The 247,915-nt window shown below is 40.2% G+C and overlaps 1 protein-coding gene across 9 annotated transcripts; it reads right to left on the bottom strand.

The window, feature by feature from the left end:
- Positions 1-9,247: 9,247 nt before the first annotated feature.
- Positions 9,248-183,252, bottom strand: Chd9 (chromodomain helicase DNA binding protein 9). Of its 9 annotated transcripts, none has more exons than XM_069992293.1 (39): positions 183,217-183,252; positions 142,682-144,300; positions 118,627-118,958; positions 102,622-102,733; positions 98,131-98,277; positions 96,048-96,116; positions 95,912-95,967; positions 94,976-95,093; positions 90,464-90,550; positions 90,132-90,269; positions 85,638-85,759; positions 81,408-81,651; positions 76,600-76,776; positions 74,466-74,609; positions 74,088-74,343; positions 72,469-72,679; positions 71,423-71,618; positions 69,117-69,284; positions 68,268-68,447; positions 60,467-60,577; positions 55,929-56,125; positions 52,585-52,784; positions 45,519-45,678; positions 44,713-44,802; positions 40,070-40,173; positions 39,467-39,584; positions 38,287-38,344; positions 35,874-35,916; positions 34,247-34,466; positions 31,854-32,056; positions 29,926-30,828; positions 27,707-27,870; positions 26,690-26,962; positions 25,812-25,980; positions 22,276-22,415; positions 20,861-21,082; positions 18,623-18,751; positions 15,259-15,363; positions 9,248-14,045 (listed from the first exon to the last, which is right to left on the bottom strand). In XM_069992293.1, the coding sequence occupies exons 2-39, from the start codon at positions 144,134-144,136 to the stop codon at positions 13,155-13,157; spliced, it is 8,712 nt and encodes a 2,903-aa protein (XP_069848394.1). In that variant the 5' UTR covers positions 144,137-144,300; positions 183,217-183,252; the 3' UTR covers positions 9,248-13,154. The 9 variants fall into 9 exon arrangements, with proteins under 9 accessions (XP_069848394.1, XP_069848395.1, XP_069848393.1 ...); XM_069992294.1 differs by lacking the exon at positions 183,217-183,252 and adding an exon at positions 160,660-160,672; XM_069992292.1 differs by lacking the exon at positions 183,217-183,252 and adding an exon at positions 160,567-160,630.
- Positions 183,253-247,915: the final 64,663 nt, after the last annotated feature.

The raw sequence follows: 247,915 nt of genomic DNA, 5'->3' as shown, positions 1-247,915 counted from the left end.
CAAATTGTCCCAAAGAACTACTTTTTTTCTACCGCAGTAATAGTTTTCCCACGGGGAAAATTATATATTTACAGCGTCAGTTTTTACCAGCCACCTAGCCGGAGTTGGGCACCAATGGCTCATGCCTGTAATCTGAGCTACTGGGGATGCTGGGATTTGGGGATGATGGTTTGGAGCTACCAGGGAAAACAAAATTCATGAGATGCTTATCTCCAACTAACCACACAGAAAAAAGCCAGAAACACAGTTGTGCCTCAAGTTGTGGCACAAGCCTTTAGCACAAAAGCTCAAGGACAAAGCCAAGGCCCTGAGGTTAAACCCCAGGATATGGCCACACACACAAAAAAAGAAAAAAACAAATCTTAATTGTGTTTCAGTCAACTGTGTCAGAAACATATCTTTCCTTAATGTCACGTTGTGTCAATTTACAAGTTATATCAAATTTTTTGGTGTTAATTCACCAAGTCCTACTGGGATCAGTTGGTAGCCTTGCTGTTGGATGAAGGAAGGACTTGCCCCTCCCCTCTTGGCCCAATCATTGTGTGGATTTAAAGATGGAATATGAAGGATTGACCCCCACCTTGTTTTCCCAGGTGCATACAGACATCAGGCAAGCCACCAAAGATATGCCTAGACTGCCTGACATAGGCAAGGCAATCTACTTAAGGCTGGCGGTAAGCATTCCATTGTGGGCCCAACCCCAAACCCCCCCACCTCCCTAGATATAATGGCATTTTCATTAACCTCTGCCTCCCTACTCAGACCACATAAAAACCCAACTGCTGTCCCACCTCTTTGCACGGGCCTCCAGTCCAGGGGAAGACTGTGCCTCTCGCTATTATATCTCAATAAACAGTCCTCCCCTGTGTAAAAAAGAGTCCCACTTCTTTCCTTCCTTTCTCCTCCATTTTCCTAACATTGGCAACACAGTTTTTCTTTCTTTCTTCCTTTCTTTCTTCCTTCTTTCCTTTCTTTCTTTCTTTTTCTTTCTACTTCTATTTCCTTTCTCTCTTTTTTCTTTCTTTCTATTTCCTTCCTCTCTCTTTCTTCTATTTCCTTTCTCTTTCTTTCTTCTTTCTTTCTTTCTCTTTCTTTCTTTTTTGGGTCCGGTCCTGAACTCTGGGCCTGGGCACTGTCCCTCAGCTCTTCAGCTCAAGGCTAGCACTCTACCACTTGAGCCACAGCGCCACTTCCGGCTTTTTTCTTTTTGCTTATGTGGTGCTGAGGAATCGAACCCAGGGCCTCAGGCATGCAAGGCAAGCACTCTACCACTGAGCCACCTTCCCAGCCCTCCCTCCCTCCCTCCCTCCCTCCCTCCCTCCCTCCCTCCCTCCCTCCCTCCCTCCCTCCCTCCCTCCCTCCCTCCCTCCCTCCCTCCCTCCCTCCCTCCCTCCCTCCCTTCTTTTCTTCTTCTTCTTCTTTTTTTTGTTATTCTGGAGCTTGAACTCAGGGCATAGGCACTGTTCCTGAGCTGCTTTTGCTCAAAGCTAGCACTTTGCCACTTTAGCCACAGCACCATTTCCAGCTTTTTCTGTTTATGTGGTACTGAGAAATTGAACCCAGGGCTTCATGCATGCTAGGCAAGCACTGTACTACTAAGCCACATTCCCAGACCCAACATAGTTTATTCCTTTTTTTGTTTTTTCTTATCTGTTAGTACCAAGGTTTGACCTCAGGGCCTTAAGCTCATTTGGCTTTCTTGTTCATGGCTACACTCTACTTGAGCCATCTTCCAGTTGGGCATTTGCTAGTTAATTGAAGATGGAGTTTCTGAGAGTTTTTTGCTCTGGCAGATTTCAAACTATGATCCTCCAGATCTCAGCCTCCTGAATAGCTATGAGTACAGGTGTGAGCCAGAAGTGCCTAGCTTCTTAGTCCCATCTTAATTACTAATATTAATTCTCAGATCACATAGAACACTTTTTTTGTCGGTCACAGGGCTTGAACTCTGGGCCTAGGTGCTGTCCTCAGCTCTTCAGCTCAAGGCTAGCGCTTCACAATTTGAGCTATAGCACCATTTCCGGTTTTCTGGTGGTTTATTGGAGATAAGAGTTTCACGGGCTTTCCTGCCTGGGCTGGATTTGAACCACTTGTGAAAAAAGATAAGGCAATGTTTCAAAATACTCTTTAAACATCTGATGGCTTCCTGTAGTTTTCTAAAACGGAGTGATTTTTTCATCCAGTAGATTAAAGAAAAGCATCTATTTAGATAAAAGCATATGCCACTCTATTATTATTATTTTTTATATTTTGGGTCCGGTCATGGGGCCTGAACTCCAGGCCTGGGCGCTGTCCCTCAGTTCTTTAGCTCAAGGCTAGCGCTCTACCACTTGAGCCACAGCACCACTTCCAGCTTTTTTCTTTTTGCTTACATGGTGCTGAGGAATCGAACCCAGCACCTCATATATGCAAGGCAAGCGCTCTACCACTGAGCCACCTTCCCAGCCCCTGGGGTTGCTTTTAAATGTGACTTGGTGCTTCTGTCTTGCAGATTTTAATATTCTTTCTTTGCTCTGTTCTTATGACCATTTGAGTATAATTTGTCATTGTAAGCTTCTTTTCTGGTCATGTTTTTTTGTTGTTGTTGTTTTGTTTTTGTTTTTTGCCGGTTGTGGGGCTTGAACTTTGGGCCTGGGCGCTGTACCTCAGCTCTTCAGCTCAAGGCTAGTGCTTTACCACTAGAGCCACAACACCACTTCTGGTTTTCTGGTGGTGTATTGGAGATAAGAGTCTCACAGACTTTCCTGCCCGGGCTGGCTTTGAACCACGATCCTAAGATCTCAGCCTCCTGAGTAGCTAGCATTACAGGTGCGAGCCACCAGCGCCCGGGCTTTGTTCATGTCTATTTAGGGTTCCAAATAACTCCTTAACCTGGATGTCCGTATTCCTCCAGAGATTTGGAAATTTTCTGTTATTATTTCATAACTAGATTTTTCTATGCCCTCAATGTGTAGCTCTTCTTGATCAGGTATGCTGGTTATGTGGACATTTGTGTGTGTGTTTTTTAAATGTTGCCATGGATACTTTATATACTCCTTTTCCTCCCTCCCCTTAGTCCTTCCTATTTATTTGTTTGTGCTTTACCTTTCCCTCATATTCTTTCTTTTTTTGAGATAAGGTCTTTGCTTATCTTTCAGATAATGTCATATGTTTTTGCCTGAGCTGGCCTAGACCTCAGTCCTCAAAATGATGCTTCCCATTTAGCTAAGTAGCAGGCATGCACTATCACAAATAGCTTTTTTGGAGGATGAAGTCTCATTAACTTTTAATTCTAGGCTAGTCTCAAACCATGATTATCCCAATCTATGCTTCTTAAGTAGCTGGAATTACAGGCATGAGCTACATAACTGGTCTAATTTTTTTTTTCTTGATTGATTTCTGAATGTAATATTTTAGCAGACTTATCTTCAAGCTCTTACATTTTTCCATTTGAACTGAGGAATTAAAAGTATGGCTTTTGCCAGGTGCTGGTAGCTTACACCTTTAATCCTAGTTACTCAGGAGGCTGAGATCTGAGGATTGCAGTTTGAAGCTAACCCAGGAAGGAAAGTTCATGAGACTCTTATCTTCAATTAATCTCCAAAAAGCTGGAAGTGGAGCCACGGTTCAAGTGGTTCAGTGATAGCCAATGTTGAACAAAAAAGTTTAGAAAGAAAGAAAGAAAGAAAGAAAGAAAGAGAGAGAGAGAGAGAGAGAGAAAGGAAGGAAGGAGGGCTGGGAAGGTGGCTCAGTGGTAGAGCACTTGCCTTGTATGCTCAAGGCCCTGGGTTCGATTCCTCAGCACCACATAAGAAAAAAGCTGGAAGTGGCGCTGTGGCGCAAGTGGTAGAGTGCTAGCCTTGAGCTGAAGAGCTGAGGGACAGTGCCCAGGCCCAGAGTTCAAGCCCCACAACCGGACCCAAAAAAAAAAAAAAAAGAAGGAAGGAGAAAGAAAGAAAGAGAGAAAGGAAAGAAAGAAGGAAAACAAGAAAAAAGGAAGAAAAAGAATTTTTGAGCTTTTCATTTTGAAGGTTGCCTTTTGTTTTGTTTTGTTTTTTTTAATTTAATTTAATTTTATTTGTGAACATACTGTACAGAGGAGTTACAATTACATGGGCAGGATAATGCGTACGAAGGTTGCCTTTTGTTATCAATTTTTTTTTTTTTTTGGGTCCGGTCATGGGCCTACACTCTGGGCCTGGGCGCTGTCCCTCAGCTCTTCAGCTCAAGGCTAGCACTCTACCACTTGAGCCACAGCGCCACTTCTGGCTTTTTTCTTTTTGCTTATGTGGTGCTGAGGAATCGAACCCAGGGCCTCATGCATGCAAGGCAAGCACTCTACCACTGAGCCACCTTCCCAGCCTTGTTATCAATTTTTTGATACAGATTATGTAGCCCAGGAAATCTCTATATAGCCTAAGTTGGCCTCAAACTCCTGTCTCAGCTTCCCAAGTTCTAGGATTGCAAGTGTAAACCACCATAACTACTTCTAAGAATAGTTTCTTTTTCAAAATTTCTGTTTAATAAAGTTCTTATTCATGTCCTTCACTGTCTTCTTTAATTTGATCAACTGTTTATCTATCTACATTCCTCTGGTTCTATTGAGCATTCAAAGTATCACTTTTGAAATTTTTTTTAAATCCTGCATCTTTAAAATTTTGGAATCTATTAGTAGGGAATTATGAACCTTTGGAGGCGTTATATTACCTTTCTTTTTCTCTTTTACATTTATTAGTGCTAGCCTTGAGCAAAAGAAACTCAGGGACAGTACTCACACACTGAAATCAAGCTAGACTGGCACAAAAGAGAACATTGATTGTGTTTCTATGTTGAGATTTGTGCATCTGTTGTGATGGATGTATTTTTCACTCTTATATGAGAGTCTTCTGGGAAAGTCTTTCTCTTGACAATGTGTTTTAGAGTACTGATTATAGAATGTTGAGTTCATTTCCAACTGGATTTATAGTGTACATTAGCTTTTTCAGCTGTGAGTAGTGGTTTTGATCTAGTGTATTCCATATTGGCACGGGGCAGCCCCTTTGCTTGTAGGTTGCACTTAAGCAGGTTCTATCTGGTGATTCGGGTGGGTGTAGTAGATAGTATTGGATGAGCATCCTCTGTGGTTTCCTTTCCAGTGGGAATCGAAGACCTGTGAGGCAGCAGGCAGGCAGTTTCCACACACACTTTTGATACTGGTTGTTTCTTGAAGCCAGCTCTGATAGTGGTTACTCCAATTGTACTTGTTAGGTTTGCCTGGGAAAGGTGTCCATTTTCTCCATGCCAGTCTGCACATAGGCTTCCCCGTCCCGCTTTGTTTTCCATGCAGGACTACACATGCCTGTCCCCAGAAGTCTCCACCCAGCACCTATGTTACCTAGGTGACATGGACACCTGTGGGCCTCCCCTTTCTCTGAGGTCACATCCTGGACCATCATGGGAGGTTCTCAGACTCTGAGGTCATATGTCCACAACCCCCGTGGCCACTCCTAGACCCCTTCTATGTGCACTTCCATTGTATGAGGGCCAGCAGTTCGGAATAAACTTTTCTTTTTCTGCCTGAAGACCACGTGGCAGTTTCCTATTGGCAAATGTTACAGTTACTGACAGGCTTGAAGCTTTTTTTTTTTTTTTTTTTTTTGGTGGAGGTGGCGGTGGGGGTGGGGGTGGGTTGAGGGGGAGGTGTCATTCACAGGGCTTGAATTCAGGGTCTGGGTGTGGTCCCTCAGCTTTTCTGCTCAAGGCGAGTGCTCTCTACCACTCTGAGCCACAGTGTCACTTCTGGTTTTCTGGTGGTTAATTGGAGATAAAAGTCTTTTGGACTTTCTTGGCCAAGCTGGCTTTGAACCACGATCTTCAGATTGCAGCCTCCGGTGTAGTTAGGATTACAGGCAGTAGCCATTGGCCCCTGGCTTCAGACAAAAGCTCTTATCTCAGTTCTCTTTCCTTACTTCTCTTTCTTTCTCTTTGACAGTACTGAAGTTTGAACTCAGGGTCTTGTGTTTGCAAGGCCAATCTATCACTTGAGCCATGCCTTCTGACCCTATCTTCTGTTAAAACACCAATGCAGTTGCTTGTGTTTCACGGAGAGGTAGGGAGCCAGCTCCCCTTCGGGGCACTCACATTGCCTTAAGAGTAATGTGTGATCTGACAGTGTGCACCAAAAAGCCAGAAGTAGGGCTGTGGTTTGAGAAGTAGAACACTGGACTTGAGCAAAAATGCTCAGGGACAAAGCCTAGGCCCTGAGTTCAAGTCCCAGGACTGGCATACATATACAAAAAAGCCAGTGAATGATGCCTATAATCCTAGCTGTAATTCTGGATTCCTCAGAAGACTGAAATCTGAGAATCATGGTTTGAAGTCAGCTGGAACTCATGAAAGTCTTTGGAAGTCTAATTTCCAACTTGCCACCAAAAAGCCAGAAGTGGAAGGCTCAAGTGGGAGAGTGCCAGCCTTGAATGAAAAACTTCAGGGACAGCACCAGGGCCTGAGTTCAAGACCCAGTACCAGAACAGAATGCTGGGGGAGGAGGGGAAAGGCCCAAACGAAAGAAGACAAAAGTGATTTTCCATTTCAAAATCTCTCACGGAGATTCAGGGTGCAAAGAACTTTTTTTTTTTTTTTTTTGTCTATCGTGGGGCTTGAACTCTGGGCTTGGGCACTGTCCCTCAGCTCTTCAGCTCAAAGTGAGCGCTCTACCACTTGAGCCACAGCGCCACTTCTTGCTTTTTCTGTTTATGTGGTACTGAGGAATGGAACCCAGGGCTTCATGCATCTAGGCAAGCACTCTACCACTAAGCCACATACCCAGCCCAAGAACATTCTATGATCCTTTCAACACAAATTAATGTATTAACTAGATAAGGCCTCATAGAAACTAAACTGTTAAGTTACGTTCTGAGGTTTACAATGGATACATGAAACTACATTTTACTGAATCCTTTTATAAAAGGCTTGTGACACAAGGACAGTTAATATGAAAACAAACTTTGTTTTCCTGGTAACAGAAAACTTTAATTGACTAATGGGTGGATAATAAAGTGCTGAGATTTAAAACACTTGTCTTTTTGGTCTTTCTTCTTGGACTTACAATAGTTTTCTATAGAAAACTATTAAATATGGAAAGCCAAGCTAGCCAGCACTTTGGAAACTGGGATGAGTATATCTCAAGTTTGAGACCAGCCTGGGCTACATGTTAAGATGCTGTCTCAAAAAAGGAAAAAATAAGGAAAACACCAAATCAACAACAAAGATCCTATAAAAGATGAAAGATTGAAACAACCAAATAAAATAATTTAGCACTTGCACATTAAAGCTAAGTGTAAAGAATATGGTTTTAGTCCCAGAATTAGGGAGGTAGAGGAAGAGAGATCCTGTTTGAGGTCAGTCTGGGGTACATAACAAGACTCTTAAAAAAAAAAAAATCTCTAACAACAAAACAGCAAACCTAATCTCTTGGGCATTAAAAACCAAAGAGGTTGCAGATACAGCTAAAGGTGTAGAATGTAATTAACATGTGCAAAGCCCTGAGTTCCATTCCCAGCATGACAACCAATCAAAGTGATAAAAAATACTTACCATTTATGTAACAGTACAAATAACTTGGACAGAAATGCAAATGGGCTTATGGGAACAAAAAACCTTCTATTAGTAGTAATCAAAGAAATATAAGCTAAAATATAAACTTTTTTTAACTTACCAATCAAGTTTTGTTTTTGTTTTTGTTTAAATCCTAAGTCCCAGTCTCATCAGAGACATGGGAAAGGTAGTTTCATGTGCTCCTGTAATGGAACAAAATAATTTTTACTGCCCTCAAAATTTGAACACATATGCATATATAGTGATATACGTATATGATATATTTATAAACATTTTACATGTTTAAATAGCTCCAAACAGAAATGTCACTGTTCAACAACTAGGTATTAACAAATTATATCTATGATTCTTTTTTTTGGAAGGTTGTGGGGCTTGAACTCTGGGCCTGGGTGCTGTCTTTTTGCTTTTCAGCTCAAGGCAACTGCTGTAGCACTTGAGCCACAGTGTCACTTCTGGTTTTCTAATGGTTAATTGGAGATAAGAATCTCAGGGTCTTTCCTGCCCAAGCTGGCTTTGAACTGCCAATCCTCAGATCTCAGCCTCCTGAGTAGATAGGATTACAGGTGTGAGCCACTGGTACCCAGCTTCTGTGATTCTTTTAATGACATGAAAATATGATAATGAAAGTAGGTGACAAAATAGTATCCAGTATCTCTTCTTATAATATAAATTTGCACATGCAGAGGAAGTGGACAGTTATCTCTGAATGTTAGCATTGTGGGGTTTTACTTCGTGCTTTTTCTCCTAGCCTGATTTTAAAAAAAATAATATGCATCTTTTTTTTTTTTTTTAACTAAGAACATTTTTATTTTAAACTCAAGGTATTACTTTTCCTGTCAGTTTGGCAGATTGTTGTTTTTTTTTTAAACAATGCATGGCATTGATAAAGATTTGAGGATAAACAGGCATACACAAATGAATACTGTAGTGGGTAGTAAAATTTATTGCTAATACCTTCAATGTAAAGTTGACAGCTAAAAGAAAAATTCTTAAGAACTGAGAAAGCTGCCAGGTGCAGGTAGCTAACACCTGTAATCCTAGCTAGTCAGAAGGCTGAGGTCTGAGGATCATGTTTGAAAACTATTCTAGGCAAGAAAGTCCCCTTATCTGCAATTAACTACCAAAAAGAACTGGAAATGGTGCTGTGGTCAAGTGTAGAGCACTAGCTTTGAGTAAAAAACCTAGGGACAGCGCCCAGGCCCTGAGTCCAAATCCTAGAAAAGACTAAGTAAATAATACAAACAGAAAGCAGAGTACTGGGTGTGTGGAACTTGGCCTGGCAATCCAGGGTCCTGACTTTAATTCTCAGCCCCTGACTTAAACATTAAAAAAAGTATTTCAGATCTAGAAGTTAAGGGACTAGAGATAGATACAAGGGCATATTTAAATCTAAATGTTCATTTTTTTCTTTAGTATATGAGTAAATTTTCATCTTTATGAGCCAATAGTATCCAAAGCTGCAGGATTTTTGATATAATACATTACGAATCATATAATACTTAAAAACATATTAATTTTCTAGGGCATAACAAATTACCACAACTTAGAGGTGGGAATTTAGCTCAGTGATTATAGTATAGTATAATATGCATGAGAAAGGCCATGGGTTTTATCCCCAACATTGGAAAACAAAAGAAAAAAAAAACAAAGAAAAAAACCCCCACAGACTGTGTTGAAACAACAGGAATTTATTCTTTCACAGTTCAGGCCGGAAGTCAAAAATCAAGGCATTAGTAGGTTTCCTGTGGAGACTGAAGGATAATGGTGCCTCTCTCCCAGCTGCAGCTGGTGGCTGCCAATCCTTGGTGTTCCTTAGCTTGGAGCAGCTCCATCACTCAAATCTCTGCCTCCTTTGTCACATGGCCTTCTTCCCTGTGTTTGTGGTTCCTGTCCTCTTCTCATAAGGACACCCGTCGTTGGATTTAGGGTCAGTCTAACCTAGTATGACAATTTAATGATAAACACCACAGGCCCTAAAGTTCAAAATAAGATCACATTCTGAGGTTCCTTGTTGACAAGGTTCTGGACACTACTGAACCCATGATGTGTATACAGCATGCATGTAACAAAAGACTGGCCATATGTACCAGCAGTGTTTATCTCTGGGTGGGTTTATAGATGATTTAAGTATTGTTGTGCTTTTCTGAATTTTAAAATAGCTTATGTACTGGAGTTGCATTTATAGAGAGACTAACTTCTAAATTTATTGTATAAGATGAATATTGTATAGTCAAAAATCAGTCTTCCTTCTTGTAACTCACAAAATACCACATACATCATTTTATATTTACATAAAATATATTTTCTCAAAAACATCCAACATAGTCAATTCTTCCTCGAGCCTTAGAATAGACTAGTGTTTCTCTGGGTGGGTCCTAGATGAAGCAGTTGGCTTGTGTTTATGTGTTGTTGCTGTATTTTTTTTTGTACAAAATATAAAAAAAGGCTTTCTTAGCATAAATGTCTAGTTGAATGTATTCAATGAAATAAAATGTAATGTTTGACATGAAGTAGAGACTAGATTGAGAAATTGGGATTTAACAATTAGGGCTCCATAAAAGAATTTTACTTCTTTACAAACATCTATATTAATGGGCCAAAAATTAAATTGAAAAGTTGGCAACACTGAAAATACTACCGTGCATATCATATCAGTCAATTGCTGTCTCTTAAATTCTTCTGGCAGATAATACACATAAACTGACATGTTGAATTAAAACCCCTTTTTACAACTATCTAAAGATAAAAATAAATTTAAATTAAATAACACTCTGTTTGGGTATGGTGATACATGCCTGTTATCTCTGCTCTTAAGAATCTGAGGCAGGAGGAGCCTGAGTTTGAGCCCAGGATGGGATACAAGACCTTATTTCACAAACAAAAAAACACCTTCTAAAATATACTTTCCTTTGAAAGATTTATGACTATGGTTTCATAAATGGAGTAAGAAGTTATATAAAAAATTCAGTTTAAAAAGTCTTGTCATGTACAGAGGCTGACATCATGGGTAGTCAAAGAATATGTTTAATAAAAAATAATTAAACTTCAATTTGCTCTATAGAACATCATAGAAAGTAATTTAATAAATTACAAATGACTTTAAAGACGTTTGCTCAACTACAGAAAGCAAATTCAGACTACACAAAACACAACTGGTAAATATTGCAAATGTCCAAAAGAAAAATTGGACTAAGACTTAAATCATGAAACCTGAACAAGGGCTATAAATACAAGGCAATAACAGCTATAAGTCTTTTAGTAACTACCAACACATACTTGGATATCCTTTCAACTCACTTTAGTTTTATGTAATTCTATTGATTCTTTTCTCTTTATAACCCTTAACTTTACACAACCTTATCTGCATGTTATTTTTCTTAGCTGATATACCTGAACAACTTTCCCCCCCATCAATACTACAAAGAAATGCCTTGAAACCCAAGAGAATGTTTAAGTTAACATTAGCCTTAATGCTTTGAAAACTGTAATTGCCTTATTACATATAAAGAGAATTACTAGGATGTTAACCAAATTCATTTGATTATAATTAGGAAAATACTTTATCTCATAGATTTGCTATAAATTAGACTTTAGTGATAAGATCTAGGATTTTTTTTCCTTTTTCTTTTTAATTGAGGGAAGAAAGGAATAAAGATCATGTGGGTAGAACTAGAGGAAGAAAGGGAAATATGAATGGTGCTGAAATACTCCATTGGCAAACTAAGTTAACTGGGTTGAAAAACTTTGGCTATCTCATAGGTGTGTTCTAGTTAAATGAAAGTGCAATACTGCAAAGGGAAGATACTAGAATGTAATATATCATTTCCATGATGGATGATTACTACCCACTTCTCCTGGATGGGCATTATAGTGACTATTGCTAAGATGTTGCATAAAGGACTATCAATTCAAATTACTATTTTGGGAAAATACAAAAATCAATACAATCCCAATGGAACTTATATAATTTTGTAAATACATATAACACTGTATCTCTAATAAAGGGCTATTTATTTTACATATAGAAACAAAATTTACTGGTAAAGGTCTTGGAAAACCTAATACAATTGCTTAATTCATGACAAAACAGTTCTATCAAAACATATTGAAGGGTTTTTTGTTTTTCCTGTTTCCTAAAGGAGAGAATTGAGGTATCCCCCTCCTTGCAAACTTCATCACTGACTGATTTGGGTACCAGGAAAATGCGAAAATTCATCTCTCCTTCAATTGTAAATAATTTTTGTTTAATTCAGTTATGATTGCTTTCAATGAAGGTGAGTCTGGACCTCTACCTGTCAGAATAATAGCAGCTTTAGCAGGAAAAATTGTACTGAAATCAAATACCAGACAAATACCAGATTTTACATGGTAAAGGATTCTAAGAAATCGATCAGAAGCTTTGAAGTTCATTTTTGTAGTTTATAGGTATAGCTTTTTGAGATAATTCAAAGTGCATCTTCAAAATGGGTAGCGCAGTATATTAACTATAAACTGATAACCCAACACTGATTCAGGGCAACATTTAATCTGCTTACACCTAGAAACTCAAAATGAATTCAGACTATGCACACTACTTTACCACTATTATCGTTATTTTGGAATATTTCCATGACATTAAAACACAAAATAGAAATCTGCACAAATAAAGTGAACAAACAATTTCTTTTACATGAAGTATGCTGTGTTGAAAGTTCTTATCAGTGGCATTTCATGAGTTTGCCCTTTCTGAACCCTGGAAAAAGACATTTCTCATCTGAGACATAATTATTTTTAATAGGAGGCCAAACTTTGAAAAGTTACATCTATGCCTATAGGGTGCCAAAGTTACATGACACAAGATTATTGTATGACTTAATTTTACTGAGTTTAAATGAAGCTCAGCAAAAAACAAGTCATATTCTTTGCCAGATTAATGATATATGTGTTTAAAAAACCCCTGAAAACAAGTACAGAATTAGAAATGAATGTAAACTTCCTAAACTAACTCAGCTGAGGTAACAGGTAGCCAGTTAAATTGGCTGATTGGGAAACTTATTTCTTCTTTAAAACATACTTGTACCTGAATTGGAAACATCAGCAGTGCATCACAACACTAGAGCATTTTCATGTAATTAAAGCAATGGATGGTGATGTAGATTCTACAGCTTTCATGACATTCATTAGCTGCCCAAATTATTGCTGAGTTTTGATCTGTAAATGATAGGTGTCAAGGAGGCTGTAAAACTATACTCAAAATTAAATCAGTAATATGCATAAAGTATTCTGTATTCACTGCAAATATATTAAATATACAACTCTTATTGAGCATAATTTTCATAAAATTAACCCCCAACAAAATTATAATGCCTTTTGTTGTAATTTTATACCATTATGTATTTGATAGTACATACGAGTTCAGAAACTTATGAATCTTAAGAAATATTACATGCAAAATGTCTCTGAAAGCAGTTTGCACTTCTAAACAAATAACTGAAATGTTCCATCAGTAACTTATTGATGCACTCAACACTGGGATATTTACAATTAATAATTAAAGAAAAATCTGAAAATCAGTTCATAATTTAAGTGCAGTCTGGAAATCAGTCTTCATTACTAGAATCGGAATCCTCCGAGGACGATGATGTACTATCCGACCCTGATGAAGCATCTGCTTTCTCTGAACCCTCATCTGTGCTGTTTTCATTGAGAGGACTAGGTTCAGGTCCCCCCTTGCCTTCCTGATCTTTAACTCTGGAATCTTCTTCTTTTTCTTCTACAGACTTAGACAAGCCTAAGTCACTGTTTTTGTTTTTCTGTACATCAAAATTATTAGACTGGGACAAGGTTGGAATATGAAGATTAAGGCCTGGAGTGAGAAGCATCCCTGGGTAAAGTATATTAGATAGTAATAGTGGGTTAAGAGCTAAAGGGTTGGTAGCTGCAGCTGTATTTAATGCAGTAGTAGATGACGTTGAAGGAGAACTTGACACAGAGTTTTCTCCACCATTCTCTGGATTTTGGCTCTCTGTCCTTTCTTTTTTTAATTCTAGCTCCTTGGAAACATTTCCCTTTTTTTCTTCTGCCCCAGATTCTGCAGATTTTGTCAGGAGTCCTCCCATGCCCAACAGATTTGGTAATCCAGCCATTCCTGACAGCAGCATGGGGAACATAGCAGCCATGTTTTTACTATCTCCTCCTGAAGAAAGGCCAGCAGGCATTCCCATAAGCCCAGCAGTAACTTGCAGTGACTGCAAGTTTTGCAGGTTTTGTTGTAAGGCCTGAAGAGTTGTTAGATCCACACCTGGGAGTAATCCATTGGTTAACAAAGGATTGCCTGTAACATTGGTGGCAGATACAGCTGCTGCTGCTGCTGCTGCTGCTGCGGTGGCCTTTGCAATTCCACTTTTAGGTCGTCTCCCTCGCCGGCTCACTTCCTCTCTTACAACAGGACCGGTGAGAATGCGTTCATACATACTTTCTGGAAGAAACCCCTAGAGGAAAGAAAAAAAAAATACACTTATGCACACAAACGAATATATTAATTTTTATTATCTACATGAAAATAAAATCAATATTAGCTTACTGTACCATAAGCCTATTAAAACACATAATTATTTGTAAACATATTCTGTATATCAAATAATTACGAAAGAGATAACTTTATTTCTTTTTTTCCGGCTGGTCATGGGCTGAACTCTGGGCTTAAGCACTGTCCCGCAGCTCTTCAGCTCAAGGATAGCGCTCTACCACTTGAACCACAGCACCACTTCCAGCCTTTTCTGTTTATGTGGTACTGAGGAATCGAACCCAGGGCCTCATGCATGCAAGACAAGCACTCTACCACTAAGTTACCTTCCCAGCTCATAGCTTAATTTTTATTCTACATTGTTACTTGAAACAGTTCATCTACCTCCCATTTCTCATAGGAAAAGATAGTAGAGAGAGAGGCCATATTGTAAAGTCTAAGTTTGTAAAATAGAAAACATAAGGTGTATGATGATTTTTCTTTTCTTTTTTTTTTTTGTCGGTCGTGGGTCTTGAACTCTGGGCCTGGGTGCTGTCCCTCAGCTCTTCAGCTCAAGGCGAGCGCTCTACCACTTGAGCTACTGCGCCACTTCCGGTTTTCTGGTGATTTATTGGAGATAGGAGTCTCACGGTCTTTACTGCCCGGGCTGGCTTTGAACCGCGATCCTTAGATCTCAGCCTCCTGAGTAGCTAGGATTACAGGCGTGAGCCACTAGCGCCCGGCTGTATGATGATTTTTCAAAGGTACTTTTATAACCCTTTCATGTTTTATATCACCATTTGTTACAGAAGACAAAAGAAGTGGCCCCTTTAATCTGAAAGAATAGTTTAAAAAAATCATTGAAAGTAAGACTAAAATGGATTCAAAGTTGAAAAAGAGCTGGGTGCCGGTTGCTCAGGCCTGTAATCCTAGGTTGAGATCAGAGGATCATGGTTCAAAGCCAGCCCGGGCAGATCTGTAAGAGTCTAATCTCCAATTAACCACCAGAAAACTGGAAGTGGCATTGTGGCTCAAATGGTAGAGCAATCACCTTGAGCTGAAGAGCCCAGAGTTCAAGCCCCATGACCACCACGACCACCAACAAAAAAGTTGTCTTCTCATTTTTTGCTACTATACCATGATATACCATAAATATTAATTTTTAAAATGATAAAAAGTAGTATTTGTGAAATACTCACAGATTGTCTAACCACATCTCCCCATTCAGGAGCTACTCCATATTCTGAATTTTCTTTTAAGAATCTACATAAATCTTTCAAAGGGGGAGCAAAAGCACCTCCAACCTAAAAAAAAAAAAGATTTAACATATTATTCAATGTGAAATTATTTTTAATTCTGTGCTGTAACAGTTTAAAGTGCATATTTTTGAAGTACCTTCAGCAATATTTACAATTATGTTGGAAAAGACCATTACAATCCATATAGACTACTGGTATAGGATAAAAATATATGTTGTGTAAATTTTTAAGTAAATGTTTTAAGTAGAATAAGTCGACCACTAAGATGAAGAACTATCACTTATTTTGCTGAATGGGCAAGAGAACCTAATTAAGAGTGTGCCATTTAAAGTCAGATTAACTAGCTATGGAAATATGAATAAATCAAAGCCTTGAGCTATCACTTGGCTAATTCATTCCCAGCTGGTGCTCTATTCCACTTCCAGCTTTCCTGCCCAGGCTGACTCAAGCATCAAGTAGCTAGGATCACAGGCATGAGCTGCTGGCACTCAGTTATGTCCTGTTAAATTGATTTAGACATGTAGGCATTATACTACCTATTAGTGTTATCCAATATTCCTTGTATTTCTTACTTGGTCTTGCCAATTTCTATTAGACTCTGCTTTTTATTAGGCTTCAGTTTCAAATTGGTAGGTTGATTATTTTAGCTAGTAACTCATCAATTCAAAGCCTGTATCTTAGAGACTCAAGACAAAACTTCTACAAATCAAAGAAAATGAGCAAGACTCTGAGACAATAAAAAGAAAAAATAAAATTTAGAATAAATGGAACAAAAAAGCCCCAAACTATTCCATTTTCTTAAAACTGGCTAAGACAAATTCAATCCTCATATTAATAATATGAGTTTTGGGTATAAAATGAAGTGCAAAGACTGTAACAAAAGAATGTTAGTAAATTCTTTTTTAGCACTGCTGCTTTCACTTTGAAATACTAATAAGAGCTGAATAAACAATATCTATAAAACTGTAAGAAATAAGTTAACTTAAAGGAGCTCATGTAGAAAACTATTTTAAAATATTACTTTAAAAAGTTTTTTTTTTTCTAATTCCAATGCTTCTAATGAGAAACAGGGAAACAGGGGAAAAAGTAATGTATTTTTGTCCTAGCCATGAAAACATTAAGTTCAGAGCCAAACAGAACCAGGGAATAAATACAACTAATGTAAAATAACCAAGCCTGTGTGGGGAAGATCTCTTCTTTATCCTGAAGCCATCTTTCCTTTCTTTAATTTTGTTGCTTGCTTATCAGAATAAATTTATCAAAAGTACATTTTCAAAAGTATAATCACTAAGAAACTAAACCTCACAAAAATCAATAACTCAATAAACAAGCAAAAGAGCTAAATAGAGACTTCTAAAAACTAAAAATGGCCAATACATCCGTACCAATAAAGGAAATGTAAATCAAAACAACACTGAGATTCAATCTCATTCCAGTAAGATTGGCCAATATAAAGAATACAAATAATAACCAGTGCTGGTGGTAATACAGAGAAAAATGAATCCTATTATATTGTTGATGGGAATGTAAACTTCTCTGGAAAGTGGCTTGGAGATTCCTCAAGGAAATAAACATAAGCAGGGTGCTGGTGGCTCTTGCCTATACTCCTAGCTACTCAGGATGCTGAGATCTGAGGATCTGTTTGAAGCCAGTCTGGGCAGAAAAAGTTCCAGTGAGACTCTTATCTCCAATTAACCACTCAAAACCTGGAAGTTGTGCTGTGACTCAAAGAACACTAGAGCTCAGTTATAGTGCCCAGGTCCTGAGTTCAAGCCCCAAAACTGACTAAAAAAAGAAAGAAAATAAACAAGTGATACTACTCTAGGGCATTTACCCAGAATATTACGTATCACAAGTCGGAACACAGTCAACACATACATACTGCACTATTCATGATAGCCAAGTTAAGGAAACAGCCCAAACCTTGAAGGTAGAGATGGGAGGGGGATTTGGTAGAGAACAAAGGAAGGCATGACCTTGATCAAGATACATTCTAGTTAAAACCTGCCAAACAAAATTGTAACCTCTTCAAAAAGCTACTTAATAATAATTTTTGGTCAGTTTTTAAAAGTATATTACAAGTCTTCTATCATTTACTTGATGAGTTCAGAAGAGATGTGAATTGATACATCAAATTATTTGATGAATCAAATACTAAGCCATATTTGATTCAGAATAGGTTTTAGAAAGACCTCCATCAGTAAAACAAAGAAAGAAGCACAGGAGTACTATTAGTATAAACAGTACTTTTGTTTAGATATTTTATTTCCATCTATCAGAAAATTATGTACTATATAGTTTTTGGTAAACAAAACACATTAAGACCATATGACATAATATTGTGCCAATAAAATATAATTTATGTATGGGAATGGTATCCGCTTAAATCAGACTTCCTTTGCACTGTAGATATTTTGGATTGGTAGTGTAGGGGCCATCTTAAATACTGTAGAAAGTTTGGCAGTATCTGTGGCCTCTACTCAAAGTGCAAGTAGTATTCTCCTGGTGTCTACCGACTCTCTGTACTTGCTGGAAACCAAAGTCTTCAGGCATTATTCAAAACTGCAAAGGGAAAACTGGACCTGTATAGAATTGCTGCCTTAGATGTAGGGCCCTTGTGCAGTTCACAACTTTAGGCAATAGCATTACTTGGGCAGTGATGTTGACTGACCTGCCTATTTTTTACTAGCTTATCCAATAGAATAGAATTTTAAATCACACCACAGAAAATTATCCTGCAAAGCTAGGTGCCACTGGTGCATGCCTATAATCCTAGCTACTCAGGAGGCTGATATCTAAGGACTGCTGTTTGAAGTTAGCCCAGGCAGAAAAGTCCTTGAGACTTTTTTTTTTTTGGGTCCGGTCGTGGGGCCTGAACTCTGGGCCTGGGCACTGTCCCTCAGCTCTTCAGCTCAAGGCTAGCGCTCTACCACTTGAACCACAGCACCACTTCCTGCTTTTTTCTTTTTGCTTATGTGGTGCTGAGGAATTGAAACCAGGGCCTCATGCATGCAAGGCAAGCATTCTACCACTGAGCCACCTTCCCAGCCCTCCTTGAGATTCTTATCTCCAATTAACTACCAAAAAGCTGGAAGTAGAGGGGTGTCTCAAGTGAAGAATGCTATCTTTGAGTAAAAAAATCTCAGCAACAGTGTTCGGGCCCTGAGCTCAAGTCTGAGGACTGGCACACACACATCTATTTGTTAGGTTCAACCCCCTTTCTGATTTGTTAGAGTGAAACTGAAATTGTTAGATTTGCAGAGTGAAACTGAGTTCTAGATATTAACAAAAAGTACATAAATACCTTTCTGGCATTTCTTCTGTTAATCAGCTGAACACGTTCTTCTCCAGTGAGGCTATTAATATCAAGTTTATTGGGATTTCTACAACGATGCCTTTTTTGTTTAGGCCTTCCCTCATGTAGTTGCATTTTCTAAAGTATATGAACAAAGAAACAGGTTTAAATTTTTTGCTTATGTAAAACTATTAAAACATCACATGTAAGTTGTTCCAAGTAACTTAATTCAATATGATATATAGTCATTATCCCTTAGTATTCAACCTTTAAAAAAATAAAAAAAAATTATGTTAGGCTTCAGTAGCTCACTCCTATAATTCTAGCTATTCAGGAGGCTAAGATCAGGGGATAGCCATTCAAAGCCAGTCTGGGCAGATAAAACTGACACTCTCCAATTAACCAGCAAAATGCTGGAAGTAAAGGTATGGAGCAAGTGATAGAGTGAAAAAGCCAAGTGAGAGTGAGGGAATGAGTTCAAACTCCAGGACTTGTACAAAAAAAAATACATATACAGTACACACACACACACACACACACACACACACACACACACACACACACACACACACACACACACACACACACACACACACTTAATTTTTAACAAAAAGCATTACATGAGTTTTTCTCCAAATTATATATTTGAAAAATTATTCAAGAGCAATGTAAGGATCACTAACTATGGTCTTCTATGAAAGCAGGATCCTTCATATAATGTCTGAGATCTAAGAAATCATTAATATAAAGGATCCTTAGAAAAGGAGATGTTATCTTATTACTACTATTATTTATTTTTATTTATTGCAGTACTAAGGAATGAACTCAAGAACCTCAGATTTACAGGCAATCTACCACTTGAACAATTACTCCAGTTCTTTTTTTTTTAAATTTTGCCAGTACCAGGTCTTGAACTCAGAACCTGGGTGTTCTCCCTGAACTTTTTTAGCTCAAGGCTAGTGCTCCCTCTATCACTTGAACCACAGTACCACTTCCAACTTTTTTTTTGGTAATTTATTGGAGATAAAAGTCTCCACAGATCTTTTGGCTTTGAAACTCAATCCTCAGAGCTCAGCCTCCTGAATAGCTAGGATTACAGGCGTGACCACCAGTGCCTGGCTATACTGAGTATTTTTGAGATATGGTCTTGCTTTATGACCAGGCCAGTCTAGACTTCAATCATTCTACTTGTGCTTCCTTGTGTTGCTGAGGATGACAGGGACATACCATTGTGCTTCCCCTGTAGGTGGGATAACAGGCATGTGTCACTATTTCTTGCCATTAGTTGAGATGTAGCCTTGTAAACTTTTATGACCTGGCTGGTCTTGAACTGCTGTTAATTCTTGATTTCTGCTTTGCAGGTAGCTAAGATTCAAAGCTTGAGCCATCACATCTAGTATACTTTGCAACAAATGCTAACTTTTAAATGGGATTTTCAAGTCCTAATAAACTTATCTAATAAACTAAATTGTTTATTTGTACTGAAATGATGGATAACAAAAACTTGAAAAATGTCTTTTATAGCCAGGTATTGGGGGTGCATACCTGTAATCCCAGTGCTCAACAGGCTAAGACAGCCTCGGTTATATAGTGAGACCCTGGTTCAACAACAACACAAAAATTCCTTTTGCAGTACTAGGAGGAAAGTTTGAGAATTCCTCACAGACTACAGTATAAATGGCATAAGAGCAAGGACTTAAAGCTGCTCACTACTCTAGCTTCAGCCTCTAAATCATATGGCTTTGGATTATTAAACTGTCAATTGTTTCAATTTCATTATCTGTATAACAGTTCTAACAGTACCATCCTAATAAAGCTTTTAGCAAATGAGATAATGGATGTGAAGTGTTAAGAAATAGTGACAGGTGTATACATTTTTATTTAGCATTTTCTATGATCATTATTTGAAAATAAATGCCTTCAGATAAAACCTTTGAAATTTTGTCCTCCCTCAACCAACATTGGCTCTAACATTATATTCTATGTTATCAATAAATCTTACATTAAATAATTAATTCTGAATTCACTTCCCCAACATGCACTGCTAGGGCTTGCACATGGCTAAGCAAATGCTCTACCAATTGAGTTATAGTCCTAGCCCTATTAAAAGACAGAATGGAAAATGCTACAATGTATCATAGGAAAGATGCAAATAGAAGATAAGTGGATGAGAATTTATGCTTTGTTATTATACATTTGACAGACTATTGAAACAAAATATACAAAGCTTTTTAAGGCATAGCTTACAGGAATAAAAGCTCCTAAATCTTCCACATAACCTGGGTGCTCTTTAAGCCATTTTTCCAAATCCTTTCTCTTCGGTGCATCATCTCCTGCAAGTCTTGTTCCATCTTTAAGATTAATAACAGGAACTGGACTTTCTGTATCTGGAATTCTTTGAGGTTGAGTATAGGATAGGGCTGGATTTAGTCCTGGGGAAATCTGTGAGGTGGTTAAGCTTAAAGTAACCTGTACAAAAAGAGCAAATGATATTCTTATTTCCATGCTTTATCATTTCAATTTTAGTTCAATAGAGTGATCCTGTAAAAAAATTTAAGTGTGACATGATTGTTTACCATTTAATAATACGGTAGCAGTATTTCAATAGCAATGGCCACATATTTACATGATTTTTAACAGCTATGTAGCATTTCATTACTTGGGAATAATCAACTTGTTTAACCAACCTTCCTAATAAAAAACTTTATATAGCTGGGTGCCAGTGGCTCATGCCTGTAAACTTAGCTACTAAGGAGGCTGAGATCTGAGGATTGGCAGTTCAAAGCCAGCCCAGGCAGTGAGACTTTTATCTCCAAAAAACCACCAGAAAACTGGAAGTAGTGCTGTAGCTCAAGTGGGAGAGCGCTAGCCTTGAGCTGAAGAGAGCTCATGGACAGTGCCCAGGCCCAGAGTTCAAACCCCATGGCTGACAAAAACAAAAAACAAAAAAAACAAAAACAAAAACAAAGAAAAAAAGAAAAAAAAAACTTTATGTGTGTGTACATATCGTGTAATATTCAGCTAAACTTCAGCCTGGGCGCTGTTCCTGAGCCTCTTTGTGCTCAAGGCTAGTGCTCTACCAGTTGAGCCACAGTGCTACTTCCAGTTTTTGAGTGGTTAACTGAAGATAAGAGTCTCACAGGGACTTTTGTGCCAGTGCTGGCTTCGGTGATCCTTAGATCTCAGCCTACTGAGTAGCTAGAATTACAGGAATGAGCCACTGGTGCACAATTCATTGCTCTTCTTAAAACCCTAAACACCTTGACCAAAAGAAACTCAGGGACAATGACCAGGGACAATGCCCCAAGCCTGGGGCATGAACACATACACACACACACACACACACACACACACACACACACACACACACACACACACACCCCAGTATGATACACACACACACACACACCCCAGTATGATACACACACACACACACCCCAGTATGATACACACACACACATACACACACCCCAGTATGATACACACACACACGCGCGCGCACACACACACCCCAGTATGATACACACACACATGTGCGCACACACACACACACCCCAGTATGATACACACACACACCCCAGTATGATACACACACACACACACACACACAGTATGATTATTTGCTAGAGACTGGGGATCAGTAATTTTTAAGTATTACTTACATGATTAGGTGGTTTGTTCTTGTTAAAAAACATGATGTCGACACCTTCTACATTCTTCCTCCTTCCTCGTCTTTTCTTGACCAGAGGCTGGTTATCTAGTATTATTCCATTGGCACCAGATGTTGACTGAATGGAGGTACCTAATCAAATATTTTAAAATAAGGATTAAAGTTTATTCTTCAGCAAACATTGCTAGGCTATGCCATCCTTAAGCTACTATTTCAGGTATTTTCTGAAATGAGCTGCTTAGATTTGTCTTTATTTATAAGCTATGAAATTTTCCTTTCCTTCATCAAAATATATCATCTTTACCCAACACTTTCAGACAAATTCAAGCATTAATAGCTTAAGAATAAAAACGAACATGTGAAAGAAAAGGAAGAATGTCAATGTAGGCCAATTCTAGATTGTGAACACCTAAGTTTTATTTTTTATTTTTGATTGTTCATGGACCTTGAATCAGGGCATGGGTGCTAACCCTGAGCTTTTGTGCTCAAGGCTATCACTCTACCATGCTGAGCCACAGCTCAATGATTTTTTGGCAGTTGATTAGAGATTAGAGTCTCATGGACTTTCCTGCCCAGGCTGGCTCTGAACTGTGATCCATAGATCTCAGCCTCCTTAGCAGTTAGAATTATGAGGCACCAGTGTCCAGTTTAAATTTTTAATATCTGCTTTAATTTTTAATAACAGAAAATGGAATCAGTTATCAATTCAAGATAACACCTATAATAAAGCCTTATTTTCCCAAATTATAGGAATTCCCCATAAAATGCACATATACAGTAGGCGATTTGAAATGTTTCTAAGAATTTCATGGCAAATCAGACTAAGTTTTTCATTTTATGGATAAAGTATAAAGGAAATTTAATTCATTTATCTGCTTTAATTGAAAACCAGCATTTTGAGGAGAGCATGTTATGTAGTGGTCCACATGGTAGACCCAGTTAAGGTTGAACATCTCTCTCAATACTTTTAGAAGGACATAAAGAATAATTAGACAAAAAATATAAACAATGCTGAACATATTTTTTATGCCTCCAGAGACACAGCACAAATTTGTTATTCAGTAAATATTTGTTGATTCAAATCAATTCATGTTTAGAAGAAATATAGTACCAAAGGAAGATATGTTCTTTGCTTTCAAAAATGTCAAGTTTATTATGCAGCCTTAAGACAAAGTTAATTCTGTACTGTTTTCAAAGGCAGAATGTCAAATGTAGACAATCACATGCAGCATGAAAAATTTACAAACAAGAAAATATCTACCAAACAATGAAAAGGGATATTTGAAATAGGAACTTTGTTCCTATTAGAATTGCATGAAGATGACAGGTGGTTTTGTGTGTGTGTGTGTGTGTGTGTGTGTGTGTGTGTGTGTGTGTGTGTGTGTGTGTGTGTGTGTGTGTGTGTGTGTGTGTGTGTGTGTGTGTGTGTGTGTGTGTGTGTGTGTGGTGTGTGCGGTAGTACTGTATTGGGGTTTGAAATAATAGCAAACTTGAGGTTGCTATTACTGGCAGGCAGGCAGGCAGGCAATCTATCACTTGTGTCATGCCACCAGTCCTTTTTATGTTTTAGTTATTTTTCAGATGTGCTTTATTTGGGGCCCTAGAACCATGATCCTCCTATCTTTGGCATCCTGTATGGCTGGGACCACAGGCGCATACCACCAAGCAGCTTGGCTGTTGGCTGAGAAGTGGGGGGAGGGTCTAAACATATTGGCTGAGAAGGAGAGTCTAATTTTTTGCTCAGATTATTTTTGCAACTCTATCGTCCTGGATCACTGCCTCTTGAGTAGTCATAAATAATTCCTATATCCTATAGTTTGCTGAAATATATTACTTTTGTTTTCATACCTTTTTGTGGGGGAAGGGGTAGTAATGGGCTTTGAATTAAGGGTGTTGTTCTTACTTAGGAGGTACTCTACTATTTAAGCCACATCCCTAGTCTTTTTGCTTTTGTTATTTGGTGAGCAAGATCTTGTTTTTTGCCTGGTGGTCTGGATTGTTAATCCTATTATACTTACTCCTACATAGCTGTGATGAAGGTAAGCATCATTAACCCAGCTTTTGATTAACTGAGAAGGGATTTCACATACTTTTTGCCCAGGCCTTGAACCTCAATCCTTTGGAATTCAGTTTCTCAAGTAACTAGGATTATAGGCGTGAGGCACTATATCTGGAATGGAGTACACTATTTCTAAAGTCATTCTGTACTTCCAATTACATAGAAACCAATCACAATTGGCTTTAATTTAGGTGTTTGCTTTTTAAAAAAATTATTTATTCATGAAAGGGATATTCTTTTTTTTTTGTTGTTGTTGGTATCAGTCGTCGTCGCAGGGCTTGAACTCTGGGCCTGGGTGCTGTCCTTCAGCTCTTCAGCTCAAGGCTAGTGCTCTACTACTTGAGCCACAGCACCACTTCTTGCTTTTTCTGTTTATGTGGTGCTTAGCAATCGAACCCAGGATCTCATGCATGCAAAGCAAGCACTCTACCACTGAGCCACCTTCCCAGCCCTAGGTGTTTGCTTTTAAATTCAAATACTTTCATGTTGAAATGCTATCTGAACTTTATATATGTAAAAGATACTTGATAAAAAGATGTCATCACCTAAGTATTCAAGCCCTCCAAACCAAACTGCCCATCATAAGATTTTGAGGTTCCAATAAATATTTATTAATATTTGAAATATTCTTGATTATGAACTTAAAGAGAAGCCTCAATATTAGCTGGCTCAAGCTAGGCACTGGTGTCTCATGCCTGTAATCCTAGCTACTCAGAGGGCTGAGATCTGAGGATCACCATTTGAAAAATTCCGGAAAAAAAGCCAATCAGAAAACAGTGGCACTATGGCTCAAGTGGTAGAGCGCTAGCCTTGAGCTGAAGAGCTTAGGGACAGCGCCCAGGCCCAAAATTCAAGCCCCACGACTACCACCACCACCACCAACAAATTAGCTGGCTCACACCTATAATTCTTGCTATTCAAAAGTTTGGGATCTATAGAACTGTAGTTCAAGACCCTGGGCATATGCTAGATTTTATCTTCAAAATAACCAGCTAAGGGCAGTGCTGGGGATTGAATTCACTACTAAGAGTGCTAGCACTAGCAAGTACAACCCCCTCAGTTCAAACCTCAGTACAAAAATAAAAAAGTCAGACACTGGTGACTCAAATTTGTAACCCTAGCTACTTAGGAAATTGAGGTCTGAGGATGATGGGTCGAAGTCCGGCCAGGCAGACAAATCTGAGAGACTCTTATCTCCAATTTACCAGCAAAATACTGAAAGTAGAGCTGTGGCTCAAGGGTAGAGTTTAGCCTTGAGCAAAAAAGTTAAGTAAGAGCATGAGGCCCTGAGTTCAAGCCCAATATTTTACACACGCACACACACACACACACACACAAACGTGTGCGCACACACACGCACATGCAGTTTCATTAGTAAAACAAAATGAATTTTAACCAATGTATATAGAGCAGGATTTAGCACATAGAGAAGTACTTCACAATAAGACAATTATTACTTGCATATTCACCTGACAGAGGCATAGATTTTGGAAAATTGATCAGGCTTGTCTCTGATGCACTTTGAAGCTCCCGCAGTCGGGTGAGGTACTGTTGTTGCCCCAGAGCACCATCTTCACTATCAAATGGTCTTTTCTGAGCAAGCCCCTGCTTCTGAAATGTCAACTTCAAACCACCTTCCTGTTCAAAAGATCATTAAGGCAAAAAAATGTTAACAGTAACTTGTGCAGGACACTGAGAGAATTTTTTCACTTAGAAATGGTGAAGTAAAATCCCCTAAAACATTAATGAAGTTCTTTTTCTTGTTCATAAATCAAGAGAATAAAAGACTTAGTCAATATCTATAATGCATACTAAACATTTAGCTTTAATTAAAAATTTCTAGGTACCATCTACCCTTTTCTGAGTAAAGTTTTCATGTGACTATTGCACTGTAACATTTTCAGCTTCAGATGTATATCTCTAGGTTCATTATTCATATGGTATTTTAAAGGATACTATCTACATTTTAGATACTAATTAACCTTCAAAGATCATATTAAGATAAACAGTAGAGCATGCTAAGTGTTTCAAAGAGAAAGTACACTGACATACCATATAAATGTCAAATACAAGAATGAAAACAGTAAGAAATTGTCACACTTTTTAAGAAAGCAGCTTGGTCAGCAGAAGAACAATTTTCAGAAATGTAAGGAGAGAAACAGTTAATGATGATTCCTCTAGTAGAATATTCAAATGTAATAACCTGGATATCAAAAAAAAAATTAATGCCAATACCAGGAGACAAGTATGTGAAGGAAGAAGAATAAGAGCAGGCAGCCATTTGCAGGAAAAGCATGCTGCACACCGCAATCGCAATCAGGCCCTAGGGCAATAAAAATACACATACGTCTTTGATTTTCACTGTAAACTCCTTTTCTCGTACATGCTTCTTCACCTTTGACATTTGTGTTGACTGGTCTTGTTCTTCTTTGACACCAGCACCTGGGGGAGTGGGAACACTGGGCTCACTATATTCTGTAGCTGCTCCAGGGCTGTCCAGCAGTTTTGTGGTATAGAAAGAAGCCACTGTGTTAGCATCATAACTTCTTCTAGCTGAAGGCCACTTCCCTTTAAGAACTGTTTGACAAATACTGTCCAACCTGTTGATCATTACCCGATCCTAGAAAAGCAAGGAATACCAAAGTATAGTTTTAATAATAAGGCCATACTTTTGGACATTAAATAGCCAAGAGCCTTTGAACCTGGTTTAACAGTGTATAAAATCTCTCACATATACTATAACACAGTCTCTCACTATAATTTTTTATTCAAATATAAATTCCTGTTGAAGTTTGAAAAATATAACATACAGATATTTTTTAAAATTTGGTTTTAGAATAGAGGCTCTTCATCTTAACAATACAAAAATATATGACAAGAACACAGTCTCTTCTATATTTAATATGCCAACCTCATTTCTAAAGAGAAGTATATTAGCATTAATATGTTAGTATTAATATACTAGGTTAGTCACATAGTTGGAGAACTGCATTAATTCTTAGTTGTTCCTACCACTAAATGTACAGGTACTTAAATGGGCTTTTAGTTTTGTTTTTGGTAGATCACAGCTAGCTAACCTAAATTTCTTCAGAGAGACTGAATTGAAAGTACCTATTTCATATAGAAGTACTTGAACATTAACTTGAATATAAAGATTTATTTTTTATTTGAAACAATTTAAGCTTATACATTTAAGTACAACTAATTTAATGGACAGTAATAGTTCATATACTTATACTGTAGCACCAATACATCAGACTACATTCTACTATGTTTTCCCCATAAAAGAATATCTACCACCAAATTACACACACACACACACGCACTAAAAATGATGAGTCCCAACAACCGATTATTCTTTCACCTTTGGCCAATATGAGGCTGCCAGCATGTATCCACCTTGTAAGAGGTAAGCAGACTCTGGAGTCCCGTTGTTAGCTTGGAAACTATCCTGGGTCTCATCCTGTGTAGTGCTCAGTGATGCAACACTTTCTTCATCATAAGCTTTCATGTGAGGAGTACCTTCTGCTAAGAACAATTAGAACCACTTTTAAAAGACCACATAACAATTTATATACACTTCAAATTTATCTGGAAATACATGTTAATGAAAAATTTCACCTAGAATACAATAAAGTAACCATTATTTTATTTTTTAAATTTTATTTATTTATTTTTGTCGGTTGTGGGGCTTGAACTCTGGGTGCTGTCCTTGCGCTCTTCAGCTCAAGGAGAGCACTCTATGGCTTGAGCCACAGCGCCACTTCCGGTTTTCTAGTGGTTTATTGGAGATAAGAGTCTCCCGGACTTTCCTGCCCGGGCTGGCTTTGAACTGTGATCCTCAGACCTCAGCCTCCTGAACAGCTAGGATTACAGGTGTGAGCCACTGGCGCCCGGCTAGTAACCATTATTTTAAAATGAATCCTAGTTGGTACAATTTATCTGAATTAGGAGTAATGTAATACCTGATAGAAGACCATAATACTCTTCATGAAGTAGCTCTTAGAAATGGGCATGTTTTTACTTTGTTCATGTAATTGTAACCCCTCTATACAGTATTTTCACAATTAAAAAAAAAAAGAAAAAAAAAAAAAGAAATGGGCATGTTTATATAGGATGTGGTGGCTCAAATCCATAATCTCAACTAGTAGGAGTTGGAGATTAGGAAGATCACAGCTCAAAGCCACCCCAGGCAAGAAAGATAGCTCAAGTCCTTGCCCAGGCAAAAGCTGGGCTGGGCAAGGTAGTACAACATTGGTCATCCCAGATACATAGAAAATATGAATAAGTAAGAAGAAAGCAATTGAGGCAAGCTGGGCATGAACACAGGACTCTATCCACAAAATAAAAGCAAAAAGAACATGGTTCACGTGGGAGCATGTTAGAAAGAACAAGATCCTTCACCTTGTCCCGGAATCATAAAAAAATAAAACTGGACAACCCTGAAAGTAATGACTTGGGAGTTGTTACAAGAGTTTCTGGCTCTTGTGGGTTATGATGCACCATGCTTGAGGCTTACTTATTTTATTTCCTTATTCCTGAATTGTTGGCCTACTGTAATAATACTTTGGAGAAGACAATTTAACATACTCTGTGATAAGCTGTACAAGTTCAATCATCTCTTCTTTGAGAAGATAGGTATCAGGTATGGCCTAGGTTACTCTTCCTTATCTATTTAAGAGTCCTGGCAATAACAATATTATCTTTTTTGTCACCTGCAGGGATTGAATTCAGGGCCTGGGTAGTGTCTCTGAGTCTGTCTTCAAGGCTAGTGCTCTACCACTCTGCCACAGTACCACTTATGGTTTTTGAGTGGTTAATTAGAAATAAGAGTCTCACAGGATTTTTCTGCCCAGGTTAGTTTTGAACCTTGATCCTCTGAGTAGCTAGGATTGTAAGTGTGACCTACCAATGCCTAGCAACAATATTATCTTTTATTTGTTCACTAATCAACTTTTTCTAAGGAAAAACAGTACTAGATTTAATACAACCATAAAGAAATAAATCTGTTGAATAAAATTTGAAATTATATTTGGGATTTGACTTACATATTTTGTAAAGCATAGGACCAGAGAATATGTAATTCTAGTTTTTTTTTTTTTCTGCCGTGGGGCTTGAACTCTGGGCATGGGCACTGTCCCTGTGCTCTTCAGCTCAAGGTGAGCACTCTACCTCTTGAGCTACAGAGCCACTTCCGGTTTTCTAGTGGTTTATTGGAGATAAAGAGTCTCACAGACTTTCCTGCCTGGGCTGGCTTTGAACAGTGGTCCTCAGATCTCAGCCTCCTGAGTAGCTAGGGTTACAGGCATGAGCCACTGGTACCCAGCTTCTAGTATCAATAGTTCTTTGCTAAGAAAATCTGAAGGCATAAAATTTAAATTAACAGTTTTAAGCATGTTTAAGTTATATGAATTAAGTTCTTTTTACTTTCATTTAAAAAGCTGTCATAAAAATAGCAAATTAGGGCTGGGATGTAGCTCAGTGGCAAAGTGCTTGCCTAGCAAGTGCAACATCCTGGGTTCGATCCCCAGTACCAAAAAAAGACAGGACAAAAAAAAATAGCAAATTACTTTAAGCTTATACCTCGCTTTTGGACTTCCTCTTCTTCACTGTCACTTTCTTCTGATGAAGAAGAAGAAGATGATGACGATGATGATGAGGAGGAGGAAGATGAAGATGCTGAAGAACAAGATGAGGATGAAGAAGAACTAGAGCCTGATCGAGAATGGGAACAAGAAGAGGAGGAAGACGAAGAAGATGATGATCTGGAAGAACAGGATGATCTCTCAGACTCAGAGTCAGAATCAGAACTAGACTCTGACCCTCTTTTGTGGATTCTCTGTTTCTTAGAAGCTGGGTTTGGAGTTAGAGGTTCTGTTCTGGCTGAAACCATGCGTCTGTCTGTTTCACCTTTTCCACCAGATTTCTGGTCTTCAGCAGCCTGTGACAAAATTCCATTCTTTGGACTTACAGGCTCAGACTTTATTATTGTCCTGGTATCCACAGAAGACATAGATTCTTCTTCAGAAGAAGGAGGCTCTTCTTTAACGTTTTCATTTTTCACTTTTATATCCTCTAGAATACCTTTAGCATCTAGGAGCCTAGGCAGAGAGGTAAGAGAAGAAGCAGAAAGTGCTACTTGATATTGCTGTAAAAGTGGGGTAGAAGTTCTTGAATGCGCCATCTTACTTTGACTGTAGTTCCTTTGAGCTGCCATAAAGGAGAGTTCAGGATCACGAAGAATGTGATAGTCTGTTCGGCTCACCCCATGTTTAGCAGCACCAATAAGCAAATCCCTATCATGAAGGCCACATTCCCACCAGACTGGTAAATCTGGATTTGGATGGCAGAGCTTCAAGCGTTCAAACAACTGTGGATGTCGAAGGGCTTGTTCCCGTACTTTTCTTAGAAGTTCAATGCGATACAAAGTCCTCGAAGCACGTTCTTCTGTGATTGGTTGGATAAAAATATTTGGATCCACCAATTCTACATTGAAACAAGAACAAAAACATTAACCTCAAAAATATCTTATTAGACTTGGCTAGATGCAAGAATGGCCTTGAGTGCAAACCCTAGAATTGGCCAAATGAAATAAAACAAAAGCCCACCTTTATTAAGGATTTAAAACAATAAAACTTCTAAAATACAGAATCAGAATCATGGTACAATTTCCAGAATTTTCTTTTATTTTTCTTTACAAGTGCTAGACAAACACTACTATCACTGATTTATCCTCACAGCAGAATTTTTTTTAATGTGTTTGCCTGAAAAATGTTTTCTAAAAAAATTACTAAAAATTATGAAATAACACTAATCTCCATAAAATATGTAAAACACATTATCTATGGGTACACTAACAGTTTTCTTAATCAGAGAATACACTTGTTTGAACTCATAAATACAAATTAGAAGAATTAAAAGACACCTAATGAACAATCGTAATTTTGCACATTTCTTATTGTGCAGTTACTTACAGCACTGTAGTAAAATTCATAGGGGCATCTGGGAGTCTCTTAAATTTTGAGAGAAATACAAGATATCTGCCAAATAACACAATTCCTACCAGTTGGAAGTAGTTCAATTTCAACATTAGCTCATGCTACAGTAGTGTGCGTGTGTGTGTGTGTCTGTGTGTGTGTGTGTTCTGGGGCTTGAACTCTGGTCCTGGGTGCTGTTGCTCAGCTCTTCAGATCAAGGCTAATGCTCTACCACTTGACCCACAGCACCACGTCCAGTTTTCTGGTAGTTTACTGGAGATAAGATTCTCACAGACTTTCCTGTCTGGGCTGGCTTTGAATCGTGATCCTCGGATCTCAGCCTCCTGAGTAGCTAGGATAACAGGCGTGAGCCACCAGCACTGGGCTTGGAATTTAGTTTCTTTAGATCTTATTTTAGTAGGAGCATTAAGAAACAAGGGATATTTAAGCATAGTTTATAATTCTTAAAATAGGGAAATTATAAATTTTAGTAACTTTTGTGACTTAAAACTAGGATAAAAAAATTATACATACCATCTTTGGAAGGAAGACGACAAACCCGCCGACACATCGAAACAAATGAGTACAAATATTTTTCCAAACTATCATCAGTTTTCTTGTGTAGTCGGGCCATCGCTCGAAATTTTGTCCAATCAAATCGGCCTCTGTTAGGGTCAAAAACTACTCCAAATGTAGATACAACTCTATAAAAATCAGCTTCTTCTCTTCTTGTCCATCTATTTTGAATCAGATCAAAGAAAAAGCACTTTGGTCACTGATTTATTAAAACATTTCTAGCACCTAACATTTTAAAGAGATAAATCAGGGTTTTGCCTTGTAAATATTATTTTAGAATTCTAGTTGGCTGATCTATCCACTGTAATTTTTTGAGCACATATTTGTTGCACATTTACAGAGAAAATAAGTATAAGATAAAAAGAAGACCCTGCCTTGCAAGGAAAATAATATAATTTTGGGAACATTAATAGTAACATTTCCTGTTGCATGTTTTATAGAAACAAAAAATTTTAGGAAAGTACAGAAGACGGAGGCTCAATTCATACTCTAGTAACAACAAAAACATTACAGTAGCATTTTACAGAGTTAGATGGACAAGGCTAAGATTGGGAAAAAGCTAGGAGAAAGAATGAGCAAAGTATGGGCTGGGAAGGAAGATGGCTCAGTGGTAGAGTGCTTGCCTTGCATGCCTGAGGCCCTGGGTTCGATTCCTCAGCACCACATAAGCAAAATGAAAAAAGCCGGAAGTGGCGCTGTGGCTCAAGTGGTAGAGTGCTAGCCTTGACCTGAAGAACTGAGGGGCAGCACCCAGGCCTAGAGTTCAGGCCCCACAACTGGACCCCCCCCAAAAAAAAAATTTAAATTAAAAAAAAAAAAAAGAATGAGCAAAGTAGTAAGCACTCTGCATTTTGACAGAGGCCAGAGAATATTCCAGCTTGACAAGAATATGGCTCATACTGGGGATAAAGTGATAGCTGGAATCAAATTATGAAATATGTTTGCTAAAAATAATCTCTTTCAAATAAAATCTTATACTATAGTAAAAGTTATAGGCCTCTAAATCATAATATGTTCATTTATAGAACAATTTCTTTGCTCAACTCATTGAATTGCTGTCTTAATGAGTAAAAGTGTAGTGGAAAGACTTTTAAAAATGTTACTTGAGGGCTGGGAAGGTGGCTCAGTGGTAGAGCGCTTGCCTTGCATGCCCTGGGTTCCATTCCTCAGCACCACATAAGCAAAAAGAAAAAAGCCGGAAGTGGCGCTGTGGCTCAAGTGGTAGAGCGCTAGCCTTGAGCTGAAGAGCTGAGGGACAGCGCCCAGGCCCAGAGTTCAGGCCCCATGACCGCACCCAAAAAAAAAAAAAAAAAAAAAAAAAAAGTTACTTGAGGGGCTGAGAAGGTGGCTCAGTGGTAGAGTGTTTGCTTTTCATGCATGAGGCCCTGGGTTTGATTCCTCAGCACCATATAAGCACAAAAAGCCAGAAGTGGCACTTGTGGCACAAGTGGTAGAGCACTAGCCTTGAGCTGAAGAGCTGAGGGACAGCGCCCAGGCTCACAGTTCACAACTGACCAAAAGAAAAAAAAAAAGTATGTAATAAAATAGTGTTTTAAAAAAATGTTACTGGGCCATTTAAATCAGTCCTATATTAAAAGAAGTTTAATGTAATAATGACACAAAAACACCTGAGGAGCCAATCAAGTCATGTGAACTTTAGGCCTGGGTCTAAAAATAGAAATGAAGCTGGTTGCCGGTGGCCTATAATTGTAGCTACTCAGGAGGCTGAGAGCTGAGGATCGCGGTTCAAAGCTAGCCAGGGCACGGGGCTGGGAAAGTGGCTCAGTGTTAGAGTGCTTGCCTTGCATGCATGAGGCCCTGGGTTCGATTCCTCTGCGCCACATAAGCAGAAAAAGCTGGAAGTGGCGCTGTGGCTCAAGCGGTAGAGCGCTAGCCTTGAGCTGAAGAGCTGAGGGACAGCGCCCAGGCCCAGAGTTAAGGCCCGACGACCGGCAAAAACAAAAAACAAAAAACAAAAAAAAACAAAGCTAGCCAGGGCAGGAAAGTCTGTGAGAGTAGTGGCACTGTGGCTCAAGTGGTAGAGTGCTCTACTTGAGCTGAATGGCTCATGGACAGCACCCAGGCCCAGAGTTCAATTCCCATGACTGACAAAAAGAAAACAACAACAACAACAACACAGACTAAATATAAAACAGGACTAGTAACTATAGGGTACAACAATCTTTATCAGCTGTAGCACAATTCTGAATATTTAACTGTATGGATTTATGTGCATATATGTACAAACATTTTGCTTTGATCAATTAGCACAACACTCCTATCTGATGGCTTTTAGAATGAGCAAATACACTTCGATACTTTATATTAAAAGTTAAATGCTATTGTCTTACCTCTGCTGCCTCTCTATCTTGGCTGCCATTTTAGGACTAAGAGTAGTTTCTTCACAAATAGGCTGAGTCACGCTGGCAGGCACTGAGAAGGTTGGTTGTATCTGCTGGATTTGTCTGTTTTTATTAGTTCGCTGATAGGCAGTGATGAGACGTCTCAGTCTTGTGGTTAATGCTGACTGAGTAGGCCAATAAATTTTATCCCCTTCCATCACTTGACCATCTGTATTTAAATAAACTCATGTCAGTAGCAATGATATATAGTACATATGTATTATATACAGATAGATGCTAATAGATACTATACAACATTTTCAAAAGTAGAAAAATTTCTCTACATTTAGAAAAAATTTTTTACCTGGGTATGCTAACTCCCACTGGTAATCTCAGCTACTTAGAAACTGAAAAATCAATAGGATCATATTTCAAAGCCAGCATGGCAAAAAAAGCTAGTGAATCTCTTATTTCAACTAACAAGCTTGGAATGGGTATATCTTGTTCCCTCCTACAGAAGACCACAGTAGTAGAATCCCAGTCCAGGACTGCCCCGAGGGGGGGAAATGAGAATTTTTCTCTACAAAAAACTTACAATAAACTTAGAACCAGTACAAGTGAGCAAATGCAATACAAAAAAAAAAAAACAAAACAGTATTATCTAAGTTAAGGTTATCTCATATACCCAGGAAATAAAACTCTTTGATTTCAAAATCTAATTTAGCAAACCAGTTTGAAAATATTCAATAGCCTAACTTAAATAAAAGCTGAACTGAAATTCATGAAAAATTGAATACTATAAATTCTTTCAATCCAAGCCTTCTGCATTGAATCTCCACTTAGATAAAATGAAAATACTTTTAGTTATAAGACAATGCTATGGCTTTTAAGTTTTTTTTTTGTTTGTTTGTTTTTTTGGGGTGTGCTGGTCCTGGGGTTTGAACTCAGGGACCAGGTGCTATTGCTCAGTTTGAGGATTATAGCTAGTATTCTACCATTTGAGGCACAGCTCAACTTCTGACTTTCTTGGTGATTAATTGGAGATAAAAGCCTCCTAGACTTTCCTGCTTGGGTTGGAAATCAATCTGCAATCCTGATATCTCAGCCTTCTGAGTAGCTAGGATTCTAAGTGTAAGCCTAGCTATAAGGGGCCTAGCTGGCTTTTAAATTTTTAGTCACCTAATAAAGTGCAAGATCTAACTCTTTGCTTCCAATGTGTACTAAGTACTATAACTACATAAACTAGAATCAAGCTGTCCCTCCTGAGTGTCAGGAAGGGATGCTGTATCCAGCAAGTTTAGTATCAAAAGGAAGTAACAGCAGATCTCATTCAAAAAGCTGTGTACAAAATAAGTCATAGCAAATGGTTCCTAGTGTACATTTGGAAGTAATAAGAATCTGAATATACTGTACTGTTTTAATGATGAAATCTCAGATGTAATTATAAATTAAATCATTAAAGTTATCTAAATCTCTATTATATGAGATTGTAATAGCTGCAAGTATTGTTGAAATTCTTAAGTAGTATGCTCTAAGAGGATTCTAACTATATTCAATTAAAAATACAGTTATATTACAAATACTATAAAAGTATATCATGAGAATATGAATTTAAAAATACAAAAATAATACTTACCTCCATCTGCTATAATGAGATCTCCAGGTGAGGAAACATCATCCTTAAAAAAATATAGAAAGGATGAAATTTGTTACAAGGTAATTGAGATAAAAATAAGGGGAAAAAAAAAAAAGGAAAACCAAATGTCAATATAATAGAGAACTTCTTTAAAAACTGAATTTATTCCCCCTGTACTATGAATCAACCCTAGGGGCTCAATCAGTTAAATATCCAGGCCAGGAATAGAATTTTTAATAATTTTAGCAAAAATAAAACTTGTAATTTTGTTTTCAAGTCTCACTTTAACATTTCCCTACTATAGCTCACACTTAAAACCTGTCACTATTTACTTAAATTATTTTCTTTTCAATAATTACAATAGTCAGTTTGTTTTCCTTACCCCTCTTCTGGTATTGTTTTTTTTCAGTTTCCCATAAAACAAGGCTCAGATAATTGGTAACTTGTGAATCTCTCTCTGTCTTCTCTTTTTGGTATTGGTCCTGGATGTTGAACTCAGGGCCTCAGTGCTGTCCCTGAGCTTTTGTGTTCAAGGCTAGTGCTATACCACTTCAGCCACAGATCCACTTTCATCTTTTTGGTGGTTAATTGAAGAGTCTCATGGACTTTCCTGCCTGGGCTGGATTCAACTATAATCTTCAGATGTCAGCCTTCTAAATAACTCAAAGAATAGGCTTGAGCCATCAGCATCCACTTCCCCTAGTCTTTATTTTTGGTTGGTCGTGGGGCTTGAACTCTGGGCTTGGGCGCTGTCCCTGCACTCTTCAGCTCAAGGTGAGCGCTCTACCGCTTGAGCCACAGTGCCACTTCTGGTTTTCTAGTGGTTTTTATTGGAAATTAGAGTCTCAGGGACTTTCCTGCCTGGGGTGGCTTTGAACCACGATCCTCAGATCTCAGCCTCCTGAGTAGCTAGGATTACAGGTGTGAGCCACTGGTGCCTGGCTTCCCCTAGTTTTTTAAAATAACCTTTTCCTTCTTTCCCGCCCCGCCCTGGTTTTAGCTTAAAATTTTTTAATAATTAAAAATTTATAGTAAATTATCAAAATCTTTAGAATATTTTTTGTTGTATGTTAACAATTATTCATAGTACTTTATCCATACATTTAAAGTTTTTGGATATTCATTTTTATTAAGGGTTTCATTTAAACAAGCTATATAACTAGTCCAGTGTCTCCCTCTTGTTATGGTACAACATATTTTTGGCTTAAGAGATCTTTGAGCATGCATTCAAAAGAATTAAACCATAAGCTCAAGAGAAGTCAATACTGTGGCTAGAATTTCTTTTTCTTTTTCTTTTGGTCGGTTGTGGAGCTTGAACTCTGGGCCTGGGCGCTGTCTCTCAGCTCTTCAGCTCAAGGCGAGCGCTCTACCACTTGAGCTACAGGCTGTGGCTAGAATTTCTCAGGGAGACATTCTTCTTTTCCAGCCAGAGCCCAAACTGAGAAAATATCCTTGCTGTTTTCTATCATTGTCGGAGAATATTGCCCTTTGAATGTACTACTTTCATACTTAAGGCAATTTCATTAGCCAGCCACTGGTGTAAGCCCTGGCTCTTAATGTCACATGTAAGCCCTTAGCTACCCACCTAATTGAAGTATCATCTGAGTCTTATTTGTATAAGTATTTCAAATTTTATTTTGTTGTTAGTCATGGGGCTTAACCTCTGGGCCTAGGCATTGTCACTGAGTTCTTTTACTCAATCACAGTGCCACTTCTGGTTTTCCGGTGGTTAATTGGAGAAAAGAAGTCTGGCCTTTCCTGCCTGAGCTAGCTTTGAACTAAAATCCTCAGATCTCAGCCTCTTGAGTAGGTGGGATTACCGGTGTGAGCCACCAGCGCCCCACTCAAAAATTCTTAATTTCTTTAAAGAACCTTTTCCATAGAGATTTTAGGTTTTACCCAATTTTTGTTCTTACTAAAAAGTTTATATAGTACATATATACTATATATACAGTATATTTATACATTCTATAGGGTAGTTATATAAAAAAAATTAAAATAGAGGGAAGAGACCTAGAGGAATTCCAAGCTGCTACACTATAGGTGTAAGTATAGCTGCATTCCCTATAGTTGTATACCTTTACTATTTATTTATCTCTCTGATTGGGAAATTTCTCTAGACACTGTGTTTCTTAGCTTAAGTATAGCATGTGGGCAAATCCAAAATTTATCTACATTTCATCTTGTCTAGGGAAGGGATCAAACTTAGAATGAAATGGTAATTGCTCTGTACAAAACATTAATAACAAACAAAACCCTCGGAATGAACTTGTTGGCTCAAGTTAATCACTGATTTAATCTTTTGAACAGAAAAATTATGTACATGGAAAACAGTTGAAGGAAAACCAGGCAAAGGAAAGCAAACAAGAAATATCTAAAATTCAGTATTTAAATAACCTAATCCAAAACATACCTCTATATCATCTTTAAAGATGGCAGGAGCAGGTTTATATTCTGGATCTTCAACATCTCTGTTAAAATACCAACAAATGCTTTGATTATTGTAATGGAAATAGGAACACATAACAATAAAATAGTAAACAAATAAATGAAATCTCACCAAATAAAAAAATAAAAGCTGAAATCTGCATGAAAGCTACACAGGGTAAATAAAAAGAAAGTTCTAATTTACTCTTATTTCAAGTTCAATTTCAATTGTGCTATTAACACTAAAGGTATTTCGTATTCCTTTTTTTTGTGAGATTACACAAGGCTTTATGACATGTATAATGATACCACGTTTCTCTTAAACTATAATATTGTTGTCTTTCTTTTTCCCTATTATTTTATGGTCTAAATGAAGCAATATACTTCTATTGGAGTAAAAAAATAAGACTTGTTAAAAGAAGAGGTATGAGCCAGGTGCTGGTACTCATGCCTGTAATCCTAGCTACTTAGGAGGCTAAGATCTGAAGATTGAGGTTCAAAGCCAGTTTGGGCAGAAAAGTCCATGAGACTTTATGCCTGAAGTGGCACTGTGGCTTAAATGGTAGAGCATGAGCCTTAAGCAGAAGCAGCTCAGGAATAGCACCAAAGCCTTGTGTTCAAGCCTCAAGACTGGCAAAAGAAAGAAAGAAAGAAGAAAGAAAGAAAGAAAGAAAGAAAGAAAGAAAGAAAGAAAGAAAGAAAGAAAGAAAGAAAGAAAGAAAGAAAGAAAGAAAGAAAGAAAGAAAGAAAGAAAGAAAGAAAGAAAGAAAGAAAGAAAGAAAGAAGGAAAGAAAGAAGGAAAGAAAGAAAGAAAGAGAAAGAAGGAAAGAAAGAAGGAAAGAAAGAAGGAAAGAAAGAAGGAAAGAAAGAAGGAAAAAAGGAAGGAAGGAAGGAAGGAAGGAAGGAAGGAAGGAAGGAAGGAAGGAAGGAAGAACAGGTATGAGGAAGTGGTGTTTAGGGGCAGATCACATGACTAGCATGCATATGGCCAAGATTCAAACCTCAATATGTAAACACTAACTTCTTAGTGTCTAATCAGATTTTCTATAATGTAAACTAGGTTTCTCTTATTTCTATACCATTTGAAGGTAACTGTCACTTACAAAGACTATTCCCATTCTGAATAGCAAAGATGCAGGAAGAACTTGTAATTGACAGGTACATACCCATCCATATAATCATTTGCTCTCTGTTCTGCAGCCACTGCTTTGTCATCAGGTTTTCCCACTCTTTCCAAGAAGCATAATGCTGGGTCTGCTCGAATAGTGTTATATTTTTCATAACCTGAAAGGATCACCAATTACAGGAGCAAAAGGATAAAAGAAGAAAGGTGTGTAAATTAAGCATTCCTTATATGTATGATATTCTTGGTCTAAAGGAACCACATATTTAAATTTTATAGGTTAGCTGTGTTTTTTAGAAATTATCAGAAACATTACCTGACCTGGTAATATTTATAAAACCTTAGATAAAATGTGTCTGATAGGAAGAAAGAATAAGTAAGTCATATACACATGAATATATTTCATATATATATGAATTTCCTAAGAAGAAATTATATGAGACTTATATCCCAGGAGAGAAGCAGGCAACATAGAACACCCTCTCATCAGGAAATGTAATGAATAACAGACTCTGATATTTTATACTTTTAATACTGTGTATATAACAAGGTATTACTGTAATAAGACTTTAAGTAAATGAACAGAGGAGAAACTGAATTACACTCCACATAAACAGGGATCCAGTCTAACTTACTTCTTACTTACCGTGTTTAAATACTCCGATAAGGAGTGACTTGTCAGCATCAAAGTCCCACCAATCAGCAGGAACTTCTGAATGATCTGGTTCTGGTACCCAAACATCAATGTCACTTTAAAAAACATTATAATATATGACATTATGAATGATTAGAAACAGGTATTTTTAATAAAGAAATTAGAATTTTAATTCATTGATTTTTCCCATTTCCCAGAGATACTATCAATTAAAATTGTGAAACAATGAAACAGTAAAACAACAAGAAACCCATAACTACTACTGTTAGCTCAATAGAGGAAATGAGTTCAACAATTTTAATATAATTAAGTTCCAACAATTTTAATATATAAGAAATCATATATCTCCTGCAAATAATTTATAGGCAAAGGGTTTTATTGTAAAGTTATGTCAGCAAACATGACAAAACTATGTGGTTGAAATATTTTGTTTTCTAGATTAGAAGACTGAGACTCTAAAAAGGTAAATAAATTGCTTTATATCCCAAAACAAGTTATATTTCTACTAGACTACTTTTGCTAATAACACTGAAAGGTTTTAATTTATAATTTGATTAAAACATGAAGTGCTACTTGTAATTTATGTATCAAAAAACATGTTACAAATGATAAGAGTATTAAAAACTGTAATAATAATAAATCCATCATGTTTTGGCAATTTGATTGCTTTCATGAGTAAGAGATGGAGTCTCTTAGGCTATTCTGAATGGAATGGAGATCCTCCACTTGTAGCCTCTTGAGTAGCTAGCTTTATAGGTGTCAGCCACTGATTCCCAGCTTATTTTACTTACTTTTACTTTTTTTTTGTTGTTGTTGGTTGTGGAGCTTGAACTCTGGGCCTGGTGCCATCCCTCAGCTCTTCAGCTCAAGGCTAGCGCTCTACCACTTGAGACACAACGCCATTTCCAGCTTTTTCAGCTTATGTGGTGCTGAGGAATCGAACCCAGGGCCTCATGCATGCAAGGCAAGCACTCTGCCACTGAGCCACCTTCCCAGCCCCATTACTTTTACTTTTCTTTCTTTCTTTTTTTTTTTTTTGGGGGGGGAGTCCGGTCATGGGGCCTGAACTCTGGGCCTGGGTGCTGTCCCTCAGCTCTTCAGCTTTAGGTGTGGTACTGAGGAATCGAACCCAGGGCCTCGAGCATGCAAGGCAAGTGCTCTACCACTGAGCCACCTTCCCAGCCCCTGCTTTTACTTTTAATTCATTTATATGAACATGTTAATTGTATAAATGGATCACTGTTTTTCTACATATGCATATAATATAGTTTATGTTTACTCCTTTGATCACATTCCTATCTTGCCTCATTTTCACATAGTTTCAATGTTTTACTGTCCTATTTTCACACATGTATGTAATGTACTTTGAACATATTCACACTATATCCACTCTCTACTTTCATCTAGCTCCTTCTACAGATATTTAACCCCCTTGCCCCAACAATCCCTTTTGACATCCATGCCAATTTTTTAAAATGTCTACATGTACAATGTGATTTTGTCTGGCAATTTTATTAACACAATAATCCCCAACTCGATTTATTTTACTGTGAACAACATAATGTCTTATTTATGACTGTAATAGTTGTATACATCTACCACATTTTCTTTATCAGTTCATCAGTTTACATTATAGTTAGACTCAATGAGTAACTTGATTATTGTGAATAGTGCTGCTACAAACATGAGTGTAAGGTATTTCAAATACATGCTGATTTAACACTCTTTCAGATGTATGCCCATGAATGGAATAGCTGTATCTTGTGATAGTTCCATTTTCAGCTTTATGGTTGGTCTTTTTTTTAGGTATTTCCATAGTGATTTTCATGGTGGCTGTACACTAACTTACGTTCCCACCAGCAGCATACAAGGGAGGCTCTGCATCTCCTTTTACCCTCACATACTTGCTAGTATTTGTTGTTTTTGGTTTTCTTGATGGCAGCCATTCTGACTGAGGTGAGATGGACTCTCAATGTTATTTTATCTGCACTACCTTTATGGCTAAAGATTTTGAACTAAAAGGTTTATTTCATAACCACAATGATTTAAAACACTTTTACTTTAACCTAATACATAACTAACTAATATTTGACAGTGACTAGTAAATGAGTAGTATTAATTAATTGCAGGTGTAAATGACCACACTGACCTAAATTACCACACTGACCTATAGCACTTTCTTTTTTCTTTTTTTGGTCAGGTGTGGGGCTGGATCAGGGTCTGGGCATTGTCCCTGAGCTTTTTCACTTAAGGCTATCACGCTATGATTTTGCGCCACAGCTCCACTTTTGGTTTTCTGGGGTTAAATTGAAATAACAGTCTCATAGACTTTCTTCCCAGATTGGCTTCAAACTCTGACCCTCAGGCTCCTGAAAGCTAGGATTATAGGCATGAGCCAATAGTGCCTGGCACCTTCGTTACACTCTTCAAGGAATTTGTGAGACTTTAAGTGAATACTCAATTATACAAAACTTTATTTTGAAACAAAGTTGCAAATAAAATTTGTTTTAGCTTAGTATAGAAAAAGAAAAAAATGATTTTCCTGTAATGTGGCAAAAACTGGAAAACAGTGGTACTAAAGGAGATTGCTTTTCCTTATGTGTATTAACTGTATGAGAGATAATGTGATAGTTCAATGTATGTAATAATTTTGAGAATATTCAACCTCTCTAGATACATAGGTGGGGTACGTGTGTATAATTACTAACTTGAATTTCAGGCTTGCAAAGCATGGTAAAGGTACCATTTGAGCAATATCCCTACTCTGGATATTGATGTTTGACAGAGTTCCCAACTGGTTCTAAACAAAATTTTAGGACTAGATGGTAATGGAAATAAGAAAGAACACTAGTATAGGAAATTAAAGTGGAAAAAGTGGGTTGGAAGTTCCCCATGCCAACCATCAGGTGTCACTCTACTCCAGAACTGTGACTATCTGAGGTAGGCAGCTCCTGTTTATAAAGAATCAATCAGTATATATTCAACTGGGAAAAAGGGATTCAAAAGGGAATAAGGAATTCAGTTTGTGAATAGAGTCTTGGAACACAGAGTGTAGATTGAATATTAAGAGAAATTGGACATGAAGATGATAATGGCTAATGGTAAGAGAACACAATGACAAAGTTACAGAACTATGAGAAGTACACACATTATGTTTGAAGAAGTGAATTCCTTCCTATTTAAGAAGCAGCGCTGTGGCTAGTGATGGCAAGATGAATGACTATAACAGACTATGGCTGCAATGAAGAGAAGGAATATGATGGTGGAAAAAGCCAAAAGATAAAGATGATGGGATCCTATGGGATCACTGTAATAGGAGGGGACAAAAAGAATCAATATAAGAATTTAAGTTTTAGATTTCAAGGTAGAAAGCTGAAAGAATTTTTGTGTGTCTGTGTGCGCATGTCCCAGCCCTGGAATTTGAACTCTGGGGCCTCAGCGCTCTTCCTGAGCTTTTGAATTCAAGGCTACCACTCTACCACTTGAGCCACAGCTCTACTTGCAGCTTTTTTTTGGAGTGGGGAGGGGAGGTGGATAGCTGGAGATAAGCATTTCTCGGACTTTCCTTTCCATAATCCTCAGCTATCAGCCTCCTGAGTAGCTAGGATTACAGGTGTGAGCCACAGGTGCCCAGCAAGATAATTTCTTTTTGATAGTTTCATTAGATTTTCTCTGCAAAAAGAGAAGGAATATCACATTCTGAGAATAAACTGTTGAGTACTATGTTAAGTCATGCACAAATAAGAGGTTTAAAATGGATGTTACAGCTGGGCAATCTTGACTCAGGCCTACCTAGGAGGCTGAGATTTGAGGACTGAAGTTCAAGGCCAGGCTAGGCCAGGCCAGGCAGGAAAAACCATGAAACTCATATCCAGAAGTGGAGCTCTGGCTCAACTGCTAAAGTACTAGCCTTGAATAAAAAAAAAAAAAGCTCAAAGACAGAGATCAAGCACCAGGACTGGTATAAAAACAACAACAACAAAAAATAACCTGGAAGCTACAGAGAAAAGAGGATAAATCTGATACAAACTACTTGTGTAAGAACATGACAGAAGATTAACCTGGAAACAGAAAGTTCCTCATGGCTTTGGCCTGGTACCCCTGGCATACAGCGGAGTGTAGTTCTGTTTGCCTATTTCCTATTCATTGTTACTATAAACTCCCTAAGTATAATTGTGTTTGTCTTTCAAACCACTGTTTCACAGAGCCCAGTGCTTAATCAGTACTGTAAACTGTTTCTGGACATGGAGATATAAATCAATAGTAGAATTCTTGCCCTGGGTTAGATCACTAGCACCACCACCCAAAAAAACAAAAAACAAAAAGATAAAGGTAATGGAGAATGGGAGGAAAGTGGTTCAGTTACTGCATTTGTGCCTGCTTTAATGATATTAAGGTTAGACATCCCTCAATTATATGGCACCATTGTAGTTACATCATGACTTTCAGTGATAAAGCCAAAGGCAAGTACAATAGAAGAAGGCAATTAACTGGCCAGGGTAAATTCTCTATAATTGGGAAATTTTCTTTCTTGTCAATTTCACTGAATTAAAGAGCTATTTACTAAACAATTTTTTTTCTGATCATATAGTTGTTGCCTTATCATGTTATTGGAAAATATAAACATTATTTACCTTGCATCAACTCCATCAAATACTTTCTGACACTCACTTCCAATAACTTCTTGCTTCAGATAATATAGCATCCTCACACGAAGCAAAACCCTGAAAGAATAAAGGAGCTGGGAATGTGGCTTATAGGAAGAGTGCTTGCCTTGCATGCATGAAGCCCTGGGTTAAATTCCTCAGTACCACATAAACAGAAAAGGCCAGAAGTGGCACTGTGGCTCAAGCGATAGAGTGCTAAGTGAGCAAAAGAAGCCAGGGACAGTGCCTAAGCCCTGAGTTCAATCCCCAGGACTGGCAAAACAAGAATAAGTATATCATCCCTTAGAAAAAATAAACATGGGGTGAAAATTACGTAGAAATATCTGTACAGATGATTTTTCAGGGGAGGGCAGTAATGGAATATGAACTCAGGCTCTTAAACATGCAAGGTAGGTGCTGTATTATTTGAGCCATGACTCCCACATTTTTTTCTTTTAGTTATTTCTCCCAAAGGCTCTCACTTTTGCATGGACTGGCCTCAAACTTTGATCCTACCTATACCTCTTGCATGGCTAAGATGACAGGTATAACATTTTTACACAATCTTTTTCTCAATCTTCACCATCATCATTAGTTAATAACCAAGGATGATAAAATGAGCTGATATGGAGGCCAGTGTTATTTGTTGGTGAAAATGATAATAGGGAAGCAAGATTGCTGAGAAATATGCTATAAAAATAAGATTGGTATTAGTCTTATATCTCACATGAAGATTAATAAACTCAGAAAGGTGAATCTTAAAACAACTGTGTTAAAAATACTCTACTACCTACTTATTACAGTGGTGTTTTATATGTTTTTTGTAGCCTTCATCTTGAAGTAGTTGCTCAGGATTGTATTTTCGAAGCCAGTCTGCTTTTTGTATGTCAAATGAGCTTGTTTGAGTTTTTACTTTCTTCCCTTTCCGACCCCTGGGCACAGGAGCTGACAGGCCTGTTAAAATGAGAAATGCATGTAAAAGAGGAGTAATTGTATAAAGAGCTGAAATTTGAAAGCTTTTTATAATCCAAGAAATCTATGGAGACTTCTTCGAGTTTGTGCAAATTATAGAGATATCTTTAAAATAGTAATGGTAATGATAAATATTGCAAAAATTCTACAAATACCTAACAGTTCTGTGTCTTAAATAAGAGTAATCATTGTGATTTTGTTTGTAGTCTTATCAAACGTTTCCCCATTTTACTTTTGCTGTCCTTGTTGTTATTATTATTATTTTTGTCGACCGTAGGGTTTGAACTCTGGGCACTGTCCCTCAGCTCTTCAGATCAAGGCTAGTGCTCTACCACTTGAGCCACAGCACCACTTCTGGTTTTCTGAGTGGTTTATTGGAGGTAAGAGTCTCAAGGACTTTCCTGCCTGGGCTGGCTTTGAACAGCAATCTTTAGATCTCAGTCTCCTGAGTAGCTAGGATTACAGGTATAAGCCACTGGCACTGAGCTTCCCCTTGTTATTGAAAGATACAGATCATGTCAACTAAAGTAATTTCATTTCTTTGACATTTTTCTTGTGAAATACTTTAAAAAGTATTCCTTAGCTGGGTGCCAGCTGCTCACATCAGTAATCCTAGCTCCTTAAGAGGCTGAGATCTGAGGATTCTTGCTCAGAGCCAGCCTGGGTAAGAAAGACTACGAGACTCCTATCTCCAAGTAACCACCAAAAAGCCAAAAACAGAGCTGTAGATCAAGTATAGATCACTAGAATAGAACGAAAAGCTCAAGGACAGCACTCAGCCTCTAAGTGCAAACCACAGGACAGGCACACACACACACACACACACACACACACACACACACACACACACACACACACACACACACACACACACACACACACACACACACACACACACACACACACACACACACACACACACACACACACAATTTTTTTTTGAAACACACACACACACACACACACACACACACACAATTTTTTTTTGAAACACACACACACACACACACACACACACACACACACACACACACACACAATTTTTTTTTGAAAATTTCCTGGCTATCCTAGTTATATATCCCATCTTTCTTCAGTTTTTCTGTGAAGTAAAAAGTTACATATCACTGAAGTCCCTGTATAAGTCTCTCAATGTAATTTACTCATTCCATCAGACAGATCTGCACTAAGAAATTTGGTTTCATTCAATACATGACTTTCTACATTATTTTCAGATTTTTACATTACACATGTAATCCTATAATTTATTTATTGGTCTTAATACTTATTGGATTTGTTCATAGCTGACCTGAGGTTTTAGTTCATCCCATTTTCTTGGTGTTACTTTACTGCATGGCTGTTATTTACTTATCTTCATGGTGTTTCAATTGTTTCATTGGTCATTCTTTTTTTTGGGTCCGGTCGTGGGGCCTGAACTCTGGGCCTGGGCACTGTCCCTCAGCTCTTCAGCCTTGAAGCCTCTTCAGGCTCTACCACTTGAGCCACAGCGCCACTTCTGGCTTTTTTCTTTTTGCTTATGTGGTACTGAGGAATTGAACCCAGGGCCTCATGCATGCAAGGCAAGCGCTCTAGCACTGAGCCACCTTCCCAGCCCCTCATTAGTCATTCTTTACAATTACTATTGTCGTTTTGACTACCGCTTCCAATTTTTACTTTGTTTTCCTTACCATATTATAGCATGTGAAATTGATAAATAGAACCAATAAATGGATTATTTTTCCTAATAATTTTGGAAGGTTTATATTGTGTTATCTTTTCATAAATTTTGCTTTTATATTTTAAGACTGTTCAGTTAGACACATGTAAATCTATGTTATGCATTTTCATTTCAATTATTAGGTAATGTCCCTTTTATCCCAACTAATTCTTTCCATTCTAAAGCTGACTTTGTGGTACAATGTTAATATTACTAAAACATTGGTATTTGTAATATTAGATTTTATTGATGTGTAATTGTTACTGAATCTTCTTTAGTGTCTCCTACCATCTCGTTAAAGTATCAAACTATTGATTTTTCTCTTATAATTTTTATTTTTTGGCTCTCGTCCCAGGGCTTGAAGTTAGGGCTTGGCCACTGTCCTAGAGCATTTGTGATTGGTCCATAATTTTTTTTTAACAGATAAAGCTATAATGTGCTTACATACACTTATTCTCATCAAATTTTCCCTCAATCATCCTCTCTGTATTTTTACAATGATATAAATTGTTCTGTATTTAACTTATCTTCACTCTTACTGACTTAGAAACTACATAATACACATTTTAAAATATACAAACTTAATTTTCCTAATAAAATTTCTATTTTATATTTCAAACAATTTTCTCAAATTCATCATTTAATCCTTTTATTTCTTTCTCAGTTCTGCTATAATTATTATGTGTAGGCTTGAGCTTTCTTTTTATAGACTCTTACTCTTTCAAAGTCACAGTATAATGACTTTACAGATATCAAAGCAAATTCAAAGTATTATTTTGCCCATGGTAACATTGTTTCATTGTAATATTGTTCATTTTATTTTACTTGTCCTGTCTTTTAATTATCTTTTTTTGGGGGGCGGGGGAAGGGGTTTGCTGGTCCAGGGAATTGAATAGAACCTGGGTGCTTTTGTGCTTAAGATTAGCATTCTACCACTTGAGTCACAGCTCTATGTCTAGTGTTTTGGTGATAAATTGGAGGTAAGAGTCTCATAGGCTTTCCTGACTGGGCTGGCTTTGAACCTTTATTCTCAGATCTCTAAAACCTTCTGAATAGCTAGATTACAGGCATAAGCCACCAGCATCCAGCTTGAATTATCTTTAAGAAGCTATTTAAAGGTCTTTCAATTATCAAGCTCATTTTAAGAGTTTATTTTATCTTTATCCTGTATTTCATGTTATTTTTCCCAGATGTCTTAAAATCTTTGGTCATGTTTTAAAATAATAATAACAAAGCTAATGGGTAGCCTGCAAAAGACAGGGCCTGTGACTGTGGCATCACTCAAGAATGACTGGATAGGATTTTTTCCCCTATTATTTTTAGGTTTTCAGTAGGTCAGACTTACCAGATAAGATTCCTTAGTTTTCTTCTTTAAATAAATTGACTACACATTTGTTTAACATCCTGTAGTAGCTCTATATCAAACACCAATCGTACAAATAAATCTTCTATTTTAGCCTCTCTCCAGAGAATACACTTTAGACATCGTTCCTGTGAAGAGCTGAAGAGGTATTTAGGGACGTAACCCCTTTTTAAGCAGCTTTTAATTGCAGACCCTAACTTTTCACTTATAGAGGCAAGACTTCTTGAGTCTTTTGAGAAATCTGTGAAGCAAATTAGTGTTGGTTTTTCTTTTTCTTTGCCTTTTCCATAGCTGAACCAAGATTCAGCACTCTCTCAGAACAAACCTGTTAGCTTTCAGCTTCTATAATTCTGTTATTTTCATTCTCAGTCTTCTTGTTTTTGAGGATTTATTTTGAAATTATAGGATATAGAGCTGGGCACTGGTGATTCTCATGCCTGTAACCCTAGTTAGGATCGAGGCTGAAAGCCAGCCTGGGCAGGAAAGTGAGGGCTCTTTTTATTTCCAATTAACCACCAAAAAGCAAGTGGAGCTATGGCTCAACTGGTAGAGTACTAGCCTTCAGCTAAGGTTGGTGCTCAGGCTCTTAGTTCAAACACCAAGACAGGCACAAAAATAAAAAATAAAATAAGCATATACAAAAGTAGATGAAACAGTAGGAATATAACTCTCTGATACAAAATTATCAATCCCATATCCAAAATTATCTACCAACATCAAACTTTGTTTCATCTATACTTTTTTCTCAATTTCCTATTATGTTATGAAATAAATGGAAGACATTAGAAATTTCCTACTAGTTATTTTTAGTTTCTATTTTAGTTTTTACACTCTAAAAAAACTTTTAAAAATGCAATCAGTATTTAAATGCACAGTTTTCTAATGACAACAATGAAAATCTTCCCCCAGGCTGTTTGTTTCAATCAGGATCTAAGTAAAGCCTCAAAAGTGTAGTTGGGGGGCTGGGAAGGTGGCTCAGTGGTAGAGTGCTTGCCTTGCATGCATGAGGCCCTGGGTTTGATTCCTCAGCACCACACAAGCAGAAAAAGCCAGAAGTGGCGCTGTGGCTCAAGTGGTAGAGCACTGGCCTTGAGCTGAAGAGCTCAGGGACAACACCCAGGCCTCAAGTTCTGGCCCTATGACTGGAAAAAAAAAAGTGTAGTTGGTGATGACTCTAAACTCTTCAATGTTACAGCAGGGTTACATTTTTGGTATTATTAAATGTTTTGGGCTAGACAGATCTTTATTATGAGAGACTATATGCACTGTTGCCTCTGCTCACCAGAAGCCAGTATCATGGTAAAAGTTGAGACACACCGTACAGGTTGTAGGATTAAGGTATTAGATAATCTCCACTGGTTTATAGACAGCCTACTCACACAATTCATTTGTTGAAGCCATATCTTTATTTTTTCTATGAGTTATCAAGCTTAATGTCTTCATTTTCTCTTCTATTCTATAAATGGACATTTAACAAAGAATGAAATCGTGTTTGTGCTAATTCTTTTTTCTTTACACAAAAGCCAGTTTGCTATGTTAATTTGTCTCCTATTAAGACACTACCACTGACCACTCATTTAAGATATATGCTTTCTGTTGTGCTTCATCTCAGTATATAACATATAATTATTATCACTTCACAGCATTTGGTTCAATGTGTAATTATTATTATTATTTTTTTGCTTATGTGGTGCTAAGGAATCGAACCCAGGGCCTCAAGTATGCAAGGCAAGCACTCTACCACTGAGCCACCTTCCTAGCCCGTGTGTGTGTAATTATTTTTTACATTCTGTCTACCTGTCTAGAATATAAAGTTTATGAACATGGGAAACTCTTCTGATTTGTTTTTTTCCCAGTGATTGTGCAAGACATACCTAACAGTCACTCACTGAATTTCCTTTATTTAACAAAATGGCAACAAATTTAATGGCATAGCAATAGTTTGTATAGTAAATAAAAGTATACTACAATATAATTATAAAATTCTGTTAACAAAGCTATAGATAAAAATTGCAGGACAGAACTGAAAATGGTATAGTCACTTAGGATAGCAAACTGAAGACATTAGAAAAAGTTAAGATGTATACTGATGTTCCTCAAAGTCTAATATTTTATAATATTTGAGGAACATGTTAAAAGGCAGATTCTGACTCAGTAAGGATGAGGCCTTTCCAGGAATGTTCCAGGAGATAATACTGATTTACCAGCTACATTAAGGTACTAAAAACGTGCACTTACACTTCAATAATTCGATTTTTGGATGAACAGTGAGTTAGTGGCGTTTGAATTCAGGGCCTCAAGATTGCTAGGCAGATGGTCTACTGCTAAGCCATGCTTTCAAGCATTTATTTAGAAATAGGGATGATTTCCTTTCCAGGCACATGCCTGAATCAAGATATTGTTTAAGGTTTCCACCTTGGTTGAATGACAAGTATGTATCACAACTATTCTGCCTAAAGCTGGTCTAAAACCTTGATGGTCTCAATCCCAGCCTCCCAAAGATCTAGGAATATAGATGTGAAGCACTGGGGCTCATCTACCTTTTGAAACATACATTACTGAAAGATTTATTCAATGGACAAGAAGGAATATGCCAAGTTTTTACTCAATCGTAAAAAAATGTGTGTGTGTGCATGCGTGCGTGCGTGCATGTGTTTGTGTGTGCTGGTTCTGGGGCATGAACTCCAGGCTTATGTCCCAGAGCATTTTTTTTTTTTGGTCTTTTCTTTTTTGGTACTGGGGATCGAACCCAGGACGTTGCACTTGCTAGGCAAGCGCTTTGCCACTGAGCTACATCCCAGCCCCCCAGAGCATTTTTGCATAAGGCTAGCACTCTACCATGTAAGACACAGCTCTACTTCTTGCTTTCTGTGGTTAGTTGAACGTAAGGGTCTTATGGACCAGGGGCTGGGAAGGTGGCTCAGTGGTAGAGTGCTTGCCTTGCATGCATGAAGCCCTGGGTTCGATTCTTCAGCACCACATAAACAGAAAAAGCCGGAAGTGGCGCTGTGGCTCAAGTGGTAGAGCACTAGCCTTGAGCTGAAGAGCTGAGGGACAGTGCCCAGGCCCAGAGTTCAGGCCCACACCGACAAAAAAAAAAAAAAAAAAGGGTCTTATGGACTTGCCTGCCCTCAGAGCTTAGCCTCCTGAGTAGCTAGGATTTCGGGCATGAGCCACCAGCACCTGGCTTGAATCTTATTTTTAATTGCATAAAATTGGAAACTTAAACACATCATTAAAGAAGATGCTAACTGAATTGCGCTATGGAATAATAAGCACAAGCAAAAGAATGATATCAAGCTATTTTAACATACGTGAAAAGACCTTGAAGGTATACTATAAAAAGAACAATTTGAAAAAATGACACATAAAACCTAATGCACCAAACACAACACTAGTGTGTGTGTGTGTGTGTGTGTAAAATTTTTTTTTTTTCCCTTGACAGGTCAGTCATGGGGCTTGAATTCAGGGCTTGGGCCATAAGCTCTCAGTTCAAGGCTAGTGCTCTATGACTTTGTTCCACAGCACCATTTCTGGTTTGCTGGTGGTTAATTGGAGCTAAGAGCCTCATGGATTTCCTGAATAAGCTGGCTTTGAACCATGAGCCTCAGATCTTAGCCTTCTGAGTAGCTAGGATTACAGACATGAACCACCAGTGCCTAGCTTACACTAGTGTTTTATAAAGCTGAAATTTGAGGATAGAGAAGACTATGTTTAACACCAGCTGAAGTGCTACAACAGTTTATAGAAGAGTAGTATTGCCTACATAATCAAAAAAGTTTATTAAAAGAAAACAAAAGCATGCTCTTACCTAGATGATTTTGTAGCTCACGTGTCTGTCCATCTTCAGTTGGTGTAATGAGATCCCAGATGAAACCTTTAATTTTTTCATCTCCTCGGTAATGAACGAGACAATATGCTAAAAGAGCTCGGCAAATTATTTCTACATCATGCTCATTTAGCTGCCTTTTAAAACGTCCATGAGAAAGAATCTCTCTCCATCGGCCCCATCTGTTTAAGGAAAGTATATTCACATTAATTTTAGGCATGTTTGGGACAAAAAAAAAAGTAACTCATGGACAAAAAACATGAAAAACTAAAAAAAAATTTTATTTGCTAATATTTTCCCGAATATCTGTAAAGATTTTCTAGTATATTTTATTTTATGTACTTTGTACTAGAAAATACCAAAATTTGAGAAGCAAATGATTAACTTTAGTGATACACGATTTAAAAACTAAAAACAGTTTGCCATTCTGTTATTAAATGTATGTTAAACATAGAAATAATAGAATACTTTAAAGTAGATTTAGTAAAGGCTTTCAAATGGTAAAGCACTTGCCTACCTATGCAAAGTGTACAGTTCAAGGTTCCAGTAACAACAAAAAAACAAAAGAACAAAAAAATTTCATTTTGGGCTAGGAAGGTGGCTCAGTGGTAGAGCACTTGCCTTGTATGCATGAGGCCCTGGGTTCTATTCCTCAGCACTACATAAGCAAAAAGAAAAAAGCCGGAAGTGGCGCTGTGGCTCAAGTGGTAAAGCGCTAGCCTTGAGCTGAAGAGCTGAGGGACGGCACCCAGGCTCAGAGTTCAGGCCCCACAACAGGACCCCTCCCCCCAAAAAATTCATTTTATGAAATAGAAGAAACCCCAAAAGTTGTATGAAACAATAAAGACCCCAAATAGCAAAAACAATTCTTAGCAGAAAGAACAGTACTGGAGGAATATCAATACCAAATTTCAAACTCTACTACAAAGCTGTAGTAATCAAAACAGTTTGGTACTGTCACAAAAACAGACCTAAAGACCAAATGGAATAGAACTGAAGACCTGGAATGAACCCACAGACCGTAGCCACCTAATCTTCAATAAGGGAAGAAAGACAGCCTCTTCAGTAAATGGTGCTAGCAAAATTGGTTAAACACCTGTAGAAAACTAAAGTTAGATCCTTAGATATCACCCTGCATCAGAATCAACTCCAAATGGATCAAAGACCTCCGAGTCAAAGCATACCCCTTGAGGAGGGAACAGGACAAACTTTAGGGCTCCTTGGCACAGGCCGAAATTTTCTTAATAAAGACCCAGAAACATAACAAATCAAAGAAAGGTTGGATAAATGGGATTGCATGAAACTGCAGAGCTTCTGCATGGCAAAGGACATAGCTAGCAAGATCAATAGAAAGCCCATGGATTGGGAGAAGATCTTCACTAGCCATACAATGGATAAAGGTCTCATACCTAAAAATACTTAGAACTCAATAAATTAAATCCCTGAACAAAACATCCTCAAAGAAATAACTGCCCAATTACTAAGTGGAATAAATACTTAAAAAGAAACTTCTCTGGGGCTGGGAAGGTGGCTCAGTGGTAGAGCGCTTGCCTTGCATGCTCGAGGCTCTGGGTTCAATTCCTCAGCACCACATAAGAAAAAAGCCGGAAGTGGCGCTGTGGCTCAAGTGGTAGAGCGCTAGCCTTGAGCTGAAGAGCTGAGGGACAGTGCCCAGGCCCAGAGTTCAGGCCCCATGACCGGACCCAAAAGAAAAAAGAAAGAAAAAAAAAGAAACTTCTCTGAAGAGGAAATAAGAATGGCCAATAGACACATGAAGAAGTGCTCAACTTCTCTAGCCATAAAAGAAATGCAAATCAAGACAACATTGAGATTCCACCTCACCCCAGTTAGAATGGCTATAATCAATAACTCTAATAACAACAAATGTTGGAGGGGATGTGGCCAAAAGGGAACCCTACTGCATTGTTGGTGGGAGTGTAAACTTGGTCAACCACTTTGGAAAGTAGTATGGAGGTTCCTCAAAAGACTCCATCTAGAGCTCCCCTATGACCCAGAAATCCTACTTTTGGGCATTTACTCAAATGATCACAAACAAGGCTATACTAAAGCTACCAGTACAACTATGTTTATTGTAGCATTATTCACCATAGTTAAGATATGGAACCAACCCAGAAGCCCCTCAGTAGATGAATGGATCAAGAAAATGTGAGATATATATAATATATATATGTATATACATACATACATGTGCATATACATACATACATATATATCTATATCTATATGAATTCTATGCCTCCATCAGAAAGGATGACACTACCATGTTAGGAAATGGAAAGAACTGGAAAAATTATATTAAGTGAAGTAAGCCAGGCCCAAAGAAACATAGGTCCCATGATTTCCCTTATTTGCAATAACAACTATGTCTAGGACAAGCAGAAAAGGTCAAAAGCTATGTAAATATGACCCTGTAAGATGATGCTAAGCGAAATGAACCCCAAGATAGAGAAACAAGTGGTTTTATCTTTCTTGCTGTTGTTTATAATGTACCATGTGATTTTTTTTTTCCTTTTCTTTTCTGCCGGTCGTGGGGCCTGAACTCTAGCCCTGGGCACTGTACCTCAGCTCTTCAGCTCAAGGCTAGCACTCGACCACTTGCGCCACAGCGCCACTTCCGGCTTTTTCTGCTTATGTGGTACTGAGGAATCGAACCCAGGGCCTCATGCATGCAAGGCAAGCACTCTACCACTGAGCCACTTTCCCAGACCTTCTTTGTTTCTATTTTATGTTCTTCCCCCCTGGTATAACCCGTTTTCACTGTATTTGATTCTGGTGCCCTGATTTTTGTATATACATTTTTCTAATTTGGGGAACGGAAGGGAAATAACAAAATGCTGAAATAAGGACATAGATTGATCCACTGTAACAATGAGATGTACAAGACACTATGTTGAAAACGAACTTTACAACTTGCAGGGGGGAGAGGAGGAGTTGGGAAGATGGGGAGGGAAGGGATGGTAGGGGAAAAACAAAGGAGGAGTCAACAATGCAATAATGAAATATATTCATTAAATTACTCATGTAACTGTAACTTCTTTGTACAATATTTTTACAATAAAAATATATACAAAAAATTTTATTTTAATAAAGGGGGCAAAAATAATTGAAGTATCTTACATGCATGTATGGAAAACTCACAACAAAACCACTTCCTTTGCACTAGTCATATATGCTAATAAAAATAATTTAGACAACCCAAAAGGTACATTTTGGTGATCCTAATAAGACTAGAAATCATAAAAAAATTGTAATTTCCTATAAATTTGTATACCACACCTTATAATAAAAATAAAAAAGTATTTTACCCATAAACTAGCAGGTTTTTCTCTACTCTAAAGCATTCAGTTCTTCCATAGCCACTGGAGCGATCACAGGGTCTCCGAAGTTTAGGTTTTTCATCTCCTTCACTTTCAGCTTCAGATAATTCAGCCAATTCATCTTTTGTGGCACTAAAGGGTCTTGTTTGCTTCCTAATTCTTGGAGTGTCAATAACCAAGCTATTCTGTAAAATTTGATATTATGCTATTACTTGATGGTCATTTTATAACTTTGCTTACAATAAGTTACATTTTCATCTTTCAAGCCAAACAAATAAAATTAGAGACAAAGTAATAAGAATAAAAATTATTACTAAGTTCTATCACACAAATCAAGTATGTTAAAATTTGTTTCTTTTTTTTTTTCTTTGTGAGTTGTGGTACTTGAACTCTGGGCCTGGGTGCTGTCCCTGAGCTCTTTAGCTAAAGGCTGATGTTCTACCACTTGAGCCACAGCTCCACTTCTGGTTTTCTGGTGGCTAATTGGAAATGAGCCTCACGGACATTCCTGCCCATGCTGGCTTTGAACTGAGATCTTCAGATCCCAGCCTCCTGAGTAATTAGGATTACAGGCACCTGGCTAATATTCCTTTAAACTGGCTAATATTCCTTAAAAGTACTATTACCACAATGTATAATTTTATGTTATATGCCTTCTAATTTATTTTACCCATTTAATTCATATTATAATTTAGACTTTTCAGTTTGAACATTCTGCTCTAAGTGAGGTAAGTGATCTAAGTTCATCCTAAAGATAAACACAAAAGGAAAATAACCAGAAAATGAAGCATGGTTAAAAAGTCATGAATTTTATAAATTTAAAAACATATACTAGTTTTCTCCAGGAGTTCACTTGCAGGAGGTATGGTTTAACAATAGAGCACTTGCCTAGTAGATGCAAGGCCTTGAGTTCAAACTTCAGTACCAAGTTTAAATGACTAAAAATAATTTAGGTTAGACTACCTTTTAACTATACTGTGAATCTTTTCTAAGTTAAATCCCATTTTAAGAGCTTTAGACACAAACATGAGTAAGATAGAACCTGCTAAAAAGGAATCCATTCACTGAGAGTCAGGAAAATGTGTATGTGTAAAAGCGAGGGGAAGCAATTCAGTATGAAATATTTTACAATGGAAGAAAGATAGAAAAGAAAAGCAAAGATAACATTAGGTAAACATAAATAACATTAGAAAAATTAGATAACATAGAAAACATTGGAAAAAAATTCTTGAAGTACAATTTAGCTAGGCAGCTGAGGATAAACAGCATCATGAGATAATAAAGGGCGAGGCCAGAAATGTCATTAGATTTTTAGCAATCTTTGAAAGCCTAGAACAAGAGGGAAATCATTTGAAGATCCTGTGGTACCACTGTATGTAACATGCATAATATTAATATGTTTTATTATATGCAAGTAGCCTTTGCCAGATTTCTCTACAGTTAATATATATTTATGTATTTTGAGATGACAGAAATACGTTTCTCCATAAATCTATATAGATATTGGAGGATCTTATATTGTGTGATTACAATGGTGAATTAATGGTATTCTTTATAATTGTTCATTCCTTCTACATTTATTAATTTGAGTTCTTCTATAAGGAAGAGGTGGCCTTTTCCCCATCATAATATCTTTAGCAGTACTGGCATTTGATCTCAGGGTCTTTAGTGCACTATTCTCTGGTACAGTGCTTGCTGGGCTGGTATTCTACCACTTGAGCCATCCTTTCCCAATTTCTTAACTGAAACAAAACAATCAATTCTTTTTTGTGGCTTGAACTCACGGCTTTTTTGCTCAAGACTAGTGCTCTACCACTTTTAACCACAGAGCCACTTCCAGTTTTCTGGCAGTTAACTGGACATTAGAGTCCCACAGACTTTCTTGCCCAATCTGGCTTTGAACCACAATCCTCAGATCTCAGCCTCCTGAGTAGCTAAGATTATAGGCATGAGCCACTGGTACTGAGCTTAACTTATACGTTTTATATTCAACTAATTAACTTTCATATATACATCTGCTATAAATAGTCAAGTATGTTACACTTTCATTTTATGTATTATATAATTCTCAGTTAACTACATAAACATAACATGTACTGCACTTGTGATTTGTTTTCAATAATTTAGAATGTTTCCTCACAAAATAGGTTATCATCAATTGTGATGCTTTGATTAAAAAAATTTGAAACTTTTAATTACAATTTAGTGTTTACTTAGTATATAGTATTATGATGCTCCCCCAATATACCCTTTTGATATTGATCTTTTCTCATTCTTTTTTTTTTTTTTGTCGGTCGTGGGGCTTGAACTCTGGTCCTGGGCGCTGTCCCTCAGCTCTTCAGCTCAAGGCGAGCGCTCTACCACTTGAGCTACAGCGCCACTTCCGGTTTTCTGGTGGTTTATTGGAGATAGGAGTCTCACGGCCTCTCCTGCCCGGGCTGGCTTTGAACCGCGATCCTCAGATCTCAGCCTCCTGAGTAGCTAGGATTACAGGCGTGAGCCACCAGCGCCCGGCTAAACTCTTTTTTTTTTTTGGGGGGGGGGTGTCCGGTCGTGGGGCCTGAACTCTGGGCCCGGGTGCTGTCCCTCAGCTCTTCAGCTCAAGGCTAGCGCTCTACCACTTGAGCCACAGCACCACTTCCGGCTTTTTTCTTTTTGTTTATGTGGTGCTGAGGAATCGAACCCAGGGCCTCAGGCATGCAAGGCAAGCACTCTACCACTGAGCCATCTTCCCAGCCCCTCTTTTCTCATTCTTATCCTATGGTTTGCTCTGTGTCTTTCAAATTACTGTTGACTCAAAGAATTTTCTTTTTGTCTTCATATTGTTCCCTCTCATCATTTAAATCTCAACACAAAGATCTCCTCAGAGCAACCTCTGTGCACTACTTTTATCTGTCATTCTCCATCTCATTATTTCTTTCACTCTCTGAAATTATCTTACCTATTGATTAAATGCTGTCTTTCCCATTGGGATATAAGTCTGTAATACTTTGTCTTCTTACATTAGCTAAAATATGACATTTGGTGCTTGGATCACTTTTTGATGGATCCACAGTATAAATGATTATGAATGTCTTTGTAGACCCAATACATACATGAAAAAACACAGACCACATTATACGTATTGTTTTGTATGCATGCATAACACTGTTGTTATTCCTAATTAAAAGACTTATAGTTTAGGGGGTGGGAAGGTGGCTCAGTACATGCATGAGGCCCTGGTTCGATTTCTCAGCACCACATATGCAGAAAAAGTCACAAGTGGTGTTATGGCTCAAGTGGTAGAGTGCTAGCCTTGAACTGAAGAGCTGAGATACAATGCCCAAGCCTAGAGTTCAGGCCCCACGACACACACACACACACACACACACACACACACACACACACACACACACACACACACACACACACACACACACACACACACACACACACACACACACACACACACACACACGCACACGCACGCGCACGCGCGCACGCACGCACGCACGCACACACTTTAAAAACTATATGAAGAAAAAGAAAGATCCCATTCATCAATACTTACTAAGCAGTATGAATAATATCATACTAAATAACATTTTGACAGTAAGTGATGATGACAAAAATATTTCTTATAATGTTACTTATCTAGATGTTGTTTTGATAGTAGGTCAAAGTCATAAACATTAATTCCCATAAAGCTCCTAGACAGTCATCCTTGTAAGTGAACAATTATGGTATTATCAAATCTATGAGTTTTGCTTTGGTCCTTTCTTCTTGAGCTCCAATGAAGTTATAAAAGAAACAGTTTAGAAATCTATTTTCTTGATTGCCTTTCATCTTTTTTTGTATTGTACTGGATCATCTTAAATGGGTGCTGACACCATTTAACCTTATTTGTCAACCTGATTAGAATGAGAAGCACCTAGTAGATTATTGAAACACTTCAATGGCTATGTCTATGAGGGTATTTCTGCAGAGAATTAACTAAGGGAGGAAGATTCCCATTTCCTGAATATGAGTGGTATCCATGTAAGTTCTTTAGTGGTATAAAGGGGAAAAAAAAGAGATAGTCCAGTCATTTTCTCTCTTCATTTTCTGACCACCATGATGTGAGATGCACTGTCATACTCTGGTCACCATGATGTACAAAAGCCACAAGTTAAAATAAATAATTCAACTACTTAAGGTGTTTTTTGCAAGTATTTGGTCACAATGATAATACAACTCATTAACAGACACTAATTAAACAACAACAAAAAAAGAACAGGAAAAGAAAAGTAACATACGATTTGAAGACAAGATAAGCTGTTGTAATTATAATAATATAGATTACATACAAAAGTTATAACCTATTGTAACAGACATCAGAAGTATTGAATTGAACAATGGCTAAAACAGAATGTAATTATCCTTCAATCTCATTTCTACATATTTATGTATAAATTAATTTCAAGACTTCCTAATTGAGTATCTTAAACATCGTTAAGAATATTGGTGAAATATCCCCCAAAGCAATTGTTTTAGAGGGAAATACTTACTCTGCCACTGAGGGTATCTATATCAATTTCTGCTTTCTTAGCCCATTTTTGCCAGAAATTGGGATCATCCAAGGAAATATCTGTCCTGTTTCCAGATGCCACAAAACTTGCCTGAAATACAGGAGTTTTCCAAAATGAAAGGGAAAATATAAAAATGTATTTAAAATGTTACCTCTTCATATTTGCTATACTTTTTATCAAATTCAAATTTAGCATACACACAAAAAATGTAAAAATCTAGTTGACTGAAATATAACTCAAATTATGTCAGGTAAAGACTAACTAATGCTCCCAAACAGTCTAGAATTTTAGTGGGGAGTAAATTATTAGTACTGCTGTTTAACTCTCAGGCTTTCTCTCATACTTTCCTTTCAGCAAGGAAACAACACAGGACAGAAACAGACTTTCTAAAAATGACTATATATACATTAAGAAATTAAGGTACAAGCCAGGCACTGGTGGTGCATGTCAGTAATCCTAGCTAATCAAGAGGCTGAGATCTGAGGATCATAGTTTAAAGCCTGCCAGAACAGAAAGCCTCTGAGACTCTTATTTCCAATTAACTACCCAAAAGAAATGGAAGTGAAGCTGTTGCTCAAGTGGTAGAGTGCTATCCTTGAGCAAAAGGAGCTGGACAGTGCCCAGATCCTAAGTTTAAGTCCCAGAAACACACTCCTAAAAAACATAGAAAAAAAGAAACTAACATACAAGAAGATTTTCAAAAGTCTACCTATAGCATACAGCTCATTTTCTAGCATATATCCTACTATATTTCCATTAAATTTTCAGATAGACATGTCACCTGAAGAAAACAATACAGTTTCTAGGAAATGAAAAAAAAAAGAATCATTGTGTGTATAAAATTCTCTTCTTGGAACTAGAGATGTAACTCAGTAGTACAACACTTATTTAGCAAGTACAAGTCCCAAAGTCCTGGGGCTTGAATTCAGGGTCTGGGCACTGTCCCTGAGGTTCTTTTGCTCAAGGCACTCTACCACCACTTGAGCCACAGTGTGTATATATTACTGAGGAACTGAACCCAGCGCTTCATGAATGTAAGGCAAGCACTCTACCACTAAGCCACCTTCCTAGCTCACAATAACCATTTAAAAAAATTTTTCCTTTACAACAAACTTTTTATCTAAAAAATTTAAAAACTGAAGAAAACCTAGAGGAAAAACAGAAGAAAATATGAAGTCTTTTAGCTGAAACTTTTGATATCACACTGACTATATACTTGATGGGCTAATAACCATTATTGACAACTTATGTCACTAATAAGCCATCCCAAAGAAAAGTCATATAAATGCCATATAAAAAGGAAAAAAAAAAACAAGAAAGATAAATAATGCTAAAAAAAAAAAAAAGACTATCAAGCCTTACTAGTCTTTGAAGGAGAGATAAGCGTAGTGGTACACTTGGGAAGTTCACAGAGGAGAACTTTGGATCTAAAGCCAGCGTGGACCTATGTAGTCTCCAGACCACCTGGGATACAAAAATGATTTTTGCTGGTGCTGGTAGCTCACACCCATAATCGTTGTTATTCAGGAGGCTAAGATCTACAGACCTTGTTTCAAAGCCAGCTGGGGCAGGAAAGTTTGTGATACTCTTATCTCCAATAAACTACTCAGAAAAAGCCAGAAGTGGCATTGTGGCTCAAATGGTTGAGCTCTAACCTTGAGGGAAAAAAAAAAAAAAAAAAAAAAAAAAGCTCAGGGACGGAGCCTAGGCCCTGAGTTCAAGTCCCAGGACCCACGCATCCAACTCCCACTCAACACATGATTTTAAAAAGTACAACTGATACAAGACTTTAGAATAATGCCTATTGAAAATCAAGGTTAAAAAAAAATCTTCATTTAAAGAGCTATCTTGATAGAAAGCAGTGGTGGCTCATACTTGTAATTCTTGCTGCATAAGAGGCAGAGATTATAAGGATCTTGGTTAAAGGCCAGCCCATCCCGATCTCAACCAATAAAAACCTGCATATGGTTCTATACACCTGTAATCTTACTTAGTTCATAGAAAGTATAAATAGGATCACAGTCCAGGTCAGTCCAGGCAAAAATGAGAATCTATTTAAAAAATTAAATATAAACAAAAAAAGCTAAGTGTGTACCAACCTTGCAAATCTAAGAAGTGAAAGGCCCTTAGTTCAAACCTTAGAACCATGAAAAAAACAAAAATTTCATGAAGCCTTAAAACACAGAAAATGACACATTAAAAGAGAATAAAACTGTTAAAAAAACAAACCAATCATTTGTGATATTCAAGGTAACTGAAAACCTAAGCATAGAATAGTAATAAAGAGTTATGTATTATATTATTTGAAATTTGAATATCATATTTTAAGAAACTCTTTAGTGACACTATGGTGTGTTGATATGATAACTGAGATTTACTTTAAAAAAGTATGAAAGATGGCTAGTAATGAAACCAGTTTAGCATGAGTTGATAATATTGAAGCTGGATGATGAGTACCTAAGTTATAGCTTTCTGTCTGTACTTCTAGTTTGAAGCTTATAAAATGTACACAAATCAAAATTCTAAATGTTTCTCCCTGAACTTTAACTTTCTGTTTTCATTGTTGCTAAGTGCAACAACAAATTCATTCATTCAATCTAGATTTCCTGTGAGATTGGGCTTTATAGGTGCTTGTATAAAGCAAGTGGTAAATATTGTATGTTTAAAAATGTGTCTGTGCACAGTAAACCTATAGAACAGAAGTAACAATAATTAACATTTTAATCAAATGAATTTAGACCCCTTTTTCTCTTCTACTACACTCTAGTTTTAATATTAGGAAACCATTCAAAAATTTTATTTCAGTGAATTTCCGGAAATTAAGTAATCACTTAATCACAATCAAAAAAAAAAAAAAAAAAAGAACCTTGGGGAAGGGAGGGAGGGAGGGGATGGTAGGGGGAAAACAATGGAGGGGGTAACAATGTTCAAGAGGAAGTGGAAGTGTACTCATTACCTCACTCATGTAACTGTAACCCTCTGTATAGTATCTTTACAATAAAAAAAAATTATTTCATTCAAACAATGAATTTGACAAGCAAAATTACAACATCATCTCTGGAACCCTACATTGTGTTATGTAGCAAAAAAGGGATTTTGAAAGTATGATTAAGGATGCTCGAATTAGCTTGCATCATCCAAGGAGGCCCTTAGAAAGAGTTTAGTGGGAGATTTGATTATAGAAGAAGCACAGCACATCACAGAACAGAATCAGATATTGGATAAACTGAGGCAAAAAGCCAAGGAATGCAGGGAATGCTAGGAACTGGAACAAGTAAAACATCTTCTCTCCTGGATTCTCCAGAATGGACCATGTTGCAGCACTTTGATCTTAACTGTGTCAGATCCAGGGTTGGAATTCTCATGTTCAAAACTGTGATCGAACAATTTATGTTGTTATAAGCACTAAATTTGTAGAACTTGTTAGAGTACTGAGGTTTGAACTGAAGTGCTTATTTTGTTTGGCAGTCAATCTACAATGTGCCTGGAGCCCCTTTTCAAATGGGGTCTTGTTTTTTTTGTCTGAACTGACCACAAACCCTTTCTGTACCACACCCATTGTTTATTGATTGATATGGAATCCTGTGAACTTCTAATCCCAAACTGGCCAGGAACAGCCATCCTTTTGATATCAACCTCCCATGTAGCTGGATGACAGGCAAATGCTAAGATGCCTAGCTATTGCTTATAGAGGGGGGAGTCTCATGGACTTATTGCACAGGTTGGACTTGAAATTACATCCTCCATCTCTGTCCCCAACACAGCTAGTATCACAGACATGAAGCAGTGGTGCCTAACTCAATAAGACATCTTTTTCACCTATTGCAAAAACTCATATGCAACTTGAAAGAACAAAGGCTAACGTTGATAAAACAAAAATCAGATATCCATTATCTGTAAAAAAATCAAGTTTATCCAAAATACCTGAGACCATTTCTAGTCAGATTTGAAATTTTTTACATTTTCCAATATTTTCCCAGACTTTACTGGGCTAATTATTCCTCATTGAAAATCATAAATTAGAAATCCTTTTAAATTTAGAACTGTTTGGACTGTTCCTGAGTTTCAGATTTTGGAGCACTCCAGATTTCTTATAGTCAAGAGTGGAGAGACTAAACTTCCATATAACATTTCATTAAACAGGTGAGGCACAAACATCTAACAATGAAGAGACTTCATTTTGTTCTCAGAAGTAAACTGTAACAACTAAGGACACATATTTTCAAATCCTCATCAATATTCAAGAACCATGAAAAGGTCATTGAATTAATTTTATAAGTTTATTTTGTAGTTTCCTCTAATATAGATCTTCTGATATTTCACCAACATCCTAAATAACTATTTCATGTGAATTAGAGAACATGTAATATGAAAAGCCACAAACACAAAAGTCATTGCAAGATATTTCATTAGAGTGCACAATCATTATTCTGCTATCACTTAACAGTCCGTAAATGAAATAATATGTGAAGAAATTAAATTTCATGATTAAAATTTTTGCATTCATTAAGAGAATGATAAATCTATGTTCATATATTTGTGGTTTTATTTGAATTTTTTTTTTTTGGTATGGTGTATGGGATTGCCTATAGGTAGGACTCTTACCACTTAAACTATACCTCCAGCCCTTTCATTTTTATTTTATTTTGAGAAAAGATCTTGCTAAATTTAATAGGGTTGGCCTTTAAACTCTCAAACTCCTTGCCTCTACTGTTACTCTTCAGAAGCTAGAATTATAGATGCAAATCACCACCTAGCTTTTTTTTTTTTAATTGGGGAGAGGTCGGGGGGAAGGTTGTTGGATGTCGGGCTTGAATTTAGGTCCTGTATATCTGAGCTATTTTGCTCAATATTAGTGCTCTACCACTTTGAGCCACAGTTCCACTTCCTGTGTTTTGGTAGTTACCGGGAGATAAATGTTTCCTGGACTTTTCTGCCTGGGCTGACTTTGAACTGTGATCCTCAGATTGTAGCCTCCTGAATAGCTAGGTTTACAGGGGTGAGTCACTTGCACCCAGCTGATAAATTTTTTTATAAAATCGAAAAAATTTAAACTTCTAAATAAAGATGCTTTTGTTAACTGACTAACATATTTTTAAGAAGATTTACAAGATTCTGAAGGAATAATGCCTTTTGAAATGAACTGCTGATGGTGTTAAGATATTATCAAGAACAGATTTATCAATTGCTTCTAAACTTTAAATTGTAACATACCAGTTCCTTCTTTTCCCTCTCTATCTTCTGGTTTTTAGGGATTGAAAGTTAGGATCTTCTGCTTGTTTGGCTCACATATTGCCACTTGAGTCACTCCTCCAGTCTTGCTTTTGTTGGTTATTTTGGAGATGGAGTCTTAGGGACTTTTCTGTCCTGGCTGGCTTTAAACTGAAATCCTCTTATTCTTGGTCTCCCAGGTTGCATATGTAATGGGCTCCAAATTATTTTTGCATTTGACCAATAATTAAATGCAATTACTATTCTTTAGAGAAGAGTCTTAAATGAGTTTTAAAAATCCATCATTTTATAACAAAGTAATAGGAACATAATAGGTGCCAGAGAAAGAGCCTTCTGAATATGAATTGAAATTCAATAAGGCTTTGTATGATAAATTCAATTCAGCAGTTCAACTCTTATGAGCCCTCCCTCCTTCACTCCCTGGTTATACTGTGTGTTGAACGCAGGGCCTCTAGCTTTCTAGGCAGGTGTTCTATTTTTTTTTTTTTGGTCAGTCGTGGGGCTTGAACTCTGGTCCTGGGCGCTGTCCCTCAGCTCTTCAGCTCAAGGTGAGCGCTCTACCACTTGAGCTACAGCGCCACTTCCGGTTTTCTGGTGGTTTATTGGAGATAGGAGTCTCACGGTCTCTCCTGCCCGGGCTGGCTTTGAACCGCGATCCTCAGATCTCAGCCTCCTGAGTAGCTAGGATTACAGGCATGAGCCACCAGCGCCTGGCTATAGGCAGGTGTTCTATTGAGTCACACACCAAGCTCTTTTTGCTTTGATTATATTTGGGATAGAATCTCACAGTTTAACCCAGGGCCTGTCTAAACCCTTCATTATTCTCCTTTTTATGTTTCCCATGAAGGTAGGAAAAAAGGTAAGTGCCACTCAGTTACTGGATAAGATGGGATCTTACTTAATATTTTACTCAGGCTGGCCTCAACCTGAGACTTCCCTTGATTTCTGCTTTAAGTAGTTATACTTTTTTTTTTTTTTTGAGGCAGTGTCTCTCAGTGTACAGCCTTAGCTAGCCTCAAACTCATGATCCCGCTACCTCAGCCTCCTGACTTGTATCTCCAATTAACCAGCAAAGAGAGAGAAGTGGAATTGTGGCTCATGTGGTAGAGTGCTAGCCTTGAGTTTAAAAGCTATTCAAACTAGAATCTTCAACAAGTCATCCTGAGCACTGCACAAATTTCTAAATGTTCGGTGATTCAAGAAGGACTCTACTAGCTGGGTTCAACAATCATTACTTCCTACACATATTTCTTTAATAATCTTCCTGAGTCCAGATTTGCATTTTCCAATTTGTTCACCTAATGGCTGCTTAAATTAAATTATGTCACACAATGTCTTTCAAAAACTGGATTACAACTTTCCAAATATTTTCAGTTTCTGGTCTATCTAATTCATCTCACATATTTAACATGTCAATGCCATATTTTAAAATCCTATAGTTTCATAGTATATGATTAATTTATGAAGGCTTGTATTCACTCCACCCCCCCATAATTCCTTTAAGACTTAACTCAACTATTGTTTTCTCTGTAAATGTGAAGGCCAATACCATTACTTTTGTTGTAGCACTTGAACGGTATTACTTTAATACAAGGCTCCTCAAGTAGTAAATAAAGATGTTGAGTGGAAGCTGAAATGGAGATGGGAATGGAAGAAAACTGTAGTAGAAAGTAAGCTCTCCACATTTCTATAAGGAATTTCTGTGAATCAGTGCAGCTATATAAAATATGGCAAGCTGGGCACTGGTGGCTCACACCTGTAATCCTAGCTAATCAGGAGGCTGAGCTCTGAGGATCACAGTTCAAAGCCAGCCTGGGTGGGAAAGTCTGTGAGACTCTTATCTTCAATAAATCACTTGAAAACTGGAAGTGGCGCTGTGGCTCAAGCGATAGAGCGCTCGCCTTGAGCTGAAGAGCGCAAGGACAGCACCCAAGCCCAGAGTTCAAGCCCCACGACCAACCAACCAAATAAATAAATAAAATAAAATAAAATAAAATATGGCAATAAAATCTCTTCAGATGAGAAGATACAGGTTTATCATATCTCTACTGAAAATAATACAAAAACATTAAACTCTAATATTTTTCCTCCAAATACATTAATACTTATTCTCCAGACAGAAATTCCATTGTACACTTTCTAAATTATAGTTTAGTATTTCAAATTAAATTGGAAATCCTTTTTCTTCCTTTAGGCTCTTTAAATAATTAAAGATAATGTAAGATGATTTAACCACCCCTACATATTACTTACATTTTCCTCTGCCTCCAGTATATATCCTTTAGTTTCTAAATTCCTTTGATTTCAAATGCTTTACTCTGATTAATATGTAGAGCTATTTCTAGTTATCACATTTATTCCATTTCACTAGGATCAGAAGAGCACATGTGAAATTTCATAAAAGATCAGAAAAAATGAAGGAAAAGAATATATTTTCTATTATTTTTTAGCTAATTTATCATGTTAAAGATAGAAAAAATTAAAAAATTTTAGTAATGAAGATGTGACCTTTACTGCTATAAATTCATAAACTAGTACTCACTGTTACCTTGGCAAATGTTGACCCACGACCTTCTGACTCAATAGTAATAGTTTTTGTACGGCGTAATAAAATCTGATCAATGTCCTCTTCACAGAATTTGGAGCCTTCGTCTTCCTCCTCCATAATGGCACCATAAGCACCTCTTCTAAGCAAATCTTCTATTTCCTTTTTAGAAAGCTGCTGAATCTAAAATCAAAAAATTAATAATAATGATATTAACAATTGTTATTTTCAAAGTTCAGAATGAGAAAGTACCAAAAACATGACATTTCATGTTTACATTACTTTTGGGTTTGAGATGAATTTAAGAGAGAATTTACTGCAATATTACATTGAAATTGATTACTTTTCCTGGATATCTTAAAAATATGAATTACAAATCTGCCTGAAATGGCTTAAATTAAATGATAGCCTAAGGGAGCAGGAAATCTTTTAAATTCTTTAGTATTAAGACTCAATATTAGACAAAATATGATGGGGGAGGAGGGAAACACACAATTCATAATAATACAAAACCAACATATAACATTTTTAAAACTCTGCAAAATGTTTATAAAAATAACGTAGAAAATTTTACAAATTCAGATTTGTTATGCCATGATACAAATGTCCTACAAAGACAGCAAATCGTTTCTGTATTCAAAACATATTCTTAGAATTTATAGCTCTATAGCTCTGAGGTATTCTTAGGAATTAACTAACTAGCTCTATTCTCTAAATGCCTTTTTGAACAAACCAATGTCTTTAGTGTTCCTCTTTGAACAAAATGTAATGATAGAATACTAGAGATAAAACTGAGCATAAAGATAAAAATAACAGAACAAAAAACCCTAAAGTGAAAAGAAGGATACATACACCACCAACATTACTTTCTCTTCCACTCATGCTCTGTAGCACAGCTTTATCAAGGCCAAGTTTCAGACTGGCCCGGTCAAACATCTCTCTCTCATAGGAGTTACGAGTTACTAATCTGTAGACTTTAACTGCTTTGTCCTGACCAATTCTGTGGCAACGAGCTTGGGCCTAGGGATAAAAGAGAAGTTATACAATAATTTTTCCCACAAAAGGTATTTATTAGTGAACTAAATATACATATGTATATATTTATATGTATGCATAATACAACTGTGTGAAAATCTGTACACACATTTGCTAGAGACTTAAAAGCTCTACCACTGGAGACATGCCTCCAGCCCTAATTTTTTTTTTTTTTTTTTGGGTCCGGTTCTGGGGCCTGAACTCTGGGCCTGGGCACTGTCCCTCAGCTCTTCAGCTCAAGGCTAGCACTCCACCACTTGAGTCACAGCACAACTTCCGGCTTTTTTCCTTTTGCTTATATGGTGCTGAGGAATCGAACCCAGGGCCTCATGCATGCAAGGCAAGCACTCTACCACTGAGCCAACTTCCCAGCCCCTCCAGCCCTAATTTTTGTTGGTTAATTATAGGTGGAGTCTTGAGGACTTTTCTGCCTGGGCTGGCTGAAATCCTTGAGGTCAATTTTTTTTTCCCTACAGTAAGGGTCTTGTTGTATAGTCCATGCCAGCCTATGTACCTCAGAATATGTACCCCTTGCTATGTATTTCCAGCTAGCCTCAAACTTGTTATAATAGTCTTCCAAGTGCTAGTACTACAGGCTATCATGCCTGAATATGATCAGCTTTAAAAGTCTTTGAGTCCAAACTTAAATTACCAAGGTTTTCTGTATTTCAGGATCTTTTCAATCTATTTATGTTTCAGCTGGGTACCACTGAAATCGGAACAAAATCAAAGACGACTAACTATGGAGATCTAAGTTTTATTTAAATGGAAAAAAAACATGTCATGTACACATTAGAAGTGGACACATGAGATAATGGAGCTTTATATTTTTCCTACTACATTTAATTCTGAATCACAAGTCGTGTACACATTGTGTATATACTAGGGCTTGAACTCAAGGACTCTTACTCTGTTCAGCTTTTTCTCTGACTAGTACTTCTACCATTTGAGCTCTCCTTCCAACTTTGGCTTTTTCTGGTTAACTTAAGCACTTAAAATTTGTCTTCCTGGACTAGCTTTTCTCTGCTCTCAGCCTCTTAAGTAATTAACATTATAGGTGTGGGTAACTGGCACCCAGCCACATACATTTTCATATTCAACTCTTTGTTGAATACATTTTTATAATAGATGAAAGGTATTATTACCAAATGCCTTAATTGTATACATTAATACATGATGACCAGATAAAATTTTGATAAACAAATACTCATTTTAATGAAATTATAATTCTGGCTGTTTTTGCCAGTTCTGGGGCTTGAACTCAGGGCTTGGACCCTGTCTCTGAGCTTCTTTTGCTCAAGGATAATACTCTACCACTTGAACCACAGTGCTACTTCCAGCTTTTTCCATTTACGTGGTACTAAGGAATCAAATGCAGGACTTTATACATGCTAGGCATTCTACCATTAAACCACATTCTTATCCCCTAATTCTGATTCTTTAATTTCATTTATCAGTAAGTTATTGTAAGACCTTGGGTCTCTCAAGTTTCTATAACTTTTTGAAGGTTTATTTGCAGTGCTGGAGACTGAACCAAATACCTCACATTTTAAAGAATAGAAACACCTACTCAACTATGTATACCATTGTATAAGTTAACATATTTCATGTAGACTTTTTTTTTTTTTGGGTCAGTCGTGAGGCTTGAACACTGGGCCTGGGTGCAATCCCTGAGCTCTTCAGCTCAAGCTAGCGCTCTACCACTTGAGCCACAATGCCACTTCCAACACATATTTTATTTTATTTTATTTTATTTTCCAACACATATTTTAAAATATATTTTATTATGTATAATAGTCAATGTTAATTTCGCTAGCTTTGGTTGGAATAGATATTTCTAAGGGAAATAAAAGTAAATTTCCAGGGACTGGGAAGGTGGCTCAGTGGTAGAGTGCTTGCCTTGCATGCCTGAGGCCTCAGCACCATATAAGCAAAAAGAAAAAAAGCCGGAAGTGGCGCTGTGGCTCAAGTGGTAGAGCGCTAGCCTTCAGCTGAAGAGCTGAGGGACAACGCCCAGGCCCAGAGTTCAGGCCCCATGACCGGACCCCCCCCCCAAAAAAAGTAAATTTCCAAAAATAGTTATGTGAACAATTACATTCCTTGTTATACAATGCATTTATTACCTGAAGGTCATTTTGAGGATTCCAATCAGAATCAAAAATTATACATGTATCAGCTGCAGTTAAGTTGATGCCCAGCCCACCAGCTCGGGTACAAAGGAGAAAAACAAATCGATCTGAATCAGGTTTACTAAATCGATCTATTGCAGCTTGTCGGAGATTCCCTCTGACTCTTCCATCAATTCGCTCATATAAATATCTATTGAAATGAGATGAAATAAATTTAAATAGGTGAATATAATGTAAATGAAGACAGAGTTAATCAATGCCAATTTTCTAGCAACATATGGTCAGTATAAAATTAAAAGCATGATTATCCCAATTATTTTCTAAGGTTCTATAATTCTTGGTATTAGTACTAAGGAGGAAACATAAAGTGATATAAATACAAAATATTTGTATTCTTGGCTGAAAAGTAGAATAGCCACTTTGGGAAGTTGGAATGACAACTATCCTGCCAATCTCATCATCTCATCAAGATCCCTGCATTGCTAGATTATATTCCACTCTACCATGCCAGGCTTGTAGGTTCAAATGAGGCTTAAATAACTTTTTGCCTGAACTAGCTTTCAAGTTGCAATCTTCCCTTACAGTCTCCTTCTGAATAGCGGGAATTAGAGGTGTGACTACTGTACCAGACATACCCCAATACACACCTTTTACTGAGGACTGAACACAGGGCCTCTGGCAAGTGAGACAAAGTCCCTATCAGGTCAGTGGTCTCTGCTACTTTTTCTTGTTAAGTTTCCTTGTAAAGGTAGTTCAGATTATCCTGGAATTCATTTGTTAGCCAAAACAGGCCTCAAACTCACAATCTTGCTTCAGCTGCTCAAGTGTGGGGATTACATGTATGAATTACCATGTACAGCTTTATGGAAGACTTTGCATTTTGAAGATGGTTGCCTAAAATATAAGCTCATGCAAGGTCTCACTATGATAGCATTCACAAATCAAGTAGGTCTCATTCCTATAGTGAAACAACATGCATCAAACTTAATAACACACTCAATATAACTGGTAATTCAGTGAGTTGTGGAGACTATATTTACCTTTTATGTATGAGATAGTCTTCCAGGATATCAAGGCAGCGAACCATCTGAGAGAAGATGAGTACTTTATGACCTCCTGCTTTCATTTTGGGAAGCAATTTGTCAATTAAAACCAATTTACCAGCAGATTGGATCATTGCTTGAAGGTGAAAATCAGAAGCAGCTGGATTATATGTATCTCTAAATTCACCAAGTATTTTTTCCTCGGCACCTGTGACAGAAATAAGAGACAATAGGAGCAATGTAACAACTGCAGATGGGGCTGGGAAGTTGGCTCAGTGGTAGAGCGCTTGCTTTGCATGCCTGAGGCCCTGGGTTTGATTCCTCAGCACCACATAAACAAAAAGAGAAAAGCCGGAAGTGGTGCTGTGACTCAAGTGGTAGAGCGCTAGCCTTGAGCTGAAGAGCTGAGGGACTGTGTCCAGGCCTAGAGTTCAGGCTCCACAACTGGACCACTCCCCCCAAAAAAAAACAACAACAAACAACTGCAGATAATTCCCAAATGCTTTAATATATATCAGAGTAAGTATTCCTTATGATACTGATGACAATTTACTGATGACAAATACATTGCTTTTATAGCAATTGAAGACTTAATCTCTACCAACACTAGATTGGTAATTCTACAGAAGACAAATATGATGTTAGAATCTTTTACTTTTCCAGATACCTGAAGTAACATCTGGTATAAATTTCTGTGTGCTAAATGTTTAGGGCATGATAAGAAGGAATTAATAAAATTGTGGTCTTAATATATAGATACAATTATCTAATTAAAATACAAATATCTAATCTCTAAATATCAACCATTAGCACTGATAACTGAAGGCTGCTCATAACTAAGCTTTCAGAAAATCTACATCTGAATTAAGAGCCTCTTAGTGTTCTTTTCCTCAGCCTTTCTATCATACTAGAAATAATGTTAGTTCTAGCTTTTCTAGAATACTAAAATCTAGTAGAAAGGTTCTTGGGTAAAGTGGCTGAGGAGTCCAATAGAGTGAATGGAAAGACCTAAACACTATAAAGACAGAACACTGGCAGAGAACCTGAAATGATCTTAGGAAGTATTACTAGCACAAAACTGCTAATAGGAAGCCAGGCACTGATGGCTTCTACATGTCATTCTACCTATTCAGGAAGCTGAGATATGAGAATCGTTGTTTGAAGCCAGCCTGGCAGGAAAGTCTGTGACACTCTTATTTCCAATAAACTACTTAGAAAAAGTCAGAGAGGCACTGTGGCTCAAGTGGTAGAGCGCTTGCCTTGACACAAAGAAGTTCGGGGACAGTACCTAGCCTTTGGGCTACAGGGAGGGCAAAAAACAAACAACAACAACAAAAACACCCCAAACAAACAACAACTAATATTAATAGGAGGATACTGACAGGAAACAAGGTAATAAGTAAATGTCAAAATTCAAAAAAAAAAAAATGCTTTTGCTACCTTCTTCCCTGAGGAGAATTAAATTAAAGGAGAATTCCACTCTAAGACATTGTAAAACCCTGGTAGTCTTAAAAGAGTAGAATGAAGGTTTTCACAAGCACAACAGTGATGTTTTGATTATTTATTCACATTACTAGTTTAAAGAAAAAAAAATTGTTGCAACTTGTTTTAATTACCTTTAATAAGATATGGATGATTACAGCATTTCCTGAGCTCCATCATGGTATTGACCAAGTTAGGTACATTAGTTTGTCCTACTCCTTTGGATAAAAATGAAAAGTTCTTCTCCAAAATAGCCCTGTAGTATTTCTTTTGTATGTTAGTAAGCTCAACTTCAATGATGGTTTCTTCCTTAGGTGCTAATTTCTTTTCTACATCTTCCTTTAATCGCCTCAACATCATTGGTTTCAGAATGGCCTGAAGTTTCTGCACCTGAAAAAAAAAGGTGATGGAAACATACAGTAATAATATACACATTCCTTGTTCCTTGATGATGACAATGATAATAATAATAACAACAACTACAATGAAGGATTTGATATGCAATAGGATACCTGTTCCTCTGTTTTAAGATCTCCAAATTCTTGCAAAAATGTTGATTCAGAAGGAAACCTTAAAGGTTCAAGAAAATGAAGAAGACTGAATAGTTCTTCAACTGTATTTTGGAGAGGAGTGCCAGTCAAAAGGACCTTGTGTTCCTATAGAAACCAAGAACAATTATATCAAATACAAAGGTACTAAAACTAGATAGAAGCTGATTTAAGTTACCAAATGTTCATTGTTTAAAAATCAAGTATTGCCAGGGGGATAGCTTGAGGCCCTGAGTTCAAGTCCCAGTACCAGAACACAGAAAGTTTTTATAATCTTGTAAAGATCTCAATTTCTATTATATACTTAACCTAGCCAAGCCTGTAAAAATCCCCAATTTTTTATGAAATATATTGTAAATGTTCTTAAAGAAACAAAGGTTTTTAAGAACCAAAAGACACAGAAGTGGAGCAGTGGCTCAAATGGTAGAATGCTAACCTTGAGCAAAAATGCTCAGGGAGCCCGGAACCCATGACTTACACCTGTAATCCCAGCAACTCAGGCTGAGATCTGAAGATCTCGGTTCAAAGACAATCTGGGCAGGAAAGTTGTCAGACTTTTATCTCCAATTAACCACAAGAAAACTACAAGTGGCATTGTGGCGCAAAATGGCAGAGTGCTGGCTTTGAGCAAAAAAGCTCAGGAACAGCATCCAGGCTCTGAGTTCAATCCCCAGAACCAAACAAAAAAGAAAAGCCCAAGGACAGTGCCCTGGTCCTAAGTTCAAGTCCTAGGACAAGAGAGACAAAAAATAGAACGAAAAGAGAGTTTCTCTATTTTGCATTCAAATATTATTACTATGAAAATTTGTGCTCACTCTGCGCAATGCGGATGATCAGACATTTAAGTTTTCAGAGCACAACAAGCTATCAAATGACTAAAGTGATAATCTACAAATATAAAACACTAAACAAAATAGTCTTTTAAAGTAGAACAGACTGAAATTAAACATCCTAAAGGGAAATAAAGAGTATTTTAAGAGTACCACAAATTATCATTTGCAAGTTGGCTTCACAATACATTATGTTCCCAAACTATATAAATACATATTGGTGAATCTGTACATATGCATACAATAGTAAGTAGTACTAGAAAGATAAACACTGAATTTTAAAACGTAGTTAGAATTCAAACTGGGTGTCAATATAGATGATGAGGGATTAAAAGGAACACTTTAATCATTTATTGCATTTATGTATTAAGCTTATTTCTTTGAGTACAAATATAGAAATTACATGATCTTAATTAAAAAATTGAATTTTTATTTACAAAATAAAATTTGTTTAAAAATTGAATTTTAAAAGAATCAAACTAACAAGATGATGACTAAGAAATTTCAAAATCAATCATGGTAAGTGCAGAGCTATTTAGGAACTTTTATTTCTATATCTCTATTTAGACCTAAATAATATCATTTTGATATAAGGACTTTTTATTAAAGAATTTGTAGGATTAAAACTTAAGAAATTATTTACTTTCCAGTAGTACAATTCTACACATTTTTTTGGAAATGTTAGTCAAGGTCTTCTTAGAAAATTATGAATTTTTCCCCTTAATAAAATTTGAAAGATCAATTAACACACTCAATTATATTTATATAGTACTCAAATATATTTATACACTGACTATTCTCATTTTTACAGTACTGGGGGTTTTTTTTGTTTGGTTTTGGGGATTTTTTTGTGCTAGTACTAGGGTATGAACTCAGGGTCAGGACACTTTCTTTTAGCTTTTTAACTCAAGGCTGATGCTCTACCATTTGAGCCATACCTTACTTCTGGCCTTTTGCTGTTTAACTAAAGGTACAAGTCTCACAGATGTTGCTATCCAGGCTGGCTTTGAACTATAATCCTCAGATCTCAGCCTAGGATGATAGGTATGAGCCTCCAGCTCCTGGTTCAGTTCTGGAAACTTTAGGGATTCATGCTTGTTTAGCCAAAAGCTCTCCTACTTAAGATATGTCTCTAGTCTTCTATACTTAAAATTAATATATAATTTATTATTTAGTATAGTTACAAATTTTTACACTTTAAATACTATAAATATAAACTAAATAAATTAGATATGTAAACTAAATTAATTCAAAAATTAGTTACTTACCAGATTCATGAGTTTCAAGCCTTCCAGTAGTTTACAATTTTTATTTTTTAACCTGTGTGCTTCATCAATTATCACACATCGCCATTCAATGGCATTAAGCTCACCACAGCCCCCAAGAATCATTTCAAATGTGGTGATGATAGCTTGGAATCTGTAAGCTCCTCGTATGATACGCCCCTAGAAATAACAACACACAGCTAGAATATACTTGAACTTTTTAGTCCTGCAAAATGACATAAAATGGCATAAAAGCACATTGGCATTTTATATAAATTATTTCCTACTGAAAATTTTACATAAATGTAGACACAATGAAATTTGTTGTATTTTCAGTCATCTTGTCAAAAGAAACATGGATATATCTTATATTATTGTAAATTATATTCAAATAAATATTATTGGTAAAATGTGTCAGAAAAATATTAAGATTTGGGCTGGGAAGGTGGCTTAGTGGTAGAGTGCTTGTCTGGCATTCATGAAGCCCTGGGTTCAATTTCCTCAGTACCACTTACACAGAAAAAGCTGGAGGTGGCGCTGTGGCTCAAGTGGTAGAGTGCTAGCTTTGAGCAAAAGATCTGGGACAATGCCCAGACTCTGATTTCAAGCCCCAGGGCTGGCCAATAAATAAATAAATAAATAATAATTTACATCAATAAATGGGTATTTAAATACAAATATTTAATACTTCAATCCATGCATTCATACTTCGAATGATAAAAAAGTAATGAATATCAAACTAATGGTCCAAATAATTTGTACAGGTAACATTTTGTAAGTATCTTTATGCCTGACTGTTCTAGTTGCTAGTGACAGAGCAGTTACCAAAAAAAAAAAAAAAAGACACTAGTAATTATCTGTTAAACTAACAATTTGATTACATGGATACAGAATATAGTCAATAAAAAACCAGTTTTGACTTAGTATGGAATAAGAATATGACATCAAATGAAGGTTGAAATAAAAGTATAAGGTCAGATGTGACCATTGCAATGTTACATATGGTGGTTGAAAGAACATTTTTGAGAAGTGACACATGAGCCATGACCTGAAGATGATGGAAACATGGTGATATCCAGAAACTTAGAACACATCTTCTTAGTAAAAGAGGCAAGTAAGAGGGTGCTAAGATAGGAGTATCTTTGATAACATTCAGATTAACATCAAGAATCCAGTGATTGAAACTTAGTGATTGGGGAAGAAAGGATCAGGCAGACAGTATAAGAACTTGAATGCTATATAATAAAGGCTTTTGGCTCTCAATTGATCAAGAAGCTAAAAAAATCTGAAAAGAATCCCTTTGGCTGTTGTGGTGGCACAGTCTGGAAAGGCCAAGGATGTCATAATATTGCAAGCTAAAAGTCATCATGAGCTGTGGCCAATTATAGATATATTTTGAGGTAGTTACATGGTGGGTGTGGAGTGAGAAGACTCAGATTTGACTCTCAAATCTTTAGCCTAAACGATTTAGAGTTACTGTTTACTCACATGAGAAAATTCATGAATTTTGTATATGTTATACTGAAATCTCTAGTAGATATAATTGGAGTAGTTAAGTATGTATTTAGAAACTACTCTGAAATTCAGAAAAAAGTTCAGACTTGGTGATATCTGTGAGTAAATGGGCACAGATACAAGACACTGTTAGGAATGATCCCTGGGTCATGCCATAGTTCAGATGAGTCAAAAATGACAACGATCTGGGAAAGGAAGCTTGACAAGAAAAACATGATAATATAAGAAAACATCAAGTTTATTAACAAATTAGATTATTAAAATGAGAATGACAATATAAACTATGAGGTATTGATAGAAAATGTTAAAAATTGTGTGCTTTGATTTACTTTTTTGTTCTTTAAATTAGTTTATATTGGCTACTTAAGTTCAATACTAGCTCCATTACTAAGAGAGGTATAAAGTATAAATCTATGGCATTTGCAAAACTTAAAATCAGGACTCCAGTGGGGCAGACTTATTAATCTTAGTTTTGCTCTATAATTTTAGGGCAATCTAGATTTTTTTTTTTTGTCGGTTGTGGGGCTTGAACTCTGGGCTGAACGCTGTCCCTCAGCTCTTCAGCTCTTCAGCTAGCACTCTGCTACTTGAGCCAAAGCACCCCTCCGGTTTTCTAAGTGGTTTATTGGAGATAAGAGTCTCATGGACTTTCCTGCCTGGACTGGCTTTGAACCACGAACCTCAGATCTTAGCCTCCTGAGTAGCTAGGGTTACAGGCATGAGCTACTGGTGCCTGGCCCAATCTAGATAATTTTATCTCACTGTTCTATCATGTGTAAAGTGGGTATATATCTGTTTTATATTAACATTATAAAGATTAAATGGAAGAACATATGTCAACTATTTAGAAGAATGACTTGAAAATAGTACTCAATAAATGTCTGTCTATTACTGTTATTATTTTTGCTGATTTTCTCCAAGCACCTGGAAAATTTTAGCAGCTGGTTTACTGCTGGTTTTTCCCCACCTGATCATTGGGCTTGAACTCAGGGCCTGGGAGCTGTCCCTGAGATGAATTGCACTCAAAGCTAGCACTTTACCACTTGATCCACATTGCCACCTCCAGCTTTTTCTGAGTAGTGTACTGGAGATAAAAGTCAGAGACATTTCTGCCTGGGCTGGCTTTGAACCGCAATCCTCAGATCTCAGCATCCTGAGTAGCTAGAATTACAGGCATCAGCCATCCGCACCTGTCTATTACTACTGATTTTTGTTTTATTTTATTTATTTTGGCAGTCCTGGGGCTTGAACTTAGGGCCTGAGCACTATCCCTGAGCTTCTATTGCTTAAGGTTAGCACTCTACCATTTGAGCCATAGTGGCACTTCCAGCTTTTTCTGTTTATGTGGTACTTAGGAATCGAACTCAGGGCTTCATGCATGCTAGGCAAGCATTCTAACACTAAGCCACATTTCCAGCCCCTATAACTACTGATTTTTAAGTTGAACAATAACTTGAAAAAGGCAGAAGGAAATATGCAGTTAATTTGCATTAAATTTTATTTGCAAGACAAACCTAAAAATTATGTCTACAATTGCAATGCATATCTATTCTTCTCATTGCATGAAATACCTTATATTTTTGAAATGCAAAACCTCTGCAGTAATATCTTAGAAGCTACAACATATACCATAAAAATACATTTAGGATATATATATATATATATATATATATATATAAAATTATTACTCAGTTCATTACACAAGAGTACATCTGCTTTGAGCTATAATATTTATAAGAAATTATGATATCTATTAAAATAATAATTTTGCTTTAATATTACATACATTTACAATTAAGAATGAAAAACCACTATGGGATCAAATCAAATTGCAACCTTAGATGTCATAAACTCCAATTATGCTAAGATAGTAGTTTTCAATATATCTGAGGAATAATTTAAAGGATTATATAGATGTTTAATTTCATGCACCTGCAGTTGTTCTAGCTTTGGAAGCAGGAGGGAAAATGTGGTCACAGAAACAAAATTAGTTCAATCAAAGTTGGCCTCATATAGGGAGAAAAATGCATTGTAATTCATATGCAAAAGCAGAAAGCCTATGAGATTCTCCAACTTGTTTCTAATGTATCAGATTACCTAGCCATATGCTGCATTATTTTAAAATAGAACAATGAAACAATGAGTCAACACACACACACACACACACACACGCTAATGAGGTAGAATGACAGAAAACAAACCTCATCTAAATAAAAGAGTAAAATTCAGTGTGAATTGGAAGTGGTTTGTTTTTACTTTGTTTCTCATTCTTTTTGATGTTTATCAAAAAATTTTTAACATTCAAGTCTGCAATTTAGACCTTTGTGTTTTCTAGCCTTAAGTTCCTGTAATAGATCAGCTCTTGGATAAATGGAAAAAGCCCCTCTTAAAAGGTTAACTGGCTAACACAAAATAGAAAATGTTCTCCCATAACACAAGAAAATAGAAAACCATCATATCATTAGAGTAGCTAAGCCTAATAGGAACCGCTGAAAGAATGCTAAGATCATTATACAAAACTAAACAAATGATCCCAAAATTAATTAATCGTTTCTTCTTTTTTCAGCACTGGAGACCAGGACATTCTGCAGATTAGGCAATCATTCTATGCTTGAGCTATACCCTCAGCTCACAAACCAAAAAAAAAAATCACTGAACACAAAATGCACTAAAAATAAAAAAGAACCTATGTTTTCTCACTTCAATAGCCATTAAAATCCATAGTTTGCTTAAAAACTAAATGTTAAATGTAGGGGTGAAAGAAGCTAGAAATGGTCACAGAGACACATTTCTAGAAATAAAACCAGTGAGTATTTAAAGGCAGCAAAAATTACACTTGCCAAAAATTAAAATTACAATAATAAATCAGCATACTGTTAGAGAACTTCAGCATTAAAATTTACTCACTGTTCTTTTAGCTACTGAAATCTAAAGAAATATAAATAAAAGCACATAATCTATCATTTAAGTATGAAGTTAAAAATCTATCTTAAATTTAAAGTAATTGGTATGCAATGCTTATCTTTATCAGCCCTGATCTTTTTTTTTTTTTTTTTTTTTGGGTCCGGTCGTGGGCCTGAAATCTGGGCCTGGGCGCTGTTCCTCAGCTCTTTAGCTCAAGGCTAGCGCTCTACCACTTGAGCCACAGCGCCACTTCCAGGTTTTTCTCCCTGCTTATGTGGTGCTGAGGAATTGAACCCAGGGCCTCATGCATGCAAGGCAAGCACTCTACCACTGAGCCACCTTCCCAGCCCAAGCCTTGATCTTTTAAACAAGTAAAATCATTAATACCATACCTGTGAATCCCTGAAGTACATCTCATATTGCTGTATCATCTGTCTGCTGATCAGGCTCCCGTGATAAACCACAACATTAATATCAGTCCACGTACGAAATTCTCTCTCCCAGTTTGCAATGGTAGAAAGAGGTGCAATAATCAGGAAAGGTCCTTTTAAGCCAGTCAGAAGGATTTCATGGAGGAATGTAATTGATTGAATGGTTTTCCCAAGACCCATTTCATCTGCTAAAATGCAGTTTCGCCTGAAATAAACAAATATCCATGTACACATTGGGTTTTTCTGTAAACTACAATGTTTTTAAAGACATACAAAATAAACAAAGATCCAATTAAAATGTTTGCATTTATAAAACAAAAGTTGCTGAAGTGCAGAGTAAGATAAAACTATAAGTTTATTATGATCCTGTAGAGGGAAAACTAAAGATTTTTGTAGCTCCAAATAAAGATATGGCACATTAAGTATTTGATTTTTTTAAAAAAAAAGGGTAAAAAGGCAATGGTAAAATAAATATTATTTATTCAGGAAGCATTTATTAAATACCTTCTATTATCTCAGGACAGTATGAGAAGATGGGATACAAAAGAAATAGAACATGTTCTCTGCCTTCCAGGGGAGCTTGTATCTATTAGAGAAGCAGACATGCAAATACATAAATAAATAATCATGCTTTGTGCTATTGTAGAAGCACAAATACACTATTGGTTTTCTACCTTGGCTGTGCATTAGAAGAGCCTACAGAGCTTGAAAAAAAAAATAGCTAACCAGGTCTCTCCCCTATTTTCTGATTTAATGTGTATGAATTAAGATAAAATAAATTATAATTTTTTTTTTTTTTTGTCGGTCGTGGGGCTTGAACTCTGAGCCTGGGCGCTGTCCCTCAGCTCTTCAGCTCAAGGCGAGCGCTCTACCACTTGAGCTACAGCGCCACTTCCGGTTTTCTGGTGGTTTATTGGAGATAGGAGTCTCACGGTCTCTCCTGCCCGGGCTGGCTTTGAACCGCGATCCTCAGATCTCAGCCTCCTGAGTAGCTAGGATTACAGGCGTGAGCCACCAGCGCCCGGCATAAATTATAATTTTTAAATAAACTTTACAGATGGTTATGATATGTGGCTTGAGAAGAAGAATCATAATGAAATTCATTATGGATATTGAGAGAAGTAAGTAAAAAACTGACTAGAATAAATGAGAGAATAACTCTTCAGTCAAGTTCAGTTATGAGATGGATTCTGCCAAAGGACAAAGCAAAGATGCAAAAGGGTAAAAATCATGTCCAACTGGGGGAACAAAAGCCTGATTAACCTTGTGAGGAGAGAAAGGTGAAGAGAGATGAGATTAACTTAGGAAGTAGGCACGATAAGTTGAAAAGGGTAGATACCATTTTTTTAAGCGCAACTGGAAGCACTGACAAATCTTAAAAATAAATGCAATAAAGTTTGTATGTTAAGCTTTATCCTGTCACTACTATGCAAGGTAAAGGGTGAGATGACTAGATAGAAATGATTAATTGGTAATTAATGATTATACTGAAGGAAAGAGAAGTTGTGGACATTTGGACTGATAGGGAAGGAGTAAAAAGACAGAACTTAAGTCAGAGTTAATCCTGAGTTCGAATGAATTGGCCATAGTCACCGACTTGATGTATGGAGTGGAGGACGACAGATTTCAGTTTGGGTAACTAAATAAACTGTATTATTAACCAGGATGGAAAATATGGAGGAAGGGCAAGTTTGATATAGAAGAAAAGGAAACTGGTAAGATTAATTTCAAATCTTCCATGTTTAAAGAATTGCTAAGGCAGAAATTCAAATACTAAGAGGCAAAATGAAATATGGGCCCAGAGATCAAAAATCTTACTTAGAGATAACAAGTATAGAACCATTTACATATTATTAGGAAGTGAAGGAATGTATGCAGTGTAGACAATATACATGAGGGGAAACAAACATAATCTGAGACCTAAAGGTTAAAACCTGGTGTAAGAAAAAGTGACTTTTAAATAGGATCCTATTTAAAATAGGATCCTACAGATACTGAACAGTCACAAAAGTACTGTAGAGCTTGGAGAATCATAGTGGAAACTGTTAGTAGTTAGAGTAAGGAGGAAGTTTAAAAGAGGAAGGAGGGGTAATTCCTCTCCAATAAAACAGTGTAAATTAGAGCTAAAGAATATAGTAAGGAATGGAAAATTAAGTTTAATATGAGAGAACAAAATTCAGACTGCAACAGGTTCAAAAACAATTAGAGATGAAAAAATGGTGAGAGCTACTACAAGCTACTGTACCTAGAAATTTCCTTAAGAAATTACAAAGAGAACCTGAGGTAACTAGAAGGAAAAGCTGAGGCACAAATTAATTTTCTATTTTCATTTTATAGACAGGTTAACTCCATTTGCTTGCTAACTGAAGAGATAGTAACAATCTTTAATAATGGTTTGAAGACATATAAAAGAGAAGAATGGCTGGAGATGTGGTTCAGCAGTTGAACAACTAACCAGCAAGCATCAGGTCCTGAGTTCAAACACCAGTATTGCCAAAAAAAAAAAAAAAAAAACCCATAAAAAGAAGACAGGGAGTAAATGAAGAATAAGCAGTAGTAGTGGTAACTGAATTCAGTGAAGCTCTGAAAGACAGAACAAGACGAATATATCAAGAATCCAAGAGACAGTTGGGATCTAGTGATTCATGCTACAATATTAACTACTCAGAAGACTGAGATATAAGGATTGAATTTTGAAGCCAGCCTAAGCAGCAAAGTCCAGGAGACTCTAATCTACAATTAACCATCAAAAGTCAGAAGTGGAGACTTGGCTCAAGTGGTAGAATACAAATAAGAGTGAAAAGGCTGAGTAAGGGTTCAAAATCTACATCACTGAATTCAAGACCCTAAACCAGTACGGGGGGGAAAAAAAAAAAACACAGACAGAAAGACAAAAAGGAAGGAAGGAAGGAAGCGAGGAATCATGATGAAGCTCATTACATAACACCTAATATATACAAGTCCCTGAATTCAATCCCTATCAGGAAAAAGAAAAAAAAATTAAGGTGGCATGATTAAACTTGGTCCTGAGTAAGAATTATTTTGAATTCTATCATGAGATTAGAAGCAAAGCTATAGATGGAGATATAATTATAGGCTTGGATGTGCAAACAGTGAAGAATTTTTAAATATTTGAAACCTATTTTCCTGTTTCACTATGAAGCAATAAAACAAAATGTGTAAAAAGGACAGGACTATGAAAAACCATTGAAAGTTTAAAACAAACAATGTAGAAAATGGGACATGGTAATGATGAAAAAATAAGACCAATTTTTAAAGGATTTGTTACTTTACATGGAAGATTCTTTTGGGAAAATGTAAACCAGAGGGAAGAGCACTGTATGGGCTTGTCATCACGTCATCTAATTGGGTCCAACAAATCACCATCACTAAGAAAAATGATTCTGAATAAAACTATAATCAAATTTTGCTATTATTCTAAGTAACAGTGACCTCATTTGCTCTTTCATATATTCTACTACTTTTCTCAATTGAGATACTACTTTTTACTTCTTTTGAAGTTATCTTTTCATCTCAATGAAGAACTTGAGATACAGTCTATAAAGTATTTTTAACAACTTGGAAAATAAATTATAATAAATGGGTTATTATGTTCCTATAATTTTATTTTTTATTCCTTATTACTTACTGACTTCATCAGAGACTTAAATAATAGAAATCTAAGGAGGGTATTGTGGCCCATAGCTATATTCCCTGCACTCAGAAGTCTGAGGCCAGTGGGTCATGAGTTTATAGCCAACACAGGTTAAATAACAAGATTCAATGCAAAAAAGGGAGGGAAAGAGACAGGGACAGACAAAGACAGAGACATTGATATATATCTTCTTTTTACAGATATATAACATGTTCACAGTTTACCAACAGAACCAAATATCAAGTGTTGATAGAAAGTAGTATAAATTTGAATAGATGAAAACCACTTTATAATATAGAGATGTTTTAGATGTTTGAATTTAATTATTAAATCTAAAAACATATTACCAATACACATTTAAAAGAAACAAATATAATTGACCTTCTTACTTGAAATTTATGTATTTGTGCAAAGTAATTTCACTTTAAATAATGAAAATATAGCAACATCTTTACCTACTTTACTAAATACATTGTGGTACATTAAAAAAAAAAAAGACACACTAAAAATGTTCCTGTTAGGATATACCTACATACCTATTGTACCAGTTGAACAAGAGCCAGTTAAGACCTTCTAGTTGATATTCCCTGAGTTGATTCCCATTTTTATAGTCCCTGGATTGATCTATTTTCTTCCAAATATTAGAGGGAGGACGTTCCTTTGAGGAAAAAGGGAAGAATAAAAATTAAAATTAAAAAAAAAGTGAATGATGTACATCATATGTCTAAAATTTCCATACAACTTCCTCAGGGCCAAAAGCTTTCCTTTAACATTTTTCCAAGTACAGCCAAGTGCCAGTGGCTCAATCCTGTAATCCTAACCACTCAGGAGACTGGGATCTAAGGATCAAGGTTCAAAGTTAGTGAGGACAGGAAACTACTGAAGAGTCACACCTACAATTAACCACCAAAAAAACAAAAAAAAAAGCCGCCAAAAAACTGGAAGTGGCGCTGTGGCTCAAGTGGTAGAGCGTTAGCCTTGAGCTGAAGAGCTGAGGGACAGCGCCCAGGCCCAGAGTTCAGGCCCTTTGACGGGAACAAAAAAACAAAAAACAAAACAAAAAAACCCAAAAACCAAAAAACAAAAAAAAAGCACCAGGTATGGAGCTGTGGCTTGCGTGGTAGAATGCCTTGAGCTTTTAAAAAGCTCAAGGATAACACCCAGACCCTTCCCAAGCCTCCCCAAATAAATAAAAGCACCAAAAACCAAACAGTTCAAAGCAGAAAAATCAGTGAGACTTTTTTTGGGTGGGGGGGGTCAGTAATGGGGTTTGAACTCTGGACCTGGGCGCTGTCTCTCAGCTCTTCAGCTAAAGGAGAGCACTCTACCACTTGAGCCACAGTGACACTTCCGGCTTTCTGTTGGTTTATTGGAGATAAGAGTCTCACAGACTTTTCTGCCCAGGCTGGCTTTGAACCCTGATCCTCAGATCTTAGCTTCCTGATTAGCTAGGATTACAGGCATGAGCCACCAGTGTCTGGCTCAGTGAGACTCTTATCTACAACACTAACAGCTGTGGAGCAGGGGCACAAATGGTAGAGTGGTAGCCATGAGCAAAAAAACTCAGATACAATGCCCAAGTCCTGAGCTCAAGCTCAAGGACCAGTACCAAAAATAAAAATAAAAGAAATCTTAATGCAAGAGGTGTGGTGCCTAGTGAGCATAAGGCCATGCTTTCTAACTGTATTGCACCAAATATTAAAAAACAAAACAAAACAAAAAATACCCTATATGCCTTTTAGTATACGGTGTAATAAGAAAATTTCTCAAAACTTCTAAAATAAAATTTACTCCCTAATTTTAAAAAAATTGGTGGTAGTGAGTGGCACTGGATTTGGCCTCAGGTCGTTATACTTATTAGGCTTTACTTGAATCACACCTTCAGCCCTTAAAAATTAAAATTAGGGCTGGGAATATGGCTTAGTAGTAGAATGCTTGCATAGCATACATGGAGCCCTGGGTTCCATTCCTTAGTGCCACATAAAATGAAAGAGCTGGAAGTGGCACTGTGGCTCATGTGGTAGAGTACTAGCCTTGAGCAAAAAGAGCTATGGGACACCGGGCGCTGGTGGCTCACGCCTGTAATCCTAGCTACTCAGGAGGCTGAGATCTGAGGATCGCAGTTCAAAGCCAGCCTGGGCAAGAGAGACCGTGAGACTCCTATCTCCAATAAACCACCAGAAAACCGGAAGTGGCGCTGTAGCTCAAGTGGTAGAGCGCTCGCCTTGAGCTGAAGAGCTGAGGGACAGCGCCCAGGCCCAGAGTTCAAGCCCCACGACCGACAAAAAAAAAAAAAAAAAAAAAAAAAGAGCTATGGGATAGTGCCCAAGCCCTGAGTTCAAAACCCACAACCAGGGTGGGGAAAAAAAAGTGAAAACTAAGACCATATTGAAAATGAAAGACTGAATGTCTCCTCGTAACATCAACAATAAGGCAAGATTTCCACTAGGATACCATTTTCAACATGTTACAGTCAGCTCTAAAAACAATAATCCAACATGTAAAACATTGACGTCACTGAGACTGGGAAGAACTGAAATTATTCTATATTTATCAAAGATATGCCTGTGGAGAATCTATTTTTTAAAAGGTGTTGGAGGCTAAGTGATAAGAGCATCAGCCAATGAGCAAAAGCATCAGATCCCAAGGATGGGTCCCCATCTCAGCCAAAAAAAAAAGAAAGAAAGCAAAAAGAAAAAAGGTAAAATAACTAGTGACTCTGGCAAGGTTGTGTATGTATAAAAGTCATTGATAAACCTCTATAAAAGTAACTTATAAACTTGGTGGTTCTCACATATAATCCAAGCTACTGAGAAGGATGAGATCCAGGGAACTGCAGTTAGAAGCCAGCGAGAGCAGAAAAGTCTATGAGATTCTGTCTCCAAAAAATCGACACAAAACAAAAATAGCAAAAGCCATGGCTAAAGTGGCAGAACTATATCTAGTAAGCTTGAGGCCCTGAGTTCAAACTCCATAAATGGAGAAAAAAAAAAGCAGAACAATCATAAATAAAGTAAAAAAAATAACTATAACACATTTAGGAATAACCAATAAGTGGGATTAAAACTATGGTGAAAAAAATAATGAGGTAAATGAATAGAAATATATAGAGATATATCTCATTTGTGACCTGAAAGAACACTGCTAATTATTCCCAAATTGAAGAACTAAGTGCTGTTCCAAAGAGATATATATATACTCCATCCCATGAAATAATTTAAAGTATTTGAAAATAAAGCCAGTCATAATGACTCATACCTGTAATCCTAGCTACTCAGGAGACTGAAAGTTGAGGATAGCAGTTCAAAGCCAATATAGGCAGGAATGTCCATGAGAATCTGATCTCCAATTAAACACACAACACATAACACACATACACACACAAAATGAAAGTGGAGCTGTGGCTCAAGTGGTATAACTAGTCTTCAGCACAAAAGCTCAGGGATATACCCAGGTCCTGAGTTCAAATATGAGGACTAGCACATAAACAATCACACATGCATCACACACATACATACACACACACACAAACTTAAGAGTACTTCCTCAGTAAACTATACTCTTTAGAGAGTTCTTTTCAGTAAAACAAGTACAATTAGTTTGGGTCACAGACTAATTTACAGAATCTCAAAAATATGTTATTTAATTTACATGCTATTGTATTTAACAAAAGTAGATGACAAAAATCAAAATCACAAGTCAGGTGTTGGTGGCTCATGCCTATAATCCTAGCTACTCAGGAGGCTGAGATCTGAGGATGAAAGTTGAAAGACAGCTCAAGGGCTGCGAATATGGCTCAGTGGTAGAGTGCTTACATGAAGCCCTGGGTTCCCTTCCTCAGTACCCCATAAACAGAAAAGGCTGGGAGTAGAACTGTGGCTCAAGTGATAGAGCACTAGCTGTGAGCACAGAAGGCTCAGGAACAGAGCCTAAACCCTGAGTTCAAGCACCAGGTCTGGCAAAAATGAGGAGGGAGGGAGGGAGGGAGGGAAGGAGGGAGGGAGGGAGGGAGGGAGAGAGAGAGAGAGAGAGAACCATAGCTACTTAAAAAGCTGACAAAGAATCTCTTTTCCAAGCCATCCTGGGAAGAAAAGTCTGCAAGCTTCCAGGAGGGAGAAAGGGGAGAGAGAAGGAGAGAGGGAGAGTAGGAGGGATGGAGGGAGAGAGAGATATGGTCAAGGCAGCTAGTCTGTGAAACTCTTGATATCAATTAACTATCACAGAACTAGAAATGGAGCTGTGGCTGAAAATGCTAGAGCATTATCCTTGAGTGAGGAAGCTCAGGACAATACCCAGGTCCTTAGTTCAAGACCTATAACCTGTCAGTATAACTTGTGGAGGAGATGGGGAAAAACCAGTTGTTTAAGGATACAGTTGTTTAAGGATAAGGACCTGTTGCAACAATAAGAAGTACAAGTTGTCATGTCCAAAACGAGCTTTACGTCAGTGCGGGGGGAGGGGGGGGGAAGGGGGAGGAAGGAGAAGGACTGGGATTGGGGGGGAGGGGGGAGGCTGGGAAGGGATGTGAAGGGTAAACAAAGGAGGAGGCTGCAATGCTTGGTAAGAAATGTACGCATTATCCTGCCCATGTAATTGTAACTCCTCTGTACAGTATGTTCACAAATAAAATTAAATTAAAAAAAAAAAAGACCTATAACCTACCAAAAACTAAAGTAGACAGCCAGCCAGCCAGCCAGACAGACAGACAGACAGACAGAAAATACCCACACAGACAAGTGCAAAAGAGTGTAACTTGAGGGGCTGGGAAAGTGGCTCAGTGGTAGAGCGCTTGCCTTGCATGCCTCAGGCCCTGGGTTTGATTCCTCAGCACCACATAAACAAAAAGAAAAAAGCTGGAAGTGGCGCTGTGCCTCGAGTGGTAGAGCGCTAGCCTTGAGCTGAAGAGCTCAGGCCCAGAGTTCAGGCCCCATGACCGGACCCCCCCCCCCCCGGCAAAAAAAGAATGTAAGTTGATATTAAGCCGACTAAAATATAGCACTAAGATTTATAAAGCTGACTAAAGCTCTTACCAAATGTCTTGTGTCAGGCCTTGCAGCTTGCAATTGTTCAAACTCTTCTATTTTTGCAAGATCTACATCTTCTTTTAATTCCCATGTACTATCTTCATATGGCAATGAGCACCACTTGACCAAATAGTAAATGACAGGCTAAAAAGAAATTTATTTTACCATTTTGAAAAAGAGAATATAGATTAAATAGATGTCAGTTAAAATACTTTAAATATAACAATATAGATCGAAAACAAATTTTAACATCTTAAGACTTAACTGTTTTTTAAAGAGTACTATATTTTAATAGTTTTTTTTCTTTAACTTTATGTATATTTTTACCAAATATTTACCTCACCAGTATCTTTATCTTCACAAAAAGAGACTTCTAATACTCTGTCTACTTCAACGTAGTCTGGATTAAATGGTTCTTCTTCCATCTAAATAAAATTAAAAAGTAACTTAATTGAAATATACAAAGATGTGAAAAGATAACAATAAAGATACATTTACTGGTGTTTTAGTACAGAATATACAACCAGTTTAATTCCAATGAAATTTTTAAAAAAAATTTTTTTTCAGTTTAATTTCTAAAAGATATTTCAACCCAACTCATTTGCTCCTCCACCTATTCTTCTTCTTGTATTTTCTTACTTGATAATGGAAATATAGTGCATTTCCATGTTCCACAGTGAATTACCTAAGACAATAATCTTAGATTCTATCTCTTTCTTTAATCCCCCACATCTAATAAATCACCAACTTGTGATTTATCTATTTTTATTTTTTTGGGTAAGACTGGCTTTCCTCATGTTGCCCAGGCTGGACTCAAACTCATGATCTGAAGCCTCAGACTAACTGAGTTACAAACATCTGCTACTGTGTTCAACTTTGTAGATTCTCCTGTTCCTTTTTCTTTTTTGTTGTTACTGCGTATCAAACCCAAGCACTTATACAGGAATAACAAATGGTCTAACCCTAAGCTCCATTTCCAACACAAACTCTACTTTTAACTACAATTGGAAATCATTTCTTCTTCCCTGTTCTCATTGCTGCACCACTTTGTATATGGACCTTAAAGTACTAATGTCATCCTATAATTACTCCCTTGTCTTTAATATGTTTTCATATTGTCCCCAGAGCAATTCTTCTCAAATGCAAATTTTATATAATGCTCCCTTGCTTGAAACCCTTCACTGATTCTCCCTTTTGAAGGACTAAAATGAAAGCAGTATTCGTGGAAACAAACAGAACCTTTCTTTTCTCCAGCTTCATCTCCTATTGCTTTCAACAACTTTACCCAGTTTCTATGCACCCAAGAAACAAGAACATGTTTTATGTTTTTTATGTCCAAGAATATGTTTTTCATGTTCTACCACAGCTTAGTTTTATCCTAATTTTTCTCTCTTCTGACTAAACTGCTTTTCCTTCTCTTGTCTGGTTGGGCATTTTATACTCATTCTTGAGAGTCTTACTTTCAACAGCTATCTTTCTTGGCTATATTTGTTGGCCTCTTCTACTAGTGTGCACTCCATAGCTCTGTCTTTACTTCTCTTCACAATCTTAAACTTCCCCTTGAATAATCTAATATGTCCACAGTTTTATATAAGACAGGCTGATAACAAGGCCTAGCCCAACATGAGGGTAAGAATATTGTACCTTAAGAATCAAAAAAGATCAAGCATAGGGGGCTCACGCTTGTGATCTCAGCTAATTAGGAAATGGAGAACAGAAGGCCATTTTGATGCCAGTCGGGGCAAAAAGTTAGTAAGACCCCCATCTCAACAAAGTAGGCATTGTGGTATGTGCATGTTGGCCCTTCTTAAAAAGAAAAAAAAAAATCCTAAAAGATCCTATCTAAAAAATAGGCTAAAATGAAAAGAGCTGAAAACACCAGCACTGACCCCTGCCACGCCACAATAATAAATAAATGAATAAGTCCATGTACAGAGGCACATGTGGTAATCCTAGCAAGTCTGAAGCAGGAAAGCACAGGGTTTCCAAATTAATCTGAGTTAAATTACATAATGGAACTGTTTTAAACAACAAAAAGAAACTAATAGCTCTATTAAGTGATAATAGTTTGTGGTTGGTTTATAACAAATATGTATATATTCAAAGTGCACACTTAATTATAAGCATTCTATCAAGTACAACTCAATAAAAAATAAAATTTAAAGATTTCCATAGTTTAAAAATGAAATCTAGGGCTGGCAATGTAGCTTAGTGGTAGAGTACATGCCAAGCAGCATGCATGAAGCACTGGGTTTCATTCTTTAGTATCACATAAACAGTAAAAGCCACAAGTGGCAGGGTGGCTCAAGTGGTAGAGTACTAGCCTTGAACAAAAGAAGCTCAGTGAAAGTACTCAGGTTCTGAGTTCAAACCCCAGATAAGGAAAAAAAAAATCTACATGGTAACTATTTATGCTGTACCTGAGTCAGGCAAGAAAAATTAAGTCTTCATAAAAACTTACATGTTATTAAGCACTTCTAAGATCTTTAGCTTATTAAGGATATTCATATGATAGTAGGACAAAGATTCATGAGGATCTCTCAACATGGATGAACTGCTAGGACATTAGAATAATCACTTTTTTTTTTTTTGAGGATTTTAATAAGTACAAAGGGACTTAAGAGTAGTTTTGTAGAAAAATTTGACAGGCACCATCTTAATCCAGTGATCAAAGTTAAGATATATCCTGGTTAGGGTTTTAAACTACTGGGCAAATAGATATCTGATATGATTCACAAAGTTAAACTGTTGTTTTTGTGGCATTCTTTTTTAAAATATGCATGTCAACCATGAGAAAGCAAAAACTAGAAAAAAATCTATGAAGTATATTTTTAAATGTTTAAGAAATCAAAATCAAAGATTAACAAAAGATAAAATATAAAACATAAGCTATGGCACTAAATGATTGAACAGATATACATACATTCTTTTTAACTATGAAAAAATGGTAGAAAAGTCAGTGAACTATGAATAACTTCTATAGACAAAATATTTTAGATCAATGCTAATTCTATTACTTTTATGTAAGTAATGTATTATGTTTTTTTTACAAAATAAATTGAGTGGCTCAAGCATACAACTGTGAGCACTATGTCCAGAGACAGATACCCTAAGTCAGATTAAAAAAAAAAAAAGTTACCCATAATGGGGTGGGTCATACTAGCTACTCAAACAGATTAAAAAGGAGAATCATGGTCCATGCCACCCAAGTAAAAGACCTCATTTGGAAATTACCAAAACTGGGCCAAGCACCAGTAGCTGGTTCCTATATAATCCTGCTATTAAGATGGTTGAAAACAGAGGACTTCAGTTTGAAGCCACCCCAGGCAGGAAAGTCCTTGAAAACTTTATCTCAAATTAACTTCAAAAAAGCTGGAACTGAAGGTATATTGCTCAAGTGGTAGAGTCTTATCTCTGAGCAAAAAAAATCAGGGACAGCAGCACCCAGGTCCTGAATGCAAGCCGTAGGAGCAGGAGCACACCAGCATGCACATGCACACACATACACAGCAAAAATAAAAAGGTTAGGACTATGGCTAAAGCAGTAAATCACGTGCCTAGCAAGTGCAGTGGAGGCCCTGAGTTAAAACTCTAGTAACTCTAAAGGAGAAAAATGAAAGACAGAAAAGAAAAAGGATGGAAATACAAAGCATTCGTAAATGTTTTTAAAAATTGGAAAGTATAGTTAAAATGTATGTGGGAATTTGTTTGACTATTTTTAAAACTGTTTTGTGAAAATAAAGTTTAAAAGTTTTCAACTGAAAAATTTACATGGGGGAAAGTACCAGTGGCTCACACCTATAATCCTAGCTAGTCAAAAAGTTGAGAACTGAGGAGCAAAATTCAAAGCCAGTCCAGGCAGAAAGGTCTTTTAGACTCAAATTGAGCAGTAAAATCCTGAAATAGAGCTTTGACTCAAGTGGAAGAGCACTAATTTTAAGCAAAAGATCAGGGACAATGCCTGGGCCCTAATTTCAAGCTGCAGGATGAGCACACACACACAAAAAAGGGGGGGGGAGGGGCTGGTAATGTGGCTTATAGGTAGAATGTTTGCCTAGCATGCATGAAGCACTGTGTTCAATTCCTCAGTACCACATAAACAGAAAAGGCCAGAAGTGGCACTGTGGCTCAAGTGGTAGGGTGCTAGCCTTAAGCAAAAGAAGCTCAGGTATAGTGCCCAGGCCCTGAGTGCAAGCCCCAGGACTGGCAAAAAAAAAAAAAAAAAAAAGCCAGAGGCTCATGACTAGGATTACCTAGTTACTCAGGAGGCTGAGATTTGAGGATCTTGGTTCAGAGCCAGCTCGGGCAGCAAATTAACCACCAGAAAACTGGAAATGGAGCTGTGGCTCAAGTGGTAGAACACTTGCCTTGAGCAGAAGAGCTCAGGAACAGCACCCGGGCCCAGATTTCAAATCCCACAACTAACACAACAACAACAACAAACCACCAAAACTGCCTTAATAAAGGCTATATCAGAGAAAGGTAAATAAATATTTTTCAATGATGTCCTATATACGCACGTTCTAAACGTTGATGAAAAATATGGAATATATTTCATATATAATAAAAATCATTTTTTCATTTATTTGCTATTTATCTAGCTCAGAAATTGTGCCTTTAAGACCAGTATTAAAACATGCTAATTTAAAAACAAAAGCATTATGTATTATTATGACTTATTAGTGCCCTTATCTCAGCTAGTTTCCAAGCTAATACTAGGAGGTGAAAACCTATATGCAAATAGCAGTTATTTTCAAATATCAGCCTTGGAATCTAAGAAAGTTACATTAAATTAGATAAATAATACTACAAGTATTCTGAGTCCAACACATAGAAGTCCACATTCTTACATCTGCAAAAAAATGTGCTCTTTGTGCTTGTCTCAATTTGAATCGTTTGATTTTCTGCTGAATCCTTTTATCTTTCAACAGCTGCTGTTCTGTGGCCCATTCACAGTGAAGATAGGAGCTAAAATTTTATGAAAGTTACATATTAGAATACAGAAAATGTTTCATAAGATGTACATTAATTATTATAACATTCAGAATATACTTTCACCTTTAGAAATAGGTAGTTCAATAAATCATTTAATTTCAGGAGATTTCATGTAAATTTTTAACATATAGACTATGATAGCTGTATCCTAAGAATATTGTACTCTGAAAGTCTACAATTTGCAATAGAGAAGCAGAATGATGAATAGACCAAAAGCATAAGGGCAAAATACAATTTAAGTTTTGTTTTAACATCATAATGATTTTGTCATATTCAGAAAGCTAACTTACTTAAAATACAAGGTAATTATATATAAAAACATACACCAAATTATATAGCAAAACTAGAAAACGTATTAAGATATAAGTAATTTCCTTATAAGTAGCAACTCATGTAAATTTACCTATGTCCAAGAAGGAAATGCAGATTCAAAAGTTAAATCATCACATTGTATACAGCTGATAAAATACTCTAAAACTTGTAGATATTTAACAAAAAAAGATGAATAAAATCTAACATTCAAAATGCAAATGCAACGAGTAATGCTTATTATTTCTAAAATTTTTTTTTAATAAAGATTTCCTTCATTTTGACAGTTTTTGTTAAAAACCATTAAAACCACTGGTCAAATCAGGTCTTTGTACCTTTTAACTATTTTAGAAATTATAATTGTTAGAAATAAACTTCTAAAATGAAAATTAATTAATTTTAACTGACATGTTTACATATTAAATATATTAACTTATTTTTAACTGAACATCATCCTTTAATTTTTTAACTGAATTACTTACTAGTTTTTATATTTCACAAAATATTCTTCTGTATCAATCGTCACTCCAGGTGATATCTAGGAATATAAAATTAGTAATTATTATCTCAAACATGACACAAAAAATAAAGTATAAAGTATAAGGTACCATTACTTACTTCCTTTTTTACAATTCTAGAAGATAGTATTTTATCTACAATTGCAGCATCTTCTTCACTTGGATTTTCCTAGAAAAGGGGGAAAAATGTATGATAGAACACATTCTGAAATATTTTAGTTACTACTCTGTTTATGAATAAACTAAATAAAATTAATTTAGCACATGTGCTGAGCACTACACTAAAGATTAGGAATATTTTTAAAATGGAAAAATATGTGTCATTTTTGTTACCATCATCACTATACTTGACACATTCTGTCTTGTAATGTACTACGTATTAGTATAAGCACTATATTAACTAATTTAATCCATTACCACTTCCATTATTGCCTCTACTATTATCATCACTGTACAAAGTAGAATACTCAAACATAGACAGAATAAGTACTTCCTAAGATTTCGGCTAATGAATGAGTGCTTAGCTCAAAATGTAGACAGGAAAAAACTAAAAGAATTATAGAAAAATACATTTTAAAAGGCATACAAGTAAAAAAATATAGCACACAGCAACTATTTTCATGATGCAAAAGACTGAATACTTTCAGAGAAATGGCAGGAGATGGGACTCAGAAAATCTATTTATTTATTTTAATTTTTTCTTTTTGGGTCTGGTTGTGGGGCCTGAACTCTGGGCCTGGGCGCTGTCCCTCAGCTCTTCAGCTCAAGGCTAGCACTCTACCACTTGAGCCACAGCGCCACTTCTGGCTTTTTTCTTTTTGCTTATGTGGTGCTAAGGAATCGAACCCAGGGCCTAAGGCATGCAAGGCAAGTGCTCTACCACTGAGCCACCTTCCCAGTCCTGGACTCAGAAAATACAAAGGGCATTCTTAACATACCTGCTTAAAAATTGCATTAATAGTTGGGTACTGGTGGCTCACATCTATAATCCTAGCTACTCAAAAGGCTTAGATTTTAGGATCTCAGTTCCAAGTCAGCCCAAGAAGAGTCTGTGAGATTCTTATGTCCATTTAGCCACCATAAAAACCTGTGATTAAAGTGGTACTTAAGACTGCGAGTCTTAAGCAAAAAAGCTCAGCAACAGTGTAGGCCAAGTTGAAGCCACAGGACACACACACACACACACACACACACACACACACACACACACACACACACACACACACACACACACACACACACACACACACACACACACACACACACACACACACACACACACACACACACTGTATTAATAGTGGAGATGCAGGATATTAATAGTGGAGATGCAGGACAGTTTTTCCATTAGACTAATAGTATGACTAGATTTATAATTTAAAAATATAGTGCAATGGAAGGACAATTTAGAAGAGTTTCAGAAATATATTTTTAGGAGTTAAAAAAAAATTGGTGAGGACTAGGACTGTGGTTTAGTGGTAGAATGCTTGCCCTGGGTTCAATTCCTTAGTACTACATAAACAGAAAAGGCAAGAAGTAGCACTGTGGCTCAAGTGGTAGAGCGCTAGCCTTCAGCACAGAGAAGCTCAAGGACAATGCACAGACCTTGAATTCAAGCCCAGGACTGGCCAAAAAAAAAAAAAAAAAAAAAAAAAAGGTGAAAAACGGGATGAGGAAATCAAGACAAACAGGAAAAGTATCCTTTAAGATACTTCATGACTGGCAAAAAATAAAAATAAAAATTTATATAACTTGTATATTTACTATATTTAAAATTTTATGTAACTTGTAACCCCTCTGTGCATCATCTTGACAATACAAAACAAAACAAAAAGAAAAAGGCAAGCCGGGCGCCAGTGGCTCACGCCTATAATCCTAGCTACTCAGGAGGCTGAGATCTGAGGATAACTGTTCAAAACCAGCCTGGGGAGAAAAGTCTGTGAGACTCTTATCTCCAATTAATCACCCGAAAACCAGAAGTGGTGCTGTGGCTCAAGTGGTAGAGCGCTTGCCTTGAACTAAAGAGCGCAGGGATAGCGCCCAAGTCCAGAGTTCAAGCCCCATGACCGACCAAAAAAAAAAAAGAAAGAAAGAAAAAAAAAGAAAAAGGCAAAAACAAAACAAAACAACAAAAATTTATATTGGCTGAAGTGTTTGTAACTATAATCCTGGATATGTCTTACCACAAATAATTGTAAAGGCTGTTCACCAGGTAAAGGAGCTGAATTCTTTTTTATTTTCATAGCACCTTTAACCTCTTCTTCAGATTGTTTTCCTTCTGTATCTTCTGCATACTTTTTTCTTTTAATTTGTCGATTAGACCTTCTTTTCTGTAATAAAAAACAAGGATCAGATTTATATAATTCATTTAAAAATCTAAATAACAAAGATTATTCCTAACCTTGATGGTCATTACATTTTCAAAATTTAACACTCATCTTTGCTTGGTTTTCTTTTAAATTAAAGAAAATTGTCATTTGCCCATGGCCACAAGTTTAATTCCTAAGGTTTTTCCTGCAATTACAAATATAAAATATTTAAAATATCAATGTTATTGTTCTTTAGAAGCTTATGAATAAATGATCTAGTGATTTAAAAAAGAAACCATTTAACAGCTTGAGTAAAATATATTTTATTTATGTATTTCCAACTGAAAAAAGTATAATCAGATGACTACTGGTAGAATAATTAATTGGGATCATAACCCCTAAGAAATGAAAGAACATTTGGCAAGATATTTGAAAGTTTGTTTTAGGTACAATAAAAAGACTAGTGTTTAAAAATGATTATTAAATCTACCACATAACTAAATTTAAGAGATTAATTTTCTTCAATTTTCACTAATTTTATGAGCTTTCTTATAAGAAAATATTACTCTAATAAAACTAATTATTACTCTAATAAAAAACTATTACATGTAGAACATATATGGCTTTACTTACCTCCCTAAATATCTAGTTTATTTTTAAAGTATTTCAAGAATTTTTAAAAGGAAAGTTACATATTGTTTTATATTCTCACAAAAAAATCAAAAGCTCCAGTTGGCTTGCAAAGCCCTAATGACTTAGGTTTATCAGGTTGTTTTTTTTTTTTAGTACTTCTGTAAAATTTCATTGGGTTAAAGCATCTTAGTCAACTACTCTATTGCTCAATATTTTGTAAATCCATGTCTTCTTCCATTTTCTATTCCATTTTCTTCCATATGTTGAATAAATCCCATGATACTCCCATAAAGGGAACCAGCATATGTTTTCCTTTGGGTTTCTGACAATGTTTCTCTGTGGGGTCTTTTATTACTTCCACAGCCATAATAAAATTGGTTTTGTCTCTGCAGTAGTATGAGGGAACACTGTTATTTATATCTAGTGAGTAAGGTTTAGTGGCCTTTGTAAAATACTTTTGCCCCTTATGAGAAGTGCAATGGTGGGAAAAAGAAAGGGAATATGTGGTCAGCCAAATGCAGCAGACAACATTTGCCTCTGAAGTAGTTTCCTTTTTAGTTATATCCTTTCAGTATGCATGGGAGGAAGAGGAAGGGGCAAAATGGAGTGGTGGAGTTGTGGGTCAGAGGTAGCAAGGTAGGGTACTGGCATGCAAAGTAAGTACTCTACAATGGAGTCGCACTTCCAGCACCTCTATTATCTATCTATCTATACCTCTATTATCTATCTATCTATACCTCTATTATCTATCTATCTATCTATCTATTGGTGAGTGATCATCTGTTGGCCATAAATATATTTAAATATTCAAACACCAAAATAAATGTTTGTTAATACTAACATATATAGGATTTATAGTTATATAATTATATATTATGATATAATATAAAATTATAATAAAAAGACTACAAGTAACTAATATGTGGTTTAAAAAAATAACATTAAATATTTATGATGAGAAGGGAATCAAATGGATCCAGGCTAAAAAATATTTAAAACTCTATTACAGGATGATGTAGATATTCAAGCATAGTTTAAAATAATAATAAACTATGGCATTTGTTATTATAACAATATTATATATTACCAATGTCTTATTATGTATACTTTCTAACTAATGATGTTTCAGAATAATTCACCCCAGTTTTAGAAGATTTCATTATGTGTGGTAAGCTGTATTTTAGTTTCCTTTCTGATCACTAAGGCACCCACTGATACTTTGAAATAACTCACATGGTCTTTAAAAAATTGTGTTAAAAATCCTTCAGACTTATGAAAGTTAATGTTCAGATAACAATTGCCACTCACTATAAACTGCTTTCTTAGCTTATTAAGGATAATTAATACTAAGTAGCCTAATTGATTAATTTATAAGTCCATGGGTTACAAGACTTTAGTTGACTAATTATATTCCACTTGAATATGTAGTAACACAGTAGGCAAAGCCAAATAAATATCATTCTCACAAATTATCTCAAACAACATCTCTACTAGGTTAAAAATGTAAAACAAGAGCCAGGCACTGATAGCTCTCACCTGTAATCCAAACTACTCAAGAAGCTAAGATCTGAGGATCAAAATTTCAAGCCAGCCTAGGTTGAAAAGTCAATGAGACTCTTTTCTCCATTAACCAGCAAAAAAATGAAGTAGAGTTGTGGCTTATGAGGCAGAATGCCAACCTTGTGCAAAAAAAAATCTAAGTAAGAGCACTGAATTCAAGCCCCATCACAAAATAAAAATGTAAGTAAATAAGATCTGAATGCTGGGTGATGGTGGCTCATGCCTGTAATCCTAGCTACTCAGGAAGTTGAAATCTGAGGATTGCAGTTCAAAGCCAGCCTGAGAAGGAAAGTCTGTGAGACTTTTATCTCCAGAAAAACTGTAAGTGGTGCTGTGGCTTAAAGTGGTAGAGCACTATCCTGAGCTGAAGAGCTCAGGGACAGTGTCCAGGTCCAGGGTTCAAGCCCCATGAAGACAAAAAAAAAAAGAAAATCTGATGTCCTCCTACTTGAGTAATGACCATTTATTCTTAAGTTTTTTCTTCATATTGTTTTAGAAAATATAATTTAAAAATAGTGATGTCAAGAGTTGGTGGCTCACGCCGGTAATCTTAGCTATTCAGGAGTCGGAGATCTGAGGATCTCAGTTCAAAGCCAGGCCAAGCAGGAAGGTCTGTGAGGCTCTTATCTCCAATAAACTACTCAGAAAAAGCTGATAGTGGCACTGTGGCTCAAAGTGGTAGAGTGCTAGCCTTGAGCATAAAGAGGCTCATAGTAGCGCCCAGGCCCTGAGTTCAAGCCCCAGGATAAGCCAAAACAAAGAACAAAAAATCCCAAAAAAGTGACAAGTGGACTCTCAGTTTATTTCTATGTTTTTGCTTCTTACGTTTGAAAGGCTTCAACAGATTAGCTAATAGCCCTCAGCATAAAGAAGTAATTATGCTTTTTAATGACTAATACTTTACTGTTCCCTACAATAATTTTACTATAATCTGCCACAGAGGCATTTAAAGAAAGTTGGTCTCCAATATAGTCTAACTACTCAAAACAATTAAAGTCAAAGTAAAAGAATAAATACCATATTCAAAATTCTAATTTGTCCCTTATTCTAAAGCTGTTATTTTCAAGAGTTTTAAGCCCATTGTTTCAGAAAGCTACAAGGATCTTTACCATCATTTTATTATGACACAGTTATATTGTTGTAGGTTTGTAATTACTAGAAAATACAGCCCTGTTTTATTAAAGGAACAGATGTGTCAAAGGAACCTAATATCATACTGAAAATATGGAAGAAATGTACAAGTTGTTGGCCTATACTACCATTTCATTGTCTGATAATTGTATAATGTAAAAATGGCCTGCATTAGTCTTGGAAAAATCAAACTAAAGTTTCTCAAACTGTTAAATGAAGTTTGCCTAAGTCAAGGATAACATATGACAAAAAAGCCAGGCCATATAATATTAGGAGCTTCAGTCACTGCCCTTACCTCAACTCTTGCAGCAGCCCAGGAGCCTTGAGCCACTACTCTCCAATTGGATAAGAAGCTGCATAAGGAAGAAGAAAGGCTATTCAGGGGCTTCCTGGCCCCATATTTCAACAACTGCCACCACCCCTATGGCCTACAGTAGTATTTAAAAATATTAGAAAGCAGAGGGTGGCCTGAGTTATTATGACCTTCACTAAATAGATAAAAAAATTTAACTTTACAGGTTATTTTTAATATCCAACTATTTTAAAAGGCAAACTGTATAAGATTTATGTCTACGTTAGGGGATTTTTAATATCAGCAGTCTTCTACATCAACAGAAGCAGACCAAAAGAACTGTCTCTAGGAATGATTCAATCCATTTGTTTTGTCATTTCTATGATTTTTAAAAATCAGTATCTTTATAATTAAATTTATTTAAAAGCACTCCACAAATGTAGGATAATATCATTAGGTACTTTTCTATGTTCAAATCCATCAAGGACTCTGTATTGTTACTTAACCTCTCAAGGTTTCAGTTTTATTACCTGAAAAATAAGGGGCAAGTAGAGCATACACGTTTCCTCCCACATCTAATATTCTATGGTAAAACTACTAGGAACATATCATACTAATACTGTCTTGTAAGTTCTACTATACAATAAACTTTATGCTTACTACTAAACTACAGTGTAAACATTCACAAGAAAACATTATGCCTAGCTAAATAGTTTTGTTTTGGTTCACAAAAAAAATGTAATACTTACTTGAGAGTCTTGATCTTTCAATGTGTGTTGTGGCATCTGCTCTGCATCAGATATTTCATCTGAAGACTCAGTCTTTCTTTTTTGTTTCTTACCCAATGAAATAATGAGTTTGCTATTTCAAATGGAAAAGAATAATCATTAAATACTTTTTTTTCATTTGGTCAAAGACTGGCATAAATTTTCTTTTATTTTGTATTACTTCCATGCTTAAATGAAAATGATAATTATCCTGAAATTTACTGACATTTTTCAAAACACAAACTCTAATATTATTTGTGTGTGTGCCAGTACTGGGTCGTGAACTGATGGCCTCATGCTCTTACTCAAAATTTTTTCTCATGGCTAACACTATACACTTGAGCCACAAGTCATGACTCTAGTTCTAGTTCTTTTTTACTGGTTAACTGGAGCTAAGAGTCTCTTGGATGTGGGTTTGTCTGCCTGGACTAGATCCAAACACTGATGCTCAGATCTCAGCTCCTGAGTAGCTAAGATTACAGACATGAACAACCTACATCCAGCTCATGAACTATAATTGAATACAAACCAATAGTTCATAGGAAGGAAGTCTAATCCTATTACATTAAGGTCAAATGTACTTTTTTAAGGGAAAAGTTTCAACTGACATAACTGCTAAACAATAAAAAAACCCTCAGATTTTAAATGAAGGATTTTTTTTTTCTTGCCAGTCCTGAGGCTTGAACTCAGAGTTTCTTTTGCTCAAGGCTATTGCTCTAACACCCAAACTATAGTTCCACTTCAGGGCTTTTTGCTTTTTTTGTAGTTTATTGTCTCACCGACTTTCCTAGCCCAGCTGGCTTCAAACACAATCCTCAGATCTGACTCCCGGTTAGCTAGGATTATAGATGAGAGGCCAGCTGCACCTGGCTCCTTCTACTTCTTAATTACTTAACATCTTACTTCTTCTTGTGAGAAGGCAAATGACAATTCAGATGAGGGATGAAGAGTATGATCTAAGGCTAAGGCACTGTGGATGAAAAGTGAAGAGAGGTATTTTGTTGTAGAAACAAAACTGGTAAGACTTTGCCAATTACTAGATGACTAGATTTCAAAGGGGGATGGAAGTTGTAGGAAAATGTTCTCCTAAGTTATTCTTCTATTGGCCATGATCAACAAGATAATGGAATTCTTACTTGGTATTTGCACAGTTCTGAATATGTAAAAAAAGAATAAATAAAGAGGAGTACATAGCCTATGCTAGAAGAAGGAAATCAGAAAATCTTAAAAAGATTCTAATGAAACAAAATGAAGGAGCCAGTCACATTACACTCTTTGCACCATGTTAATGCTTATTTCCATCCTTGTTCATTCTCCTTACTGTAGTTTCCCTCCTAAAATAAAAGTCTCTCTTGAGAGCATATCTACTGTAGATACCATGTCATCCTTCCTCTTCCTTAGCTATACCTTTCCAAAGTCAATGCACTGTAATCTGAACCCTTGGAAATACATTTCAAATTCATAGTTTCCATCTGTTCAGTGTTGGCTATGAGTGAACTTTTGTGCCGACTTGATATGCTACCTTTCACTTTATGTTCAAACAACTTTGAGAGACAAATACTATTATTTTATAAGGAGAGCAAGCTAAACTTTGAGATGTTAAATAGCTCATTCAAAGGCTCAAAAAGTAAGATATTTAATGAAAAATATTAAATATATCATTAGATTTAATATTAAATGATAGATATCTAATATATCTCACTCTAAAGCCTGAACTCATAAGTTTAGAGCCACAAATGCCCTTTACAATGCCAAATCCAGTGGAAAACATTAAACTCTTATTTTCAAACATATTACTAAATTACCATCTTTCCTGTTCTGTTGGCGCTGTGATACAACAGTCAAATTTCTTCTCTGTAACCTTTGATTTTTGGTAAAATTAATCTCTGAAAATTCTTTTCTGCTAATCCCTTAGGTTTCAATATTTCTCCAAATTCTATCTTTATACCCTTTCCTATATGCAGTAACAGCAAAGTGTCCAATATAACAATGTTTTTGTCAATGACAGTGTTTTAAGATTACAGAGGACTTGAAATAAACTTATTGCCTAGTAGACATCTTAAATTGTCTTAGAGTCATATACTGTTAAATGTCTTTGTAGTGATGGTACACATTTGGCTTTATATGGAACACAGTATTTGATGCTGATAAGAAACAACTGCTATTGATTTGTACACTTGCTATGGCACCATTATTTTATCATTGCTTTTATTTTGTATACTCCCTCTACTATCATTTACATATTAGCATTAAATGCACTTACTTAAAATCAATCACTTAAAAAAAAGTTATAAGGTGCTGGTGGCTCACGCCTATAATCCTAGCTACTTAGGAGGCTGAGATCTGAGGATCATCGTTCAAAGCCAGGCCAGGCAAGAAACTCTGTCTGTGAGACTCTTTTTTTTTTTTTTGGTCGGTCATGGGGTTTGAACTCTGGGCCTGGGTGCTGTCCCTCAGCTCTTCAGCTCAAGACAAGTGCTCTACCGTTTGAGCCACAGCACCACTACCAGTTTTCTAGTGGTTTATTGGAGATAAGAGTCTCACAGACTTTTCTGCCTGGGCTGGTTTTGAACCATGATTCTCAGATCTAAGCCTCCTGAGTAGCTAGGATTACAGGCATAAGCCTTGGGCACCTGGCTTCTGTGAGACTCTTATCTCCAATAAACCACTCAGAAAACTAGAAGTGGCACTGTGGCTCAAGTGGTAGAGCACTAGTCTTGAGCTGAAGAGCTGAGAGACAGTGCCTAGACCCAGAGTTCAAGGCCCATCACCGACCAAAAAAAAAAAAAAAAGTTACATAGCAGCAGCATCCTTACACATCTCAAATTCACTGAGTTTCCTGATCAAAATGTCAATAGGCCATGTTGAATGGATGACCTATACTCTTTAACTTTATACTAAGTACACACTAAAATATTAACACAATGTGAAAATCATCTAACAAAGTGGGAGGGGTAACCAACTTGCAGCACACATGCTTAGTATGCTCCAGACTGGACGTTGTACAATATACCCCCATTATTACAAAATGACTAGTGGAACTGGAGAGAGAGGGAAAAAGAGGGAGAGAAGGAGAGAGGGAGAGGGAAGGAGGGAGGCAGGGAGAGAGGGAGAGAGGGAGAGCATGCGCTGGTATTGTGGCTTCAGCACAGGACTTTATCCATTCATTTGGCTTTCTACTCACAGCTGGCATTCTACCATTTGAACCATACTTCCAATCCATCTATTTTTGCTGGTTAATTGGAGGTAAGAGTCACTCGATTTTTTTCTATTTAGGATGCCTCTGAACTTAAACCTTCACATTTCAGCCTCCTGAGTAGCTAGGATTATAGGTATGAGTGACCAGCATCCAGCTAGTAAATTATTTTTAGAATTTTATAAGCAACTGTCTATTAGACATAAGTGCATGTATCTCTTACTGGTAACACAATCTTAAAATGCCTCCAATTCCTCACTTTCTATAAACCTAAGAAAGCAACAATCTGCTAATAAATTCAGAGAAGCACATATGTCATAGAACAGACAAGTGTGTGACATGTTTTCTAGACAGCTATCTTGATCTTCCTTGTTCTGGAAGTCACCTTTTCCTAAGGATAACCCTTATGATCATGATTATCCTATGCAATCTAAGGCATCTATGCAGGAGATTTTTCAATGGCATGGTTGTTAATAAGTTTATTTGATACTCTTTCCCATGTTATCTACCCCCATCCTTAATAAGTACTGTACACTAGTTTGTAGATGGGAATGATAATAATAAAGGGAGAGTTTTACTACCTAAGAAAAAGTTCCCTATGATTTATGAATCAAACTCTATGATAGTGTCCTTTAACATACTGCTTTAAAAGGTATTTTCGCTAGGTACTGGTGTGGTGGATCACGCATGTAACCCTAGCTACTCAGGAAGTTGAGATCTGAGGATCATGGTTTGAAGCCAGCCTAGCCAGTAAAGTCCATAAGACTTGTATATCCAATTAACTCCCAGAAAACCAGAAGTGGCTCTGTGGCTCAAAGGCAGAGCATTAGCATTGAGCAAAAAAGCTCAAGGCAGCACCGAGGCCCTGAGTTCAAGCATGACAATCTATCTCCCCCCACATCATGCCCCTGCAAAAAAAGAATTTTCTCTATGCTTGGTATACTGAATGAATTATTCATAAATGACTATGAAGTAGTCAGCCATTCCTTTACAATAACGTAAGAGGAAGAGTCTCAAGAATGAGCTGGTAAAATAAAATAATATTATTATAATATTATCTATAGTCCCTAGAAAAACATATCAATTAATAAGTATTATAAAATCTTAAGTTTCAGTCTATTAGGCAGTAGAAATAGGTTAGATAAAAGTATTTCCCAACAAGATCAAAAGTACAACTAGACATAAAAATGTATACAAGGTCCTACACATTTACACACAAACATTTACCTCTTAAACTAGGTATACTAAGGGAAGGAATTCAAAGGACTACCTTCTCTAAATATCTAAATATTATTTATCAAAACAAACTCCAGGAAATGGAAACCTGTTGTTTGGGGGGTTTTTTTGGAGGGGTATATGGTACAGTGGAAGGGGTCACAAGAATAAAGGTGAGCAAATGTAGTCGTTATATTCAATATACACTATGTAAAAACATGAATGATGTAACTTGTGAGTAGGGACAGGAGGAAGAAAATGAGGGAAAGTAAAGAAAGGGGACATTTCTTGGATACTGCCCACGAAACATTGTACTCAAAACCTGACTTATCAAATTGTAACCCCTCTGTACAACTCCTTAATAGTAACAGTCTAGAAGAAAAATGTTGCCCAGGGGCCAGGCACTCATGGCTCGTGCCTGTAACCTAGCTACTCAGGAGGCTGATACCTGAGAATTGCAGTTCAAAGACAGCCTGGGCAGGAAAGTCCAGGAGACTCATCTCCTAATAACCACTAAAAAACTAGAAAAGGAAATATGGTTCAAGTAGTAGAGTGCTACCCTTGAGCAAAAAAGTTCAGAGCCAGTACCCAGGCCCTGAGTTCAAGCCCTAAGACTCTCTCTCTCTCTCTCTCTCTCTCTCTCTCTCTCTCTCTCTCTAAGATCTGGGTAGTGCTAGTGGCTCATGTCTATACTCCTACTACCCACAAGGTACAAAGTCACTTGAAGCAGAAAAGTTCACTAGATTGCATCTCTAAAAGAACCACAGACTGGGGTATGTGGCTGAAGTGGTATAGAGCCAGCCTACCAAGAATGAAGAAGCTAAAAGTATAAACTGCACCCATCAAAAAATTTTATTACTTGAAAGTTTCACTTAAAAAGAAAAAAGTAATTTTTATTTTATTTTCCACAAGTGCCATTTTTCTTCCAGTATTGCTCCATAGGCCTAGAATGACATCTTATTTCATAAACTAATAATATTTTACCAATCCACAAAAAATGTAAAATGTTTTACAACTATATGTAATTATTTTTTTATTGCTGGAGATAGCAATAGTAAGTCTCCCACTTATACCTCTATACCTATACACTAAGTATTTGAAAGCATTATTTTGGATATTAACCACATCCTGCTAAACCTTTTTAAGTCCAAAAAGTATATTCCATTTAAAAAGTTGGATTTCTGTTCCTTGATATCATTCATTCTTTTTGTTTCTTTCTTACTTTCCCCCTTCCCTCCAATCCTTCTTTTTTATTGCAGTAAAGAGTTGAATTCAGGGCCTCACAATTGCCAGGCAAGTATTTTGTTTATTTTTAAACCGGGGTACTTACATGAACTTTATTGGAAAGTGTAAAAGTATATCAAATTACTGTAAGTTCTAAAATGGTATCTAGGTAATACTACTTTAGGGGAACAATTATGTTGGTATCAGATCAATATGGGACAGGCTTCATTAAAAAACTGCCTATTTAATAGACATTTTTATTCTGATGTTGGGGACCTAACCCAGTTCCTTAAGCATAGCAGGCAAGCACTCTATCACTGCACCATCTATCACCAGCCCCAAGTCTGTCAGTTTAACAATACAGATTCCTAGCACTGTGACAGTGGCTCATGCCTATAACCCTACTCAGATGGCTGATATCTAAGGATCAAAGTTCAAAGCCAGCCTTAACTCCAATTAGCCAGCAAAATGGCAGAGGTAGAACTGTAGCTCAAGTGGCAGAAGCACTGGCCTTGAACAGAACAGCTCAGGGACAATGTGTAGGCCCTGACTTTATGCCCCAGGACCAACGATAGATAGATAGATAGATAGATAGATAGATAGATAGATAGATAGATAGATAGATAGATAGATAGATAGATAGATAGATAGACAAATAAATCCTCATGAATAATCATCCTATAAAGTCTAAAGGAGAATCAATCAACAAAGTAATTGTCATACTACTACAAAAATGAAAATTAGTCTATAATAATCCTGAGTTTGAGGCCAGTTTGGGTTACATAACAATTAGCCAGCAAAACACTCAATGAAATACACAAAGGCAAGGAACTATCCCCAAAGTAGAGGTGAAGGAGAGATGCAACAAAATGAAACGTGAGGGCTGGGAAGGTGGCTCAGTGGTAGAGCGCTTGCCTTGCATGCTCGAGGCCCTGTGTTCGATTCCTCAGCACCACATAAGAAAAAAGAAAAAAGCTGGAAGTGGTGCTGTGGCTCAAGTGGTAGAATGCTAGTCTTGAGCTGAAGAGCTGAGGGAAAGCGCCCAGGCCCAGAGTTCAGGGCCCACGACCTGACCCCCAAAAAAACCCAAAAACCAAAAAAAAAAAAAAAAAATGAAATGTGAAGTACTGAATTTGACTCTGACTAAAAAAGGAAGAGCCAGTGTGGGGGCATATATCTGCAATCCCAGTACGCAAAAGGCTGAGACCTTAAGGAGGATCTGCAGACAAGTGTGGACCACACAAATGAGACCTTATATTTAAAAAGAGGTTTAGGGTGAGACTGACAATGTGCATGAGGCCTAGGGATTAGTTAATAGGACTGCATAAATATTTATTTCCTGGTTTTGATAATGATGCTATGGTTACATAAAAACATCAGCATTTGAGGAAACAGAGAGGAAAGCCTAAGGAAACTCTGACCTATCTTTGTAAGTCAGAAATTATTTCAAAATAAGAAAAACCAAACATACAAAGAAAAAGAAACAAAGCAAAACAAAAACAAACCTACTAGATTTCTAAGTCCCAACCCTAGGATAATAATATAGTAAGTGGATCCTAACATATTGGGATTGATCACACATGCTAGATAAGCACTCTACATCAATGATTTATTTTCCCAGCCCCTTTAAAAAGATTTTGGTTTGAAATATTGTGTCCCTGTATAGCCCAGGGTAGCCTTCAATTTTTGATCTTCCTGCCTCAGTCTCAGCTAAGGCTTTTAAAAGCTTTTTTGGTGCTTGAACAGGTTTGGGAGCTACTGGATCAAAAATAATTAGATTCTGCAGAAAATTCTAGGAATATTCAATATAATGTAAAACTATTCCGTATTTGTAGAACAGTTAAACTTTCAAATGACTTTTGCCTATATTAAGTTATCTCAGTTGATTCTAAGAGAAACTCTAGACACTGACCTCAGCATACATTATCAGTTAGCCAATTGTAGCAATATTTTATTTTATGTATTTATTTATTTGTCAGTTGTGGGGCCTGAACTCTGGGCCTGGGTGCTGTCCCTCAACTCTTCAGCTCAAGACTAGTACTCTACCACTTGAGCCACAGCGCTACTTCCTACTTTTTCTGCTTATGTGATGCTGAGGAATCAAACCCAGGGTCTCATGCATGCAAGGCAAGCACGCTACCACTGAGCCACCTTCCCAACACTGTAGCAATATTTTTAAAGCAAGAAAAAACAAAACAAAAAACTTTGTTTCTGGAAGTAGTCCTGTGGCTCAAGTGATAGAGTTCTCGCCTTGAGCTGAAGAGCACAGGGACAGCTCCCAGGTCCACAGTTCAAGTCCCACAACTGACAAAAAGAAAAAAGAAAAAAAAACAAAAAACTTTGTTTCTGTCAGAAAAAAAGAATTTGAAACTAAGGTATGAATTTGAAATGTTAATTCCTTTAGTAAGTATAGACTAGAAAATCCCAGTGTTTATACTTGACATATCCATATTTGATTTGTACATGCAATTTATGCATTCATCTAAAACCTGCCCACTCTTTATTAGTACATTCTGTGTAACAAGCTGCATACAACACAGTCAATCAGTAATTGCCCCCTGTTGATTTTCTGACTGCAATAATTGGACAATGAATCTTACTCAATTAGTCCATTTATTGTAATTAATATAAGCAATTTACACTGAGCCTTGAAGCACAACCCTGCAATCGCAGCACTTGAGAGGCTGAGGCAGGAGAATTTCAAGTTTAAGAACAGCCTGAGAAAACCAAAAAAAAAAAAAAAGCTTTAAAATTGATTAAAAAAAATATAAATGCAGTCATAGTACTCAGTAGACACCATGTGGAAATGAACTATGAAACTTGTAGGCAGGGATGGGAGGGGGAAAGTGAAGCATAAAATGACATTGTCTAAGAAGAAATATACTCTTTACCTCACTTAGTTAACTGTAACCACTCTGTACATCTTTATAATAACAATTGAAAAAAAGTGAAAATTTTCAAGAGAAATCAGAAATACATACTGGATTTTTTAATGTCTTTTTTTTTTTTGGTTTGTTTTGGTTTTGAAATCCAAGTGTCCCCAAGCAGCCCCAACTAGACTTAGACTTAGGATCCTCCTTCTACCTTTGGAGAGCTGGGATTGATTACAGGTATGCATTGCATCACCAGTCCTTGCAACCTTTTCCTTTTAATAAAAGCATTTTACTCAGTAAAATGACTCAAGATACCAGCTTAAGCCAGGTGCCTATAGTTCAGGAGGCTGATCTAAAGGATAAAGGTTCAAAACCAGCTGAAGTAGAAAAGTTCAAGAGACTCATCGGCGAATTAGCAAAATGCCAAGCTGAAGGCATGGCTCCTGTGGTAGAGTGCCAGCTGTGAGCAAAGAAGCCAAGTGAGAGCTAGAGGACCCTGAGGTTCAAGACCTTGAGACCAATTCCTGAATTGGGAAAAAAGAAAAACCACAGGTACCAGGTTAAACTCATCCTGGAAAAGTAAGCAAGTTTTAAAAAGGACTTTTAATTATAGTTGAAATACTAATCTATAAATGTCTAAGGAAACTTTGGACAACTTACAATTTTTATTTACTATTTAAAATAAGACACCATTTCCCCCCAGAAGATTGAAGTCAATAAGCTATTTAATATGAATCATCAGCAAAGACCCAAATAGTTGAGTACTGATCAGTCAATGTATTTGTCACAGGTTAATTTTAATTCTTTCCCCCCCCTCAATCCCCAGTCCTGGGGCTTAAATTCAGGGCCTAAGGGCTCTGTCCTTGAGCCTCTCTGTGCTCAAGGCTAGCCATCTACCACAGCACCACCTCTGAATTTTTCTGTTTATGTTAATTTTTTTAAAAAATACTTTTTCATATACTAAAATTTCTGTAATCAAGACTCATTGAGTAATATGTTATTATGTCTATACCACACTATCAAATTTGCTATATAGTTCAAGATAGCCTTGAACTCATGATCCTCTTACCTCATCCTCCTGAATACGTAATTTGCACCACCACATAAGACTTTAACATGCCATAGTTTTAAATGGCAACATTTTTTTTTCTTTTATTAGGGGACACATAAAATTAATAGTATGTCTTCTAACTAATAATGTTAAGTTCAAAAGAATTACACTTCGGGAAGATAGGTTAGCAGTAGAGTGCTTGCCTTACATGCATGAGGCCCTGGGTTCGATTCCTCAGCACTTCATAAGCAGAAAAAGTAAGAAGTGGTGCTGTGGCTCAAGTGGTAGAGCGCTAGCCTTGAGCTGAAGTGCTGAGGGACAGCACCCAGGCCCAGAGTTCAGGCCTCATGACAAACCAAAAAAAAAAAAAAAAAAAAAAGAATTACACCTGGTTTTGCAATAAACTTTACTAGCCTAATATGAAGATCTAATTCCTAATTCTTCAAAATGGAAGAATAAATCTTAACATAAATTCCTACTAAGGAACATGTATGTTCACTCTCTCTGCAGAAAAATACTTATTCTTCATTGAAGTTTGTAACTGAGCTGTAAGCAGTAAAATCAATAAAGCATTTTATCTGCAACTTGAGGGTGGGATTGGTATGGATCAGGAGAAGAATGATGGAAGTGGTTACAGTGATCAATATATACTGTATTCATAAATTACTTGTTCAATTGAAACTCCTTTGTACAATTTTAAAGATAATTAAAATATTTTTAGTTATTGAACTTAAAGACTAGTAAGAGAATATATATATAAATTGAAACCAAAAATTTATAACTGTTTTACTTGATACACCAAGAAATAAAGTATTTACCATTTTTGAAACAGACATTTTCAAAACGTCTATCCTTTTGAAGAATTACAAACATAAAGTCAGCTTTATTAATAAAGAATAAACTAATAATTTCTGATAATTCCTTATTATTCCCTTAGACTTTAATACAGATAGAACTGTCTCTCTAAAGACATGTATGTTACGTTTGCTTAAAGAAGATAACACACATACTGGCCACAGATAACTCATGCATGTCTGTAATCCTAGCTCCTTAGGAGGCTGAGATCAGAGGACTGTGATTAAAAGCCAGCCTGGAGAAGAAAGTATGTCAGAATCTTATTTCTAATAAGTCATCAAAATGCTGGAAGTAGAGCTGTGGCTTAAGTGGTAAAGCACCAGCTTTGAGGGGGAAAAGCTAATAAGGTAATATTAACCAATGTTATTTTTCCTTCTTTTGTGGATGTTGCAAAGACTATAGTAGAGAGTGAGGCCAAGTATCTCAGTGGTAGAACACTTTCTGAGCTATTAATAGGAACTATTATTATTCCTGTAACAAATAAAAGAATTATGAAAAATACAAAACAAAAAAGTAATCATAAAGGATTGTAACTGTTTAAACTTAAATAACTATGAGAATACATTAAACACTAAAAGCATTATACTGATATTACTAAAATATATAACATATAAATAACATGTATATAACATAAATAATATATATATATATATATATAACATATAAAATATATATAACAGGGAGAAGTAAATATTAACTGACAACATAGATCCTAATTTAAATGTTACAAATCATCAAACCATGTGACATCCCATTACACGATCAAACAACAAAGCAAGTCCTAAGAAAATTCTATTGTAGGTCTTGAACTTGAAATAAATTTTAGTATTTTAGAGTCTAACACTCCAAGCCAGATGCTGGTAGCCCAGCCTATGCCTATAATCCTAGCTACTCAGGAGAACTGAGATCTCTGCATTGTAGTTCAAAGTCAGTGGAACAACAAAGTCTACGACATTCTTATCTCTTATCTTAACCACCAGAATACTGGAAAAAGAGGTATTAGCCTTAAACAAAAAAGCTCAGAGAAACACCCAGACCCTGAGTTCAAGTCCTACAACCAAAATTAAGAAAAGAAAGAAGAGAAGAGAAAAAGAAAGAGAGGGAGAGAAAGAAAGAAACAAAGAAAGAAAGAGAGAAGGAAAGAAAGAGAGAAGGAAAGAAAAAGAGAGGGAGGGAGGAAGGGAGAGGAGGAAGGAAAAGAAAAGAAGAAAAGAAAAGAAAAGGAGGAAGAATCTAACTCTTCAGTATTTCCAGTATTGGGAACTCACTATCTCCCCCTCCTCTTCCACTCACCTGTAAGTGCTCTATCACTTGAGCCACACCACCAGAGATTTTTTTAAACAAATTCAATCATTGGTGTCACCTTCATTCTATTTATTCATTCCATTGGGGAAAAAAACAACTATTTTGTATTCAGTATTACTGAAATAATTTCTTCATGAAAATGGCTTTTTATAATCTAATCTGGCTGTCAAGATCATGAAAAATGTCAATGTAATAAAACTGAGTTCCAGTCCAACATTAAAATCCTTCATTTTGTTCCTGGCATTTCCATTTCAACTCATACCCTTCCATATGACACAGAAAACTCACTCAAATTCCCTATCCACTTCCAACAAAACTTACCCTAATTTTCCCAAATGCAATTTTTGTTAATGGATAAGCAGACATGTAAAAATACGTATTAATAAATTAATCTGCTATATTGGAAAAGCAAGCTAGTTTTCAAAGGATGCTTTATTTTAGCTAATGCAGTAATTCTTAAATATGTCAAAGGCACATAAGATTTTGGTTAGTAAGTAACAATTGTTGGACTTAAGAGGTACAGCCCAGAGAGAACGTGCTTGCTGAATATGCAGGCATAGATGAGGTTCTAGTTCCCATCCCCCAAATCATAAAAAGACCACCACCACCAAATCAGCAGCAGGAACACCAGACCACCAACACACACACACACACACACACACACACACACACACACACACACACACACACACACACACACACACACACACACACACACACACACACACACACACACACACACACACACACACACACACACACACACACACACACACACACACACACACACACACACACACACACACCTGCGCTGGTGGCTCATGCCTGTAATCCTTACTGCTCAGGAGATCTGAGGATAGCTGTTCAAAGCCAGACTGCAGCAAAGTCCATGAGACTCTTAGTTCAACTAACCAGCAGAAAATCTGAAGTAGGCTGTGGCGTAAAGTGGTAGATTGCTAGCTTTGAGCAAAGGGAGTAAGGGACAGCACAGCATGTAGGCCAAGAGATCAAGCCCCAAAACTGACCAAACAAAACAAAGCCAAAAAAAAAACAAAAAAACAAAAGAAAAAACTGTGCATGGCTTCTGGTTTTATCTGTTTCCTTAAATAGCTAGATGCTACTTATTTTCTCAAAACTGACACTTTCTGAACAATTCCAGGTATTGTCTTATCTGTTTTGTTTTGAATGCTATTAACTCAGCAAAGCTCCCATGCTTTATGTCTATAATAATAGCTACTCAGGAGGCTGAGCTAGAAGAAAGGTGCTTTGAAGTCAGCCTGAGAAAGAAAGTCCATGAACCTCTATATACAATTAACCTTCCAAAAGCGGGAAGTGAAGCTATGGCTCAAATGGTAGAGTGTTAGCCTTGAGTGAAAAAAGCTAGGCATACCTCAGGCCCTGATTCACAAGCCCCAGCATGGCAAAAATAAATACGTAAAAAAACAATTAAAAAAACAACAACAGTAAATTCAAAATTACAAAGTATAATTATTAATACTTTACTAGCAAGCAGTTACTAGCTCAGTAATGAAATATTTAAATTAACTGACATTGGAACTTTGCAATTCACAAAAATTTTGCCTATACTAACTCTTTTTGTCTCCAGCATGATAATTCTTGTTCTTGGCTGAAGATGATCAAGATTGCTTTCCTCCAATTTTACTTACCGCAGCTTACAAATTCCTCTAATAAAAAGGCTTACAGCTGGGGATATTTCTGAGGTAGAATACTTTACTAGCATATACAAAATACCCACCGCCACAAGCCCCTCCCAACAGTCTATACTCTTATGTTTTTGTTTATAGCAAACTACCCTGTATCTTTCCATGTATTTAACCAAAACAACTAAACATATTTTAAGCAATGTACAGGTATCTCATGCCCATAATCCTCGGTACTCAGGAGGCTAAGATTTGAGAACTGTGGTTTGAACCCAGTCTAGGCAGGAAAGCTTATTAGATTCTCATCTCCAATTAACCATCAAAAAAGTTTGAAGTGCAGCTGTGGGCTCAAGTAGTGTGCTGGACTTGAGCAAAAAAAAAAAAAAAAAAAGCTAAGAAGCAGCACCCAGAACTCTCAAGCCCCAAGTACCAGAACAAAACAAAACAAAATTTCTAGTACAATGTTCTCTAAAAATAATTTTTCTTGCCAGGTGCTGGTGGCTCACGCCTGTAATCCTAGCTACTCAGGAGGCTGAGATCTGAGGATTACGGTTCAAAGCCAGCCCAGGCAGGAAAGTCCATGAGACTCTTATCTCCAATAAGCCACTAGAAAACCGGAAGTGGCACTGTGGCTCAAGCGGTAGAGGGCTCACCTTGAGCTGAAGCGTGCAGGGACAGTGCCCAGGCCCAGAATTCAAGCCCCACGACTGACCGAAAAAAAAAATTTTTTTTTCTTGACATTGACACCTTTTAAAAAACAACAACAAAGCCTAAACTGATCAGTGCTGTGTAATATTAAAACTTATTATAGCTGTATTCCCAGTACTCAGGAACCTGAAACAGGAGGATCCTGGATTTGAGATCAGCCAGGACTGCCTACCTAGACTTTATCTGGGAAAAAAAAGTAAATAATGTACTTCAACAAAAATATAACTTAAAAAATTAGTCAATATTCACTGCAATGCTACTATTCCCATTCATATTACTTCACATTTTTAGAAAGAAAAATCTATGTTTCTATCTAATTTAATTTATAATTTTTCCCTTTGTACATTTATTAAACCAGATTTGCTGCTGGTATTGTTTGACTTTAGCTGCTTGTCAGTCCTCTTCTCACTCAAACTTAGAGTAAGCTACTATAATTTTGATGTTTCTCCAACTTTTCTTATTTGCACTGTTCAAAGTATTATCCTCTTAAATTATACTAAACTCTGCCTTCTCTGAACAAATTAAAATTGGAAAACATTTACTATATTTAACTTTTAATAGAGCAAAAGATTAAATGTTTCCTAAATTAAAACTACATATAATTTTGCAAAAATACTTTCATACAAAATCCTTTCCAAAATAAATGTGAATGGGAGGGTAAAAACTAGGAGAAGTGAAGAGAGGGGTGAGATTGTCCCAAAAGAAATGTACTCATTACCTGACCTATGAAAATGTAACCCCTCTGTATATCATCTTTATAATAACAATTTCAAAAAATGTAAAAAAAAATGTAGTGACATCTAACTTTCAAATTTTGCTTTAGCTTCTGCAAATAAAGTGCAAAATCAACTATAGTATTACTTACTGTTTTTTTTTATAACAATAGAGACCATACCATTTAATGGTTTGGATAAAATGTAAGCAAACTAAATAATTAAATTTGATAATAATTTTTTGAACAAATAAAAATTATCTTAACAAGGATGCTCTTTGTTGTATGCTTTTTGTGGCAACAGAAAACTTAGATTAGCTTTATATTAAATTATAAAATTTGTTTTGTATAATTATATAAAATTTAACAAAGACCTTCAACTGACTACGTAATAACTGCAAAAATAATTCTAAACTATTCTAAATTCAGCTATGTTGGTCTTAGGTTATGCAAAACAAATATACATAAAAAGCAAAGAATTCTTACTATATTTTATACTTTGAAACTATGTTAAACAAGCAAATGAAAACACATAGGATTGGACTGGTGGTGTGGCTCAGGTAGAGAATTTGCCTAGCATTCACAAGGCTTCGCATTTGATCCTTGAAAAACAAAAACAAACAAACAAATAAAAAGCAAAAAGAATGTGTTCGCGTGGAACAAATCCTTGACCTTGTAATTCTCTTGGAGCATTAATCCTAACCTGGCCTCTTTATTACATAAAGGAAATTAGAGATTGTAGGGTAGTAAATAGGTAAATGCCAAGAGCTACTTTGTCTTATTGTTGAACTATTCAATAATTGTTGATTTGCTGGGTTTAGAAAATACTGTATTTTATGTTCCTAAACAATTAGATGCTCTGGTAGGTACAGTATGACTAAAAAGTAAAGAAATGTTATAAAGAATTTCAATGTATGTCTTATAAAGAAAGTAAATTTGGAACTGGTGTAACATTTTTTTTGTTTTACTTTTTCTGCTTTGTATTCTTTTTTAATACTAAAGTCCTAAACTATGAATTCACAGAATAGTAAAATTTAGGAAATTTTGGAAAAGAAAATAAGGTATACATGGTAATCTACCTATGTAAAACTCTAATGTTGAAGAAAATATTACACTCAAATCATAAGTAGGTTATACAAGTTGCACTTAAAAATTAATAGAAAATTTAAATTTAATAAACAACTTACCCAATTTTTGTCTTCTCTTTTAACTTAGAACAAGTTTTTGTTTTTCTGCTGTCTTTGTCCTTTGGTTTAGATTTCATCCTTCTACCTTTCTTTTCCTCTTTTCCTTCAACTGAAGCACTAGGAAAGTTTTCAGGACTCATTACCCGTGGAATATTGCGCTCCCCACGTTCCTTTGCTCTTGCTATGGCCTCTGATATAATACGATTAGCCTTTTCTTGCTTGCTTTCTGATTCCACTTTTTTTCTCTGCTTCTTCTCAGACATGACCCTCACCTGGGTATTCTGCAACTTAGTATATGTCCCAGAACCATCACTCTTCTTGGAAGATGGAGGCTAGGAAAATCAAAATATTTTTTTATAGAATCCACAAAAGTACATTGAAAAAAACCTGAAATAAATATCTACAAATTTAAAATTCAGCCTCAAGAAGTAAAATTGCATGTGTAAATATGTGAGTACTACAAATACATTTAAAGACATTTTGCTTATGTAGAAAGTAGTATTAAATATAAACATCTCAACTGCCATGTTGAAAATGAAGAAAGATATAGATTCAATGCTAATTTTCATAACATTCTTGGTTAGTTGATTCAGACTGTGTCTTGAAAATACAGTTGTTTTAAATTTTATTATATAGATATTTTGGAATAAGTATTTTGTTTCCTCTTCACTCCAAAACTCTAAAAACCATTAGTAAATTTGAAATAGCAACTTTAGCTTGGAATCACTATTCCTAAACAGTTATTATGGATTTTAGGAAAATAAAGCTTCTACTCTAAGACAAGGAAGGGAATTTAAATCATTTTAATGCACCAACGTAGTTAGTAAACAGACACTCTCATACTTAAAATTAGACAAAGTTTTAGTTTCCCCATGAAAGAGTTAAATGTGAATTTTTTTTGTTTTCTATATCACAATTATTTTGTACAAGCAATTTGGAAAAGAAATACTCTTTTTGTTTCATATTATTACAATTATTAATACTTTAGCATATCACAGGAAGCAGATCAAGACCATTTAAAAAAGAATTTCCTCTTCAAACACACATTCATCCACATATACTTAGATCACAGTTTTGTTATGTTCTTACCCGTAAACATGCCTCTGACTATAGCAAAGAAAAAAAACATCAGGAATTTCCAAACACATTTTCATGCTGATTCCAGTGTGCTTTACTGGATACCTTTTCTATACCTGCTTCATTAAAGGTTTCATAGCAGTGCTGCAGCACTGGGAAAGGACGGAGGGCTTAGAATCGCTCGCTAAAATGCCACCTCAAGGCCTATAGGCTATAACAAATAACCAAGACTCGAGAAAACAGCAACAAGCTCAAGATGGCGATGCAGTACGACTCCCGCAGCAGCAGCCAGTAATAAGGAAGGTTATTCAATCCCATTAGCCTTTTAGCCCAAAGAACCCCTCCTCCTCCCACTCATTCAGGCTTTCACTTACCCTTCCTCTTGGCCTCTTCACTGAAGACATTTTTGGCGTCAGACAAAGGCTTGCCCTCTGCTTTTTCACCACCCCAGGCAGTGCTCAAGAAAAAAGCATTGAAAGAAGATTCCTAAATGGCCTATTTTGCAAGCTGCAACCAAGAGATGCACAACCCTCCACAAATACACATTTTGATTTATCAACACATTCCTGGCTTGGCAAGTTTATATCTACTGTTCATCCTGTTTAGGTATGATAAAGGCTGTAAACGCTCCTAAAAAGCCGAGTTTCCTCAATAGCTGTAAGCAGATAGCCAGATTCCAACAAAGCACAGAAAGAAATGAATGCACAAAGCATCAAAATGCATCAGCATGAATATTAGAGATGTCGTTAAAAATACTGACTCCTTCTGCGGAAGTAGGCCAGCAGATGGTGCTACCAGTTATTATTCCATTAGACTCTGCAATTTAACCCCCAATGGACTGCTCTTCCTTTCATATAACACATTAACTCTCACTTTGCCATTTTCTGTATAAAGTTTTTGAAAAATATGCATAAAAATCTAATTTTAGAAAATCTGGAAACTGAAAAAGTGATTAAATGACTTCAATGTGGCTATCACTACTATAAAATAAATCTGATGCAATAATTACTTAAGAAAAATGCTTCTCCACCAAATTGTACATAAAAATATTTAAAATGCTGAATTAGCTGATAAACAGAACTTCAAATGAAAAATTAAAAAGTGTGCTTCTAAGAAACTGGATGAAGTCTTATGATTTTCATAACAAAAAGCTGTTATTTCAAAAATAGAAAAATGAGAAAAAAACAGAAATGAAACTTCCTTGTGTGTATTTATATGAAAACATTTATTTTCATAATATAAAAAACTCAAAAAATCTTTCTCATTTTTACACTTTGTATTATTTTAATTGCTAAGCTTTTCAGATAAAATTTTAGGTTTTTTTTTTTTTACTAGAAACAAATGGCTATCCAGCCAATTTGACTACTGCTACAACTTTTTTTCCTATAAAAAAATGAAATCATTTTAATGAGCAATACCTTTATAGTTAACTGAAACAAAATTTAACTGCATCAAAAATCATGTTTGTCTTTTTCATTAATGCCATTTTTTCCAAGTGTCCCTAGCTACTTCTCTGATAGCAGCATCAAAGCTCACTGTTTTTTTGTTTTTGTTTTTCTTTTGGGCACAAAAGGTCACAAGATAGAAAAACACTATGTGAACAGTATTCTAGAAAAATCCGTTTGAGATATTAAATGCAAAGGGCCATTAAGGACAAGAAACAGATGGTACTGATAAAAAATAAATAAATAGTAGCCAGGCGCCCGAGGCTCCTGCCTGTAATCCTAGCAACTCAGGAGGTTGAGATCTGAGGATCGAGGTTCAAAGCTAGCCCAGGCAGGAAAGTCCATGAAACTCTTATCTCCAACAAACCACCAGAAAACCAGAAGTGGAGCTGTAGCTCAAGTGGTAGAGCGATAGCCTTGAGCTGAAATGCTGAGGAGCAGAGCTCAGGCAGGCCCAGAGTTCAAGTTTCACGATCGACAAAATAAATAAATAAATAAATAAATAAATAAATAATCACTAGTGGAAAATTGTACCATTAATAAAAGATAACATATAATTAGTACTTCCTAGGTGTCAGACATTATTCTAAGTATTTAAAGTGTACTAACTAATTTAATCTTGAATAATAATGATAATAGCCAAGCAAGGTGCTCACCTCTGTAATCCTAGCTATTTTAGGAGGCTGAGATCTGAGGATCTCTGTTCAAAGCCAAGCTGGGCAGGAAAGTCTATGAGACTCATATGTAACTATTCAAAAATAAAAGGAAATCAGAATGTATCACAAGTGATATCGGAGAGCAACTATGAGAAATATATGGAAATCTTTACATACTATATTTCAGTATTGGGCAAACTTAAGAATTTATACTATTAATGAATTCTCTAATCAAAGGTCATATTCTATAGCAAGCTGTGATGTTACTGGGTCCAGACTAGCAACTAAAAAGTGAAATAAAGCAAATTGGAAAAAGATATGGTATATAACCTTATGAATGCACTTCACACATTTTAAGGAATTAGAAAGTTTTAATACCATCACTCCCATTTTCCTTAATGAGGCAAACAGGAAAGAGATCTGGGCTAAAAATAAGATGCTTTAAAACAGAAATGGGGAGTCAGTTTCTTCTCTAGGTGAAATAATTTTTCCAATTATTCATTCAACCACATTGGGGAATTTATTTCAAAACGTTAACTGCACATAAGCATATTTATTGTATTACTAGTTTGTGGACATGAGTAGAAATGATCATTTCCAAAATAGGAGGAGAGAAGGATAACCTGGCTACTACACATCTCTTAGATAGTAAAGAGTAGAGTTTCTCTACCGAGAGTAATGTTTTAAAAATAGTATAAAGGGATAAAAAATGTCTCATACTAAACAGATGTAATTCCTCAAAAAGCAAAACATGGAACAATTTTCAAAAACATACATATAATGGCATTGTGGCTACATGATCTCCAAATTTTTTTTTTTTTTTTTTGGTCCGGTCGTGGGGCCTGAACTCTGGGCCTGGGCACTATCCCTCAGCTCTTCAGCTCAAGGCTAGCGCTCTACCACTTGAGCCACAGTGCCACTTCCGGCTTTTTTCTTTTTGCTTATGTGGTGCTGAGGAATCGAACCCAGGGCCTTGAGCATGCAAGGCAAGTGCTCTACCACTGAGCCACCTTCCCAGCCCCGATCTCCAAATTTTTTGAGGAGACTCTCAGGTTTCAAGCACAAGAGACCCTGTGAACAGAGGTTCCAAAGAAAGAGAATATAAAATAGAAGACATAAGCAAGCTTGAGGGCTGAGAATATAACTCAGTGGTAGGGCTCCTGCCTATGCAAGGCTCTGAGTTTGGGTTTAATCCCCACATCTATGGGAAAACATGGGGAAGGGAAGGGTGAGGAGGGGAGGGGAGGGAAGGAAATACTGTATAGTTTGGCTGAGAATATAGCTCACTGGTACAGTTTATGAGTAAAAAGCCTGACATCCTGGGTTCCAACACTAATAACACAAAAATAAAATGTATTTCAATGTAAAAAAAAAGGCTATATAGACAAAAGGAAAATAAATACATAGTTGTTTCATAATAATTTGTTTCTGCTGACTAGAGGCATAGTTCAAGTAGTACAGCCTTAAGTGAAAAAGCCAACAATGCAAAGTCCTGGGTTCAAGCTGCAGTATGGCAGGCATGTAGGCATGTGTACACACGTGTGCACACACACACACAGAAATAATTCCACAAAAGATAATTCACTATACATTTCAGTTCTCTTAAACTTTTGTCTTTTTTCTTTTCTTTTCCAGGGCTGAGGACCGAACCCAGGGCCTTGTGCACGCCGGGCGGGCGCCCTTCCGCTGGGTTAAACCTCTAGCCCCTCTCCTAAACTTTCTTTTTAAACAATGTTTTTTTTTATTTGGGGGGGGGGGGTCCGGTCATGGGGCCTGAACTCTGAGCCTGGGCGCTGTCCCTCAGCTCTTCAGCTCCAGGCTAACGCTCTACCACTTGAGCCACAGCGCCAGCTTTTTTCTTTTTGCTTATGTGCTGAGGAATTGAACCCAGGGACTCTGGCATGCAAGGCAAGCGCTCCACCACTGAGTCACCTTCCCAGCCCCTCTCCTAAACTTTCTAATAAACATGTATGCTACTTTTAAATTTCCATGTTTGAAAAACAGAAACAAACTAGCTGTATAATTTTGTAATATGTGTAAAACATTAGTGATTTCTTTTTATTTTTGGTTAATAAATACATTTTTTTTCTCCAACTGATATTGCTTTTAGCCGGGTGCCAGTGGTTCATAATCCTAAGTACTCAGGAGGCTGAGATCTGAGGATCAAGGTTCAATGCCAGCCCTAGCAGGAAAGTCCATGCAACTCTTTTTTTTTTGGGGGGGGGTCCACTTGTGGGGCCTAAACTCTGGGCCTGGGCACTGTCCCTCAGCTCTTCAGCTCAAGGTTAGCACTCTACCACTTAAGCCACAGCGCCACTTCTGGCTTTTTTCTTTTTGCTTATGTGGTACTGAGGAATCAAACCCAGGCATGCAAGGCAAGCACTCTACCACTGAGCCACCTTCCCAGCCCTCCATGCAACTCTTATCTCCAATTAACCACCAGAAAACTGGAAGTGGCACTGTGGCTCAAGTGGTAAAGTGCTCACCTTGACTAAAGAGCACAGGGACAGTGCCCAGGCCCAGAGTTCAAGCCCCCTGACAAACCAAAAACAAACAAAAAAATCAAACAAACAACAAGAAAAAAAATTTGCTTTTGAAGAGGGAAGGAATAAAATGAACTAGGAGCATATTAGGTAACTTTTTGGGGGGAGTTTTGCCCTTACATTTGTTTTCAGTTTTTGCTTGAAGTGATTGTTTCACTTCACCTTCTTCACATGTGTAAAGGATTGGTTTCCTCTTACAACTTGAAGAAGTTAATATTACACTGTTTATGTTACCTAAAAAATAGCAGTGGTCACCAGTGAGTTACACCTGTAACTCTAGCTACTCAGGAGGCTGAGATATGAGGATCACAGTTCAAAGCCAGCCTGGGCAGGAAAGTCCATGAGACTCTTATCTCCAATAAACTACTCAGAAAAAGCTGGAAGTGGTTTTGTGGCTCAAACCATAGCCTTGAGCACAGAGAGTCTTAGGGACAGCATCTAAGCCCTGAGTTCAAGTAAACAAACAATAGCAAGCTTTTCTGTAAGCATTATAATCTATTTTTTTCTTGGCATGAGAGTTTCCATTGGAGTTGCATATGCTAGCCACTCTACCACTTGAGCCACACCTTTGCCCTTTTTGCTCTGGTTATTTTGGAGACAGGGTCTCCTTTTTTAACCAGACCAGCCTGAACCGCCATCCTCCTAATTTTAGACTCCAATGCAGCTGGAGTGGCAGGTGAGTACAGCCTCACCCAGCTACTTATTGAGATGGAGTCTCTGGAACATTTCTGCCCATGTTCCCTTGATCCTCCCAATCTCTGCCTCTCAAGTATCTAGGATTACAGGTGTGAAGCACCTGTCCCTACCTACATATTAGAATCTTGATTTTTTTCATAGGTACAGTAATTAATACTTTTTAAGTACTGTCTCTAAATTAATCATCAACACACAATCCAGATTAGATGGTCTAAATAGATATCCAAATAGATATTCTAAAATGTTGTTTTTGAAAATATAAAAATTTATCATCTAATTTACAAGAAACAAGGAGAAAAGGACATGCTGTATTCAATCAGCAAAATTCAGATGCAATCAACAAAATAAGGATATAATTAACAAAATCCAGAATGTGGGAAAATGTACAGGACAAATGATTCAATTTCTTCATCAAGAAAATTGTTAGAAACAAAACAAAGAAAGAGCCATAGATTGGAAGATATTTTAAGTCTCATATTAATAACAAAATTTAAAAAGGAAAAAAGGAAGAGAAATTTATAATACTTATGAACCCAAATGTAATGTGTGGTCTTGTTTCTATAAAGACCTGAACATGTCAACTATAACTTTTTGTCATATTATTACAGTAGTTTGTATCACTTTTCAATGTTTCCTTAGAAGTTAAAAATAAATTTCTAAAACATCAAATAGTAAGACCAACTTCACTACTTTCTGATAAAATTAAATTAAATATGTTAAATTCAGTCTATTATTTACCTCTGATACAAGAGGCTATATTTCTTCAAGCATTACTATACATATTTCCATACTATGTTCAAAAAATATTAATAGCAACTCCAATGGTAGGTCTGAACTGCGGGAACTAAGCTGTTTCTCTTAAGAGTAGAAAGAAATGTAAGCATGTCAACTAACCCCTTCCAAAATTTATCTATCAGATCCTTTCCCAGCTTGCCCTAAGCCTCTCTAGTTATATAGTCCCAGTTTAAATTTGTGAACTGGTGCCATCTGGTCTATCTTCTGGCTTCTTACTAGTGTTTTATTTCAGCTTAGTATCTCTTTAGCAACTCCGTAATCAATTCTTAAATTAGCCTCATTCTTAATTGATAATATGCAAAAAAATGTTGATGGCAAAAGAAAATCTTACAAGATTCAATCTAAAAACAGACATGCATGCACACATAATATTATTTAAATGTTAAATAAATGGTACATGCATTAACAGCAGTTCAGATAAAAATACCAGGAAACTTTATCTCCTTGCAGGGAAAAGCAAACAGAATCTTAAGCAAATAGGGTAGGAAGTTGTAGTTGGGTGTGCTGGTGGTGCACACTTAAGAGAGGTAGGAGGACTGAGTTCAAATCCTGGTTGAAGTGAGGGCTTATTTAAAAAAAAAATAAAAAATAAAAAAAGCTGAGCACTCACCAGTGGCTCTTGACTGTAATCCTAACTACTCAGGATACTGATGAGTTCTGCGGGTCACAGTTGAAAGCCTACAAACAGCCAGAAATGGAGCTGTGGCTTGAGTGGTAGAGTGCTAGTATTGACAGAAAAAAAAACTCAGGGACAGCACCCAGGCCCTGAGTTCAAGCCCCAGAACCTGCAACAAAAAATCCAATACACCCCAGTCTAGACTTTCTTTCACAGGCAGGCTTTGACCCTCAACCCTCAGATCTTACTATAAGAATCTCACAGATTTTCTTGCCTGGGCTGGCTTTCAGATCTTAGCCTCCAGAGAAGGTAGGATTATAGGTATGTGCCACAGGCACCTGGATATAAACATTCTTAAAATGCCAAAACTAGTAGAGATTATCAGATTAGTGGTTGCCAAAACTCAAGAGGTAGGAGAGTAGAGTGGGAGGTTATGGCTATTATAGCACATTGCCAGGAACCTTGATGATGATGACATTAAGCTACATCTTGATTACAATAGAACTGAAAGATGATAAATACATAAACCTAAAGTTGATAAAATTCCATAGAAATGCATGAGCCCTGGTTTCAGTTTTAAAAAAGAATACAAATGGGCTGGGAATGTGGCTTAGTGATAGAGTGCTTGCTTAGCATGTATGAAGCCCTGGGTTCAATTCCTTAGTACCACAAACACAGAAAAAGCCACAAGTGGCCCTGTGGCTTAAGTGGTAGAGTGCTAGCCTTGTGCAAAAGAAGTTTAGAGCAGATCCCAGGTCCTGAGTTCAAGCTCCAGGATTGGCAATAAATAAATAAAAATTTAAAAATATTTCTGGATATACAACCAATATAAATACAACATGCTAAGATTCAAACATGTAAAACTTTTCTGTAACTTGTAAGTCAGAATGGTGGTTACACTTGGGGTAATGATGGCTAGGCAAAAGGCCACATGACACTCCTGGAAGTGTCATAAAGGTGTGTATATGATCCATACCTCAGAAAGTTTGCAAACTGATCGCTTATATATTTTCTATATGTACATTATACTCAAAAGTTTACAAGATTGTAACTTGATGAGCACAGTGGTATAATCCCAGCACCAAGAAGGCTGAGAGAGAAAGATCAGCCTAAACTACATAGCTGAGACCTTATTTTTAAAAAAAGAAAAGAAACAGGCCTGATGCTGGTGGCTCAGGCCTGTAATCCTAGCTACTCAGGAGGCTGAAATCTGAGGATTCCAGTTCAAAGCCGTCCTGGCAGGAAAGTCTGTGAGATTCTTATCTCCAATTAACCAACAGAAAACTAGAAGTGGTACTGTGGCTCAAAGTGGAAAAGCATTAGTCTAGTCTTGAGCAAAAGAGCTCAAGGACAGGGCCCAAGCCCAGAATGCAAGCCCATGACTATCACCACCAATGACAACAACAAAACAGAGGTTATAACTCAAAACAAAGACTATTATTGAATTTTATTAGCATTGGTATAATGTAAGTAACTTAATTAGTGTAATGGTAGAAAGAGGTGATACAAAAGGAAGAAAAAAATTTAAACCCACAATCAAACGAGAATAAGACTGAAAGAGAATGTTTAATCTGTATTCATTTTAGGTCTTTGTTTCTGAATAACATGGTCATCATGACCTCTCTCAAGTTTAATTTCCTATTCTCAAATACTTATTTACTTTTGATTTTATTTTTGGTGTCAGTACTGGGGCTTAAACTCAGGGTCCAAGCACCCTGAGCTTTTTTTGCTCCAGGATAGGGCTGTTCCACTTGACCCCCAGCTGTGTTTTACTTTTTATTCCAGCAGGACTAAACTACTTTCAATGTTTCAGATATACTCTACTGTAAACTTTACTGCTCTACTTGTCTAGAATTCTTGCTATAGTTCAAGTCTGTCACCCAAACTTCATGTAGTAGAAAATTAATCCCTAGAGTCATATATTAGTGACATTTGATAAGTCAGACATTTGGAAGATGACTGAGTTATTGAAGAATGAATGCTTCATAGATGCATGGGTTCTCATAGGATTAGTTTTATTATGAAAACAAGTTCTTTGTGGCATGCTTGCTCTGTCTCACTCTCTGCTATATTATGATGAAGCAAAATGCCTTCTCTCATCAGATGCCAAAAAGATACCAGCACCCTGTCCTTGGACCTCCTCCAGTACTGTGAGCTATCTAAGCCACTATCTTTTGTAAATTACTAGGTGTCAAGGGTCTCTTATAACACAAAAGTGATGCAACATTGTCCTTTCTCCAAAGTAGCCTACTAGCTGTCTACTCAGGCAATTAAAAAAAAAAATCAGCCATTTGAGGCCAACCTGAGATAAAGAGTGAGTAAAATACTGACTGAAACAAAACTCTTGGGCTCAATCTCAGCATAAACAGATAAACAACATGGATCTCTAAATCCAGGTTTGTATCTTGATATCCTTTCCCCTAATCTCAAACAGGCTTTGAAGTCCTGTCTTATGACTGTGTAAATTTCTAAACAAGTCTATTCCCAGATTTCTGGATGCTATACTCTCATTCATCTACTTTCAAGAGTCCATGAAATAAACTGACACGCTGAATTGAAACCCCTTTGTAAAATTTTCTTTAGTTAAAAAAATTCCATGTAATATGTGCCTAGGTCTCCTTAATCCCACAAAATTGCCTAATTGGCATATTTCTGTGTGATTGATAGGTATTTCCACCTCCCACATCAACTTTTCTTCCTTATTTTAAAGGAACATTAAGCCCATGCAAAGATGTTAAACATCATTATCCATCAGGAAAACACAAAATTAAAACAATGAAATATCAATAAGCATTTGATCAAGTAGCTAAAATTTAAAAGCCTCACAAGGTGTTATGCATGGTGTGTACACAAATCACCTCAGCACTCAAGAGACAAGAGGTAAGAGAACAGGATTCAAAGCATGAGTGAGGTACAGAGCTAGATCCTATCTCAAAAACAAAACAACAGCCCTGCACAGGTGGCTGATGCCTGTAATCCAAGCAACTCAGGAGGCTGAGATCTGAGGGTGGTGGTTCAAGGGCGGGTGGGGGTGGGGGGGTGAATGAGATGCTTATCTCCAATTAATTAACCACCAGAAAACAGGAAGTGGCACTGTGGCTCAAGTGGTAGAACACTAGCCTTGAGCTGAATAGCTCAGCTAAGGCACCCAGGCCAAGAGTTCAAAAGACAATCAACCAAAAAAAAAAAAAAAAGAAAAGAAAAGAAAAAAGGAGGGGAATGAAGCTTAAGACCCTAGGCTTGATCCACCTTTCTTCCCTCCCCCCCTCCCCACTCCATCCCAACACTAAATAAAAATGATTTTTATTTTTTTAATATTTTTTATTTAACGACCTTTTTTTTGTTTATGTGGTATTGAGGAATTGAACCCATGGACTTATGCATGGTAGGTAAGTACTCTACCACAAAGCCACAATCACAGTCCAAGAAATACTTTTTAAAAGATTGAGAATCTCAAGGATTGAGGGACACATGGAATCCTCATATACTGCTGATAGGAACAAACAACTATAAGCATGTTACTACTGCCTTGATTAGTGCAAGCAGTTGTTTGTATACATTTGTCAGCACTACACACTTTAAAAGGCTGGTTTGGGGGCTTTTTTGGTTGTTGTTGTTTTTTGTTTGTTTTTCCAAGTCCTGGAACTTGAACTCAGGGCCTGGGCACTGTTCCTGAGCTTCATATGCTCAAGGCTAGCACTCCACCACTTCAGCAACAGCACCACTTCTGGCTTTTGTTCATGCGGTGCTGAGAAACTGAACCCGGGACTTCATGCATGGTAGGCAAGCACTCTACCACTAAACCACATTGGGCTTGGAATGTAATCCAGTGGTAGAGTACCTGCCTGATATGTGAGGTCCTAGGTTTGATTCCTAGTACCTGAATAAAAAGAAAGAAAAGCCTGGTGCCAATAGCTCATGCCTATAATCCTAGCCACTCAGGTGGCTGACATCTGAGGATTGCAGTTCAAAGCTAGCCCAGGCAGGAAAGTCTGTCAGACTCTCATCTCCAATTAACTACCAGAAAACTGGAAGTGGCCCTGTGGCTCAAGTTGTAGGTACTAGCCTTGAGCTGAAGAGTTCAGAGACAGCGCCCAGACCCAGAGATAAGACCCATGACCAACAAAACAAAACAAAACAAAATTTAATTGATTTTTCAAATACTTACCAAGTAGATGTATATGTAACCAGATTAATTTTACCCTCACTAACCTATTGATAACAGTAATTAGCTATAATTATTTAACTATAAATTAAATCATACTACCTAGTTTCCATAATTTGTTAATTGAGAAAGTATTTGTTAAGAACTTACTACCTGTAGCTACAACAACACTCTAGTTAATGAAGAATATAAGATTGAATGCTACCCACAAAAAAGCTAACCTTCTTACTACAGAAATAAGACTATATATGATATGCTTAATCTATGAGAAAAGGAAACAAAACAATCAGTGATCATATATTTGAAGGAAACATATATCAATATAAATCAGACAAGACAAGTAATACCTAGAACTGTGTTCTCAAAGTTTACTCATTTTTATAATGCAGAAAAGAAAATATTCAAAGCAGGAATATAAACATAAGCAAAGGCTTAAGAAGTGAAATAAAATCTGTGTGCAGCAGATTTTACAAGCTATATTTAAAAAGGTTGTAAGACGATAAAATATTCACATTCACAGAAAATTCTGAGATGTTTCCTTGTATTTCCCACTTCTGAAAGCATAATGATAAAGTTAAACACACTCAAAACTTATTGTAAGAGCTTCAGTAGACTAGAGAAATAGAAAATGAAACTAAATAAACTGAATTGGGCAAAATTATAAGCACTTAGGTCATTTTGTTTCCCTGATAGTACAAAATAATTTTGTAGATTGAATAAGAAATTACATTATTGCCTACCTATCTCCACTACTCCAGACAGAAAACAATATTGTAAATGGCTATAATCAGTAATCAGCAATTTATCCATCAATGTCTCAGAAGGCTCTAAGAATAAGTTTGAGGACCAAGGTGGACTAGAAGTTTGGTTCTGTGGTAACTTGTTCTAATTATGGAGATAGGATGAGGAGGAAAACACAATTCAACATGGAAACTTTTAGAATACATAAGAGTATTTTAATAAGATGTTAATATAATAAATACAACATTCAAGTATATCCTTGTAACACATACAAAAAACAAACATTAGACATAAGCATTTATCGCCTGTCATCCTGTAAGAGGTGGAATAATAGTCAACAAATGATTTAATGCCTCTGACAAAAGCCTATCAAAAATTTCACTACTTTAGCATTACTTAGTTTAATATAACCATCCCGGACAATATATTAAAACCAAATAAATAAAGCAAATACTGGTACAAATAATGACTTGAAATTACTGAATAAAAACAGAACAAAATACGATATTGTTGGTTGTGGGGCTTGAACTCTGGGGCCTGGGCACTGTCCCTGAGTTCGTTAGCTCAAGGTAAGTGCTCCAGCACTTGAGCCACAGTGCCATTTCCAGTCTTCTGGTGGTTAGCTGGAGATAAGAGTCTCAAGAACTTTGCTGCCCAGGCTGGCTTTGAACCAGAATCCTCAGATCTCAGCCTCCTAGGTAGCTAGGATTACAGGTATGAGCCACCCGGCACCCTGCCCAAATTATCTTTTTAATACTGAAAAATAGCTTCAACAAAATAATAGCTGATCTAGTTGGGTGCTGGTGGCCCACGCCTGAGGTCCTAGCTACTCAGGTGAATGAGATCTGAGGATCCCAGTTCAAAGCCAGGCCAGGCAGAAAAGTGCCTGTGAGACTCCTATCTCCAATTAAGTACTCAAAAAAGGAACAAAACTGGAAGTGGAGCTGTGGATCAAAGTGATAGAGCACTAGCATTCAGCAAAGAGCTCAAGGACAGCACACATGCCCTGAGTTCAAGCCTCAATACCAACAAAAAAAATTTTTTGAGAGGAGGTCAGTCATGGGGCTTGAACTCTGGGCCTGGGCACTGTCCCTCAGTTGTTTAGCTCAAGGCTAGCGCTCTACCACTTGTGCCACAGCGCCACTTCGTTTTTCTGGTGGTATATTGGAGATAATTTTGTAACTTGAATAAGAAATTACATTATTGTCTACCTATCTCCACTACTCCAGACAGAAAGCTTCCTGAGTAGCTAGGATTACAGGTGTGATTCACTGATGCCTGGCTCCAAAAATAAATAAATAAAAAATTTTAAAAAATTTAATTCTAGGGCTGGGATGTAGCTCAGTGGCAAAGTGCTTGCCTAGCAAGTGCAACGTCCTGGGTTCGATCCCCAGTACCAAAAAGGAAATGACAAAAAAAAAAATTTAATTCTAAAGAAAACAATTACAAACCAATTGTCTAATAAAAGACTCATATCTAGAATGTATAAAGAATTCCTCTTGATGCCAGTGGCTCACACCTGTAATTCTAGCTACTCAGAAGGCTAAGATTTCAGGATCATGGTTCAAAGCCAGCCCTGGCAGGAAAGTCCCTGAGACTCTTATCCCCAGTTACCTACCAGAGAACCAGATGTGTAGCTGTGGCTCAAAGTGGTATAATGCTAGTCTTGAGCAAAAGAGCTCAGTGGCAATACCTAGGCCCTGAGTTAAAGTTCCATAACCAACAACAACAATAAAAAAAAAAGAATTCCTATAACTCAGTTATAAAAAGACAATCCAATTTAAAAATGGCAAAAGAGGACTGACTGGAGATTTAACTCTGGGGTAGAGCATTTATTTGGCATACATAAGGCTCAGGGTTTGGTCCCCAGCACCAAAATAAATAAAAGAATAGATATCTCCCAAAGTGAAGCTATATATGGTTACCACGCCCATGAGAAGATTCTTGGCATCATTAGCTATCAAGGAAATGAGAATAAAGCTACAATACTGCAACTCATAAGATGGCTACAATAAATAAGGTATATGTAAGAACAAATGTTGGCCAGGTGTTGGTGGCTCATGCTTGCAATCCTAGCTAATCAGGAGGCTGAGATCGAAGTATCAAGGTTCAAAGCCAGCTCAGGCAGGAAGGTCTATGATACTTTTATCTCCAATTAACCACCAAAACACCAGAAGTGGCACTGGGGCTCCAGTGGTAGAGGACTAGCCTTGAGCAAAACAAACTCAGAGACAGTGCACAGACACTTAGCTCAAGCCACAGGAGAAGGAAAAAAGGGGGGGGGGGGGGGGCAAGAATGGTGAAACTGGAAGGAACTCTTCACTTATAGTAAAATGGTGGAATAAACTGGAAGGTTAAAAAAGAATTAGTATGACCTAGTAATCCTAGTCCTAGGTATAAACTCAAGAGAAATGAAAGCTGGGCACCAGTGGCTCATGCTTATAAAATCCTAGCTACTCAGGAGGCTGAGATCTGAGGATTGCCATCCAAAGCCAGCCAAGGCAGGCAAAGTCCGTGAGACTCTTATCTCCAATAAACCACCAGAAAACCAGATGTGGTGCTGTGGCTCAAATGGTAGAGCGCTCGCCTTTAGCTGAAGAGCTGAGGGACAGAGCCTGGGCCCAGAATTCAAGCCCCATGACCAATGAGAGAGAGAGAGAGAGAAATGAAAATCTGTTTACAAATATTACACATATCATTCATAACAACCACAAAGTAGAAAAGATATACATAAACCATATAATATACACATACATATATACACACATATCCATACATACATACATATCCATACATTTCCATACAATAGAATTATATCTGACAATCAAAAATGAAATGCCATTACATGTTACAACATAAATGAGCCCTGAAAACATTATGCTAAGTGAAAGAAACCCATCATAAAAGACTACATACTGTAGGATTCTATTTATTTATACAGAATCAGCAAACTAATCAAGAAAAAGTAGACTGTTGATTGTCTAGAGTTTTGTGGTGACAGGAGAAAAAGAGTGACTGTTAATAGGAATAGGGTTTCTTTGGGAGTAATGACAATGTCAAAATTGATACTGATGATAGCTGCACAACAGTGAAAATATGGAAAACAATTGAATTTTGTAAGGTGGTAAAGTGTACAGTGTGTGAATTACATCTACACACTGTTATTATAAAGAATAACGAATCTAGGGGCTGGGAAGGTGGCTCAGTGGTAGAGCGCTTGCCTTGCATGCATGAGGCCCTGGGTTCGATTCCTCAGCACTACATAAGCAAAAAGAAAAAAGCCAGAAGTGGCGCTGTGGCTCAAGTGGTAGAGTGCTAACCTTGAGCTGAAGAGCTGAGGGACAGCGCCCAGGCCCAGAGTTCAGGCCCCACGACCTGACCCCCCCAAAAAAATTATTAAAGAATAATGAATCTAATGCAAGTGAAACAATTTTGTTCTGTTTCTCTGAGGATTACACAATTGAAATGAGTTTACTCAATTATTATTATAAAATATTGTTATGGGAAATTAAAAAAATGGTGTCATTTTATTCTTTTAATACATTCTTTACTCATGTAAATACCAAGTAATTATTTGATGTCGGTATAATTTGTGGAGGGGAAGGGGAAAAAGAAGTTTAAATAAGGATACAGGTGGACCCGTTGCAACAATGAGAAGTACAAGTTGTCATGTCGAAAACAAACTTTACAACTTTGGTGGGGGGGGGGGATGGGGTGAGGGGGCGGGGGAAGGCTGGGAAGGGATGGGAAGGGGAAACAAAGGAGGAGGCTACAATGCTTGATAAGAAATGTACTCATTATCTTGCCCATCTAATTGTAAACCCTCTGTACAGTATTTTCACAATAAAAAACAAATAAAAATTAAAAAAATAAATAAATACCAAGTAATTTCCTTGTTAATGAAAAACCCATGACTTTTGTACTTAATCTTGAGATCCAACCAAAACTTATAACTTTAAGTTACCTAATTATATGGTAAAAATAAAACTGTATAAAACACCAAGATTAATTTCTTGGTGCTTGGTCCTAAGATCATAACATATTTCTTTTTCTTTTTTGTCAGTTGTGGGGCTTGAACGCAGGGCCTGGGCACTGTCCCTGAGCTCTTTTGCTCAAAGCTAGCACTCCACCACTTTGAGCTACAACTTCAATTCCACTTTTCTGGTGGTTAATTGGAGATAAGAGTCTCATGGACTTTCTAGCCTGGGATGGCTTTACTCAATCCTGAGATCTCACTCTTCTGAGCAGTATTACACATGTGAGCCACTGAATCATGACATTTTTTCTTTCTAAGTTTGCTAAATAGAACCAGAAAGCATTGTTTATAGTATATTCCTGTTATATATCAATCCTGAAAGCCCTAGCATATATGTTAACATGTAATATATTCATTTATGTTTCAGTTCATTTTTCTTTTCATAATAACTAGATAACCATAATCTCAGATGCAGATAAATAGACTATAGAAGGGACCCTGCCTATTATTTTTTTTTGGTGTGTGTGTGGGAGGGGGGGAAAGATTGCTGGGATTTGAACTGAAGGTCTTGAATTGACTAGGAAAGTGCTCTACCATTAAGCCACATTTCCAACCCTATTTTTGCTTTAGCATTTTTTTGAGATAGGGTCTGAACTTTTTACCAGGCTGGCCTCAGATGGTGATCTGTCCATATATGTTGCCCTCGTAGCAAAATGCTGGACAAGTGGCCTAGCTCAAATGATAGAGCACTAGCTGTGAGCAAGAAAGCCAAGAGAAAACCCTGAGTTCAAGCACTAGTACCAACACACACACACACACACACACACACACACACACACACACACACACGCATACACACACACAGCAAAGGATGGAGATAGAAATTGGAGACACTGATGACAAATCTTGCTGGACATATTCGCAGATATTTGAACAGCACAGTTGTTGTAAAGTAATACATTTTTAAAACCAAAAGAAATATACAACACACAAACTGTTAAATTCCTGCATGTGCATTATGAAGCTCATTTGATGCAGAGGTACACAGTCATGTTATCAGTTGTGTTTAAATCATTGTGTCATCTGAGTATTTCCTTGACCTTAGTTTTATGAAAAATGCCTCAAAACAAGCAAAATAAATGTGCTTTTCTTAAAAAAAATTGAAGGGAAATTTTAGATTTGCTGCAAGGCAGCACATCTTTAGCACAACTTGGGTGGTGTTATAGGAAATGCAGACATATACCATCACACCCAGCTTCAATAGTTATCTTTTGGTTATCTTTTTCTTTTTCACTTTGTCTTTTGCGAGAGAATCTCACTGTATTAACTCAGGCTATGTCATACAGACCAGTGACCTGAGATCTTTGCTTCCTGATTACTGAGATAACAGGTGTGTGCCATCATGCAGTAACTTATTTTCCATGCTTGTTTTCTATAAATCCATTGATTGTAACAATTACCTACTATATTTAACAGAAGAAAAATTATTACCATAAAGTATGATTTTTGTTGTTGTTGATGGTAGTTATAGGGCTTGAACTCAGGGCCTGGGTGCTGTCCTCGAGCCTCTTTTGTGCTCAAGGCTGGAACTTTACTACTTGAGCCACAGCACCACTTCTGGCTTTTTCTGAGGAGTTTATAACAGATAAGAGTCTGGCAGGCTGGCTTTGAACCATGATCCTCAGATCTCAGCCTCCTGAGTAGCAAGGATTATAGGAGTGAGCCACGGGCACCCAGCTTAAAGTACAACTTTTACATGGGCTTCATAAACCTGTCTTAAAGGTTTCTTTTTAATTTACAAGTAATTAGTATCTTTACATTCAATAAATCAAAATTTAAGTTATTTTAAAAAGTAAGAGAGTTAGAGCCGGGCGCTGGTGGCTCACGCCTGTAATCCTAGCTACTCAGGAGGCTGAGATCTGAGGATCGCCGTTCAAAGCCAGCCCGGGCAAGAAAGACCGTGAGACTCCTATCTCCAATAAACCACCAGAAAACCGGAAGTGGCGCTGTAGCTCAAGTGGTAGAGCGCTCGCCTTGAGCTGAAGAGCTGAGGGACAACGCCCAGGCCCAGAGTTCAAGCCCCACGACCAACAAAAAAAAAAAAAAAAAAAAAAGTAAGAGAGTTAGGCATCTATGGCTATGTACAGAATCCTAGCTACTCAAGAGGCTGAGACCTAAGTGTCAAGGTTCAAAGTCAGTCCAGGTAAACAAATCTGAGATACTTACCTACAATTACCTAGCACAAAAGCCAAAAGGAGGTGTATGTCAAATAGTAGAACACCAGCTTTGAGTGGAAAAGCTAAGCAAGATCATGAGAGCCTGAGTTCAAGCCCCAGTACTGAGGGGGTTGGGGGAAAGAGAAGTGTCACACAGTACCCCATATACGTTATTTCCACTTTATAACTAAAACAAACACAAAAGATTTGGTGATACAGAACAGCAGAAAATATTTGTCTGTCATAAAGGGTGTAGCTTAGGATGTTTTATTCTCCCAAAATTTCTTTGCTCTAAAAATTAGATGAAGAAAGCTAACATTTTCTGTGTATGCAATTTAATTTTATTTATTTATTATTGTCGGTCATGGGGCCTGAACTCTGGGCCTGGGTGCTGTCCCTCAGTTCTTCAACTCAAGGCTAGAGCTCTACCACTTGAGCCACAGAGCCACTTCCTGCTTTTTCTGCTTATGTGGTGCTGAGGAATTAAACCCAGGGCCTCATGCATGCAAAGCAAACACTCTACTACTGAACCACTTTCCTAGCCCCTGCGAATGTTGTTTTATACATACTAACAATTAGAAATATCTACAATAGCTTCCTCCCCTACCATACGCCCTTCAAGATGCTTCTCTCAGCAACCAGGTTCTTTTCTTCTCTTATTTTTAAAAGTGGCAAAATTCTAGAGTCAAATATAGAAGTGATCTCAGCAATAATCACTATTTTTAACAATTGAGCCAGACATCAGGATAATCTAAGATGTTTGAAATTATATCTATAATCACCCCACTTGTGAAAAAAGATAAGGCAATGTTTCAAAATACTCTTTAAACATCTGATGGCTCACTGTAGTTTTCTAAAACTGAGTGATTTTTCATCCAGTAGATTAAAGAAAAGCATCTATTTAGATAAAAAGCATATGCCATTCTATTATTATTATTTTTGGGGGGAGGGGTTCCGGTCATGGGGCCTGAACTCTGGGCCTGGGTGCTGTCCCTCAGCTCTTCAGCTCAAGGCTAGCGCTCTAACACTTAAGCCACAGCGCCACTTCTGGCTTTTTTTTCTTTTTGTTTATGTGGTGCTGAGGAATCGAACTCAGAGCCTTATGCATGCAAGGCAAGCACTCTACCACTGAGTCACCTTCCCAGCCCCTCTATTATTTTTTTAATCTTTCAATTTCTATATGTAATAATGCTATTTCAAGTAAGAGAGCTAAAGAAACTTAACCAAAATAAGAACAACAACAATAAACACCGAGTTTTCATTCTGTTGATTCTAAGAAAGCAACATAATAATCTAAGAACATAATGTAACATTTCAGGTGTAGAATATTCATAATAACCATCAGAACGTGCCAGAAATTACATAGGTAAAATGTTTAATTCCTCTACTTGAATTTGCCATAAATTTCACTATTAAATCATCTGAACTTCATATATTTAGGATATATGATCTCAGTACCTATTTAGGATATATGATCTCATGACAATAATCACCATTATAATCCTAACATCCAATCTCTCTCTTTACTGCCACAATCAATGAAATCCAGTATCATTTTTAATGCTAAGAAATAATAGGAGGGCTGGGAAGTTGGCTCAGTGGTAGAGTGCTTGCTTCCCATGCATGAGGCCCTGGGTTTAATTCCTCAGCACCATATAAGCAGAAAAAGCCAGAAGTGGTGCTATGGCTCAAGTGGTAGATCACTAGCCTTGAGCTGAAGAGCTGAGGGACAGTGCCCAGGCCCAGAGTTCAGGCCCCACTACCGGACACCCCCCCAAAAAAAAGAAAAGAAATAATAGGAAAGTTGGTTATCAGACTTTGTTTCAAAGGTCAAGAAGGTATTTCAAACAGGCTACTCCAGAAATTTAGGGCATGTTTACTTTTTTTTAAGGACAAAGAAAATAAAGTTATAAAAGGTTTCTTATGATGGGTCTGAAAACAATTTTTCTTATGAGTTATATAGCTACATACTAGCAAGACACTATATTATCCTTCATTCCAATCTTAGGACAGTTCTTTTACTTCTTTAAGCCAAGAAAACACATTAAAAACATGATGTAAAAATAATGACAGGAAAACAAAATTAAAAATTACAGTTCATAAGGTTTATGCTTTGCAATGTCAATTCACAAAAAAGTGATTAATCAAACTATTCAGACATCTACATAGAAAGTTGGATAAATAACTTTCAAGTTCAACTAGTGGAGATTTTTTTCCTATGGTCCTTCTGATTAACATGCTTGATCTTCCAGTAGAGGGAGCAAAATCCCATACTTAAAGTCACAAGGGATGGGTTTAAGTGCCTTTTAAGTACACCTAAGTACACCTTTAATACATCTACCTAGACATTTCAAAAAAAAAAGTATGTTTAAACTAGTACCTGAAATAGAATTGAAATAAACCTAATGGGAAAATCATAGACTTTATTTTTTTGAAATATCTTAAGCTTTCAAATAAAAAACTGGTCCTTAAATACTTCAAGAATCATGGTTCAGCCGCGCGCTGGTGGCTCATGCCTGTAATCCTAGCTACTCAGGAGGCTGAGATCTGAGGATCGAGGTTCAAAGCCAGCCTGGGCAGGAGAGAATGTGAGACTCCTATCTCCAATAAACCACCAGAAAACCGGAAGTGGCGCTGTAGCTCAAGTGGTAGAGCGCTCGCCTTGAGCTGAAGAGCTGAGGGACAGCGCCCAAGCCCAGAGTTCAAGCCCCACGACTGACAAAAAAAAAAAAAAAAAAGAATCATGGTTCAAGAACACTGTCTACTTATTCTCACATATAACTAAGGTATTAAAGCATTTATTAAACAATGTAACAAAATTCCAGAGAAATATAAAATATCACATAAGATTTTATTATAAAACTAATGACACATTTATAGATTGCTTTATAGATTTGCTTTACAATAACATACACAATAGATTGTAACTAAAACACATCCATGCAGTTCCATGCTGATTTATAGATTGGATTATTCTTTTTGCTAAAAAGAAAAAAAAGAAGAAAAGACAACTAATGACACAGCCTGGCACCAGTTGCTCATGCCTGTAATCCTACCAACTCAGGAGGCTAAGATCTGAGGATCACGGTTCAAAGCCAGCCTGGGTAGGAAAAGGCCATGCGACTCTTATCACCAATAAAACCACTAGAAAACCGAAGTGCCGCTGTGGCTCAAGCAGTAGAGTGCTCACCTTGAGCTGAAGAGTGTAGGGACAGTGCCCAAGCCCAGAGTTCAAGCCCCACGACCGACAACAAAACAAAACAAAAACAACTAATGACACAATACAGAAAACTAAAGCATAACTGTACTATATCTGTTTTTTTCCATTTATATGTTACTTTTTCTTTTAAAAGTATTATATAAATATTTACTAAGTACTTACCTATAAACTAGGTATAATCCTAAGCACTTTTATATGTTGTAACTGTTAATTCTTCCCAAATCCCTATTAGATTCTACACCTATTTCATATTTTAGAAATAAAGAATAAGAAACACATAGAAATTGTGTGATTAGCTCAATGTCATGCAGCTAGTATGAGGAGCCAAAGTCGTACCTACATGGTCTAATACCAGAATCTGAACTGTTATCCTAATTTTAAATTGTGATTTTTCCCCATATCATTAGCCAAAATTTTCTCAGTGTTAACCTTCAGTTTTTTCAATATTTAAAATAATCCATCAAACACAGAAATAATAAACTATGCTGTTTCTAGCTGGCCCTTATATACATAGGAAGATAAATATCTTTGAGTATATATATTTGCTATGTTTAGGATTCCATTAAGTTGCTTTTAAAAATATTTTTACAGGGGCTGGGAAGGTGGCTCAGTGGTAGAGCACTTGCCTTGCATGCCTGAGGCCCTGGGTTCGATTCCTCAGCACCACATAAGCAAAAAAGAAAAAAGCCGGAAGTGGCGCTGTGGCTCAAGTGGTAAAGTGCTAGCCTTGAGCTGAAGAGCTGAAGGACAGCGCCCAGGCCCAGAGTTCAGGCCCCACGACCAGACACCCCCCCCCCCCAAAAAAATATTTTACAAATTGTAAGAAACCCATGAAACTACCAATTTTACCAAAACTTTGACAGCACTGGCATTAAAATTAAAAATTTTTATTAAAGTTGTATATTGTATGAGTTTTGTTGAGGCTTTTTTCTTCTTTTGAATTTCATCCTATGTGCTTTAGCTAGTTATCAAATGAGATTGTATGCTAGTTAATTTATATGCGCCTTTATGGGGATATTAATACTATGTCCATTATATTTATAAAAATTTTCACCTATTTCCCAATTATTAAGGTTTTATTTATTTTTTTGTCCATTGTGGGGCTTGAACTCTGAGCCTGGGCACTATCCCTCAGCTCTTCAGCACAAGGCTAGCACTTTACTACTTGAGCCACAGTGCCTCTTCCAGTTTACTGGTGGTTAATTGGAGATAGAACTTTCCTGCCGGGGCTGGTTTTGAACCATGATCCTCAGATCTCAGGCTCCTGAGTAGCTAGGACTACAGGTGTGAACCACTGGCAAACCACTTTAAGGTTTTATTTTTTATAAAACCTGTTAAAAGTAAATACAATTGGGCACTGGTGGGCTCACACCTGTAATCCCAGCTTCTCTTGAGGCTGAGATGTGAGGATCAGGGCTTGAAGCCAACCCAGCCAGGAAAGTCTATGCGACTCTTTTCTCCAATAAACTATTCAGAAAAAGCCAGAACTGACACTGTGGCTCAAGTGGTAGAACACTAGCCTTGAGCAAAAGAAGTTCAGGGACAGTGTCCAGGCTCAGAGTTCAAGCCCCAGGACCAGCAAAAGCAATAAAATAAGTCTTAAAAACTTGTAATTTTCTAAACATAAAAGTTAATTTACTGCATTGAATACATCAATAAATCACTTTCATCAACTTAAAAAAAAATAATATTGGAGAGCAAATCTAGGGCCTTCCACATGCTATAGGCAAACATTGAGCTATACATCCACAGCCCCTCAACATTTTTAAAGCAAGATACAATACAATACATATACTAATACAACGCTGAGACTAGGAAATCTTAACCAGGTTTTATATAAAATTAACTCAATGAGTAAAAGCACATTTTAGCCCAAATTGATAAATTTAAAAAAAAAAAGACTACATACCTGTCGCTGTAAACACAGGCGATTTCTGTCATGTAAATGCTGATGATTAGGAAATGATGAATGCCAACTCCGAGCCTGATATTGCAACTGAGTATGAGCCATATCAGAAGGTCGTGCTATAAGATGGGAAGTAAAGTGTCGATCAAGGTCATGATCCAAAACATGATTTGAATTATCTTGTCCAAATGTTGTCTCATCAAATTGGGGAAGAAGACCCTCCTGAAGAAGTTCCTCTGGGTCAAGTCCTGTAAATGGCTCAGTATGAGATCCCATTTGATGAAGTAAATTCTCTTCTAAAGTTGAAAAACCATTGGTTTCTACATGATCACTGAAATGGCTCATTTGAGCTCCTGAGTCAACAGGATCTTGGAAGTTCATGTGCACAGGAGATAATTTTGAACTGCTATAATTACCCTGAGGATGTGATGAATGCAACATTTGGAAATTATTTGAATTCAGTGATGCACTGGGGTTTAGGATATGCTGAGTGGATTCTTGCTTGATTCTCCTATGAGGCGAAAAGGAATTACTTCCAGTAAAATCAGATAAAGTCTGATTTGCATGATTAGGTGCAAGAACTGCAGAGGATTGAAGGAGACTGTTGGGTGATACATGATTACTGGGAAAGGAATAATGTGAAGAAAACTGCTGTGAATTGCTGACAGAACAAGAAGTCATATTTGGAGATGATCCATTAAAATTTCCGTCTTGATGACTGTTACACTTAAGGAAGTGTACTGAAGGGTTTGATGTTTGAGAAAAATGAATTGAATGAGATGGTTGTGAAGCAGATGCATTAGTAATATGAGATGGGTGATTAACATTGACTCTATGTGGACCAGAAACATTAACATCTATAAAATTTTTAGATTGGCTAAGAGAGTTTTGCCCTGGATTAAGATTATTTCTGTTCTGTTGTGAGCGTAATGAAGTACACTGTGTTTGTTGTTCATTGGCCTGAAATAAGGCAAAGTCAGGGTGTGCCACAAAGCTTTTATTTTGATGCATAGAGTGTGAATGTCCTTGTTGGTGAAAAGGAGATCCATTTTGATTAGAAATGCTAGGAGCTGTCTGATGGCCCCACATTGGACTGCCATCTGCTACATCTGGAAACAAACCATTGGGTTGGTTTGGGGGGTGGATAGGAGAACAATTAAATTGAGAATGTGGAGATAACATATGTTCAGCTGGGCTTCCAAAAGATTGATTAACTTGGTGAAATTTCATTGAGTCAAACTGATTTAACTGTTCAAAATCAGTCATCTTCTGATGTGTTGGAGTACTTTGAACATGGTTCAATGAGTCTATGTGCAAAGGTTCAAATTCTGCACCCAAGTTCAATTCATCAACTAGTGAGACAGGTCCTGGTTGTACAAATGTATCATCTGACAATCCTTCTAAAGTCTCACCAAAAAGATTGGCATCATCAAAGAAGTCCATGATTGGATCTGTCATCTTCAAAATTAAGTAACAATTTGGGCTCTTAACTCCAAATGGAGTTTTTTTAGCTTGTCTGTAGTAGGTATTACTGGATCATTTCCAAAGGTCATCCGCTAACCCAAAACAGGCCAATGTTCATTATTGCTCTCCATAATGACATGTGGTGAAGTGTCAAAATCCTGGGGAAAAAAAGAAATGTAAACTTACTAATAAGTATTCATTAAACTTACATTTAAAAAACCTTAGGTACAGAATTTTTAATGAAATAATTAACTGCTAATAGCTCATTAATATTCTCTTCAAGGAAACAAAGGCTCCTGTAGTAGACAGAAATATACAGACTTAAAAGCAAAGGTGTAGGGGCTGGGAATGTGGCTCAGTGGTAAAGTGCTTGCCTAGCATGCATGAAGCCCTGGATTCAATTCCTCAGTACCACATAAACAGAAAAAGCCAGAAGTGGTGCAGTAGCTCAAGTGGTAGAGTATTAGCCTTGAGCCAAAGAAGCTCAGGGACAGTGCCCAGGCCCTCAAGCCCCAGGACTGGCAGGAAAAAAAAAAAAAAAGGCAATAATGTAGCCAGCAGCTGGTGGCTCAGCCCTGTAATCTTAGCTACTAGGAGGCTGATATCTGAGGATCACGGTTTGAAGCCAGCTGGGTCAAGAAAGTCAGTGAAACTCTTATCTCCAATAAACTACTCAGAGAGAGTCGGAAAAGGTGCTGTGGCTCAAGTGGTAGAGCACTAGCTTTGAGGCTCAGGGACAGTACCCATGCCCAGAGTTCAAGCCCTGAGATCAGACAAAAAAAAAAACAACAAAAATACCCCACATAATAATATAGATACTTCATTCCAAGTATATATAGTGAGAAAAGAATATAAAATAAGCCTAGGAATAATATGCCATATGCTATATGCCCATGGAATAGTCATCGTCCCCAGGATGATACTAGGATGATAAAAAATAACTGATCTAAGCCACACACCTTTGGCTCACATCTGTAATCCTATATACTCAGGAGGTTGAGATCTAAGGATGGTGGTTCAAAGCCAGTATGGGCAGCAAAGTTGATGAGACTCTTATTTCCAATAAACTGCTCGAAAAAAAGGTCCTAAGTGGATCTGTAGCTCAACTAGTAGAGTGCTATCCTCAAGCAAAAAAAAGCTCAAGGACAGTGCTCAGGCCGTGAGTTCAAGTCCCAGGACAGATACATATGTGTACACACACACACACACACACACACATACACACACACCCCTCTGAAAGAGAATATGAACAATTAAATACTCCACGGATTATAATAAACTATATATGTACTTTGATAAAAGTAAGCAACAGAGGAAAAGTATATAATGGAAAGAAAAAGAAAACAGACACCAATGCCTCATTATAATAAGATACACATTGCAATAAGCCTTAGTTATGAAACTAAGTACTAAATGTGAACTGTGAGAAATGCCCATAAAACATCGAGTCAGTGTAAGTTATGTATTTTTGTTTGTAATATTTTGAAATAACTATGTAACCCAAACTGGCCTTCAGCTCTCAATTCTCCTACCTCAGCCTCTAGAGTGCCAGAATTATAGGCTTGTACCACAACATCTGGCATGAGTGTAATTTTAACTTATTACTTAATTAATCAAATGCTCCTGGACAACATCATCATATCCAAAACATCTACACATAAACTGTAAAAATTCCTTGCCCCCAGAATGAAGCTTTAAGTAGATGAGACTCTGAGTAGGGAAGGGAGTCTGCAATGAGAAAACATGTATTATATTAAAGAAAATATGGTAAATGTGCCTTAAGAGAGCTATAAACTCATTTATAAAGTGAATTATGAAGTAAGAGAGCATATTTTGCCGATTTTTTTATTTTGTAATTATTTTATTTATTATTATTTTTGCCAGTACTGGGGCTTGAATTAAGGGCCTGGGCACTGTCCCTGAGCTTCTTTTTCTCAAGACTAGCACTCTACCACGCTGAGCCACAGCTCCACTTCTGGCCTTTTCTGCTTATTTGGTACTGAGGAATCAAACCCAGAGATTCATGCATGCCAGAAAAGCACTCTATCACTAAACCACATTCCCAGCCCCAGAAAATGATTCTTTGAATAGGTAACATTTGGAAGAATCCTTATAAAAGGTCTAGAAGAGTAGACAATGAGTTCAGAAATAAAATCTGGCAGGAGTTAAGTACTGTGTAGGAAACAGTACTTCTCCCACTGGAAAAGGTACACAAAGGGAAGAAAGTAGAAAGTAAATCAATGAAAATAAGTGCAGATACAGAAACTGGAATAATGATATAGAAGAGCTTATTAATGTTGCCCATTAAAATACTATATCTGGCTAGGTGCTGGTAGCTCACATCTCTAATCCTAGCGACTCAGGAGGCTGGGATCTGAGGACTGTGGTTCAAAGCCAGCCCAGGCAGGAAAGGGTATGAGACTCTTATCTACAATTAACCCCCAGAAAACCAGAAGTGGAGCTGTGGCTCAAAGTGGCAGAGCACTAGCCTTGAACGAAAGAGCTCAAGGGCAGCACCCAGGCTCTAAATTCAAAACCCATGATGGAGGGAAAAAAAAGTTCTAGGGATTAGGAAGGTAGTTTAAAGATAGAAGATTGGCCTGTTACACTGGGTTGGATCCCAGCATCAAACAGAAAGAAAAAAAAAAAAAGTTCTTTACCTTAAATCAATTTTCATCTTTGCCTTAAAAAGAAAGTATCCCCTTTGATAGTCAGGTGCCAGTGGCTCATGCCTAGAATCCTATAATCCTAGCTACTCGAGCCGCTGAGATCTGAGGATTGAGGTTCAAAGCTCAGGCAGGAAAGTCCATGAGTTTCTTATCTCCAAAGGGCTACCAAAAAGCCAGAAGCAGAGCTGTGTGTAGATCAAGTGGTGGAGCATTAGCCTTGAGCACAAACTCAGGGACAGCACCCAGGCCCTCAGCTAAAGCTCCATGAGTGGCAAAAAAAGAAGTATCCACTTTGAGTCAGGTATTAGTCGCTAGAATGGAGGTTCAAAGTTAGAACATTTCTAACTGAAGTCTCAGTTACTTGAGTTTCTTTTCAGCCTTTGTATCAAACCAAAACATTATGAGATAAATAAAAAATAAGTATAGCTATTATAAAACAAATGCTGGGGAGGGGAGGATTGGTAGTTCATTTCTATAATCCCAGCACTAAAAAGGCTGAGGCAGAAGAATCATGAGTTTGCAGCCAGTTTTGCTCTACATAGGAAAACCTTGCCTACTTAAAAAAAAAAAATGTATATGAGAATACAGCCAGGGCTGGGAAGGTGGCTCAGTGGTAGAGCGCTTGCCTTGCATGCATGAGGCCCTGGGTTCCATTCCTCCACACCACATAAGCAAAAAGAAAAAAGCCGGAAGTGGTGCTGTGGCTCAAGTGGTAGAGCGCTAGCCTTGAGCTGAAGAGCTGAGGGACATCATCCAGGCCCAGAGTTCAGGCCCCACGACTGGACCCCCCCCAAAAAAAGGAATACAGCCATCTCTTCAAATGGATTAATGCCCACACATATTCCATCACTTTCTAAGGTCTTTAACCATTCCCTTGTAATTGCTTCTCTTCTTAACTTTGAGCATCAGCAGGTCTTCTCTACCTTAAGAAAACCATACAGACCAAATCATCCTATTTAGATCCTTATATTCAATGTTAAATATTGAAAACAAGTGATTTACTGCCTCCATTTTCTAACTACACATTAGCTTATAAACCTCTTACACTTGGTAGTTTCTGCATCTATCTATCAATGGCAATTTCCTAGACAGGGACTACCCAGAATATCCACATTACAAGAGCACATGGATGCTCTCATAATTCCGGTCTTTGACCACTAAGAAAACACTTGCCATCAGTAATGGACATGACAATAAAGGATAAATACAAATGCTATTTTTCATATGAAATCCAGCAGTCTATGTATGACCATTCATCATATACCAATTAGGTTCTCAGTCTTTTTAGAATAAAAATTATGGTCAGGTGTGATGGCGGCATCTTGTAATTCCAGAACTCACACATGTAATCTCAGAAATTAGGTGTTTAGGTGGAATCACTTGAGATGAGCCTTTTGAAAACAACCTGGGCAATACAGTGACTCCTCATCTCAAAAGAAAAAGAAAAAGGAATGAAGGAGAGAGAAAGAAGAGAAGAGAAAGAGAAGAGAGAAGAGAGGAGAAGAGAAAGAAGAAAAAAGAGAAGAGGGAAGAGGGAAGAGTTGGAAGAGGACAGAGGGAAGAGAAGGGAGACTGATTTACTCAGCTACCACTCTACTTGGATTATAAGAAAAGCAATTTAAATGTTTCTAAATGGTTTCTGGAAATTCTTAGGCCCTATGATACTACACTCACTTGGATTTTCTTTACTGCAACTTGTCCTCTGTGTCCGATTGGTATAAAATAGTTTACTGCATATAAGATTATAGGTGTGACTTCATATGTACCAAATTCAGTTACTTAACACTTCAAATTCAATCAAATCTTAATATATCTTCAATATATCCTCTAAAATGTAAATTCATGAACAATTCAATTCCACTTTTTTTTTTCTGTTGGTTTTGGTGCTTGAACTCTGGGCCTGGGCACTGTCCCTCATTTCAGCTCAAGGCAAGCGCTCTACCACTTGAGTCACAGCATCACTTCCAGTTTTCTGGTGGTTAATTGGAGATGAATCTCACAGATTTTCTTGCCCAGGCTGGCTTTGAACAGTGATCCTCAGATCTCAGCCTCCTGAGTAGCTAGGATTATAGGCATGAGCCCCCAGCGGCGGGCTTAATTCCACTTTTTAAAATGATGTGAATGCTGTAAAATGTTTTTCTACTATTGGTATAAATAAATATATAAAACTCAGTTCTATTACTTTAAGGAAATCGTCTTAGTGCCATTCTGGAAGTTTCTGACTTAAGATACAGTATTTGATTATAAGAGATAGTAACACTATCAGTAGCTCTAGGAATTCTGGTCATGTCTGCACATTTTCGTTAGCTTGAGGAATAACTTACATCTTTGTAATATTGTTCCCCTTTTTAATTAGGACCTTATTTCAAAGCATACTACATATTTTACCTAATAGTTGTCAAATTCACCTTAGCAAAATACTTTTCTCTCTCTTTCAGGAATGTTCTTTGATTATGCCACAGATAAGCATTTTTTCATTCTTCACAAACATCAAATACCCTAGAATTATGGTAGATACAGTTCGATCTAGTTTAAAACTTAAAGATCAAGAAAAAAGTTATCTCTTACCATCTCACTATTATGTGTTCTGTTAGAATACAACAGGTATAACATAGTTACTTTTTTTTGTCACTGTTTGGAGACCAAGTGTTGCTCAGCCTAGAACACAACTTGCTATGTAGCATAGACTGGCCTCAGACCCACAATCCTCCTTTCCTGCGGCCTCATGAGTACTAGGATTACAATGGATCACTGCATAGAGCTCGGTCCTCATTTTTGAACTTAAAAATTTCTATTTGTTATCTCATATCTTTGCCTTACAGCTCAGATTATCTACCAAATATCACCAAATATCTACCTTTGGAGGCAAGAAGAAAAGAACACAAAACATCAAATATAGTAGTGTGCTAAACCATATAATTAAATAGGGGATAACTATCCATTCATATACCACTAAATGAAAGCATGAATAAAACAATAAGTTTAGGAAACTATAGGGCATTATTACTATAGTATGTATGAGCAGCTTTTATTTTATATTATTTGGTGCTGGTCCTGCAGCTTGAAGTCATGGCCTTGGAGCTGCCCGAAGCTTTTTTCCCTCAAGGTTAGGGCTCTACCATTGGCCATAGCTGCAGTTCCAGCTTCTGGGTAGTTATAACTAGTATATGTCTGGGACAAGTAGAAAAGGTCAAAAGCTATGTACATATGGCCAGATAAGATGAAATTAAGTGAAATGAACTCCAAGATAGGGACATAAGTGTTTTTTTTTTCTTTCTTGCTATTGTGTCTAATGTATTTATAAGGTACCATGTGATTTTTTTTGTTGCTTTGTATGTTCTTCCCCCACGATGTAACCCGTTTTCACTGTATTTGATGTGGGTATAATTTGGGGAGGGAAAGGGAAAAAACAAAATGTTTAAATAGGGATACAGGTTAACCCACTGTTAACAATGATATGTACAAAAGACTATGTTGAAAAACAAACTTTACAAGTTGTGGGGGGGAGGTAGTATAGTTGTGGAAGTGGGAAAGAAGGGATGGTAGGGGAAAAACAAAGGAGGAGGCAACAATGCTTGATAAGAAATGTACTCATTACCTTGCTCATATAACTGCAACCCCTCTGTACAGTAGTTCCACAATAAAAAAAAAAACAACAACACTTTTTTTTTTAAAGAATCTCATGGCCATTGGAAGCTGGTGGTGGCTCATGCCTATAATCATAACTGCTCAGGAGGCTGAGATCTGAGGATTGCTATTCATTGCCAGCAGGGGCAGGAAAGTCTGTAAGACTCTGATCTCCAATTAACCACAGTAAACTGGGAGTGGCACAAAGTGGTAGATCGCTACCCTTGAGCAAAAAAGCTCAAGGATAGTGCCCAGGCTCTGAGTTCAAGCTCTATGACCAACAAATAAAAAAAATTTTTTTTAAGAATCTCATGGACTTTGATGTCCAGGCTGGCTCCAAACCACCATTTAATAAAGTTCAAAAACAAACAAAATAATCTATGGTTTTAGAAGTAAGTCAGGATAATGGTCCCCTCTAGGAAGGAAGGAAAGGAGTGATAATTAGAAAAGCATATGGAGTTCTGAGCTGCTGATAATGATAACGTTCTATTTTTTTTAACCTGGGTGGTAGTTTCAGAGATGTATTTACTTTGTAATAAACCAGACTGTGCATATCTGTTGTAGCCTAACAAAAAGTGTTGTTTTCCTACTTTTTTTTTTTTTTTTTTTTTTGTGGTTTTGGGGATTTAACTCAAAGCCTCAGGTTCTGGTTAAGCTTGCTTGCTCAACTGGTGCTCTCCCTATCACCTGAGCCTGGCCTCTAATTCTTACCTTTTTTTCTGCTTTCTTTCTTTCCCTTCCTCCCTCCTTCCCTCCTTCCCCCCACTTCTCTTTCTTTTTCTAGTTAATTGGAGATAAGAGTCTCATGGATTTTTCTGCTTGAGTGGGCTTTAAATCCTAGTTTTCAAATCTAAGCCTCTTTTGAGTATGATTCCCAGATCCCAGTATCCTGACAGCTAGGATTACAGGCATGAGCAACAGTGCCCCACTGCTTCTTTTTTCTTCTTTTTCTGGAAGTGCTGGGATGGAGCCCAGTGCCTTATACATGGCTACACAAGCACCAAACCACTGAGGTATACCCTCATCCCTAATTGCTTTTTAAAAGCAAATATATAAAAAACATTTTAAAGCTCCATACAGTGGCCCTTATCTCCTAGCTACTCTGAAGGTGCACAGTGGTTCAAGCCGGCCCTGGAAAAAGCCTATTGAGACCCTATCACAATTAAAAGTTGGGTACAATGGCACATATCAGTCATCCCAGTATTTAGGATATACAAACAGGACTGCAGTTCATGCCAGCCAAGGTAAAAAAAAAAAAAGCTAGGCCCTATTTTAAAAAATGACAGCAAAGAAGAGTGGAGACGTGGCTTATAATTTAAGATAATGTAAAAATAAAATAAAATAATGTAAACCTACATGACCTGTGATACAGCATAAAATTCTAAGATAAACAATGCAAAGTATGAATTTTAACCATTACATAAATCATTCTTTTTCTTTCTCTGACAAAATATAAAGTTATATATCTGAAGAATAGTCCCTGAATTCTAATAGAATAAAATGTTATATACTGCATAGTGCTCCTGAAATGACCACTGGAGGAGAAAAATCTTTTCTTCAGATTTCAAATCATCTGGGAGGTCAAAACAAAAACAAAGCTGGGCACCCGTGGCTCACGCCTGTAATCCTAGCTTCTCAGGAGGCTCAGATCTGAGGCTCAGATCTGAGGATCACCGTTCAAAGCCAGCCCAGGCAGGAAAGTCCAAGAGACTCTTATCTACTATTAAACCACTAGAAAACCGGAAGTGGTGCTGTGGCTCAAGAGATAGAGTGCTTGCCTTGAGCTGAAGAGCGCAGGGACAGCGCCCAAGCCCAAAGTTCAAGCCCCACAACTGACCAAAAAAATAAAAAAAACAAAAACAAAGCTTACTTGAGTATCTTTACTTATAATGCCATATTGTAATAGAAGAAACATCACTGTCTGACAACCTATTAGTAATCAGTAATGACTTGAGCTGCAGTTTTAACTAATAAGCACCATTAAATGAGAAGTCTCACTTAAAATTACAAATTTACCATTAGCCTAACAACTGTTGTTCAAAGAATATCAAGACCATAACTTTTATATTCTACACCATCATCTAACTATTCTAAGCCCGCCAAATATTATGCATGTTAAGTGCTATTATCTGGAATGCTTAGGACTAGAAGCATTATAGATTTATGAACATTAGTATATACATGAGATATTCTGCAAGAGCCCAAATCGAAAGATAAAATGTATTTGCTTTATTACAGCTCTACACATAGACTGAAGTAATTCTATGCAATGTTTTCACTGTACCTCCAATTTCATTGTAACTATCACATGAGGTCAATATGGAATTTTCTATTTATAGCATTCTATCAGTCAAAAAAATTGCAGGTTCGGGGCTGGGAAGTTGGCTCTGTGGTAGAGCGCTTGCCTTGCATGCCTGAGGCCCTGGGTTTGATTCCTCAAGCACCACATAAGCAAAAAAGAAAAAACCCGGAAGTGGCGCTGTGACTCAAGTGGTAGAGCGCTAGCCTTGAGCTGAAGAGCTGAGGGACAGTGCTGAGGCCCAGAGTTCAGGTCCCACGACCGGACCCAAAAAAAAAAAAAAAAAGAAAAGAAAAGAAATAAAGAGTGCTTGCTTTGCATGCCGGAGGCCCTGGGTTCGATTCCTTAGCACCACATAAGCAAAAAGAAAAAGCCAGATGTGGTGCTGTGGTTCAAGTGGTAGAGCGCTAGCCTTGAGCTGAAGAGCTGAGGGACAGCGCCCAGACCCCATGACCAGACCCCCCCGCAAAAAAAAATTGCAGGTTTTTAATTTCCTACTTTCAGATCGAGGATGCCCTATTTACAAAAGGCTTGTCAAATAAATACATTAGAGTATGTGAATCAAACTACCTAACTAACTGAATGTGAGATGACTACCCCTTTCATACATTGCTGAAAATGTGAATTGAAACAAATTTAGAAAATTATAATGCATCACTGCTAAAATTCGAATATGGGTATATCTATGACCAGCTTTTCTACCCCCTAAAAATACATACCTGTAGCTGAACTATTTGTTCAAAACTTCCTATACAAACTGGATAATGAGAATATTCACTCAAAAACTGAAACTGTTAGAACACCATATCATCCACTAATTTTTTAACATAAATACAAAGTTTACTTCTTACTCTAAAAAGATACTCTATGAAGATGATTTAGTAGTGTGATGTCACAGATATGGTTAACACTGTGCTGAGGTTCCTTCCATTCACATAAAGGCAGACTCAATCTTCTGAAGTACTTGTCTGGGAATAGAGTTCAAAAATTGACTTTCTGGGGGCTGGGAAAGTGGCTCAGTGGTAGAGCGCTTGCCTTGCATGCATGAGGCCCTGGGTTCGATTCCCCAGCACCACATAAGCAAAAGGAAAAAAACCCAGAAGTGGCACTGTGGCTCAAGTGGTAGAGCACTAACCTTGAGCCGAAGAGCTGAGGGACAGCACCCAGGCCCAGAGTTCAGGCCCCATGACCGGACCCCCCCCCCCCAAAAAAAAAACTGACTTTCTGCTGGGTGCCAGTGTGGCTCATGCCTGTAATCCTAGCTACTCATGAGGCTGAGATCTGATGATCATGGTTCAAAGCCAGCCTGGGCAACAAAAAGTCCAAGAGACTCTTACCTCCAATTAACCACCAGAAAACTGGAAGTGGTGCTATGGCTCAGGGACAGCACACAGGCCCAGAGTTCAAGCCCCATGACCACCAACAACAACAAAAAAAAAATGTTGACTTTTTGTCAAAGTTTTTCTATCCTTCATATCTTTAACTCACTAAATTACATACCATTATCCATCTACTCCCTTAAGCCAGGAACTATCAATGAAATAATTTTTGACACCTTTCCTCTAAAAACCACTCTATTATAAAGCTGTCCCAATTTTACCATCTCCTTACCATCTGTTTTCTCTGTCTCTCAAATATAGTATTTGGGGAGAAAAGGTAAATGGTACCTATGTAGCATATGTACAAAGTATATTATTACATAAATCTCCGCCCTTCATCCCTTATAGTTGCTGTCCTAGTACCAACTACCATCCTATCTTATCTTGGCAACTGCAGTATTACAGAATGGTTGCTTTCACTCTTGCCTTTCTCCAATCCATTTCATAAAGATATTTTTAAAATATGAACTTTTGGCTGGGTAGGTAGCTCAGTGGTAGAGTGCTTGCCTTGCATGCATGAGGTCCTGGGTTCGATTCCTCAGTCCCACATAAGCAGAAAAAGCCGGAAGTGGCACTGTGGCTCAAGTGGTAGAGCGCTAGCCTGGAGCTGAAGAGCTGAGGGACAGTGCCCAGGCCCAGAGTTCAGGCCCCACAACCGGCCAAAAATAAAATTTTTTTTTCTTTTCTTCATGGTCTTAAAACATGTTTTTCTCTTTTCCAGGAAAATGGTTTTCCTCTATTGGCTATATGATTTTTTTGGGGGGTGCTGTTCTTGAGACTCTAACACAGAGCCTGGCACTGTCCCTGAGTTTTTTTGCTCAAGGCTGGTTCTCAACCACTTGAGCCACAGCCCTACTTCGAGCTTTTTGGGTAGTTAACTGAAGATAAGAGTCTCATGACTTTCCTAGGCTGCTTGGAACCACAATATTCGGACCTCAGCTCCAAGTAGCTACAATGGAATGCATGAACCACCAGTGCCCAGCCTGTTTGATATTTTAATGCCTCAAACAGCACAACCTGAGACAGGACTTCTCTGATCACAGAATCTAAAAATGTCTCCACATTTGTCTCTCATAGCAATGTTCTTTTCTTCCATTAAATTCACTATAAATTGTCATTTCCTATTTGTCTAGTTGTTCATTATCTCCTCTATTACACTGTAGGGTTCCATGAAAGCAGGAATCATTTACACACTCAACATATTTACATAATATATAACAAAATAAATGAGGGGGGTGCTTAATAAATCTGTTTAATAAATGAATGAACACAAATGATCTGGAGTCCAAAGAATAAATTGCAGCTGAGGTAGCATCCCCCTTCTCTGGGCATCCCAGTGTCACTTGATCAGTTATCCAACTGTTTCTTTAAAAAAAAAAGCCAGGCGCCGGTGGCTCATGCCTGTAATCCTAGCTACTCAGGAGGCTGAGATCTGAGGATCACGGTTCAAAGCCAACCCCGGTAGAAAAGTCTGTGAGACTCTTATCTCCAATAAACCACTCGAAAACAAGAAGTGGCGCTGTGGCTCAGGCGGTACAGCGTTCGCCTTGAGCTGAAGAGCACCCAAGCCCAGAGTTCAAGCCCCGCGAATGACAAAAAACAAAACAAACAAACAAAAAAAAAAACAGAGCAAAAATGTCCCTGAAATTTCTCATCACACAATTAAATAGAGTAAATGTCAGAAAAGTATATATGATATGCCAAATAAGACAAATAAAGATGCTTTATCAGATGAGAAATCCTAAAGGGTCATAACAGGAGGTGATTTTCTTCACAAGGCAGAATAAGACCTAAGTCTTCAGACTGGTGAAATTTCAGGAAGTAGGAAGGGAATAAAACACAATAAAGAAGTAAACAGAGGCACAAATTGCTAAAAGATAGTTCTATCTCCATTTATAAGTGAAAACTTATATATATATATATATTTTGGGGGGGGGTCCGGTCGTGGGGCCTGAACTCTGGGCGTGGGCGCTGTTCCTCAGCTCTTCAGCTCAAGGCTAGCGCTCTACTAATTGAGCCACAGCACCACTTCCGGCTTTTTTCTTTTTGCTTATGTGGTGCTGAGGAATCGAACCCAAGGCCTCAGGCATCCAAGGCAAGCACTCTACCACTGAGCCAACTTCCCAGCCCCAAAAACTTATATTTTAAAAGCAGGTAAGTAAACCTTGCATCATATAAGAAATGTAGGGCGGGGAATGTGACTTATTGGTAGAGTGCTTGCCTAGCATGCATGAAGCCCTGGATTTGATTCTCAGTACCACATAAAAGTGGTGCTGTGGCTCAAGTGGACAAGTGCTAGCCTTGAGCACAGAGAGGCTCAGGGACAGAGCCCAGGCCTGAATTCAAGCCCAGAACTGGCAAAAATGGAGAGAGGTCAGGGAAAGAAGGAGGAAAGAAAGGAGAGAGAAGAGAAAAGGTAAAGGGAAAAGAAGGAAGGAAGGGGAGATAAGAATAGAGGGGAGGGCTAAGAAGGTGGCTCAGTGGTAGAGTGCTTGCCTTGCATACATGAGGACCTGGAGGTGGCTTGAGTGGTAGAGCCTTGAGCTCAAGAGCTGAGGGACAGTGCCCAGGCCCAGAGTTCAACCCCCAACAACAACAACAAAGAATAGAGGGGGATGGGAGACAGGGAGAGTGGGAGAGGGAAGAAGAGAGGGGGAGAGAGAAGAATAGAGGTAGATAGCTGGGGGGGGGAAGGAGAAGATGAGAGAGAGAGAGAGAGAGAGAGAGAGAGAGAGAGAGAGAGAGAGAGAGAGAGAGAGAGAGAGAGAGAGAAACCACAACTATTTAAAAGGCTAAAAATAAAATTGTTTTATCTTGTGTCTATAATTTTTTTTCTGACTCCCAATTTCTGGCTTTTAGTTTGCCAAACCCAGAAACATGCTTTCATTAGTTTTTACTCTGTCCAACTTTATCTATTCTCGTACTTATGCTCTTTACTCATTGCCCTGAAATTTCCCTGGTACACCTATTATTTCAGTCATGTTTTTGTTTTATAGAATCTGACCTCTCTAGGATTTTATTGTTCGAATCCTGTAGCTAGTTGTTTTTTTCCTCGTATATTTACATAAATGATAGAAACACATTTAACTCTGCAGAATATTTAAATTTTGACAAATTAAGTCTTTTTGGTCTTATTTGTGTGTGGTGGTACCAGGCCTTGAGCTCTCACTTGGCTTTTTCCTCATCGCTAGTGCTCCACCACTTGCATCATACCTCCAGTCAGCATTTTTGCTGAGTAATTAGAGATGGCATGTCTCTCAACTTTTCTATCTGGGCTGGCTTTGAACCAAGATCCTCAGATCTCAATCTTCTGAGTAAAGATTACAGACATGAGCCACAAGTTATAGGAGGTTTAGAAGTTATTCACAGCATTTGCAAATTGAAAATCTATGATTTAATGAATCTCAACCTTGTCCTAAGCTTCTGTCATTGAAAACATTCCTTTCTTTACTCATACCTATCTGTTCAGGGGATTTTGTTTATTGTGCCAGTACTGAGGCTTGAACTCAGGCTCTAGGCACCGTCCCTTAGCTTTCTCACTCAAGGCTAACACTCTACCCCTTGAGCCACACTTCCACTTTCAGCTTTTCGGTAGTTCACTAAAGATGTTTGGGCTGGCTTCAAACTGGAATTCTTAGATCTCAGCATGAGTAGCTAAGATTACAGGTGTGAGCAACCAGTGCCTAGCAAGGGTTTCCTTTTAAAAAAAAAATGCCTTTTGGAAAAGGTCAACTATACTCTTACTTGTTTCTTGCTTTAGCTTTGTGTTTGTGACATTATTGAGGCTTGAAAACAGAGCCTTATACACTTACCAGGCTTTTCCACTCCAGGCTGGTACTCTACCACTTGAGCCATGTCTCCAGTTCCACGTTTTTTTTTTGGTTAACTAGAGATGATTTATTTACCTGGTATGACTTTAAACCATCACCTTAGAGCTCAGCCTCCATAATAGCTAAGATATAGTTATGGGCCCCAGTGCCCTATGTGCTATTTGTTTTTAAACTGTTCCTTAACATCTGAAATCCAAATACAGTATCTGTATTTCAGAGAACAGACTTCATAAAATAGAATCCTAAAAGTGTCAAACTGGAATGTAGATGAAAATTTTAATGGGAGAAATCTATGGCAGACAGTGGAAAAGAAACTTGACTGTATAACTATATATCTAGTTAAGTGACAAAATCCTGATTTATTCTCTTCAACTTGTTTTCTTTCAAAATCAAGAGGTTTTTAGAGGATTTTACAAGTGATACTAGCACAAGGGTTTTTGTTATTGTTACTGCTGCTGTTATTTCCCTTGCCTTTTGGACATCATCTACTATTGTCAATTGACCACAAGTTACTGTGACTGAAAGGTATTTTGAACTACAATACCTATTTCCCTGAAGTTGTTTAAGGATGACAGTTGCCCTTAACCAAATCTAGGAGGCATCAATCCCTCAATCCCCAGTGCATTTCATGTCCATGTTACATGGTTTGTTGTTTATAGGAAACTAACACTGTAAGAACTGAGACCTGCAAATACTTTTGTAGTACACTAGCTATTTAATGCCAACTATCAAAGCTAAAAGTCTCTTAATTTGGGCTAGCAATGTGGCTTACCGGTAGAGTGTTTGCCTAGCATGCATGAGGCCCTGAGTTCAATTCCTCAGTACCACATACACAGAAAAGGCTAGAAGTTGCACTGTGGCTCAAGTGGTAGAGTGATAGCCTTGAGCTACAGTGCCCTGTCCCTGAGTTCAAGCCCCAGGACTGGCCAAAAAAAAAAGTCACTGAAGAAACAAGTCTCCCCAAATATATAGAGAGGTTTGGCATATTCAAGCAACAGATAGATATTTTAACAAATATCCTATATATAAGGGTCTATGCTGTCTGCAATTAACAAAAAAGCTGCAAACTCAATGTTCTGCAACTCCAGGCCAACAGAAAACACTGTTTTGAGTCGAAATGAAAAATTAAAACTTCCTCCATTTGCAATGTGAGTTCCTGTCAAGTTCAACTTTCTGCATATATGTTGTAGACCTAGTTTTTTAAAAAACCACCTGTATTGTTATGCACAGTTAATTTATAGATTCTCTACCTAAACCCTCTTTAGGTAGAGAATAACAGTACTCAAAGTAAGCACTCTTTTTTCTGCTGGTACAGTTGGTTTAGTAGAATTGGACATTATGAAGTCCGAGAAAAGGAAACGGTGAACCTAAATTGTGCCAGTGACTTTTATTAATGAAAATGAACTTTACTTAAATAGGGGAAATTTCTGAAGATATGCCCCATAAACGAATAAAAGTTACAGCAAGGTCACATCCAACCCTTACAGTAAAGGAACTGTGCAGCGATGTTGATCACAACTCTAATTCTTGTCTACTTTGTTTTTAAAAGTTTTTTTTTTTTAAAGGCAAAACAAAACCAAAAAAGGAACAAACAGAAACTAGTCTCCGAGCTGACAGGCCAACCCATAAGACACTGGCTTTCCGGGTCAGGCTAGGCTTTGGGATGGATCTGAGAGATCGTGGAACCACCCATCATGTCCCACACCCAGATAAGATGCCCCAAAGTGCGGCAGCACTGACCCCGACACACTGAGAGGATACTGGAGGGATCGAGGCCACTCTGCAGACAGAGAGCAAAGAAGCCTTCGAGGCTGCCCTCTGGGGCAAAGGATTCCAGGAAAGGCAGGGTGATAGGAAGGGAGAGACAAGGCCTGGGAAAGTGCCGGGGGCGTCTGGAGCTCCAGGACACCCAGCACTCGCGCGGGACGCCCTGTCATGAGTCACAGGGGCCAGACGGGAGGGGGCGGGGGGGGGGGGGAGAAGCAGAGGCAGGATGGAGGGAAGCCCGACCCATGCCTGGGAACCCAGCCCAGGGGGAGGCCCCAACCTCGCACGGGGCGGGGAAGAGGGGCCCGCCTGCCCCACGCCCTGCCCACCCAGTCCGCACCTCCACCCGACGCAACAGGCGCGGCGGCGGTCGTGTCCCGACCCCAGGGTCTCCGGGCTTGGGGGGCCAGGGCAGCAGCCCGCAGCCATGACAGGCGCGGGGCGGGCCGCAGGCGGGCTGGGCCGCACGTGCGGGCAGCGCCCGCTCCCCCGCCCCCCGTGCGCCCGCCCCGCCCCGGGCGCGGGTCCCTCACCTCGGGGGGCGCTGCCTGGCCGGCCCCGACCCCCGCCCGCCCCTCCCCGGCCGGGCGGCGGCGGCGGCGGCGGCACGTACTCACCCCCGCTCGCCAGCTCTAGGGCTGCGCCATGACTGAGGCGCCCCCGCCGCCCCCCGCCTAGACCGAGACTGACACGCACGACTGGCCGGGCGGGGGCGGCCCCCAGGCGACCACCCGGCTGACAGAACCCGCCTCCACCTCTCCCCACCAGTTGAACGGCGGCTGCACCGCGGGGTCCCCGGGTTTCCTCCCCACGCCTGAGACGGCGGGTGGCAGAGGCGAGCGGTGGCACTTACCGGCGGCACGGCCAGGCCCCCCTGTCAGCGAGGGGCCGGGAGGGAGAGGAGGAGTGGAAGGGGCACCGCCCCCCCGCGCCGCCACGCACCCACCTGATTGGCCCAGTCCACTCCCCCAGCACGACCCCACCAGCCCCTGCGAGCGGTACTCCGGCAGCACCGGCGCGTCATTTGCATTTTTGTGCCCGCGCCGCTGATTGGCCCTGGCGCGGAGGGACGGCTGTGACCGCCGCAGCTCCGGTCGCGACTTGGGCCCGCGTAGGGCGACCCAGGACGGAGGACGCTCTCGCCGCTCCCCTACCCTCAACGCCTGACCGGACCTAGGGCGGAGGGCGGCGGAAGGCGAGGTCGCCACCGTGGTCCAACATGGCCCCGCCTGGCCGACAACCCAATCGCCGACGCGGTTACTCCCGGAGCCCTCCGGCGGCCTCGAGGCCGGCGGGGAAGGCTTGGAACCGGGCGCCCTCTGGCCGGAGCGCGGAGCAGTGCAGTGGCCCGGGCTCCCCTGGCCGCCCCACCGCGACCGCCACGTCAGGCCGCGCCCTCGCGCCGCCCGCCCCGAGGCTCCGCCGCCACGTCAGGCACCGGCAGGCACGCCCGGCCGCGGGCTGGCCAGCGGCGGGGTCGGCGCCGGAGTCGCTCACACTCTATCTCCAGGCTCGCGGAGTCTACCCAGGTGCCGAGATGGTTTCCATCCGACCCACGTTCTCCGGTCGCGCTGCGCCCCCGGTGACACTCGCCTGTGCTGTAAGATCGGGAACACTGCCAGTGCCACCGCGATGATGCAGCGGATCGGGCCAGGTGCTGAGTGCTGAGCACCTGCTGGCGAAAGACTGGCCCGGCGAAGGGCAGCCCAGCCCCAAGTCCTGACCCAGAGCCAGAATGAACGCACACCTAGGACAGTGCAGAGCCCACGGTGCTCGCTATCAGGCTTTGGAGGGAGAGGAAGGAGACAGAGAGGCTGGGGGTGGGGAGCAGGGAACAGAGAAGGTTTAGGAGTAGGGAGACTTCTTCCCAACCCCTGTCCTATCCCAAGCTGTGGGGTGCCTAGGGTTTCCCCTCACTCCAGGGCCTTCGGTAAAATGAAGAAGCGAGGAAGGTGGCTCAGTGGAAGAGTGCATGCCTACCATGCATGAAGCCCTGGGTTCGATTCCTTAGTGCCACATAACAGAAAAGTCCAGAAGTGGAGCTGTGGCTCAAGTGGTAGAGTGTTAGCCTTGAGCCAAAGAAGCTCAGGGACAGTGCCCAGGCCAAAAAAAAAAAAAAAAAAAAAGCTGAACAACTTTTCAAAAACCCTCCCAACTCAAATTCTGTGGAACTTTACTTTCAAGCTCCAACTATTAAGCCCTCAGGCCTTAATTAAAATTTTCTATCCATATTGAGATAAGGGCCAGGTGCTGGTGGCTCACGCCTGTAATTCTAGCTACCCAGGAGGCTGAGATCTGAGGATAGCAGTTCAAAGTCAACTTGGGCAAGGAACTTTTTTTTTGGGGGGGGGGGTTCAGTCGTGGGGCACGAACTCTGGGCCTGGGCGCTGTCCCTCAGCTCTTCAGCTCAAGGCTAGTGCTCTACCACTTGAGCCACAGCGCCACTTCAGCTTTTTTCTTTTTGCTTATGTGGTGCTGAGGAATTGAACCCAGGGCCTCATGCATGCAAGGCAAGTGCTCTACCACTGAGCCACCTTCCCAGCGCATCCGTGAGACTCTTACCTCCAATAAGCCACCAGAAAACCAGAAGTGATGCTATGGCTCAAGTGGTAGAGTGCTCACCTTGAGCTGAATAGCCCAGGGACAGTGCCCAGGCCCAGAGTTCAAGCCCCACAACCGACTAGAGAGACAGAGAGAGAGAGCACACACTAGCGAGATAAAGGGCAGGGAGTGTAGCTTAGTGGTAGAATGCTTGCCTAGCATGCATGAAGCCCTCCTCAATACCACATAAACAGAAAAGGCCAGAAGTGGCACTTGGCTCAAGTGGTAGAATGCTAGCCTTGAACACAGAGAGGCTCAGGGACAGAGCCCAGGCCCTGAGTTCAAGCCCCAGGATGGGCAAAAAAAAAAAAAAAAGATAAGGGCCAGGTGCCAGTGGTTCATACCTATAATCCTAGCTACTCAAGAGGCTAAGCCATGAGGATCACAGTTCAAAACCAACCCCATGAGACTCTTATCTCCACATTGCCACCAAAAAGTCAGAAGAGTGCTAGCTAGCCTTGGGTAAAACAGCCAAAGTGACAGTGCCTAGGCTCTCTGAATTCAAGCCCTGGTACCAACACAGATAAAAGAACTGAGTGTTTGAATGTCACTTAACCTACCTGTAATTGTTGGAAACTTTATGATTTTCAAATATTACTTGTTTTGAGTTGGATGGAAATCTCAATTAAAACCTCTAGGAAGAAGTGTTATTATCCTTGCTTGTGTTGACCAGAATAGAATGAGTATAGTATACACAGTGCTAGTATACTCACAGAGAGCTGTACAGGTTTACTAGTCAGGCTCTCTTATCACTTAAGCCACACTCTAGCCCAATAACTATTTACTGCAGTATGGAAGTATTGAAGAAAACCTGTCAGAAAGAAGGGTTACAATTGTTGTTCTCCACAACTATACTTAATAACAACCCCATCCAGAAGGAGAATTAGGATGCCCATTAACAGTGCATCTCCTACTCCCTGCAATACCTCTTACTTGAATATTGCTCTAGTTTGCAAATTAAGCCTGACTGAAATTTAAGGCCAATAACTTAAGATTAAGATGCCCCAGGAGAATGAAAGTATCTGGCTACTTTAAAAGAACTTCCTAGCCAGGCGCTGGTGGCTCACGCCTGTAATCCTAGCCACTCAGGAGCCTGAGCTCTGAGGATAGTGGTTCAAAGCCAGCTGGGGCAGCAAAGGTCCATTAGACTCTTATCTCCAATAAACCACTCAGAAAACCAGAAGTGGTGCTGTGGCTCAAGTGGTAGAGTGCTAGCCGTGAGCTGAAGAGTTGAGTGACAGTACCTAGGCCCAGAGTTCAAGCCCCACACTAACATAAAAATAAATAAATAAAACCTTCCTTCTTCATCAGATAGATTACAAACAAATCCCAAAATTTCATCTCCAGCTAACCATCAAAAGGCCAGAATTGGGATGTGACTCAAGGGGTAAAGTGCCAGCCAACAGGATCAAAGGTCAGTGTTTATGTAGATGAGGTGCTATGTTGGCTACAGATATAATACAATATCTTTTTTGGCACAGGTTGAAGCACTAAAGAATATATTCATTCATAGACCAATGGTAGATGTTTATAAATGATAAAGAATTTTTTTAATATTTTAGGTATTTAATGTAGATTCTTTTTTTTTTTTTTTTTTTGGTAGGTCGTGGGGCTTGAACTCTGGGCCTGGGCGCTGTCCCTCAGCTCTTCAGCTCAAGGCGAGTGCTCTACCACTTGAGCTACAGTGCCACTTCCGGTTTTCTGGTGGTTTATTGGAGATAGGAGTCTCACGGTCTCTCTTGCCCGGGCTGGCTTTGAACTGCGATCCTCAGATCTCAGCCTCCTGAGTAGCTAGGATTACAGGCGTGAGCCACCAGCACCCGGCTTTAATGTAGATTCTTAACCTGAAGATTTTATGCCCCTTTATGTCATAGAATTTAACATGATTGCCGGGCGCTGGTGGCTCACGCCTGTAATCCTAGCTACTCAGGAGGCTGAGATCTGAGGATCGAGGTTCAAAGCCAGCCCGGGCAGGAGAGACCGTGAGACTCCTATCTCCAATAAACCACCAGAAAACCGGAAGTGGCGCTGTAGCTCAAGTGGTAGAGCGCTCGCCTTGAGCTGAAGAGCTGAGGGACAGCGCCCAGGCCCAGAGTTCAAGCCCCACGACCGACAAAAAAAAAAAAAAAGAATTTAACATGATTTCTGTCTCTCTTCAGTGATCAACGGTGGCTGAACAGCTCACTTTTCCGCTCTAGGAAAACAAACTGAACTCTAAGTTAATTCATCAGTGATTTAAAAACAATGTTCACGGGGGTGGGAAGGTGGCTCAGTGGTAGAGCACTTGCCTTGCATGCCTGAGGCCCTGGGTTCAATTCCTCAGTACCACATAAGCAAAATAAAAAAAAAAAGCCGGAAGTGGCGCTGTGGCTCAAGTAGTAGAGCGCTAGCCTTGAGCTGAAGAGCTGAGGGATAGCGCGCAGGCCCAGAGTTCAGGCCCCACAACCGGACCCCCCAAAAAAACAATGTTCACTTTAGCCCTTAGGAGTTACGGATTTTCCTTAGCACAGTGAAGAATAAGGTCCTTTTCCAGATAGTGAAAGCTTTGAAGACTTTTCTCCCAAGCTCTTATTCTAGCAAACAGAAAGGAGAGCTAGATGTGCTTTACCTATAGCTCGAGGCATCTCAAAGACCATTTAGCCAGCATTGATTAGTAATGTGTTCAAATCTAGAAACTGCTAAAAGCACGAGGCTCCAAAGGATGTGTCCAGCCTGGGGGCCATTCTTCAGATTCTTACTCCAAGGCCTATTTGATGAAAGACAGATCTCAGCAACTTTGTTTTATCTACTGGACTGATTGCTTATTGCTCTTTAGCTAGGAATCCCTTTCGAAGCGTGGTCCTCTTGGACAGTTCACATCTCACACATGAGCTTTTATAAACAGTTGCTTATCCTAATCTTAAAAGGTCTTCAGAAAAAATAAGATTTGCTGTTCCTCTTGATAACAGCATTCAATGTCTCTCTCCCATCTGCTTCTCTTTGGATAACGTAAGCACTGCTGGAAAAGTTGCTTCTGATTCAAGATTGAAAGCTTACATGCATGAAATTGGGGCTGCTGGGTACAAAACTAAGTGACTGAAGAGTACCAGATGATACAGAGGCACAATGCGGAGATGCTGGGTATTAACGGTAAACAGAGTGGACTTGTCCTCTGGCCTCATAGTAAACTATTTAATAATGTAAATAAAACCAACTCACTAATTATTTTTTTTATTAATTTTAGTAACAGCCTTCATTCATAGGTGTGGTAATTGGTGTGCTTAAAAAAACACCAGCTGGATGCTGGTGGTATATGACTATAATCCTAGCTACTTAGGAAGCTAAGTTCTGAAGATCATGGTTTGATGCCACCCAAGACAGATAAATCTGGGAGACTCATCTCCAATTAACCGGCAAAGGTAGAAAGGTGTGGCTCAAGTGGTAGAGTACCAGTCTTAAGCAAAAAAGCTACCTGATAGCACCTAGGCACTGAGTTTAAGACCCAGCATTGGTTTAAACACTCTCTCTCTCTCATACACACACACACACACACACACACACACACACACACACACACACACACACACACACACACGAACAGCATATAGTATAATCTAAACTAAGATATGGTGGAAACTGCAAATACGTTTTTTCTTAATCAATTGGTTTGCTTTTGTACGCATTTTATTTTCAGAAGAAATTCATCTGGATGGATTTGATTTGAGGGAGGGGGAAAGGAGTGCTGAGATTGAAGCCAAGGCCTTTCAGATGCTAGACAAGCACTCAACTGAGCTATGTTCCCCAACCTGTATTTATCTTATTATTAACAAGTATATGTGAATTTTGAAAGTTCTTCCCAAGACATGGTTGGGCTGGGATTGTAGTCCAGTAGTAGAATACTTGCTTAGCATGTACAATGCCCCAGGATTGACTACCCCTGCCCCACCACAAGCACCACTACAAAACAAAACAAAAAACACCAAACTTCCATTTAAGGTTATCCTATCTGGTTCTAAACAAGAAGTTTTCAAAGCTAGGGTGAGAATGTGTCCCTCAAAATGTCATGTGATGAAAACTTAATTTTCAACTTCATATGTTGATGGTATCTGGAGGTAGGGCCTTTAAGAAGTTAGTTGGGATTAAAAGAGATCAGGAAGGTGAAGCCTCTCCCTACCTCCATGATAGTATTAGTAGCTTTATAAAATGAAGTATGATGTGAGTTAACATCTTTCTGTCTCACCATGTGATATGTTGTGCCATGTTATGATTCTGTAACAGGCAGGTCTTCAACCAATGTCCAAAAGATGCCAGAATCATGTTGTTAGTTTCCAGAACCATGGATGGGCTAAATCATCCTCTACTCTATAGATTATCCAGTGTCCACTGTTTAGTCATAGAACAGAAAATGGACTAAGGCACTGCACATTAGAATCACTAAAGAGTCTTGGAAACTTTTGTGCAGTTCCTGCTCACATCTAAGGGTGAAGGGACTGGGCATCTAAGGATGAAGGGCCTGGGCATCAGTATGCCATAAATCTCTTTATTTAATGACTGATGCAGGTGTGATAGAAAAGCTTTGCTGGGTCTGGGGGTGTAGTTTAATGTTTAGTTGGTAGTATAGCTGCCTAGCATGTTCAAGACCTTGGTTTGATACCTACCCCACCCCTCCACCGCTCTCCCCCACACACATCAGAGAAAAGAAATAGCAAAGCACTGCTGTAGGGCTTGGAGCTCACTGGTAGAGCACTTGCCTTGCATGTGTGAAGTTCTGGTTCTAAGTTCACACTAAAAGAGAACTAAAACCTACGTTTCTTCTCCAATAAGGAAGGCTAAATGATTATAGTAAAATGGAAAGAGGGAACAGGATCAAAAGGGAAACCTGAGCTGTAGTCCAGGTCCTCCCTTAGCCAATTAAATATTGATCAGCAATTTTTTCTCATACCAGCACTACAGCTTGAACTCAGGGCCTAGACACTTCCCTTTAGCTTATTTGCTCAAAACTGGTGATCTACCACTTGAGCCACAGCTCCACTTCTAGTTTCCTGTTGTTTAATTGGAGACAAGAGTCTCACAGATTTTCTTGCCCAGGGTGGCTGGCTTTGAACTGTGATCCTCAGATCAGGTGTGAGCCACCAGCACCTGACCCCTGACCAGCAAATTTTCTTGCCCATGAAATAAGAATCATAACAATTATACTACCTACTTTCCTTACACTGTTGTTTTTGATAAACAATGTTCATAAACATTCTCTGAGAACACTACATAGTACAAATGAAAATCACTGTTCTTGGGGCTGGGAAGGTGGCTCAGTGGCAGAGCGCTTGCCTTGCATGCATGAGGCCCTGGGTTCGATTCAGCACCACATAAGCAAAAAGAACAAAGCCAGAAGTGGCGCTGTGGTTCAAGTGGTAGAGCGCTAGCCTTGAGCTGAAGAGCTGAGGGACAGAGCCCAGGCCGAGTTCAGGCCCCACAACTGGACCCCCCCCAAAAAAAGAAAATCACTGTTCTTCTGTTTTGTAGATGAATTCCAAGAAATTACTAATTATTGTAGTTACAATAATTAGAAATGTTGATCTACCACATATTATGTGCCCAGCAAAGGGTTAAATTTAATAATGGCTTTGTGACACTATCTCAGCATATACCTACCACCAGAGAAACAACCCATTTAGATGAGAACAATAGATAAATCATCATACAGGGAAAGCAAGTTTCTCTAGCTTAGCTAAGTGCAGGAATAATAGTAACAGGTCCATTTATCCACTCTTAAAAGTTTATTTTCACCCACAGATCTAAAGTTCTTTCCATTGAAGAAATCCAGCCTGTGGGACTATTTTAATTCTGGGGTCTTCTTATCAGTCAAGATTAGGACAACAAACTTGAACAGCTGTGTGTTCATGGGGTTCCATTCAAGGCATTTTCAAAAGATAAGAGGATCTAGACAGCTAAAGTTGAAAGCAGTCTGGCAGGTGATCCTAGGACAGCTTATAACAAGGAACCTCCTACCATGTGCCTAATCAAAGTTAGAAGCAATCTTAGAAGGGATTGGGGAGGGGTCTGGTTGAAAATATTCTAGGATAGGTAAAGGTTGAAATCCTGTGTATTCAGTACCAGTCTGTAACCCTGCATAGCCTTCATTTGCTTATTAGTAAGATGTATATTAAATGGTCAATGAATTATAGCTAACTTTTTAAAGCCAGATGAATAAGCTTAACAACTGTTCGAGTGGAAGAATACCTGAAAGATCACTGTGAAATGTTGATATATTTTTATCAAATTATATATATATCAACCAGGGAGGATTTTTTGGGTTTGTTTGTGTGTGTGTGTGTGTGTGTGTGTGTGTGTGGGCGCGCGCACGCGCGTTTGCGTGCATGGGTGCCAGTGTGCCAGACCTGGGATTTGAACTCCGGGCCTGGGCACTGTCCCTGAGCTTTTTTTTTCCTTTTAATCTCAAGGCTAGAGCTCTACCGCTTGAGAACAAACCTCCACTTCTAGCTTTTTTTTTCCCTTGTGACTAAATGTAGGTAAGAGTCTCATAGACCTTCTTGCCCAGGCTGGTTTTAAACCAGAATCTTCAGATCTCAGCCTCCTGAGTAGTAGCTAGGATTACAGCCATGAGCCACTGGCACCAGCTTGTATTTGTTTTGAGACAGGATCATGTTTTATTGCCCAGTATGGACTCAAATTTCTGAACTTAAGTGATCCTGCTGCTTCAGTCTTCCAAGTAGGTGGGATGTGTACCACCATACTTGGCTAGGAAAAAAAAAAAATTAGTAGCAAAGATGACTACATGGTGTATAACAACATAATGCCAGAAATAAGAACATTGTTAACTAAAACCAAAAGAAAGAAAAATCCTTCAACATAATCTATAGGGTAAAGAGAAAAGAAATTTCTATATTTGTGTGTGTACTTTCATAAAGAAAGAAAATAAGGGAGGGAGGGAGAGAGGGAGGAACAAAAGGAGGGACAAAGGGAGGGAGGGAAGAAGGAAGGAAGGAAGGAAAGGGGAGGGAGGGAGGGAAGAAGGAAGGAAGGAAGGAAGGAAGGAAGGAAGGAAGGAAGGAAGGAAGGGAAGGAAGCAACTGATTAGACAAGCAGCAAGAGACAGGTGGAGAAAACCTTCTAAGACCTTACACTAGAGCTGATCAACTAACCCAGAGGTTTTCAAACTTTGTTGAAAGTGAGGGAACTTTCTTCAAAAAGATTTTATTTTTAAATTTTTGGCAGAAATTCAAGATGTCAAACAGAAAGGCAGAAGCCCCAAAGAAGAAAGAGAACAAAGACTGAGCTGTCCTCTGTAAGCCCTCTGTAAGAAGTGGAGTCCCCCACTCCTCCCCCAGCTCAGGTAGCCATCTCTATAAAAATAGACCTCCTCAGCTTAGAGGGGCACAGTTTTGAAAAGTCTTAGTCCAGCTCTCTCATTGTACAGAAGAGGAAATTAAAGCTCTATTGGCCTAGGGATTTACCTAAGGTTGCACACTCTTCTTCCAAACCACCAATGACTGAGATGTTGCTATTTTCCCCCAAATTACCAATTGATTAAAATAAGATGAAATGGACCCTTGGCAAAGGGGTTAGCTTGGTAAGAGCCAAACCCTAAAAAATTTACCTTCTTATTAGCAGGGTACTGGTGGCTCACTCCTGTAATCCTAGCTATTCAGGAGTCTGAGATCTGAGGATGGAGGTTCAAGGCCACCCTAGGTATGAAAAGTCTGTGAGATTGTTAGCTGCAAGAGCTGTGGCTCAAGTGGTAGAGCTCTAGCTTTAAGCACAAAAGCTCAGGACAGAGCCCAGGACCAGAGTTCAAGTACCAGGACTGGCACAAGAAAAATAAAAATTTACCTTCTCCAACTACCAGTTAGATCAAATATTTGTCTTTTTCCCTTCCCCACATTTCCTCTGTGAGAGTCTCGCCACACAGCCCAGGTTGACCTTGAATTCTTGATTCCTCTGCCTCAAGACACTCCAATCATGGAATTACAGGTGTGACCTACCAGCCTACTTTTCTTTTGTTTCTTGCAAATTATGTTATGTCATAAATTGTCCCACACAGTATATTTAAGTCTTGACTTAATGACAAAAATTTTCAAAAGCAAAAAGATTTGCCTATAGATTTGTATATCCAGCTCCTTAGAAACTCTACCTATAGGCTGGGAAGGTGGCTCAGTAGTAGAGTGCTTGTCTTGCATGTATGAGGCCCTGGGTTCGATTCCTCAGCACCACATAAGCAGAAAAAGCCGGAAGTGGCGCTATGACTCAAGTGGTAGAGCGCTAGCCTTGGGCTGAAGGGCTGAGGGAGAGCGCCCAGGCCCAGAGTTCAGGCCTCACAACCGACAGAAAAAAAGAAAGAAAAAAAAGAAACTACCTACGCTCCCGTTTTCATAGTCCCCACTATATTGCTTTGTTTTGATCAATCATGGCACTTGAACTCACGGCCTGGCTGCTGTCCCTGAGCAATTTTGCTCAAGGCTAGTGCTCTACCTCTTTGAGTCACAGTTCCACTTCTGGTTTTCTGGTGGTTATGGAGGTAACAACCTCATGGACTTTTATGCCCAGGCTGGCTTTGAACTATGATTCTCAGATCTCAGTCTCCTGAGTAGCACCTAGCTTCTCTATTGCTTTATACCTGCTTATATGATTACTGTCTTCTCCATGTAAGCATTTGATTTTGTGACCATGGTCTAAAGATTATGGATATAGAAGTATTTTGGAGAACTGAACTTATAGAAACAAAGTAAAATCTAGACTACAAATAGAACAACCTGGTTTCAAAGGAGGAGGGAAATGTTAAAATTTTAGGGAAAATACCATGTTTCTACATTGATTAAGAAAGAAGCTTTCAGGATTCTCACCTTGTTTATTTTTTTGAGGACCATTCAATTTAGCATAGACTAGTAGAGCCTAAACACAGAGACACACAGGTCTCTAAGTCTCCATTTAGATCATTATCTGCAGCCCAATTCTAAACACTGCCCTTCCTAACTCCTTAGAGATGCAACAGGAAACCACACAGCAGGAGAATAAAGTTGTAGCTTGTTGGATGAGAGCTTGCTTAGCATGTAAAAGGCCCTGGGTTAGAGCCTCTACCTCCCCACCACCACACACCTTGCCTCAACCTCCACCCCCCACCCCCACCCTCCCTCCACCCCTTGTCCTTCACCCCATCCGGGCCAGGTAGGAGCTTCTGGCCTTAGCACTTAGCATGAGGAGGACCAAATGGAAACCTCAGAGCTGGGTAGTGAGTGTGGTATAAGAAATAAAGAAGACCCAGACACTGTAGTTCATGCCTGAGTTCAAGACCCAGAACCAAAGCAGGTGTGCAAAGGCTGCAGTACTTTTTTTTTGGGGGGGGGGGGTAAAGCTAGGGATTGAACCCAGGGCCTCATATATGCTAACAAACATTCCACCACTGACTGCTTTTCTTGTTGGTGTTTACTTGTTTTGTTTCAGACAGGTTCTCACTAGTTCCAGGCTACCCTGGAACTTGTAGCCCTTCCACCTTAGCTGGGATTGCAGACGTGCTTCACCATACCCCGCTGATACCTGCATATTTTTACTTTAGCGTTTCTTTCTTTCTCCCCACCCCCCTCTCTTTCTTTCTTTCTTTCTTTCTTTTTTTTTTTTTTTTGGCTGGTCATGGGGCCTGAACTCTGGGCCTGGGTGCTGTCCCTCAGCTCTTCAGCTCAAAGCTAGCACTCTACCACCAGAGCCATAGCACCACTTCTGGCTTTTGAACTCAGGGCCTCATGCATACAAGGCAAAGCACTCTACCACTGAGCCACCTTCCCAGCCCTACTTTACCATTTTAATCTAAAAGTGCATATCTCTAAATTGTATTTTAATCAAGATTCACTAATAAGAACATTTGGGCTGGGTGCTGTGGCTCATGCCTGTAATCCTAGCTACTCAGGAGGCGGAGATCTGAGGATCTCAGTTCAAAGCCAGATGGGCAAGACAGTTCATTATAGTCTTACCTTCGATTAACTACCAGAAAACTGGAAGTGGAGCTGTGGCCCAAAATAGTAGAGTGCTAGCCATTAGCAAAAGAGCTCAAAGACAGCACACCCAGGGCACTGAATTCAAGCTCCAGGCCCAAGTTTTAAAAAAAAAATGAGGGATAAAAAGGCCTTATTCTCTATACCACAGAAGAGGTTTATTACTTTATCTGAAGGGCCACTATAATATCATCTGCACTCCAGGTTTTAGTCCAAATGCTGCTCTCTGAAGGAAAGTTGGCCTCCTCTAGTCACCACAAATTAAAATTGTGGCATTTCCCCCCCAACCCACATTCCCTATGGCATGCTTTGCATTGTTTTTGTCCCTGTCACTTAGCACTATGCAATATACAATGTTGTACAATCTTTGTTCTCTGTCTCTCTCTGTCTCAGTCTCTCTCTCTCTGGAATAGATTTTTGTTTGTTCAGTCCTTTGACATTACCTTACCCATAGTAGGTACTCATAAAGGTACTCCATAAAAGTGTATTTAATAAAAAAATGCATCTGTCTTATGTTCGAGTCCAGTAAACAAGGTGAAAGCTATTTCAATAGTTAACAATCAGTACAGGTGGACCCATTGCAACAATGAGACTTACAAGTCATTATGACGAAAACGAACTTTACAACTTTGGTAAGGGGGAGAGGAGGATTGGGTGGGGATGGGGGGATAGGGGGGAGGATGGGATGGGAAAGGGAAACAAAGGAGGAGGCTACAATGCTTGATAAGAAATGGGCTCATCCTGCCCATGTAATTGTAACCCCTCTGTACAGTATTTTCACAATTAAAAAATTAAAAAAACAATAAAAAAATTAGTTAACAATCAGGCACATAATATGGAGAACTTCTGGATGAGGACAATGGCCACATACTGGAAAGCTGAAATGCAAGTCCAGCACTGGTGGTTCACTCTTGCAGTTCCAGCAGAAAAAAATTTCAGACTCTATCTCCAATTAATTAGAAAAATGTCTGACTGGAAGTGTGGTTGGATGGGTAGAACATGAGCCATAAGCAATGAAGCAGAGCAAGAGATCCAGGCAGGATCTAAGTTCAAGCCCCAGAATGGGGATAGATATGGAACCAGGTTCAGAATTTGATTCTGTGTACCTGTTACTTGCAATGAGTATACAATTATTTTCCTACACATTTTCAAGGATGAAACCCAACACAATAAGTCTGTGGGAGAACCAACATTACCACTCAGGCCTCTGACTTCAGTCCAATCTCTTTTCCCCCCACAGCTGTTCAGCCACTACTAATTTCTCCAAAACAACCTAGTGGTTAAATAGATGCAGAAGAACCTTGCCAAAGGGTCAATCTGGGAAAACCCTGAAAATTTGATCTTTTTAAAATTCTAAAAGAGATGTAGGATAGTCTATTCATGAAGCAGAAATATGAATGATACCCTTTCCTTTTTTCCCCCTTCTTTCCATCTTCCTTCTCTCCCTCTCTCCCTCCCTCCCTTTTCCAAATTGCTACATTGTATCCCTAGCACTGGAAAAGCCACCAAAATCAATAATATCCTGCAGTATAACTACACCATACACATGGTGTGATTTGTATGTGTGTGGATTGTACATTGCTCTTCTTCACTTGCTCTGAGTTCAGAGCGAAGGAATGGTATTCAGTTTTCTCGGAACATGTGCTAGGAAATGCAGGTAAGAAGACATTTGAAGAAACAGGATTCTCCTGGTTACTTAACCAACAGCACTGCCTTCCAGATGTCCTTTGGGAAGTAATTGTTAATCACTGTATTTTGTTGGTATGTTTATGTCTTTCTATTACGTTTTTTTGGGGGGGAGGGACTGTCCTGAGGTTTGAACTCAGAAGTGGGGTGCTTTCCTTTCCTTTTTTTTTTTTTTTGCCAGTCCTGGGGCTTGAACTCAAGGCCTGGGTACTGTTCCTGAGTCTCTCTGTGCTCAAGGCTAGTGTTCTACCATTTCAGCCACCGCACCACTCCTGGCCTTTTCTGTTTATGTGGTGCCGAGGAATTGAACCCAGGGCTTCATGCATGCTAGGCAAGCACTCTACCACTAAGCCACATTCCCAGACTGTCCCTTAACTTCTTTTGCACAAGACTCAACCACTTGAAGTGGAGCTACAGCTCCACTTCAGCGTTTTTTGTTTTTTTTGTTTGTTTGTTTGGTTTTTTTTTTTTTTTTTTTTGCCAGTCATGGTTCCTGAACTCTGGGCCTGGGCACTGTCCTTCAGCTCTTCAGCTCAAGGCTAGTGCTCTACCACTTGAGCCACAGCACCACTTCCAGCTTTTTCTGCTTATGTGGTGCTGAGGAATTGAACCCAGGGCTTCATGCATGCAAGGCAAGCGCTCTACCACTGAGCCACCTTCCCAGCCCCACTTCAACTTTTTTTTGTATTTTATTGGACCAAAGGTTTCATGGACTTCCTGTCCCAGCTGGCTTCAAATCATCATCCTCAGATCTCAGCCTCCTGAGTAGCTAGCAAAACAGATGCGAGCCATCAGCACAAGGTTATTATGCTCTTTGAGTCACCTCAAAGCATGCTCAGGGAACTTTGGTTCATTTCCCAGTTATAAATATCACAAAGCCTGTGTACTAAACTGGAAGCAAATGAGGTCAAAACACAAAGTTATTGATCTTGGACCAGGTTAGATGAATAGCAACCATATAATGTGCCATTGGTATCAAACTGACTAATGTGGGTGGGTAGAAATGAGACACAAGAAAACACTAAGAAACAGGTCATTTCAGTAAACACACATACAACAGCAGCAACAATGAGAGTAACAATCTATTCAGAAAAGCTCTTATCCCTGTTTGTGGACAGGGAATGATCACTACCAGGGAAAATTTCACACCTAGAACATGTAAGATTGGATTGCCAACACCAAATCAGAGATCAAAGGAGGGTAAAACAAGGAATGGTCCTCCTCTTAGCTCTTGGAGAGCCCTATTTAACTAGTTAGATGGTTAGCCATTCATTCATTCATTCATTCATTCATTCATTTATTCATTCATTCTTGCTGGGACTCCTAGGAGTGCTAAGCAATCTCTTGTCAGTGAACAGCAGATGCTGTACTGTCTCAGGTGATGGGCTAAGTCCTTCTAGGTACAAGTTGCTGAAGAAGAGAAAGGATGCAAGATAGTTTAGTTTGCTTGCTTCAGAACAAATGTATCTAATGTATCTATTTATTTTACCCTGTGAGAGTGAAGAGCAGAAAGGACATTCCTTCTTAGCTACAGAAAAAGTGGGCTTCAGGCTGGGAATGTGACTTAGTGGCAGAGTGCTTGCCTAGCATGCATGAGGCTCTGGGTTTGTTTCCTTGGTACCACATAGATAAATAAATTTTTTAAAAAAGTGGGCTTAGGGGCTGGGAAGGTGGCTCAGTGGTAGAGTGCTTGCCTTGCATGCATGAGGCCCTGGATTCAATTCTTCAGTACCACATAAGCAGAAAAAGCCGGAAGTGGTGCTGTGGCTTAAGTGGTAGAGCACTAGCCTTGAGCTGAAGAGCTTAGGGATAGCACCCAGGCCCAGAGTTCAGGCCTTACGACTGGACTCCCCCCCCCCCCCAAAAAAAAGAAAGAAAAAAGAAAAAGAAAAAGTGGGCTTGCTACATGGGCAATGTAGACTCTGATGGTGCCAATTGAAAATGGTTAACTCTTCACAATGATTAAATAGGCAGGGGAGGGATACAATGTCAATGTTCCCTTCATACTTTTCCTATAGAAATTTAAGAAATATGTAAGATGTCTGAGGAGTTGGTTGCTCATACCTGTAATACTGACTGGTAACTCAAGGCTGAGATCTGGGCAGAAAAGTCAGAAAAGTCCATAAGAGCTTTGGTGGGTTTTGTTTTTTTTTTTTTTTTTTTTTTTGGCCAGTCATAGGGTTTTAACTCAGGGCCTAGACACTGTCCCTGAGCTCTTTCACTCTGCCAATTGAGCCATAATGCCATTTCTGGCTTTTTCTGAGATTAATTTGGAGATAAGAGTCTCATGAACTTTCTTGCCTGGGCAGTCCTCAGATTTCAGCCTCCAGAGTACATAGGATTACAGACGTGAGCACCTGGCTTTCCATGAGACTCTTATCTCCAATTAATCACCAAAAGAAAGCCAGAAGTGGAGCTTGCTCAAGTGGTACAGTACCATCTTTGAGCAAAAGAGATCAGGGACAGTGCCCATGCCCTGAGTTCAAGCCCTAGGACAGGCAAAATTAGAAAAAAGAAAAAAAAAAAAGGAAGAAATATGTTAAAAAGTCAGAACTTGGACCTTGTCCAGGATTTGATGGTTGAAACTGCTTGTTTGCTTTTGGGGGTTTGTTGTTGTTGTTCTTGTTGTTTTGAGACAATGTCTCATTCTATAGCCTATCCTGTCTTGAAACTATGTAGTCCAGTGGCCTCTATTGGCCTCAAATTCATGATATTCCTGCCTCAGCTTTCCAGGAGCTGAGATTACAAGTACACCACCATGCCCAGCAATAAAACTATATATGTCTCTGTAAACACTTGAATTTTGTAAATCTTTCCTTGGCTGGTTCCTGGGAAGACTGGCTTCTTGAAGATTCACAGAAAACAAGTTATTTCTCTGTGCAAGTTAAGAATCCAGTACAACAAAGCAGTTTATTACAGCAAGTACTGGTGAGACGGAAGGCAGGGATATAGAAAAAAACTGTATCTCTATTCTGGCTCTATTCCTATCACAACATCTTAACTTTTCAGGCCTAAGTTAGCATTGTAAAGCAGAATCATAACACTTGCCTCATCTGCTATCCAGAGTTGTTGCAATAGTCAAGAGTGCAAAAGCAGAACTGGGTGCCCATCCCTCATGCCTAGAATCCTAGTTTCTCTGAAACTAGGCTGACATCTCATGATTGTGGTTCAAAGCTTGCCCGGCATAAGAGTCCATTAGACTCTAATTTCCAATTAACCAGCAAAAAAGCTGGAAGTGGCGCTGTGGCGCAAGTGGTAGAGCCTTAACCTTGAGCAAAAAGCTAAGGGACAGTACCCTTTTTCACTCAAGGCTGGCACTCTACCATTTGAGCCATGGCTCAATTTCCAGCTTTTTGCTGGTAATGTGATAGTAAGAGTCATTTGGACTTTCCTAGCTGGCTTTGAACTGAGATCCTCAGATCACAGCATTTGGGGAGCTGGGATGACAGGCATGAGCCAGCCACCAGTGCCCAGCACCACTACTTTCTTAATGAAATAAGAATTAAGTGAAGAAGGCTGTATGCTAGCCCCACAGAGATCACACAAGCAGGAGTTCCTTTTCCTTATGCCATGAGTCAAGTCATCTTTCACTCCAGGGACATTTCACCGATTTGTCCATTCATCACACTCTATACTATCTGCTCAACTTTGGGGCAAAGTAAAACTATCGTAAAAATAAAGCCTAGTTGTTAATAAACATTTATAGAAGTATGGAGTGCCACAGTTCAGACAAGAGACCGGAGATAGACTATTTAGGTCTCAATCAATTCTGCTACTAACTAGCTGAGCAGCATAAGGGAATGTATAAACCTCTGCACTTCATTTTCCTCATCTCTAAGTATGATGTAAAGTTTTGCTTTACTACAACGATTATTGCCATTAGACATTCGACAATGGGAATATAGTAGAAAAAGAGAGTTTTGATCCCTGCCTTCATGAAGCTGAAGTAAAAAGGACTATAAACTCCTGGAACTTATCCTGACTGTAGCAAAATGAAGGCCCAAACAGACGACACCACCAAGCACACACAACTAGTTAGTGATAAGCAGCTAGTTAGCACTAATGAAGACCAACTAAGACGAATGAGAGTTCCAGGTTACCAGCCACTGTTTCCTTGTTGCTCTGTGCAACCAGCATCACCCAGATTCACAACTTCTGGAGGCCTAAGAGACTCAGAATTTCAAAGATTCTGGAAGCCCATTGGAATTGGTCCAGTAATTCCACACATTCCTGAACTCCACCCTTTTTCAACCTCCCATTCCTAATGATGTTGTTCCTTCCCAGGCCTTTATGTGGATCTTGCTTCAAATTCAGATTTTCAGCTCATAGTGGAAACTACAAAGAAATCATGACCCCTACAATGCATGCGTTGTCATCGATGCTTAAATTGTTTTTAAGTAGTCATACAAAGGGGTTCAATCAATATGACAGTTTGTGAGTTCAATGCCTCTCGATCTGTGTAACCTCTTTCACCATTCTCCTCCTTTCTCCCAACCTCACCTGTCCCCTCAGTTTACCTGCCTCCATTTTTACATATGTAGGTGGAATATTATGACTGCATTCACCTTGAGGGCTAGGAATGCAGCTTAGTGGTAGAGTGCTTACCGAGTATTCATGAAGCCCTGGGTTCGATTCCTCAATACCACATAAACAGAAAAAGCTGGAAGTGGCGCTGTGGCTCAAGTGGGCAGAGTGCTAGCCTTGAGCAACAGAAGCTCAGGTATAGTGCCCAGGCACTGAGTGCAAGCCCCAGGACTGGCAGGTGGAAAAAAAAACAATAAAGGTTGGGTTTATACATTTTCTCATGCTGCTCAGCTAATAAGTGGCAGAACTGATTCAAACCTAATGCTGAGAACTCTCATTAGGAAAAGAATGAATAATTATGAATTAAAAGGATTAGGGTGGAATGCTGGTGGCTCATGCCAACAGTATTAAATACTCAACAGGATGAGATCTGGGATGATGGTTCGAAGCCAGGCTAGGCAGTAAAATCTGTGAGACTCATCTCCAATTAACTACAAAAAGCTAGAAGTAAAGCTGTTGATCAAGTGGTAGAACACTATCCTTGAGCAAAGAAAAACTCAAGGACAGTATCCAGGCTCAGAGTTTAAGCCTTAAAAACCTCACAACCAACATTAATAAAAAAAAGTTAGGGTTGAGGGTATAAGTTTAGTTGGCAGAGCACTTGTCTAACTTGTGTGAAATCTTGGGTTAGATCCCTGTCCTACAGAAAATGAATCTTACCTGGGTATAGTGGTGCATACCTCTGCCTCACTTAAGAAACAGAGGCAGAAGGATCTCAAATTCAAAGCTAGTCTGCTATGTATCAAGACCCTGTCTCAAAACACACATACACACACACACACACACACACACACACACACACACACACACACACACACACACACACACACACACACACACACACAATATTAAGTACAAAAACCTTGGAAGGGATTCTTGTGGGGCCCTGAACTTTAATTCGCTTATTAATAAATCCATTGGGCTGAGAATGTGGCTTAGTGGTAGTGCTGGCCTATCATGCATGAAACCCTGGGTTCAGTTCCTCAGTACCACATAAACAGAAAAAGCTGAAGTGGTGTGGGTATTAGCCTCAAGCAAAAGAAGCTCAGGGACAGTCCAGCCCCTGAGTTCAAGCCCCAGGACTGGCAAAAAACAGTAACTATGGAACTAGGTACCAGTGGCTCAAGCCTGTAATCCTAGTTACTCAGGAAGCTAAGATCTGAGGATGGAGGCTTAAAGCCACATTGGGCAGGAAGTCACGAGACTCTTATCTCCAAACCAAAAAGCTGAAAGTAGAGCTGTGGCTCAAGTGGTACAACACTAGCCTTGAGTACAAAAGCTCAGGGACAGCACCCAGGCCCTCAATTCAAGCCCCAGGACCAATATAAAAATATAAAATCAAATAAATATATGGTTCCTAGCTACTCAGGAAGCTGAGATCTGAGGATGGCAGTTCAACGCCAGCCCAGGCAGGAAAATCTGTGAGACTTTTATCTCCAATTAACCACCAGAAAACTGGAAGTGGAGCTGTGGCTCGAAGTGGTGGTTAGACTTGAGCAAAAAAGCTCAGGGACAAGGCCCTGAGTTCAAGCCCCACAACACACCAACACACCAACACACATACACACACACACACACACACACAAAACAACAACAACAACAACCAAAAACTCACCAAGTTGCCTAATTGTCTTTCTTTTTCCTTTTTCTTTTGTATCCAGGCATATTGCACCTACCCTACCCTCTACCTTCCACTATGCACTAGGCAGCGATTTCCTGTGTTTACATCCTGATTTAAAAACTGAGCTTGGGACCTGAAGGTGATGGCTCATGCCTGAAAACTTAGCTACTCAAGAGGCTGAGATCGGAAGTGGCGCTGTAGCTCAAGCGGTAGAGCGCTCACCTTGAGCTGAAGAGCTGAGGGACAACGCCTAGGCCCAGAGTTCAAGCCCCACGACCGACAAAAAAAAAAAAAAGAGGCTGAGATCTGAAGATCCTTGTTCAAAACCAGATAGGCAGAAAAATCTGTGAGACTCTTATCTCCAATTAACCAAAAAAGCCAGAAGTGGAGCTGTGGCTCAAATGGTAGAGTACCAGCCATGAGCAAAAAAGCTAGGGGCACTGAGTTCAAGCTCCAGTACTGGAACAAAAAGAAAAAAAAAAATAGAGCTTGGGCTGGAGATGTAGTTCAATGGATGAGCACTTGCCTGGCATGCACAAGGCCTTGGTTTGATCTTCATTCAACATGCTAAAAGCATAACACAAAATTAAATTTAAAATTGTGTTTTTCTCCAAACTGCAGATTTTTACTCAAACTATAATAAACACAAAGCTTTTGATATAAAAAAAAATAAAACAACATACGATATAGCCAGGGGTGGGATGTAAATATGCAATGTGGGGCTGTTGTCTGACACAGTAGATCATACTATAGCCAGAGGCTGCAGCTTCCCATTTACACTGGGAAAGACAGTGGAGGGTTCTTCTATGATGTGCACATTCAACAATAAAACAATCCTCTCCGATGAGTAACTTAACTGTCTACAGAAAATACTACATAGTTATAACATCATTATACCCAATGTATTTTATGTATGTCATTTGATTTAATTTAGACACTGTCAGATAGTAGTAGAAGGATTCTATTATAATGCCCCTATTGATGTGCTGATGTAATCCTAGCTACTTGGAAGGCTGAGATCTGAAGATCATGATTTGAAGCCAGCAGGGAAGTTCATGAGACTCTTATCTCCAAGTCATCACCAAAAAGTCAGAAGTGAAGGAAGTGGTGGAGTGCTAGCCTTCAGAGAAAGAGCCAAGAAAGAGCTGGAGGCTCTAAGTTCAAGCCCTTGTACTGTATACATGCATACACAGACAAGCATGCGTGTGTGTACACACACACACACACACACACACACACACACACACACAGGGTAAAATAACATAAAATAAAATGTATATGTCTATATTCCAGATTGGAGAATGAGGCTCTGTAATGACTTTGAAAGGCCACAGTGATTGCTCCTAACTGGTAGAACAGTTTTGAAGAATGACTATGGAAGCAGGTGCCAGTGGTTTACCCTGTAATCCTAGTTACTCAGGAGGCTGAGATTTGAGGATCTTGGTTTGAAGCCAGCCCAGGCAAGTCTTATCTCCAATTAACTAATAAAAAGCTGGAAGTGGACCTGTGGCTTAAGTGATAGGCCACCAGCCTTGTCCAAAAAAGCTAGGAACAGCACTCAGACCCTGAGTTCAACCCCCAGGAGGACACACCAACCCCCACCCCACTCCCTACCACCCCCCCACACCCTACCACCCCTCCACACAAACACGGATGACTGTAGATTCAGAGACTTTACAGCACAAAAGGGACTGATCTTTGCTCGCCTAGCACTGCCTTTTGAGGCTTGATGCTCAGAGAAGAGGCTTGAAGTTTGACTCTGAACACTTCTATTTTTAGCTACCTTCCCCGCTGCACCCCCATCCTCCTCTCAATTCAGAGGACACGGACTGCATGGGACTGCACAAAGAACCATCCACACTTGACAAGGAGAGGCCATTTTGTGGGAAATCTGGAGATGTAAACTTGTTCCTGAGTGGGTGTCGGGGTGCAATTTCCTTAGGCTAACTCCCCAGAGGAGTCACCTAGGTTGATCCCATTATTTTGCATGGCTTCTCACCTCTACCAGTCCCCGTGAGCAGCAACAAAACCCAGTCACCGTGACATCTGTCCTTCACCAACGCCCCCAGCCCCAACCCCAGCAGCACGGCCTGGCTGCGAGCTGGCTGTGCCCAGAGATCAGGGCAGGGAGGGAGGGAGGGAGGGAGGGGGCCTGTGGCTCCTGGTGGCTGTCAGCTTTCCCAGCTGACTCAACTCGCCACCCGCCCGCACCGCCTCCCCGCCTCCTAACTTTCCATTTCCAGGCCTGGCGGCCGGTGGCTCCCGGCGTGGGAGCGCCCCTCCCGCTGCCCCCGGGCGCCCGTCTGCGGCCGCGGCTTGCCAGGGCACCGTGCCCGCTGCCTGCAGGGCCCTCTCGCAGGACAATTAGAATCTGCTGTCACCGAGAGTTCGGAATATAGGTCAAGGTGCTCTCAGAAGGGCCCAGGGGAGGATCACCTGACCTGGAGGTGTGTGACTCAGCGGGCAGAGAAGGGAGGAGGGTAGAGCTGGAATCTCCAGGCTGGCTGGGCCTGGAAGGGAGGAGGAGGGAGGGAGGAGAGGGAAGGAGGGAAGAGAAGGGGGAAGAAGATGAGGCAGAAGAGGGGAGGATGGAGGAGGGGGGAGGAGAGGGGGAGGAGGAGGAGGAGGAGGAGGGAGGGGGAGGTGGTAATGGTGGTACAAGGAGGAAGAGGAGGTCGAGTTGACTGGCTTGAGCAGGAAGAAGCTGCTGGGAACGGAAGGATAGGATGACCTCTGGTAACCTATCTAAGGTGGCATCCAGATCCTCTGCAGAGCCCGCTGTCACCGCCCCCCACCCCAGCAACTTGAAACCACTCCCAGCGCAAACTGCCACTGCGGCTGTGAACACCTAATTAGCCATCACCCAGCCAAAGCGAGAAACCGAATTAACAGACTGCTCTGCACCTCCAGACTCTCCATCCACCCAGGCCCCAGGAAGAAACCAAGCCCGGGGTACTTCATACAAAGGCAGCCACCTCAACTAGAGGCAATCCGATCGTTTCCCCCAATTCTCGATATGAAAACTACTAACCTATTTCATTCCACGTGTCCACAGGGGCAGTCGCCTTCTCTCTGGACTGAAGCGGTGGCTGCTGTGTAGCTGGGCCAGCCATCCGCAGCAGCTGTCTAAGCCTCACTTCCTCTGGGTCCAGCTGCAGGTTCCTCCCAGCCAAGCAGGGAGTTTCCTCATTCTCAGGGCCCTGTCTTTCCAGCCCCAGGCCTCCCTCCCTGCCACCCTCACCTCCCACCCCCCAGCTGTTCACCACCCTCTGTGGCTAGGCTTCTGGGACTCCCTGGTTCCATGAGTCAGAGCCAGGCTGGAGACAGACAGCAGGCTTCCTTTATTAAATCAGCCTCCTGCCCTGCACACCACCAAGGGAAGCTATAATTACTCGTTTGGCCCAGCTCTGAGAACTGAGCCACAGACGCTTGACTGGGAGCAATGCTTCCTGATTTCTGCATCCATCTAGTGCACCCTGCTTTGCAGCCGGGGGGGTTAAGGGTCTGTTACACAAATATCAGATGTTTTGCATATGTAAGGAGGTGCATTAGGCCTGGATAGCAGTGTAGATTGGCTAGGGGGAAAAATCCCTATGTTCAAGCAGCCAAAAGTCGCTTTTTGTTTTATTTTGAAGGCCTCCTGCTTCATTGCCAGAGTCAATACTTTAGGCAGGCTGTTCACTGTGGGTTTATAAGAGATAAAGGAAAAGACAACAAAATATTGTTTTGGATTTCCAGGTGAGGACTCTTTAATCCTTTAGGCCTTATAGATACAAAGTCTCAAGCCTTTTAGTTTCTCTGCCAACCTACAAAAGCGTTTGAAACCTAAAAGACTAGTTGGCTCCAAAATAAAACAAAATAAATGGAAGCACAAAATCAAAATGATACAGTCAGTCTTCATTAATGTTCAATATAACATTCACTGGTTCATTCATTCATTCCATGCATTCAGTCACTCAGGCAAGCATACATTTATCTATTCATTTCACAAATATGTTTCTGTTTGCCTGTGGTAGGAACAGTTATAGCCATCAGGGTACATAAGTGGTAAGTGATAAATCAATAAGAAACAGAGCTAGGTAGGCAAATATTCCTGCCCTTGTCTGTCAATAATAGACACAATAACAAGTAAATGAGATAGTATATTAGAGATAACAATGTGATTAATAAGAGAAAAAATAAAATATTGCTAGGAAATTTATTGGCAAAGGAAAAATTCATGAACATCTCATGATATCTGAGAATAATTCGGAGTCTAGATTTTTCACAAGCCCACATGTTGACTGCTGAGAAATACTAACTGATCCTGTGTTAAATGAATTACATTTGACTCATTTAACATTTACAGTAAAATTAATTGGGTGAGTCAGTCATGGGGCTTGAACTCAGGGCCTGGGCACTATCCCTGAGCTCTTTCGCTCAAGGTTAGCACTGTACTACTTTGAGCCATAGCTCCATTTCCAGTTTTCTGGTAGTTAATTGTATACAAGATTTTCCTGCCCAGGCTGGCTTTGAACAGTAATCCTCAGATCTCAGCCTCCTGAGTAGCCAGGATTACAAACATGAGCTACCAGAACCCAACAAAAATTTAAATTCGTTAAGCTTTTTGTTATTATTAATCATTTTGTTGGTTTTTGGTGGTACTGGGGCTTGAACTCAGGGCCTCCAATCCTCTAGCAAGCACTCTATTACTTGAACCACACCTGCAAGCTAAGCTTTGCTCAAAATAAAAAGGTGAATATATCTTAAACACATTTAATCAGGCAACAAGTAAAAATGTCATGGCATTTGACCTTGCCTGTAGGTACAAGAAGATATTTCATTCAAGAATTTATTGGGGGCTGGGAAGTTGGCTCAGTGGTAGAGTGCTTGCCTCTCATACATGAGGCCCTGGGTTCAATTCCTCAGCAACACATAAGCAAAACAAACAAACAAACAAAAACAAGCCGGAAGTGGTGCTGTGGCTCAAGAGGTTAGAGAGCTTGCCTTGAGCTGAAGAGCTGGCCCCACAACTGTCAAAAAAATAAATATATAAACTTAAAAAAAAAAAAAAGAATTTATTGGGAGCCCAAGCGCCGATGGCTCACGCCTGTAATCCTAGCTATTCAGGAGGCTGAGATCTGAGGACCACAGTTCAAAGCCAGCCCAGGCAGGAAAGTCTGTAGATTCTTTTTTTTTTTTTTTGCCAGTCATGGTGCCTGAACTCTGGGCCTGGGCACTGTCCCTCAGCTCTTCAGCTCAAGGCTAGTGCTCTACCACTTGAGCCACAACACCACTTGCAGCTTTTTCTGCTTATGTGGTGCTGAGGAATCGAACCCAGGGCCTCATGAATGCAAGGCAAGCACTCTACCACTGAGCCACCATCCCAGCCCAGTCCGTAGATTCTTATCTCCAATAAACCACCACAAAAACCAGAAGTGGCACTGTGGCTCAAGCAGTAGAGCGCTCGCCTTGAGCTGAAGAGTTGAGGGATAGCCCCCAAGCCCAGAGTTCAAGTCCAATGACCAACAAAAAAAAAGAATTTATTGGGCAACTATAATATAGTAGTTAGGAACTTAGATGTCAGAGTTCAGACTCTGGTTCCACCCTTTACTACATTTTTGATTCTGGGAAAGATACTTAATTTCAGTTCCCCATCTACAAAATGAGTTAATATGGGACCTGCCATTATAAGGTTTCTGGAATGGTTAAATATGATAATAAAAGTAAGGGTGTTATTTAACATAGCACCTGCCACCTTAATAAACACTTGACAAATGCTATCTGTAATTATCATGGTATTGTTTTTATGAAGATGGTAATGATGAAGTACAGGTCATGTATCGGGGGCTGGGGAGTTATGGTTAAGAAAGTGATATGTAACCGAGCGCCAGTGGCTCATGCCTGTAATCCTAGCTACTCAGGAGGCTGAGATCTGAGGACTGCTGTTCAAAGCCAGACAGGGCAAGAAAGTCCATGAGACTCTTATCTCCAGAAAACCAGCAGTGGTGCTGTGGCTCAAGTGGTAGAGCCTTGCCTTGGCTGAAGAGTGTAGAGACAGTGCCCAAGCCCAGAGTTCAAGGCCCATGACCGACAAAAAAAGAAAGAAAGAAGGAAAGAAAGAAAGAGGTATGTTCTCATCTAGAGACAGACTTACAAGCACATTGTGCCTCATTAAATCTTTATGATTCTTTTATGGGGTTATCCCCAATGAACCCCTACCCGTTGTAAACCATATATGGAAAGTCAACACAAAATGACCGCAATAGGGTATCCCTTAGTACCCTTCCAGTTGGAAAAAAAATTAGTAAGTCTGGTAATACCAACTGTTGGAGGGGATACAGATCAATAGGGTCTTTATAGCTTTGTGTTGGGATTGCAAGTTGGTAAATTCACATTATTTTCCAATAGATACATCTAAAGCTATTTAACTCAATATGTCCAATGCAGCAGAAAACCGGAAACAACCTGAATGTCCATTGACAGAAGAAATGCACATGGAACAGAATGCAGAAAACTATAATATATAGCAGTAAAGACAAATATACAAATATACTTACATGAAATTTTAGCCTCATAATATTATGAGAGAGAAAAAATAGTATATCCTAAGCCTAGCACAGTGGCACAAGCCTGTCATCCTAGCTACTCAGGAGGCTGAAATGTGAGCATTGACTAGGGTTAAAGGCCCACCTGGGAAAGGAAGTCCAATAAGACTCTTTTCTCCAATTAACTACAAAAGAGCCAGAAATAGAGCTGTGGATCAAGTGTTAGAGATCCAGTCTTGAGTGGAAAATGATAAGGGATAGCCTCCCAGGCAGAGGTCAAATCCCAGTACTGGCGTATGCATATGTGTGTGTGTGTGTGCATGTGCATGCATGCACACATACGCAAACACACACACACACACACACACACACACACACACACACACACACACACACACACACACACACACACACACACACACACCCCAATTCACAAAGGGGCTGGAGGCATGGCAAGTCATTCCAGAAGGCTACATCCAGCAAAATGTTCTTTGACGCAAGAAACAACAGCAGCAAATCTAAACAATATGTCTTTTTATGAAAACACATGAAATAAAAGCAAAGCAAAGATAAACCCAAGATTCAGGATGGGACGGGAAAGCAACATAACAGGCACAGAAGAAAAAGCTCTACAGAGGGTTCACTAGAGTTGAAGCACATAAACAATCAAGCTGTATGTCAATGGCTCACGCCTATAATCACTGCTACTCAGGAGGCTGAGAGTTGAAAAGCAGTGTGGGGGGGGGAATGGGGACAGGACGAGACAAATCTGACTTTTATTGCCAGTTAATGAGCAAAAAGCTGCAACTATAAGTATGGCTCAAATGTTTGAACACTAACCTCAAGCAGAAAAAGCCAAGTGAGAGCATAAGGCACCAGGGTCCAAGCCCCAGTACAGGTATAATAAACATACAGCTATATAACCAGACACAGTTTGCACAAGGGCCAACTGAAGGATGTGCCATAAACTAAAGATTATAAGGAATTAAGAAAGGAAAAGGCAAGCTTCTCATGAGATGGACATGAATGACCAGGAGAGGTGTTCGAAGCTGGTGGTAAAGGATGCCTAAGAAGGGGACTGACTCTACAAGAGGCAGGGGAAACTCTCTGGCCCTTCATGACTCACAGTGTTGTACAGCTTCAGAACTGTCAACTGGGGTCAGAGGGTAGGGTTGATTGGTTGCTGTACTAAGGTCAGCCAACACCTTTGGCCCTGCCATGTTTGGGACATCTGCATGATGGTTGATCCTCAGTGTGGTCTCTTCCTGGTCATTGCCAGGCCTGCTCCTGCCCAGCTCCCTGGAGATAGACTTCCAGTTCCTATATGTGGTTGGCCTCAGCTAGGACCAGCCCTGCCCCTCCAGGCAGGGCCTATGGGGATCCTGCGTGGGTGCAGTGAGCCTCTCTCTAACTAGAGCCCTGAGGTCTATGTGGTTTGGTCACAGAGCTTACTGTCCTAGTCACCTCTCCTGCTTGTGGGGAGCTCAGGGGAAGTGCTATAGGACAATTGTCCTGCCTACTGTCATTGCATTGCTCCATGGGCCGCAGCCTAGAGCAAATACTTTCCCCCCCCCCATGTTAAGTCCCCTCTAGGTCTCTGAAATTGACATCAGGCAGAAGAACAATTGTTAGAACTACTGGATGGGCAGAATGAACTGGAAGAGCAGGCCCTGCCTCTCTTGCATTTCTGCTGATGGGTCAGGATGCTCAGAGCTGCTTCCGTGCTTTCTCTCCTGTACCTCAAAACATTCATCAGTGTCTATCTGGAGACAAGAGAGCACTAGAGTCAGACAGCTTCAGATGAAGAAGCCTCTGGATGGGTTCTAGCAGTTTTTACTAGTGTAATTGTCTAAATCCCAACTTTCTCTGTAGAGAAGGAATAACCATACCTTTGCTTGAGTAAAGAGCAAAGTAAGAAGCCATGACACAAGGAGGCACAAAATGCTTATCAAAAAGAAAGGTGCAGGCTCGTTGCTAGTGGCTCACGTCTGTAATACTAGCTCCTCAGGAAGTTGAGATCTGAGGATTGTGGTTCAAAGCCAGCCTTGTCTGAAAAGCTTCTGAGACTCTTACCTCTAATTAACTATGAAAAAGCTGGAAGTGGATCTAAGACTCAAGTGGTACAGTGCTAGCCTTGAGCAAAAAAGCTCAGGGACAATGCCAGGCCCTGACCCCTAGGGACGCTACAATACAGAGAGAAAGTACTGGACATTTGCTCTAGAGAAAGGTAAACCTACCAAAGTCCTCTTCTGACTGCTATACTTCTTTACTCTCAGGGCCATGAAAAGTGTCTGGTACCTATTTATTGAGGGGAAATTCAAGAAATAGTTCCTGAATAATTAAACTGGGTTATTACAGATCAAAATAAACAGCATGATGATGATGGTGATGATGATGATGATGATGATGATGATGATAATTACTAACATTAACTGTAACTTGACCATGTGCCAAGCACTGTGCTCAGGGCTTTTTTCCATGGATAATCCTAGTGAAACTTTACAAGTCAATGAAGGCACTGTTATGGTTATTTCTCTTCTAAAGCTGAGTTAAAGTGATTAAGAAAAAGGCTACAACCCAATTGATAGGAATCACTGGATTCAGGACCGGGCATGGCATGGTCCATCTGTAATCTTTCCTACAAGGGAGGCAGAGTTTGGGAGGGTAGGGATTCCAGATCAGCCACGGAGAAAAGATAGAGAGACCTCATTTCAACAAAAAGATAGACAAGGTGGTACATGTAACTGAAATCCCAGTTCTGATGCTGGTGTAGAAAGGAGTAACTTATTCCAAGACTGGTTCTGAAGCAAACATTTCAGAACCCTGCTTAATAAAGGCTATAGGGTGTGGCTCAAATGGTAGAGCCCTTGTTCAAATCCCAGTGCCACCAAAAAAAAGGGAGGAGGGACTGAGGAAGGGATGAAGAAGGGATGAAGGCTCCTCTGAATTCAGTGATGCCTAACACCCGAAAGTAGGAAAGTAGAACACAGGTGGCTCTGGGGCCCTGGCCCTAATAACCTTTCCAACTTCAAGACTCCAAAATGAAAGTATACCTATACTTTCATTGGGCAAGCAGCTTAACACAAATTGGGAAGCCAGGAGTAATCTAGTTTGCCTGCTGGCTTATTATATATGGCTTAATTAGGGCATTTTGCAAAAATGGGGTTCAAGCCAGGGCAAGTGGCTCAAATCTGTAATCCTTCCTATTCAGAAGTCTGAAACCTGGAGAACTGTGATTTGAAGCCAGCTCGGGCAAGTCTAAGAGACTTTGTTTCCAAAAGCAGCAAAAAGCAGTGCTGGAGGCATGATTCAAGTGGTAGAATACTAGCCAAAGAAGCAGACCCCAGTACTGGCAAAAAAAAAAAAAAAAAAAAAAGAGATCCCAGGTGGGTGTAGAGTTTACTCATAGTACACATGGGGCTTGCACCTACGAAAGCTGAGCGAACTAAGATGTCATTCTGCTTAGAACTAGCCTAGGACATCAGGAGGACAAATGGTGCTTTGAGTCCCAAATCACCTTATGGGGTGGGGGAGACAATCACACAACAGCCTAAGGCTCCAGGAAGTTAAACAGCTTTATGACCCAGCTGGGTGTTGGTGGCTCATGTCTATAATCCTAGGGACTGAGGAGGCTGAGATCTGAGGATCACTTTGAAGCCAGCCTGAGCAGTAAAGCCTATGAGACTCTCATCTCCACTTAACTATCAACAAAAGCTAGAAGTGGAGCTGTGGCTCAAGTGATAGAACACCAGCCTTGAGCAAAAGAAACTCAAGGACAATGCCCAAGACCTGAGTTCAAATTCCAGAACCAGCACCAAAAACAAACAAACAAAAAAAGAAACAACTTTATAATAACAAGGGGGATAGCAGCACTGAAGAGTTACCAAAAGGGACTTTCAGTTATTTAAAAAAAAAAATTTAATGGAGAAACCATTCTCACAGCACCAAAACAATGTCCACAGAAACAATGTATCCATATATGACATCTACAAGCTCAATATATACTTAAACAAATGAAAAGCTAAGTGAAGTGGGGGCAGGGGGTATGATGGAGGAAGGTTGAGAAAAGGTCACGGGTTAGACTCTCCACAGCAACACAGCTTCCAAGACTCCAGCCTGTGTCAGGCTGCAGCTCTCCAGGGCTTGGCTGATTTACTGGAGATGAACGGCAGCCCCAGCCTTCCCAGGGCATGGCAGCCAATGAGCCTGATCCACAGCTGGGGGGGAAGTATTTGCCTTTGCAGTTGGCAGCACCTCCCAGCCTCTGAGCCTTCCTCCAGAGAGAATCATTATGCAGTTTGGTCACATGCCCTATGCATTTTAATGAATGAGTCAGGGGACAGACTCAATTTGAAAGAGGAATAGCTGCTCTCTGGGCTGGGTGAAGGGCTCTCCAGGGATGCTAGAGCAGTTCAGATTTTACAAAAGGAAAATAGGAAGCTCTTCCCATTTAGCAAAAAGAAAAAGAGGTCTGAAGAAGGAAGCTGAAAGGGAAGGACAGGAGGGAAAAAGGAGAGGAGGGAAGAAGGAAAAGAGGGTGGGAGGGAGAAGAGGGGGAGCTGTAGATGGGGGCAGGGTGGGAATAACTGTCTAAACCAGGTGCCAGTGGCTGAGCAGCCTGTAAACCTAGCTACTCAAGAGGCTGAGATCTGAGGATCCCCGCTTGAAGGTAGCCTGGGTAGGAAGTCCATAATACTCCTATCTCCAATTAAGCACAAAAAAACAAGCCACCAATGGAGCTGTGGCTCAAGTGATAGAGTACTAGCCTTGAGGAGGAAAAAAAAACATAGTTTGGGGGCCAGCACCCAAGCCCCAAGTTCAAACCCCCAGGACTGGCACAAAAAATCAAAAACAACAAAACAAAATAATAATAAGCACTTTCCTGGGAAGGCAGTATGGTGGTGTCTTCTGAGGATGAAGGGTTTCTATTTCTCAAGTATTTCCCACTTCCCAGGCGTAGAAGTGGGGGGGGGGGATGTCACTCAACATCTCTCTCTGTCTCTGTCTCTATCTCTCTCTCTCCCTCCCTTCCCCCTCCCTGAGTCCTAACCATTATCTCAGGAGGCAGGTCCTGTTACTGTCACATTTTTTACAGATGAGGAAACTGAAGTGGAGAGAGCAGCTTGTCCAAGGTCACTCAGGGATTTGAACTCAGGTCTGTTTGACTCCAGAGTTCTTGGCAGCTCAGTGTTATGCTGTCAGCCAGCCTCTGGATAGGGAGCACTAGGGAAGGCCTTTCCCTTCCCAGGCTTCCTTCCAAGAACACACTGAACCCCCAGGAGGAAGAGGTTGGTGTGAGTCCAGATGCAGTCCGCGCCAACCAGCCTGGGAGCGGATCTGAAACCTACCAAGTGGGGCTGTGTGGGAGACCCAGAGCCCAGGGGCAGCAGGGAAAAGGAAGGAAGCCAGCCCCACCGCGGTCAGCTGGGGCCGTGTGCCTGTTCCAGCCTCCACACCACAAAACACAGGGCAACAGATGCTCAGCAAATGGGTGTGTGGGAGGGACTTACCCTTACATGGCAGAGGGCAGGCAGTGTCACTGAATTACTCAACAAAGCCACCTGGGCTTTGAACTTTGAGCCAGCCCCTGCTGGAATAAGGCAAGGGGGTTGGGGTCAGGTGGCACTTACCACTGTAAAAAGGATGTCTGCCATCCCCTTACCCTTCATCCCCCACCCCCCCACCCCCAACCCCTCCAATTGAGAGAACACAGCCTGGGAAGCAGCCAAGAAACTAGAAAACATTCTCCTGAATTTTTACAGCTGGAGAGAAAGAGCCATACACAAACACAGCAGGACTCTGGGGCCCTGGGCTTCTTGCCTGAGAAAAGCAAGGCCACCTGCCACGAACCTGGACTGTACACAAAAACAGCAAGCCTTTCTTGAGCCCTGACTGCCTGCCAGGAACCGTGGTACACAGGATCTCATTGAACCCTCCATGTGAGGGAGGTACTGTTACTGTCCCCATTTTGCCGAAGAAGGGATGGATGGGCAGAGAGATTAATAATTTGCAATAGACAATTGTTTTCACGGTTTCTGGTTTCTGGAAGGAGCCTCCATCACTACCCCTTCCCCCTCAACCATACTTTTTGTCTCCACTTTTGTTGTAAATGGCAGTGGAATGGCTTCTCTGATTGGAGAACTTGGGAAGACTCTCTGGAATGATCTCCATGCGCTCAAGCTCAATCACGGAGCTCATTTTGTTCTTACAACATCCTCCATTCTCCATGCAGGCTTTGTAGTTATTAAGGTGGTACTTTGGCTCTCTGCCATTCCTTTGTCTTTCGCAGTGTGGTAGGAACCTGGATACAGAGGAGGATGCTGGGGGTTTTTTGTTTTTTGTTTTTGTTTTTTTTAAGATTCTTTGGGAAATCTCAACCACATTTAAGAGGATGCTCTTGGTCAAACCATCTTCATCTGACCAGGGGATTCTGCTCTCCCTCTACATCCTGGAAAAGGATGCTCTTGGCTCCACACTCCAGTTCCCTTGGAAGAAGTCAGTTCTGCCTGTCCCTACCCTTTTTTTGGTTTTGTTTTGATTGGCATTTTTTTTTTTCTTTTCCCGGAGACAAGAAAAACCAAGTCTTGTACCCAGCTGCTCAAAGGGAGTCACAAATGGGTGTTCCTGGGGTGATAGTGTTCTGTCTATGTACCAGTTCTTTCCCTTGCCACCTGCCAGGACATCAACAATAGATCCTTGATATGCTGGCCTGCTGCTAGTCCAGACAGTTTACTCAGGAACAAATCCTGGTGGCTGATCCAAACCCCATGTCAGGCCTTGATTAATCCATACCCTGTATATTCCAGTTTCCAGTCCTTGTAAGTCTGCCAGGGAATTCTGAACCAGTTATAGCTCTGTGTGGCTGAAAGCAAAGTCATATTACCCTGTGGTAGGTCAGCTCTATGCTTCTCTTTCCTCTTCTACAAAACAGAAAGATAACGCTTTTCTGTCTCCTAGTACTGTTATGCACATCAATGAGATCAGATATGGAGAACTTCTTTTAAAAGGAGTAATAAGTGCTCCAAGAATGTGAGAGATATCTAGACTGTCAACTGGAATAAATATACAGATGCCTAGGAGGTTAGTACAACTAATCTGCATATGTCTGTGAAGGAAATCCCAGAGATCACTACGTCAAAAGGGATCTGACATAATCAATGGCATAACCCATTGATGAGCTGGAGTCTTGAACAGGCTGACTATGGGGAGTTGGTAAAACTGTGGAAGGTAAGGACCTGGTTTCAGGAACTACTAGGTCATTGGGAACATGAGTTTCAAGAGAGTATCTTTTTTTTTGGGGGGGGGGGGAGGGTCCGGTCGTGGGGCCTGAACTCTGGGCCTGGGCGCTGTCCCTCAGCTCTTCAGCTCAAGGCTAGCGCTCTACCACTTGAGCCACAGCACCACTTCTGGCTTTTTTCTTTTTGCTTATGTGGTGCTGAGGAATGGAACCCAGGGCCTCATGCATGCAAGGCAAGCGCTCTACCACTGAGCCACCTCCCAGCCCTCAAGAGAGTATCTTGACACTGGCTTCTTATTGTCTCTCTGTTTCTTGGTAGCCATGAATGAGGTGAGTAGCCTCCCACACCATGCATTACTGCTAGGATGCTGTCCTTCTCCAAGGCCCACAGCAGTGGAGACAGCTGACCTTGGCCTGAAGCGCCCTGAAGCTGTAAATTAAAACAAGTCTTTCCTCCTGTGAAATTGTTCCTGTCAGACATTTGTACCGAAAGTGACTAACACAATGAGATAGGTAAAGGGGATGATCACTTTATGAGCTTTGCTAATCTACCTGAAGACCTACTAAGTACTTCCAGTAAACATCTTCAGTTTTGCCACCTGTGCCCAGTCACCTTCATTTTGATAACTTAGGTCATTTGGTGTTCTAGGGCATTAAGTTTTTAATAATATAGGTCATTTGCTGCTGTAACAGAATGCCACAGGCTGGGTAATTGATAAACAACAGTTGATTTGGCTTAAGAGGCTGGGGAGATTTGGAGGCTGGGAAGTCAAAGAACAAGGCAGAGACATCTGTTAAGAGTTTCTGTGCTGGGGCTGGGAAGGTGGCTCAGTGGTAGAGCGCTTGCCTTGCATGCATGAGGCCCTGGGTTCGATTCCTCAGCACCACATAAGCAAAAAGAAAAAAGCCGGAAGTGGCGCTGTGGCTCAAGTGGTAGAGCGCTAGCCTTGAGCTGAAGAGCTGAGGGACAGCGCCCAGGCCCAGAGTTCAGGCCCCACGACCGGACCCAAAAAAAAAAAAAAAGAGTTTCTGTGCTGATGGGCTGAGAATGTAGCCTAGTGGTAGAGTGCTTGCTTAGCATGCACTAAGCCCTAGGTTTCATTCCTCAGTACCACATACACAGAAAAAGCTGGGAGTGGCACTGTGGCTCAAGTGGTAGAGTGCTAGCCTTGAGCAAAAGAAGCTTCAGGGACAGTGGCCGGACCCTGAGCTCAAGCCTTAAGCCTGGCATTTAAAAAAAAAAAGTTTCTGAGCTGGGTCATAATGTTACCAAAAAGCAGGTGAGCACAGGTGACCAAGAAAGAAGAACCCATCTAAACTTATTCTTTTTTTTTTCACTTCTTTAAATATTATTTTTTAACATTTTTTATTGTGAATATACTGTACAGAGGGGTTACAATTACATGGGCAAGATAATGAGTACATTTCTTATCAAGCATTGTAGCCTCCTCCCTTTGTTTCCCCTTCCCATCCCATCCTCCCCCGCCCCCCCCCATAAACTTATTCTTTTAGGAGAAGCCTTCTCTCTCAATAACTAACTCTCTCCTCTGAAATATCATTAATTGATTCAAGAAGGCAGAGCCTTCATCTCCTAAATCATCTCCTCAAGGGCCTACCTCTCAAAACTGCTACAAGTACAACTAAATTTCAGCATGTAGGGGCAGGACTAGTATGGCTCAGCATAGACTGATTGCCAATGATGCAGGAAGCCTGGGTTGGATTCCTAGCACTAAAAATTAAAAATAAATAAATTGGCTGGCTGTCAGTGGCTCTAGCCTGTAATCCCAGCTACTCAGGAGGCTGATTTCTGAGGATCAGTGTTTCAAAGCCATCTTTGTCAGAAAAGTCAGTAAGGCTGGGGCTGGGAAGGTAGCTCAGCGGTAGAGTGCATGCCTTGCGAGCATGAGGCCCTGGGTTCGATTCCTCAGCACCACATAAACAGAAAAAGCCGGAAGTGGCGCTGTGGCTCCAGTGGTAGAGCGCTAGCCTTGAGCTGAAGAGCTGAGGGACAGCACCCAAGCCCAGAGTTCAGGCCCCATGACTGGCAAAAAAAAAAAAAAAAGAAAAGTCAGTAAGGCTCTTATTTCCAAATAACCACCAAAAAGCCAGATGTAGAACTCTGTCTCAAGTGGTAGCCTTGAGCACAAAAGCTCAAGCATAGTATCCAGGCATCAAAAAAGTAAAATCAAGGTGAGTTTTTTGTTTGTTTGTTTGGTTGTGGGGCTTGAACTTTGGACCTGGGCACTGTCCCTCAGCTCTTCAGCTCAAGGTGAGCGCCCTACCACTTGAGACACAGTGCCACTGCCAGTTTTCTGATGGATAATTGGAGATAAGATTCTCACAGACTTTCCTGCCCAAGCTGCCCAAGGGTAAGTACTGTAACCATTCACTTTATAGATGAGGAAGAGAAATTAAGGCACAGAGAAGCTATGTGATGTAAGTAATAAAGATAAGATTTGAATCTGGTCTTTTATTTTGAAGCCTGCATTCTATCCACTTCACAAGAACTTGGGAAGAGACTCATCTCACACTTAAACTCAGTTACATACTTGGGTCAGTGGTAATACAACTGCTAGAAGAGAGCCCTGATTTTGCTCTAGTCATTGGCTAAGATAGGATGTAAATTCCCGTGTTCTCTGTCCTATATGCCCTTTCCCTGGAAGAAAAACACCAACCAGAGGCCTTCAGTCAATTCCTGTAAGTTGGGTTTTTGTTGTTTGTGTTTGTTTTCTTGTCGATCTGGAACTCAGGGCCTGGCTGCTGTCCCTCAGCTTTTTCACTTAAAGGCTAGTGCCCTACCACTTTAAGCCATGGCTCTACTTCCAGTTTTCTGCTGGGCAATTGGAGATAAGAGTCTCATGGACTTTCCTGTCCAGACTGGCTTTAAACCACAATCCTCAGATCTCAGCCTACTGAGTAGGTAAGATTATAGGTGTGAGCCACGGGCACCTGGCTTTCCTGTAGGGTTTTTGCTTGATGTCAAGGACTCAGAGGGTTCTCCATGGCCTAATACCTCTTGCTCCTTTCAGGGATATCTGCTTTAGAGACATTTATTAGAGTAGCACTTCTTTCACAGAAGAGGTTGGGGCCTGATAAAATGCAAAGACATCTCTGGCTTCCCAAGGCTTATGATCTGAGTAACTATTGGTCAGGACAGTCTTACAGGAATAACAGACATGTGAGGGAGGGTTTAGGCCTCCTGGTGCATGGTGAGGATAGGAGTGATGGCAGGAAAAGAGGAAAAGAAAGGCTTAGAAAGTAATGCTGGAGCAGTGGGTGAGTTTCAGTTGGTTGAGCATGCAAGTCAACCATATGAGTTTGACTGTGGGATGAAACAATATATATTGGTGATTTGCTTCAAAATTATATAGGCAAAGGGAGCTGGGAAATGGCTCAGTAGTAAAGTGCTTGCCTCACATCATGAGGCTCTGGGTTCTATTCCTCAGCACCACATAAACAGAAAAGGCCAGAAGTGGTGCTGTGGCTCACGTGGTAGAGCGCTAGCCTTGAGCTGAAGAGCTGAGGGACAGTGCCCAGGCCCAGAGTTCAAACCCCATGACTGAACAAAAATAAATAAATAAACAAACTATTCTTTAAAAGAAATTATAGGGCTAGGAAGATGGCTCAGTGGTAGAGTACTTGCCTTGCAGGCCTGAGGCCCTGGGTTTGATTCCTCAGCACCACATAAGCAAAAAAAGCTGGAAGTGGCACTGTAACTCAAGTGGTAGAGTGCTCGCCTTGAGCTGAAGAGCTGAGGGACAGTGCCCAGGCCCAGAGTTCAAGCCCCAGGACTGACAAAAAAAAAAAAAATAGAAAGAAAGAAAGAAAGAAAGAAAGAAAGAAAGAAAGAAAGAAAGAAAGAAAGAAAGAAAGAAAGAAGGAAAGAAAGAAAGAAATTATACAGGCAAAGGGAAAATGGGGTGGGGGAAATATTGATGAATACTATTGGACATGAGTAGATAATTGCTCTAGGTACATTATAAGTGCATAAGGCTTTCATCTGCCAACTTGAGCATGTTTGAAATTTTTCACTGTAATTTTTGTGTGTGTGTGCTGGTACAGGGCTTGAACTCAGGGTCTGGGCACTGTCACTTAGCTTGTTGCTTAAAGTTGGTGCTCTACTATTTGAGCCACAGCTGCACTTCTGGCTTTTTGGTAGTTAATTGGAGAGAAGAGTCTTGGACTTTCCTGCCTAGGCTGGCTTTGAAGCAGGGTCCATATACTTCCATTAGTGTGGAAGTTGGGTACTGGTAGCTAGCTCATGACTATAATCTTAAGCTACTCAGGAGTCTAAGATCAGAGGATCCCCGTTCAAAACTAAACTCATGCCCAGGTCCTGAGGTCAAGCCCCAGGAGTGACACAAAACAACAACAAAAAACAACAACAAAGCAGTTGGAGGTTCCTCAAAAGACTACACATAGAAGTCCCCTATGACCCAGCAATCCCACTTTTTGGCATTTACCCAAAGGATCACAAACAAGGACATACTAAAGCTACCAGCACAACTATGTTTATCACAGCATTAGTCACCATAGCTAAGATATGGAACAAACCCAAATGCCCCTCAGTAGATGAATGGATCAAGAAAATTGTATTATATATATATATATATATATATATATATATATATATATATATATATATATATATAAATTCTATGCCTCCATCAGAAAGAATGATATTGCCCCATTTGTTAGGAAATGGAAAGACTTGGAAAAAATTATATTAAGTGAAGTAAGCTAGGCCCAAAGAAATATAGGTCCCATGGTTTCCCTTATTTGCAATAACTAGTATATATCTAGGACAAGCAGAAAAGGTCAAAAGCTACTTACATATGAGCATGTAAGGTGATGTTAAGCGAAATGAACCCCAAGATAGGGACACAAGAGGTTTTATCTTTCTTGCTGTTGTTCTTAATGTACTTACAATGTATTATGTGACTTTTTTGTTTCTTTTGTATGTTCTTCTCCCATGGTATGACCCCTGTTGTCACTGTATTTGATTCTGGTGCCCTGCATCTTGTATATACATTTTTCTAATTTGGGGAGGGGAAGAGATATAAGAAAATGTTGGTAGGGCTGGGAAGGTGGCTCAGTGGTAGAGCGCTTGCCTTGCATGCATGAGGCCCTGGGTTCAATTCCCCAGCACCATTTAAGCAAAAAGAAAACAAGCCGGAAGTGGCACTGTGGCTCAAGTGGTAGAGCGCTAGCCTTGAGCTGAAGAGCTGAGGGACAGCGCCCAGGCCCAGAGTTCAGGCCCCACAACCAGACCCCCCCCCCAAAAAAAAAAATTCTGATAGCCAGGCACTGGTGGCTCACGCCTGTAATCCTAGCTATTCAACAGGCTGAGATCTGAAAACAGTGGTTCAAAGCCAGCCCAGGCGGGAAACTCCGTGAGACTCTTATCTCCAATAAGCCACTCAGAAAACTAGAAGTGGCACTGTGGCTCATGTGGTAGTATGCTCAACTTGAGCTGAAGAGCTAAGGGATAGCACCCAGGCCCAGTGTACAGTACCTTTACAATAAAAAATATATATGAAAAAACAACAAAAATTATAAAGAATAATTTATTTCACTTTTGGACAGCAGATCACTGTTGCCTGGCCTACACTGGCTTGAACTGCTAGGCTGAATGATCCTCTTTCTTCAGTTTCCCAAATAGCTGCAACTACAGAAAAATAACACTGTACTATAATGAATATTTTCAATACCATATTCTGTGCTTTATTATTTTCTTTTTGCCAGTACTGGGGTTTAAACTTAGAATCTTGTGCTTGCCCAGGTTCCTTGCTCAGCTGGTTGCCTTGTGCTAACCTAGTTTCCTTTTTTTTTTTTTTTTTTGTCGGTCGTGGGGCTTGAACTCTGGGCCTGGGCGCTGTCCCTCAGCTCTTCAGCTCAACTCGAGCGCTCTACCACTTGAGCTACAGCGCCACTTCCAGGTTTCTGGTGGTTTATTGGAGATAGGAGTCTCATGGTCTCTCCTGCCCGGGCTGGCTTTGAACCGCGATCCTCAGATCTCAGCCTCCTGAGTAGCTAGGATTACAGGCGTGAGCCACCAGCGCCCGGCTAACCTAGTTTTCTTGTTTAGCAGGCATTCTACCACTTGAGCCACAGTATCAGCCTGACTTTTGTCCTGGTTATTTTGGAGATGGACTCTCTTGAACTTTTCTGCCTGGGTTAGCTTCAAATTGACTCTGCCATAGGCTGACTTTGAACTGCTATCCTCAGATGTCATTTTCCTGGAGTGGCTAGGATTACAGGCATGAGTCACCAGCACCTGGCTCCACACCACTTTAACAACAGCAAAACTGAGGCTCACGGAGGCTAAGTCAGTTATGCAACATGGAATTGAAGCTGAACCCGGGGCTTCCAACTCCGGAATTCCAAAGTTAGTCTGGGGTAGGGCTAGCCAACAACAGAGGCAAGAGAAGCAAGAATGACAGCCTCTGGTTGGCGGGGGCTGAGGGGTTATTCTGTGAGCCAATCTCATCCACTTCCAAGTCCTGCCCAGAGGCAGCCTGGCCTGTGCATAATTGGTGTGGCACAGACCCCAGCAGGGCCCCAGGGAGCCATTGAGTGCACTGAGGAAAGCTCCCAGCCACTGATTTCACGTGCTTCTTGGTAGTTAAGAAAACACTGAGTCTAGCCCAGCAGGCTCTGGACCCTTTCACGGGCATCTTGAGAATGGCTGCACGAACATCTGGGTCTGATAAAAGGAGCCCCACGTGGGCTTCCCTGCCCCCTTTCCCATAACTGTTTCCGCACGTACCCTTGAAGCTCTGTGCGTGTGGCTGTTCTTTTCTTGTCTTTCCTCTCAAACATATGGATCCCCAGCTCCTATTTCAAACTTAAATGCTCCTCTGCTACATACTCCCCCAAAGCTCTCAATTTCCTTTTTCCATTGCTCATTCTTTCCTAAAGTGCACGGGAAAAAAAAAATCTCTTAGGTCTATTCCAATTTCCTTGTTTGTGAAAGGGCAAGGGAGAGCAGGGATTTCAATCATCAAGGTGAAGGCACAGCCTGATTCCTTCCACAGGACACCTCAATGACGGAGAGATCAAAGCTGCCCAGGTAGGAGAAAAGCATCACAGAAAATCCCTAACTCCTCCAAAAGAGATTCATCCTACAGGAGGCCTGATACAGAGCCATCTGCTCCCTTCTGGCTGCAACTTCCTCTTTGAAAATCACTAATGGAACAGAAGAAAAAGCTCAGGCATGATTCCCAGAAGATTAGGGCTGAAGAGGGTGTGTGTCATCTGGGAAGCATGGTACAGGTCTTTGCCTGCTTAGCCTGTGGCTTTGTACTTCTTCAGGTAATGGTGACTTACTTCTCTCCCAGGGGAGAGGGCCAGCTCTCAGCTCTGCAATGTGAGGCACTCAGCAGCAATGGGGCAGGAGGGCAGGATGTTAAATGCATCAAAGGGCATCCAGGACAGAAGATGGGCCCACACACAGAGGTCAGGAAGTCCCAGAAACTAGCAGGCAATATAAAGGTCCTAAGGGAAAAGAGATGCTAAAAGATTAGAGTAATGGGGACTAGGAACAGCAAAATCCTCTCTGCTAGGGCAGCTACTCACCGATGGCCCACTGTGGTGAAGAATATGGGCATTGTGCTGCCAGATCCAACACTGTTCCAAAAGCGGCCAGGAAGCCAAGTGCCTGGGTCATGTCTATAATCCTAACCACTCAGAAGGTTGTGATCTTAGGATCATGATTTGTAAGTAGCCAGGGGTAGACAAATATTGGAGACTCTTCTTTTCCAATTAACCAGCAGAAAGCCAAAAAAAGCCAGGACTAGACGCATGGCTAGAGGCAAAGAGCACCAGCCATAAGTGAAAAAACTGAATGAGAGTACAAGGCCTTGAGTACAGTTCTGTTAAATACAAAATAGGACTGTGCATGATTGCTCATGCCTGCAATCCCAGATACTGGGAAACAGAAATTGGGAGGATCTCAGTTGGAGGTTGGTAGGACAGGGAAGTTAGCAACATCCAATGTTAACAAGCCACTCATGGTGATCCACACTTATGATCCTGTCAGCAGCACAATATCCTAGCTACTCAGGAGGCTACCATCTGAGGATCACTGTTCAGGTAGACAAATCTGAGAGAATCTTACCTTATAACTAGCAAAAAGACATAAGTAGGCTCAAGTAGTAGAGCCTCAACCTTAAAATCTTAGGCCTTTTAAAGGAGTAATCTTTAGATTACCTGTCTGTTACCAGGTAGATCCGTTTAGCCTTGCAATTTCCTTGGTACTGGAAGAAAGACAGAGGAGTGTGAGATGACCAGAAGAGGACTTTCAGAGCAAGGGAAAATGTGTGGTGCAAAGGCAGGGTGTATGCAGGAATGTGTATGTAGGTGCATTTGCATAGTTCATTTGCAGCCCATTTTGGTAGAAGGATCTTGTTTTCTCAGATGTCAGTAAATACAGTGCCCTTCTAACAGGACCTTCAGGACTCCAATCTACCCTTCTCCCACTTCCCACCTCCACATTGCTATTCACTTAACAAGTAGATATTTATGGAGTACCTTCTTGATTATCTGGTTCTGGGGTTGCACCAAAGAAAAAGAAAGACAGTCCTTCTTCTTAGGGGCCCATGACGTAAAGGGAAGACAAACATCAAGTGGGAAGCTACAAGTGAGAGGAGTATGCAGGCACTCTGAGAACCAAGTAGAATGGGAAGGAGGAAGGCAAAAAGATTAGCTTGGGAAGGTGTCTCAGCCGGATCTGAAGGATGAGCATGAGGCTAGAATGAGTCAGGTAGAAGGGAAGGAGAGTGCTTCAGGCAGAGGAAGCAGCCTGGGCAACATCTGGAGGTTGGATTTTCCCCAGTTCTTGATGAATGTCTATTGTTGGAGCTAAGGCCAACTTCTTCTTGGGAGGGGTTTCAGGGGGCTTCGGAAGGCAAGTATGGGACCCACGTGGCAGTGGCACAAAGCCAGGGCTAAGAAGCTTAAAAAAAATATGGTGTAGGGATTCAAAAAGCTTAGATAATAGCATTGAAAGAGTCTTCTGAGCAAGGTGTGGTAATATATGCCTGTTATCCCAGCACTCAGGAGGTACAAAAAGGAGGGTCAAAAATTATATTTAAGACCAGCCTGGGCTGTATAACAAGACCCAATCTCAAACAAACAAGCAAACCAACAAAATGGAAAAAAAAAAAAGCAGAGCCTAAGACAAAGTGACCTTAAAATTTCTTTAATTTGGACTCTTTAAAGATTGCTCTCTCTTTCTCTCATTTGGTAAGCCAGGCAGAGTAGAAGTAGGAGTTAGTTATTATACTTGTTTTTTGTATTGTTAGTGGTGGTGGTAGTGGGGTTTAAACTCAGGGCCTGGGAGCTATCCCTGAGCTTTTCTGCTCAAGGCTAACACACTACTACTTTGAGCCACAGCTCCACTTCTGATTTTCTGGTGATTAGAGCTAAGAGTCTCATGGACTTTACTCCCTGGGCTGGCTTTGAACCTTGATCCTCAGATCTCAGCCTCCTGAGCAGCCAGGATTATAGGCATGAGCCACCAGCGCCCAGCCTACATTATTTTTTTTAATAGAGCAGAAAACTGAAGTTCCCAGAGAAAAAGTATCCAAGTTTATATGTTCAACACTCACTTATTAATTGACTCATAAATATGAATGGATGCATACTGTGGGCAGATTTATGCTAAGTGTCTATCTGAGGTGGTGCACAGAGCTATGGATAGGTCACAGACACATCTCACCCAAAGAAGCCAAGGTTCAACCAACTGAAATTCTGATTCCAGTTCTGTTGCCTCTCAAATACACTAAATGGCAGGGTTGCTATGCTTTCACTTGTGGCTTATGAAGGTGCCTCTGAACATCAAGGCTTTGTCAGTACCACCACCCTCACAACATATCAGGTGAGAAAGCAGCATAATCCTTATGTAAATGTGCTGTCAAGGCAAAGTTCTAACCCTGATTCTCTTCCATGTAGAAACTATGAGTGAAGGGGTTGGGAAGGTGGCTCAGTGGTAGAGCGCTTGCCTTGCATGCCTGAGGCCCTGGGTTCCATTCCTCAGCACCACATAAGCAAAAAGAAAAAAGCTGGAAGTGGTGCTGTGGCTCAAGTGGTAGAGCGCTAGCCTTGAGCTGAAGAGCTGAGGGACAGCACCCAGGCCCAGAGTTCAGGCTCCACGACTGGACCCAAAAAAAAAAAAAAAAGGAAACTATGAATAAATCAAAGGTATGGGACCATACTGGGATATGGTAAATTATACAGGACTCTAGGCATTCACACAGAGAGACCAAAGAAGGATTCTCTTAGATGAGGAACAGAAGGATGCAAGGCCTATTTGCTTCTGATTATATAAAATAATATTAATCAAAATGGACTCCAGGAAATGGAAACAAGTTCTTTTCTTTGTTTTTTTTTCTTTTTGTCTTGTTTGTTTATGTCTTTGAGAGGATGGGGGCACAGAAATGGAGAGACAAAGAGTGAACAAATGCAGCAATGGTCAGCCGGATGCTGGTGGCTCACGCCTGTAATCCTAGCTGCTCAGGAGGCTGAGATCTGAGGATCTCAGTTCAAAGCCAGCCTGGGCAGGAAATCCTGTGAGATTCTTATCTCCAATTAACCACCAGAAAACTGGAAGTAGCGCGGTGGCTCAAGTGGTAGAGCACTCGCATTAAGCTGGAGAGCTCAGGCTCAGAGTTCAAGCCCCACAACCGACAAATAAACAAACAAAAAAAAGCAGCAGCAACAGTGGTACTCACTAGACATTGTGTGGAAAATGAACTGTACAACTTGTGGGTAAGAATGGGAATGTAGAACTGGGAAAGAGTGAGGGAAGGGGGTAACACTGTCCAAAAAGGAAATGTACTCATAGCAGGGAGCCAGTGGTCCTGTCCTTAATCCTAGCTTACTCAAGATGCTGAGATCTGAGAACTGCAGTTCGAAGCCAGCCTGGACAAGAAACTCTGTGAGACTCTTTTGTATTTTTTTTTTTGGGTCCGGTCGTGGGGCCTGAACTCTGGGCCTGGGCGCTGTCCCTCAGCTCTTCAGCTCAAGGCTAGCGCTCTACCACTTGAGCCACAGCGCCACTTCTGGCTTTTTTCTTTTTGCTTATGTGGTGCTGAGAATCGAACCCAGGGCCTCAGGCATGCAAGGCAAGCGCTCTACCACTGAGCCAACTTCCCAGCCCCTCTGTGAGACTCTTTTTTTTTTTTTTTTTGTCGGTCGTGGGGCTTGAACTCTGAGCCTGGGCGTTGTCCCTCAGCTCTTCAGCTCAAGGCGAGCGCTCTACCACTTGAGCTACAGAGCCACTTCCAGTTTTCTGGTGGTTTATTGGAGATAGGAGTCTTTCATGCCCGGGCTGGCTTTGAACCGCGATCCTCAGATCTCAGCCTCCTGAGTAGCTAGGATTACAGGCGTGAGCCACCAGCGCCCGGCTCTCTGTGAGACTATGTCCAATTAACCACCAGAAAAACCAGAAGTAGCACTGTGGCTCAAAGTGGTAGAGAGCTAGCCTTGAGGAAAAAAGCTCAGGGACAGTGCCCAGGCCCTGAATTCAAGCCCCATGACTGACAAAAAGAAAAGAAAAGAAAAGAAAAGAAGCGCACTCATTACCTGACTTATGAAACTGCAATCCCTGTGTACATCGCCTTTATAATAAATAACAACAGAAAATTGAGTCCCAGCTGGGTACCTTTAAGAGTCTTTGGAGCCAGGCACTGGTGACTCACACCTGTAATCCTAGCTACTGAGGAGGCTGAAATCTGAGGATCACAGTTCAAAGCCAGCCCAGGCAGAAAAATCCGTGAGACTCTTATCTCCAATAAACCACTACAAAACCAGAAATGGTGCTGTGGCTCAAGTGGTAGAGCACTTGCCTTGAGCTGAAGAGCACAGGGATAGCGCCCAGGCCCAGAGTTCAAGCCCCACAACCGACCAAAAAAAAAAAAAAAAAGTCCTTGGATGTTTGTTGTCCCACCTCCATCCTGGTTTTATCCAGAGCAAAAACTTTCCTCTGTTCTCTTTTGTGTGCTGGCAAACGGGCTTGAAATCAGGGCCTCCGATTCTCACTAGACTTTTTCTGCTGAAGGCTGGCATTTTACTACTTCAGCCACACTTCCTCTTCTGGCTTTTTGCTGGTTAAATGGAGATAAGAATCTCATGCTTGTTTCTACTTTGGCTGGCTTTGAACAGTGATCCTCAGATCTCAGCTTCCTGAGGAGCTAGGAGTACAGAGGTGAGCTACCAGCATGCCAACTGAGCAAAAGCATTTCAGAGCTCACCTTTGCAAGCCTTCGTTCTTTCTAAACACCATCTGTAGAAGCAGAAAAAAGGAAATTGAGAGTGTAAAAGAGAGCAAGGAAAGATACCAGAACTACTCTGCCTGTGGCACAGCTATGTAGTAAGTCCACTCGCAAAGGTCAGCTATGACTGACACAACCCAACCAGACAGACATCCCGAAAAGATGGTTTGGGAGTGGTTAGTGGATCTCCCCAGAGCCTGGGCAGTGTTATTTCCTAAGGCAACTGCAAGTCACAGAGGATGAAAGCTATGACTGAATGTCTGGGGCCTGGTTGGGAGGCTTTTTGCCAGGAGGTGGGGGTGGAGAGGTAGAGAGGGTGGAGGGGTGGAGACTTGGCTGGTTTTGCACAGACAAATCTCTTCATTTTTCCAGACTGGAAAAAGCTGTTTGGGTTGTGCACATTTGCAGAGAGTCACGGTATTTACTACGCTTCCTAGGCTCAACAGATTTCTTTTTGTCATTCAGTCAAATGCAGCTTGTATTTTTCAGCGCCAGAGCTGAACAGACGGTGGGGGTTCTTCCCCCAGAGTTGTGTTCAAAAAACACATCACAAGTGACTCAAAAAGCCCAGCTCCCTTGGGCAGCAGGGGTGGGTGGGGTGACATGTTGGAGAGACAAAGAATGGTGTTTAGACAAACATTTTCTCCCCCTTGGAGGTGTGCGGTGACACTGGTTATTTACCCAGCACATATGATTTTAAGCAATTGTATCAACAGACTGCTAGACTAGCACCCCATGCATTCATTTTGCATGTGCTTCTCAGTTATCCACAGCATAAAGGTAAAATTAAGGTGTATTGGATGAATAATCATTTAAAAAGAGGTTCATAAACCAGGTGCCTGTGGCTCATGCCTACAATCCTGAACTATTCAGGAGACGGAGATCTGAGGATGACAGTTTGGAGCCAGGTCAGGCAGGAAAGTCCAAGAGACTCCCATCTCCAATTAAGCACCAATTAAGCTAGCTGGAGGGCTGGTCTTAAGAAAAAAACAAAAGAATGCGAGACAACACCCAGGACCTGAGTTCTAGCCCTAGGACTCTCCCCCTCCCCACTCTCCCAACCAAAAAAAAAAAAAAAAAAGCTAATAAAAATAAATCCTTTCTAGGCTAAGTCCTGGTGGCTCAGCCCTGTTATCCTAGCTGTAGTCAGGGAGGCTAAGATCACAGGTTCAAGGTTCAAAGTGAGCAGGGCAGACAAATCTGAGAGACTCTTATCACCAATTAACCTTTAAGAAGCCAGAAGTGGAGCTGTGGTTCAAATAGTAGAGAAATGCTTGGCATCTCTGCCTCCATTTTGGATGCATCTTTGCTTTAAGCCATTCTCCCTGCAGTTATTTTGCAGTCACCTTGAGTTCCTGGAAGGACAGGTGTAATAACAACTTTATGACAAGGGACTGAAACTACCCCTGAGAAAACAATAGAGCCTCTGCAGGACCGGCTACCACCCAGTAAGGAAGCCTTGTTTACTCCAATCTCTAATAAACCTCTCCCAATATAAGGCTGAAATAAAGACCTCTGGAACTCACCATGCAGAACTCTCTTCTCTTGCCCCAAACTCTTTGACTATTTAAACCTATAGCTCATTCCTGTACCTAGAAGGTGGCTGGAAACATACAGAAATGCTGTTTTCCTGGGCATGCCTGGTCCACATAGTAAATCTCCTTTCTCTTCCCTCTACCATGTAATTAGACACATAAGAACCAGTGGTCAGACATGACACGTGGAACTCCTGAACTCGGCTTCTGTTCGAGTAGTTGCTTTCAGGGCCCCACACATGCTATGTAAGTGCTCTATTACTGAACTATTTTAGTCTTGCACTTTGCTTTTTTTGTGTGTGCCAGTCTTGGGACTTAAACTCAGGGCCTGGATGTTGTCCTTGAGTTTTTTTTTTGTTCAAAGCTAGAGTTTACCATTTGAGCCACAGCTCTCCTCCTAACTTTTTAGTGGTCAATTGGAGATAAGAGTGTCACAGAGAGCTGGGAATGTAGCTTAGTGGTAGAGTGCTTGCCTAAATGCATAAGACCCTGTGTTCAATTCCTCAGCACCACATAAGTAGAAAATAAAAAAAAATTAGGGCTGGGAAGGTGGCTCAGTGGTAGAGCGCTTGCCTTGCATGCCTGAGGCCCTGGGTTCGATTCCTCAGCACCACATAAGCAAAAAGAAAAAAGCCGGAAGTGGTGCTGTGGCTCAAGTGGTAGAGCGCTAGCCTTGAGCTGAAGAGCTGAGGGACAGCGCCCAGGCCCAGAGTTCAGGCCCCACGACTGGACCCAAAAAAAAAAAAAAAAGAAAGAAAAGAAAAAAGAAAGAAAAAAAGAAAAAAATTATTTTATTAAGTTAAAAAAAAAATGTCACAGACTTTTCTGTCCAGGCTAGCTTGGATCTCAAATCTCAGCCTCCTGAGTGAGGAGATTGAGGCACAGATAATGCCTAGCTACACTTTGCATTTTTTTGAGGGGGGGTCTGGGGCCTGAAAAGAAAAAAGAAAAGAAAAACACCATTTCACCAAGTGTTGGTGGTTCTGGCCAGTAATCCTAGTTATTCAGAGGCTGAGATGTGAGAATCACAGTTCGAAGTCAACCTGGGAAAGAATGAGACACTAATCTCCAATTAACTACCAGAAGACTGAAAGTGGAGCTGTGGCTGAAAACGGTAGAGCACTAGCCTTGAGAAAAACCAAACAGAATAAACAAAACCAACAACAACAAAACCAACTCAAGGGACATTGCCCAGGCTCTGAATTCAAGCCATACCACCAGCAACAACAACAAAAAACCATTTCATTTAAAATGAGACTTTCAAAGACATTTCTCCAAAGTAGATATATGCAAGGGTCAGGAAACATGAAAAGTGTTCATCACTGTAAGGTCAGCCCTGGGAAGGCAGAGCAGACTCCCCCCATCTTTTGGCTAAGTCTCCACCCAACACCTGTGTCACCCAGGTAACTGGCACACCTGGAGGGAGTCACCTCCCCCTCCTCTGAGGTCACATCCTGGCCAGCCAGGTCACACCTCCCATCAGACTGTGGGAGGGTCCCAGGCTCTGAGGTCACATCCACATCCTGTGGTACCACACCTTCCCTTACCTGATCACCTTCTGCCTGTCCCTTCCCTAGTGAAGGCAGGGCAAAACAGCCCTCCAGCCCTTTTTGGCCATGCTTTTCCACCATGCATGGCAGGGCAGCAGTTTGGTAAAACAATCTTCTCTTCCTGCCTGAACACCGCACAGTGTTCTCTTTATCGGCTACCTAATTAAACCTACCTATTTACCTTACAAGCACTGCTAATCTGAAGAGATGCAAAGCAAAACTATAAGTTGGAGCCAGGTGACTATCACCTAGCTACTCAGGAGGCTGAGATCTGAGAACTGCAGTTTGAAGCCAGGTGGGGCAGGAAAGTCCCTGAGATTCTTATCTCTAGTAACCCACCAGAAAACTGGAAGTGGCGCTGTGTCTCAAAGTGGTAGAGCTCTAACTTTGAGTGAAAAATCTTAGGGACAGAACCCAGGCCCTAAGTTCAAGCCTCATGACTGACAAACAAACAAAACTATAAATTGGTACTACCTCATTTTCATTAGATGGCTATTGTCAGAAAAACAGACAAATGTGGTCCACATTTGTTAAGACATTGAAACTTGTATTTCTGCTGATGGACATGTACAGATACACTTACTGGAAGATACAGCTATTAGAAAAAACTGTATGTTGGTTCTTCGAAAATTTCAAAACTTGGGCTAGGAAGGTGGCTCAGTGGCAGAGCGCTTGCCTTGCATGCAGGAGGCCCTGGGTTCGATTCCTCAGCACCACATAAGCAAAAAGAAAAAAGCCAGAAGTGGTGCTGTGGCTCAAGTGGTAGAGAGCTAGCCTTGAGCTGAAGAGCTGAGGGATAGCGCCCAGGCCCAGAGTTCAGGCCCCACGATCAGACCAAAAAAAAAAAATTTTTTTTTTCAAAACTCCTTTATGTCCCAACAATTCCACTCATGGGTAAGAATCCCCAAGAGAAATCCAAACATCTTGAAGAAATATTTGTACACTCATGTTCACAGTAGCATTGCCCACAACTGTCAAGAAGTAAAAGTAACCCAACTATCCCCCAAGAGATGAAAGCCAAGTGTGGTTTACCTAAAATGGAAAAGCGGCCAACCTTAAAAGAATTTCTTTCTGATCTATGCTTCAGCATGGTTGAAACTTGAGGATATTATGCTAAGGGACATAAGCTAGCCACAAAAAGACAAATACTGCATGTTTTCCCTGATATACTCCACTTTCTCTCATCTACTCTATTAGGAGGGTTGAGTCACCAAGGACTGGAAAGAAGGAAGGCGGGTTGTGTTTAATGGGTACAGAGCTTCAGTTTTACAAAATGGAAGGAGTTCTCGAAACCAGATGGTGGTGATGGTGATGAGCGTTGTTGATGAATGTAGTGCATGGCTGTGATCCAAGCACTGGGGATGTTGAGGCAGTAAGAGTATGACTTGAGCCTGGAGTTGGTGGCTCACAAGTGTAATCCTAGGTACTTTGGAGGATCATGGTTCCAAGGCAGCACAGGCAGGAAAGTCTGTGAGACTCTCACCTCCAATTAACTACCAAAAAAACGAAGAAAGAAAGAAAAGAGAGAGAGAGAGAGAGAGAGAGAGAGAGAGAGAGAGAGAGAGAGAGAGAGAGAGAGAGAGAGAGAGAGAAAGTTGGAAGTGAACCTGTGGCTCAAGTGTAGAGCACTATCCTTGAATAAAAGAGCTCAGGCCCTGAGTTCAAGTCCCATGTCTGGCTACCCCCGCCCCCTCCACCCCCAAAAGCAACAACAAATCTTGTATAGAGCCTAGGGATAAAAGTTAGAGGTAGAGCAACTAGGTACATAAGACAGTCCCATACAGTCCTTAGCACTGCAACAAAACAACAAAGAAAGTGGGGGTGGGGGAGGAGACCAGAGAAAGAGCAGACAGGACTTGAGAGAAGGGAAAAGAACAGGAAAACAACAACAAACCTGTTCCAGGTTTCTTTTCCAAAGTAGAAAGGCAGGGATGGGAAACGAGTTTCGGTTGCTATGGAAATGGATTGGCAGGGTCTTACAGGAGCAGCAGCTGGAGTGGAACTAGTGTCCTGGATGCTGGCCCTGTGACAGACACAGCTTCTGTCTGGGGATAAGACAAAAGGCTTATCAGGGAAGAGGAAGATGAGTCAGTGAGAGGAAGAGGGGAGGAGAAAGGGGAGGAGGGGGAAAGGAGGAGAAGCAGAGACAGTGATGTCCCTTCACGGAGGAGGCCTAAGAATTCTGCAGACTTTGGAGTAGAATAGGAGGTGGTGCATGAGCCTGTCTGTGCCGCAGATGTATTCCACTAGCCTACAAAACAAACAGCAAAATAAACCCAACTGTAGAAAAAGAATGAAGAGTCTAGTCTTTCCAGGAAGCTTCCAGCTGCTGAATGACGAGAGGCCCACCACTTAGAAGCCCTCCAGGGGGCTTGGGGGGGGCAGGAAATGCAGAAGCCAGGATTGGCTAGCATTCACAATTCCTACACATTCTGTCCTCAGCAGAAGTCTCCAAATTGAAAGTGATGCTGGCAGGGAAAGGAGGCAGGGAAATCCCCCAGGGGGAGGACTGGGGTGAGGGAGTGACTGCTTTCTTCCTCTTCACACCTGGGGAGCCTTTTGGCTTCAGGCTGGGAGTCTACATAAGGCCCCCGGCTCTGGGGTTTTGTTCTTAGCATCACCTTCAGGGGGCTTGTGTTGATTAGGCCTACGGCCTTTCTATGTCTTTGCTGAGCCCACCTGAGGGATTTATGTGGCTATTCCTATGTCTCCCTTAGTATGAGAAAGTCCCAGACCTTTTCTTCCAGTCATAGTGGGAGTGACAGCTGGAGTTTGTGAAGGGACCCAAACTTGGGCTTCTTTGGGTGGTTGGATGTGTAGCTCAGTGGGATCACATTGCAAAGCTCTGGACTAGATCAGAGAGAGAGAGAGACCAAGAGAAACAAAAATGTTGCCAGGAGACTCTTATCTCCAATTAACCACTCAAAACCTGGAAGTGGCGCTGTGGCTCAAATGGTAGAGCCCTAGCCTTAAGTGCAAAGAAGCTCAAGGACAGAATCCAGGCCTTGAGCTGAATCCTCACAACAGATCCCCCCCCCAAAAAAGAATCTAGAAGCACCCAGACCCTTTGTTCAAGCCCCAAGCACACAGCACACACACACACACACACACACACACACACACACACACACACACACACACACACACACACACACAGAAGGAACAGGGAAAAACAGATACAGAAATACACACACACACACACACACACACACACACACACAGAGGGAGAGAGGAAAGACAGAAGGAGAGATAAGACCTGTCCAGGTAGTTTTGAACTCCTTGTACCTTAGATTTGAGTGGGCTAGGATCAGCACCATTTTGCAAACTGCTTTTGACACATTGAGCCTGTCATTGTCAGTATATGTGGTCAGTGACAGGGTCAAACAGTTCCACTACCTTATGGTATCCTGTTTCACACTTCTTCATTTCTCACTATCCACGGCCTCAAAAAGTGGAAGTAAGCATCATGGAGAATAAGAACAGGAATAAACTTAATTAAGGAGGTAAAAATCTTGTACACTGAAAACCTCAAACACTGCTGAAAGAAGTTAAAAACGACACAAAGGAACTGAAAAAAGACCCCAGAGAGCTTTGGAGAATAAATGTAGGGATACCAATACTACTTTGTGCAATCTTCCTAAAAATTCCAATGCTTTGCATTTTGTTTTGTTTTTGTGTGGTTTTGTTTTGCAGTTTCAAGGGTGGTATCTAGGGCCTCACACATGCTAGACAAATGTTCTACCACTGAGCTACCCCCACACTCCTTTTCATTTTCTTTCTTTCTTTTTTTTTTTGTGCGTGCAAGTCTTTTGGGCTTGAACTCTGGGCCTGGGAGCTATCCTAGAACTTTGGTGCTCAAGGACAGTGTTCTACCACTTAAGCCACAGCTCCATTTCCAGCTTTTTGGTAGTTAATTAGAGATGAAAGTCTCATGGAATTTCTTGCCTGGGCTGGCTTTGAAACCCGTTCCTTAGATCTCAGACTCCTGAATAGCTAGGATGACAGGCCTGGCTTTTTGTTGTTGTTGTTATTGGTTGTGGGGCCTGAACTCTAGGCCTGGGCGCTGTCCCTCAGCTCTTCAGCTCAAGGTTAGCACTCAACCACTTGAGCCACAGTGTCATTTACAACTTTTTCTGCTTATGTGGTGCTGAGGAATTAAACCCAGGGCCTCATGCATGCAAGGCAAGCACTCCACCTTCCCAGCCCTGGCTTTATTTTTATTTTGAGACAGCATCTTGTTAAGTTGCTCAGGTTCATAAACCTCAATCTTCTTCTGAGTACTGGAATTATAGGTATGTATCACCAGACTGTAAGGTCCGCTCCTGGATGGCTAGCAGACTCCACCCTCCTCGCAGCAAAGTCTCCACCCAGTACCTGCGTTACCTGGAAGAGGTCACATCTGCATCCGCTGAGGTCACATCTGAATTTGATGTGGCCACACCTTTCTCCCGCCTATACTCTAGATAAGGCCTAGCCCAGGCCCAGAGGCTCTCTCTCGCTGCTCTTTTCTAGCTCTCTCTCTGCTCTCGCTGCTCTTTTCTAGCTCTTTCCTCTCTTTCCCAGCTCTCTCTCATTCCCAGGCCTTTCCCAGCCACATGGAGTGCCAACCTTGCCTGGTCCCAGCAGGTCTACTGAATAAACCTACCCCTTACCTGAATACCACGTGCGTGCTGGTGCTGTTCTTAACTCGGCTACCTCTTTTTAAAAACCTAACACAGACCAGCCTCAATTATGTTTCTACAGAAATGGAAAACTATATACTAAATGATGGAATCTCAGGGAACCCCAAATAACAAAGATATTCATGGAAAAGAGTTGGAAGGCTCACTATTATTTAAAAAAAAATTATGAGTCTTTTTTTTTTTTTTTTCCTAAGCTGGTTGCTTATTCTTGTAAGCCTAGTTACTCAAGAGGCAGAGACTGGAAGGATCATAGTTTGAGAACAGCCTTACCAACAAGGCCTTCTAGACTCCATCTCAAACAATTTCTGGGCACAGTAGCGCGCATATTGTTTCCCAGACACATGGGAGGCTATGATTTAGTAGAGTCAAGGTTTCAGGTTAGCTAGGGCAAAAAGTTGGATATAGTGGTGTACACTTGTCATCCCAAGCTAAGCTAAGGAGGATCACCATCCAGGATGGCCAGGGCAAAAACTGAGATCCTACCTTAAAAATAAACAGCACAAAGGCTCAATGATAGAGCCCCTGCCTAGCAAGCATGATGTTTGCTTCATGGTTTTGATACTCAAACGAAAACAAAAACAAAATTCAAAACAAAACAAAAAATGATCTAGACCAGAGGCCCTAGAATGTTTGGTCAAATGATTTTCAACATGGTACTCAGGGTACTCAATGGGTCAAAGACAGTCATTTCAACATATGATGATAGGAAAAATGGATAGCCACCTACAAACGAACAAAGTTGTCCAGGGGCTGGTGGCTCATGCCACCAGTTATGTAATCATAGCTACTGAGGAGGCTGAGATCTGAGGATCACAGTTAAAAGCCAGCCCAGACAAGAAAGTCAATGAGACTCCAGTTAACCACCAGAAAACCAGGAGTTGTGCTGTGGCTCAGAGTGGTAAAGGGCTAGCCATGAGTGAATAAGCTCAGAGACAGTGCCCAGGCCAGAATTCAAACCCTATGATCAAAAACAACAAAAAAACAAAAAAATACCAAAAAGAATAAAGTTGTACCCATATCTTACATCATGTACAAAAATTAACTCAAAATGGGATAAAGACCAAAACAGAAGAGCTAACACTATAAAACTTGTAGACAAGCCGGGCGCTGGTGGCTCACGCCTGTAATCCTAGTTACTCAGGAGGCTGAGATCTGAGGATCGAGGTTCAAGGCCAGCCCAGGCAGGAGAGACCATGAGACTCCTATCTCCAATAAACCACCAGAAAACCGGAAGTGGCGCTGTAGCTCAAGTGGTAGAGCGCTCACCTTGAGCTGAAGAGCTGAGGGACAGCGCCCAGGCCCAGAGTTCAAGCCCCACGACCGACCAAAAACAAAACAAAAAAACAAAACAAAAAAAAAACTTGTAGACAAAAACATATGAAAGAAACCTTTCTACTCTTCATTTAGCAATAATTTCTTGAATACCACACTAAAGCACAGGACACAAAAGGAAAAGCAGATAAATTGAACATCAAAATTTAAAACTTCTGAAATAAACCATTGTGAACCCTTGGCATCATACACATTTAAAAAAACAGAAGGCAACTTGCAGATAGAAGATATCTGTATTCATTTATCTGAAGAGAGAATATGCAGAACACACAGAGACCACTCACAACTCAATAACAACAATGCAGCTCAAATAAGGGCTAAGGACTTGAATGTATAACACTTCGGCAATGATGCACAAATGGCCAACAAGCATATTGAAATTCTCCTCAACACCACTAATCACTAGGAAAATTAAAATTAAAACCTCAATGAGTGTCTAGGGGTGTTGATGAACAGCATAGCACATGTATAGTATGTGGGAGTCTCTGAGTTTGTCCCCACTCATAACAATAATATCAACAAATATATTAAAATAGGGGTCTGGAAAGTTGGCTCAGTGGTAGAGTGCTTGCCTCGCATGCATGAGGCCCTGGGTTCAATTCCTTGGCACCACATAAGCAGAAAAAAGCTGGAAGTGGCACTGTGGCTCAAGTGGTAGGGTGCTAACCTTGAGCTGAAGAGCTGAGGGACAGTGCCCAGGCCCAGAGTTCAGCCCCCAAGACCACCACCACCACTACCACCAACAAAACAGATAGATAGATAGATAGATAGATAGATAGATAGATAGATAGATAGATAGATAGATAGATATGGTAATTTGTGTGTGTGTGTGTGTGTGTGTGTGTGTGTGTGTGTGTGTGTGTGTGTGTGTGTGTGTGTGTGTGTATGATGATACTAGTCTTTTCTACTCAGAATCTGGGCTCTATCCCTTAGCTTTTTCACTCAAGGCTAGCACTCTACTACTAGAACCACAGCTCCACTTCTGGCTTTTTTGGTAGCTAACTGGAGATAGTGTCTCATGGATTTTTCATTCTGGGCTGGTTTCAAATCTCCAGCCTCAGATCTCAGCCTATTGAGTAACTAGATTACAGGCATGTGCCACCAGCACCCGACTTAAAACAGCAAACATTATGCCATATGTATTTTACCACCATAAAATTTATAGATTCATATAGACAAAAATCAGTGAAAGTGGCTTTGTGGTCAACCACTGGACATCTGATAAGTTCTGCTTTCCCAGGCTGCCAAGTGAGGCCCAGTCAGTGGCCCATCTTGGTCTTTCCTCTGCTTCTTTTGTTTTGCCACAGCTCACCAGAGGTGCAAAGGTGATTACAGGGCTGTATAGGAGATAGGTGTGGGCAGGTGAGTGAGAAAGATGAGCACTAAGGGCCCATAGTGCAGCACCTTGCTTTGACACAGAATCTTAAGTGATGGGGGCTTAAAGGTAAGAGTAGGGGTGCAGCAAGGGTACAGGGGATACTCTGGAATGTTTTGAAGGGTGGAAAGAGCTTGATGCTTGGCTCTGGATGGTATCATGGGGGAAATGGTGGCCCAGGTGGTTTGAAGGGATGAAGGGGTGCAAATGTATGAACTGGTGGGGGAGCACATGGAGGACATGGTGTTTGCTGGAGTATGATGGGACTTGGAGGCAGGAGGGCCAACAGAGAGGGGTGGTGACCCCAAGAGCCTTCCATTTTCTAACCTTTGATGGAAATCCAGAAGGGATCTGAACGTCAGTGACAACTACTGTTGAAACAGACGTAGTATGTGCATTGCCTTCAATAATCTTAGGCAGCAGGTGACCATTTCAGCTCTATTTTTCAGCTGAGAAAACTAAGGTTTAAGGAGTTAAGAAAGCCAGCAAGGGGTGGGGCAAGGGTAGGGACCCAGCTCCACCTAGCTCTCCAAATTTAATCCATGTAAAAAATACTTCAAAGGGCTGGGGATGTACTTACTGATGGAACACTTGCCCAGCATGAACAAGGTCCTGAGTTTGATACCCAGCACTACGCCCCCTGGCCCCCTCCCCCCACAAAGCAGAGCATTAGTGGCTCACACTTGCCATCCTAGTTACTCTGGATGCTGAAATCTGAGGATCATGGTTCAAATTTAGCCCAGGCAGGAAAGTCTCTGAGTCTCCCATTAAAAGCCAGAAGTGGAACAGTGGCTCAAGTGGTAAAGTGCTAATCTTGAGATAAAAAACTCAAGGACAGCAAGTTTAAGCCCTAGGACTAGTATAATACATACATGCATACACACACACACACACACACACACACACACACACACACACACACACACACACACACACACACACACACACACACACACACACACACACACACACACACACACACACACACACAACAAATCCCTCTATAAATCCCATTACCAATGGCCAAAGCTAGACTATATTCAATAATAAAACGTAAAATGATTATAATCCATTTTATGAAATAAATATCCACAAATCTACACTAATACAAAATAAAACTAATTAATAGAAAAGCCAAAAAATCTCACACATAATTCTAAATGCACTGGGGAGAGTCTCTATCCTAAAGAGTTCTCTACCCTAAAGAATTCTCCCTTAAGCATAGACTGAATGTCTCTACTTCTTGCCCATAGTATAGAATGAAAAGGGAAAGAAAGAACACCTCTGCAGTGGACAGACCTGAAAAACACTACCTCAGCCAGGAAATTACAAGGCTGTAGAGGCCTCTAATCCCAGCTACTTGGGATGGGGAAGTAGGAGGACCTTAAATTCCTGGGCAGCTTAAGGCCCTGTCATAATATAAAAACAAAAAAGCCAGGTGCTGATGGCTCAGGCCTGTAATCCTAGCTACTCAGGAGACAGATCTGAAAACTGACATACAAAGACAGCCTGGAAAGGAAAAAAGTCCATGAGATTTATCTCCAATTAATCACTAAAAAGCCAGAAGTAGTAAACTCAAGTGGTAGAGCACTAGCCTTGAGCAGAAAAAGCTCAAAAACAGCACTTAGGCCCTGAGTTCAAGCTCTAGGACCAGCACACATACAAAAAGAGGTGGGAAGCAAGTATAGGGAATGTAGGAACTCTCTGGACTATTGTCTCAATTTTTCTATTCATGTAAACTGTTCTAAAAATACATAAACTTGATTAAAAGCAAGCACAGAAATTCCTAGGTGGCACCCTAGCAGCTGGTCTCCTGGGATGCATTCACCGAGGTAAAATGGAGCTCTGCATTAAGGGACTAAAGATACAGATACAGCAACAGCAGACAGGAGGGAAAATAGGTCACATTGCGGAAAATGTGTGCCTGTCCTCCATCAGACTCTCCAGAGTGCTTCTCCCATTAGGCTGTCAGCTTTGAACATAAATATTGGGGAATGATTTTTAATAGCCAATCTAGCCTCCTCCTCTAAGGCTAGCCCCAGCTTCGTGTCCTCATAAGAGAGCCCAAAGTGTCAGCTTTGTGGAGACTCAGTTCTCACCCAGACACATTGGGCTGTCCCTAAGAGCAAGGGACACTTTTCTTCTTAAGGGACAGAAGAGGGCCTTTTTCCTGGGGCTACAAATGTATATGCATTTTATTTTTTCTTCTGGGCCAAATCATGGTTCTCTATACTGAGGCCCTATGTTGGGGGTTGACCCCAGGACCTTAAACAGGCTAGGCAAGCCTTCTACCACTAAGTTGCATCTCTAATTATTGTATATTTTATCAAGACTAACAAAATATCTGCCTGTTCCAAAATAATAAAAACCGTAATTCTCTAGTTAAGCATGACCAATGTTTAAAAGCTGCAAACTTGGCAAAGCAGAGACTCTTATGTATGATCTCCAACATAGCCACATAAAGAAAAAAGCAAACTCAATGGCTGTTGGGTTGAAGGGTTAGGCATCTCTCCTGTCTCATGGCTCTCTGGTAGTCCCTTGTATCTCGGTCACAGCTCAGTGGTAACAGCTAAATACTGTGACGTGCCAGTGCCATAATTGGAAGAAAACCCACATCCCAGCAAACTGCTTCCTGATTGTAAGAAGTTGCTTGCTGTGTGAAAGTCACCCTGAAAATTCCAGGCGAGCATAATTTATCAGTGCAATGTGCACACAATGTCTATGATTACTGATCTGCAAAAGTCCTTAAGACCAGGACAGGATATGTCTCTGGACAAAGCTGGAAGATTGAGACCTGGAAATTAAATCAAGTCTTAACAATGAAAAATAAATAAGTAAGAAACAGGCCAATTATATTATTGTAAGTTGTAGAAATAACAGGCAGACTGAAGAGATGTGGTAGAAGCTCAGATAAGAGACTAGCAGAGAGAGAGAGAGAGAGAGAGAGAGAGAGAGAGAGAGAGAGAGTAGCAAAGAGCTCATCTCAGAGAATCTGTCTTCTCCCACATTGTCCAGGCAAGAGGGAACTCTGAAAGTCTACTGAAGCATTACAGGCAGCCAGTTCTCAAGGAATACTCCCCTTGATAAGGATCTTAAGGCTTGTCTAGAAAGCAATGGGGAGGAAAAGGGCTGGTAATTGATTAGTCATGTCTACCATGGGCATAGGAATGGGGTAACACAACAGATGCCACTCTAGGCACTCCCATAAACATCCAGATATATTAGGCTAGCCAGGCTATTAAATGTCACTCATCTTGCTCACCTTACTACTTGGATTCCATGAATACCAACCTTTTAACTAGAATTTGATTTTCCATATGGTCTTTCCCACTGAGGAAAGAATGTGCTGACAAGTTGACATAAGGGTTTCAGGCTGCTTAGCAGTTCTCTCTCCCTTTGTGATTTAATATAGCTGTGGTCTGGCTTCCTCACCAGGCTCCTGTGAATTGGGTTAGTCAAGCCTTTTCAGCCTGATTAGCTCCAAGTGCACTAAACAGTCTCCATCTCCAGCCTGCAAAGAATCTGGACTACCAGTTGAGGCTGGCCCTGAGGGCTTTCTCCTTGACTGACAAGCAAGTCTCCTTTTTTTCCCTCTTTGCTTTTTAATTTAAGGGCTGGGAATTGAACACAAGGCCTCCAGAATGATAGACAAGGGCGCTACTATGTCAGCATTTGCCTCCCTCCCTGGCTTCACTACACAGCTGCCCTTTGTCACTATTTTATCAACCACCTACGGTATAAATCACCTCAACCACAGCCAGCAACCCTGAGCCCAGAGTGAGCAGGAGGACAGCTGAGAAAAGAGACACATGGCAACAAAACCAATTTCCTGTTTTACTGAATATAAATAAATAAATAAATAAATAAGGGAAAGTAGAAGTGTGGGTTAAGTGGAAGAACATCAGCCTTGAGTAGAAAAAGGCAAAGAAGATGGTGAGACAGAGTACAAACCCTAATACCAGCAGAGACACACAAAGCCTGGAACAACAGAAACTCCACAAACAAAGAAACAAAATCTGACAGAAATAACCAAAAAAAAGAAGCCCTGTGCTCAAGAGAGGATGCCATGGACACATGAATGACAGAATGGCCAGGAGGAACTGGGAATATTTCAACATTTAGACTAGTAAAGGGAAGATCCAGCAGTGCCCATCAGTTCAATGAACTATCGGAAGGATGTAGTGATGAGAAGGTCTGGGGGGCTGGGAATGTGGTTTCGCATGCATGAAGCCCTGGGTTCGATTCCTCAATACTACATACACAGAAAAAGCCAGAGGTGGCGCTGTGGCTCAAATGGTAGAGTGCTAGCCTTGAGCAACAGGTCATGGACAGTGCCCAGGCCCTGAGTTCAAGTCCCAGGATGGAAGGAAGGAAGGAGGAAAGGAAGGAAGGAAGGAAGGAAGAGAAGCAAGGGAGGGAGGGAGAGAGGGAAGGAAATGGGGTGAGAGAGGGGAAGGGAGGGGAGGGGAGACAGCATGAACTCCCAAGTTCATTTTCCAGCTCAGCTGCTTATTAGCTTTCTAACTTCAGGCAGGACATGTCACTTAGTCCCTTGTGCCTATGTTCTTAGAAGTGAAGTACATATCTAATCATAGTATCGACTTCAAATAGTACTTAATTCATATGGTTGTGAAGATTAATTGAATTATACATGTAAAGTGCTAAAAGAGTGGCCAGCAGGGGGCTGGGAAGGTAGCTCAGTGGTAGAGGGCTTGCCTTGCATGCATGAGGCCCTGGGTTTGATTCCTCAGCACTACATAAGCAAAAAGAAAAAAGCCGGAAGTGGCGCTGTAGCTCAAGTGGTAGAGCACTAGCCTTGAGCTGAAGAGCTGAGGGACAGCGCCCAGGCCCAGAGTTCAGGCTCCACGACCCGACCCGATTGGCCAGGAGGGGGTGGGGGAGTGGGTGAAGAAAGAGGAGATCTCCAACACCTTGGACAGGAATGCAAATTAAGACAGCCATTATGGAAAACAGTGTGGAGGCTCCTTAAAACAACTAGAACTAGAACCACCATGTGACCTTGCAATCCTGTTCCTGAGTATATTTCCAAAGCAACTGTTGTCAGTACATGGAAGAACCATCTGCACTCACATGGTTATCACCAAACTTTTCATGATGGCCCAGCTACAGCAGTACCAACCGAGGTATCCATGGATAGACACAATGGAATATTATTCAGTCACAAAAAAGCAAGCCTAGATGACATAATGTTAATGAATCATCAATCTTATAAAAGTAGAGAGTAGAAGAGTGGTTACCAGAGGCTGGGAAGGGAGGAAGGGTGGAAGGGGAGGCAGAGATAGAGAAGATAGTGAACAAGTACAGAGGTTAGTTCATAGAAGAAATAACTTCTTATATTCTATAGCACAGTAAAGTAATGGAGATTGACAACTGTATTTCAAAACTACAAGTTGGAAGGATTTTGTGTGTTCCCAACACACAGAAATGTTGTTCACAGTGGCAGATGTGTCAGCCACTCAGAGCTTACCATTATACATTATCCATGTATACTGAAATATGACACCAGATCCCATAAATACATACAACTATTATGTCAGTAAAAAAACAGTTCAGCCTGGGGCTGGTGGCTCATGCCTATAATCCCAGCTACTCAAGAAGCTGAGTAGCTAAGGGTTATGATTTGAAGACAGCTTGGGCAAGAAAGTCCATGAGATTCCTATCTCCAATTCATTCCTAAAACGGAAATGGAGCTGTGGCTCCAAGTGGTAGAGCACTAGCGTTTTGCAAAATGGCTCAAGAACAGCACCCAGGCCCTGAGTTCAAGCCCTGAGACCAAAAAAAAAGAAAGAAAAAGTACAAAGCACATAGTAAGTGCCTCATAAATGGTGGCTATTATTACATCTCATATCACTTATTAGATTATCTATTTAATATTTTTCCTTAAATGGACACATGATTTCACTATTTTAAAGGAAACTTACTTCTGTACATATAAAATCAATAAAACACCATTTATAGGTGGAAACTATAAAGATAAACATAAATCAATATTATTAAATTGTTACTTTTTTTTCTTTTCATGGCGGTGTTGTTCTAAGACATGGTCCCCCTGTTTATTGCACTTATCCCAGGCTGGGGTGTGTGTGTGTGTGTGTGTGTGTGTGTGTGTGTGTGTGTGTGTGTGTGTGTGTGTGTGTGTGTGTGTGTGTGTGTGTGTGTGTGTGTGTGTGTGTGTGTGTGTGTGTGTGTGTGTGTGTGTGTGTGTGTGTGTGTGTGTGTGTACTGGGGTTTGAACTCAGGACTTCACGTTCTTGCTTGGCTTTTTCATTCAAAGCTGGTGCTCTACCACTTGATTCACAGCTCCATTTTGGGCTTTTTGCTGCTTAATTAGAGATAAGAGTCTCATGGATGTTCTGGCCTGGGCTACCTTGAACCGTGTTCCTGCTCAGATCTCAGCTTCCTAAGTAGCTAGGATTACAGGCATGCGCCAGCAGCATCGGGCACTTTTGAAATTTCTCTCTAAGGGTTCCAGAGGGTCTGAGCCCCATCACTGCCCAGTGGTAACTTACTACCCCACACTTTTACGGGCTTTCTTCTCTTCCTCAGTTCACCATTCTCACTGGGAATTCTGGGATCACTTCCCAGATAAATTTCAGACACATGAATCTTTGCCTCATTATATATGCTTTTAGGGAAACCCCAACTATGTCACAATTTTAAATTATCTGTTCTTTTGCAGGATCGAATTCTAGGGCCTCATGAATACTAGGCAAGGGCTCTACCACTTGTGCTATGCCCCCATGCTTTTTGTGTGTATTTTCTTTTTGAGATACAGTCTCATTAAGTTTGCCTTGGCTGGCCTCAAACAGGTTATTTTCCAGCCTCTGCCTCCAAGTAAGCTGGGATTATAGAAGTGAACCACCAAACCCAGGTGGTTTTAAATTTCTCATGATAGGATGAGTTATCATCAGGAGGGTACATTCCAGTTTATTAGAGCTATCAAGAAATGGCTGAAAGGGCTGGGAAGGTGGCTCAGTGGTACAGTGCTTGCCTTGCATGCATGAGGCCCTGGGTTCGATTCCTCAGTACCACATAAGCAGAAAAAGCCGAAAGTGGCGCTGTAGCTCAAGTGGTAGAGTGCTAGCCTTGAGCTGAAGAGCTGAAGGACAACGCCTAGGCCCAGAGTTCAGGCCCCACAACTGGCAAAAAAAAAAAAAAAAAGAAATGGCTGAGTCTGGGGCTGGTGGCTCATAACTATAATCCTAGCGACTCAGAGAGGCTGAGATCTGAGAATCAAGGTTCAAAGCCAGCCAGGGCAGACAAATGCAAGAGATTCTTTTCTTTTCTTTTTTTTTTTTTTTTGGATCCAGTCGTGGGGCCTGAACTCTGGCCCTGGGCGCTGTCCCTCAGCTCTTCAGCTCAAGGCTAGCGCACCACTTCCGGCTTTTTTCTTTTTGCTTATGTGGTGCTGAGGAATCGAACCCAGGGCCTCATGCATGCAAGGCAAGCACTCTACCACTGAGCCACCTTCCCAGCCCATGCAAGAGATTCTTATCTCCTGTTAAGCAGCAAAAAGCTGCAAGAGGTGTGTTTCAAGTGGTAGAGTGCCAGCCTTGAGCAAAAAAACAAAAAAGCTTAGGGACACTGCCTAGGCCCTGAGTTCAAGCCCTAGAACCAGCAAAAGAAAAGAATAAAAGGTTGAGAATGTCTAATGGAGATTTATGAGTCAGGGAAAGACTCCAGTATATGGACATTTTGTATTTATCCTTTTGACTTCAGGTCCTTTTAGATTCTGTATCAAACCCCAATCCATGGCTCACATCTGGCTCACTGTCTATTCCTATATTGTCTGAGACCTAGAAGGAATTTTAGATTTCTTACAGTTTGAAACATGTAAAAAAAATTACATGAAACTGGTGGATATGTTGGTGTATGCTAATAGTCCCTGCTTCCTGAAAAGCTGAGGGAGATGGCTGGACCCTAAAAGTTCCAGAAGACCTTGGTAACATAGTGACACTTCAACTCAGGTAAGTAATCTAAGTTTGGGGCTGCAGGCATAGCTTAGTGGTAGAATGTCTGCTCAGCATGGAGAAGGACCTGAATTCAATCCCTAGAATGGCAAAAAACCATTTTAAGCCCTTCTTCTAATGATATGAAACAGACTATGGTTAACATGTCCTATGGCTGTTGATACGCTACAACGGCAGAGTTGAATAGTCACAACTGAAACCACATCATCTTGAAGTCGAAAATATTTACTGCTGAGTCCTCTATGAGAGAGATAGAGAGAAAAAGAGAGACAGAGAGAGACAGAGACAGAGACAGAGAGACAGAATGAAGACAGAGTATTGGTTCTGCGGTTTGAACTCAGGGCTTTACACTTTCACTTGGCTTTTTCATTCTAGGATGGTACTGAACAACTTGAGCCACTCTTCCACTTCTGCCTTTTTGCTGGTTAATTGGAGTTAAGTGTGTATGAATCTTTCGGCCTAGGTTGGCTTAGAACCACAATCCTCAGATTTCAGCCCCCTAAGTAGCTTGAATTACAGGTGTGAGCCACCAGAACCCAGTTATACCAAGTTTTTTAGTTTACTGCTTCCTGTTCAAGCTCATTCTCCTGAAGAGACAAGCAGTCCATTCAGGCCTGGTTGTTCTGGGGGAGGGGCAGGGAGGATGACAATTCCAGCAAGAGCTTTCCATTTCCTTCTTTTACCCTGACCATATAATGACTTCGGTAGGTGTCTTGGGCTCTTCCATTGAGACTGCATCTCCTGCCATCTATACCAGGAAGAGAGATCCTTTCTTGGCACTAGGACTAGTATTTCTTCAATATAATTTTTTGCTATTATTAAGGTGTTGATCTGGGGGTTACAATTTCCTAAGTCAGGTAATGGCTACATTTCTTTTGAGGGGGGACAATGTCAGTGCTTCCTTCACTTTATTATTACTTTAGAAAGAATATAAATTCCCCCCATTCCCCCATGGTCCACTGCTGTCCCAAGTTTTCTTCTCAGATTCAATCCTCAGATCTCAACCTCCTGAGAAGCTAGGATTTCAGATGTGAGCCACCAGTGCCTGCCTTGTTCCAACTGTGCAGTCATGCTCAATGCATCTGCCAGTGTTTGTTTACCAAGTATTCATACACCCAAACCAAACCTCCATGTAAGCCCATGTCCTGAGATCTGACCCAAATGTCTGCTCAATATTAGATTAACATGGCCGGTGGGGTTATAGCAGTGTAACTTTGAGCAAGTTGATTAGTGGCATGGGGCATCATTTTCATCATCTGTTAAAGGCAGAAACAAGCAGCCTGCCAGGATCACTGTGCAATCAGGTGAAATGAGAGGGGCCCACAAAACACACCCTGCCCCAGCATGAGGTCAAAGGTATATGACTGCACCTTTGATCTCTACACTAGCTCACCAAGAGTTCCCTGATCTTGCCACATTCTGGTCTACTTCCATGCCTTCGCACTGCAGCACCACTATATTCTTGCCCCTGCCTCTCACCTGGTAGACCAACATACAGCCTTGTTCTATGTGTGTCTCAGTTTAAAGACTTTCTTCTGAAGCCTGGTGCCAGTGGCTCATGCCTGTAATCCTAGCTAATCAGGATGCTGAGATCTGAGGATCATAGTTCAATGCTAGTCTGGGCAGAAAAGTCCCTGTGAGATTTATATCTCCACATTAACCACTCAACAACAACAGAATGCTGAAGTAGCACTGTGGCTCAAAGTGGTAGAGCTCTAGCCTTGAGCAAAAGAGCTCAGCAACACTGCCCAGGCTCTGAGTTCAAGCCTAATGACTGATTAAACAACAAACAAAAAATAACAAAAAAAAACCTTTCTTCTGTTGCTGGAATCAAGCCCAGGGCCTTGCACATGCTAAGCAAGCACGCTACCACTAAGCCACACTCCCAGCCCTAAAGACATCTTCATCCATATGTATTATTTTCTTACCACTCAGCCAATGGCAGTATCACTGGTGTCTGAATGAAGCTTATTTAACACATGCCTTTTCCTTAAGACACACCATTACTTTCTTGTGCTGAGGAATTTCAAATGGCACTGTAGCACCAGGCTTGGATGCCAAGGCACGGGGGGGGGGGGGGGGGGGGAGGGGGTGGGAAGCAATGCAGCATCAACCAGATCATGAATAGTAGTTTTGTTTATACACGTGCTTCTAGACCTGCAATGGGTTACAGCCCAATAATCCCATTGTAAACTGAAAACATTGTAAATTCATCTAACACATCCAACCTAGGCATCCCAGCTCAGCCACACAGAACTCTATGGAGAATCATGGTGTCCGTCTCATCTGCTGGGCTCACTAGGAGCTACAGCTTCCTGCCAATCCCCACACCACACAAAGATATCCCATTGCAAACTACCAACCTAGAAAGGATCAAAATTCAAAACTTGCTGGAGATGTGTGTGGCTCAAGTGGTAGAGCATCTACTTAGCAAATACAGGGCTCTGAGTTCACATCCTAGAAGCAGCACAGAAATTTTAAAATCCAATGTAATGCTGGGCACTGGTGGCTCACACCTGTAACTCTAGCTAGTCAGGAGGCTGAGATCTGAGGACCATGGTTCAAAGCCAGCCCAGGCAGAAACGCCCTTAAGAAATGCATATCTCCAATTAACCACTCAAAAACTGGAAGTGGCACTGTGGCTCAGATGGGTAGAACCCTAGCCTTGAGCAAAAAGAGTTCAAGGACAGTGCCAGGCCCTGACAAGCCCCACAATTGACAAAGAAAAAAAAAAATAAAAAATTTTAAATCCACCATGTGTCTGAGCTGAGTGCACATGATTTTTATTGTTATTGTTCACAGGGCTTTTATACTCAAGGCTAGCACTCTACACTTTGAGCCACAGTTCTACTTCTGGTTTTTTAGTGGTTAACTGGAGATAAGAGTCTCATGGCCTTTCCTGCCTGGAGTGGCTTCAAACTGTAATCCTCAGATCTCAGCCTCCTGAGTAGCTAGGATTACAGATGTGAGCCACTAGTGCCTAGCTATACATCACTTTTGTATCCATCACAAAGTCAGAACATGGTTAAATTAAGCCATAAGCCAGGGACTGTCTGTAGAATGAGAGTTAAAATAAGGTAGACCATTCTTGTTTGACCTCAGCTGAGAATGTATATGTTGGGTGAGAAGATTTTTTTTGTTGGTCTGCAAAGCCTCTAAATGACTACTAAAGTATGAGACATTGAGTTGGGGAATCACAAACATATTTGAGCAAATCAGTGAGATTACAAGCAGAGAACTTGGAGCTGGGTCACTGGTGGCTCATGCCTTTAATTATTCAGGAAGCTGAGAAATGAAATCACAGTTCAAAGCCAGCCCAAACAGGAAAGTCCATGAGACCCTGATTTAAACAGCAAAAATCTGGAAATGGATGTATGGCTCAAGTGGTGGAGCACCAGTCTTAAGCAAAAAATCTGTGGGGCAATGTCCAGAACCTGAGTTCAAGCCACAGTACTAACACGAGTGTGTGTGTGTGTGTGTGTGTGTGTGTGTGTGTGTGTGTGTGTGTGTGTGTGTGTGTGTGTGTGGTGTCTTGGAAATAATAACTACTTTCTCTTATCCTCTCTCATTCATTAGAATGTGAGTTCCAACCCTACTGCATTGTTGGTGGGAGTGTAAACTTGTTCAACGACCTTGTAAAGTAGTATGGAGGTTCCTCGAAAGACTACCATAGAGCTCCCCTATGACCCAGCAATCCCACTTTTGGGCATTTACCCAAATGATCACAAACAAGGACATACTAAAGCTACCAGCACAACTATGTTTATCACAGCATTATTCACCATAGCTAAGATATGGAACCAACCCAGATGCCCCTCAGTAGATGAATGGATCAAGAAAATGTGGTATCTATACACAATGGAATTGTAGGCCTCCATCAGAATGACATTGCCCCATTTGTTAGGAAATGGAAAGGCTTGGAAAAAATATTAGGTGAAGTAAGCCAGGCGTAAAGAAACATAGGTCCCATGGTGTCCCTTATTTGCAATAACTAGTATATGTCTAAGGCAATCAGAAAATGTCAAAAGCTATGTACATATAACCATTTAAGATGATGCTAAGAGAAATGAACCTCAAGATAGGGACACAAGAGTTTTTATCTTTTTTGTTGTTGTTTTTAATGTACTTATAATGTACGGTGCGATTTTTTTGTTGTTGCTGCTTTTGAATGTTCTTCCCTCATGACATAACCCCTGTTTTCACTGTATTTGATTCTGGTGTCCTGCATCTTATATATACATTTTTCTAATTTGGGGAGGGGAAGAGAAATAACAAAATGCTGAAATAAGGATACAGTTTGACCCATTGTAACAATGAGATATACAACACACTATGTAGAAAAGGAATTTTATAACTTTGCGGGGGGGGGAAGGGGGGAGAAGTTGGGGAAGGGGGGAGTGGAGGGATGGTAGGGGAAAAATAAAGGAGGGGGTAACAATGCTTAATAGGAAGTATACTCATCACCTTACTCATGTAACTGTAACCCCTTTGTACAGTATCATTACAATACAAAATAAAAAAAAAAAAAAAGAATTTGAGTTCCCAGAGGCTGCAGCATGTACTTCTGTCTTAAGCACCATTTTCTCTCACAGTAAGTCCTCAGTAATAAACATATTTCCAAGAGAGGGAAGTAAAATGTTTCCAATCAGTGGAAATCAGTGTGTGTTCATGACCATGACAGCTAGTCTTAGAGAGAGACACATGACAGAGGGGTTCAGATATGGGATCTGCCTATTATTAGATAATCCTCATCAAGTTCCTTCTTCACCTCCCAAAAGGTGAAAACATAGAACTACTAGCACTTAAGTTATTAGATGGGGTACTTAGATAAACTACTCATAATCTTGTAGGTTTTGCTGCCAGCCACCTAAAGTGGCAATTAATGGAAAGCATTTAGTACTAGTGTTCATTTTGCATACTTCCTGAAGCAATTCTTTTTTTTTTTTTTTTTTTGGGTCTGGTCGTGGGGCCTGAACTCTGGGCGCTGTCCCTCAGCTCTTCAGCTCAAGGATAGCGCTCTACCACTTGAGCCACAGTGCCACTTCCGGCTTTTCTGCTTATGTGGTGCTGAGGAATCGAACCCAGGGCCTCGTGCATGCAAGGCAAGTGCTCTACCACTGAGCCATCTTCCCAGCCCCCTAAAGCAATTCTTTTTTTTTTTTTTTGGTCGGTCGTGGGGCTTGAACTCTGGGCCTGGGCGCTGTCCCTCAGCTCTTCAGCTCAAGGCGAGCGTTCTACCACTTGAGCTACAGCGCCACTTCCGGTTTTCTGGTGGTTTATTGGAGATAGGAGTCTCACGGTCTTTCCTGCCCGGGCTGGCTTTGAACCGCGATCCTCAGATCTTAGCCTCCTGAGTAGCTAGGATTACAGGCATGAGCCACCAGCGCCCGGCCCTAAAGCAATTCTTATAGAGATTTTTTTTTTTTTTTTTTTTAAACAAAGCTGGGCTCCTGTGGCTCATACCTGTAATCCCAGCTGGAGAAGTTTAAGATCTGAAAATCATGGTTCAAAGTCAGCCAGGCAGGAAAGTCCATGAGTCCGTGATCTCCAATTAACTACCAAACCCCAGAAGTGGACCCATGACTCAAGTGGAGTGCCAGCCTTGAGCAAAAAAGCTAAGGGATAACACCCAGGCCCTGAGTTCAAACCTCAGTATGGACACACACACACACACACACACACACACACACACACACACACACACACACACACACACACACACACACACACACACACACACACACACACACACAGAGTTTTTACAAGATCACAGTCATTTTGCTGATGAGGAAAACTCATCTGAGGGTGGTCCAGTAAGTTGTCCAAGGCTGTGAATCAGAAAGGGTTGAGTCTGGGGCTTCCAGCCCAGAAAGTCACACTCTGCTATTATACAAAATTGGAGGGATCAACTGGGACCTGGGGGGCTCACATCTGTAATCCTAGCTACTCAGGAGGCTGAGATGTGAGGCTTGAATACAGCTCAGGCAGGAAAATCCCTGAGACTCTTGTTTCCAATAAACTACCAAAAATGGGGAGTTGGGGGGGGGGGAAGGAAGTAGACACAGCTCAAGTGGTAGAGAGCTAGCCTTGAGCAAAAAAGCCCAGGAACAGTCCCTAGGCCCTGAGTTCAAGCTCCAAGACCAACACAAATTGCAAGAGTAATAGTCCAGGTCCTAAACTCTGAACTTCTCTGGGATGTGGGTGAGGCAGAAAGCCCTCCGTTCTCCAATGCATCCAAGAATGTGTCAGGGCTGGGAAGGTGGGTTAGTGGTAGAGTGCTCACTTAGCATGCATGAAGCCCTGGGTTGGATTCCTCAGTACCACATACACAGAAAAAGCCAGAAGTGGTGCTGTGGCTCAAGTGGTAGAGCAAAAAGAAGCTCTGGAACAATGCCCAGGCCCTAAGTTCAAGTCCCAGGACTACCCCTCGACCCTTTACCCCCCAAAATAGGTGTCCCATTCCACCCTTCCTTTTGTCCCCTCCACGCTGGAGTTCCACCATTCAGAACCAACCTGCGTGGGGTGCTGGCTGGTCACCTGGGTTTGACAGCTCAAAGGCAGAAGTCTGGCTTGGTTAAGAGAGGCAGCAGCAGCTACTGCATACTGGATTGCATCGAACATCTGCTTTTCTTTTTTCAAGGGTCCTCAGATTATGACACGAGCCGGATTCCCCCGATAAGTTTCAGTCTCCCGCACACCCCCCAATCCAGAACAATTGTATATCCGAGTCTCTGGAGAAGGGGGAACCCCCATATCTGCATGCCTTGGTGTCCCGCACCTCCCCCACCTCTCCCCAAGCAATGCCACTGCACACCCAAGTTTGCGAAGTTGTGCTGCAGACCTGGAGGGACTCTGACCACAGGCCAAGCAAGGGGGTGGGGGTGAGGCGCTTTCGACCCCAGGAACTCCATCCTGCTCTGGGGGACCTGCTGTGCGGAGTTTGGGGCGTTGCTTTCCCGAGGCCGAGCTCCTGGAGAATGTCTGCCCCTAGGCCCAGCTCTCTGGAACCTCAGGCAACACCACGTGTGACCGCACCGACTCCTCTGGCTTCCTCTGCAGATCGCAAGCAATGCCTCGCCCGCCTCTCCCCCCCAGCCCCTCCCCCGGCCGCCACGCTGCCCACCCTAATCTCAGAGATTGCCGGGACACGCCCGGGGCGCAGGAATCCTACCTTGGCTGCGAGCGCTGCCCTCTCTCTCCCCAGCTCCGTGGGTGTCTGGCCTGCGCCCGGGGAGCCGCCCGCTAGTGCGCAGGCGCCACCTAGTGGACACGGGGCGGCCACGCGGGGACCCGGGGCCGGGGAGGTGGGAAGCGCGCGGGGCGGAAATGCGAACCACGGGCTCCCCACGTGGGCGGCTTTCCAACCCGCCGCCAGCCCGGGGGGCGCAGATCCGGACTGGGAGGGCCCCCCTTCACCTCTAGGGGGCACTGGGACCCGAGCTAGCTCGACTTTCCCTCCTGGGCGTGTAGGAGCAGCCAGGCCTTGGCCCCTGGCCTGGAAATCCACCCTGGGATTTCATCTTAATTGTATGTGCTTTTGATTTTCCTGGCTGGGGTCCGGGGTCTTTTCTTCCACCCAGCAACCTCCGAGACAGCCCGATCTGGCACGGCTTCCCGTTTGAAGATGCCAGGGGCACCGGAGCAGGCTCGGTGCTGTCCCTTCCCCAGCCCTGGGAATCTTTCCCCCAGCAGCAGCGCTTTCTTCGGGCCACTTCCCCCCTTTGCCCTCCTACCTCATTTCCTGCGTTCTCTGGGGCTGAACTTCGGCACACACCTGGCGGTGTGCGTGCCGGAGCAGGGCCCGGGAGACACAAAGCGGAGCTGCAGGGGGTGGCCGTCCCGGGGTCGGTTCCCACTGGGGCATTAGCATTGCTTTGGACGGGGCTTTCCGGGTCCCGGAGGTCATTTAGCATCTCTGACTCCGAGGAACCCACTGCCGGGGGGCCCCTCCCAAACCCCGGCCATCTCCAGCGTCCCCCAGCTTCAGGAACAAGGTCGGAGGCTGACACCTTATTAGCTGATAATTAAGATCAGATGAAGCTTGAAGTGTCACGCCCGCCCAAGTTCCATTGCCAGACTGGGTTTTTTTTTTTTTTTTTTTTTTTTTTTGCTTCGTTTTTGTTTTCTCCCTTGTGGGTCATGGGGCTTGAACTCAGGACCTGGGTGCTGTCCTTGAGTATTTTCTCTCTAGGCTAGCTCTCCACCACGTTGAGCCACAGTGCCACTGCCGGTTTTCTGGGTGATTAATTGGAGATAAGATCTCAGGGACTTTCCTGCCACCAAAAGGCTGGAAGCTGAGCTGTGGTTCAAGGGGAAGAAGCTAAGGGACAGCCACGCCCTGAGTTCAAGTCCCAGTACTGGATGGTGCACGTAAGCGCCCCCCCCCCACACAATGGTGGTGTCTTTAATATGTTCACTTTTCATTTATTCATTGGACAAGTACTACTATATGCTGGACAGTTTTTTTTTTACTCAATAGTGTAGTATATGAACACATTCCCTTCCCTTGAGACCTAACCCAGATCCCAGTCAAATTCTACCTCAGAGTTAAATCTCAGCCCAGGATTAACAATTACCTCCTCCCACCTCCCCCACTCCCCCAAATATTCTGCAATTGAATTCTATAGGGTTCTGTACAGAATCTGAAAGAAAGACCTGGAGAGGGCTGCTTGTGGTGCAAAGTTGTTTGCAGGAATCTCTGCTCTGGATCCAGCAGTTGATTTCATGTCGTTGGGGGAGGGGAGTATGGGGCACAGTTGCCAATGGAAATTTGAGATCCTTTGTGAAAGGGCAGCCTGGGCCATCTAGCCATCACCCCAAAGCCAGAAGCTGATAGTCTGCGATCTCCAGCTCCCCATACCGTGTGCCTACTGAATCTCTGCACTCTCTCCTGGCCTAACCTGGCCAAAGTGAACGTCAAGGTCAGAGAAGGGACAGGAAGACAGATATGTCCCCTAGAAGGGCAAGGGGCATAGTGGACAGAGTAAGGGTGTCACTAATACCCTGCCACTCTGTCAGTGACAGAGGCCAGTCTCGGCTCACCCCTTGCTGGCTGGTGCCAGGTGAAGGTGAATAGGTCAGGGAAGTGCTGACAGCTCCTGGCAAGTACCAGCTGGCTCACAACTTCCCATTCTTTTACTTTTAAGTTCTTCTGAGTCACTTCCACACACACACACACACACACACACACCCTGGCTCAGTCCAAGAAATAGCTTCTTCCCCAAACCATCAGGAACCAAAGCAAGCCTGGACAAAGTCGGAGATTATAATCTCCTCCCTCAGCAGGGATTCTGATGCATGGTGGAATGAGGTCAGTGGCTTCCTACTGACTTTGTCCAGGTTCTTTCCCAGCATTTTGCCCATTCTACTATCTACAGTATTGGGGAAACTGCAGAGTTCTCAAGTCTATTTTTCCCTGTTGGTTGGTTCTTTGAAGGACAGTTCAGTATTGTATAGGTAAAAGTAGTGACCAGAATAATTAAAAAAAAAAATTGTTGTTGTTGTTGGTTGAAGAGCTTGAGGTTGGGGCCTGAGTGCTGTCTTTGAGCTCAATTGTTCAGGGCTTAGTCCTCTACCACTTTAAGCACAGCACTACTTCCCGTCTTCTGGTAGTTAATTGGAGAGAAGGGTCTCACAGACTTTCTGGGCTAACTTTGATCTGAAATCCTCAGATCTCAGCCTCCTGAGAAGCTAGGATTATAGGTATGAGCCACCAGCACCCCGCCAAGATGAAATCTTTATGCCGTCTTAGACACTGAGAATTTTAGATGATTGACTATTGAATCCTCACAACAGTAACAACAATTATTTTCCTCAATTCACCAGTGGGAAAAAAAAAACTTATAACCAGACAATGGTGATTTATTCCTATAATTCTAGCTACTGTGGAGGATTCTGGTTCAAAGCCAACCTGAGCAGAAAGTCCATTCATATTTATCTCCAATTAAGCACCAAAAAAGCAGGAAGTAGGCTGAAGTGGTAGAGTACCAGCCTGAGGTAAAAAAGCTAAGGGACAGAGCTCAGGCCCTGAGTTCAAGCCCCAGTATCAACATAAACTCTCTCACACACAGAAACTGACATGACATTTAAGCAACTTGGCTGAGGTACAGGGGGGAAATAGTGACTGGAATCTGCATCACTGGATCCCAGAGCACATGCCTAGACAAGGCTCTCCTACTTACTGAGCATCTACTTAGTGGCTCCCACTTTGTATGTGTGGGATATGTTGGACCATGCACTCTCGTTTTTATCTCTTTTGCTTTCTTATTCTACCCTTGTTTCTGAGTTTCTTTCTTTTTTTTTATGGTACTTTTATGTTTATTGATTTGTTTTTTGGTGCAGTTACTGGGACTTGAACTTAGAGCCTTGAACTCTTGCTTCAATTTTTGCTCAAGGCTGATGTGCTACCATGTGAGCCACACCTTCACTTCTGGTTTTGTGTTGGTTAATTGGAGATAAGAGTCTCATGATGGGGGGGGGGGAGATGGGAAGGGATGGGAAGGGGAAACAAAGGAGGAGGCTACAATGCTAGATAAGAAATGTACTCATTGTTAGGTTTTTTAAAAAGAGGTAGCCAAGTAAGAACAGCAGCACGCACGTGGTATTCAGGTAAGGGGTAGGTTTATTCAGTAGACCTGCTGGGACCAGGCAAGGTTGGCATTCCACGTGGCTGGGAAAGGCCTGGGAAAGAGAGAGAGCTGGGAAAGAGAGGAAAGAGCTAGAAAAGAGCAGAGAGAGCTAGAAAAGAACAGAGAGAGCCCGTCTGGGCCTGCACTAGGCCTTATGTAGGGTATGGGTGGAGAAAGGTGTGGCCACATCAAATTCAGATGTGACCTCTTCCAGGTGTCCCAGTTTCCTAGGTAACACAGGTACTGGGTGGAGACTTTGCTGTGAGGAGGGTGGAGTCTGCTAGCCATCCAGGAGCTGACTTTACACATTATCTTGCCCATGTAATTGTAACCCCTCTGTACAGTATTTTCACAATAAAAAAAAATAAAATAAAAATAAAAAAGAGTCTCATGAGTACTTTTCTGCCCCTGCTGGCTTTGAACCTAATTTCCTAGCTATATTCTCAAAGGTGACCTATTTTTTTCAGTAAGAAATGGTGTATGTCTTGTAGAGTGATGCTCCATTTAAAAGGTGAGATTACTTCATTGTCCAAAGTGGATGGTGCTAGAAATGGGGGGCATAGGCAGAATGATATGAGGGCCTGAGTCAAAAGAGGTTTAGACAAGGAAGGAGTCAAAGAGACCAAGGGGAAGGGGGCCTGGTGCCCATCCCAGGCAGTGCATTGGGTCCTGGGGGCCTGGCCCTGAGGATTGAATGACAACTTGACTTTGCTTTGGGGTGGTGGTGGGTGGTCATAGTGTATCTAAGATTGACTGAAGCCCTACTCACTACCTGGTCTGGGACTGTGCCTACAAACTCTCTCAGATATTAGGAGCTACAATGGCAGGACAACACTGATGCTGAAGCATGTTCCATGTACTCAGTGGAAAAGTTCCAGGAAGCCTGGTGCTAGTGGCTCACGCCTGCAAGTCGAGCTACTCAGGAGGCTGAGATCTGAGGATCACAGTTCAAAGCCAGCATGAGCAGAAAAGTACCCATGAGACTCTATCTCCAATTAACCACTGGAAAACTAAAAGTGGAGTTGTCACTCTAAATGGTAGAGTGCTAGCCTTGAGCAAAAGAGCTCAGGGACAGGGCCCAGGCCCTAAGTTCAAGTCCCACAACTGATGTTAAACAAAAAAAAAGTCCCAAGAGACAACTATTATTATGAGTGTGTTTTCCAGATGGAAAAACCGCCTCAGAGCTGCTGAGCCTGAAACTGAAGCCGCAGGGCAGGCTCAGTATGGAGTCGCATTTAATCCCATACCTCTTTCATGCTGAATGTAACAATGACTGTACTGTCCACCACAATTGACTGGCAGAATAGCTCGAACCCCCAGACAGAAATTGATATTTCTTCATTTTTCTCCCTGTTGTTCTTTTTGCCAGTCCTGGGGCTTGAACTCAGGGCCTGAGCACCTTCCTTGAGCTTCTTTTTGCTCAAGGCTAGCACTCTACCACTTGAGCCACAAAACTACTTCCGGCTTTTCTGTGTATGTGGTACTGAGGTATTGAACCCAGGGCTTCCTGCATTCTAGGCAAGCCCCCTACAAATAAGCCATATCCTTTCTTTCTCTAGCTGTGAATACTCTGCCTCTCCCTTCCAGGAAACCACAACTTGGGCTCTGTTTAGCTTTTGTTTTCTTTGTTTTGTTGCGCCTGTTCTAGGGCTTGAATATATAGAGTCCAGCACTCACCCGCAGCTTTTTATTTACTTACTGTTTTCCCCCTGCCAGTCCTGGGCTTGAACTCAGGGTACATGCTCTGTCTCTGAGCTTCTTTTGCTCAAGGCTAGTGCTTTACCACTTGAGCCATAGCTCTACTTGGTAGTTTATTAGAGATAAGAGTCTCAAGGTCTTTCCCGCCTAGCCTGGCTTCTAACTGCTATCCTCAGCTCTGAGCCTCCTAAGTAGCTAAGATTACAGACTTGAGCCACTGGCACTGAGCCTCCTTCAGCTTTTTGTTTGCTTGTTCTTGCTTGATTCCAGCTTTTTGCTGATTAACTGGAATGAACAGTCTCATGGACTTCCTCCCTACGTTGGCTTTGAACCTCGATCCTCAGGTCTCAGTCTCCTAAGTCGCTAGAATAAATAGATGTGAACCACAGATTCCCAGCACACGTCTTCTATTTTCATTGTAATGGTTCTCCATGAAAAAGCATCCTGCCATAGCACAATTTATTGCAAGGTTTTGCCTGTCTCAACAGTTTCTATGTGCCTCATTTTTTTCAGAACTGGGGCTTAAACCCAGGATTCATGCATGCTAAGCAAGTGCTGTACCTCTCAAGCCAGGCCCCCAGCCCCAATCTTGTGCCCTTAGAGAGCAGGATCTGTGTGGTTTGTGCTAGAGGACTCTGTTCCTCTCTTTTTTTTTTGGGGGGGTGGTCCAGTCGTGGGATCTGAACTCTGGGCCTGAGCGCTGTCCCTCAGCTCTTCAGCTCAAGGCTAGCACTCTACCACTTGAGCCACAGCGTCACTTCTGGCTTTTTTCTTTTTGCTTATGTGGTGCTGAGGAATCGAACCCAGGGCCTCATGCATGCAAGGCAAGCACTCTACTACTGAGCCACCTTCCCAGCCCGTCTGTTCCTCTCTTGTCAGCTGTACTCTACTCTGCTTTGTGTCCTCAAAGCTGACCTAAATGAACAACTTTCAGGTGTTACTTCTACTGTGTCCACTAGTTTCAAGTTGGGTTTAGCTAAGAGAGGCAGCCAGGAGGGAACAGAGGGATAGAGGAGCAAGCTTGGGGTGTTTATGTGTGCCATCTCTCCTCCTGGGGTACCTTGGGTCGACTGCTCACCTGACTTTCAGTCATGGTTGCAGGGTAATGGAGCTCTCTCTGGTTCTCAGCCTGGGACACTTCATTGGGAAAGTTATGATCCTATAAACTGTGATATGGGGCTTTTTGTACAATGCTGAAGATCTAAAGTAGAGACTAAGTGTTAGGAAAATGGAGGAGAATGGGACAGGAATATACTGACTCGATAGTAAACAGGCTAGGACTGCTATTGCCAGTGAAGGGACACAGACCCTACAGATTTGGAGGTTGTGCAAGGGACTAGATTTGGGGCCAGGTTTATATAGGTCTTAACAAGGAAGCAGAACATAAAAAATAGGCTGTGGCCTCTTGGAGACAAGGACAGTGTCTTTGGCCAGGCCCAGAGTGAAATGCTCCACCTGGGGTGAAGGGGCTTTCAGCTAGGGACCTGCCTGTGGACAAGCATGTAAGTGGGCACCTGGTGTTTTGTTTGATCTAAGGGAGTAAGGCAGGAGTCAATCCTTCATATTCCATCTTTAGATACATAAAAAGATTGGGCTGAGCTGGGTGCCAGTGACTCATGCCTGTAATCCTAGCTACTGAGGAGGCTGAGATCTAAGGATCCAGATTCAAAGTCAGCCCGGGCAGGAACGTCCATGAGACTCTGATCTTCAATAAACCACCAGAAAACCAGAAGAGGCGCTGTGGCTCAAGTGGTAGAGCACTAGCCTTGAGCTGAGGGGCTCAGGGACAGGGTCTAGGCCCAGAGTTCAAGCCCTATGACTGACAAAAACAAAAACAAAAAAGATTGGGCCTAGAGGGAAGAGGTAAATCCCTACATGAGAACAAAACAGATTCTCATCATTCGAAACCCTGAAGGGGTTTACAAGGTTGAGGGACACATGGTCTTTTCTGGCTACCTCCTGCTGGCATGGGGGCATTGAGGAGTCGCTGGGGTCAAGGTCTTCAGGGTCCAGGTCTGCGCTGGGTAGGGCAGGGCAGTGTAGTGAAGCCTCTGGTTCTCTGCAGTGATAGGATGGCCTTGCCTTGCTCAAAGAAAAACCTTTGAAAAAGGTTAAGATCAGGCAAAAGGTTGACTAGGTGGCAAGACTGGTTGATATGAATGACACAGGAAAACATACCCCGGGCACAAGCCAGAAAAGTTGATTCGGAGCATAAGCCCAGTTGTATGTAGCCCGTTACAGGGAAGGAGGATTTTCCATGCAACTAGACTGGGGGCAGGAGAGGAGTGTGTAGGGTTTCTGATGATTATTAGATAGGGGCGAGCATGGTAGACTAGTAAAGAATAAGCAGTCAGAAGCTAGGGCTGGATTGCAGTGGTTAAGGGCTCAGTGAGAGGCCTTGATCATTTCCTGTAACTGGACTATACAGTATGGGTGGGACATCCATCCATCCTTAAGGTGCTAAGGCAAACTATCCTGAGTCCAAGACTCACTATACACAGAAGTAGCAGGTAACAAAGGCAAGAATGTAAGTTACTCTCCCATTAGGAGATAGACAGGTATGGACATTATTTTATTCTGATCTCCTGGCTCTGGTTAATTTTGAAAGGGTGAGCACTAAGTGACTTCATTTAGGACATGACACCATTCCCTCTTACTCCAGGACTAGTTTTGTTGTGGGGGGGGGTAGGGGGGGTCTAGGTGCTTGTTTCTGGGCTGGCTTGTCCCAGTTAGCATTTTTTTTTTTTGCTAGTCCTGGGGTTTGAACTCCAGGCACTGTCCCTGAGCTTCTTTTGCCACAGCACCACTTCCCAGCCTTTCTGTTTATATGGTACTGAGGAATCGAACCCACGGCTTCATGCATGCTAGGCAAGCACTCTACTACTAAGCTACATTCCTTGAGCACTTTTACTCAAGGCTAGTACTTTGTCACTTTGAGCCACAGCACCACTTCCAGAATTCTTCCGGTTATTTAGAGATGAGAGTCTCACAGGGATTTTTGTTTGTTTGTTTTTTTGTCAGTTGTGGGGCTTGAACTCTGGGCCTGGGCGCTGTCCCTCAGCTCTTCAGCTCAAGGCTAGCACTCTACCACTTAAGCACAGCACCATTTCCAGTTTTCTGGTGGTTTATTGTAGATAAGAGTCTCATGGAGTTTCCTGCCCAGGCTAGCTTTAAATCATGATCCTCAGATCTCAGCCTCCTGAGTAGCTCGGATTACAGGTGTGAGCCACCAGCAGCTGGGATTTTTCTGCCCAGGTTGACTTTGAACTGTGGTCCCCAGATTGCCCCCTTATTGAAGTTTGTCTACTGAAATCTGGCCGCACTATTATGTAAACAACGGCCACCATTGGCCTAAATTTGGAACCCTGGATTTTACTATTAGTGACTTAAACAATTCTCCAATCTAATGATGAGGGGTCTGAGGTCCCCTACACTCAAGCCCTCCTCTACCTCTGTTCCAGAGACCCCCCCACCCTCTCTGCTCATCCTGTTCTGCCCAAGTCCTTCACCAGCCTCTTCCTCTAGAAAGCTCTTTTCCTTGTCTTGTAGCAAGCTCCACCTCTCTCTCTCTCTCCCTCTCTCTCTCTCCCTCTCTCTCTCTCTCTCTCTGACAACCTCCAGACTGGAGGTCATTTGCCATTACATTGCCTCCCTTCTCCTAACATATGGTGCTGAAACCTGGGAGAGGAAAAGCACAAGGAGTAACGGGGTTCCCTCCCTGAGGGGCCACCTGCCTCCTTGCGGCCTTTCATGGAGCCTTTCTGCTACCCGCCCTCTCTTTCTGAGGCCTTTCTCTGTGGGGAGTGCAGAGCCCTCCGAGCTTACTTTGGGCTAAACAGCTTCATGAAAGACCTTGTGGCCTTTGACTGCCTAACTGGTGCACGCCTCCTGGATGGCCACCCTCATGGCTTGAGGTATTATTAGCCCCGTACATAAACCCAGAAAAGGCCTTATCTCTCCCCTATTCTCTCTCCCTCACCCTGTCTCTGGACCCTTGCTCTCCAGGCAGGAGGCTCACTAGTTTCCATCTACCACCTAAAAGCCTTCAAGAAAAGGTAACCAGACACATTTTGTGGCAGAGGTTCCCTGACCTGATCTGGGGACTCCAAGAGTTCCTCCCTCCCTTCCTGTCTGTGGGGTCCCAAGAGACTTCAGGAGTCTCTCTCTCTCTCTCCCCCTGACACCCTTTTTTTTTTTTGGTCAGTCATGGGGCTTGAACTCTGGGCCTGGGCGCTGTCCCTCAGCTCTTCAGCTCAAGGCGAGCGCTCTACCACTTGAGCTACAGCGCCACTTCCGGTTTTCTGGTGGTTTATTGGAGATAGGAGTCTCACGGTCTCTTCTGCCCGGGCTGGCTTTGAACCGAGATCCTCAGATCTCAGCCTCCTGAGTAGCTAGGATTACAGGCGTGAGCCACCATCGCCCGGCCTGACACCCTTTAATTAGGACCTTTGGGGACCCTCTCTCCTAATGATTGGGATCCAATCATTTGCCTTCCCCAAACCTTGGGGACACCTGAGTCGTGGAACAGGTCCTGTAGTTCTACCAAAAGTTTCCAAATTGCCTCCCAGAGACATATCATTGACTTGCCCACAGCCTATTATTATTATTGTTGTTGTTGTTGTTATTTTGTTGTTGTCGGTCGTGGGACTTGAACTCTGGGCCTGGGCACTGTCCCTCACATCTTCAGCTCAAGGCTAGCGCTCTACCACTTGAGCCACAGGCCACTTCTGTTTTTCTGGTGGTTCATTGGAGATAAGAATCTTACTGTAACCCTAGCTACTCAGGAGATCTGAGATCTGAAGATCATGGTTCAAAGCCAGCCCGGGTAGGAAAGTCCCTGAGACTCTTATCTCCAAACCACTAGAAAACTGGAAGTGGCACTGTAGCTCAAGCCTTAGAGTGCTCCCTTTGAGCTAACGCGTGCAAGGACAGCTCCCAAGCCCAGAGTTCAAGCCCCAGGACCCACAAAAAACAACAACAACAAAAAGAATCTCACTGACTTCCCTGCCTGGGCTGGCTTCAAACTGTGATCCTCAGATCTCAGCTTCCTGAATGGCTAGGATTCCAGGTGTGAACCACCAGGGCCCAGCTATCTTTTCATTCTTCTTTTTTTTTTTTTTTTTTTTTTTGGTCGGCCGTGGGGCTTGAACTCTGGGCCTGGGCTCTGTCCTTCAGCTCTTCAGCTCAAGGCGAGCGCTCTACCACTTGAGCTACAGCGCCACTTCCTATCTTTTCATTCTTTTCCTTTTCCCTTTTCTTTCCTTTCTTTTCCTCTCCTTTCCTTTCCTTTTGTGCTAGAACTTGTGCTTGAGCTCAGGGCTAGCACTCTACCACTTGAGGTACATCTCCAGTCTGCCATTTTGCTGGTTAATTGGGAATGGAGTCTCACAGACTTCAACTTGGGATGTCTTCAAACCTCCATTTTCCAGGTCTCAGCTTCCTGAACCACCAGTAACTGGCTTCTTTTTTTTTTTTGAGACGAGGCCTTGCTACATAGCCCAGAGTGACCTCAAACTTTTGATCTTCTGGCTTTCATCTCTTGAGTGCTGATCCCAGGTATGTGCCACTATGTCCTACTCCTCCTATATAGGATCTTTGGGGGACACAGATTTTAATTTCTTTTCTTTTCTTTTTTTTTTTTTTTTTTGGGGTCCGGTCGTGGGGCCTGAACTCTGGGCCTGAGCGCTGTCCCTCAGCTCTTCAGCCCAAGGCTAGCGCTCTACCACTTGAGCCACAGCGCCACTTCCGGCTTTTTTCTTTTTGCTTATGTGGTGCTGAGGAATCGAACCCAGGGCCTCAGGCATGCAAGGCAAGCGCTCTACCACTGAGCCAACTTCCCAGCCCCACAGATTTTAATTTCTTTCAAGTAATGTTACAGTCTGGATTACGACCTTTTCTTAATTGCCAAGGTAACTTTAACTGGAGATAGGAGTTTATGAAAGTAATAAGGAAGTAAATAAAATGGAACTTTCTAATCTGATAGGACTGGTGTCTTTATGTCCTTCAGTATTGAGTGTTGAACCTATGTTTTTATGCCTGCTACACCAGGGATGTACCACTGAGCTATATCCTCTGCCCCTAGACTGATGTCTTTGTAAGAAGAGGAAGGAAGCTGGGTATAGTAAGAAATGCTTATAAATCACAGCACTCTTCTAGGGAGGATTATTTTGAGTTGAAGGAAAGAAAGAAAGAAGCCAGAGAGAGAGGGAAATAAAGAGATGAGAAAGGGAGAAGAGAAGAAAAGGGAAGGGAAGAAGAAGGGCAAGGAATCGAAGGAAGAAGGAAATAAGGGAAGGAAGAAGGAAAGAAAGGGAAGGAAGGAAAAAGTAAGGAAAGAAAGAGAGAAGAAAGAAAAGAAAGAAAAAAGAGAAAAGGAATGGATGCCAGAATTCTTGATTTCTGAGATTGGAAGGACGTCTACATGAGGACAAGTGAGAATTTGCTGGAGTCGTGATTAGGGAGGTTTAGCCTCTAAAACTGTGAGAAAAGAAATGTTTGCTGTGTGAAGCATTTTGGTATGGCTGCCCCAGCCCACGACTATAGGTGAACACCAAACACTAAGTATAATTGTTTTTTTTTGTTTGTTTGTTTTTCCCTTCCAGTGCTGGGAATCGAACCTAGGGCCTTGAGCACACACAGCAAACACTCTCCCACTCTCCCCTTGGCTTATGTGTTTAATTTGATAAGAAACTGTTTCTCCAAAACCTGGATCATTTTACATCCCCACCAGCCACATAGGAACATTCTACTTGTCCCATGATCTTACCCACACATGGTATGGTCAATTGCTGCAATCTTATCCGTGTGTGTATTTTTATGTTGATGTGCATGTGTGTGTGTGTGTGTGTGTGTGTGTTTGTGTGTGTGTGTGTGTATTTGTGTGTGTGTGTGTGTGTGTGTGTTGTATCAGTACTGGGAATTGAACTCAGGGCCAGGGTAATCTCTCTTAGATTTTTCTCTCAAGGCTAGCTCTACCACTTGAGCTATAGCTTTCTTTTGCTTGTTAATCAGAGATAAGAGACTCTTAGACTTTCACTTTCCTGCCCCAGCTGGCTCCAAACCGCTATCCTCAGATCTTAGCCGACTTAGTAACTAGGATTACGAGTGTGAGTCATTGGTGCCTGGCTTAAAATTTTTTTTTTATTACTACCTTCAACACACACATACACATACACACTCACACACACACACACACACACACACACACACACACACACACACACACACAAGCTGAGTGCTAACTCAAACCTGTAATCCTAGGTACTCAGGAGGTTGAGATCTGAGGATCAAGGTTCAAAGCCAGCCCAGGCAGGAAAGTCCCTGAGACTCTTATCTCCAATTAACCACCAAGAAACTGGAAGTGGTATTGTGGCTCAAAGTGCTAGAGCACTAGCCTTGAGTGAACAAACTCAGGGACAGTGCCCAGGCCCTGAGTTCAAGCCCTACAATCATCAACAACAACAAAAAAAAAGAAAAGAAAAGAAAAATGTTGTGATATCTTAAATTTAATTCCAAAAGGGGAAGCAGATAAGGGAAGTTAAATCAGTTAACAGCTGCAATGGGCATAAAACCATATGCCAGCACACCCAACCACTGGGCTACCACACCCTGTTTACCTATAACCTTTTCCTGCTGTTAACCTCAACCAGTCCAGAAGAAGCAACTTTTTTTTTTTTTTTTTTTTTTTTTTTTTTTTTTTGTCGGTCGTGGGGCTTGAACTCTGGGCCTGGGCGCTATCCCTCAGCTCTTCAGCTCAAGGTGAGCGCTCTACCACTTGAGCTACAGCGCCACTTCCGGTTTTCTGGTGGTTTATTGGAGATAGGAGTCTCACGGTCTCTCCTGCCCGGGCTGGCTTTGAACCGCGATCCTCAGATCTCAGCCTCCTGAGTAGCTAGGATTACAGGCGTGAGCCACCAGCGCCCGGCAGAAGAAGCAACTTTTGTGGACTTTCTCAGTTCCCAAACTTTTCTGCTTTATACAATCGCCCCCCACCCCAATCTCTTTTCTATCCCCAATGTAAGGGCAATGCGATTACGCCTTTCTTCCCCAGATTTTCATTACTTAAAAAATGTTGAGTTGTGATCCAATGAATTTTTTTTTATTAGCTTATATGGGAGGGGGGAGAATTTCACTGTTAAAATTCTCACACGTGGGGCTGGGAAGGTGGCCCAGTGGTAGAGTGCTTGCCTTGCATGCATGAGGCCTTGGGTTCGATTCCTCAGCACCACATAAGCAAAAAGCCGGAAGTGGCTTTGTGGCTCAAGTGGTAGAGCGCTAGCCTTGAGCTGAGGGACAGCGCCCAGGCCCAGAGTTCAGGCCCCACAACCGGACCCCCCCAAAAATAAAATAAAATAAAATAAAATTCTCACACGTTTCTAATGTAATCTAATCAATCTCATCCCCTCTGTTTTTCTCCTGGTCCCCCTTCCTACCTTCCCCAAACAATTTCAACAGTTTTCATTGTTGTATTTACCTAGTTGCAAATAATCTGTTTTGACAGTATTCAATCTCCTTCACCCTCCCTGTTAGACCAATGCTTCCTGCTAGGACCCCATAGAGTCCATTTCTCTTCCTCTGCCCCCATTCTCCTATTGACCCACAGCTTTCCTTAAGCTTTTCTATGCTATTCTCATAGAGACTTACCATGTATTACAAAATTATTCATTCTCTGTCTTTATTCCATCCCCTCTACCCTTCTCCTCCTATGTAGTCCTTTAGTATGGCTCATGTTCTATATTCATCCATATAAATAATTATATGTGTATGGATATATATGTATGTACATGCTATCTATACTTGAACTTAGGAACTGGGCGCTGTCCCTGAGGTTTTGTGCTCAAGGCTACTGCTCTACCACTTGAGTCACAGTTCCACTTTGAGTTTTTTGGTGGATAATTGGAGATCAGAGTCCTATGGAGGGCCAGGCACTGGTGGCTCACGCCTGAAATCCTAGCTACTCAGGAGGCAGGAAAGTCAGTGAGACTCTTATCTTCAATTAACCACCAGAAAACTGGAAGTGGCACTGTAGCTCAAGTGGTAGAGCACTAGCCTTAAGCTGAAGAGCTCAGGGACAACACCCAGGCCCCCAGAGTTCAAGCCCCACTACTGACAAAAGAAAAAAAAAAACAGTCCCATGGACTTTCCTGTCTGGGAAAGCTTTGAGTCATCACCCTCAGATCTCTGCCTCCTGAGCAGCTAGGATTATAGGTATGAGCCACCAGTGCCCAGCTTAGAAGCCACCCATTCCTGGAAGCTGAGCAAGGGATTAAGATGTGGCCTATGAAGCTGGCCACTGCCATCTTCTCCATTTAAAGTTCTACTGTCAGAAACCTGAGGGATCTTCTGATGAAAAATATTATTATTAGTAGTGGTATTTTGCTGGTCCTGGGGCTTGAACTCTTGGCCCAGGTGCTGTTCCTGAGCTTCTTTTACTCAAGGCTAGTTCTCTACCACTTGAGCCAAAGCACCACGTCCAGCATTTTCTGAGTGGTTTATTGGGGATAAAAGTGTCATGGACTTTCTTGCCCAGACTGGTTTCAAACCACGATCCTCAGATCTCAGTCTCCTGAAGAGCTAGGATTACAGGTGTGAGCAACTGGTGTCCAGCAATAGTATTTCTATTATTAATAAAAGTAATCATTTAGAATATGCAATCCACCTGCATGCAAATTATAATTAGGTTTCCTTATCAAATAAAAGTACAGATTGTCCAGTTAAATTTGAATTCCCATGATCAAAAAATGTCAGTAGAAGCAGGCCTCATACATTATTTGTGACTTATCTTTTTGAAAAGATAATTTGACTTTTAGCTACAATTCAAACTTTAATAAATGTGCTGTTCATATGTTCAGTCAAGATCTGAATTTCAATTAATATTTTAATTCCAAATGCCCTAACGCAGAGCATGGGTTACCATCATATTTTTCCCTCTAGAACTATCCTGACACTTTAGTTATTGCTGTATGATTGTGTTAAAGTACAGTTGGGTCAAGAAATCATTACAAGTGCTCACCTTCCATACAACTCAAACACAACGAACACAGACTTAAAGTATCAGTTCCAAAATACTACAAATTTCTATCTCTTAAAAAACTTACACTAGGGCTGGGAAGGTGGCTCAGTGGTAAAGCGCTTGCCTTGCATGCATGAGGCCCTGGGTTCGATTCCTCAGCACCACATAAACAAAAAAAGAAAAAAGCCAGAAGTGGTGCTGTGGCTCAAGTGGTAGAGCACTAGCCTTGAGCTGAAGAGCTGAGGGACAGCACCCAGGCCCAGAGTTCAGGCCTCATGACTGGACCAAAAAAAACAAAAACAAAAACAAAAAACCTTACACTAGTCTGTTACTGGTGGCTCATACCTATAATCCTAACTACTCAGAAGGGTGAGATCAGAGGGTTATGGTTCAAAGCCAGCCTGGATAGGAAAGTCTGTCAGACTCTTATCTCCAATAAATCACAGAAAAAGCTGGAAGTAGAGCTGTGGCTCAAGTGGTAGAGGGCGAGCCTTGAGCCAAACAAACAAACAAAAAAATGGTAAGGGACAGTGCCTTGTCCCCAAGTTTAAGCCCCAAGACTAGTAAAATAAATAAATCAATAAATAAATGAGGTAAAAGTGGAGCTGTGACTCAAATGGTAGAACACTAGCCTTGAGGAAAAAAAAACAAAAGTTAAGGGACAACGCCTTGTCCCTGAATTTTAAGTCTTAGTACTGGCACCCAGAACACAGACACATAGACATAGACACAAACACAGACACACAGACACAGACACAGACACACATATACACATAGACACAGACACAGACACAGACACACACACACACACACACACACACACACACACACACACACATACACACACACAGAAATTACACTAAAGCAGGTGCTGGTGACTCATGCCTA

Source organism: Dipodomys merriami, unplaced genomic scaffold, assembly GCF_024711535.1.
Source record: "Dipodomys merriami isolate MVZ:Mamm:240054 unplaced genomic scaffold, mDipMer1.0.p SCAF_41, whole genome shotgun sequence".
NCBI classification, from domain to species: domain Eukaryota; kingdom Metazoa; phylum Chordata; class Mammalia; order Rodentia; family Heteromyidae; genus Dipodomys; species Dipodomys merriami.
The sequence above is the reverse complement of the archived record's forward strand: the minus strand, read 5'-3'. Positions and strand labels throughout refer to the sequence as shown.

Excerpts from the sequence above, each read along its gene's own strand:
- Chd9 (XM_069992293.1), bottom strand. The coding sequence starts at position 144,136 with ATGACAGATCCAATCATGGACTTCTTTGATGATGCCAATCTTTTTGGT. Across the intron at positions 34,467-35,873 it reads TCTCATTATAGCAGATGGAG|ATGGTCAAGTGATGGAAGGG; the intron begins GTAAGTATTATT and ends ATTTAAATACAG. Across the intron at positions 15,364-18,622 it reads ACAGAAGAAATGCCAGAAAG|GTTGGAGGTGCTTTTGCTCC; the intron begins GTATTTATGTAC and ends TTTTTTTTTTAG.